The sequence below is a fragment of the Prionailurus bengalensis genome, chromosome B3, assembly GCF_016509475.1.
Source record: "Prionailurus bengalensis isolate Pbe53 chromosome B3, Fcat_Pben_1.1_paternal_pri, whole genome shotgun sequence".
NCBI classification, from domain to species: Eukaryota; Metazoa; Chordata; class Mammalia; order Carnivora; family Felidae; genus Prionailurus; species Prionailurus bengalensis.
Window position 1 is genome coordinate 64,541,426 of NC_057355.1, and position 288,358 is coordinate 64,829,783.

The 288,358-nt window shown below is 41.8% G+C and overlaps 2 protein-coding genes across 2 annotated transcripts; one reads left to right on the forward strand and one right to left on the reverse strand.

Moving 5' to 3' along the window:
- Nucleotides 1-120,590: 120,590 nt before the first annotated feature.
- Nucleotides 120,591-200,855, forward strand: RASGRP1 (RAS guanyl releasing protein 1). The gene is made up of 17 exons (XM_043555687.1): nt 120,591-120,712; nt 125,133-125,317; nt 164,439-164,544; nt 170,207-170,269; nt 171,234-171,365; nt 173,717-173,870; nt 177,731-177,904; nt 178,873-178,989; nt 181,167-181,442; nt 182,773-182,853; nt 184,118-184,222; nt 184,938-185,047; nt 185,829-185,973; nt 186,924-186,960; nt 187,717-187,869; nt 189,018-189,403; nt 198,315-200,855. Exons 1-17 carry the CDS (start codon nt 120,678-120,680, stop codon nt 198,447-198,449), a joined length of 2,394 nt encoding a protein of 797 aa, XP_043411622.1. The 5' UTR covers nt 120,591-120,677; the 3' UTR covers nt 198,450-200,855.
- Nucleotides 200,856-203,959: 3,104 nt separating this feature from the next.
- FAM98B (family with sequence similarity 98 member B) lies at nt 203,960-240,802 on the reverse strand. Its single transcript, XM_043555688.1, has 8 exons — nt 240,648-240,802; nt 231,979-232,124; nt 230,731-230,865; nt 223,431-223,609; nt 220,529-220,609; nt 219,849-219,965; nt 207,302-207,469; nt 203,960-204,781 (listed from the first exon to the last, which is right to left on the reverse strand). Exons 1-8 carry the CDS (start codon nt 240,716-240,718, stop codon nt 204,374-204,376), a joined length of 1,305 nt encoding a protein of 434 aa, XP_043411623.1. The 5' UTR covers nt 240,719-240,802; the 3' UTR covers nt 203,960-204,373.
- Between the last annotated feature and the right edge of the window lie 47,556 nt (nt 240,803-288,358).

Genomic DNA, 288,358 nt, shown 5'->3' on the forward strand with positions numbered 1-288,358 from the left:
AAATACCCTCCCAAATGGAAACAAACCAACCACACCTGACACACGGTGGCCACTCTCACCCCTGCATAACAAACCATTCCTTTTCTCCCCTAAATCAGAGCAGATTATGTAGGTAAGGGCATTCCTGAAACTGAAATGATGTGAGAGCATTAATACCTATCAGTAATCTCCAGGAAATGTTACCTGCCAATCATATCGTCCCTGAAACAGTCATTTCTAAAACTGGCTTACATAGAACCTCTTGGAGAACTTATTATAGACAGATTTCCAGGTCCTACTCCCAGATCTGCTGTAACAGCATCTCTAGGGTTGGAACTCAAGAAACTTCTGGTTCAAAATGCTTCCCAGGTGATTCTAAGTGCAATCAGTCCATGAATTCACAACTGGGGCCCACATGGGGATCACAGCTGTATCTTATTGAAAAGGGAAAACGGACCCAAAATCCTCAGTACTGCGTGGCTTACAAGAAACATGGCTTCGGCTCCAGATCATCCAAGGTAAACATGTTTTACTACAAAATTTTGCTTATAGTCAGCAAGTTTTCTTTCAGGTAGACCATTTTTTAATGAAGAAATGATGCAATTTGTATATAATCAGTGGCTGCTTTCTTCCTGTAACCTTTCCGTATGAACTATGAATCAGGATCATTGTAATGTTGATGGAGGTTTGAATCCAGGAAAAAAAATATCTTGGATGATGGGGAGCGGAGTGCACAGTTACCCAAAGGAGAGACCCCTTCTGGCCCAAGAACTGTATAGATGATTCTGGAGCATTAATTGTGGTGCTGGGCTAGAAAGCTCTTTTGCAGCAAGGCTGGGGCTGGCAGATTAACTAAATGCGCTTGTCGCAAATTTCTTGCAGCAAATTTGGAAGGAATGGATAAATGCCAGAGCTAAGGGGAAAAGTGAAAGGAGGCACGTTTCCTTCAAAATCCATGAATCCCCTTTCCAAGAAAGTCCACCTTTATCCCCTTGTTGAAATTACTCTATCCTACCCTTTGAGTTTTGCCCATTCTCCTGTGCCTACCAGAGCCCACGTGTCACAGTATTAGAGCTGATTGGGTGATGTGCATCCCAACTCCCAGTCCAACAGAGTCTATGCCTCAGAGGACAGATCCACTCTCTCCCTTTGTGTGCCCTGATGTACCCAGAATAGGACTTGGGAAAGGTTGGCAATGTTAGCTGAATTTTTCAAAGAAGTTGATGACTGATTTGCTTAGGGAGCAAGAATGTGTTGCCACTGATGGTGTTGATCAGAATAGCCCTTGGTTTTAAACAACAGGAACCGAAGTTCCTAATGATACAAATTCCAGGGGAGATAACAGATGACCTTAGCAAGGTTGTCACCGGTACACTCAAGAATCTTTTCGGCTATGAGTTGTTAGCCATGACTTAGGCCTGTGAGCCTAGGACAGTCTCCTCTGGGCACGAGACAGAGCAGGGGTTATGAGACATGCAAAAACCTGTAGATTTCCCACCATCTGTCTGAAATCTCACAACTTAACCTTCTGACAGTGAAAAAAAGGAAGAGTGTACATAAAAGATGGGGGCTCTGTGAAGGTCCCAAGAAGGGCAGTGGAATAGACATTAAAATAGAAAATAGAAATCATCGGCTTTGGAAGTTAACTTGTGGTGATAGTCACAGAAGCTCCGTAGGTTCTGTTGAATGATCTACTAAGACTGTCTATGGTTCTGCGTTTACTCGTGCTGGTGTGGATGAGGAGAGGAGCGTGAGGTCTCCTACAACTGGGAAACAGAGAAAGGATAAAACAGATGACAACTTTTTATGACCAGAAATCCTGTAGTTGTCTTCCTGTCGGTGAAAACATCTGAGTAACCTACATGTGTACCACTAGTCAATTTCACAGACTACCATTTTCATTTATCTTACTGTTCCTCTATGAAATCTCTGCTAAGCTATAAGACATTTGCTTTTGTAATGTAATGTAATCAACCCATGAGCACATACCCTGAGCACCTACCGGTTTACCATGTGCGCTGTGGGTACAGAAGCTTTACAGAGGATGAGTTAATTCTTATCCTAGAGGGCCTTCATCCTTAACTAATGAGACACAGATTTATGAACCTATCAGTGAGTAAAAAACACACAGACTTACTGTGTGATGCAGTCAAAACAGGGCAATATACATAAGATAGACATCTAAAGAGCTTGTTAAAGGTAATTTTGAGTCACTATTTCAGAACGATATCATTTATTATATATCCGTACTATAGGTTTGCCCTTCCCACGTTAAGCAAAGTTGATGTGTATACAAATTTAGATTTATACCAGATATAAAACAGGGAGAGTCAGTTCTGTTTATAAAATAAACATTCATTTTAAAAGGAGATTTCTTTTAGCTCCTTTGAAATTGTGAGCTCACGGTACAATGTGAAAGCAAGCTTTGGTGATTAAGAGCACAGTCTCCAGAACCAGACAGCTGGGTTCAGTGTGAACTCCGTTAGTTTCTTGCTGTGTGACTTTAAGCAAGGGATGCAACATCTCTGTGCTTCAGTGCCTTCATTTGTAAAAAGGAAATAATACTAGTACATACCCCTAGGGAAGTTTCAAAGATTAAATGAGTTCATGTAGTTAAAGTTCTTGGCACTGTGCCTTATCCTCATCTGCTGTGAAAAGCGGAACACAGCTTTTCAGGGCCAGGTCAGTGAGCATCATCTGGACTAAATAGAAAATTTGGTACTAGACAGATACATATTTTCTCCAGAAAGATGACAACATATATGTTTATATCTCTTTTTTAAAAGCAAATAGAAGATATTTCTTTGGGAAATGCAAGAAGAGATCACAAGTGCTGATTATTAGATACATATGTTTCCCCTTTTGTCTCAATCTTACAGCAGATGTACTTCCTCTTTGACATCAAATTGATGACAAAATCTTGCCACCCACTTCAGAGTCAATCCTAACCAGCTAGAAAGGGAAGGAAATTTCCAGAGAAACCATGGAAATTGCATTTCTAATTAGATACGGAACTTCCTCTAGTCAGGAATGACAGAGTCTTGGAATTAGAAAGATAGACAGGTGGTTGGTACATAACAAATTGCCCCTTAAGTAATTGATTCCAGATGATAAGTTTCTATCATTTCTCTACATAGAGAAACCATGCTTTCTGATCTTTCACAAGTTACCAGGAAACATTTGGTTGGAAAACAAATGACGATAATAATTAACTCTTTTCATTGACATGAGGCCAATGTAAAACTAAATGTAAAGGGGCACCTAGGTGGCTCAGTTGGTTAAGCATCTGACTCTTGGTTTGGGCTCAGGTCATGGGATCGAGCCCCAAGTCTGGATGCACGCTAACAGTGCTGAGCCTGCTTGCAATTCTCCCTCTGCGCCTCCCCCGTGCTTTTGGTGTACTCTCTCTCAAAATAAATAAAATAAACTTTAAAAAAAAACATAAAACAAAACTAAAAGTAAAGACCAATTTAACAGAAATTCACAGGAAATGAAATACTGGTTCAGAGAATATTCTTATGTTCTGATATTGTCTGGGTTTAGTGTTCAAAAATAATGGCCCAAATAAGGCTAAATGTTTTCTTGGAACAGTGGGTGGAGTTCAAAATATAATACTTTCATAGATTTTTTTGGATATTGGTTCAAATCCAGTTTATTCCATATTTTTATTTCAGTCCTTTGTACCTTGCTTGTAACTTTCAGTCTTTTGCTTGTAACTTTGTGTGTGTGTCTTATCCCAGCTAAGTTGTTCTCGAAGAACTGGTGGGGACCAAGTGTTCTGTCTTTATAAAATTTTGTATTTAGGGGCACCTGGGTGGCTCAGTCAGTTAAGCATCTGACTCTTGATTTCGGCTCAGGTCATGACCTCGGTTTGTGAGATAAAGCCCCTCATCAGGCTCTGCACTGACAGTATAGAGCCTGCTTGGGATTCTTTCTGTCCCTCTCTCTCTGCCCCTCCCATGCTTGTGGTCTCTCTCTGTCTCTCTCTATCTCTCAAATAAACATTCTTTAAAATGTTTGTATTTACTTATAATAAAAATATAGAAAAATGTGCAGATCATAAACCTACAACTCAATGAATTTTCACAAATGGAACACAACTGTGTAATCAGCACCCAAATCAAGAAACAACTTGCCTACAACTCAGAAGCACATTTCACGCCTCCTTCAAGTCATTATCCACTTCCCCAGAGTAACCTCTGTTCTGACTTTTAGCTACATACTTTTGTGTACAATTGACCATTGCTGTATATCAAACAACCACAAAACTTAAGTGGCACACAAAGTCAAGACTTCATGGTTCGCTCACCGGAAATGGTTGTAGAGGCAATTCTGCTCATCTTGGCTGGGCTCTCCCCCGTGTCTAGGGGTGGGGGACAGCTCTCCTCCAGAAGGCTAGCCTGGGCACAGCTGTTGTGATGGCAGAGGATAAAAGAACAAACAGAAACCTGCAAACTTCCTATTTAGGCAAGATAGGATCTGGCAGAGCCAGGATTAGCATGGGGCTAATAAAGTTGTGCAAGTGCAGGGTCGGCTCCCATCTTCACTGAAAACTGACCATTTGTTCACTATGATAGTTTTGCATTAATTGTGATTTTTTTTAAAAACCTTTTTTAAAAAAACATTGTTTTCCTTGACAGCTGAGGTTTTTGGCAATCCCTTAAATTTTGTGGCCAGGATAAATGCCTTGCTTGTCTCACCTAGGGTGCCAGTAATGCAGTGAATTACCACAATTCGGTTTGACCACTTTTGTATTTTATTAACGGGGATTGTACAGTATGTATTCCTTTGAGTCTGGTCTTTTTCTGTAACCTTATGTTTGTGACACGCGTCCATACTGTCACGTGTAGTTGTAAATCACCCATTCTCGTTGCTATATAGACTTCCATTGCACAAAGACACCACAATGCTGATGGGCATTCGAATAGTCCCGGTTTAGGGCTATTATGAATAGTGCTGCTTTGAACAATGTGGTATAAATTTCTGTTAAATATGCATGCATTTTGGTTGGGCACATACAAGTGGAATCGCCGGGTCAGAGGGTGTATATATGTTCGCTTTGAGGAGACAGTTTTCTGGCAATTAATCCCTTGAGCTTTGTTAAAAGCCCTGATATCTGCTAGTGTTAAGTCCTCTAAGTTTCATTCTTCTTTTTCAAGACTGTCTTGGCTATTCTTGGCCCTTTGCTTTTCTAAATAAATCTTAGAAGTATCTTGTCGGGGCTCCTGGATGGCACAGTCGGTTAAGCGTCCGACTTCAGCCAGGTCACAGTCTCACGGTCCGTGAGTTCGAGCCCCGCGTCAGGCTCTGGGCTGATGGCTCAGAGCCTGGAGCCTATTTCCGATTCTGTGTCTCCCTCTCTCTCTGCCCCTCCCCCGTTCATGCTCTGTCTCTCTCTGTCCCAAAAATAAATAAACGTTGAAAAAAAAAAAAGTATCTTGTCAATTTCTCCAAAAGAAAAAAAAAAACCCTGATAGAATTTTTACTGGGTGAGCTTGGAATCTCTAGAGTAATCTGGGATAAACTGTCATCTTTGCAATGTGCCTCCATGTCCTCTTTTTTTTTTTACATGTTTGTTTATTTATTTTGAGAGAGAGAGTGAGTGCGTACAAGTGAGTACGAGTGAGTGTGTGTGGGAGAGAGGGAGAGAGAGAATGCCAAGCCCTGGCACAGGGCTCAATTCCATGACCCTGAGATCATGACCTGAGCCAAAATCAAGAGCCAGACACCTAACCATCTGAGCCACCCAGGTGTCCCCTCCCCCCGCCATGTCTTCTTAAATGTCTCTCAATGTCTCCTTAAATGTCTCTCAATGTCTCATACCTTTGTGTGTCTACTTTGATTGAAATAGGTAGCCTAGTGCATAAAATAGGTGGTCAATATATGCATTGTTCGTACAAGGTTTTAGACCGAATTTTATTTGTCAAGACACTGTGATAGCTTGTGAACTTGTCCTTCTACTCCTCTGGGTCTTCCATGTGTGCTCTTTGTCAAGTGGGATTCCCTTGCTACCCTCTATCCCTACTGCCTGACAAAATCTAATCTTCCGTGATGACTCAATTCAAATTTCACTGCTGTACAGGGTTAGCAGATCTTCCTGTGGTGTTCACTAGATTCTCCTTCAACTTTTAAATCACCACAGTGCATTGTGATGAGCTGCTCCATTAAACTCTTAGATGCTGACCACAGCTCACCCAGTACTTGGTAGATATGTGTTGGATAATGAAAGCAGTCATCCATTTTTTGTTCATTTATTTGGTTAAAGTCGTTTTTTGGTTGATTTGCTTGTTTTGTCTATGTGGGACTTCATTTAAGTGTAGTCAAAGAAAAAACGTAGTGTCCTCGTTTGGCACCCTGGTGCATGTCAATCTCATTTTTGTTTCACTATTCATTTTGATTTGAAAATATTCATATATACTCAGTCTCTTTCCAATAAGGCTTTGAAGTGCATACATTGTTTGAGCTAATTCATGTCACAGCTTCTAAGTTAGATTTAAAGAAAACCATCAACTCTGATTTTTTTTTTCAGGTACCCTTAGCAAGGAGAGCTCATGAAAAGGCAGTCACACCTCCAATGACCACTAGGTGGTAGTTTCACTCTCTATCAGATCAGCTTAACGATGTCGTGTGCTGTTGTTTGAGTCTGGGGTAGTCAAGATGAACTGTGGGGTAAACCTTAACTAGACCTCTTAGAGGAAAAATAAAGCCAAAAATTGGCCCTGAAGGAAATAGAATTATGGAGAAAACAGAAAAATGGAAAGAAATGCTATTAGGTATTATTTCACTGAAAGGTTAAGCAAAAGGCTAAATTAACCACATCCAACAAGCAGTAAGAAAAGCTACACAGAACCAGAGACAACTCATATAATGTTGGAGGGCAACGGAGTCTGCTGTTGACCCTCCACAACCGAAGCCTGGCCCCTTGGGGCAGGGGAAGGGGACAAGGGTGAGGGGGTATCGCTGGTAGAACTGAGCCCCCGGTAACATTCTTGAATTCTCCTGGGAGGAAGGAGGATTACAGTCTTCAGACAACATTGGATGGGACTCTGCCCAAATGTTTTTGGTTGACATTGCTGTCGGCCACAGGATTATACGAGTGCCACACCAAAGTTTAGGTCTGCTTTCGAAAGGTAGGGACACAGGACATGTATTAATCACCTGTTCCATTCAAGAAACTTTATGGATCTTATTTCACTTAACCCTCACACTTTATGATTAGGTAGCCTTATCTCCATTTACAGATTAAATACCTGAGATTCAAGAGGGGTATATATCTTCTCCAAAACCACCAAGTAAGAGGTTGGGGATTGAAACCCAATACTCTGGCTTTTGCCATGACATCAGGCTGATTCCCAAGGAATCCCTCTTCCCTCTCTGGGAATAATGAGAGCACCTCCCTCCTTGGGCTGCTGTGGGGGGAAGGGGATAATGCTCACAGAGAGCCTGGCACAGCGTCCGGGGTGCCCTCGGCACTCAGTATATGGCACTTCCAGAGGCAGAGGGTCCTTCCCCATCTTTTCAGGACCCTCAGAAAAGGCCTGGGGATGGGCCTCCCTATTTTGCCCATGTTTATCTCACTTAAAAGTGACATTTCCACCACCCAAAGGAGAAACTCTCAAAGGTCCTTGTGGCAGGAACTGAGCCAGGTAGCAGTGGTGACCCTGAACAACTGACCTCAGTCATCCCTAACCCAAGACTGGGTGGGTCCCCTCTCCTAGCCAATCATAGAAGAAACCCCTGAGGGGCTCTGTTGAGTCTTTCCAGTTCTGACTAAGTTTGATAAGGGACTTCCCGGACTCACAGTGTGAATCAGGGCCAGGACTTACCTCTACAGAAAGCTGAGGTGGATCCTATAACAGCAGATCCAGACATTCCATGGGCCCATCCCCAGTAGGCCACCCATGGACCCTAAGGACACGAACTGGAAAATGAATCCTGAGGGGACTGTAGGCAGTTTTCTCTCAGGACTGGATTTTTTTTTTTTTTTTAATGCCACAAATTCCTTCTGGCCTAGATTAGAGACACTGAGGCCCAGAGGAAGCAAGCAAGGCAGTAAATGGAAATTGTGTGCCTCAGAAGGGCATTGACACCTTGGATGGACCTGACGAGACTGAAGCCCTGAGCAAAGCTGTCCTGCTGACATCTTGTTTGTTAAAACTTGACATCCACTCATAAACCTGTGATAGAGTTATAATTTTTTGCACACACAGAATCTGAGGGATCAAATTAACTACTATTTTTTTTTCTTTCTTTGCTACCAACCCCACAAAGACTGTTCAGAACAAAGACATGCAAATCTACACCAAACTGCCAGATTGAGAGAACACTGCACCAGCTTTGAGTTAATAACCACTGGGGATTACAAGTGAACAGGAACGGCTTCTTTGTCTGTTCCTCTGCTGTGGTATGAGCTGTAAAAGAAACTAAGGAGGAGAGCGGGAGAGAAGTTTAAAATAAAATAAAACTTTAAAATAAATAAGTTTAAAATAAGTTTAAAATAAGAGCTATTAAGAAGATGCAGGTAGCTTCTCCCCTGCCATCCTCATCACCACCACTGACATCAGCCCTTAGGCCTTGTCCCAAGTTAGGTGGTAGGGAGGAAGAATATAGGGAGGATTCCCCACAAAAGATCCAGGGAGAGGAGAGACTCTATGCTGTCACCTAGATAGAGCTCCCCAAGTAGCAGCCCCCATAGAACCTCTACCACTGGGTCCTGGGGAGAAAGGGAGAAGGGAGGGGCAAAGCACACTCAGGTGGGAGGGGCTGGAAACTTCCAGGCTTCTCTGGAGTCATGTGTTGTGATGGAGGAGGCCCATGAGTTTCCTCAGACCCAGTGTGGTCCAAGGCACTAGCTAGAACCTGACACAAGTGTCCCAGGAGGACACTTGGAGAAGAGAGGAGTGTGGGGGATGGGTATGGACCATATGCCTGGGGAGAGGGGCCTCTCTGAGCAGCAGAGAGGACAGGAAGCAGTAGAGAGCCCTGTGTGCTTCATGTAAAGGGCAGCCTTGAGCAACATCTATCCCAGCGGCCAAGTGGGTGGGGATGCCAGTAGCAGATACCAAGAAAGAAGCAGACCTAGATGTACAAGGAAGCACAGAACATCAGAAGGAAGAATGCCCTCCCTTCCACCAGAACATGGCTGACCATTAAAAAGGACTTCACCTCTGGTAGCCACCACCGAAATTAGGTGTGTCAGAGGCAAGAAAATTACGTTCAATTGTAAAATGATACTCCACCTGGTACCCATTTGTATTAGTATTCTAATGCTGCCCTAACTACCCTAACTTATGCAGCTTACAACACAAATATAGTATGTCGCAGTGCTGTGGGCAATGAGTTGCACTGGACTGATATCAAGGCATCAGCAGGGCTCTGTTCCTTTGTGGGGCCCTAAGGGAGAATCCATTTCTTTGCTCATTCAGGGGTTGGCAGTTCCATGAGGTTGTAGGACTGAGGTCCCCATTTCTGTGGCTGTCAACTGAGGTTGCCCTAGCTCTTAGTGGGCTCTTTCTGGTCTTTGCATGTAGCCCCTCACATCTCAGAACCAGCAGTGGGGTACAGAATGCTTCTAACACTCCATCTCTTTGACTCCTCTTCCATAGTCACATTTTTCTCTCCACACCCAGGGAAGGTTTTGTCTGCTTTTAAGGATACACGATTAGAGTGGGCCTACCCAGATAATCCAGGATAACTTCTTCATTTCAAGGTCCATAATAAGAATCATGCATGCAAAATCCCTTTTGTCATGTAAAGTAGCATATTTACAGGTTCTGGAAATTAGGACATGGTGGGCGAGGGGGGTATTATTCTGTTTACCACACCATTATATATTCAATACATACAGTAAAACCTTGGATTGCAAGTTACTTGCTCTGTGAATGTTCCGCAAGATGAGGAAACGTTTCTAATAAACTTTAACTTGTGCTCGCTTCGGCAGCACATATATTCTAATAAACTTTAACTTGATAAACGAGCAGTGTCTTATAATAAGAGGAGTACTAAATGCCGAACGTCACATGATCACAACTGAGCCAATGGTTCTTGAAACTCACTTTGATAGATGAGCACTTTGCAGAACAAATTATGCTCTCAAACCAAGGTTTTACTATATTTGTTCAGTGCCTGGTGCTGATTATCTGGAAGTTAGGCCAGCAGAGAAGCTGGGGTGGGGATGTAGCACACAGAGATATGCGTCCTAGGTCCCCTTTGCAGGACTCCAGGGGGCGCCATTTACATAAAGTGCCCTATAGATTGTACTCATCCCCACACACACACCCCCCACCAACCTCTTGACTCCCCACCCCTCATCCCTGAGTTATGCAGTCTAGATGTCGGTCTAGAAGTTGCTGGAGGTCTCTGGAGAAGATCCATCCAGTTCTGCTGGATCTAGGTTCACCCATAGCAGAAAGACAACAAAAGCAGAATAGGACCCCCAGAGAGGACTGGAGATAGATGCTTCTACTGCTCTGACCTGCTTTCATGCCCCTCTTCCCCCAAGGGGCAATAGAGAGGGAAATGCTCAGTGTCCTCTGGAGCATTTATAACCTTAAAACCTTATAACTTGACATCATAAAAGAGAGATGGTCTGAAAATTGTTGGTGTCTCACTAACTGAAGCCCCTTCCGGCTGAGGCTCCCTGGCCTATATTTTGCAGCTCCAGGGCTCATGGGAGCCACCAGTTTGCTGGGTTTTTTCTCAACCACAATCACGGTGAGTCAGCATAGCGTCAGCTTTCAGCTGGGAGGCCGCAGCCCCAGAACAGCTCCAAGAGGAACTGCCTCCTGATGGGCCTGTCCCCATGTTCCTTCCAGTCCTGGGCCTCCCGGAACTGCCCAGCACCCTGGCCGTGTACCTGAGCAGCAATCCATCTGGCTCAGTGTGGTGCTTCCAGAGCCAGGGCATGAAGGTGATGGAGACAGATAACCCAGAAAAGAAGTCATCAGCCCGGTGTGACGAGTACATGCTTGCATTTGACCAAAAGCATCTCAGGCTCTTTGCTGGAGGCCGGACTTGAGATGGAAGGAAGTTGGTAGGGCATTTTGCTTTCCTCTGCTGTGTCAGAAGCCAGGCCCGACCACTAATACCCTTCAGAGATGTCCACATCTCATCACCTCATGCTGGCCAACCAGACTTCCAGTGGCAAGAACAGCTACTAGGAAGGGGTGCTCAATGCCCCCTCACCTAAATGGCTCTTTACTACTCACACTACAAAACCCAAAATGTCAGTGGTGATTGTCACTTCTGTTTCTACCACCTAAAATTTGCTGGCAGGGGAGCCCTTGGAGGGTGGGGCGGGGTTAGGGAGTGATGCCTTCAGGAACATAGCGTCCCTTGTTTTGGAACTAAATCGCTGACTGTTGCCCTGAGTGGCACAAAACAAATTGATAGCAAGGAGGAAACTTGTTAGCAATTATAAGCTCCAGACAATAGCCATGTGGCTTGGAAGACTTACTTTAAGGAACGCCCCCCACCCCCCAAACCTCCCCAGCTCTGTGTTACTCTGTGTCTGGCTGGCAGATGTGCCCCTGGGTCTCTGCTTAAGACACTGGCCTCCAGCTAAGCCTGAGAGGGAGTTTTCCTCTCTGATCTTACACCCAAAAGCACCATTGCAATGACCAGAATAAAAATGTCTCTAATCACATGCACTCGTCTTCAGTAATGGAGCATGGCAAAGACCAGCTGTTCTTTACTAACAGGAAGGCACAAGGCTATTTGACCCTGCACAGACTCTGGTTGCTGATTACAGGTATATGTGGCTTCTGTTAGTAAAGTTATCTCCTTTCCCTCTTGTTTCTGATCTGCTTTTAGTAAAACTTTCTGCATAAATATGCACCTCCTTAAAATATCCATGGGTATCTTTACTTTTTCCTACCAACTTCCCACATTTCAGCCTCAGTGGGTTCATAGACAAATTAATAGTTCGACTGTCTGATGAGCTATTACATAAAAGGGATGATAGCTCCCCCACCCAGAATGGGAGAGCCCTTGACCACCCCCCAGCCATTTTTGCACTACCTCAAAACTGCCGACATCATCTCAGCCACCTGACTTTGGGGAAGTAGAGACAAGTCCTCTCTTCCTTTGCACTGTGGCTAGCCCAGGTCATAGACTCAATTTCTTTGCGGGGAACATAATCTAATCATCTTGAGCACACAGAATCAACAGCAAAAATAAGGTCACATGTTGCAGAGCCTCTTCAACTCAGGAAATTCTGGAGGGAGTTCATCAGCTGAGAGCATCTACAGTACATGAGAGTATCTGCGCAGGAATGTACAGAACATGGCGCCCCACCTGCTCTCATCGACTGAGAATGTAAGACAGCATAAGGAAAAAATTTTATGTCCCCTCGTGGAGATGGTGATTTATATATAAAGTGTTTCAGGGAAACAACAACAAGATTTATAAGGAGCAGAACTAGGATGACATCAAAAGGAATGAATGATACTGTCCATGGGTTGAAGGTGAGACCCTTTTCGGTGGGCAGGTAAAGGTGGGCGATGCTGTCACTGAGGGAGTCTCCTATGCTCTGGGAAGACAAAGCTTTTATCAGAGAACATCTGAAAAGCTTCTCAACTGTCACATTACCTCTTAGGAACCTTTAATGTAGGTGTCCATTCATGTCTTGGGATTGGCTTAAGTTCCACATGGGCCATTGGAAGGAGCTTAGAGCCTACTCCCTTTGTTCCAGCCTACCAGCCTTCGTGTTATTCCTCTAACTTCTCAGGTTTGTTCCCATGGAAGAGGCCTTTCCCATCATTTCCTCTATCTGGAATATTCCTTCCCCCAGCTCCCTGTGTGGCTGGGTCCCTCTTATCATTCAGGCATCCAATCAAACTTCTCTCCTCAGAGAGGCTTTCTGTGATGCCCTCTCTGAAGTAGCCCACCCGAAGGGCTCACTGTCCCACTGTCCTCTCTCATTTTCTTCTTGTCACTGTCTGGTCTGATCTGATTTGTTTATTGCTTACTGTCTCATCTCACCCTATACATGAGTGAGCTGCATAGAAGCAGGACCCTTGTCCGCCTCATTCACTGCTGTGTTCCCAGGGTTTCACATGGTGCCTGGCACATAGCTGGTAGCCAGTAAACATTTGTTGAAGGAATATTGAAAGGCATTTTCAGATGTATGGCCTAAGAATCCCCCTGGGGGTCGGACTTGAGGGAGAGAGCAAGATAACTGATTTCTGAGGAAGTCCCCCGAGTAGACAAAGACTCCGGTGGAGAGAGTGGGACCAGGCAGCGAGGAGGTCCAATGGCCTTGCTGTTCCAGGTTGAGTATAAGGCTGTGTTATGTGATTCCCAGCCCTGACCCCACCTCAGAGAAGAAGAGTGTGGAAGTGTATATTAACCAGGGCCCCCGAGCCTGTGATGGAAACCCTTTGGAAAGATCTTAACCCCAGAAAGCTTCTATGAAGACCTCTGAGAACAAAGACACTGGAGGCTAAATTTCTATGCCTCAAAACATCTTCAACTCAGGAAACATGAGAGCATCCCAAGTTTGAAAACTATTAGGGAGTGTAATTTAAGCCAGCCAGAAAAACTGTCTGGTTCCCTGCCTGCCACTCCCAAGACAGGGAAATATAAAGCTCACTGGAGAGGAGAGAACAGAGAAAGATTTAGAAGAACAGTGAGAAGTAAGCCTCCACCTTGCACCCTGCTACCACATAAACCCGAGGCCTTGTCCTGCATGAGGGAAGAGGGACCAGGGAAAGGAAGAAAGACAGAATGGTCTTGCAGTGAGGTCTGGAGATCTGATGAGCAGGTAATACTGGAATCCTTCCCTCTGCCCCATGCCAAAGTTTTCTGAACTGCAACCCCTACAGATCATGCCCTGAAAAATACATATTATAATTTTCATTCTCCAGGCAAAAGTTGAAGACCAAAATGTAATGGATTTGTGACAGATCATGTGCTCATTTGCCTGCCAAATCACCATCCTCACCGGTCTCCTCCTTGTGTTAGAACCCTGATTTGGGGGATAGGGAGGCCAGTGTTCAGGGGAGGCTGAACCCCTGTGCCAGCCCAGGTAAGGAAATCTTTATTAGACTAAGCCAGTGGCCTAATGCCTGCATTTTAGAACCATCTACTCTAGTTAGATCAGCCTCTCTGGGGGTGAGTTGTAGGCCTCTGTAGTTTCACAAAGCTCCCCAGTAGCTCTGATATGCATGCAGGGCTAGGATCCACCCACCTAAACCACGAATTCTAATTTCTATTCTCACCAGCACGGAGGGAAAAGTGTCTTGGGGCTTCTAAGAAAGCAGGATTCTCTTTGAAAAATGCATGTATTGTGTTGATAAACTGTACTGCCCATGGAGGTGTGCCTGGGAATGTGGACACCACCTTCAGCACAAAAGCCAGTATACTGAAGTTGGCAGAGAAAAGAAAAAAGGAGAAAGCCTGAATACTTGGGCTGTTGTTGAGCAAATGGACTACCCAACCCTGGAACTTTCCTCTCTCTGGACTTTCTGTTTAAGTGAGTTCTTAAAGTTGGCTTGGCCAGATTCAGTTGGATTTTTTCATTGCTTGCAGCCAAGAGCATCCTAAACGATAAGGTCATACAGGAAGTGGCAGAGCTGAGACTCAAGGCAAGTCCAAGCCTAAGGCAGCCAATAGAAGCCGAGAGCAAGGCGAGGCCATGTGACCATGGGGAGGCAATTTGGATCAGGTCGTGGATTTCTAAACCATCTTTTTCGCTTTTTCACTACCAAAAAGGTGGTTTGTTACAGTTAGGTTTTTTTTTCTTTCTTTCTTTCTTTTTTCTTTTTTTCGTATTCATCAGAATCCCTATCTGAAAATGAAGTCAAATGTTATCTAGAGAGTTAATTGCCAGCTTCTGGTTAAAAACAAACAAATTAATTTGGAGACAAAATGCAGGTTTAGGAGTTTAGAAAGTTACCGAAATTGTAGCTAAAATAAGGAATCTGGATTGTCTTGGATTTTAGTTAAATATCTAATAAATCTACCCACCTAGCCAATCAGCTCAGTGGCTAATTGGTCTAACAAGTTTCTCAGCTGAATTGAGTTTTCAGTCCAGAAGTTTTCCATTTGGGGCCACCAAATGGCACTAGAAAGGCCCCTTTTACTATTTGGTCATAAAAAAATAATCAAATCTCCAGGGCAAAGCATCACCAGAAACACAAGTGTTTCTCGGAAGGTTCTTGTACCATATCGCCAAGGCAGCTCAAGGAGAGGTGGTTGTACATTTCCACTCACATGCAAAGTCCAGATGGCCCCAAATTTCTGCAACCGTACTGAGAAACTACCCGAAGGTGGCGCTTGTGGGTGGTATAGACACAGCATCTGATCAAGCAATTTCTGCAACTGGAAAGAAAAAAGTCAAGGCTAGTCTTTCTTTTCTTCTTGATGAAGTTAACTGCCTTAACACACAGCATAAGACTTTGTGGCACAAAAAAGGCTAACAGAATTATGAAAGGTATAATTTGGAGGCTCTGTCACGAGCTGTGATGATCACACCCTAATAGATATAAACGCTCTGAAGCACTAATGCTCGGTGACAAGGGTGCCTGAAGGAAGAACAATGCCTGCATTAGTGTTCAGGCTCCGGAGAGGAAAAGCTTTGCGGTCTGCAATTACTAATCTGCTATTCTTTGCTTTAGAACACATCTACTTGATGCTTGCTATTTTTTCAGGCGTACTTTTCCCCCAGACAGATTCACATGTACGTTCACATGAGTAAAATATGCTTTTCACACTTTGATCGGTGCTGAAGTCACTGCCTGATGGAAAGACTCAAATCCTCACCTTGCAGGGGCTCTTCCTGGCACTGGATTTGTGAGGCTTCAACGTTCAAAACACAGTCATCTAGACAATACCATAAGGCCACTAAGTTTGCATTTTCTGCCCTATTTCCCAAGCCTGAATCCTCACGTGTATCCCACTCATGTTCTTCCTGCTGAAGCTCTATAAAAGTGTGTCCTTGCTTCCCTGGAGAGTAAGCTGCTTCTAGTATAGGAACTGCTAACCCTTTCTCTTGTATTACTTTGGCAGTAACAGACCTCCTGCCTCCCTTCTTGGTCCCGCATCACCACCACCCTACACCTGAGTACTTTTCCACCTTGGCTAAGGCTAGCAGGGAGTGGATCTTCCATGGCACATTCCCCTGATTTTAGAAGGTCCCAGACTCTGACCTGGGGCTGTTCTGGTTCTGGGCTTATTCCCTTGAAGACAAAGCCAAATCCTACCCAGGAGAGCTTTTGTGGAGAAGAAGTTAAGTGTATCTTCCCGCCTAGAAAATTCTTTCTGATTCCTTTTATCTTTAGGGACCCTGGACTGGGCTGAAGTATGAATGCAGAAAGGTGGCCAAGATGGAGACCGATAGAAAGGGACTGCAGTTGGTATTGCTCTAGCCTCACCCTTTCCATAACTCCTCAAGCCACAAGCTTCCTATGAAAAGGAAGATTTTCCCTTTGTCTTCTCTCCACCTCCACTGCCTGGTGGCCTGGCCTGACTATCTGCCACCCGACCCCTTGGTTTCTTTCTTTCAAGGTTAGTCATCTTCCCAGGCTTGCCTCTAGAGGGAAGTACTTCAAAATGAGGGAAATAGAAAGGCAGACTTGTGGAATGGTGGTGAGCCACCAGGGGTGTGGGAAACCATGTGGCCTCGGTTGAGGAATGCATTTTCCCCCTCAGGCCTCAGTGCCTTGCATTAATCCACAGGCATGCTTTGAGTAGAGAACTGTCAACACATCCCCCAGTATCTCTTCTTTGTGACCAATACTTGTCTCCCAGACTAACTACAGGTCTTTGAAGGGGCTCAATGAATACAACCATCCATACCTTTATTCTTACTTTGTATGCGCTTTGGAAAAGGCATCTTTCCAAAGTCTCCCATCTGTGAGCAGTTTGGGGGCAGGAGGCAAGCCTGGCCCAACCTCTCACCTGCACGACAGGATATGACATTTAACATATTTCATCATCTTCACATTTGAAATCTCCCTGTTTCTCCATAAATCTAGTCAAGCCCAGGAAGTAAGCCAATGCCCTAAATCAGCACCCCATGGATGCCCAGAAATCACTGCCTACGGTTCTCTAGATCCTCGCTAGAGGAAGTCGTAACCTATTTGTTCTTCCCAAATGTACTTGCATTGACCGAATGTTCATCAGGCCCAGCCACTCCTACCATGTTGCTGGACTCCCTCACTGCAAATGGCTGCAACAGCCCTGCATTCAGGGTGCTGAGTGCTCGGAGGCCTTTTACATGGTCTTCAGGTGGTCTTCACGACAGCACACACATCAGCACTGTTATTATCCTTCCTGTCCTACAGCTGAGGGCACTGAGGTGCAGAGAAAGCAAGCAACTTCCCAAAAGTAAGTGATGCAGCAAGCTGTGCATAACGTACCATGGGAACATCGATAGCATCCATGAAAGAACAGTTAACAACAAAATAAGTCACAGCTAATGTTTATGGAGCTCCGGGTGTCAAGTCCTGTGCCAGGTGCCGCAGAAACATTCTCTCCTTTAACCTCCCATCAGCTAGTCTGGAAATGACATCAGAAGCACGGGCAGGTTCTCCCATCAAGGAGAGCGAACACATTTTTAAAAAAGCCCTATCTTTTTGGCCATCCTCCCTGTTGTCTCTTGTTCTGACCACTAAAGTTTCAGATGCGCTTGGAACAGACCCAGCTGCCCCCCCACGGCTTCCTCTCACGCCCCCCTCTCCGGGTCGCGATAGTAGTCGTGCCTGGGATAACAGCTGTGCTCTCACACTACCCCAGAACCTCTAGCTGTGTCCCTGGGAATTGTTGTTACTCCCAATTTAGAGATGAGAAACCCACAGCTCAGACTAGCTAAATAGCTTGTACAGATTCATTCAGCTTATAAAGAAGGGATTTGGGGGCAGGGGAAGGAAGTAGATAAGCCCTCGTCCAGCTCCAGGGCAAACAAGGAAAGTGAGGGCATCACAGGTGTTGGAAACAGCTTGGACAGGAGCGTGAGGAAGTGTGTTTGGTAATGACCTTCAGGTAGATGGATGTGGTGGGCATATAGGGCAGTGGAAAGGGTGAAGGAATATGACCTTGCAGTTAGCTGGTAAAGAAACTTGTATGCCACGCTGAACGATGGCTCTATTCTGTGAGCCGAAGATTTTTTTTAAGTTTATTTATTTATTTTGAGAGAGAGAGAGACAGACAGACAGAGTGGGACAGGGTCAGAGAAAGAGAGGGAAAGAGAGAATCCCAAGCTGGCTCCACACTGTCAGCTCAGAGGCCAATGAGGGCCTCAAACCCATGCACTGCGAGATCATGACCAGATCTGAAGTTGGGCGCTCAACCGACTGAGCCACCCAGGAGCCCCTGTGAGCCAAGGATTTTTAAAGAGTTTTAATGTCATCAGATCTACTAATTAAAATCTTTGACCAGAATATTTCAAAATGATTTGCTACTCTTGATTGATTCCATGAATGAACCCGTGAGACAGAATAACAGCACTATCACCCCCATTGTACAGATAGGGAAACTAAGGCAGAGAAGTCATGCTTAGGATCATGGACTGTGACGGACAAAGCAAAACTTTATGCCCTGATCTTCCAGTTCCTGGCCCTAGAAACCCTGTCCCTGACAGTGGCCTAATGTTGGACTCCAAGAAAACTGCCAGGCCCCAGGCACACTTACCCTGTGCTAAAAAAATACAAAAACCTCTGGGCCCCACCCACCACCCCCATTGCCTCATTCAGGACCTATTTATGCTGCATTGCTCCTGTGCACGCTCTCTCCCAGCTCTGCAGACAGGTTCCTGCCACCCTCAGTCTTTTTGTCTTTGGTGGTGCAATCATTTACTCACATAGCAAGAAAGAAAATTCAGAGGCCAGCTGACCTTCATCAGCTGAATTGCCTTTTGCACTTTCCCTGTTCTGGTCAGAGCAAAAAATTATTAACCCTCAGAAAACTAAGCTTCAACAAGTTTAAAGCACCTCATTGAAGAAGATAGATACACTTGAATTTGGTGTTTGAACAATACCCTGTAACCCTGTAACACTGGGTTTATCCTTTGAAGAATTCTAAGAACTTTCTCACAGGAAAGGGTGGATCTGGGGCCTCTGGTGGTTCTCTCTGGGTTCCTTTGAGCTCGGAGTTTTGAAGTGTGAGTGAGGCCAAGAAAAGATGGTTGGGGGGAGGGGGCAGGGTGGGAAGACTGGCAATCAATGGACAGAAGAACCAGCCGTGCAAAACCTTGGTTGGTGAAATAGATCACTTCTGGGAACAGTGGGCCCCTCCTTCGTAGATGGCTGTGTCCCCAGCCACCAGCACTGCAGAATAGATTTTGATGATATTGACTGTGGCTCTATATCATTAACTAGAGAAGGAAGAATGGAGGGGTGCAGGAAAGGCGGCATTTAGAGACAAAACGAGTCACTAGGAACTCTAATGATGCCAAAATCTAAGAGCTAGGATTAGGGCATAGGAAAGGACAGCCTGGAAACCATATGAACCCGTTGTGAAGGCCAGGACTCTGGAGACAGCAGGCCTGGAGCAGAGTCCTGGTCCCACCCCACCTAGCTGCATGACTTTGGGCAAGTTATAGAACCCACTTCTCACCTCTGTAATGGGGGTCACAGCAAAATCTACTTCCCACGGTACCTGGGAGATTTGCAGTATAAACCATCTCTAAGCACTTAGTTTACTACCTGGCCCTACCAAGCGCCCACTAAATGTGAATTTTTATTAATTAAAAATTCAAGATTGTCCTCCCCATTTCTGAAACGTTTGCCGCTTCAGTGCGTTCCTCACATAGTTTTTTCTGTATTGTTTTCAGAAATGGTATTTGCAAAGTATATGCATTTGTAATTCTCTGTTCGCCAGCTTATCCACATTCAGTTAATCAGTTCCTCTTAAACAAAGCGAACTTTTCAGCCTCTGAACAAAGGGCTCAGCTGCCCTCTCTTGCTTTCCTCATTGTTTAACCAAGTTTTGTTTTGTTTCTTATTTTCTGGGAAATGGTGTTTGCCTAAGGTTCCTCCTCCCCAGGGCCAGTACCAGGGCACCACGGTTTCCATCTCACTGAGCACATAACAGGGCGTCCTGGGGAGATAATGGATTCAAGAGAGCAAGGGGCCACTTACACAGAAGAGCCCAGGGTCTCGGGCTAAAAGATGACAGCGCAGAAACCTCACTAATGCACTCCTTCCATTACTGTTCTCCAATTTTTCCTGTCTCCCACTATTACCTTCAATTAAGCTTTGCTCTTTAAAACCCTTTGTCTGCCCCCAGGGTCATTAGCTTTCATCCGGCACAGCTGTCTGCCGCCACAGCTAACCCTGGCACTTCTTCGAAATCTCAAAGTTTGGAGCCAGATAATTTTTCAGAAACCTCCTTAACACGGTGCTTTACCTTGACTGTTTTTGGCTTCGACAAAAGGGGTGGTGTACTAGAGGGAAAAGGTGGCTAGCTTTATCTGTTTTCTGTCACTGGTGCTGAGTGAGGGTGAGCAGGCCAGAGTTCAGGTAGACCAATAAGCGAGTTTATTTTGCAACTGACTTATCAGCTAGAGGTATATTTTTAAATTTTATTTGGCATAACATTTAATGTTGTTTTGTCTCCCAACAATTGAAGCTCTTACACCAAACTGGGGAAAGGGAGAGACTGGTCAGCAGGCACGGCGGGGGCGGGGGGGGGGGGGGGGGGGGGAGATGGGAAGGTGCCAGAATGATAGAGCAACTACCCTATGACATGCAGACATTGTCATTCTAGAGTATTGGTCTGCTGAAATCTTGGAACATCTCATTTTCTAACACTCTGTTCCACTTCCCCACACACCCACTGGAACCCCCCTGAAAAAGAATTGAAGTCCGAGGGCTCGGTCTCTATGTCATTTAAAAGAAACTTCCCTGTAATACATGGATATTACCACCAGATGGCATCAAAGGTCACAGTTCTGTTGGTGTGCTTCTTGCTGCATACCTTGCTAGGCTTTTTTAAATTTTTTTTTTTTAACGTTTATTTATTTTTGAGACAGAGAGAGACAGAGCATGAACGGGGGAGGGTCAGAGAGAGAGGGAGACACAGAATCCGAAGCAGTCTCCAGGCTCCGAGCTGTCAGCACAGAACCCAATGCGGGGCTTGAACTCGGACCGTGAGATCATGACCTGAGCTGAAGTCGGCCGCTTAACCGACTGAGCCACCCAGGCGCCCCGTAAGAATTAGGTGGTGAACAGAAAAGAGTCCCAACCCTTCAAAAGATCCAAGTCTAGCAAGAAGACAGACATTAACCAAAATATTATAGATAATTAGATCACAATACCAGGAGGAAGCGTCCAGACTTGGGCTGAGAGCGGGCAGAGACAGCAAAGCTCAGCACATGTTCTCTGGGCTTCTCCACCTTCCCCAGCCACCTTACAGTTGGGTGGGACCTTGTGACTGGTGCAGGGCAATGGGATGTGAATGGGGATCACACGCAATACTCAAGAGCCAAAGTAGAGAAAAGTGAGTATAATTTCTCCATGCTTCTCTCTTTCTTTACTGTATTAGCTGGTGATGTGACAGAAGGCAGGGCCTCTGTGAGCCTGTATCCCTGAGTGACTACCTAGAGCAGAGCCATCACTAATCCCCATGCTTGGTGACCCCAAACATCCACTGCTCATGTAGAGTAGGTAGCATAAATCTTTACTCAAGTAAGCCACAGAGATTTTGGTCTTAATTTGTTTCTGCAGCATAATCTAGGAGGTATGTTAGTCTGACGAAGGACTAACTTTCTAGTTGCAGAGTTAGGTCAAAGAATGAGTCTTTTAGGTCTAAATGAGTGGGCCTTTGTGCAAGAAGCACAGACTTGTGGGAATGGAGAAAATGAAAGTGAGCTACTTTGCCACCTCTAACCCTCCCGAGACCAATGAGAGGAAGGGGGAGGCTCCATAACCAAAGAGGCTAGCCAAGGCCACCGTTTCTTACCATTTCAGGCAGGCTATTGAGCACCTGATAACAGACCAGAGTGGTATAGTTGTGCCAGCAGGCCCAGGTTCAGGCCAGGGATGTGCAGAGCTCTAAGCAGCTAGTCTGGGCAGGACTGGCTCATAGACGTGTCTCAGGCTGGCCACAGAGATGGCCATCAGGTCTCTACAGTAGCCACAAATGAAACAGAACAGAGTAGTCAGGTATTCAGTGGTTGGGCTGGGCAGGGACCAGTCACCCACAAGTTGGCTTTCTTTTCAGTGATGTATTTTTTTTTGACACTTCTCATTTTGATATAATTTCACACTAACACACACACACACACACACACACACACACACACACACACGGAAGAATAGAAAGAACACCAATTCACCCTTTACCTGGATTCACTCGTGCACTTAAAAAGTGTTTCTAAAACCAATTGTCTCTTTCACCGCAAACATTGTTTTACTGCCTCGCTCAAACTTCAATGGGAAATGTAAGTTTCATAAGCTAGTTTTATATTTAAGACTGGTAAAATACAGAGTATCCTTGATAAATAAAGAGTTGTTTCAAATCCATAGAGAAAGAGTTTCCCCTCCTGGAAGAATGGGCAAAGGCCACAAGTAGCCAGTTGGTCAAAAGAAGTAGAAGCGACAAATGAAGCTATGAAAAATATTCAACACTCTCATTCTTAAATAAATATAAGTCAAAACCTTATTTTCCACCTAGCAGACTGACAGACATTTACGTGAATGATAATACTTGTGTTAGAGGCACGGTACTTGGGTTGGAGGTTTAACAACGGCAATTTTAATCCTAGGAATTTATCTGAGGGAAACAGGTAAATAAATATCCCTGATTGTCCCCCAAGCAGGAGGGTATTCATCACATTATTTATTAGAGGAAATGTCGAAATATAGGGACTTAGGCTAAGTATATAACAGTGCTCCTTACAAAGCACTGGCACCATCTGCATAGCACTTTCTGAACACCAGGCTCTTATCTTAACACTTTACATGTGTTAGTTCATCCAACCCTCCCAAAAGATAGGTCCTACAATTACCATCAGCCTTTGACTGAAGTACAGCGAGCCTCCCTCACCCATCCTCTGTCTTCCAGCCGTACCTGTGGCGCTCACAGGCACCCAGGCAGTCTGGCTCCAGACTCTGACTCTTAGACCAACCCTACCCAGCCTCTCATATGATGTGTCAGCCTTTCTCTGCAGCCATCTAAATGACAAAATAGCTTTATATTCACTGTCGTGGGAAAATGTGTCGTAAGATATGAAAGAGAAAAGTCAATTACGAAACACGATGTACAGTGTGAAACCATGTTTTAAAAAGGAATTACGTATACACTTATATAAGAGTACATAACCTCCATCAAAAGATTAGCAGTGTTAGGACTGGGGAGGGTGTTGCTTCTTTTTGCTTCTCTTTGTTTCCTAAGTTTACTACAGTGATGGTGTGTTTCTTGTAGTATAACATTTTACATGACTTCCCCCACTGCCCAATCCTGCTTTCTTCTCCCCCTTTCTCTGGATATTGGTCCCGTGGCCACTCCCTATTAAACATGCTAAAGTCCATCTCAGGCTCAGCTTCCCAGAGAACCCGGCCTTTGGGGGTTGGTGCCAGGAGTGGTCTGAGAAGGCAGAGGGAAAAATGATGTTTGGAAGCTGGGTCACTCCCCCCTCTGCTGACAGTGAGGACCCATCATGGAGGTCGCAGGAGCACAGATGCTCCCTGATCAACTGTTATGACTTCCCCTGTGCTGAATTAGGATCATGCCTAGGCGGAAGGGGGTGCAATAGCTAGTGCTCTGTATCTGGTGTCAGCAAAGTAGCAAGAAAGAGAAAGCTTGAGGACAGGGAGAGGGAGTGCCCGACACTATACTCTGTTGGAGTTCTACTAAAAGAACACAGCTGAACAAAAAGCTGAGCGCCAGGGCCAGCCCATTGAAAGTCAAGTGACAAAGCCAGAGGCTCTCCGTGAAGGCAAATGAAAAGGTTTTGCTCACCTGCAGAAGGAGGACAGGGAACGTGGAGACCCAGGCCCTCACAATAAGTGTAGCCCCAAACTCCAGTGGAAGTTAAAACCCCAATCAAGTCAGAGTTGTGAGGCCCAAGTCCACAATCTCGTCGGGGAAAATGAATGATGACATGGAATGTCTGGGCTGATTTCTTCCAAGCTCTCAAATTAATTTCCAGATTCCTCTAAACCCTCTGAGCCTGAAGAAATGAACCACCTCTCTCATTAAGAGCTAGGACCACTCCCTTGTTTAGAGACATTTTGGCCAAGATGTGGAGCATTTGATTTGGGGATCAGAGCTCAGTCTCATAATCTTTGGATGGTAGACCCAGCGTTAGTGAAAGCACATGATCATAGGCTAACCCTGCACACCTCCCTCCCCAGACCCAAAGTGTACAAAGGGTTCAGGTTGTGGGTACTTTCTTCCATGCCTTTTTTCCCCCATTTATTTAAAAAGTCTTTAATCCCATCACTAAGATATATATAACCTCTGAAAACATTTTTTCTCTTTCAGAAAACAATTTGGTATGTAACCTTCTGGACTTTTTCCCATGCTATGCAAGCCATTTAGAAACCTATATTTTTTTAGACTTAATTTTAGATTTACAGAAAACTTGAGAAAATAGCACAGAGGGTTCCCATATACTCTTACCTAGTTTTCCCTATTATTAACATCTTATAGTTGTATGGCACACTTATTATAATTAATGAACCAATATCTGTACATTATTATTAACTAAAGTTCATGTTTTATTCAGGTCTCCTTAGTTTTTCCCCTAATGCCTTTTCTCAATTCCAGAGTCCCATCAGCATACCACATTAAATTCAGGTGCCAGTCTCCTTAGACTTTGCTTGACGGTTTCTTAGACTTTCCTTGTTTTTGATGACCTTGACAGTATTGAGGAGTAGTGAGCAGGTATATCATAGGACACTTCTGTATCAAAATTTGTCTGATGTTTTTTTCATAAGACTGGGGTTATGGGGCTTCCTTGGCTCTTTTTTTTTTATCCTATTTTGGGTAACTTTGAAAATGGTCCCAATTACTGACTGAAGAGAGATTTCTCTCTGATCTCTGGAAAATCTCAGTTTCTTGCTGCTTGGGTGAGTTTAGCTAATGTTCAACTTTTAAGAGTCAGAAATAATAGAAGGAAAAGTCTCAGAATATTTGCTTTAAAAAAAAGACCTACTCTTAGGGCACCTGGGTGGCTCAGGCAGTTAAGCGTCTGACTTCAGCTCAGGTCATGATCTCATGGTTCATGAGTTCAAGCCCGCATCAGGCTCTGTGCTCAGAGCCCGGAGCCTACTTCTGATTCTCTGTCTCCCTCTCTCTCTCTTCCCCTCCCCAACTTGCTCTCGCTTGCTCTCTCTCTCTCACACAAACAAACATTTAAAAAAAATTTTTTTTAATAAAAAAAGACCTATTCTTGGCACTGAGGATCCTGTAAAGAAACTTTGCAGGGGAGCCTGGGTGGCTCAGTCAGTTGGGCGTCTGACTTCAGCTCAGGTCACGATCTCACACTTCGTGAGTTCGAGCCCCGCGTCAGGCTCTGTGCTGACAGCTCAGAGCCTGGAGCCTGCTTTGGATTCTGCATCTCCCTCTGTCTCTGCCCCTCCCCTGCTCACGCTCTGTCGCGCGCTCTCTCTCTCTCAAAAATAAATAAACATTAAAAAAATATTTTTTTAAAAAAAAAGAAACTTTGCAATGAGCATTACCTTTTTTTTTTTTTTTATTCAATCAGCATTTGTTGGAGAGGTACCACTTGCCCCATTGCAAGGGCACATATATCTTATTTCAGCTCAATCAAGATATTTTGCTAATCACTTTATAATCCTCACACTTTAATAAAGTACCAAGGAGCAATTAGTTTTTGTGAAGGTAATTGGCACTAAAATATTACTTGTGCTTGAGGTGTTTTTCTTTTTTCTTTCCATATACAAAAGCAGAATCACATGATGGAGAAGGCAAATTTGTGCATGCTTAATTGACTAACAATAGAAAAGCTGGCAGCTGCTCTTGATACACATTTGTGGCACTTTTGCTGTCTTATAAATACCTCAAGCTGAACGAGTGACAAGCAAATTTGAAGGGAAAGAATGGTGGTTCGCTATATGAAAAATAGGAGTTTTCTTTATACTGAGGTATAACTCACTGTAACATACACAGATCAGTGATCAATTTGAGCAGTTTTGACAACTGTATACCCTCTAGCCACTACCCTAAACAAAACAAGGAACCTTTCCATCACCCCAGAAAGCTCCTTTGTGCTCCTTTCCAGTGAATTCCCCCTTCCCCCTCTGGTCAGAGGAACTGCCTTCTGATTTTCATCACAGATTTGTTTTGCTTATTCTTAGACTTCACGTAAATGGAATCCCACTGTCTGTAACCATGTGTGTCCAGCTTCTTTCATTTAACATCCTGTTTTGAGGTTGACTAAGCCATAATGGCAGTTCAGTGCCCAGCTCAAGGGAGAACGCAGCCCCTAGGACTCTGGGCTAGGCAAGCCCATCAGTAATAGTTATTCCTCCAGGACAAGGGGCACTTCTCCAGGAGAAGAGTCTGGAGTCAGTGAGGAACAGCTGAGAGAATTCCTGAGAAAGAATAGAGAAGAAAATGAGGGTCAAGAAAATGGTCACACGACACTGGAGGGCTGTCCTCTGAAAGAGGAATTAGATTTTGTGCGTGTGGTTCCAGAATCAGAATCTGTGGGTGGAAATTACCGGGAGGCACTCTTGAGCTCTGTGTAAAAAGGAACATCTTTCAACAACAGGTCATTGGGGCACCTTGAATAGTCATTGAATGTCTCATCACGGCGGCTGCTCAAAAAGAAGCTAATAGCCAGTAGCCATATATCATGGATGCTATTAAAGGAAATCCCCCATGAGGTGGGGGAGGACATCTTCCTATGACTTCTGGTTTCCCATTTAGACAAAGCTGGGCTTTACCTCTACTTCATTCTAGTTGGTCCCTGTGGTTTGTTACAGTGTGTATTGCACACGGGCAACAAGGTCACGTGGTTTTCACTCCAAATATCTCAGAACTAGCTGTTACCATGAAGATGAGGCCAAAGTATTCAGGATCAAGGGTGGATTGTGCTCTTATTTTCAAAGCATTCTCCACAACAAAGTCCTTCCCTGCCTTGGTCCCCAAGGACCCTGCGGGATAGCCACAGGCAGTATGAGGTCTTTATCCTAACAAACATGAACACATCATCCACAAGGGCCAATGACACTAAAGAGTTTGCCTTGTTCTCCTTCAAGTTCCCACGTGCAACTAAAATTAAAAACCAGAGAGCTCTGCAAATCTTCCATGAGCTGCCCTCTGTGAGTTAGATAAATACAGAAGAGGAAGTAACGAGAAGAGAAGCATCGTTTATAAGAGAAGGTGGCTGTCCTTCAGGTAGCTGAAAGGTCTCCTTAACCTGTCTACAATATCTGCACACACCATCCTCCCCCATCTCCCAGCCCAAAGTTACCCAAAGTCCAGCCACCTGCCTTAGATCCTCAGATGCAGGCTCGGTCCCAAACAACTGTCCTCAGAAGAAAAAAGCAAGCAGAGGAAATAAGGGGTCATCACCCATCCTGCATACCCTGAGCTGACCTCTTATCACTGTCTACAAATCTGCTCTTACAAGCACCTTCCTTGTCCTCATAGCTTATTCTTCACATTTTCCCTCTCCCACCTACTTTTAAGCTCCATTCCCTCAGTATCTATGCATACCTGGAACTGCCTTCCTTGTTTCCAAAACCACCGTATCAGAGAAGCCATCCAGGGAATCTCACCCCTTCCCTCCCTGACCCCACCTCCTGCAGTTTGTGAACAGCCCGGGTGTGCCCTTGTGACCTCATTTAACATATTGCCTGGCAAGCACAGCAAAGTCACATCTAGAGAGCCGTAATACTGATTCAGCAAAAAAACTCATTTATTTTTCACACTGGACAGTTGACCATATGATCTTTGGGGTTACAGTGGGAAGGCCCCCCATGCTGAAGCCCCAACAGGCACTTCCAGAGCCTTGTTCCAAGGAGGATTGGTCAAAGGTGGCTCTCTCTGCCAAGAAAGATTTGATTCTTATAATGGCTCCTTCCTCCCACGATATTTGCATGAGGCTGTGCCCCAGCCACACCCCTCAGGAGAGCTAATAGGCAGGAAAGGGCTAACTAAGCATTCAGATGGGCATGCAAAATAGCTAAAGCGACCTGGGCTTTCAGGAGCGCGATTCTGCTCTCAGAGACCATTAGAGCAGTCAGGGAAAGGGGCCTCTCCAGTGCCTCCGGGTAACAAAGAGCGGAGCTAGAGCAGGAGCCCACATTTCCCCAATTTTTGCATAACTAACCTTAGGCAAGGGGTTAAAAGTGGATAAAGAAAGGGAATTGTATCGGCAGAAAGCTGGTGTAACTCACAAAGAGCTGGAATTGACCTGGTCTGGGGCTACATGTATGACCTTGACTCGCAGAAGCCATTTTCTCATCTGTGAAATGGGCTATGAGTCCCTCTTATAGACCTTGTGAAGGACAGAAGGGACACATTGCATGCAGATGCCTTGCTGCTTACTGACATCCACTATGTGATTATTTCTGTCTTCTGTTACAATTTAGCCAGCCTCTGGCATTCATTTCAGGGTTAATGCCTCCCCAAAACGTAACAAAAGTTGTCCCAAACATTGGAAATCTGAAACAGCGTGCAACACTAAAATCTCCTTAAAGTGAATGTTTACCTTATGTTATTTTGCTAGATTGTCTGAGCTAGAATCAAACAAAGTTAGAGGAGGTTTTTCAAAGCATTCTGTGGCTCTTAACTGCTGTTGGAAACATCTGGGGCTTGTTTTTCACCTTTGAAGATGGTCTTGCCTCGTAATTTTACATCTTACAAGGCATCAGATACATTGACAGGTTGGCTAGAGATAACAAGCATGAAAAAGAAAAAAATCCCGATTGAACAATACCTGGATGGAAACTTCTCCTCCCTGAGAATTTCTTACTTTAATTTTGAAATACATTTTAGAGCATAAAGGCCCTGTCAGCAATGCGAGGGGCTGGCCAAGAGAGAGGGAAACAACAACTGAACTTTGTTTGGTAGAAGGTGGGAACTAGTGAGAGTCAGAGGGGTCTATGGTCAGTCACCCTTCAGGTGGAGTGAGTTGGCCCAAAGCCTGGCCTGGGGCGTGGGCCATCCCCACTATTTCCGTGGCTGAGCCATGACCCAGCAAGGAGGCATGAAGGAGGTGAGGCCATCCGCTAATGACCTAACATGCCGTCAGTGAAGGCCGAGTAGGTGGGCCTGCTCTCCCATAACCCCTTCTCCAATAAGCACACAGTATACCCTCATGTCCCCAAGCTGTAGCCTGTCCTTCTATGGCTTTCCCTTTAAAGCTGCCTTGGTGCTCTTTATAACCTGATTGCACTTCTAAAAAACATGCTGCGGGGGATGAAACACCCGGAGGAATCTGCCCCAGCTCTCTGCCACGCCACCATCCCTCCCCACTCCAGATAGTACTAGTTGCAAAAGTTTACATTCTGGGCTCTCAGGTATGTTGATATTCTGCCTTGAAAAGCTTCTGTGCTCCACGTCCCCTCCATCCTTAGTCCTTCAGGAGTCCCCGCTCTCCCCCCAGAGGGACCCTCTGTGTGTGCGCTCTCTAGCAGAGGGCTATTTACTTTGTCTCTTGGCATCCTGCATACCTTCCCACTTTTTAATCCCAACCCTGAGAAGCATGTACTGTTTTCTTAATGTAATGTTTTCTTAATATTAGACTTATTCTACAATAATTTCTCCCTAAACTGAAGCCACAATTTAAAAAAAACTTATTTTCGGGGTGCCCAGGTGGCTCATTCAGTTAGGCATCCGACTTTGGCTCATGTCGTGATCTCGCGGTTTGTGAGTTCGAGCCCCACGTTGGGCTCTGTGCTGACAGCTCAGAGCCTAGAGCCTGCTTTAGATTCTGTGTCTCCCTCTCTCTGTGCCCCTCCCCCATTCACACTCTGTTCTTTCTCTCTCTCTCTCTCTCTCTTTCAAAAATAAATAAAACATTAAAAGTTTTTACCATTATTCTCTTTCGTAAGAAAATAAATAGAGGACATGGATTTGTTTTTAAAGCAATGCAATGGCACTCTTAGCTGCCTATTCAAAAATCTACTGACATCTTCCTTCTTCCTAATAAAACCCCAACTTCATTTTCTATTCCACATAGCTCATGTCTCTGGGGGAAGCTGCTCCCACCCTCTTGTCCACAATGGGACAGACTGGTAGGAATACTCCAGTTCCTCTTGTTAGTGACTGCTTCGGAAGTGGGCAGGTGATCCCACTCTGGCCTCTAAGACTTGAGAAGAGATGTGACAGGGATCTTCTGAAAACTTCCTTGCTCTTAAGAAAGAACCACAGGGACTCCTGGGTGGTTCAGTCAGTTAAACGTCCTACTTTGGCTCAGGTCACGATCTCACGGTTCATGGGTTTGAGCCCCACGTCGGGATCTGTGCTGACAACTCAGAGCCTGGAGCCTGCTTCAGATTCTGTGTCTCCCTCTCTCTCTCTGCCCCTCCCCAGCTCATGCTCTGTCTCTCAAAAATAAATAAACATTTAAAACAAAGAAAAGAAAGAACCACAAATAGTGACTCTCTCACCCAGTGAATGTGAATAAGGAAGCAAAGAGCCACAATGGCAGCCATGCTGCCATAAGAAGAGGAGTTAGAACAAAGCCAAGACTACAAATGTCACAGAAGAGAGATAAGAATAATGAACATCACTAAGGTATTGGATCAACCAACGCTGAAGGCATGCCCCCCACCCTTGGACTTCCTGCCTAATAAGCAAATACATTTTCATATGACATTGACAGGCTTAAGTTTTCTGTTTTTCACAGCTAAAGCATATTTTTTTTCTTCCAAGATTTCATTGAAATTCAAGTTAACATATAGTGTAGTATTGGTTTAAGAGTAGAATTCAGTGATTCATCACTTACGTATAACACCCAGTGCTCATCACAAGTACCCTCCTTAATGCCCGTCACCCATTTAGTCTACCCTCACCCACTCCCCTCCAGCAACCCTCAGTTTGTTCTCTGTAGTTAAGAGTCTCTTATGGTTTGCCTCCCTCTCTGTTTGTATCTTCTTTTATTTCTCCTTCCCTTCCCCTATGTTCCTCTGTTTTGTTTCTTAAATCCCACATATGAGTGAAATCATATATGCGTCTTTCTCTGACTTATCTCGCTTAGCATAATACAGTATAACTCTCTAGTTCCATCCACGTCATTGCAAATACAGCTGAAAGCATCTGTAACTGATACTGGTATCTGTCACATCTCCTGCCTCCATGTAACTAGGCACTCACCATTCACATCTTGAATGGTGGTCGGGAGACATCACATAATCTTCAATCAGCAAACAAAAGTCAGGTTTTGAACGTGGCAAGTTTATGGGGCGCCTGGGAGCTCAGTTGGTTAGCATCCAACTTTGGCTCAAGTCATGATCTCCTGGTTCATGAGTTCGAACCCTGTGTCAGGCTCTGTGCTGACAGCTCAGAGTCTAGAGCCTGCTTCTGTGTCTCCCTCTCTCTCTGCCCCTCCCCTGTTCACGCTCTCTCTCTCTCTCTCTCTCTCTCTCTCTCTCTCTCTCTCTCTCTTTCACAAGTAAATAAACATTAAAAAATTTTTGAATGCGGCAAGTTTCGTATGATGCATTTAGATGGCTACGCACTCTTTGTCTTTGGGAGGCTGTTGAGAGACTGAATCAGTTTCCCCTTCTCTTGAATCTCGGTTGGCCATGTGACCTATTTTGACCAACAAAATGCAATAGAGTGTCACTGGGTAACTTTCAAGCCTGGGCCTTGAGAGATTGGCAGCTGCCATCATGCCATTTGGAACACTCTCTCTCAGGGCCTTGCCATACTCTGATGCCCATGCCATCCAGAAGCCTAAGCCAACCTTAATGAGAGACAGAGAGAGAGACAGACAGACAGACCCTGTGGAGCAGCACTGAGGTGCCAGACACGTGGTAAAGCCTTTTCAAATATAGCCAAGTGAACTCCATCAGACACCATATAGATCTAAAGAAACACCCAGCTGAGCCGTACCAAATTCATGACTCACAAATAAAATAGTTGTTGTTTGAAGCCACTGAGTTTTGTGGTGGTTTGTTATACAGGAATAGATCATTGAAACAAGAGGAAAATAGAGAAACTCGTGTTTCACAAGCTTCAGTAATGGAAACAAAACACTTTCTGCTGAACCCTTGTGTAACTAGAAACTTCATTAGTGGGGACACTATTCCCCAAGTACCTCAGCCAATGCTGGTTCTCAGAATGCTTGACCTTATAATAAGATACGTACACGCAGCATGTGAATGTCTATGAGTAAGGACGGTATTGCTCTACCCCATGCCTCTTGTCAAAGTTTTCAACACACTAAAGAAAACATATAGGAGAGTGTTATACAACCAAGGGGAGCCCACTTTCTTGGCCTCACAGAGCATTCTCCATCTATGTACATACACGCATATGTCCCCTCAGCGTGAGTCCTGACAGATTCGTAGTCACCGTGTGTGGCCTCGCAGGACAGCAATTGTTCAAGCATTTGTCCCATAAAAAGTCAGTAGAATTTGAATTAGCCACCAATTTCTTTTTAAGCTGAGCTGACATTTTGAGCTAAATTTATTTTAACTAGGGATTTATGACAGGAAAGGAATAGTTCTAATTAAATAAGTATTAGCCTCAAACAGTGTGAATAATGACCCATTGGAAGTTTCCCAGTCCCCTAATAGCTAATTAACAGCTCATAACTGGGTTCCCTTTGTGTCCCAAAGCAAGTGTGAAAAGGAGGCCTTGACTGATTAATGAGATCGGCTCAAACCGGATTAAAAATGAAAATTGGCTTTAAGGACTCCAGACCTGCAAATCCACTCCATGTGAAAAGAAGGCATCCTGTGGGAAAAGAGAGCGCTCAGCCAAAGGCATTGATCTGTTAACACTCTCCCTGTGACCCCTTTCACAGCAGCCTGGACAGAGGACAGACAGCCTGCTGTGAGGAAAATGGCCTCATCTCTGTCATAAGGTCTACCTACCGGGTTTGAGCTGGAAAGCCAAATAGCCCTTGTAAAGACTCCCTCTTCCTTTGCCGTGTTTGTGTTTCAGATAAATACAAGGCAGACAGACCACAAATGAGAAGCCAATAAGTACCAATTTCCATCTCTGTGATTCCATATTATGTGTTAGAAACTCTTCTCCCTCAGTCATAGCTGAAGACAGACTCTTCCTTATCAAGGGAGATCGTGCTTGGCTTTCCTGAGGCAATAGTAAGCCTGTCCCACGTCTCCTCCCACATAACACTTTCTCTGGCACTTACCAGAAAATGTTTGTGAACAGGCGGGCGTGGACTCTGGAAAAATACTGCATGCGTTTTCAGAAGCCCTTCTCTGCTGGAGGGAAACGCATCCCTGGCTAAGTCCTAGATTGGCACCTGCTTTTATCATCACCCTTTAGAAACTTGAAAATAGTACAGAGAGCCATATGTATTTTCCCAATAAAATTCCATTCATGCATGAGAGCGGCTTTCAGTCAAGGTGGGGGAGGGGGAAAGGGCTCCTGTGTCAACAGGAAATGTAAACTCTTCTCAGAGCAGCCTGCTGACCCCACAGCCCCCCATCCTGCCCCACATTTAAACTGAGGACATGATCTGAGGGTAAGCCGGAGCAAGCCCACAGTTGTAAGTGTGCTGATTTGGGGTCACCATAGAGCAGATGTAGCTCTTCATCACATGCCTAACCTGCATGAGCAGATTACACATATAAGACAGAGGAGAAACACCTTTCAGAGTCAATAAGTAAAATGTACGATCTACCATAGTCAGGAAATGGGATGCTTTCTGTTAACCATGTAGATTGCCATTGTTCAAAAACTTGGGATTATATTGAATTGAATTGAATCTTGATTTGATAATTTTAAAAAGGCATTGGAGACTCCACAGAGCCCTCAATTCTTTATAACAAACTTTGTCAAAAGGTAAGATCTACTTAAGAGAGAGATTAAAAGCTTTTGGGGCACCTGGGTGGCTCAGTTGGTTGAGCGTCCAACTCTTGATTTCAGCTCAGGTCATGATCCCAGGGTTATGGGATCCAGCCCCATGTTGGGCTCCACATTGAGCATGCAGCCTGCTTGAGATTCATTCTCTCTCTCTCTCACTCTCACTCTGCCTCTTCCCCCACTCTCTCTCACTCTCTCTCTCTCTCCTCTCTTTCTCAAATTAAAAAAACAAACAAAACAAAACAAAACAAAAACAAGCCTTAGTATGCCTACCTTCCATCCCAGAAGATTCCTAACCTTCCAGTATTTCAGTATCCTCCTCTCCATCTTACCATGACAAGGAGAGAACCACAGCAGGATTAGAATCATTTTCCCTCTCCTCCAGGAATATCCCCTCCAATCTATGTGCCTCATTTTCTTCTACCCAGATCCAAAGATGGATCAGGAATCAAGGACCATCAGAACTTGTACTGGACAGACAGCACAAAAAACAAATCCATAGCCCAAAAACAAGGTGTGGAAAATACCTGGCTTTTATCTAGTCCTTGCAAGGCTTGATGCCAACCTATTTGGTTGACTGCCAAGAAAGGTGTTAACTCTCAAGGGATGGTGGAGATGCTAGAAATCAGTTAATTAGCACTCCCTCAAGGTGAACAGAAGTGCTCTCCTAGGCTGGAAAGAATCTCATTTTCTTCTAAAACTGTGACTTAGGACTGACACTTTGAATTGTCAACAGTAATTTGGGGGGTGGGAATGTGTCTCTTTAGTTATTTTAATCAGCAGCGTGTACTGAGCACACTTTGGTGCTCTGTCTGCGTGAGTTTCTGTGGGAAGATAAGAATGATGATCATGTCTGCCTTCAGTTAACTGATCAGGTTAGGCAGGAAGTTAGGACCCACAGAGACTACATCATAAAGGATACAGGCAAGTCCATACGTAGAAAATAATATTAGTGTGGTGCATGAATGGGATGACAACAATTGAAGAATGGCCATCTCTTACATTTTAGTTAAGGTCTTCAATGCTGAGGACATTTTACAATAGTGTTTTGGAGGAAGTAGAGGGTGAGGATCGACAGCAGAAAGGAGCAAGCCAGTAAGTTCTACCCAAGGATTGGCCAGAAAATTTGATAGCGTGAGAACATTTAAGAAGCCCGTGGCTTTATAGAACAAGAAACAAAGAGAAAATCGTAGTATTTAAAGTTCCAAAAGTGATGAAGAACAAAAATCAATAGCATTAGTATACAAAATTGGGAAAAGGCAGTGCTCGCTTCAGCAGCATGTATACAAAATTGGAAAAGGCATAGGGAGTGGGGAAAGAGGGGGAATGATCTAATCCTTACCTTCCATAGAAAGAATATTGTCCAAAGTGAATAAATCAAGAAACAAAAACATTAGGAATCAAATAAAAATTGGTGGTGGTCATTTTGAATTTTGCCATTCTGATCAATGTTTCACTGCATGTAGGTATTATTGCCTTGATGACTTAAAATGGGCAGTGGGGGCCCTGATGTTCCAAGTACTCTTAACGCTTTTACCATCTCTATGATGACCTTCTCAGCATGCTAGGTATGGCTTGGGAGGGGAAAACAGTGACTGCTTCAAAATTCAGTACATAGTAAGAAAAAGAGAATCTTCAGGTGTTCTTTTCATATTCATGCTAGACAAGTCCCGATATATGGTGCCTTATGACTGAGAGTATATTTTGAAGCCTTTGCTCTTATTTCCCTGTTAAGAGCTATTGGTTGTGGCAATAGCAAAATCGGACGCTTGCATTTAGAAGAAAATCAGCAGCGTTTCTGGGGGCACTTAGATATACTACCATTCTAGAATCCTTTGTCCTGTTCACATAGGAAATCCAAAGTGAACCAGAATTTTCCATTTTCTCAAGGTCCACAAAAAGTTGATCTGATATTTGGTGTCTGATCATTTTGCTAGTTTCCTCCAATATTATGTTCCCAGAATACAGAATAGAATTAAATAAGTAGAATTGCAGAATAAGATAGAATAAGTAGAATTCTGGTACTGAAGAGTTCATTTCAAGGGTTATCTAGTCTATTTCCCTCATTTAAAAAAGTTTTTTAAACATTTATTTACTGGGGCGCCTGGGTGGCGCAGTCGGTTAACCGTCCGACTTCAGCCAGGTCACGATCTCACGGTCCGTGAGTTCGAGCCCCGTGTCGGTCTCTGGGCTAATGGCTCGGAGCCTGGAGCCTGTTTCCGATTCTGTGTCTCCCTCTCTCTCTGCCCCTCCCCCGTTCATGCTCTGTCTCTCTCTGTCCCAAAAATAAATGTTGAAAAAAAATACTTTAAAAAAAACATTTATTTACTTTTGAGAGACAGAGCATGAGCAGGGGATGGGCAGAGAGCAAGGGAGACACAGAATCCAAAGAAGGCTCCAGGCTCTGAGCTGTCAGCACAGAGCTTGATGTGGGGCTCAAACTCACAAACTGCGAGATCATAACCAGAGCTGAAGTCTGACGCTTAACCGACTGAGCCACCCAGGTGCCCCCACTTCCCTCATTTTAAAGATGAGCAAACTGAGGCCTCTGTGACTCACTCGTGATCACGAACAAATTAGTAAACTGACCTCTTTCGGGGGCTTTTGATGCCTACAATTCTTTTCCACAGGTCCATTTCCCCCTACCCCAATGAAATCCTAGAAGAAAAAGTTTTTAAGAACAGTCAAAACTTACCTTCGCAAGAAAGAGGTGAGTCACATACCAAAATTTCTCTCCCACCCATCACTTCTTATGTGCTTCATCTTAAAGCGTCACTTTTATTCTGTGAAGGAAAAACAGCCTTTAAGGGTCGGATATTCTTAATTCAGTCAATGTGGAAGAGGGAGGTGAAAAAAGAGCTCTCTGAAGATAATCACAATGAGAACAAAAGCTTTTCCAAATTATGCAATACATTATAATTATGCCATAAATTGCTCTTCAGCTGGAGGTGTCAATGGAGAGCATTACAGTTTTTAAATAGTTCTGTTCTTGATGGGAATTCACGAATATTTGAAATGTTCATGTGTGTGCACACAAATTTTGGCAAACCATGGGGCTATAAGTATTCATCCAGAGCTCTGGTATCCTTCCCATCCCCACCCCCCAATTAAAAACAAAGGAGAAAAAGCAAAAAAAGAAAAAGAAAGAAAGAAACTATCTAGATGTACGGCAGGCATTGCCCTTATGGTGGGTTCCTTGAAGGAAAAGAATGTAACTGTCAATTCAACACATCTGAAGATCTCCAGGGCTTCCCAAGGCTATTTGGTTTGAATTTATTTGCCCTAAGCTGTCTGTCCACCTGCAGACAAAGCCAACTGAAGAACAGCAGTTGAGTATGTTCTGTAAGTGAATGGAAAAGAGTTCTAGCAGCAAAGGGATTGATGGATGAGAAAGTACAAAGTATTGATGTTCATTCGTTCGCTAAGTAGCTCTCTGAGCTCAGCCCCATGCTGGACATTTTGGTCAGTACAACAAAGTAAAGACTTCTTGCCGTGCCTATAACAAGAGAGTCATGATTTACAAAGACACTATTTTGAAGGGCTTCTCTGAGTTTCAAATTCTTACTTTAAGATCTCCCACTTTTTCTCTTCCTTGCCCTACAGCTTGACTGAATCAACTATTTTTTGTTGTTCATGTTTTTGTTCTTATATATCAATGGTACCCAACCTGGCCTCACATGAGAGTCTCCTGGGGAATTTTAACTCCCTCCCCCAACTAATACCAATTGAATCAGGATCTCTAAGTCTGGACGTCCATATTTAGAAAAGCTCCTTCCATGTGTGTAATGTGCAGCCATGAGTGAGACCCCCTCTTGTTATAAATAGTAAATAACAAGATCATTCTGTAGAAACTTTAGCTAAAATCAGTTTTGCCTATTAATTTAGTCAAAAGTTCTGGATGTGATGTGTGAACAGGACTTGTATGGGACATGAAACTAATGGTGCCTATTCCAAGACCTATAAATGTCAGTGGATGAATCTAGGGCCCATAGAGAATCCCAGAATTTAGTTACTTCAAGTCTGAGGCCATTTTATGTTATGGACAATGCAATTCGACTTGTCTGTAGCCAGTCCTACATTTCTACTTCATTATGTGGTTTTCCAATACAGTCTTTTGTCAAAGTCTTTTTCTAGACTGACTATAAGCTCTTTCCTTTCACAGTGGTACTGGAACTCTTTTTGCAAAATAGGCATGCTCTAGCCAGGTATATCTGCTAATAGATAGAATGGATCTCTTCCTAGTAGCTTGGTTTTAGAACTATATTGGCAATGTTCTGCTTCCAGAAGAGGAGTATAGCTCATGTGCTATCATTCGCTGCTGTCAGTAGTATTTCTGTCTCCACCTTGACCCTGCAGATGAGTCTGCACTGAGTGTGGAGTGTAAGACTCTGAGATCAGGTGGGGACAGAGAACAAGGAAGCCAGTGATGAGGGATCAGGGGCAGCAGCATGGAATGATGACCCATGGATAACATTTTGTGTGTGAGTGGCCATGGAAATCTGGACTTTAAATACTTAAACTAGAATCTTTCTTTGGAATATAATATTTTTACATATATATTTCTACATACACATACACACAAATATATGTGTGTGTTATATATAATTAGATTATAAATTTCTTGGAAAAATACATCACGGTTCTTGATCACACTCAACAAAAACTAATGCTAACTTAAAAAAATAACAAATTTTTGGAAAGATACTGGGCACATCAGAGAAATGACAGAAAGGATGGGAGCCAGGCTCAGAAAATACAAGCAAGGCATGCTATCTATGCTGCTTTGCTGATGCCATCACGTTTAGACCCTTGCTATCACCACTGCTGGCCCCATTGGCATGGGACACTCACCATTATGTTTTCTGCTGAGCTTTGGGTAATCCAACACGTGACTATCCCCAGTTGTGCCATCAGGAGTAGGAGCCTTTGCGGAAGTCACATCAGAATCGGGAGCATCAGGAGAAACAGACAACAGGTTGCAAGTTCTTTGAACAGAAGGGACATGCCACGTCCACCTCTCCACTACAACTCTGCCTGGCATAAGATGGTGCTCTATAAATACTGGTGAATTTCAAAAATGAAACAAAATGAAGTAGCGTGACACGTCATGACAAGATGACATTGATGACGGAGCATACCATACAGGCAACAAATGATGAGCAGACTGTTATCACAGAATAATTTCTATGGAAGAATTTGCGTCCTAACTCTACAACTTAGGAGTTTCAGACAATGGGTAATCATTTACTTCAGCTAGGCCTCCATTTCTCCACAGTAAAAGAAGCATAATAACTACCTTGCCCCTGTTGTAGGGTTGTTTCAGTACTAGATAAGTGCTTTGAAAGTACACATGCCATACTTTATGACTCTGTGGAGTATAAATAATTTCCTACTAAAAGTACAAATTAAAGATACTCAAGAAACCACCCCCCAACACACTTCATAGTCTCAACCTAGGAAGACATTGCCTGTCTTAGGTTAGTCTACATGCCGATTAAGTTCTAACTTAGTGATGCAATGGGGATTTCTTGAGGAAGGTGCTTAGTTAGGTTGAAGTGGGCACCATGAAAGGAGAAGAGTGAGTAAAAACTGGGGAAATTTACAAGAAGCTTTATTTCCCAGGGCATCTGGATAAATTTAATTCTTTCATACATGCTACAACCCAGGCCTCAACTAAGACATTCAACCTGATTGCTTGACTTCGGCAGAAATCTGACACTTAGGAGAAAATAATTTTGTGTGTGTATTATATTTGAGAGGCGATAAAGTCCTGTACTGGGACTCATTGAAGACACAGAATATTTCTTGTACATGGGTATTTTCCTATCCAGCACCTTAAATAATTTCTAGCACATAATAAGCATGTAGTAAATGCTGCTGAACTACCCAATTTAATGAGTGGGTTAATTCATTAATATGAATAAAGAATCGTGTACATATAATACATATAGCATGGTATAGTATCATTTCCTTAGCCCAAACTACCAGTGTGTTGTGTAAGTAAGCACATGGAAACTGCAAAAGAATGAACTAATACATGAAGGATAAATAAGAAAACAAAGATCAAAGGAGCTCCCATCGCACCCCTACCCCTACCCTCTTCAATCAAGTCTAAAATGCCTCTCTGAGCTACCACTTACATTCCTGTGCATTAAATCATCTCTAAGCACTGACTTAGAAAGAAACAATATCCTCCTCATCTCACCTCTTCATGAGAAGAAACTTAAGCACTGCCCATTTTGCCTAGGGTTATAAGAGCAGAAGAATGAAGAATATTTGCAAGAGATAGGAAATTCGTTATGACATCCTGCATTTGTATTATACCTTATACCTTTTTTGAATAGACTTTCTTTTTTAGAACAGTTTTAGATTCACTTCAAGATTCAGGGGAAAGTACAGAGATTTCCCTTATATCTCTCCCCCCACACATGCATAGTCTCACCATGTTCAGCATCCCCCACCTGACTGGTACGTTTGTTACAATTGATGAACCTACACTGACACATGATTATCACCCAAAGGCCATGGTTTCCATTAGGATTCACTCTCCGTGTTATACATTTTTTCGTTTGGGACAAAAGTATATTTGTACAGAAATGGATACCTTATACTTTTTCAAAGTATGTTTACTACACCATCTCTCAACGATCCTCAAAACAAGCTTATAAAGTGAGTAGGAATTTTTGTCTACATTGAAATATACAGACCAGTGAAGTGACCTATCCATCATTATGCATGGAAAGAGCCAAGACAGGACTCTGTGTCACCATGGTGAGGGGTCTTTTAATCCCCATCAGTCATTGTCTATAGTTTTGTTGTATACAAAAAGTGTCCAGGTGAGTCTGCCTTCGATCACCACACCAGATATGAAAGTGCTCAGTTAGACACCAATGCTGAGACTCAGGCCAAGAAGAGCTACGTATAAATAGACCACATAGAAAGTGCTATTTCAGGATTGCTATTCTGGGGAGAGAAGTTAAACACAATGTAATTTCCCTGGTTGTTTTGCATTTTTTTTTTTTGTAAACTTCATCAGGTAAGATATTCCATACTGCAGAAAGAGCTGGGAGTACAGGGGAGAAAGAAAGAGGGGAGATTGACAGAGTACAAGAATAGAACATTCTAATTAAAAGCTATAAAGTGAGGATCTTGCAAGGCTTTTAAGGGGGAGTACGCTTCCTTGAAAAGAGATCTAAATTGAAAAATTCAGAGGGAAACAATAGATGTTGGTGTAGGGACTTGTTTCTTGTGCTTTGCTTACATACATCATACTAGAAATGCAGCCACTCAGATAATCTTAGGACCCTAGCTTCCCCTTGACTCAAGCCTCATGAAAAAGGTGACAAAGATAAAGAAGGAAAGAGCTAATGCATGTCACCAATCCATCATCAGAGACCAACAGCATGGACATCTTGACCTCCAAGGAGTTACCAACAATTTGAGAAGTGAGAGAGGGGCATACATGAAACAGAACAATTAAAGCCAATCAGTAGTCAAGTGCCTTGAAATATAGAGAGGGCCAAAGTTCTCTGATAGGGGGTGCATACACTTGAAGGCAGGGGTGACACCGGGATCTTCACCCTGACCGTATGTCAGATAGTCATGGTCCTGAGGGAAGAACGGAATTCTCCCAGGGAGGGAGAGTTGACCGTGGCTGCCTCGCTTTCCAATAACCCTGACAAATGGACTTCTGTGTCCCTACTTGAACGGATGTATCAACTATTTAGTAGAGACTAGATAATATAGCTCCTACAAAGTGGGCAAATGCCGTGAAATTTTCTTTTTGTAAACTATCCATGGGTTGAAAATACCATTAGTAACGTTAGTACAAATTAAGTGCAGGAAGATGGCAGGGCTGCTATTTCCACCTCTCCTGGTACAAAGCTCTTCATCAGCTTCAATGTGAGATAAGCTTCACAATGATCTTTTCAGATCTGGCAACAAATTTTTGAAATTATCAACACATAAAAAGTATTTGAAATGTCAGTTTACATCCACTATTATTAACAATTAACCCTATCCCTACGTAAATATTTATCCCGGAGATATAAGCTGATGAGAACCTGAAGACATTACAATTAGCATGATATTTGTAAACATTGTTTACTTCATTTTTATCTCCTCTCTTGAAATTTCTCTCGTTTCTGGGGGTGCCTCGTTGGCTCAGTTGGTTAAGCATCTGACTCTTGATTTCGGTTCAGGTCATGGGATTGAGCCCTGCTTCAGGCTGCATGCTGACAGCACAGAGCCTGCTTAAGACTCTCTCTACCCCTCTCTCTCTGCCCCTGCCCTGCTCACACTTGCTCACTCTCACTCTCTCTCTCTCTCAAAAATAAAATAAAATGTCTCATTTCTATAAACTGTTTTAGAGCATTTACATGTATATAGTGTCAAGAATCAGTAAATGGATGTATCAGGAGCTACACTCAGAAACACTCTGTTAGTAGGGATATGCAGTCAGAAAAGCAGAGGTCTCTGGTATAATAGTGAAGCTGCAGAAACTCAGAGAAGATGAATCAATAGGAGCCAAGGTCATAGAGAGTTTCACAGAATTGGTATTTGAAGGATGGGGACGCATAAAGAAGGTAAGTCCAGATAAGGAAAAAATGTCAACAGGGACATAAGAAAAGAATGTGAGCTAGAAGATGAGACTGATTTGAGGCTGACACTGAAGAGGAACCAAAGCACAATAGTTCAGTTTGGGATATACCTGCCTCCTAGTAACAGGAAGTCAGAAAATCTAGATTTTTTTTTTAATTTTTTTACGTTTATTTATTTTTGACAGAGAGAGAGAGAGAGACAGAGCATGAGCGGGAGAGGGGCAGAGAGAGAGGGAGACACAATCTGAAACAGGCTCCAGGCTCTGAGCTGTCAGCACAGAGCCCGATGCAGGGCTGGAACTCACAGACTGCGAGATCATGAGCCGAAGTCGGACGCTCAACCGACTGAGCCACCCAGGTGCCCCGAAAATCTAGATTTTTAATTCCAGCTTCACCCCACATTCTCTCCCTCATCTCTGTCTGTCGTTCCACAACCTCAACTGCCTCCTATAAAGATCACCCCCTCAGACATGTTTTGATCTCTAGGCTGGTTTTGCCAGGTGCCTTTTGGTTATCTCCTTGAATCACTGTCACTCCCCAAATTCCAGAAGTTCAAAAACTTTCATCAGCTTGAAAGTACCTCTTCACCAACCTCAATCTTCAAAGATCCTACCTCTTTGCATTGCAGTCAAGTAAAGGGATCAGGCGAACTAATAACTATTTATTGTTCCAAAAGCTACACTTTACATCTTTTTTAAGGAACTAAAAGCAATTATTTATTCAACAAGTATTAAGTACCATGTGCCAGGCACTAATAAAGGTACTCAGGATACATCAGTGAAAAAAACACACAATGCTCTCTGACATACAGGAGCAAAACATCTGCTTTTAATAAGGTAAATAAATACACCTATAGGTAAGATAAAATTTCAAGTCCACCAATTAACTGATCTTTGAGACGTACTTATGACATTTAGCAGGAACATCTTTTACCTTACAGCGGCAATATGCTGGGTTTTCTGGCATCAAACTGATCTGGGTTCAAATCTTAGCTCTATCAACTAACAAGCTTATCCTCCAGTCTGTTTTCTCATCTGCAAAGTGGACATAAAAATACAAAATTGCATTATTGGAGGTTTCTATGAAATAAAATCTGTAAGTCCTTTACACACAGTTGGTGCTCAATAAATGCTAGTTTCTTTTTCTTTAGTAAGTATGCTCCTATTGGTTTCATGCGGAAATGGTATGTATGTGTGGATGCCATACAAACAAATCAAATTTAAAGGACAACTTGGGATGTGGGCACTGAGGGAAGAAGCCCTACCCAACCACTGCTGCCTCTTCTAACGAAACTTCTCAACTTCCCAATCAGAATTCATTTTCCTGGACCCACGGTATTGTTTCTAGACCACAGGAATTTTTACTGTGGTGATCTCTGTATCTCCCCCTCTACAATTCTTAAAGACGGTGTCTTGTGCTTCATGTCCCCTTCAGCACCCAATACGGTGCCAACCACAAACATAGGCCTGGTTGAATTCAGATAGCAACTCAACACATTAGTGAAATATTCTGTTCACTGTACCCCGGTAAGACATTGTATATGACTAGAGGAAAGAATCGTGGGATGGGTTCTGTATTAGTCAGCGTGGGTTGTCATAACAAAATACCTGAGACTTAAACATGGCTGTTCCTCTGCATGCAGAGTTCTTCCTCTTAAAAGGACACCGGTCCTACAGGATTAGGGTCTCACCCTTATGACCTCATTTGACCTTATTTACCTCCTTAAAGGCCCCATCTCCAGTTACAGCCACCTTGAGAGTCAATGCTTTAACATATGAATGGGCAGGGGGGGGGGTTGTGTGGAAAGAGACCATACAATTAGGTCCATAACAGGTCCCTAGCTTTATTTTTTGTCTACAAAGAGAAAGATTAATTAAAGAAAATAGGTGTTTTTAGTCCTTGATCTTCTGAAGCTCACATCTGTCTCCATCTCTCAAGACTTGAAGGCAGAGCTAGAAATGAAGAGAAAGGAAATAGTGGGGACCCCCTGATTCCACCAACATGTAAATTATGTCACCAAGATGGAAAAACACATTAATCAGGGAATTAGAAATTCAGCATTAAATGCCAACCAGGCCAGTGACTTACAATGCACTAATCTGATGCAATGCATCTAACCTCTTTTACCTAATTTTCTAATCTATAAAATGAGGTTAAGACTTCCTGCTGCAAAAAATGATGATTCTGTGATTCAAAAATAAACAAGACAATATTTTCCATTTTAAATAATCTCCTTTCCCCTAATTAATGTCAGCACCCTACCTTTGAAAACGTATCTGATCTTGGTTATTTTTTTATTGTTTAATGCTTGGGATGCATTTACTCCCCAAACACAGGCAATCCCTTTGTGTTTACTTTTGCCTCTTGGCCATATCTGGTATCTGGGTAGAAATTGCTGCTCTTGTCCCAGAGCAATTAAGAAGCTGCATCTCTGATTTCTTGTCAGAGGAAAAGAAAAAAAAATACAGCTCCCCTGTGTCTCCTATTTGAACCTCATCTACCTGAAAATGTGTCTTTCTGGGCCCTCCCTGCCTCAGAGCTCAATGTCAAGCTCCTTTCTGTCCCTGGATATAATTTGAGTCTACTTTGCAACAACAAGCCAACGTCAAAAAGATAGTCACGAGTCCTGTTCACCAAGCTTTCCACCTCTGTACTTGACTTTCGGGTACGTTGCAGAATTGCACTTTCTGGTCACTTTGAGATTGGGTAGGGCCATGACACTGGTTCTAGCCAATGAGGCAAAGTGACGCGTGTCACTTCTAGGTCCATCATTTAGTTGTAAGCCTGTTCACAGCACTCTTCCTCTACCTTGGTGGCCAGCAGTGTTTCAGAGAGCAACTTCTCTGTCAGACTGGATCAGGAGCCAGGGTGCAGAGCAGTCTTCCCAGACCCTCAAAATCCCCCTTCACCAACCCAGGTTGGATGTGTAGTAAGAGTGAGAAATAAACTTCTGTTGGGTAAAGCCACCAACATTTAGTCTATCCTGACCGATAAAGACAGCTACATTTCTGCCCCTTCCCAACATTCTTAGACTTTCCTGAAGGATAGTCTCTCCACCTGAGACACCACAGTCCCAAACGTGGTCGTTCAAGCATACACAACTACATTTTACCAGAGAAAATAGGCTCCGAAGTTCAAGAAAAACATAGATATTCATATAATTCAGTTTTCTGGATCCAAATTTAAAGTGGTGAAGTGTTCCACAATTTGAGGGCCCTTGTTCTAAACCTGTGTTGTCCAACATGGTAGCTACTAGTCATGTGTGCTATTGAGTGTTTGAAATGTAAGCAGTTAATGCAACTGAGGAACCAAATTTTCTATTTAATCTAATTTTAATTCATTCAACATTAAAATTAGTAAAATATCTCAAATACTACTTACATTGATTATGTGTTAAATGATAATTATTTTGTATATTTTGAGCTGACTAAAATATGTTACTAAAATTAGTTTTACCTACTTCAAACGTTTTTAAACAAGGCCACTAGACAATTTAAACTTCTATATGTAGCTCACATTGTATTTCTTTTGAATGGAGCTGGTCTGGAACCTTATCCTCAGGGTTGCAATTCTTTATTCGAATCCTGCTTGGTCTTCCAGTCCCATGCAGAACTATGCTGTCAACTTCCTTTAGTTTCTAGAGGAGCAAGTTTTCCCCTTGTGGCCCCAGAAATCCCTACTTGGCTAGGGATTAAAAGGAGTGTTTCCCCTGCTTTACCAAGTCCTGAAGAACTCCTCCCTAAGAATTCTGTGTGGTTCTCCTCTCAGAGGCCCACCCTCCAGTCCTGCTAATGAGTCCTTCCCCAGCTCTTTTTTGGAGGGCTGCACTATGGTTTCCTGTTTTCCTGTGTGTCCTTTTCTCAGAACCACCACCCAGATTATCCTGCTCAGACGTTATCTGACTCTATTGCTTTGAGACGTTGCCATAATCTTCTCCTTAAACAAGGAAGTTACAGACCCCTGTATTTATGTAGGTTTTAATACTGGGCTTCTTGTGTAATGTGGGTAGGGGAGAGTGCCTGTCAGCTCACCATCAGGTTTTAGGAAGGAGGAGCATTTATTCTCAGCTTCTTATGAAGAGATTTGGCTTAATCTACTGTTTTCCTTAGATGAGTCTCAGAAAATAGGTTTCTCTGTTGGATCACCTTGACATTCAATGACATCATTTCTGTATCTATCCACAGATTTCTCCTGAAGCTCTTGTGGTCTCCTGCTCTTCATAGTGAGAATTTAAAGGATCTTGGATGGTTTGAAGTCAGGTCATTAGAGCAAGCTTACAGAATCTGTCAGAGCCTAGGGAGAAGCTGGCATGTAGAGACCTGGACCCATTCTATTACGCTCCTTTGCATCAGATATTTATCTGCCCTTTTGTGCTTGGTTCCCTTTCAGAGATGCCCCTCTGAATGTCAAATAACTGACCCAGTCTCACATTCTTCAACACTAGGTAGAAAGTTACCCCCGCCATGGCCTATCACCTACCGAAGGCCCACTGGAGGTGGTTATCATTTTTTGGAGCCTGCAAAGATCAAACAGTTCTTCTACAGTTGCTCAGACAGCCACAGAAAAACTCCACCCCCCCTCCCCAACCTAACTTCCTGACCCCAAAACCCAGAGTCTAATCACTGAGCCAATAGGTTTAAAGTTGGGGTTTTGACAGCTACAGAAAGCCAAGTTGCAAGAAAGTGGCTCCCAGATGGGGACAGAGGAGAATGCACAAGAGGGCCTGTAGATTTACTTACTTACTTTCAATCTGCCAGTTCTTCTCATCAGCATGTTGCTTTGCATACATTTTCAGTTTGAGTACCTTCTCATTCGAACCCTTGAAGCTAATTAGTTTCAGGGATTAAAGCCAATGAGTTGTGGATTTTGTGAATTAATCAGCAAGGCAAGTCCTGAGTGCACCTTGCGTGGTCTCTGTTTCAAACTGAGGGGCCCAGAATACAGAGGCTGATGGAGGGCAGAGATTCAGATCCAAAATACATTGCACTGAGTTTAGGGCCAAATAAAATGTTGAATGTGAATAGTAAGCAAATGAAATGAATGAATGTCTTTATGTGAAGAGGTATCGCCAGGCTTCTGACCTGAGCTCAGTGATGGAACTTCATACTATGTAAACCTCAAGGCTTAAAGGCTAAAGCTACCCAGCGTGCCATGGATAGAGGGGTTTGATGGCATAGGCCCTGGTCCTTGCCATCTAAGTGAAAGTTTCGCTGTTTTATGCATGTTTTAAATGTGTTTAGGGCTGTAGACTGCTGTGTTTTTGCATGCGTGTGTGGCCATTCATAGGATTTTAGAACCCACAGCACTCTCTACCCGTACTGTCTCCTATTTGTGAATTACTGATGCCTGAAATGCCCCCACTAAGTAATTTGTCTTAAGGTTAAGAGTATCCATAGAAGGAATGATACATTAGAGCTCATTCATCATCCCTAGAATAGATGACCCTATATCTTTCTATGCCACGATGCAAATGCATTTTATCAAGCCCTTTCTAGGAGCTACTTTGAGAGAAGAAAGAACAGAGGTTTGAGGTACCTGGGGAAGTATTTTAGAGAGAGAAAATGGTGCTGCAAGTTCCCCTGCCATCTCTTCACGGAGGCAGCTCCGGGTGGAGTTGAGAACTAGAGGGGCAGGAAGACAGGGTAGAAAGGGAATTGGGCATGTGGGGAGGACCCCCAGTTCTGCTTTCTCTTTCCTGCCCTTCACTTCAGCTTGCTTACTGCTGAAGCGTTGAGGCCAGGCTAGGGAAGGTTATCTTTGTCACCTGAAGGGGAAGGAGGTGTGGTTTTATTTTAACTTCAGCTTCCTTTGTTATCTGAGTGCAGCTCTCATGAGTGTGTTCACTTGCTTTGCCCATTGGAGCTGAGTAGTTACTACCTGAGCCCATAGATTTCAGCAGAGAGAGGAAAAAACTATCCCTTTGAAGAGAACGTGGGTGAAAGAGAAAGCCACATTAAACAACCAGCAAGTGTTAAATTTGGGCTTGCTCCTATTTGTAAGAGGTTTAAAAATACCCTGGGCCATTTTCTGCTTTTGCACTTTTTTACCTAGCTACTTGCCCCATTTTCCAAGCAGCCCCATGTAAAGGCGCTTCCTTTGACTCTCTTACACCCGCCAAGAGCTTTGATATCATTCTCTGAAGGTTCAGGGGCTCTAGAAATTCCTGTTAGAAACGTGAAGACTCTTCACAGCTAGTGAAGAAGATCTGAATTCAAACATGACAAACAACATTGAGAACTATTCATCCTGCCCCACCCACCCGGCACACACACCCCAATCAAGCCAAACTAAACCCACACTCGAGGGGTGTGTCCCCCGAGGTGCTTACTCAAAAATAAGTTCATTTAATTGTTGTTGTGGGAGAGTCGTGGAGTGCACTCATTTGATGGTGTGGTGGGGGGTTACAACTCTCAGGAGAGCGTCTTGATTTGTCTCTGACAGCTGAGCAAGTTATGGAGCCATGGAGCTCTTTGGGGGAAATAAAACCCCTTCCTGTGTCCTATCAGAAGGAGTTCCTAAATACTACACTCAAAATGAAAAAAAAAAAAGTGAGAACAGACATCAGTAAAGAGCGGGTTAAATATAATACAGTATAACCATAAGTGGAAAACAGAGCAGTTGCAAACACACGCACACACACACACACACACACACACACACACACACACCAGAATGAGGAAGCTCTCTGGGCACTGATACGGAACAATTACCAAAAGATATTAAGTGATAAAAAAGAAAAGTACAGAACAATGTGGATAGTCTGCGACTATGATAAAAAAAAAAGTTTCTTCCCATTTTTATACATAGATTACCTAGGATGCACAAGGAAGATATTCTATATATTGTCTCCCAGAGCTCCAGAATGTCCAAGCCCCAGATCTCCTCAAGGACCTATCCACTGAGTGCTTACTATTTGCCAGGCACTATCACGAACAAATGAAATTCAGAAATAATCAACATGACACACAACACAAACATTCAGCTATGACAGTATTACCTCACTATCCCTGTTATTTCATCTGTAACTTCCTCCACTGCCAAATTTCCCCCTACCCCTCCAACATACATACTTAGGATTATTCTGAAAGAATAATCACAGACATCTTGTCATTTCATCCATAAAGATTTCAATATAAACTTACAAAATACCAGCACTAAGGTTTTAAACCTATACCTCCAAGGGGTGTCTGGGTGGCTCAGTCAGTTAGGCGTCCGACTTCGACTCAGGTCATGATCTTGCAGTCTGTGAGTTTGAGACTCACGTTGGGCTCTGTACTGACAGCTTGGAGCCTGAAGCCTGCCAGCTTCACATTCTGTCTCCCTCTCTTTCTGACCCTCCCCTGCTTGTGCTCTGTCTCTCTTGCTCTCAAAAATAAATAAAACATAAAAAAGAGTTAAAAAAAATAAACCTATACCTCCAAAAAGGAACAATTCTTTCAAATCACCAAATACCTAGACCATGTTGACTCTTATAAAATGACTGGGAAAATTTGAACACAAACTAGATTTGCACATAATTTTTAATTTTAGAGTTATTTTGTTTGAATTAAGATTGAAACAGGGTACAGGGACATCTGTTTGATATTGAACTGAAAGCTATTCTAATCTAGATATGGGGTTTATTTTGGAAATTTATTTGTTGAATAAACTTGTTTGTTGGACCTTGGAGTCTCACCTTCTGGATTTGCTGATTGCATTCTCACGGTTTTGTTTCAGTTTTGTCTATTCAACTTCCTATGTAAATGGATGTTCGATCTAGAAGCTGAGTGATTCAGATTTCATCTTTTTACAAGAATACTTCATAGGTGGTGTTGTATTCATCCATCAGGAGGCATATGATGCCTGGTTGTCTCTCTTAGTGATACTAGCAGCTATTGACGGTTATTACCTAGATCCATTATTTCAATCAGGAGTTGTAAAATAGTGCTCTCCCAATTCTGTTGGTCTTCCTTATTAGCTGGAATACTCCTGTAAAGAGAAAATTCTTCTTACTAACTACTTGCTTACCCTGAGATAGAGTGTCACGTGAAAGGAAAGATCAATGCTTAACTTCTTCCCTCTACTTGTGGATAATCCAGGACACTGACTTGGTCCTTCATAATCCTCCAAAGATGACCAGTTAGCTTTAGTTGGCTCTTAAGAAATGTTGACACAAGCCCACTGGTCTTTGATAATTCCCTGCCATCTAGTATGACAAGATACCCAGGCTCTTCATTTCCATTTTATGCCTTTAGACCTGGAATATCCACTTCTCAAAAAAACCCCAGTTCCTTTTACTGGAAAATATTGTTTAGATGCTCCAGGCTGGACACAAGGGGTACTTACTGGTATTGAGTTGACCTTTTTATGGACAGAACCAGGCAAGAAATATTTTTTTTAATACACTGTAAACTCATACTGTTATTTTTCATTCAACTTTAGGATTACAAGGCTTTGCTTCTGTGATTTTATATCCTTTTTCCTCTTACAAGGCAAATTTTAGTGTTCTAATCTCTTTAACACAATCATTTATTTGCTTTATACTATAACATATATAACCATTTCAGGGACACTACAGAGAGTGCCATCATTAAGTTGTTTGTTTGTTTGTTGTTATTGGGTTTTTTTTGCAACTCAATTTCTCTTCATTATACTGCACTAGGGTTGTGTCGTCCTATGACCATTTTAAATAACTAGTTTTTTATTTTAAGGAATTGCTTTTTTAATTTTGATTTGATTTTTTTTAATTATATAAGACATTTACATCGTACCACTATTATATCTACAAAACAAAGTACATTTGGAAAAGTCTAACTTTCAGCTCTATCCTCTTCACCCTCCTCCTTCTCATTCCTTTAAGTAATTATTTTATTTATGGTTCCTCAAATATCACCAAGTATACACACATGCACTTATGTCACCCTTCCTCAGATAAATGTTAGAATACTCTTACACTTTGCTATCTTAATTTTTTTAACTAAACATCTTAATAAGCTGATAACTCCATGGCAGCATACTGAGATAACCTTCCTGTTTATAACCGCATAGTATTCCACTGAATAGTATTCCATACTATTCCATAGTATTCCTCCACTAATATGGAGGGTATTCTATAGTTTAGTCAATTAGTTTTCAATCTTTTGCTGTTATAAAAAATTCTACAATGCAATGCCGTGTATAAAAGTCTTTTTGTACTTTTCCAACATATTATTGGGATAAATTCCCACAGACTGGATTACCAGATCAAAGGACAAATGCATATGTACTTTTACTAAATATGTCAAATTCCCATCCATGGGATTTGTATCATTTTGCATTCACCCTGGCAACGTATAAGATTGCCTTTTTTGCCACAGCTCCACCAACAAAATATGTTGTCAATCTTTTAGATTTTTGCTAGTCTGATAGGTAAGAAAACTGTATGTTAGTGAAGTTTTTGTGTGTATCTCTATTATTAAAATTAAGGTCTTACGCATTTTCAGATGTTTAAGGGCCATTTTGGGGGCACCTGGGTGACTCAGTCAATTGAGCGTCTGCCTTCGGCTAAGGTCATCATCTCACGTTCATGAGTTCGAGCCCCACGTCGGGCTCTCTGCTGTCAGCACAGAGCCTGCGTCAGATCCTCTGTCCGCATCTCTCTTTGACCCTGCCCCACTCACACACTCTCTCTCTACTCTCTCTTAAAAATAAATTAATTTTTAAAAAAGGTGGGGGGGGGGGCGCGTTTTCCTTTCCTTTTCTGTGAACTGTATGAGATTTGGAGCACCGTTCTGGTTCTCCTGGGACCACGCAGCCCTTCTTCCTGGAGGAGATAAGCAGTGTGAGTGTTACCAGTTAACATACACAAGCACTTTACTTTGCACGGAAGGAAAATACATGCTCCCATCTGCTAACGCATGCACCTGGTCTTTGTCCGGCACAGATCAATAAGGATCCCTTATACATTTGCAAGTGGCTTCTTGTGCAAAGTTTACCTAGGCACTTTGTAAGTTTCTTGTGGAGTTTTATTTATCTTTTACACTCTGTAAATTCTTAGAACATTATCACATACTTTGTAAACATTGGTGGCTGCTTATTTATTGATTAACCTTACCTGTTCAACTATTAGAAGTCTTATTTCAGCTGCCATGCTGCTGTTACAGGCAGTAACAATGAAAGAAGCCAAGAAAACTATTCAAAATAAGCATTTCCCGTGCTTTACCACCCATCAGTCCCTCTTCCCTCTAGTCCCCCTGATAATAAATAAGTCTTTTCCTTTCTGAAAAAGGGCAGTGAAGAGCCAAATGAATAATTATGAAACAAATTATACAGCCTGCCAGGAGGACATGAGACCTAGGACAGGATTTCGAGGCTGACTTTTTTTTAATAAGATGCTTCTTTAATTTGGGATATAAAATATTCTACTTGAGAAATGTGTTCCCTAAGCACTTTTTATCTTTGGCTATAAATGATAGTCCTTTTCTTCCTGATGACCATTTCTAACTTAGTAACTAATTTTCATTCCACTAGACACTTATTCTCACACACAATTGAAGTAACTATTTAAAAAGAAACCTAAGATATAGATGTTTTCCTTAGGTCCTGTTAATATTTAGTAAGTGCCTACTAGATGCCTGGTACTTCCACAAGCACTGTTTGATTTAATTTTCTCCTAGAGTAGTTGCGGGTTCTTTTTAGTAAACATTTATTAAGCACCTACAGGTGCCAGCACCATGCCAAATGCTGGGGATATTTATCAGTCAGGAGGGATTTGCTCATATTGTGGTATCACACAAGCCCACATCATAGTGATTTAAAACAGTGAAAGTTTATATTATACTCATGCTAAATGTGCACCATGGGTTGTCTGGAGCTCTGTTCACCATCTTCATCATCCTCACTCTGGGTCTAAGTTGACAGAGCAGTCCCTGCTAGTATATTGCCAGTCAGCTAAGAGAACCGCCAGAGTATTCTAGAAGGTCTCCCAGTGGTAATTCACTTTTCTGGCCCAGGATTTAAACAAATCACTTTCACACATAAGTCTTTGGCCAGAAATAGTCACGTGGCTTCAGAGGGATAGGTAAGTACAATCCCACCATGAAGCAGAGAGCTAGAAATAGTGAGCGGCCAGCATTAAGGACACTACCGGATAGACAATTAAAATGACATGTTTCTTGTCTTTGCTGGAGCCATCAGTCCAGTTGGGGAGACAGACATAAACAGAAATGTTCAAACACTGTGTGCTCAGTGCCAAAACTGAAGTCTGCAAAGGTGGCTACAGGGTCACAGAGGGAGGGTGGTGAAACCAAGGTGGGAGGCCTGAAGGGAACACCTGAGTGAATAGTGAAGGACAGGTGGCATCTAGCAAGCGAAGAGGGCAGGGAATGGGTCAGCCCTCTAGGCAGCTGGAGCCACGGCGGAGGGGAGAGACAGCTCAGTGTGTGTGAAACAAGAAGCAGGGCATTTGTGCAACATTGCCGAGTGTCAAGGGCTAGACCAAAAAGGACAGAAGAGAAGACTGTAGCTATAGGTGGGAGCCAGGTCTTGTCATTGTAGGGAGCTTGAACCTTAATGCAGAAAAGAGGGAACTACGTAAGTGTTTTAAGCAGGAAAGTACTATGGTCAATGTGTCATCTCTTGGGGCATACAGTCCAGCATTATCCCTTAAGTTCTTTGGAAATAAAAGAACAGAATGATACTTAGAGCAAAATTATGAAACCAACCCAAATTTGATCAAAAGCTAAGAAGTGGAAAGTTACCCTAAGGCGACAGAATGTCTCTAAACTATGTAGATTAGAACCTCTATTAATCAACTGAAAGACACTTGGGAGTGGAAGGAATGGAGAGGTATTGTTCAGCCTTGAAAACCTAAAAAATGACATTCATAACGTCAAATGTAGACCATGCTCATTCAGCTCTGTAATGGACTTGGAGAATTCCGAGTCACATTGCCAAGGTCAATCTGATCATGAGACAGCTGCCTCAGGTGTTATCAGAACCTGATGCTGTTAAACAAAATTATTGTTTCAATAATTCCACTTAGTCTAATTTGGTATGCTATGCACTACACAAACTTCCCCTTAGGACTTTTCTCCAAACACTACAAAGGCCTGAGAAGGTGTCCATCAAGCAGGAATATTTAGGTTTCTGAATGCTTTTCTCACTGTGAACTGATTTGCTAACAAATCAAAATTTGAGCCTTAAAGATCTATGTCCATGGTAACATCACCAAGATAATGTTATTCTATAAAGTCCTATAATGAAAGCCTGCTATACCTTCTTCCCTGGTCAACAAACAGACTCTGAATTACCCAGCAGACATGAAGCTAATGCATTTATAAATTTATTTTTGTTCCATTTTTAAAACATGAAATATTTCAAATATACAAAAGTACATATGACAGCTATCCACACACCTATCACAAGATTTAAACATTTTGATACTTTGCTATGTTTGTTCTATGTATTTTTTAGAAATAACAGAATCATCGTTCTGTGTTTTCAAATGACATAAATATAGTATACGCTCCTTTTGTAACTAGTTTTTTTTATCTTAACATTAGCTTCAAGAGATGTATCCATATCAATATATGAAGATACAGTACATTCATTTTTTCAAAATTTTTATTTATTCTTTAAATTCTGGTATAATTAACATATAGTAGTATCCTAGTTTCAGATGTACAATATAGTAGACAGAAACACTAATTCAAAAAGATATATTCACCCCTAGGTTTATTGCAACATTATTTATAATAGCCAAAATATGAAAGGAACTCAAGTATCCATCCATAGATGAATGGATAAAAAAGATGTGGTACAGATATACAATGCAATATTACTAAGCCATAAGAAAATAATGAAATCTTGCCATTTATAAACATATGGATGGATATAGGGGAATAATGCTAAGTGAAATCAGTCAGAGAAAGACAAATACTGTATCATTTCACTCATGTGTGGAATTTAAGAATCAAAACAAATGAACAAAGAAAAAAGAGACAAACAAAAACCCAGACTCCTAAATATAGAGAACAAACTGGTGTTTGCCAGAGTTGAGGTGGATAAGGAGATAGATGAAATAGGTTATAGGGATTAAGAGTACACTTATTATGATGAGCACTCAGTGCATTTATTTTGAATTGCTGTATTATAGTGATTCTCAACCCCAACTCACATTAGAATCTCTTGGGGAATTGTAAAAAAAAAAACTGATCCCTGGGGCACCTGGGTGGCTCAGTCAGTTCAGCGTCTGACCCTTGATTTCGGCTCAGGTCATGATCTCACAGTCGGTCGTGAGATCAAGCCCCATGTCTCCCTCCACACTGAGTGTGGAGCCTGCTTTAGATTCTCTCTCTGCCTCTCTCTTCACTCTTCCCCCATTTCAAAAATAAATAAATATTTTAAAAATAACTGATCCCTGACATCCACCCCAAATCAATTCACTCTAAGTACTAAACTTTGGTAAATGCTATAATTGCCCTTAAAATCAATGTATATTTTCTAACTGGTAGATACAGAGTTTTATAAATATCCATCAGATCTATTATGCTAATTCTATTAGTCAAAATTCCTATGTCCTGTTTTTTATCTTCTTGAGCTATCAATTTCTAAGCAATATATGTGATCAAATCTCCTATGGTGTGGTTGCTGATTTATCAATTTCTCCTTGGAGTTCTTCACTTTGGGGTTTATATACTTTCATATTGTGTTGTAATACCATCCTCAAAAATTGTTCCTTTTTATTGCTTTATATTGTAATAAACTTCATTTATAATAAGGTGGGGGGTTGTTTTAAAGTCTGCTTTATTTAAAATTAAGTTTTTTGCATGTTAGTGTTTTCACGGTGTCACTTTCACCAGAATTTTATTTTTTGTGACATTATATTTATGTATTTTGAACCCATCATATATCTAGATTACAGGATTGTGGGAGGTTTTTTTTAATACAATCTGAGCCTCTGTATTTGAGCTTGTGAATTTAGTCCATTTACATTTATCATGATTACTGATATATTTGGTTGTATCTATTTCTATAATTTTATTTTGTGCTTTCTATTAACCTTTCCTTTTCATTTCTGCTTTTTCTTTTTCTTTTTTTTTTTGAAATTTTTTGACATTTATTTATTTTTGAGAGAGAGACAGAGACAGAGACAGAGTGTGAGTGGGGGAGAGGCAGAGAGAGGAAGACACAGAATCCAAAGCAGGCTCCAGGATCTGGGCTGTCAGCACAGAGCCCAATGTGGGCTAAAACACACAAACAGTGAGATCATGACCTGACCCGAAGTCGGACGCCCAACCGACTGAACCACCCAGGTGCCCCAATTGCTGTTTTTTTCTTAAATTCTTCTGGACTTATCATATTTTATTTTTCCTCTTTGCTTTCTTCTGGTTTTGAAGTTATTTTTTTATTTCTATATTTTTAGGATTACTCTTAAAATTCTACATACATGATCAACAAAATCTAAATTTAACCGATAGTTCTAACTTTCTCACACTTAATACAGAAGTACCTTAAAACTTTTTTTATATTTAATGTTTATTCATTTTTGAAAGAGAGAGATAACAGGGAAAGGAGAGGCAGAGAGAGAGGGAGACAGAGGATCCACAGTGGGCTCTGCACTGACAGCAGAGAGCCTGATGTGGGGCTCGAACTCACAAACTGCAAGATCATGACCTGAGCCAAAGTCAGACGCTTAAAGAATGAGCCATCCTGATGCCACTAGAACTTTTAAATCAGTAAACTCTCCTACATGTCATCATTTTCTTCTACTTTAATTCCACCTTGAAATTACCTCTCCACAGTAGTCATCATTTTGTTGGTACTGTTATTATTTATATCACTGCTTGTCAATTTATCACTATGTTTTACATCATTTATTATGCATTTTGAATTCCTGGACCATGTAGGCAATATAAATTTGGATATTGAGTCCATGCAAGGCATAGGTCTCTAGTTTCATTTTCTCAGGTCAGACTTTTTTTTAACCAAGAGCCATATAGAAACAGAGAAGTTTCCTTTTTGAATCTTTGGCCACTTTGTAGATTTTTTTTCCTCTTTTGTCCTTTCACTGAGAGTTCAGCCTCAGCCTCTGAATGTCTTGGCTTTTGCAGACATCTCAGGTTCACTCCCCACATCATGCAAACTCTAGCTCCTTATTTCACATATTCTAGTCCTAAAAGCCCAAGACTCTGCTTGTAGGAACCCATAAATCCCCAGACCAAGGGCAGCCAATGTCAGTTTATAAGCTTACTGATCTGGTTTTCAGTTCCCTCTTCATTTCTGGGATCTAGGGATTTACCTTTTTTTTTTTTTCTTGTAGGCTCAGCTATAAATTTCAAAGAATTTTTAAACATTTAATTCAGCTTTTCTCAGAATTTGTAGCGGGAGAGTTTCAAGTTCTCTTAGTCTACTCTTTTTCCAGAAGCCACAGATTTTCTACATATGTATACTTACATATACATCTATGTATTTGCACATGTTTTCTATGCACTTATATATTTTCTGTCTTATATACACTTATATATACATGTATGTATGTGTATATGTAAAACACATATATAAAGTACATGTATACAACATACCTTCACAACTGTAACAATGACACATAAACTCCTACAATTGCATAAGGTCAAATTTCTGTAAGAAACTCCTTGTTATGATATAATGATATAGAACTGCTCATAGTGGTTTCTGCTTCTCTGACTGAACCTTGACTGATAGAAAATTTGGTTCCGGACCCTCTTGCACTGTTGGTGGGAATGCAAACTGGTGCAGCCACTCTGGAAAACAGTGTGGAGGTTCCTCAGAAAATTAAAAATAGACCTACCCTATGACCCAGCAGTAGCACTGATAGGAATTTACCCAAGGGATACAGGAGTACTGATGCATAGGGGCACTTGTACCCCAATGTTTATAGCAGCACTCTCAACAATAGCCAAATTATGGAAAGAGCCTAAATGTCCATCAACTGATGAATGGATAATGAAATTGTGGTTTATATACACAATGGAGTACTATGTGGCAATGAGAAAGAATGAAATATGGCCTTTGTAGCAACGTGGATGGAAATGGAGAGTGTTATGCTAAGTGAAATAAACCATACAGAGAAGACAGACACCATATGTTTTCACTCTTATGTGGATCCTGAGAAACTTAACAGGAACCCATGAGGGAGGGGAAGGAAAAAAAAAGAGAGAGAGAGAGAGAGGTTAAAGTGGGAGAGAGCCAAAGCATAAGAAACTCTTAAAAACTGAGAACAAACTGAGGGCTGATGGGGGGGGAGGGAGGGGAGGGTGAGTGATGGGTATTGAAGAGGGCATCTTTTGGGATGAGCACTGGGTGTTGTATGGAAACCAATTTGACAATAAATTTCATATATTTAAAAAAATAAGAAAATTTGGTTCTGGGAGTGGTTTGGTTGGTTGTTTCTAAGTGTACTGAAGGACTTGGGGAAAGAAAATGATGAAATCAGGGCAAGTTCCAGCTCAAGATCTGCATAAAGGGCCCAAAATATAGGAGTTCCCTAATAAAAACCCTTATCTCCTACAGCCTTATGGCCAAGATTTCCAAAAACACACCCAAAATCCTCTCTTGTAGGTGGCTGAACTACACTGCAAATTGACTTCCCTGTCCCATAGCTTCCCACATTATAATATTATTTGGCAAAGAGTGGGACCTTGAATATCGGAATAGGGATTTATGGGTAAAATCTAATGAAGCTGGGCAACTTGAATCCTTGAGCTCTACTAAGCCTCCTTTTCCAGGAGAGGCAGCCCATCTTCCCTGTCTAAGGAGGTTAGTTTGCTTTTGCCTGAAGAACCTGTAATCACCTCCCCTGAGATATTTTGCCTGGCAGGGAATTGCTGATCTTCCTTCAGACCTAATTCTACCACCTCTTACTGCTCCTAAAACTAGACTCAAGTCCCAGAAGATCCAAGAGAGCAATGTACAAAGCATGGATCATAAGGAGGTACAATAAACTCCAAAAGAATTGAATGATTTTGCCAGTTTACATCATTAGAAATGTCACAACCAATTCCCAGACTTGAGCCAGCTCACAGACCCAGAATCCCTTGAATAAAGAAGGGTCCCCCTGAATCAGAACTCTGCTCTGCAGACAACTTATATTGTAAATCTTCCTGACTTTCCCCAAAGGCACCTATGGCCATTTATCAAGGCGACTATGCACTAGAGAAGGAAAAATAATCACACTTTTCAGGGAATACTGGACATTCCCTAATTTCCTGGAGATCCAAAGCACCACTGTGTGTACTAGTCAGAGTAAAATTTTATAGGAGATTGAGTGAATACGATTCTGATGAATAGAGTTTTGGCTTAAGTCTGTCTCACAATAGTCACAGTGGGTATCCTAACCTTTGACAAAAGGCATCCTTGTATGCCACTGAAATTGTTGTGGTTTGTTGTTATACAACCTTAGTGTGGCAATAGATAACTGATGTAATTGATTTAAGAAAATGTAGGGTAGTTAAGTTCAAAGGGCCTGATTTTTAGATGTGATAAGCAGTATTAGCCCTATTTACAGATAATGAGACTGAGGGATAAGGGAAAGACAATTTACTTGTGTAAGGTCACAAAGGATAGTATTAGAAAGTGTCCCATTGTTATTCTCTGGTGCGATGGCATGTAAAAGTAAGGTGCAATCATATTGCAGAGAGGTTATAATACCCCGTTTAACTAATAGACACTTGCAAAGTAGGTAGTAGGATTTAAAAATCGTGTTCTAACTTTCTTTACTTTTTGCAATAGGCTACCGTTTGGTCATCATGTTAATGGTTACCCACCCCTATCACTACTTCTCTGCTTAGTATCCCACAGAAAGGGTTATAACTATAATAGCACTAATTTACTTGATATGAAAACATGCCCAAAACTATGAGTCGCCATTTTTCTTTAAGGCAGAGTAGTGGGGTCCAAGTTCCGCTGTGTACTTAGGCAGTTTAAGGGACCAGCTACAAGGTGCGATTTTCAGGAGCACAACAAAACCAACTTGTCCAACTGAACTACCCAATTAGATTCCCTAAGTTCTTGCTTATTACCAAGAATCACCCCTTGGGTTCTTATATTAAAAAGAGCTACCAAACTCAAATATTCCTTGAGGATTGTAGCATAAAATGCATGCATGAAAGATTTTCTACTACTTGGGTAGGTCGGGGGGAAGGGAGAGTATGTAGAGAAAAATGTCCAGGTCCGGTGAGGTCGATGGAGGAGAAGCCCAAGTAGATGGGCAACCCTTCTGCCTGGGTCAGGCAGACTTCCAAGAAGCTCCTCGGGATGGAGAAAGGATGTTGGAAGCAGGTTTATCTACTTACTCATTTGAAAGAGGCAGGTGTTTCCTTCTAGGAGTCAGAGTGGGATATGATCAATTTCAAGGAGTCAGGAACAAAAGTGGTAAAAGATTAAAATTAATCAATAGATTGGAAATTAGGAAACCTAATTGGTGCTAGGCTCCAACTTGATCCCAAACAGCTGTATGACTTTGGGCAGTCACTTCACCTCTTTGCCCTTACTCCTCATTTCCAAGGTGAGGATCCTCTGAGGACATTTCCTGCTTTCACATGCTGTGAAAGTCCCCTGGTGGAGCCCCTGGAGCTAGATAAAAAACACAGCAGAATTTTTTTTTTAAGTAGGCTCCATGCCCAATGTGGGGATTGAATTAATGACCCAAAATCAAGAGTCACACACTCCACCAAAGAAGCCAGCCAGGTGCCCCTGTTTTGTTTGTTTTTTTTTTTATTTTTTTAATGTTTATTTATTTTTGAGAGAGAGAAAGAGAGAGAGTACAAGCAGGGGAGGGGCAGAGAGAGAGAAGGGGACACAGAATCTGAAGCAGACTCCAGGCTCTGAGCTGTCAGTACAGAGACTGACGCGGGGCTCAAACCCATGAACTACGAGATCACGACCTGAGCCAAAGTTGGATGCTTTAACCGACTGAGACACCTGGGCGCCCCATCCTGTTGTGTTTCTTTTAATCCCAACAAGTCCCAATGTCTAACTACAGTTTGTGAGTAGAATTTTTGTGTTTACCTCTCAGAACAACCACATTCAGCACTAACAGACCCTGAGTCCTTATCATGAGGCTAATGTGCACGTGACCCATGGAGTCATTGCCATCACCGGTATTGGTGGCCCTTGTTGACTTAACGGCACTGTTTCCAAAAAACATTACGATGAAGCTAGCTTTGCTGTGATATTCAAGGTAACAGGTGGTTGTGGTTTCAGAATGGGTCTTTGTACTTAACCCCTTGCTTAACTCAAACTTCTCTTCAAGTCGATTCAGGCTCCTGGATGATAGAAGCCCTGAATCTTACTACCAGATGTAAAACCTGCCACTTCAGACCACCCCAAAAATACTGTTTTTCTCTTTGGTCCCAAGCTTCAGAGTTTATTTACCAAAGAGGCCTACAGCCAACCATGCTCCCCTAACTTGGAGGAAATGGCTATTACATTGCACACTAGTTGCTGTCCAGTTATCAAAGGTCATTGTAAATTCTTTGCAAATGCTGATTAATTCTCTCAACAGACCAGTAGGGAAATTTCTATAATGAAATATGATGAAACTGAGACATAGAGCACATGAATTGCCCTTTATTACATTACAAGTTGGCCTGAGACTGTATCATAAGACGCCAGAGTGGTAGGCACCATCTCTCATGACTCTAAGTCTCTTAACATCTGGAAATCCCTGATCCATTTACAGGTTTCCCAAATTGCATCTTTACTTTTAAGAATACAAACCTTGTAATTCTGCCAGACAAATGGGGACTAAACCAATCTCATTCTATGAATATTTCATGTTAACAAGTATCTATTAGGCTTTGCTTAGTGTACTCTCATGTGCAAAAAACACACCTTTGTTCCAAAATGTAGGTTTGATAGTCTGTGGCACCTCCCACTCTTTGGCAATAACATGACTCCTTCTCCCAGCTAATATGTCAATGTATAGACAATACCAGATGGATCCAAGTTTTGCTAGCCCAGCTTGTGACTTCAGAGTGAGGAGAAAAGTATTCCAAACCTGTCCTACTTGTAATACTCATTTTAATCCCTATCTAGTGGTAGAAACTGAAAAGATTCCTCGGGAAGTCTTTGCCTTATTCCAACCAGATTTTCCATAGGCAACCTCTGAACTTCATCTGAGAATTCTTTTATCAAAGAAACCCACAGTTCATCTATAATTCTCTAACTTTGGAGGAAATGGCTGGAGTAGGGTCAAAGAGAGAAAGGGAGATTGTTTACATGTATGCAAAGGGAACGTTCTCTTGAAAGCAGGGTGGAACACACACTTTAGGCTCAGATGTACCCTGTCAGGCATTTGGACGGTGGATTTGCCCAACATCCGATGGAGTAACTTGAACTTTTTTCAAAGATCCAAAAGGAGTGAATAATGACATCTGCCTGGAAATGCAATCAATTCATCCAACCCTTCCTATCAGTGGGCTTTCTGGCTTAAGGCAGGCATAAGTCTGCAGTGGGAGACTTTCTCTCCTCATACATTTCCTTGGTAAACAGAGAAGTTGTTTCAGAAGATAGTCTCAAGTTTAAATTAATCTTCTCCTTTCATTGTCACTGCCTGTCCCCTAATTCAGGCCCTTGTCACATCTCATTGTGGACTCTTGCCAAGTTGCCTGCCTGGACTTTGGCCTGTAGTCTTGCCTTCTTTAATCCATGCTCTGCACTGTCACCAAAGTGTTCTTCCTAAAATGAATTGTCCTGAGGGACACACAGAATAAAATCTGAGCTCCATAACTTGGTTCTCAGGGCCCTTCCAAATGTAGCCATTACCTGAATTTCCAATCTTGTCAGTAATTTCCAATCTTCATATCCCTCTTCTGCTCACATGTCTAAGGGGACAGCAGCAATCATTTATTGCCACATTAATTCTATGTAACAATCACCCTACACTTAGTGGCTTGAAACAACAATAATTTGTTCTCAGTCTCCCACGTTTGCAAATTGGCAGGAGTGGCTCTGTTAATGTGTTCCCTTTATGGGGCCCAGGCTCAAAGGGCATCAGCTACAGAGAGGTAGCTGGTAGCTCCTCTTCATGGAGGAGGATGGAAGCTTCCAGAAAAGTAGGTGGAAACACAGACATCCTAAGGCCTAGATAGCTAAGAATGGACATGCTGTCATATTTGCCCAAATATCCTTGGCTGGAGCAAGTTACATGACCAAGTTCAAGATGATTAGGGCAGGAAAATATATTCTGCCTCTAGTAGGAGAGACTGCAATACTATACAGCAAAGGGCTTTGATGCATAAAAAGGTAAAGAATTGGGAATGAATACCTATTGCTGCATAATAAATTATTCTTAAAACAGCAAATATTTATTATCTTGCAGCTTCTCTGGGTCAGGAATCTGGAAGCAGCTTAGGTAGGTGATTCTGGCTCATTGTCTCTCATGAGATTCCAATTAAGCTGTCAGCCAGAGCTGCAGTTATCTGAGGCTTGATGGCTGAAGGATGCACTTCCAGGTTCGAGCCATGATTGTTGGCACACCTGATCTCCTCCACGTGGACCTCTCCAGAGTCTGCCTGAGTATCCCCACAACTTGGAAGCTGGCTTCACCCAGAGGCAGTGATCCAAGAAGGAGAAAGAGAGAGCCCAAGACAGAGCCACTGAATTTTGGCACTTCATCTCAGAAGTGACACACCCTCACATCTTTCATGTTCTGTTGGTCACACAGACCAACTCTGGTATATTAGGAGAGGGGATTACATAAGGGCTTGAAAATCAGCAGGCTGGGATCATTGGGAGCCATCTTGAAGCCTCGCTATCCACCCGATTTCTGATTTAAAAGATCTTATTAAGTTGTCCCTATAAACTGCCAAGCTGATTCTACGCTTTATTTGTACAGGGTCTAAATCATTGTTGCAAAGCCTGGGTAAAAAGCAGTTGCACAAAATTCTTTGTCAAATCCCATTAGTTTTTAAACCAAAAATGGTAGCCGTAAATATCAACGGTTTTTCATCTTTTGGCTTTTTTGTTTTAACATATCTGTCTTCCTGTCTGTAAGTTTATTTCACACTGGCACATCACACCCCTTACTACTTATTCTCCCTTTCCCAGTCAACCAGCTGAGCTCCCGAATATCACTCTTTCTTTTAACCTTTCCTGGCCCCTGCACACGTGTGACATGATCCTCCTATGCCCATAGCACCCTGTACGTACCTCGATTAAGAGCCCTTAGCCCACTGTGGGGCATCTGTATTCCTCCCAGTGTCCTTCCTTAAACTCTGAGAGGTCCGAGGCCCAATATTTGGTATGATAGCAATTCAATCAGTGGTTGAAGAAAGCGTGAGAGGTGGGTCAGGAGAAATGGAGACAACACAGGGCCAAATCCTGACAGGCTCTCCATACCCTGATTTCCTACCATCTGCTGGTTAAACTCCTCTTGTGTGAAGACAGTGTTAGATGCTTTCGTAGTCACGCCTCATTATAACCTTGCAATAATCTAGCAAATAAGAGTTCTTTGGGGAGGATTTGGTTTTCAAGCTCAGTAAAGTTAAATCATTTTCCAAGGAAGTGGTAAAACCAAGTGTTTATTCTTGACTCTTGGGTTCCAAACCCAAGCTCTTCACACCAGCTCATGCAGCCTCCGTAAGGAGGAGCCCACTGCTTTTACTGTACTGAACAGTGCGTTCATTATCCACTGGAGCTAGCTCTCTCACTTAGTGACCCACCTATCACGGTCCCCCGAAGTCTTTCCTCAGGCTTTCCCTTGACTGATTGCTCTCTTTACCCTTGTGCCTTGATTGGGTCCCAAACCTGGGGAAAGCCTGGAGGTTGGCTTTTCATCTAAGTGAGTTGTATCTAGAGGAGCAGGTGCATCACAAAGGAGCCGGGAGAAACTCTGAGCCCTGCAGGCTGGAAGAGCCCAGCCGCAAAGCCCAGCTCTGGGCACCCTCTCCCGCAGAGAGGATGGGCAGTTGCTGCCACCATGACATGCAGACGTCCATCACTGGAGCCCGGGCAGAGAGCCCTGGCGGCTTTGACATTTAAAGGTCACACCTCCCTGGAAGTCACGAGGATGGAATAATGCCGTACATAAAAGCATTAAGAAGTCTTTGAGAGAAAACCGCTATATAAATTCAAGGTAGTATTAGCATGTTTTTGAAAATCATGGTTTGTGTTAATTTCTTCTTTGACCACCCAGTTACACTGGGTGCGTATGTATGCACACATATAAATAAAAATAAATATGCACATAAATATACTATTAATATCTCTAAAGTGTAAATTAAATCATGTCATAGATATGGGAGTAGGGGTGTGTTGCAGTCTTTTTTTTTCTTTTCTTCTCTTTCTGGCCTTCTCTTCCATACTTCTTCCCGGAAGAGTGTTGAACCTCATAGGTCTCCTTCTGTATCTTTTTCTCCATGCTCACATGCACACTAGTACATTTACTGAAGATGGGTCATTACTTATTTAACAACAGTGGAAATTCTATTACACAAGCTTTCCAACATCATGCATTTCTCAATCAACATAATGTCACAAAAATCCCCCCAAGTCAAATGGCGTAGTTCTAAATTCTTTTTAAAGTTGCACAATGTAGGATGGTGTGACGGGCCCATAATTTTTGTATCCATTCCCTTCTTAACTTGCCCTTACTTGTCTCCGGATAATTTTAGCACTACACACAAGGCTGCAGTAAGATCTAGAGGTGGAGCTTCCCATTTTGGTGTTTTCTTTCTGTGGAATACACACCCAGGAAAGGGATTGCTGGCTCAGAGGGAATATGTGTTTTGTCTGGTAGACATTGTTTCCAGTCTGGTGGGACTAAGGAGATCGCTTTTTGTTACTTATGGTGCATTTCCCTGAGCGAGAGTGAGCATTTCTTCAGGTATTTGTTACCATGTTTATTTTTCCCTAGTGAATTGTCTTTTTCTATTTCCCTTGCCTTAGTTTTGCTGGATAGCTTGTGTTTTATGGATCTGTGAGAGCTCTTCAAATATTTCAGACAAAATCTTGCTCTGTCTTCTACATTGGAGCTATATTTTTCCATATTTACCATTTGTTCCTCGACATGACTCGTGATCTCCTCTGACTTCGCTGTTATTTTTGCATACATAGGTATATATTTACATATTCTTTTATAGTGTCTGGTTTAAGTTAAGAAGGTTTCCTATATCCTAGATTATTCACGAGGATTCTTAGATTTTGTTGTATTTTGTTGTATTTTTTTGCATTTGCATCTTTAATCCATCTGAAATTTGATTTTTGAACATGATATTATAGAGTCTAATTTTATCTTTACCCAGATGAAGAAACATTTGTACCAAGAGCATTTATGTAAAAGTCCATCATTTTCCCCTTGAATCACCTTTAAGGTATATTCAGTCCTCGCATATACTTCAGTTGTTTTCTGGCTTCCTTATTCTGTGATGCTTGTCTATTTCTCTCTTCCTAACACAACCTCATATTTACATGATTACAAAGTTTTCTGCTATCTGGAAATGCAAATCCAACTGTAGAAAAGCCTCCCTTCTTTGTATTCTCATTTTAAAGATATTCTTGGACACTTACTTTTCTATGTGATATTTAAGATTATTTTATCTGATTCCAAGAGAAAATCTATTGAGATTCTCATTAAAGCTTGATTCAATTTTTACATTAGGCTTAGGAAATTTTATTTATAATTCTCAGCCTTCTTCTCCAAGAACAAAGTATACCTTTATAAATCTCTTATAATTGTCATTACTACTGAGAATGGAATGTTTTCTGCATATTTATTTTAGGTGCTTATGGCAATATGGGGAAGAGCTAATGATTTCTATGCACTTATACATAGCCACCTACACATCCTTTTATACATTCTGTTGTTGTTGTTTTTTTTCTAGACCTGAATTTTCTAAGTACACAACTGCAGATCCAGCAGAAGTTATTTTATTTAAAGGCACCTGGGTGGCTCAGTCGGTTGAGCATCCGACTTTGGCTCAGGTCATGATCTCACAGTTCGTGAGTTCAAGCCCCACATCAGGCTCTGTGCTAACAGCTCAGAGCCTGGAGTCTGTTTCAGATTCTGTGTCTCCCTCTCTCTCTCTGCACTTCCCCTACTTGCACTGTGTCTTTCTGTCTCGCTCAAAAATAAATAAACATTAAAAACAATTTTTTAAAGAAGCTATTTTATTTCTTCTTTTCCAAAGTTTATGCAAACTATTTATTTTTTAAATATCATTGCACTCACTAGAATCTTTAAGCCAATATTAAGTAGCAGTATGGATGACAAGCAATCTCATCTAGTTCCTGATTTTTACTGGCATGGTTTTAGCAAGGTTGTATAATTTGGGGAAATGATTGTGTCCCTGTTTAGGAGCTCACTCCCTAAATTCTCTTCACTTGCTGTGAGCCATCCAGGGTCCTCCAGGAGACTGCATGTTCCTGCTTTCCTATAGGTCCATCTAGAAAGCGAACTTGAAAGAAGAGGATGGACCAGGAGCGATGGAAATCCTTCTCCCTCCCAGGAGGGGAGGTGCCTCATGGAGTATCATGCCGGGAGCAAACGTGGGCGCAGAGGCTAGAGCACATGATGCTCCCTCTGCACTGGTCAAAAATCTTCACCTGCCACCCAGGCACCAGATGCTCTGCTGCCCCAATTCTAGGCCCACTTATTTTCTAGCAAACTCTTTGGTTTCTCCCAGAGCCAACTTTTCATTCCACAAACCTGGGCATGGAAAGCCCAGCCCCACTCCAGCTTACTGCACAGTTTCCCTTCCATCACACTACACACTCCTGGAGTCCTACCTCTTCCTCCACGTGAGACCCACGAAGAATGGGCTTCACCGTGTCTCACTGCAGACACTTTACTGCAAATGTGTGTGTAGTGTTATCTGGCTGCTGGGGCAGATCACCAACCACTGTAAAAGAATTGAACTCCTAGGACAGGGTTTCTCAACCTTGGCACAATTGGCATTTGGGGCTGGATAATTCTTTGTGACGGGGTGCTGTCCTGTGCATTGTAGGATGTTTAGGCCTCTTTAAAAAAAATGGTTTTTAACGTTTATTTATTTTTGAGACAGAGAGAGACAGAGCATGAACAGGGGAGGGGCAGAGAGAGAGGGAGACACAGAATCCGAAACAGGCTCCAGGCTCTGAGCGGTCAGCACAGAGCCCAACACGGGGCTCAAACTCACGGACCGTGAGATCATGACCTGAGCCGAAGTCGGACGCTTAACCGACCAAGCCACCCAGGCACCCCTGTTTAGGCCTCTTTAAATGCCAGTAGCATCCCATTTTCAATAGTGACAATCAAAAATCTCTCTAAACGTTGTCAGAGATTCCCTGGTAGGGCATGGGGCAAGGGGGGGTGGGTACGAAACCATCCCAGTTGAGAATCACTGCCCTAAGCTATGCGTCTTGAAGCACACTACCTAGAGTTGCCAAGTGCATGAAATAGCTCGTTTGTTAATCATTGCCTACAAACTGAAGCATCTGCCCTTGTCACTTTCAGTTTGAAACTTACTTGAAACTACTACTTCTTTCTTCTACTCAGAGAGCCTTAAAATGCATATGGCTTGCTTCTTTTGACTGGCAGTCATCCAGGCCTCTTGTTGAAGGATGATGGCTCAGAGACCCTGAAAGTTAATTTTGTGTGTGTCACAGTGGGGTCAGTTCCCATCAGTGTTATCTATTTTTGGTTGCAAGAGTAAGACCATTTTTATTTAGCTTGCTGGTGTATCACTCAGCGTGAAGATACATGTGCTTCAGTTCCTATTGATGATGGCAATAAAATATGTGCAGCTTTCAGAATTGCAATTTTCAAAAGGAAATTAGCTTTCCACTGAGCAGCCCGGCACTGTGTTTGGATGACGACATCCCAATAAACAACCTACAAACAAACTCTCGACTCTAGAAATAAGTAGGACCTATTTATACACCAAAAAATGATTTTTAAGTGGGCAGGTGAAAAGAAAAAACAAGCTGAGAAGTCAGCAAGGAAACTCCCCTTCACCCAGGATCTTGAAGTGAGGAACTGTAGAGCCATTCACCAAAATGGAAAGTCTGCGTCACTAAGAGAGGGATGATGTTTCGGCACGTTTTCAGCTTGTTGAAAATGTCAACTCATTTGATTTGACACAACCACAGACTCAACTTAAAACATAAAAACCTGAAGACTTAGCCTTAAGGCCAAGGAAACAAAGGGATTTCAACCAAGATCTTGGAAATATCAATCAGATGACGTGTATTCTAGCAACAGGAATGCTGGTAGAGGCTGTCTGACAAAGGTGAGGTTTCTCACTCTGAGGTTCTTTGAGATTGGTCTCCATGTGCACGCAAGTATAAAGTCCCCGGCATTCTGAAGCAGTGTCGTGTCACTGCTGCTCTCCTTTTTGCTAGGGAAAATCAGAAAACTTTGAACTGTTCTTGGAGCAAGTCCAATCTAAGATAGGAGACTGGGTTACAAGCAGCTCTGAAGTTAAGGAGGCAGTGTCCTGAGAGGGGCAGTCGTGTGGGCTCTGCAAAGTCAAAGGATGGTTCTTGAGGAATTGAGCTGTGTGAGAGTTGGCCAGGGATGACAGTCTCCTTCCCGATCGGCCTTTCCAAGCTGTGTATCGTGGCTTCTGCATTTTCTGACTCCTCACTTCACTGGAATTTAGGACAAAGCTCAAGGAAAAAGCAGCCTCTGGCTAATGGGAAAACTGGCCCTTGGTTCCCAGAGGATAGGGACAAACCTTGCTGTCTTTTATAATGCCACCGATCTGAGCATCTAAAACCTATATCTAGAATATATAGATATTGTTAATCTTGATGAGGCACCGGCAAACTTTTTCTGTAAAGAATAAGGAAGAAAATATTTTCGGCTTTTCCGGCCATTCGGTCTCTGTCACAAATATTCAACTGTGCCACTGTAGCACCAGCGTAGCCGTAGACAGTATGTAAAAGAATGGATATGGCTGTCTCCAGATAAAACTACTTACAAAAATAGGTGGTGGGCCAGATTTGGTCCACAGGCCATAGTTTGCAGATTCCTGATCTTGATGAAAAACATCACACCCAAGTAAGTTTCCCATCAGAAAAGACCACTCCTTCAAATCTTTCTGGCCCCTGCCCTAGTTTGGCCCCTCTTCTTCTCTTACTATAAGACAGCATTCCTGCCTGTAGGCTTAAATGGCAGTAGTAGAGAACAGAAAGGAAGAGAGGAGAGGGGAGGAGAGGAGAGGGGAGGAGAGGAGAGGAGAGGAGAGGAGAGGAGAGGAGAGGAAAGGAAAGGAAAGGAAAGGAAAGGAAAGGAAAGGAAAGGAAAGGAAAGGAAAGGAAAGGAAAGGAAAGGAGGAAGAGGGAGGGGGAGGGATGGAGAGAGAGAGAGGGAGGGAGAAAGAAAGAGAGAGAAAGGAATGAAATAAGACAGAAAAGAAGAGAGGGAGAGAGAGAAAAAAAGGAAGGAAGGAAGGAAGGAAGGAAGGAAGGAAGGAAGGAAGGAAGGGGGAGTGGGTAGGGAGGGAGAAAAAGAGAAGAAGGAAAGAAAGAAAAAGAAAGAAAGAAAGAAAGAAAGAACAGGGAACAGGGAGACCCCTCCGAGAAGATGATTATTTGGACTGATACCAAGTGTTGACGATGAATTGACAATGAGTGGTAAGCAACCACTTAAGGCGCTACACAGAGGAAACTGCACAGAGAAAGTACCTTTAAGTGTCCCTTAAATAAAGGATAAATGAAAAATTGCTATATGTAAATAAGCTGTAATACACTTATTAAAAAAATTAGGTCAGTACATCTACATGTGCATATAGGAAAAGATATCTAAGATTACTCTTAAGTAAAAATAAAAGCAACTTGCAAAAGTATTTTTAAAGTTTTAAAAAATTGAAATAAAAAACATCCTATGTATACACATGTTAACCCACCCCCAAGAAATTTCCGGAAGGATACCCAAGTGAAAGTTCAGAGTAGCAACTTCTAGGGGTGATAAAGAAAGGCTCTGATACATTGGCTTTCTATTTTCTACCTGACTGTGCAGCTGGAATTTTTATAAACATGTATCTCTAGTATAATTTTAAACACAAAAAAATCAATTTTTCAAGGAAAAAAATTTTCCTCCATGAAACATTCTTCAGTGTTTTTAGTCTATAACTTATGGGTGAATTTTTCCTAACATACTGGGGGGAGATTCTTCTCATTCTATTTACCATTAATGAAGTTTTTATCCCTCTCTCCTCACTTCCCATGGTAAGGGTCCCCATCCCTTCAATACTCTTCACACACACCACATGGCTGCTCACCCTCGCAGTTTACCAAGGGTATCTTGTTTTTTAAGTTTATGTATTTATTTTGAGAGAGAGAGAGAGAGAGTACATATGGGAAAGGTACAGAGAAAGGGAGAGAGAGAATCCCAAGCAGGCTCCACACTGTCAGCACGGAGCCCGACGCAAATGGTGAGATCATGACCAGAGCCAAAATCAAGAGTCAGGTGCTTAGCTGACTAAGCCACCCGGGCACCCCACTAAGGGCATCTTTTTTGACTGTATCATTGTGTCCAGAAGCATTGATTGAGATTCACCATTTTAAACAGGCTGGGGTTGGCAGATAAAATACAGAATACCCAGTTAAGTTTGGGTTTCAGATACACAGTGAATAATTTTTTAAGGTCTGTCCCAAATATCGCATACTAGAAAATTATACTAAACAAGTATTCTTTGTTCATCTGAAATTCAAATTTAAGTGAGCGTCCTGTTTTTGATTTGCTAAATCTGGCTACCTTAAAGCATACACATGCCCTAAATAAAAGATATTAAAATCTTGAATGAAGGACATTAGATCTTCTCCATAAGCATTCCCTCCACAGAGTTGGAAGAATAATGGCGCATTTTTCCACATCTTGACTCTGTCTGAACATAATCTCCATGGCTCCCTTTTCATTGCTTTCTTTCTGAAGAAGAAGAAGAAGAAGAAGAAGAAGAAGAAGAAGAGGAAAAAAAGGAAAATCTAGGGGCACCTAGGTGGCTCAGTCAGTTAAGCATCCAACTTCAGCTCAGGCCATGATCTCCCAGTTCGTGAGTTTGAGCCCCGCGTCGGGCTCTGTGCTGACAGCTCAGAGCCTGGAGCCTGTTTCAGATTCTGTGTCTCCCTTTCTCTGTCTGCCCTCCCTGATTCATTCTTTCTCTCTCTCTCTCTCTCAAACATTAAAAATAATTTTTTTAATCCACACATGATAGACTTTCATTTTGTGCTTCAGTATTTATTCCACTGTCCTTCCTTAAACTTTGTCTATATCCATGCTGACTTAGAGAGTCCAGCAGAGAGAGCCCTTGTCCTCATATAGATCCACGTCCTCGCGATGACACGTATAATGCCTCAGAGCCAGACTCTGCTTTCCTTTGGGCAGTGGGGCTGAGCCCTGATTGCACCCAATAAACTTTTTCAAACATTCCCATCCTAGATAAATGAATGCAGACTCCAAAGCAGGGGGGCCCAGTCTGTAATATGTTCTAAAGTTCCCCAGGTGATTCTAAGGCGCAGCCGGCCTGGTGAACCATTGTCTTAGCACTTGGCCACCCTCGAGTTTTAAGTCGCGTAAAACCGTGCCTCTCAAACTTCCTCTGCATGGAGATAAGCTTGTGGTGCTGTTAAATTGCAGATCCTGGTTCCATGACTCTGGAGTGAGGCCTGAGAGTCTGCCTTTTTAGTAAGCTCTCAGGTGATGCCGCTGCTGCTGCTCGACCTTGACACACTTGGAGGAGCAAGGCCCTTAAGTACAATGCGGGGCCAAAACACCTGGCGACCAAAGTCATGGCCACTTTATACTTTATAATCCATTGAAGAAGCAAAATAATAAAACCTGGTAATAAAAACTTTCTCTGGATCCACACAGATCTAAGACTAGCACCATATGTGAACTGCACTTCCAAGTCGCAACTTTTCTGGATCCGTTTCCTATCTGTGGGAAGCTAACGAGAAAATAATAATGGTTCCAGTTCCAGCACACAGATTTTTCTCAGACACAAATAGTCGGAAACCTCAGGCTAAAACTTCCTGTCTCAGGGTCATGAAACCCCAAAAGATGTGTCACACTTACCTGTGGAATGACTTCGCTCCCCAGTATTTTCAAATAGGAGCAACGACATCCTGGTTTCCACGTGCCACGGACAAGGGTGAGACTCAGGAGCCCCCCCCCTGCCCCGCGCCCCCCCCCCCCCCCGGGCTCTGGGGTGAATCTCAGCTCTCTCACTGACAGGCTGTGACCTGGGGCAACTTATGTCATCTCTCTCACCCCTTAGAGCCCTCAGGTATCTCCTGGAAAAAGGAAATACAGGGGCAGCCTGGGGGGCTCAGTCGGCTAAGTGTCCAACTCTTGATCTTGGCTCAGGTCATGATCTCATCATTCGTGAGTTTGAGACCCACATCAGGCTCTGGGCCAACAGCTCAGAACCTGCTTGAGATGATCCCTCCCTCTCTCTCTGCCCCTACCCCCCAGTGCGCGTGCTCTCTCTCTCTCAAAACTAGATAAATAAACACTTTTTTAAAAAAGGAATACAAACGGACATGTAGATGAAATTATAGGTAAGGAATCTGGTTAGCCCAGTGCCTGGTACATCGGTCACATTAAATCTTTGCTGCCATTGGTATGGGTCCTCCTCCATTTATAAGTTAGGTAGAAATATAAGCCTTGACGTGTTAGATAGAAAGTTAGGTTGAAATATAAGCCTTGCAGAGAGAAGTTGAATTGCTGCATTCAAGTACAGCACACACACCAAAGTCCTGTTGCCCTCCACGCTCTGGCTTTTGGTTCGAGCCCGAGTGAAGGACAGCAATTGTGCCCACAAACAAATGTAACAATAAGCACATCAAATCTGCACACATTAAGAAACCATATAAGGCTTGAAGGCAAACAAAATCCATCAGGTTCTTCTCCCACTTCATAGAAAAGGAAGTTTGTCTTGTGACCAGGGCTGCTTCCTTTTAAGGCCACGGAAGGGAGAACTAAGGACAGCTTGCATTACTCGGTGCACCCTTTATAGGAGCAGAGCCTTCCAGTGCGATGCTATTAGTGGGGTCTGCAAATGGCAGGAGAGAGGAGCCAGTGAAAAGAAAAGTGCCATAGCTTTTTAATATGGATGAGAAGCTGCCTGCTCTCTCCTAAGCTACTGGGTAGCTACAAGAGTAGCAAGGAATTCAACCATATTTACAGGTAGTCTCTGGAATGAAGGGTAGACGGCACAGGTGACGTTGTTCAGAGCCATGCGGTGGTGGAAAACCTACCAGTATCGAGTCTGGCTTCTGGGAGACAATCCCTGGTTTGATTCAGCAGAGAGACAACCAAAATGCAAAAATAGTAGATAACCCTTGAAATGCCAGTGTCAGCCCTCAAAGAACAGCTTCCAGGGATGAGGGGTGGGTGGACTTCCAGAGACACAGATTCAGATTCTAAGTTTAGCCTGGACTTTCTGAAGCTGCTTAGCAGTACCAGGGGAAAGATTTGGTGTGAAGGTGGCTAAGAATAGCAGCTCAAATCAGACTGTGGAATTAGATGAGTCTTGATCAGCCGCGTGCCTCCCACCCCCCAGTCTCTCCCTTCCTCCCCAGTCCCAGTTGGACCCGAATATCCTTAACACTGGAGAGGTGGGGCTCTGAGACTGAGCTTAGACCCAGAACAATGACAACAAGAGCTGACATGTGAGTGATTAGGACGGCAGGCCTTATGCTAAGTGTTCCACACAGATGGATTCATTTAAAACTCGCCCAATACTGGGGCGCCTGGGTAGCTCAGTTGGCTAAGCATCTAACTCTTGATTTAAGCATCTGACTCTTGATTTTGGCTCAGGTCATGAGCTCTCGATTCATGGGATTGAGCCCCACATCAGGCTCTGTGCTGACAGCATGGAGCCTAGTTGGGATTCTCTGCCCCTCCCCTGCTCGCTCGCTCTCTCTCTCAAAACAAATAAAAATAAACTTAAAAAAAGAAAAAAACCAACACCTCACCCAATACTAGGAGTGTCATTTACCTTGCAACTAGGGGTACTTATGCTTAGAGATATCCAGACAGTAATCAAAGGTCACTCAGCTGGTTGTGCTGGAAAAAGAACAATGGGGTGCTGGGAAATGGGAAGAAAAGTGAGAAGAACAGGAAGTTCTAGGACCTTGAGAAGGAGGACAGACCTTTAAGTACAGAAAGGACTGGACACTGGGGAGATGTGGTTGTCCTTCTCCATGGAAAATGACCAGGGACTTCTCACACTGCAGCAAGGAGGCAAGGAATTAGGTTAGATCCAAGGGGAAAAAAAGAAATCTGGGTTGTGAAAATGTGTGACATAGGATTCATTATTGAGGGACAATGAGAAATCTGCTAAGTTAATTAAAAACACACATGGGGAGCCTGGGTGGCTCAGTCGGTTAGATGTCTGACTTTGGCTCAGGTCATGATCTCGCGGTCCGTGAGTTCGAGCCCCGCGTCAGGCTCTGTGCTGACAGCTCAGAGCCTGGAGCCTGTTTCGGATTCTGTGTCTCCCTCTCTCTCTGACCCTCCCCAGTTCATGCTCTGTCTCTCTCTGTCTCAAAAATAAATAAACATTAAAAAATAAATTAAATAAATAAATAAAAATAAAAACACACAGATGCCAGGTGGTTTTGTGTTTCTCCAGGTATATTCCACAGGATATTGGTTCTTGAAGACATTAGTAGGTGTAACCAAATACAGACAGGAAATACTGGGCTATTCAGAGTCAAACAGCTTTCCTGACTGGAGGAGCTCTAGGAGCTCTTAATGAACTAATAGATGTTATGAATTTCTAGTAGTAGAATACAGTAGGGAGTGTTTCCCAAACTTATTTGACCAGAACCCTTTTTCAAACTAGCCTTTCCTCAAATACACATGGGTTTTCTAAGATGATCTAAGTTGGAATGTCCTGGAGGCCGGGGACTTGCTATGCTATTCAGAGCATGTTCCATATATTTTGTCATCAGAATAAGGCATCACTTAGGAGCTGGTGAGAAATACAGAATCTTGACCCCACCCTTGACCTACAGAATCAGAAACTGCTTTTTAGCAGCATGCCCTGATGATGGGGCACCAGGGTGGCTCAGTCAGTTGAGCATCCCACTTTGGCTTGGGTCATGATCTCGCGGTTTGTGACTTTGAGCCCCACATCGGGCTCTGCCACAACAGCTTGGAGCCTGGAGCCTGCTTCAGATTCTGTGTTTCCCTCTCTGTACGCCCTTCCCTCACTTGTTCTCTCTCTCTCAAAAATAAGTAAACAAACTTAAAAAATAAAAAGAAAACAAAAAAACAAACAAAAAAGTATGCCCTGATGATGTATTTGCAGATTAAAGCTTGAGAAGCTCAAAACTTTTTCAAGCCTCAGGATTTGGTTACACCAAATTTCATAGCAACAACAGCCTGACATCAGCTGTCTGTTGCAAAACAAACACCCCAACATGTACCGTGTCTTGAAATACTAATGATTTCTTTCTCATGATTCCGCAGGTTGACTTGGCTCAGTTGGTGGGTTCTTCTACTTCAGGTGGCATGGGCTGGGGGCAATCAGCAGGCTGCATTCATGGGATGGACTGTAAGATTCGAGGTTTCACTCTTATCCAGGGCCTCGGTGCTCCTCCCTGGGTTTCTCTACATGGATAGCTTGGGCTTCCTCAAAGCACAGTGTTCTTTGGGCTTTGGATTTCTTACGTGGCAGCTGGCTTGCAGAAAGTAGGACATAGGTCCCGTCAATTCTGGAGGCCTGGGCTTGGAGGACCCAGAACATTACGTCTGCTGCCTTCTATTTGTTAGTGGAAACAAATCACAAGTCCAATTAGATTCAAGGAGAGAGAAAATGGTTTACACCTCTTGATGGATGAAGTGGTGAGCATACGCAAGGAGGGAAGGAATTGGTGGTGGTCATCCTTGGAGAGTATCTATCATACTGCCCCTCTTGGGTGATATCACATGTTGTGCCTGAGCCCTCCCTAATCTCTAAGTGCTCAAAAAGTGCTCTGGTGTATGTCCTAGACTGGCTCTTTCTCTGAGGTAACCAGGCACCTCAACCCACTTTGCAAAAGGGAAGCTATGGCCCATCCATGGAGCATGTCAGTGCCGTGGGGATGGGGGAATGGGTTAGGTCTCATCGTTCATCAAATACCCAAACTATTTATTCTGGACCTACTGTGTGCCAGGAACTTATCACTGGGCATATAGCGGTATTCTCTGGAGTTAACATTCTAGTGGTAGGAAACAGTAAACTAGTAAACCATCAAATAAACACAATAGTTTTAGAAAGTGATAAGGACTATTAAAAGAGTGAAATCACATACTATAATTGTGAGTGACTTCCTCAGTGAATTTAGGAGACCCAACGAGGTCTCACGGAGGAGGTGTCAGTGAACTAAGATCCAAAAAATGAGAAGAAGGCAGCCATTCAAAGAACCGAGGTCAGAATGACTAAGTAAAATAAAAAGCCCCTGAGGCAGGGGCATGCTCTACATCCTGAAGGGACTGAAGGAAAGCCACTGTGCCTGGAGCACATTCTACAAGGGGAAGGTAGGCCGAGGTGAGGCTGGATTGCTGGGTGGGGGCCAGGGCTTCGTAGGGTTTTGTGGGGCTGAGCAGACCAAGGCAGGAATATAATGACTGGACCTGGGCAAGAATAACAGGGTAATGGAAAACGCCTGGACAATTTAATACAGAAGGCGACACAGTTTGGCTTGCATTTTTTATGATTTCTCATTTTTTATGAGATGACTGGCTGCTATGTGAGAGAGAGATTATCGAAGGAGAGGCACAGAAACAGAGAGAGCACTTAGGGGCTGATGCAACCATCCCGCACCACAGTGGAGCTCTGAGTACTAAAGGACCTGTGGAATGTCCCTTCCTCTCTATCCTGCTACTGGCGGGGGCGGGGGGGGGGGGGGGAATGCAGTCAACTGTCCTCAAAGCCCCTGTGTCCACTTGAAGAAATACACCTTAATTTAGGCCTTCACAGAGTAATATTGCCCAGCATATCTATCTTTTTTTCCTCTTATTGGGTTAAAGGGACGAAGATTAAAATAAAATGTTCCTACATGTCCTTTGGTACATAGAAATATGGTGACTTTGAGACACTCATTTCCTTCCTTAATCATCCAGTGTCTTGACCTAAACCCAATTGGTCAGAATTAGCAAAAGGCCAGTGTGATACCACAGTGAGCTTTGGTAACAGTTGGATGACACCAGCTGATTAACATCAGTTATCTTTGTTCATGTTTCAGATATTTTGGCAAGGTCATCCCCCCTTGCCTTGCGAGATTAAACACAAAGAAAATGTTATGTGATTCCTGTCTTCCAGTTTGGACCCAGAATGTGCACAGATGCCTTAGCTCGTGCCCACCCCCACCCCCTAGCTACTCCTGACTTGTGACAATGCTGAGTGACAAAGTTTGCCTTTCTTGTTTCTAAGATAGTACTTTTAAATCCTTTACATGTCAGTTTCTGGTCTTGCAAGCCCTGAGCATGACATCACGTTTAATTTTCTGAGATCACCAGTTTTTACATACTTTTTCTTTTCAATAAAGGTGACTCATGCAATACATAACTAAACAGAGTTCATATTTATACTGTTGCTGTTTCATGTAAGTTTCCAAATCAGAAACAACTACTTCTCAAGCCCTCTCTCCAAATCTTGTTTCTAACACATAATCATCATTGGGTGCCTGGGTGGCTCAGCTGGGTGTCCCACTTTGACTCAGGTCATGATCTCATGGTCCGTGAGTTCAAGCCCTGCATAGGGCTCTGTGCTGATAGCTCAGAGCCTAGAGCCTGCTTCAGATTCTGTGTCTCCCTCTCTCTCTGTCCCTCCCCTGCTCACATACTCTCTCTTTCTCTCTCTCAAAAATAAACAAACACAAATTTAAAAAAATTTTAATAGTCATCATCAATAACCTCTTCCTCTGAGAAGGTTGTAAGGAGTATCACTTTGCACATTATTGGCTCCTTCAAAATAAAGCATTCATTGCACACCCACTACTTGCCAGGCTTGTGCCATGTACCCTCAGGAAATTCACAATCTAATGCACTTTCAACCATGGTGCTCTAATCAATTAAGAACTTAGTAAATGACGTTTGGTCATGATAGTTATTTTCTTTCAACTCGGTTGGGTAGAAGTTATAACAAACAGACTAGGTAAACTACATGTAGTAAATGACAAGGAGAGAGGCCAGGAGTACAGAAGATCTAGCAACACACAACTTATTTCCACCTTCATTGATTTCCCCAAAACCTCTTTTAACGTTTGCAGCTAAGAGGAGAACAAGCAGTTTGGGACCTCAACCCTAATAACCACTTTTCCATGAACTGATAAGACAAAGGACTCAGTTTCCCCAAGAGTTCGTCAATAAAGGCAAAGAGTGGCTTTCTCTCCCTTATTCCTCTGAGAGCTTGGAAGAATCGTCTTGTTTCTTGCGCACTATGTTCCAGAAGCTGTCACTTATAAACAGAGGTAATAGGATTGGTAGTAAGCTGGGCTGCGGAGGGGAGGGAAGAGAGAAGGCAGGGAGAGAGAGAAGATGGTTAAATAAAGAAGGGGGGGGAAAGAAACGGAGATGAGAGATTATTAGAAAAGAAGTAATGATGGGGTGCCTGGATGGCTCAGTCAGGTAAGCATCCAACTTTGGCTCAGGTCATGATCTCATGGTTCGTGGGTTTTATCCCCGCGTCAGGCTCTGTGCTGACAGTGTGGAGCCTGGAGCCTGGAGCCTGCTTCAGATTCTGTCTCCTTCTCTCTCTCCACCCCTCCCCTGCTGGCACTCTGTCTCTTCCTCTTAAAAATAAGTAAAGATTAAAAAAAAAAATTTTTTTTTTAAAGAAAAGAAGTGATGAAAGGCGCCTGCGTGGCTCAGTAGGTTCAGCATCCAACTTCAGCCCAGGTCATGATCTGGGAGTTTGAGTCCCATGTTAGGCTCTGTACTGACAGCTCAGAGCCTGGAGCCTGCTTCAGATTCTGTGTCTCCCTCTCTCTCTGCCCCTCCCCTGCTCGTGCTCTCTCGGTTTCTCTCTCAAAAATAAATAACATTTAAAAAAAATTTAAAAAGAGACAGAAGAAAAGAAGTGATGAGATTAGGATCACAGTATCCCAAACCAGAAGTGCCAACTCATTTCTCCCACCGTCCCTTAAATCATCAAGAGACTGAGACAAAGTGGCAGAGGTGGGACCAGAACGAGGCTCTTCTGATTCCCAGAGCCTTTTTTCTTCCACATTTACTTTATTACATTGTGATTTTGAGGATCTTGAGAAACTCTGCCTCCGTGCGTGTCTGTGACATAGCACCTTACGTTGTGTGTAGCCAGGGTAGAGAGCCTTGTAAAGCGCTGTGGCTTGGTTTTAGTTTAGAATTCCGTTCAGTTTCAGTGCCCTCAACCCATGGGGTTTCTCCCTGCTAGCTGCTGGTGGGATGCAGGTGGTCATTGGAAGGAGAGACATCTAAAAGCAAATGAAAGAATGATTTTCAGTCGCTCGGGGTCAATGGCACAGGAACCAATCTGATAGTGGCAGTTCCTTGCTGAGGACCTGGAATCCAAAAGGTGAAGATCTCCGGAAAATGCCTGGCAGAGAGCATTCTATAAATTTTCGATAAATGAGTAAATAATCCTGCCCTCTGCTCCGTGTCTTACAACACAGTCCTGAGCACAGAGGAGAGGCTTGAACACACAAAAGGAGAAGGAAAACATTTTAAAGGTGGAAAATAAAATCATAATGCGTTGGTTCCTCTGTTGCCTAGGCGTTCAGTTCAAAGGAGATCTATTTAACAGCCAGGAATGCCCCTCCTGAAACTGTTATTTAAATACCAAGAACTGATACTTCAGCACTGAGTGGGTGAGTGAGGTGAGGCGTGGGGCACCTGTAAAGTAACGAACAGTAAACACATTAAGTCAGAGACAAACAGAAGTAGGGGCCTGTTCCACCAGCCCTGGAGGCAGGGAGAGCTGAAGACCATGGGGAGCTAATGACACCGAGAGAATTTGGTCCTGGACTTGGTGGAGAAGAGGAGGAGCCAGTAAGAGGATCCTTGATTCCAGGTGGGGATGCGGCAAAGGAAGGTCTGCCAGCCCCCACTCTGGACTGCAGTGTTGACACTGACCTGAGCACACACGAGCCCTGCTGACGTCTCTAACACCTTGACTCACGTGTGGGGAGGAGAGTGGAGGCTTAACCGAGGAGAAAAGGCAAGCAGTCCCAATTTGTTTTTATACTAAGAGGCAAATATTCAGACATGCAAGCAAATAGTAAGAAAAGAAACCAAATTTTCAGTACATAAGATATCCAAAACCTCATTTCTGACCCCTTTAAAATCAGTAGGGTTTAGGGGCACCTGGATAGTTCAGTCGGTTGAGTGTCGGACTTCGGCTCAGGTCGTGACCTCGTGGTTGGTGAGTTCGAGCACCACATCGGGCTCGTTGCTGTCAGCACAAAGTCCACTTTAGATCCTCTGTCCCCCTCTCTCTCTGCCCCTCCCTGCTTGCACTCTCCCTCTCTCTCTCAAAATAAATAATAAACTTGAAAAAAGAAACAGTGGGTTGTATCCAATGGAGACAGGGATTAGCTGTACATCCTTAGCACTTACACCTATAAGACTACCTGCTCTAAGAGTCCTCTTGTCATCTCTTGGTTCCTTGAGGGCAGGACCCAGATCTATTTCATCTCTGTATCTTTCGGCACGGAGCACAGTGGTTTGCACTGTTGAAAGGCTTATCATGGAGGAAGGCTATCCCCACAGGCTTTCCCGGAGGTCTTTCCTCTCTCCCCACACACTCCGTATTTTATTCCAAAGCCATATTAACCTTTGTAATATACAATTCTGAGTATGTCCTATTTGTACTCAAAACTGTCCATGGTTCCCTAGTGCATACAGTCTATCAAGTCCACTGTCACTGGCTGATGGGCATGGCCAATCTACCATGCCAGCCTTGTCTCACAAGGCTTTAAACCCCTTTAAACCCCGTCTGCTTTACAGCCCTCTGCCTGCAACTATTCCCTAGTTCCCAAACACTCTCCATGCTCTCCAGTTCTGTGCCTCTACTCACACCTTCCTTCCGCCTGGGAAACGGCAGCAGAAAGACCAGACGAGGAGTCTGGACACTTGTTAAGTCCCACCATTAGCTGTGTGACCTATGGCAATTTTGGGTTTTTGTTTTTCCCGCCGAGTCTCATTTCTTCATCTTTAGAATTAGAGATCATACTAGTAATCTTGCAGAGTTGTTGTGGAGAGCCATAAAATTAGATGCCCTCTGCGGAAGCGCCAGGTACTATAGCTGCTCCATCAGTGTTTGTCCCTCCTCTTTATGATCCTTCTGGCCTGAGCACACACGGGCGAGAGAAGAGCCTCTCCCTGCACTGAACCTGAGCAAGTAGGTAGGGGAGGGTCCAGCCCCAGGTTAGCCACGTGGAAGCAGACAGCCCGTGGATGACACAGCCACCTGTCCTCAGACTCAGACCTGGAGTCAGAGAGGTAGAAAATCCTGGCAGATTATCCAGCCAATCTTCTGTTTCAGAGATAAGGAAACTGAAATCCAGCGAGGAACCAAGGCTGGGCTCCCGCCTTCTGTGCATTACTTTTCCCCATGCTGGGAATAAGAGCTAATGCTCACAGGAATGCCTCAGGCTGAGGCTGGAACCGGAATCACAGACTAAAGAGCTTCCTTCAGAAGCATCCACTCCACTGCCTTGCTCCAGACAGGCCTGATGCATCTACTACTCACTCAGTGCCTATGGGGCTCCTACAAAATGTTAGCTCCACACCGACAAGAAGGATAGTAAAAAATGTCTGAGATGGACACCATCCCACCCTTAATATTCACAACCCAGCCAGGGAGGTGTCATGTGTTTAAATAGTTGCCATGCAGCATGGGAACTGCGTCCACCCCACCGCAGGAACACCGAAGGACTGGGCCAAGCTCCCTGGTAGAGCAGAATATGCTTTCCAAAGCAGACAGATGAGTTAGGCCTTGAAGGATATGCAGGCCAAGTACCCAGGTGTTGGGAAGGACATTCTCCTTTGGTCGTTGATTTTTGCTGTGCAGACAATTACAATAGCAGATGCTGGGGGTGGGGCCGCACACCGGAGTCTGCCGGTGACGATCTGCTCCATGAAAGGCAGCCAGGGACTCTCTCAGGATGCGCCAGGCCCCGGAACATTTTTGAGCCAAATATCTGCTGTCGTTCCTAATGTATTTGTTTTACACAGGTTACTTCCAAGGGTCCCTCATCACCTCCTTTATTAGCGAGACTGAAGAGGGCCTAGATGAAATAAATCAGAACCCCAGATATGGGAGTTTTCATCCAGAAAAAAAAAAAAGGCAAACACAAGTGGGAAACCTTTTAAGTGAGAAATAAGTGAGTAACCTCTCAAAAGAAAAGGTATTGGTGCGCAGCGGGCTGGTTGGCTCCCTCAGAAGAAGACAAGACCGAGTTAGAGGGACGCCTGGGCAGCTCAGTTGGTTGAGCATCGGACTTCAGCTCAGGCCATGATCTCGTGGTTCATGAGTTCAAGCCCCACATCAGGTTCACTGCTTGTCGGCGTGGAGCCCACTTCACATGTGCAGGTGGGAAGGGATTTATTTCAGGGTATGAAATGGCTTACAGAATCGTTGGAAGGGCTGAAGAAATGGACTGTAAGTTGAGCTGTCGGTGGAGCCTCGGGAAGCACCCTGTCCCCACCTCTCTCTCTCTGCCCTTTTCCCACTTGCGCTCTCACGCTGAAAAATAAATAAATCTTAAAAAAAAAAAAAAGACTGAGCTAGGAATCCAAGAGATCTGTTGGAGATGAGGCCTGTGAAGAGAAAGAAGACAGGAGGCAGGAGGGAAAGACCTCAGACCATGATAGAGGCCTGACACCTGTGAAAGGTAAAAGGCAGAAAGGAGGATTGGCAGGAAGTTCAGGTGCAAAGATTGCCTCTAGAGGTGAAACCATTGGCCCCTGGGCCTCCCTGAGCTCAGTGTTGGCGAGGGCTACCTGGGTAGTGCTAGATCAGTCCCAAAACCTAAGCAGATCCCCAGGGAACTGCTGCTGACAGGAGGCCTTGCCGTGGGTTCTCGCTTAAAGAAAGATCTCAGCCACACGTCTCCATGGCTGCTGTATAATGCATCCTCCTGGCGTACGAGAATTTGGAGGAGAATTTACTGTGCTGGTACTTAGAGACTTGTTCTAGGAATGTGGGAAGTAGATCCTGATCTTAAGATAACAGAGTAATTGTAGGCTCTGTTTGTTGGTTAATTATTGGTGTCTGGCAGGGAAAACTCAATCACTAGTGTTTAGGACTGGCCTGGGTTGGGAGTACAGCTTTGGTCCTGGAACTCCTGGCTCCCCAGGAGCCAAATTCTTTGCTTGAGCAAGCTACTCAACTGTCTGATCACTAAATGAAAAGCAGTAAAATGGAAAGAGTCAATGCTCTCAGCCAGGTAGACAAAATGGAGGAGGCCAAGAGGAATAATCTACTAGACTTTAACAACCATAAATACAGGATTCCATTGGTCTTTTCCCCCGGTGAATAGCCAGCTGTCCTAGTAGCTGGCACATGGAGGCCCTTAATATATATATGGGATGAATGAATGAATGAACGAACAGATGAATGTCACCCACCACTTCCAGATAGAACAGTTCCCTCTTGCATTGGTCCCTCCCTGTGTTTAGCTTCACAGACATACTCCTTTGATTTTGTTTTCTGTATTTGTACATACCATGCTGTATCGGCTGGGGTTAAACTTTCTAACAAGTGTAGGTGGGAAGGGATTTATTTCAGGGTATGAAATAGCTTACAGAATCGTTGGAAGGGCTGAAGAAATGGACTCTTCGGTTGAGCTGTCGGTGGGGGACTCAGGAAGCACACTGAAGAACCAGCCCATCCAGGGGGCTGCTTCCTCTTCCACCACCTTGCCGCCTCCACTGGCACCACACTGCCACGGCGGCCCTCTGGAAGCTGCCAACATCTGGAATCTTCCACCGCTGCCAGCTCTGGATCACACCACACCTGCTGCGATACCAGTGAATGCCCCATACTGCCCCTCGCCACCCAGGAAAGTGATAAATGGACTCTGGAAAGGCTAAATGTCTCCACGTGCTTTTTGGCCCTCCCAAGCAGCAAAAGGATGGCCCCTGCCCCATGTCTCTCTTCCAAATCGACAAGAGTGCCACATGTTGGTCAAGTTTGAATCGGAAGCCTAGCTTCCGAGGAGTTGAGAAAATGTTTAATTCCAGCCTCTGCAGGATAGAGGCAAGTACTCTCAAAGCGAGGGAGGAAACCAGAGAAGGTCCCGTTCTCTATTCTGTGTCAGTCACAACCTAGGCACCTTCAGGCCAATCTTTGGGTTGCATCCTCACTTGTGAAAAGGTTTAAAACAACTTGAGTGCATTTTCTATAGAGATAAAAGTGCAGGAATCATCGATCATTAGTTGTCCTCCACAAAGGGACATCGTCTATAGGCTTTGGCTGCCTGTACACTCCACCCCATTCGGAATGTCACGTGGCCGCTGAGGTCACTTTGTAATTGTGACTTTTGTGAGGTCAAACACTTAACAAGCCTAAGTACTCCGTAGTAACACCAAACCGCAACTTCTAGGTTTGACTTTTGGTGTTCTTATAACTTCTGTATCTCCATGTAGAAGGTTCTGGTATTATCATTATAACCTTGTTGCCATTACTCAGGAAAAACACCTGCTGCATGTCAAGCACTGTTTATATATGTAAGAGGCATGTTGAATAAGTATGACTCGTGATGTACTCAGAATGTACTCAGTACTGTTTTTGTCCCCCATTCTCCCTTAATGTTTTTTTCAGTGTGTTAACCTCCCTTGCCCTTGGATAAAAAAACCCTGGCAGGTGTTTTGGCTTTTTTGCTCACTTCTAGGTAATAGCACAGTATTGGAGTCACTTTAGGCACAAAGACATTCTCATTTTCATCAAAATAAGGTCTAGTCTCATGTAATGGTCAAGAGGCTGAACCCCACTTAGTATTGAATCCTCTCTCCATGGGCCAGCCACAGTCTGGAAGCCCACAGTGGGGCAAGAGGCTTGATATCAGCTTTCCTTTTCCTACCACAATCTTCCCCACTGTCATATCTAAAGGAGAAAAGGAGGAAAGGAGTGAGGAGAGGTTAGGGCACAGGACCATACTTGATGGATGGCTCTGTGCTTCCTGGGTCTGGCATATGGTTCATGCTGGTAACCTTGGGTAGGAGAACTCTTTCTCTCTTTTGTAGTGTTGCATGGGTCCCCTCCTAGACTCACCTCTCCTGCAGACCCTTTTGACCTGGAAAACACACTTCTATTCTTGGTGGCCTCTTCCAACTCCTTCCTCATCCCCTGGGCCTTAAGCAGTGTACCTCTGGCTCTTTTCTATGGGGTTTCTCCTCTCTTCTTTGAGACAGGACCACTCTTATTGGATGGGACCCGGCCTCACATCTCTCCCAAGTAGCCTTTGTCTAGCCCACAGGAAATGCATCCTTGCCCTGAAAAGACCTTGATCTGACTGAGGGGCTGAGGGACATGAAACACGTCCTCAGAGTCGCTCCTTCTGTAAATCTGCAGAGGGTATGGAAGTGGTAGGCTTTGTTTCACACTTTCATTGGTAGGTCCCTGACCCTTTATACAGTGAGTTTCTCAACAATAGAAATCCTGCTTGCATTGTTCTCCCCCGTCACTAGCCATTCCCTCCACATCCTTCAAAATCCAGCTCATTCTTTATTCCTTTGGTAAAGTATGAAGTCTTTTTAGATCTTTCTGACTGGCTAATGTTTCTCAATCTTTCACGTTTCTCAACCTTTCACAGGTCCTCCATGTTTGCCTTATCCATGAAGCCCTGATCTACCTGAATGCCCCCATCAACACAATTAGCTCCCTCCTTGGAGCTCCCTTAGGACATTTACATAAATCCATGATTACATTTTGTGTTGCTTTCTCCCCTAGCTCTTTGCCTTACATAGTAGCCTAAGAACTCTTCAAGAACAGCACCTATGTCTTAGCCAATCGATGCCTCTAAGTCAATTCATACCATACCACACTTAGTCAGCTCCTACCTCTAGCATCATACTCAGCCCATCAAAGGCAATCAATTCATTTATCCAACATGTGCTTACTTTTTTAATATAATTTATTGTCAAGTTGGCTAACATACAGTGCACACAGTGTGCTCTTGGTTTCAGGGGTAGATTCCCATGATTCATCTCTTACATACAACACCCAGTGCTCATCCCAACAAGTGCCCTCCTCAATGCCCATCACTCATTTTCTCCCCCTCTCCTGCACTCCCCTTATACCAACCCTGTTTGTTCTCTGTATTTAAGAGACTCTTTTGGTTTGCCTCCCTCCCTCTCTGTTTGTAACTATTTTTTCCTCTTCCCCTCCCCCATGGTCTTCTGTTAAGCTTCTCAAGTTCCACATATGAGTGAAAACATATGATATCTGTCTTTCTCTGACTGACTTATTTCACTTAGCATAATACCCTCCAGTTCCATCCACATTGCTGCAAATGGCAGGATTTCATTCTTTCTCATATCCAAGTAGTATTCCACTGTATATATAAACCACATCTTCTTTATCCACTCATCAGTTGATGGACATCTGGGCTTTTTCCATAATTTGGCTATTGTTGATAGTCCTGCTATAAACATTGGGTACGTGTGCCCCTATGAATCAACACTCCTGTATCCTTTGGATAAATTCCTGGTAGTGCTGTTGCTGGGTCATAGGGTAGTTCTATTTTTAATTTTTTGAGGAACCTCCACGCTGTTTCCCAGAGTGGCTGCACCAGTTTTCATTCCCACCAGCAGTGCAAGAGGCTTCCCGTTTCTCCACATCCCCACCAGTATCTGTTGTTTCCTAAGTTGTTAATTTTAGCCACTCTGACTGGTGTGAGGTGGTATCTCAATGTGGTTTTGATTTGTATTTATCCACCATGGGCTTATTGAGCAGCTACTACGAACACTGAGGTCACCATGGTGAACCATGGTGAAGGCATTTGCCTTCATGGTACTTGAAGGAAACCAAGAGCATTGGTGGCATGTCAGAGAATTTCCCTCGCTGAGGTCCTGATCTGTGCTGGGCCCCTTGCAGGTGCATCCCCATAAATAGGTTCAGTGGGATTCTCCACTACTTCACATGGAGGTCCAGCACACTTCGAAACACTTGCCACAAATATCTCTGGAGAAGTCTGATCTATTCCAGTGATGTGGATTCACCCATTCAGTGGCACAGTTTATTCAAAAGAAAGCCTGTGAGTGACCTGAAAGTCTAATATTGGGGACTGTTTTATACTTCATGAGAAAAGTTATGCTCCACAGAGGGGTGTGCCCCTCCCGGTGAGTCACTCAACTACGCACCCAACCCAGGCTTCCCCAGCAATGACTCTGGTCTGTGAATGCAGAAAGGGGGAAAAAAAAAAGGCTCACATAGCAAATGTTCTTGCCTTCACTTCTAATAAACGAGTATGGCTTCTTGAGGTTCTAGGTCATGGGACTATTTGTTTTGTTGTACTTCTTTATGTGAGGTGGAGAAGGACTGTATCAATAAGGCAGAGCATACCTGAACATTGGAAGTGAAAAATACCTGAGTCTGAATCTATAGTGATAACAAATTCTGTGCAGTAAGCACACTGGCAGCAACAGCCTTCTCATAGAGGGTGACCTAAGGGCAATAGGGCCTAGAAAGTACCTTCTATCCAAAACACATTTCTTCCCTCACTCTACAACACGAAGCAAGAAATTCTCACCATGGCACTCTGGCTAAAATAAGATGTTTCTAGACACTCCACGTTTAGATAGCCATGAAGGGCAGTGGACGTCAGAAACTCCAATGATAGTTATTGACAATAGATTCCTGGACCCTAAATATTTTCATTCAGAGAGCTTTCAGAACACAAAACACTATAGAATTTTCTATAGCTTTTTCTATACTTGTTACAGAATTTACTCTGCATAGATTCAATCCGTCAAATGTCTGTGCCTGATCTCAAAGGACACAGGATCGCGGAGACCTGACAAAGGAAAAGTTGACAGACCATGTCCAGACTTTGGGATCGACACAGAGAAGAGCAGTCCCGGGGAGGCAAAGCTGTGGGAGCCCAGGAGCTGAAGGAAGGAACCCCTCACAGAAGACAAGCTCCACATCATATCAATGCCTAGGCTGCTGGTCACTGGGAGGGAAGGGAGGCAGCAGGCTGGTGTTCAACATAGAGTTATAGATAGCAAAGGCACACGGGAAATTTTTCTTTTAAAATCTCCCTACTTTCTCAGAAGCCTTCCTCGCTGGGACTCCTCTGTCCTGCACAGGCCTTTCTTATAAAAGAGGGTGTCAGTACCACAAAACCAAATTGTGAGTCAGCTAAGCTGCCAGTTTCCTGGAGGCAATCACCGAGCACGAGACTGGCTCAGATTGGACAGAACTGGCTTTTCCAGGTGTCTTGACTCAACCAGCTGATCCAGAATGTCCTTGCAGAGATGAAGTGTCCCTTCAGCAAACACCATTGGTCTCCTCCTGGCATTTGGAGCTGGGATTTGCTTTACAACCCTGACAGTAGAGACCAGGAATAGAAATGAGACATTCTCAGAGCCACCAGGCCCAGCAGGAGCACTGCTCCACCTACAAGAGACTGCTGCAAAAGAAAAAAAAATAGGCTAAGATGATGCTGAATCTGCAAATGTATAGGCAAATTTTAAGCCTGAAACTCTGCCCTAGTGGCTCTCCCTTGTGGACCCACTACTCCTGTTTCATAGGCCTCATTATTCCACACTCCATCCTCTGCCCCCAGTAGATGCCATGGAGAGTCCACATTCCCTGCATTTGCTCCCCCTGTTCTCCTTGTCTGGAATGATTCGCCCTTTTGTCTCTCCATCTCGCAGCTTCTAGGATGCAGGTCTAATTTTCAACCTTCTAACAAGGTATTGTTGAGAACTCCAAACTCCAAAAATCCTAACTGAACTGCAATTCCAAAGTCCGGGACAAAACAAAAGTTTCTAAGGAGATTTTTCATATTTACCATTGCCCTCCTCAGACTGTCTGAATCTGAAATTTGGGGAGTGAGGCTAGAAAATCTGTCTTTGGTTTGGGTTTGGGTTTGGGTTTTATTTGTTTTTTAAATGTTCTCATACATCCTCATGTAAGGGTCATTCGAATATAAAGAAACATGTCGTGGGGTGCCTGGGTGGCTCTGTCAGTTAAGCGTCCAACTTCAGCTCAGATCATGATCTCGCAGTTCGTGAGTTCAAGCCCTGCATCGGGCTCTGTGCTGACAGGTCAGAGCCTGGAACCTGCTTCAGATTCTGTGTCTCCCTCTCTCTCTCTGCCCCTCTCCCACTTGGTCTCTCTCGCTCTTTCTCTCTCTCTCTCTCTCAAAAATAAATAAACATAAAACTTTTTTTGGAGAAATACACACACTTGATACATACTATCACATTATTTTTCAATTGTTTTGAGTTTGTTATTTTGTTTTTTTCCACCAACCCATCAGCTCCTCTGACCAGGGGCAGGGCTACACACACACACACACACACACACACACACACACACACACACACACCAGTGCAGTATTAAGTACATGGTGAAGATAAAATAAATAATTCTTGCTGGATTGCCATACCTGATGAAAAAAGAAGGAAATGGAATGTTGGGAGATTAAATTATTTATATTGTCTTCCTTTTGTTGTGACTCTATGAAGAACAAATTCCGCACATGACGTGGACCATTCTCTCAAGAACCAGTCTTAGAAGGGGAAGTTTGTGGCCAAGAGCACTGACAACACCAAATGCTGGTGGGGATGTAAATTAACAGGAATTCTCATCCATTGCTGGTGAGAATACAAAATGGTGCCACCACTTTGGAAGACAGTTTAACAATTTCTTACAAAACCCAACGTTCTCTTACCACATGATCCAACAATGCCACTTCTTGGTATTTACTCAAATGCATTGAAAATTTATGTCCACACAAAAGCCTGAATGGATATTATGTCAGCTTTATTCACAATTACCAAACTTGGAAGCAACCAATGTGTCCTTCAGTAGGTGAATGGATAAATAAACTGTGGTACATCCAGACAATAGAGTATTATTTAGTGCTAAAAATGAGCTGTTAGGATATGGAGGACGTTTAAATGCATATTACTAAGTGAAATAAGCCAGTCCAAAAAGGCTACGTACCATATGAGTACAACCCCATGACATTCTGGAAAAGGCGAAACCATGGAGACAGTAAGAAGATCAGTGTGGTTGCCAGGGGTGGTGGAAAGGGAGAGATGAATATATGGAGAAGAGGACATTTAGGGCAGTGAAACCACTCTGTATGATACGATAATGGGGATACATGCCATTATTAATTTTTCCAAGCCCAGAGAATGTAAAACACCAAGGCTTCACTCTAATGTAAACTATGGACTTTGGGTGATAGGTCGATGCAGCTGCATCAAGTTGAACAAATGTGGTAACAAATGTACCACTTTGGAGGATGTTGATAATAGAGAAGGCTCTGCAAGTGTGCAGGGAGGGAGTGTATGAGAAATCCCTGTGCCTTCTGCTCAGTTTTGCTGTGAACCTAAAACTGCTCTAAAAAATAAAGTCTATTTTTAAAAAGCGGGGGAGAGGGTAAGTTATCTCGGTACCATATGACAACCCATGCATTCCCGGCAAGTCTCACTCTAGTAAAAGGAGGGTTATGGTGAGGATACAATGCTGGAATCTTTTGGAGAGGAAATTAGGTAAAGAAATTAGGAGAACTGACAAGCCATCAGAAATATTAATAATAATGATACTGGCTATCATGCAGTGAGTGCTTCTCCTGTGCCAGGCACTGTGCTAAGCAAGTCACCTGACACCAACAGTCCTACTTTAAAGGTGAGGAAATGGAGTCCTAGAGAAGCTAGATAATCTGCCCACTCATAATTAACAGAGTCTAGATTCCAGCCCCAGCCTATCAGACCCCAGACTTGAAGTGTTTGGGTTTTGTTTTGTTTGTTTGTTTGTTTGTTTCCTATTTCTTAGCATTCTATGGGCTCTTTCTTTCATCTGCCTTACTCAGTGCAAGAGTTTTCTCTACCTCCTCATCTATTTGCATGTGATCCAAAATGGCTGCCTTACCTCCAGAGCTTTTATAGAGACTCTTATCTCCAGGACTCCTAATTCACTTCAGAAAATAGGACTAGCCAATGAATTGGCCGGCTTTGAGGCCAGTATCCATCCAGGATCCAATCAACTACGGCTAGTCCATTCAGCTATGGCTGATTGGATCTTGGATGGATACCTGTCTGGTCACCCCAGAGCTACAGGTACCATAGGCAATTTGCCTGACAAGTCCACCATATTGGGACATCACTTACTATCCTTGAAACCAGAACCCTAGAGTAGGCATTGTAAACCTGCTGCTTTCCTCACATGTAGAATCAGGCTAATAATGATAGGCCCCCACGGTGTTATGAAATTTAAAGGCGATAATCTATGTGAAGTGTAGAGAACCGTGTATAACACACAGTAGTTGCTATGAATGGTATTAATTTTTTAATGTTTATTTATCTTAGAGAGAGAAAGAGAGAGAGAGAGAGCAGGAAAGTGGCAGAGAGACAGGGAGACACAGAATCCGAAGCAGGCTCCAGGCCCTGAGCTGTCAGCACAGAGCCCAAAGCGGGGCTTGAACCCAGAAGCTGAAGTCCAAAGCTCAACCGACTGAGCCACCCAGGTGTCCCCTATGAATGGTATAATTATTCAAGCTGTCCCACAAGTACTTGTGCTGGTCTTCTAGTACGCTTATGTCCTTAACTTGCAACTTTGTTTGCCTGACCCACCCCTTCAGGAATATTTGTCTTAACAATTGCCGAACATAAGCGTCCCTGGAAACAAATCCTTTTTTCGTGCAGGTTTGCTAACACCCCTTAGACAACGGTTAAAAAAAAGATCAACTGACTAAATTTGAAGATCTAATTAGCTATATCAATCATTTGATACAGCCATCCCCTCTAGTAATTCGAAAGACCCTCTGCAAAATGGAAGGATTTTACAAGCAGAAGGAGGGTGCAGCAAGGAAGTCATTCGCAAAAGAGAAGAAAAGATGGTTTCAGGCCAGGTCATCTTTTGTGGGGAAGGGAACTGCAGGGGCCTTAAACAGATCACCTCACTCGTGCTGATCAGGAAATTTCAGATTGATTGTTTAAGGGCCCCATGTCTGGGAGAAGTCTTGGTTTGCTGTGATGGGGCAAATAACTCCATTTTGAGCTCATTGTTTCTTTTCCCACACAACAGAGGTGGATGATTCCCAGTCTGAAAGCATCAGGTTTATTATTTCTAAAATGACCCAAATCAATGCTAGCCTTCTTCTTTGGGAGGGTAGTTACAAAAGCAGGTCTTGAAGGAAGAAAGCTGAGTTCACAGACGTGATAGGCAGAAATGCCCGGCAGCAAACTCTGCCCCTGAAATCACAGGTTTCGCTCCACTGACCCATTTAACAAGGAAACGATTCATTAATGACTGTGAATAACAGGGGAAAAGGATGATCACACTGAACTTGTCCAGACAACCAAAATGACTTACCGCATTTGCACGATCTCCCTAATAATGCCACCACAGTGATCTGGGGGATTTAAATATTTCCAGATGATTGCTATGAATCTTAGCAAAGTTCTTCTAGAATCAACTCAAACAGGGCTTTATATAAAATAGGCATTCAGGCTTTCATTGACTTGATAAAGAGTAAATAAAGAACAAAGAGGCAGTGCTGCATGAAGTTTCATCCAAACAAACAAGGTAAGGGATTTCTCAGCCCACATTATCATCGCAATCTCCAAGTTCCAGTTAGGTTATTTCAAATTTCTTATGTGATATTCCCAACGATTGCCCTGCAAGCGAAGGCCACTATTACTCAGTTTTACAGGTGATAGAAATGAGGCCCAGCAACTTGCCACTACTTGCCATTGCTAGGCAGAAGATAGGACAGAGCCCCGGTCCCCTGACTCATGTTGGTTCCCTGCCCCATGATATCTCTGTGGTATGTCCTGCTGAAAATTCTGGAAGGAAACTTCCAAGTGGGGAAATCAACGAACCAGTTGAGAAATAGTCAGCGTCCCTTAAAGTGTGCTCCTTCAATCTCAAATGTGCCATGACATTTCAAGACTAAGTTTAGGAATTACTGCTCACCAGCTAATCTGCCTTGATGTGCACCACATCTGAGATCTGAGCAATCCTACCACACAGCAACATGTACAATATATTAACCCTGTGTTCCTCAAACTTATTTGAGGAAATAAAGAAAATTCCTTTCACGTGCATTATCTATTCAGATCTCACAGAGGAATATTGTTTAGGAAATATTTTAGATTATCTTAAAAACAACTATTCAGTGACATAAGTAAATTAACTAAAAAATTGTGCCTCATTCTACCTTGCCTAATCCCTAGTTTCTTAGGCCCAAACTAATTTCTAGAAGTAACCCTAATTGTAAGGAACATTTCTGGACATGCAGCCTGCTATTAGGAAGTCTATAAGGAGAGATGAAACTTTCAAAAATTGAAATAGGCTTTAGGAGGGCAGATTAATATAAAAACAGAGTTTCTATCTCCAACCTCCTGGTTCCTTTTTTTTTTTTCCTCCACCTATAGCTTTTCGTGTGTCTACAGCTATGTCAGTGTTATGAGGAGTAAGATATTTCTCCTTCTCTTCCTTATCTGTGGCTCTCTCCAAAGAGAACTTTCTCTAATTTGGAAGGAGAAAACTTTGGCTCCTTAGAGACCAGCATCTTATATGCAGTGTAGAAAGGTCACCCTGTGGTGGCCAGGAACACTGACCTGCAGTGGTAAGGAAAAAGGGACTGTAATTTACATGCCCTTCGAAAAACTTTATCAAGCATCAATTAACCAACCAACTGAAATTTACACATGAACAGAGTAAGCCCTTTCATCATCAGACTTCTTTTGACCACCTTCTCATCAGTGGCTGCACATTTTGCTTGGGGGAGGCAAATTATCTAAGAGACCGAATTTGCCTTTGCAGCCATTTATATCACACGGGTTCACTGTGGAAATTTTGTAAGCTAATAGCATACATGATAATGACTTTTTTTAAAGATTTTTTTAATGTTTATTTTTTTTTTTAATTTTTTTTTTCAACGTTTATTTTAGTTTTGGGACAGAGAGAGACAGAGCATGAACGGGGGAGGGGCAGAGAGAGAGGGAGACACAGAATCAGAAACAGGCTCCAGGCTCTGAGCCATCAGCCCAGAGCCCGACGCGGGGCTCGAACTCACGGACCGCGAGATCGTGACCTGGCTGAAGTCGGACGCTTAACCGACTGCGCCACCCAGGCGCCCCTTTAATGTTTATTTTTGAGAGAGAAAGAGTGCGAGTGAGGGAGGGGCAGAGAAAGAGGGAGACAGAGGATCTGAAGGAGGCTCTGAGCTGTCAGCACAGAGCCTGATGCAGGGCTCGAACTCATGAACCATGAGATCATGACCTGAGCCAAAGTTGGACACTTAACCGACTGAGCCACCCAGGCACCCCAGGATAATGACTTTTAATAAGTCAAAAAATAATAATAATAACACTCTAAGCCAATCACACTATTGTTCCAGGCAAGGAGAGATAAAAGGAATAAAGTCCTGGGGCACCTGGGTGGCTCAGTGGGTTAAGCACCTGACTTTGTCTCAGGTCATGATCTCATGGTGTGTGAGTTTGAGCACCCCCTGGGGCTCCTCTGCTGTCAGCAGAGCCTACTTCAGATCCTTTGTACCCTTCTCACTTTTCCTCTCCCCTGCTTGTGTGTTCACTCTCTCGCTCTCTCTCTCAAAAATAAAATAAACATCAAAATTAAAAAAAAAAAAGGAATGAAGTCTAGTCTAAGTTTTGTTGTGTCTTTACACAAGTTGGTACTTGGGGGAGATGCCATAGCCAACCCAAAGCTGAAGTCCAGCTGCCAGCGCAGAAGGAATCATCTCCTGTTGCCAGAGCACGTCTCTAAGGAACGACGGAGCCAGTGTCGATGGCAACATGATCTTTGTGGGGTCACTTCATGGCTTTTGCCGCTGTTGGTAAAAGACTCACTTTTACTCCTGCAGGAGTCAATTGCCCCAAGGTTTTCAGAGAGCTGTTTAGATCAGTGAAACACAGCCTTGCCCAGACAAACATTCTCGGATAATCCTCACACACTCAGTATTTATAGTCTAAATGTCCCCTTGCTTTTTCATGTATTTTTACTGATAAGTCCCCAGCAAGACCTTCGGCAGCTGAGCTACTGAGCTCTTATGTGAGGACAGATGAAATGGTGCTCACTTCCGCAGCACATACGCTAAAAACTGGACCAATGCAGAGACCAGCATGGCCCCAGCACAAATTCACAAAGCGTTCCATAGAACAGATGAAATGATGACATCCTGACACAACTTACTTCATTCTTACCTCAAAACAACTTTACTTCTAAAAACAACTCCATTTTTCTGGTCAGAAACAAATAAATTAAAACAACTTTGCTTAAGTCCTAACAAGAGGATATGAAATCACATCACACCAGGACACAGCCCTGCAGCTCCCCAGTTAACTACGAAAGCAACTTCCCTTGAGAGAATTTTGACTCTTCTTGACCCCCCCCCGCCCACCTTTGATATCCAGATTGAATCATTGAGCCACATTGCCAATTTATGGCACATATTTCCCACTTGGGGAAACACACGAGCTTCCTTGTTTATGGCCATTCCCTGAAGCAGCAGTGTTTACGGCTCGTCTTTGGCGTCACCCAGGGGAAACTGGCTGCTTTCTGCGACATTGAGTTTTCCTTCTTACACTATCCAAAATGGCCTCCCAGAGATCTCCCTCCTTCTCAGGTTCTCAGTTCTGAGGTTTCTTCTTCACCATCAGGACAGTTCTCTCAGGAAACAGTCTCAAGGCTTAGGACAACATGCCCCAGAGGCCAGCCCCTCCCGCAGCCCACAGGCTGTGGCATTACTTCCTCAGTGGCCCAGGCTTCTCTCCACAAACAGGGTTTCTCAAGAGTGGCAATGGGTTAGGGACTTCCTGAGCGCCAGCTGGGAGACACATGGGGGTCCACAGCCACCATGTCCACCTTCCCCACCTCCGTGCTCTCCCAGCACTCCTGAAGCAGGGGTTTCCCAGTGAGATGGTGCGCTTCCTCACAGCTCCCGTTCTCTGGGAACTGAGCCCTGGAAAGAGCTCCATCATTTGTCAAAACTCTATGGCCAACACTGAGCACTTTTGGGTCACCTTTCTGGGAAGGCCAGTGTGCTACCATCTCTTCAGTCCCTCTCCTGCTCAGAGCAAGAGCAAAATTAATTCCCTAGCCATTACAGAGTGCAGCATTCTTTCTTGAAGATTGTAACCACCCAGGGCAGAAAAAAGCTCAAAATATTGCCCTTCTTAGCTGCTTGTAATGTCCTCTGTACCTTTACATCACTCTACCCAAGTTAGAAGTGGTACGTTTCTTTCTTTCTTTTAATGTTTATATCTGAGAGAGAGACAGAGCACAAGCAGGGGAGGGCACAGAGAGACAGAGACACAGAATCCAAAACAGGCTCCAGGCCCTGAGCTGTCAGCATAGAGCCCAATGCAGGGCTCTGACTCATAAACCCGAGATCATGATCCGACCCAAAGTTGGACGCTTAACTGACTGAGCCCCCCAGGTGTCCCCGAGTGGTACTTTTCCTAAAGTAAAAGTATGGAAAGGAAAAGTGGTCCTTTTCCTAAAGTATTGAATAATATCTTCCAATAACAAATAGTTATTTAAATAATAAAATCAAACACATGTAAAATGCACATAAGTGCTTTATCAGTGTTAATGTTTACATTGTATAAATATAGTCAATATGAATAAACTCACATAAAATGCTATGATAGTGACTATTATTATTCCCATTTTACAGATTAGAAAACTGAGGAAGGGAACAATAAATTCCCTATACAGCCAGTATAGTGAGGGGGAGAGCTGGTGTTGCTTTTTCCCCTCCCACTCTACCTGGTATCCTTACTATAAGGTATTACTCACCCTGGGAAAGTTTCTCTCTCTCTCTCTCTACCTCTCTGTCTCTGTCTCTGTCTCTCTGTCTCTCTCTCTCTCTCTCTCACACACACACACACACACACACACACACACACACTGTTAAGTTACTCTGGCTTATTGAAGACCATTGCAATAGGGGTATTGCAGTAGGAGAGAGAGGGGCGCTCAAATCCAAATACAACAAGGACACGTGGGGATTTATAGCCAAGGTGCCAAGAGAGGTGTCAGTGGAGGGAACGTTGCTGAGAGGAGACATCAGGGCTAGGGGGATTCTTGCTAAACTGGCTAACAGGCCCAAGACAGGATGAGGGCCAAGGTAGAGACCTAGCTGAGAGGAGGCCTCAGAAAGGACCTCACTAAAGTTTGGTCAAGGGGAGAGTCTGTGCCAACACATGTGCATGCGCACACACGCACACACACACACACACACACACACACACACAGAGACATGCCTGTGGCCACATACTCACTACGTGAGACTTGCCCTCTGGCAGTCTCACTAGTGTTCTTCCTTTTCTTAAAACAACCTGCGGGCAAGTCAGTGATCAGAAAATTTGAATTCTAAACATGGCCTCCCCCTTGCTCTCCCCCTCTTTATCCTTGAGCCCTGGGGTAAAAAAGGATACACTGAGCAGGCATTCTCCCTTGCACAAGACTCCCCTAGAAAGTGTTGGGTGGTGGAGAAAGGCAAGAGAACCATCATCGGGGGTCCCCATCGTGTACACTAGGTGGAGGCAGGCCCGGTGGGGCAGAGTGCTCCAGGAGCGGCCGGAGGCGGCCTGGCAAAGCAGGCTTGGGGCCCTGTGCAGGTTCCAGGAGGAGAACGAAATGCTCACTTAAACTGCTTTGGGGCTGGGCTATGTAACAATGTTGCCAGAGGGGAAATTAGTGCTTGGAAGGGTTTCCTGGAGTGACTTCAGACAAAGGCTCTCTAGCACCCCAGCTGACTGGACTGAAGCACACAATAGGGTCAATGAACACTGTGAAGAAAAAAAAAAAAAAAAACAACCTTTGAAATTGGCAAGGTGATTGTGCCTTTCAGTGGAATGCAGGATATTGTCTGGAGGACCCTTCCAGGGTTGTTGGATTCATTAGACTCATTAGAGTCTGTGCCTTGCTTGGCCTTCAACTGTTTTGCAACTCTAGGTTTTGACTTGTGGAGACCTGAGAGCCATGCAAATGATGCCTGTCCATTAAAAGCAAATGAATTTGGTCCGGTGAAATCACAACTGATTTCCACCCCTGTGGTACAGGCTGTTTTTGCATCAACTAGCAAGTTAAAATCAGCATTTCTGGTTGCCCATGTAAGTCACCATCTTTGGCTTTTCCTTTGAAGTAGTTGTAATATCGTACTAGTTCTCTCAATATTAGCGAGTTAAATAAAGTATTTGACATGGGTCCATTCTGTATCTGTATGCGAGTCATGGTTTTACTTTGAAAACAATTATTCTCTAACAGTTGAGAGTCCACAATTCAATAGCTAACAATGAAATCCTTTCTCACTCCTCTGTTCTCAGCCGTGACCCTAAAATTAGACCAGATGCCAGTTCGTGCTGGCTCTCAGAAAGACGTAGCTTTATGGGTTTTTTTTTACAGCTTTTTATTACTTTTTTATTTTTTTGAGTATGAAATTTATTGTCAAATTGGTTTCCATACAACACCCAGTGCTCATCCCAACAGGTGCCCTCCTCAATGCCCATCACCCACTTTCCCCTCCCTCCCACCCCCCACCAACCCTCAGTTTGTTCTCAGTTTTTAAGAGTCTCTTGTGGGGGCGCCTGGGTGGCACAGTCGGTTAAGCGTCCGACTTCAGCCAGGTCACGATCTCGCGGTCCGTGAGTTGGAGCCCCGCGTCGGGCTCTGGGCTGATGGCTTAGAGCCTGGAGCCTGTTTCCGATTCTGTGTCTCCCTCTCTCTCTGCCCCTCCCCCGTTCGTGCTCTGTCTCTCTCTGTCCCAAAAAATAAATAAAAAAACTTTGAAAAAAAAAATTAAAAAAAAAAAAAAGAGTCTCTTGTGTTTTGGCTCCCTCCCTCTCTAACCTTTTTTTTTCTTCCCCTCCCCCATGGTCTTCTGTTAAGTTTCTCAGGATCCACATAAGAGTGAAAACATATGGTATCTCTATTTCTCTGTATGACTTATTTCACTTAGCATAACACTCTCCAGTTCCATCCACATTGCTACTAAAGGCCAGATCTCATTCTTTCTCAAAAAGGCGCAGCTTTAAAAGTAAGTGAGTGAAGTTTTAAAAGGTTCCTTGCAAGGGGACTAAGGACCTCATTGGCCATGTGTCATTCATTGGTAAAGACCACCTGGTTCATGGAGGTTGCACCTGGGCAAGCAGGAAAATATCAACCAGCAGCACCTGGCCAAAGAAAGGTCCTGGCTGGGGGGGGGGGGGGGGGGGGGGGGGGGGTTGTTCTGCAAGTATAGCTCATGTGTGCTAGCCTCACACTAGGAGAGCTGGGACAAAACCTTCCTAAAGAGAGGGGTGGAGAAAGCAAACGTGCAGAGAGCAAGAAAGAGTTCTAACTCACATCACTTAAGTTACTTGAGAATTGGGGATGTTTTAGTTGATATAGTCTCACTTGTCTATTTTTGCTTCTGTGGCTTGTGTTTTTGGCATTGTACCTAAGAAATCATTGCCAAAGCAAAGGAATATTATTCAGCCTGAGAAGGAAATCCGGCCATATGTGACAACATGGATGAACCTAGAGGACTCTAAGCAAAGCAAAATAAGCCAGTTGTGGAAGGACAAACACTGCATGATTCCACTTGAATAAGTATTTGAAATAGTCAAACTCGTAGAAACTGAGAGTGAAAAGGTGGTTGCCCAGGGCTGGGGGGTGGGGGAGTAAGGAGTTGTCATTCAATGGGTATAAAGTTTCAGTTACATAAGTTGAATAAGTTCTAGAGATGTGCTGTACAACATTGTGTCTATAAATAACAATACCATATTGTATATTTAAAACAACTTTGTGAAGAGGGTAGATCTTGTGGGGCAAGAATATTCCGTCTCCTTTACAGGGAGCAAGAACTCCTGTGCCCTTTAAAGTCTTTCTAGCTGGACAAAGAATCAGATTGACATGAGACAGATTAACAGGAGAAAATCAAATTTAATAGTATTATGCATGGAGAAGCCACATAGACATGGAAATTCCAGAGTCAGGCAGGCAAAATGAGATGTATATGTCATCCTGAGCTAAGGAGGATGGGTAGGGGTCTGGGACTTTGAAGGGAAGGAATGAAATTCACAGAGCAATGAGGAGAAGAGCAGATATTTGGTAGTTAGATGTTTTTCTGGCCAGACAGATGAGTCCCTCAGATAAGAATTATCTCTGGTAGTAAATCATTATTCTGGGAAAGACCCCCAATTTAGATTCTTCTGTTTAGTTAAGGGAGGGCCAAAATTTCTCTCGAGCCTGCAGGGTTTTGATTGTCATCAGCTCAGAATAATCATCATGCCAAAGTGACCATCTTTGGGAGGCCTGCCCTTGACCCTTACAATCTCGTTACCACAATAAAGGAAGGAGGAAGAGAGGAAGGGAAGAAGGGAGGAAGGTCAGGGGAGGGCGGGAGGTAGGGAGGGAGGAAGGAACGAAGGAACAAAGGAAGGTGAAAACAGAGTAAGAAACTTAAAAAAAAAAGAATTGGGGGCTCTTTCAGATTCCAGTTTTTCACTGCAATGTTATTAACCCAAACCCAACAACACAGACTAGAACATGGCTATCATGATGGGGGGGGCGGCGGGGGACAGGCACCAAAGTTACATGGGCAGCTACTCCATTCCATGCCCCTGAGTTTTGAGCTCCTTTGATCCTTCTTAACCTGAGAAAAAAGGGTCAGAGGCAGTGAGCAGTACGTGCCCCATCACCACACCACTGCCCAACTCCTGCCACCACCACGACAGCAAGTAGCCTGGTGTCATTAAATAACACACGGGCCCCACGGATCAGCTGGTTTCCAATCATGGTCCCAAGACCACCTGCATCATAAAGCTTGTCAGAAATGCAGGTTCCCATTCTCCACCCTACACATTCTGAATCAGTTGGTGATATGAATGTCCCTAAAAGTTGGTAAGTCATTAAATTTTAGTTCAAACATCCAAAAGAGGGAAGCATGTTGCTTATCCTCTGTGGGCCTTAAAAACCAGACAGAGCTGAGTCAGAACTGGGCTCCAGCTCTCCAGCCATGCAGGCTTCTCCCACCAGGCCCTGCTGCCTCTGAGGCACAGTTGAGGTTGAGAAATGAAACTAGCTTGATAAAAGTGTTTTGCTCTTTACCATCTGTTTACCATTTTCAAACCATCTGTTCCTTCTCATGAACTATTTTGGCTATTAAGGCAGTAGGGACTGGTGATTAGGGCTGGAATCTTGACCTAGAATACCAAGATTGATATTCTGACTTTGCCACTTTCGAGCTTTGAAACCCTGGCTAAGCTACTTAACCTCTCTGTGCCTCAGTTTTCTCATGTATAATAACAGTATTTATTATTGTTGTGAAAGGTATACTCATGTAATTAATACTCTTTAATGCAAGTTGTGATAGTTTAACACAGGCTGTGTGAATTCAAATAACAATGTATGCAGAGAGTTTAAAGAGAGCCTCATATGTAATAAATGTTCAGGAAGTAATAACTGTCACTGTTCTTATTATTGCCTTCTCCCCTCTGATTATTTCTTAAGATAGGATGAGGGTTTAACAAATAATTTGCATGTTGTGGGTTAATACTGAGAGGCAATGGCCCAGATGTCTTCTTAGTCCCCTGGCTTAAACTCCTTCATTTGGCCTTATCAGTCAAGGTCACGACCTTGAAGTCCTGCCCAGGTGCAGTTTCAGTGAGAACTGAGCTTGGCTGGCACAGACTGTATGAGATAAGAACATGAAGGGGAACCCAATTATGTTGTGACTGTGAGATATGTCACTGCTGGCTACTTTTCCCTTGGCTAGCTTTCAGTAGCATCAAAGGTCTCCTTTAATATTCCATCCCCCTGGCAAAAATCAGAAAGGCGTCAATGAAGACTGAGCACAGGCTCCTCGGGTAAGAAAAATTTGAGAAGTCTCCCTCCCACCCTGATTGGACCTTGTTCTTATATACCTCCCCCAGCTTTCCTACCAGGTCCCAGTCAGAGGACTCTCTCCGCACGGAGACTAGTGTTGTGATCAATTCTGTACACCTGGCCTCTTCTGAAGCACTTATAGCATGAATCTTGTCCTTTTAAAAGATGCCATCAAGAGGTGGCTATTACCAAACCAAGTCTGTCACTTAAATAAAGATCGAGCCCTGGAAGCGAGAATCACTTGAGGTAATAACTCTTCTTGCTGTTAGGAGAACTCATGACACTCACCATGCGCATTGGGTTGGAAAGTCATTAAAACTGCAGAAGCATGTTGTGTTACAGTGCACTCTGTCATGGAACCCCTAGACTCCTCCGCCCCCCAACGCAACATAGGCTGGTAAGCGTCACAAGTCTCGGAAGTGCTGCCGGCTTATTAAACAGCAAATATTTGTCCGATGGTGCTGTGGGCACCGGAGGCCACAGGGGATGTATGAGAACCATTCTGCATGGCCACGTGCTGTGCTCCTGATTTGGAATGAATACTGCAAGTCTCTCTGAAGTTTGATTTCCTCACCTGGGACACGGGGGGCAAATACTTAAGTATATTAGTTAGGATGCTTTCTTTGGGTGGAAGTTACTGAGTGCTTTAATAATCATGGGAAAGCCCATCTCATGGAACAGCAAATGCCCAGGTATGCCGGGAGCCAGGGCCTCCCTCTGCTTTGCTTGGCTCTGGCCTCTTCCCTCTGTGCTGGCTTCTGTTTCAGCTATAGACATTCCAGGCAAACATCTAGATACCAGAAGGTCCAGAGTAAGGAAGAAGGATGTCTCTTTCTATGTACCTGTCTTTCCTCAATGAGGAAAACTTCCCCTACCCCCAACCCTACCCAGCCAAGCTTTACTCAGGCCTCCCTGGCTTGAGCAGGGTCACATGACTACCTCTGAACCAATCACTGATGATGGATGCCATGACTGGTTTAGAGTATTCAGCACTTACTCCTGGGCTGAGGGCGGCATCACCTTTCCCTAGGACAGCGCGATAGGATAACAAACCTAAACAATAGCAGGACTTTGCAGACACGGAGGAAGCAGTAACTGGCTGGGGTATAGACAACCCACAGTGTTTGCTCAATACCCTATCAAATTCTACCATGAATATAGGAGATGGTGGATGAAAATGGCCCACCCAGTGCCTGGAAAGTGGCAATAATAATAGCGGTTGACATTTTTGAGGACTTATAATGTGCCTGTCACTTTACATAAATTCTCTGCCCTATAAAGTAGGCACCACTGGTATGCCCATTACAAATGGGGAGGCTGAAGCACAGGTGAGTTAAGTAACTTGACCAAGGCAGAGTCTGCATTGAAACTCAGGCAGTCTGACTTCCAAGTCCTACCCTCATGCATTCATTGTCTAAGACTTACTGGAATGGTAAGTCAAGTTCACCACCACATCTCTAGCCTAATCTCAAGAACTGTGTCAATGTTAAGTTCAGTGGGATTCACACACATGAAAAATTTGAACACAATACAATACAGCAGCTAATGACAATCTCGGTGGTATAATAGAGGATAGAAGTAACCCACCCACATGCTGAGCATAGGGAAGACAGTAGGGGATGATGCCATGTTAAGAACGCAACAGGGCCTGAGCCTTGGTGGAGGTGGAGGGAGGCAATGGAGAGCATGCCAGACTGGGGTAGCAGCTTATAGTTCTCAGGAATAAAAAGCTACTCTTATGTGACTTGGCCAAAGGGAAGTGGCTTTGGAATCTACTCGAAGGAGTGGAGAAGCAGAGTAGGGTTCCAGCCACATTAGACTCTGGGAGAAACCTTGAAGGCTATTTTGCTCACAAAACCTTGGACTTCTGAGCTGCATTACAGTGGACTTCCTGAGTCATACCACTTTTGTGCAAGGCAAACCAAATCCTATCAGTAAACTCTAGAGGTTTCCTAGTGTTCTCATAACTCATGCCTGTGGGCTCCAATCTGTAGTATTTTTTTAAGTTTATTTATTTATTTTGAGAGAGAGAAAGAGCACACATGAGCAGGAGAGGGGCAGAGAGAGAGGGAGAGAGAGAGAATCCCAAGCAGTTTCCACACCCTCAGCGCAGAGCCCGACTCGGGTGCTAGAACTCACGAACTGTGAGATCATGACCTGAACTGAAATCAAGAGTAGGATGCTTAACCAGCTGGGCCACCCAGGTGCCCCTCTATAGCACTGTAAACTTCTAAGAGAAGTTTGATATAGGTGGACAAGGCCTGGAATGCCCTGCTGCCCCCATCATGGCAAGATCTCCTATAGATTTGAGTTGGATGAAAACAGGTGCTCAAGTTCAAACTCAAGGTAACTGCACATATGCTCATCTCCCCAAGGATTACATCCCATGCCTGCAGTTTGGGGGCCCAAGTCTTCTGAATGACTGAAGATTTGGACCTAAGCCTCACATTCTTATGAAGAGTACCTTGGGCTTCCCACTCAGAGAGAACACGACAGTGTTAAACACTAGATGGTATTTCCCAGAGGAATCTGACTTGAGGCAGGGAATTTCTCCTTATGTGTTACACCTTTCTCTGTAGCACCAACTTTCATTCCAGGGAAGTATCTCCAAGAATATGTTCTGGGTAGCATTTCAAGTCATATTCTGTTCCTAGGTTGATGTGTTTCAATCATATTGCTAGGTCTAGATCCTATTGAGTGAGAGTTTTGTCTCTCATCAGGTCTTGTTTATGATCTTTTACTTTATGTGGTCTTAAAAGTACTTCCCAAATTCCTTTGAAATCTGATATTTAGGCAACAGGTACTTCTCTAGGTTAGCAAATTAGATCCAAGTTGGAGAAGGATGCTCTTTGTCATCAGAGCTGGAGTTTAAATTTAGAGCCTTGTCACTCACCACTGGGTGCTTCTGGGCCCAGGACTGAACTTAGGAGGCAAAGACCCCACAGGCCAGACAGCAAAATGCTCCATCCAGGCAGGGTGAGCAAAGCATAAGGAAGTCATCTAGATCATTCTTTGGCACCTAACTGGTGTTTTAAATGTTAATTTCCTCCCCTCTGTCCTTTTCCCTTTATGGGGAGCAAGGGAGGTTCAAATGCAGTAAAAGCGGAAGAGTCCTTGTGTAGTTTACAAGATGCTCGATTGTGTTGGAAGAGTCCTTGTGTAGTTTACAAGATGCTCGATTGTGCTACTAAATTGCTGTGTTCCTTGGGGCAAAACCTTTACCTTCTCTAATTCCATTTTTCTCATCTGCCAAAAGAGGAAGTTGGATTTGATATTCTCAAAGTCACCTGTATATTTAGAATTATACTTTTATTATACACTGTGTACATTCCCCAAGTTCTGAGTCACAGGAATTTCCCCAATTCATCTGTCACATCCAGGCTCCCCTGTTGTCTCCCTCAAGCAAGGAGGTGTGGCCTGGTTTCTTCTCTTTCAATTTGGCCAGGAGGACCCCTCCTGCTTCTGACCTGTTGTGAAATGGCTGCGGGCTGAGATTAACAAGTACCTACCGACCCCTTAGGGGGGATCTGGCGGGGACCCAGTGATAGTGATCTCAGAATGGTCTAGACTGCTGGCAGTTTAGTCAAAGTACCTGATAGCAAAGATGTCAGCAGAAAGGAATGTGAGGTCACCTTGCTCTGTGGTTTACGAACTGTGGTGTCTCAAAGACCTAAAGTTTCCTCAGAGCCCCTGGAGGCTAAGGGGACAGGGAGGCAGAAACAGATGGGCCCAGCTCCCCTCCACCATAGTGGGTTTACCTCTGGTTCACTTACTTCCCAGGTTTCTTCAAAAGTTTCTGCTGGAACAGTATATTGGCTGAAAACAAAAGAAAGCTGGAAAGTCACCAATTTCATCTTAACCCTTTCATTTTACAGATAAGGAAACTGTACTTCATACTTCAAAAGCCTAAGAATGATTCCTATACCCTTTCCAATCCCACTTTCAGGTAAGTTATCCTAAGAAAGGATTGATTTGTGTAAGTGTCAAGAATGTTTACCATGCTGTGGTTTAAAATGGAAAATCAATAATGCCCGCAAGAAAGGAGTAGTTGAACAAATACTGGTACATCTCTAAACATGGCATATGGGGAAGTCCCATATATCATAGAAGGAAATTATTTATATGGAGGATCATCTACAGTTGACCTGTGGCACTCACCTGTCCCTTCTCTCACCTACCAGCTCTCTCTCATGCATGACCTCTACCTCTGCCACCAAAAGAATAAGTATGTCCATACCACTGTCCTATCCAACTGTCCCCATGCTTCCATTACCAGTGCATGGGAAGTCTGCTGGGTTCTTGGCAAAACAGGTAACTCCAAGCCATATTTTTTCCTGATCCTGAATCAGCCCTGCATGTGCCCAGAAGCACACAGTCTTTTTAAATGGTTCCATCCATTTCTGGCCACCACTGCCTTCCCCACAGGTTTCAAGTCCAATACTTCAGCCAGAACTAGAATAGACCTCACAGAACCTTCCGTTCTCTCTTTCTGATTTTACTTTTCTCTCTTCCCACAAAATAAACCAAAAATCTCCTCCTTATTCCTCATATTATAACAAAAAACATTTTCCCTGGATCTTGTCAATCTACTACCTTACGTGGCAAAAGGGACTTTGCAGGTAGACATGAAAGATCTTGAGATGGGGAGGTTAGCCTTGTAGGCTCAGTGTAATCACAAAGGTCCTCATAAAATGAGCCAAGAGGGACAAAGCCAGAAAAAGGTGATGTGACAATGGAATTAGAGATCAGAGTGCTGAGCTGTGAAGATGGAGAAAGTGACAACAGGCCAAGGAGTGCCAGCAGCTTCTAGAAGGTGGAAAAGTCAAGGACACGGATTCTCCCCTTGAGCCTCCAGAACGCATGCAACTCTCAACATGTGAGTACAGCCCATAAGACCCTTTTTTGACTTGTGACCTGCTAAATGGTGAGGTTATAAATTAGTGTCATTTTCAAGTCACTAAATTTGGAGTAACTGATAGCAGTAATAGGAAACGAATACTGGAAGTTCAGGAATATGGTTGTCATGCCAGGAACAGCCAAACTATCCTATTGTATCATGGTCAGGGCAGAGTAAATATTCTTTTGCTTATGTGTGTTTCTTATCTTTACTAAAATGAACATTTTAGTAACAAAAAATGACAAGTTACTATCTTCGAAAAGAAAAGTCTGATGGACCATTGCCTTACAGTCCTAGAAGGGAGCTGGCCCGATGGCAACAGTGGGGAGGGGAAAGAGTCAATGGGAGATCCAGCATGTGGTCTGGAACATTTCTAACACCCATTATTCCCAGGGCAACAGTGTACAGGAACTCTTGAGAGATGGCTAAAACAGCCCTCCAGAGCACCTGGCTTTCCCCACACTGAATGGAGAGGATAAGCAGGCACAGAAGAACGAGAAAAAACTGAGAAAAAAATGCATTAGGCAAAAACAGAAAAAATTAAAATATTATGTGAAAGTGAATCCTCAGACATTTTATGAATCTGTATGAAGGAGGCAGAAAGAGCAAAGGTCAATCTGCTGGCTACGCTGAGAAGATGCATGGCATGGAGGGATGTTTGCAGCACCTTTTTCTAGCAGATTCTGTGGGGTTCCTTCCATCAGAACATCCCATCCACACCCTTCCAAGAAACAGTCCTTTCTGCAGGTTTTTCCTAGCCCTTTCTTTCCCACCAAAATCTGTCATATTCCAAGGACTTTCCAACTGTCAGATTTCATTAAGTCAATGTCATCAGGCAGAAAGGAAAGAGGTACGTGAATGATTATAGATCCTAGTTCTAGAGATCCTAGGATTCTAGATCCTAGTTCTAGAGAAAAGAGCTATAAAAGGCATTCTTCGGGGAATTGAGAACATTTGAACAGGATATGGACAACTGGGGGGAAAAAGGACTATAGACTAGTTATTGGATACTATTATAGAATTATTGTTGTAAGTGAAAATTATGGATATGTGGGAGAGTGTCCTTATACTTAGGGGACTTAGGCTGATTGATGTACTTAGGGATAAAGCATCATGATGTCCGTAAATTATTTTTTAAAAGAAAGCAAGCAAGGGCACCTGGGTGGCTCAGTCGGTTGAGCTCCAGACTTCGGCTCAGGTCTTGATCTCACGGTTCATGGGTTCAAGCCCTGCATTGGGCTCTGTGCTGACAGCTTGGAGCCTGGAGCCTGCTTCAGATTCTGTGTCTCCCTCTCTCTCTGCCCCTTCTCAGCTCTCTCGCTCTTTCTCTCTCTCTCTCTCAAAAATAAATAAATCTTAAAAATATTTTTTAAAAGAAAGCAAACAAACAGGGCAAACTGTTAAGAGTTATTGGGACCAGGTGGAAGGTAGGTAGGTGTTCTGTGTACTGGTCTTTCAACTTCTCTCCATGTTTGAAATTTGTAACAAAAACTTGGGGAAAACACATACACACACATCTGCCCTAGACTGCATTCCAAACAGGGACAATTTATCTATTGAAAAGTGTTAATCTGCTGAATGAATTGTGCTCACACATTTTTTAGGGGAAATATTTTCTGGAGGAAGCAGCATGGTTAGTAGTAAAAACTAAATTCAAAGAAAAAAGATCAAGATTCCCGTTCTAGGTTTATCATTTACTAGTTCTCTAACTCGAGTAGCCCTATTTTGGGAGGTTGCAATTCATAAATATAACCATACATATGGCTCTTTCTATAGGAATTCCATTGGCTCTTTTTATGGGAGCCAATGAGTGAGGAAGCTACTTTTGTGCAGAGGTACCCCGATGATACCGTTATGTGTCCACCTGGTTCATAATGCTGGCATCCTGGCAGGGGAGGGGTTCTCTGAAACCTCTGTCCCCAGCCACATGCTCCTGAGCTATGGTGACAAAGTATTTGCCCTGCCCAAGGTACCATTGCCCCACTAGCAGGAGATGGATGGGCGGCCTGGGTCACCTGATAGCTGGAAATGGCTTTGAAATTATGAAATGTCAAATAATATCTAGAAGTAGAAATATCCAAATCATGTGGGAAGGGGCCATCCCCGTGGACAAAGAACACCAGACATCCACTAAAACAGTTTGTTTTGGAATAGTGTCCATTCATCCTCAAAGCACCACAGTCCATGTAAGATAAAGAGAAAGCAGATACGTGGGAGTCCACATCTGTCATTTTAAGTCAGCCTCAGAGGAGTCAGGCAATGTCAGCATCAAAGAAGGAAAGAAAAATAAAGATTTTACTAACCAGAATTAAAGCTCCTGAAGGAGTTTTGCATGTCCGTGTTCTCCCTAGAAATTGGTTGAATTGGATTGAGTTTTTTTACTCTTTGCCAGAGTCAGGAATAGGATACAGGCCTCTTCTTCTAAGTCACAAACCTCAAAACTCATTTGTTATCCCCAAACATAAACACTTAGCAAATACAGAAATAATTATCTATCTCAGAAATTCTATTCTGGTGGGTTCCATTTTTTATTCTGCCAAAGATCTTAAGATTTCTGAGGAAGTTACACAGGCCTCTAACTCCCCCTCTTTGTTTTTTATGTTGCAAAGTCTCTCTTTTACTTAATTTTAAAATTCCGAGATGATAGCTTTCCTCTTTTCTGTACAGGTAACTTCAATTGCCCTTGCTCCCTTCCTTGGGTCTGCTCCCCTGAAATCTGTCAGCACTGAACATCTATCACCACAGCACACACACCTGCAATGGTACACACCCTCAGACACACACACACACACACACAAACACATGCACCTAAACAGACTCATACATTTGAAGACCACGCTCAAATCCCAGAGGTTGAGATTGTCCTCAAATAGCGTGGGTCAGGCAGCCCGGGTGACTCTTTAGGTTAAGTATCCGACTCTTGATTTCAGCTCAGGTCATGATCTCACAGTTTTGAGTTTGAACCCCCGTTGGGCTCTGCACTGACGGTGTGGAGACTGCTTGGGATTCTCTCTCTACCTCTCTCTCTGACCCTCCTCCCCACCACCCCCCCCACCTTGATCTCAAAATAAATAAATAAACATTTGAAAAGAAAACTCATGGTTTAACCAGTCCCTCCAAACCTTATAAAATTATAACATCTAGATAAACTTCTCAAGTTTGGACCAACTGATGTGAAGAAGGTCAATGTCATATTTGTATTTATTTTTTTTAACCTAACTTATTGTCAAGTTAGCTAACATACAGTATGTATACAGTTATGCTCTTGGTTTCAGGATTCCCATGATTCATCGCTTACATACAACACCCACTGCTCATCCCAACAAGTGCCCTCCTCAATGCCCATCATCCATTCCCCTACCCTCCCCATCAACACTCAGTTTGTTCTCTGTATTTAAGAGTCTCTTATGGTCAATGTCGTTTTTTTTAAGTCTCATCTATAGAATATCTTTCAGGATATGGATTTTTGGTTTGTTTTTTTTTAACTTCACAGGACATGTATTAATTGAAGTTTCTTTTAGAATGTTGGCTCTGTCTACTTTGCTCAACTTCTCTGTATTAGTAGCAGCAGCATTTAAAAAGCATTTGTATCTCCAAAGTAGTGTTCTTCTTAGCAGTTGAACTCCTTGCTCCTCCAATCATGTACTTAGGCTTAATAAATAATTTCTCCATATATATGTTTTTAAAACAGTAAGCTTCATCTCATACCTCTGGAATTACTAACCTCTAAAAGGATTGAGTCTGGAATAATGATGTTTTACTGTATTGCTTATGTAACTGAAGATCAGGGTGTTCAGTCAAGATTAAGTGAGATGGGAACACCTGGGTGGCTCAATCGGTTAAGCATCTGACTTTGGTTCAGGTCATGATCTCACAGTTCATGAGTTTGAGCCCAGCATCAGGCTTCGGATCTTCTGGCTCTGCCCCTCTCCCACTCTCTCTCCCTCTCTTAAAAATAAACATTTAAAAGAAAAGATTAAGTGAGATTGGAAATTATCACAGATTCTATAAGTAGAGCACTGCCAGGAAGACTAAGATTTCAGGAGTGACCTGTCTAGTGTGCAAAGCAAAGAAACAAAGAACTGAACTAACAACCCACCACTGTTTACTTAAAAGCTAAGGAAAACACTATAAACCTCAAAGTCTGATGGTCCCTGACCTGCCTTTTGAAACTAGTTTAAGGGTATCCTGGCCTTTGCAGCTCCAGAGAAGGAGAAAGGAGGGAAGTATACCTCCGGGACCATCTAGCCCCTCCAGAAGTTCATTGTATTTCTGATCAGTGCTCTTTGGGAATTTTTTTCTCAAGAAAACAAGGTATGAAATTCAAGAGATTTTTGATGTTTATGTCCATAGTAAAAACGAATGGATTCTTCCAGTTTATATACACAAGTCCCTATTAAAAGACAAAAATGACATATTCAAGGTCAATACTAAAACTGCTCTTAGGCATCGAGTTGAGTACTTGCTTACCTAAACTATAAGACCAGACATGGCACACAGCAAGGGCTGCAGTAGGGATGATTTCCAGGATACACACAGTCTTTGATATGTCATTTTATTTTATTTTTTGTTACATGGGTTTCTGCCTTTTTAAGTGAAACAAAATGATTTAGCAGAGAAGGAGTGCATAAAAATAAAATTGTATAATGCAGATCAATTACGAAGGCTAGCCAGACTTTGCAAATACCTGCTAGAAACCAGGAAACAGAAATGAGATGAACAAAGGCAAAGACAAAAGTTTTACTACCTGTGACATAATCTTTTCCAGAAAGACTCGATGCTGTTTTGGTCAAGAGGCCAAATTTGAAGACATGATGCAATTCTCAATTTGTTACTGACTCACCTTGCAGCCTAAGACAAGTCACTTATCTCTATGCCTTGGGAAGGACTCTGGTGAGTAATAAACAAATAAAAATGGAAAGTCCTCTATGAACTAAGAGGCACCTCCTATCTACAGAAGTCCCAGGAAAAATTCAGGAAGATTTGGGATTCCCCACCCCTCAGCCCTGAAAGTCTAGAACTTTCCTGTGCTAGACAGTCCCCAGTCATGAAGACTCAGTCTAGCATGTTTCCAGAGGACTCCCACAACCCTAAATCTCCCCCAGCAAACCAGTGCATATTTAAACATTTTTTTTTAATTTGAGAGAGAGAGAGCATTTGGGGGGAGGAGCAGAGGGAGAGAGAGAGAGAGAGAGAGAGAGAGAGAGAGAGAGAGAATCTCAAGCAGGCTCCATGCTTAGTGCAGAGCCCAATGCCAGGCTTGATCCCACAACCCTGGGATCATAACCTGAGCCATAATCAAGAGTCAGATCCTTAACCAACTGAGCCACCCAGGCGCCCCACAGTGACTTAGATTTTTAAGAGGACTTTCTAAACAACTGCCAACATCAATTATATATAATTGTCCAGGTCCATCCTGAGTCCAACTCAGATTCCTCACCCCCTCCCCACACAAATACAAACTTCTGACATCAAAGCAATAACACTACAGCGGGATCACACCTGCCTGGGCCAAATTAAGATCCAGCATGTGCTAACCTTCCTCAGGGAACAAAGCCTCACTTCTGGGGCACTTGAAAAATCACAAATAATGGGCACTGACTGGATTTATCACAACATATGGCAATGCTTTTAACCGATTAATTTAAAATCAATTAAGCAGAACACTCAGTTGACTATTGACAGTGAGGTCTCTATCCATACTTACGAAGCCACAATGTAGACTTCTCCATCCAGCTGCACACTTTGCTCAGAGTTCAAAGTATCCTCAGTTTGATACAAGGTACAGCAAAAAAAAAGGGGGGGGAGGGGTTGGTGGGAGGACCAATATGAAACAAAAAAGACAGCTTTCTTTTACAGTAAATTTTGGCTATCATTTGGCTGGACGCTGAGATCAGTTGCTAATTAGACATGGAGGCAGATCAGTCTTGGTCAATATTTGCAGCAAATTTAAGCTTTGAGCTTTGTTTTTTAATCAATGCATTTCTAATTGTCATGTTGGTTGCTCTCTTGGGTGTGACTTTGTTATTCGTGAAACGCAAACTCTGTACTCAGGGAACACAGTTACCCACAAGGTTGAAGATACACCCTTCTTAGTGGGGCCGACAGAGCCTCATGTCCTACTTCCAAAACCAGAGGAACACAGAAGACGGACGATTCCAGCTCACTTTATACTTTCCTAAGCCTGCTCTCTGCCCAGAAGAGTTTCACTCCTGTTCCTATGACAAAGAATCAGACTGAATACAAAGACACTTACACCCCACGTGGGGTGGGGAAGACTGGGCTTTGGCACAGAGCAGTGGGATGGGGGTGAGAACCCCACCTACTGCTTGTAAGTTGTGTGTGAAATAAGTTACTTCAGTACTTCTTAAATATGAATAACGTATGACCCATTTTAAAGGGAAAATTGTTTTATCTAGATTCTTAACTATATGTCTACAGATGGCCCCCATTTGAGAAACACTCACCCCTATTAATGTACGGTGATTTTCCCCACTGCACACATGCAAGTGCATCTATTAATATTCAGGAGTTTTCATTTCAATCCTATACTTATAACAGTGCTTTTTTGAGTGTGTATTAAACAGTTTTTGTACCCAGAAAACCACATCCTTTGACTGGTCCAGTCCATTTGAATCTTTCTATGAACTGTTTTTTTCCAGCTTTTACCCATGTATCTTTGTACAGGTTAAATTATTAAGCAGTAACGATGCTGACACGGTGCCAGGTACACAATAGGAGTTTTAAAAATAGTGGTTGCATTCCAAAACTAGCTTTAGCATTTAGATTATTGCCATTCTGTTTGCAATGCCAGCCATTTGAGAGGGAGCCCGGTGTTGGAGTTTAATTAACTCCGGTCCTTTTTCAACAGTTCCTTTCAAGCACGCAAAGGCAGACTTGAGGAGTGGTGTTAATTGAGTCACGTCTAAAGTGGAGGGGATTTAAAGAGCTCATGGGGGGACTCGTCAAGGTGTGAAGCCTCTCAGATTCTGTCCAGGCAACAAGATTAAGTCAGACTTGAGAACCTTATTTATCCATTGGCAGGGGGTGGGGAGAATCAGAGTAATTTCCTGAGTGTCCTACTTAGTTCAGCAAAGCACTTGTTCTTCCCCCTCCTTACTTCCACATCCTCCTTTTCTCTGAAAGACTCTCCCCTCCCCTCCCCTTCCCTGGCCCTTCACCTCCTCTCTCTGTTTGGCTCACTGTTCACCTTAACCTTTGCATAGTAGCCTAGACCTCACTTCCTCTAAGAAGCTGGTTCCCCATGAATCAACAGCTAGGGTACTATCCCTTTGGGTGTCATCACATAGCACTTACTAGGTTCTGGAAGCATTCACTTTGTATGCCCACAACTTGGCACCGACTCATCCCTTAGCGGTTGCTACGTGCTAGGTCTCGGCCATGTCATATCATCACCAGCAAAGTTCCATGAGGTAGGCCTTGTTTGTATCCATTTTCACAGACATGAAAATGGAGGTCTAGAAAAGTTAACTTGCTCAGGGTCACATTACCGGGAGGCATGAGGGCTGAAATGCGTGAAAAATATACTCTTTGACTTTATATATATATATTGAACAAAGCAGATTCACCAGCAACTCACCTTTGCTGGTCCCAGCCTCTGGTTTTTTAAAGCCACTCAGGCCAGAATCAGAAGGTAAGCTCTATGTCAGAATGATTCAAAATAGGATTTATTTATTGAATAGATGCTTGTGCATAATACAAAAATAAAAGCTACAAAAGAGGAAACAATGAAAATTAAGATTCTGCCCCACCCCAACTCAGAGCCAGCTAGATGCCTTTTCCAGAAGTAACTATGAAGATCTATTGTTATCACGACAGGTAGATCTAGAACTATATTTTATAAACGATGAATCCAGCCTAGTAATGGATCAATGCAGTGGGTCCAGAGCAGCATTCATTTTTTAAGGTCATTAAAAAGATATATTTGAATGAGCACTGGGTGTTGTATGGAAACCAATTTGACAATAAATTTCATATATTAAAAAAAAAGATATATTTGAAAGGATTATGTTTCACACAGCTTGTGTGTTGGTTTTACACATAGTGTAAATGTACATCGGAGCCACAGAGTGTAAAATGTAACTTTACAGTTCTCATCACAAGGTAATGTTCCAAGCAGTCTGCAAGCCACTCACCTGGTAGACCTAGAAGTTGGAAATTATGAAAGCCACTCCCACATAGAACCTCCATCCTTACCTCCCATGAGTCACTTTGGAACCCAGAAACCTGAATGACCCTAATGAAACAAGTCAGATCCATTTCTTCTCTGTTCAAAGCCCTTCAGGGGCGCCCGTCTGAGGAGGGCAACAGCTATGAGGCAGCATGTATTTCTCTTTGTTTGTTGTGTTAGCATCCTAAAAAAATATATATTCCAAATCAAAAATATGGGCTGCATAATATAAATAAATATGGCTTTGTGGGGAAGGGGCTCTGGGAAGAGACTTCACAGAGATCGGCAGCATCCTTCAAAGCGGCTGAAATTAAGAATGGATATTCACAACTAGGGTCTGTATATGAGATGAGCCATTTTAAATACAGGACATTCGTACAATTCCCCTGGAAGAATTCTGGGCGTACCTGAAGGAGAACACTGCCCAGAACAGCTGGCCCATAGACAGAGAGGCTCCCAGGGAGGCAGGACTCTGCATCCATGAGAGGATGCCGAGAACCAAGAAATGAGCAGGGGTCCCACACAAGCCCCCAGTCTATAGGCACGAAGCAAGAGGGGCTGCTTCTTGTGTAGGCAATTCCTGCAGCCTTGGTCCAAGGTGAACGGCAGCAGGAACGCAGTGTCTGGTGTGCTGCTGCACGGGACAGCAGCACCATAACAAAATAATGAGGCCAATTCTCCGTGCCTCAGAAACAGGAGCAGCACTCAGCAGGAGAGTAAAGCGTGATGCCGCATCGGCTCCTTCCCTTCCCTCTCCATCCCTCTTCGCTCTTCTCTGGAGCTGTGGCAGCTTTGTCCTCTCAGTTGCATGTGGGGCCTCCACTGGGACACCTCATGCTGTCCCCAGCAGCACAGGGGTAACCAGACTCTGAAGGGGCAGCTGCTGGAAGTCAGAGTGTAAAATCGTGGTGCATTTGTTCATTTGTTGACTTGGTTACTGTCTGTCTGTTGGATTAGTGAGCTTGCATGAACAGGGATCTCATCTGTCTCGTTCTCTACCAAATTCTCAAGGCCACGGACAGCATCTGACACAAAGTTGGCAACCAGTGAATACATCTTAAACGGATGAATGTTCAGCAACAGAGAAAGTGGGAGCTGTGGTGGCCATAGGTTCTCCAAGGACAACTAGGCAGATTGCGAATGGTTTGTACCCCTCTGTACCTGGAAGGTAGCCCTGTATATCCCCTCTAGGGTGACTTGACAGTTTGCCATGCATATGGTGTAGCTGTGCCTTTGTGTGTTTACCAGGTGAAAAGAGACGGCAGGCAGAAGGAAGTTTACAAGCAAAAGCACCAAGGCTTGTAAGAACACAGGGCACAGCATTACCAGGAGTGATGGAGGTGCCGCCTAAGAGGTCAGGTGCCTGGGAAGGCATGGCTAGAGGCTAGGCTGGACAGGTAAGGTCCGGTTGTGGAGACACACACCATTAACAAGTTTGCACTTTATTCTGTAGCCAACCCGGGATCCCTTAGTGGTTTGGAAGCAGACTAATGACGTGATCAGGTAACTCTGAAAGCAATATGAAAGAAGGATCAGAGAAAAGGAGGTTCTGTAAGTAGGGAAGCCAATTATGAGTCTATGACACATGTCCAGATTCAGAGATAATGGGGGCTGAGATCAACATGTCACCATGGAGATGGCCTCTGGGACAATGAAAAGAGGTGACCAGTTGGAAATGTGAGTGTGAATGTTAGATCAAGGTTGAATATTCAGACCGAAAGTCACATGGGTCCTGTTGAAGTCATGGAAGAAAATAAAAACGCCTAATTTGAGTAATGTATCATTTAGAAAATCTGATGAAAATTGGTGTTTTTAGTTTCAGAGGCTTTGCACATACCCACCAAAAAAGCCAAGTAAAGGTCCATGGACATCAGTTAAGAACACCTGATTGAACAGAGGAAGAATGACGGAGCCCCACCCTCTCTCAACGACTACAGTTGGTATTGGCTACAGCCCATCCGAGAGGTAGGAGAAGAAGACAGGACCAGAGAAATGGAGAACTTTGTTCTTGAGGTCAGAGGTGCCTCACACAACAAACACCAGGGAGACTAACCACATAGCAGAAGATGAATAAAGAGATAGAGCTCACTTCTAATTTTTTACATGTTTAGAAAAGATAAATTGTTTACGTAGAAATGACCAGAAAGCCTCATCAAAGAACTCAGGTGGGTTCAGACACAGTCAGGTGCAGGTGGAGTGCAGCACTCTCAGGAAGCCAGAGATAAAGACGTTTCCCAGGCAGAAGCAGGTCTCTTTCTTCAGTAAACTCAGCAAGACTTGCTTACCGACTGAATCACTAATAATTTCTACACTTCTATACGTAACAGACTCTGGTGTGCAGGTGTGTGCAACTGCCTACATGTGTGTATACACCAAATATATACACGATACACAGTATTGTGTGTATACACCAAATAGCATATTTATCTATATATGTGGATATGAACACATATTTACATATAATTTTTCATTTACATAAAGGTATGTTTATCCACTTAGCATATATACATATGCATATGCCATATAGTCTAGAAAACTGCCATAATGTAATATTTAATAAATATCCACATGCTCCTTCTATATACATGGCTTGGACTGAGGACACCTTGGCTGTGACCCAATGTTTATGATGATTCGCTGGAGAAATTTCTTTGTGGTCTTACTATTAAGAAGAGTTGATATTCTCTTGAATAATTTTTTTTGTCTTGCACGTGACAGAAATTTTACTCTAGACCAAGCTCCCTTTTGAACATGACTACTAGAAATCTGGGAGACAAATTTTGGTCCCAGTTGTAACCAAGTGCATGGGGATCTATGTGGTGCGTTAAAAAAACAAAAAAACAAAAACACGACTTTCACTTCTGGCTCCATTTTATATGCCTTATTTTTCACTTTTCGTTTCACTCACTTCTTTCTGTAGGTTATGTGCCTTTGTAAGCTTTTCTTTTGGCATATAAACATGAAGAAACATAGAAATGACATCACAGAGGGAGACTTTAAGGTCCAGAACATTATCGCTGGGAAGAAACCTATTATTGTGGCCGGAGTTAAGGCATGTAACGATGATAATGGGTGTGTTATTAGGACAGCCCAGCAGCGATTACAGGGAGTGAGACAGATCTCAGCCCAGGTCACAGTTCTCTCTGCTGTTAACCAGTCGTGTGGTGGGAGGCATCTTATTCTCCATGTCCTCTCATCTCGAAAACAGTGACTTCTTGGGATTTGGGGGGATGGCTTAAACGAGGCAACGTATAGAAAGCACTTTAGCACAACGCATTCCATCAGTTAGCTACTGTTACCATCACTATCTTTTGGACAAGCAGAGCTAGGTCGCCATTCCTGGCTCGGTCCGCTGTAAGAAAGTTCTCTCCCCCACACACACACACTCCCCGCATCTCCCACACCCACAGTTGCCAGGCGGCCAGCCGTCTCCCGCCAAATACGGATCACACTTCTGGAGCGCACCTCCGCTCCCGCCGCCTCCCGCGGGAGTGCAGGGCGCCAATCTCCGGCCAAAGTCCCGCAAATTGCTACCAAGAAGGCCTGGGAGGCGCGGGCTAAGGCAGATCCACACCTGAGCGTTAGCTCCTTACCCCGCCCCGGCTGCCCTCTGACACATACAAGGGGGCCTGCGAAGGGCCCCGGGGTCCTCCGCGAGGCCGGACTGGAATGCGGGGGCGGGGGCCCCAGCGCGCCGCCGGGCTCGCACCTCCCCCGCGGTGCCCCCGGAGCTTCCCCAGCCCTCGGCTCCCCTTCAGACTTGACCCGGGGGCCGGGAGCGGCGGGCGGCGCCGCGGGGCGCTCGCGCTGGATGGGGGCGGGCTTCGGAGAGCAGCCCGAGAGCGCCACACATTTCCTACACCGATAGCATCAGCGCGTGTCAGGTGGTTGGTGCGGGCGAGAGAGTGCGCGCGCGCGTGAGGGCGAGAGGGCGCGCTCACAGAAACTTTGTGCCTGCGGGTGCGCCTCGGGCGGGCTCGCCGGCTGCGAGAGCGGCGTGTGGGCGGCCGGGGGCGGAGGGGCCCGGCAGGCGGCGGCGGCGGTGGCGATGCGCCGCGCCCCGTCGAGCCCGTCCCGCCGCGCTAGGTGAGGCGGCCGCGGGAGCGCCGGCCGCGGCCATGGGCACCCTGGGCAAGGCGAGAGAGGCTCCGAGGTGAGTAGGGGCCCGGGGCCTCGGCGGCGCCGACTTCCTTCCTTGGGGCGGGCGACCCCGCGAGCCCTCTCAGGGGGCGGGGGGAGGAGGTAAGTGGGGCGGGCGACATGGGTGCCTCCTTCTACGGGAAGTTGCTGACCCGGGGTCCGGGCGGCGGCAGGCCAGGGTCTCGGCTCAAGCCCGGGGAAGCGGGCGGCCGGGCAAGAGGGGCGGGGAGCTGGGTCGTGCGCGCCACGAGCTCCGGAGTTGCACCGACGGCCCTCCCCACCCGGTCCCGGCTCCCCGGCGTCCGGCACCTGGGTCTCTCCCACTCGCGGACTTTCCGTACCACCCGCACCTGCGGCGGTCCCGGGGCTCCGGCAGCGCCACCTGCCGGCCTCTCCCTGCCCTGCGGATCCGGGGCAGGGCCCGGAAAGGCCAGTTTGCAGGGAGCGAGTGGCAGTCCCTGAAACATACGGCCTTCTGGGTGGAAACTATGCGCCCCTCCACCCCCACTGCGATTCTAGAGAGATGTGTTAGGAGCGTCTCGAAGATGAAGTTAGTGTGGTAGTGCAAAGTCTTTTGGCAGGGGAAAGAGGCCTGGGGGGTGGGGGGGGGGGTGGCAGGCAACTTTGAGTGTGCCCCCTTAGAGCAGGGAGGGCCTGGGCACAGCACGCCAGTGGGCTCTTCCCAACTTCCTCCACGTGGACTCTAGTGTGACCGGCCCGCACAGACATGCCCGCGAGAGGCAGGAAGCTTTGCTCTGCTGGACTTTTTGGAGCCGAAGGTTCTTGGCCCTTTCTGCACTCGGGCACCCTGACGGTGTTTGCCCCAGGGTGCAGCCCTGCACCTTCCCTAGATTGAGGGGAGGGGTGTCTGTAAGTTAAATTGAGTATACATTAGAGGGCTGAGGGAGAGGACAGGACTGGAAAGAATCCTAACCAGAAGCCAACCAAAGCCATCTTCTGCAGAGAAAGTTGTGGAAGTCTGTGTTCTCATTCCTCCGTGTCATCGCTTAACTCACTCTTCTTGGCTAGTTTTCCTAAAAAGTTCAACCTGAAAGTGTGTGCCCTCTGCTGAGGCACCTGTGCTGGAGAGGATTTCACCTGAGCCAGGTCAGAGTTTCCACCGCCTCCTTGCTTCCTGAGGCAAATTCCATGCAGCCTTGGCCACTCATAGTTCTCAGAAAACCCCTTCAAGTTAATGTGTTTCTCTCTGGCCTTATTTTTTTATTTTATGTTTTAATTTACATGGGAACATTTGGCTCCAGTCCTTTAAAAATATGCCTTTGGAGACTTAGAGTATTCTTTCTATGATTTTTAAATACTCTTTGATCTACCTATAATGAAACATTTTGTACATCCTTATCTGTAGACCTTTCACCAGAAGACCGAGTGGTTTGAAGGTTTGTCAGGAAGCAGCAGTCAAGAGACTGAGCAGCCAAAGAGCCGAGTTTCCTACTTTATGGCGCAGATAACCCTATCTTCCCAGACCTCTCGGGATGCAGTGTGGTTTTTAGTGGCATCACTTCTCCCTGGTGTCTTGGGCCCAAACTGTGCGTCTCTTTGGCCTCCATTCTCCCAGATTACATTTCTCACTTTCCCTTCCCCCTACCCTAAATACTCCCTTCACACTCTTTTTCTTTCTGTGTGGATCTACCCTTAGTTCCCTCTTAGTTCTGATAAAAGCATCTGCCTCTAAGAATCACCTTGTGAGCCAAAGTGGTTTCCCCTACGGCTGACATTAGGGAGCATTACCAGAATTAGAGCCAGCGCACTTTTCAGAATCCTCAGTGGTCGATGCCACCAATCGAGAGAGAAAATGGAATGTTTCCTGGATCCCACAGTTGAGAGACAGAGATTAACACCTCCCAGCCCCAGGGGAAAGAGCTGTATATGGAGATAGGGCCTGTGGCCTGTGGTTGAGTCCAGTGGCCGCCTGTCTTTGGAAGGCCTAAGAGAAAAAGACGTCTCTTGAGAAGGACTTCGTTTTCATCTTTCCCGCCTTTGCCTTGGTGGGGGTCTTCGTGGTGGAAAGGCAGCAACGGAGGCAGAAGTGTTTCCAACACTGGACAACGAGCACCAGGTTTAGAGAGTTGTCTGTACTTAGAGGAGGGGAAGGGAGCCTAGCCGGCGAACAAAGCGTGGGGCGCAGGAGGCCCGGCTTCTACCAGCCTCTGCTCCAGTGGCATTGCCTTTCTGAGCCTGGACCTCCACATATGTATATGAAAGTTTGGAACGTGACCATCAAGAGCCTGCCCAGCTCTGAAGACTGTTCCAGGGGCCCACAGGAGGGTATGAGGTGGAGACTTTATGTTATCAGCTATGCTTTTGGATGATTTTTGAGTCTTAAACTTTTCAGCCTCTCTGTGGCAGTCTCCTTCTAATTCTAATGTAGTGAAAGTTGTATGGTCCCAAGCACAGTAAATACCTATCAAATAAAGCCAGAGAGGCATCAGGTACAAATCTCAGATCTAGCACATATGAGCTGTACAGCCGTGGCTATGTCATTTAGCAGCTTTTAGATTCAGTTTCAACTTCATGTAATGGAGGTGATCTCTTTCTGGGGTATAGGCTTTAAAAATCATTTAAACCTCCCAGTACAGTGCATGTGATATCATAGGTGCTAAGTTCATTATGGTCATTATTACTTTCTCTTGATTTCAGATACTGATCTGATCCTGGGGTTATCACAGGGCCTGGATAAAAATCAGTCATGGTCAGAAACTTAAGTCCTGTAACACCAACTTGATCTTTCAGAAATTACTTCCTTGGGTTAGTAGATTCTGGGTAGCCAGTTGTTGATGCAATTTCACTGGGCCCACCCCAGGCCAAAAGCAGAGTCCAGTGGTCACTGCTGGACCAGCGCCACGGAGCTAGTTTGAAACAGATCAGAGGGCATGGTCTTCCCTCCACTAGTCTGGCTGCGTACCGGGTGGCCCATAGTTCAGTACACTCTCTTTTAGTAGAGAATCCATGTGTGCCCCCAGCATTTCATTTTGATCAAAGCATTTCAGCCCCTTCTGAGGGATGAGATTATATCTTACTGGAGCAGCTTCCCCCAACACTCCACCTGGAACTGGTTCTCTCTCTTCTGAGAACATCACGCTTCTTACGCTTGACACCCACAGGACACTTAAGATTTATAGAGCTGTCTTTTCATGGTGTAGGTCTGGTTCTCCAACTAGATTTTTGAATTAAGGAACGTCTAGTTTACCTTTCTACAACAGCAGCAATAACTAATGTAAGGAGTAGGTCTTACAGTTTACAGAGTACCTCACATGGACTGTCTCACTCCAGTCCCCTTCCCCTCTGGCCTATCACAGTGTCTTACTAATAGAATAAGTACTTATTAACTAATGCCCTTACATGTTTAGCAAAATACATAGTGAGTAGCTAAAGTTATGGATCTGAGGCACAAATTTTTTTGTCTCCTCTTCGGTCGTAAACTCTGAAATAACCAAAGCCACAGAATTAATGATATGTTCAAAGAAGTTAACCAGCTACGACACCCCTCACTATTAAACCTGAAAAGATTATAGATATGCATCTGTGTGTTTAAATAGGAAAGAAAGTAAAATACTTCATCATTTTGCAAACAACTTGACCTGTACTGATGAGGTCATGACCAAAGACAAAAGCTAAGTGAGAGAGAACATAGGTGACCTGTTGGATTCCTAAGCCATTTCCAGATCCAGACTCCTTTTACATTCAGTTCCGAAATAAAGCTCACATAAGCTCTGCTTTTTTTTTTTTTTAAATCAGTATTCCCCAATTAAGGACTTGATAGAATAATATTTAGTGGTAAAAACTGACATATAATGATTGCCAGTATTATCAACAATGGAAAACAGAATCTTCAAGATTTGTGAGAAAGGCAAGATTAGCTGAAAATCTGAACACCTCCACTGTAAATCCTCTCCCTTGCACATGGGTCTTTAGTCTTTGACTTCTCCCCTAAAGTTCAGAGGTGTTTTTGAGACCACCTGACCTTCTGCAGCATCTCTGGTACTGCTCAAGATGAATGAATTCAGTTGAAGATGAGACCAAATGAAAAAATGCTTCAGACCCAAGTCAGTGGACTTCCAGCTAAAATATTGGTAGGAGCTAAGGACTACCTACATGGCCTGGCCTCTGCCTCTCTGGTTCAGGAGCCAGAGCCAGCACGCCAAAGCAGTTCTAATCCCAGACTGAAGAGCCCTCGTTGCAGCCCTGAAATCTCACCTTATTATTTGCTTGGGAGATGTCTCTTTAACAGCCAACCAGTCCGTTTGGTGCATTTGCCAAGTGGGAGGGGTATGTCTTCTATCAGCCCAACTCTCAGGATTAATTGTCTTATCTCTACTCCTTTCCTGCCCAATCTGCCTTCAGAGCTTGGAGCTGCCAGTCTGTCTGTCCCCTGGCTGCTTGGCTTGCACTCACTGCCTCCCCTCTTTCCCCAGGAAACCGTCTCATGGCTGCAGAGCTGCCACTAAAGCAAAACTAGAGGCGAAGTCAGCCAGCAGCCCCTTCCCTTCTCATCCCAGCCTGGCCCAGATCACCCAGTTCCGCATGATGGTGTCTCTGGGACATTTAGCCAAAGGAGCCAGCCTGGACGATCTCATCGACAGCTGCATTCAATCTTTTGGTGAGTTCACTAACTACCCACATGCATAAAAATCTATTACTTTGTTCTTCCTTAAAAAGTTGCTTTGTGGAATAGCAACCTGGATTGTATTTTGGCTTTAAAAATATCTTTTGAGCCTTTGAAATGTTGGAGACCGTGTGCAGTGCCTATGGCACATGACTGTGTGGGTGTAATAGGTCGTGATGAGAGGCGTGATTTCAAGTGAGAAAAGTTACGGAGGAGAGTTTGCATTTCCATTTCTCTTAGGATGGAGGTTGTTCCTGTGATGAGAAATCTCATAAAATGCTACTGTGCCTCTGGTGCTTTGACATTCTTCTGCCCTTGTGTTCGTACGGCACACAAAGACAAGGTTACGTGAGCAAACACTGTTATCAAACAGAAATTTGAAAGCCTTTGGATCATGTGGATGATAGAGTGTAATAATCCCCCTTACAATTGGAGGGTAGTTGTGAGGGACTAGGAAAGGACAGGATTTAAAGCCAGAATGTCTGTGACTGGAAGATACTGGTTAGGAAGTATTTGTGATTGGGGGTCAGGGATCTGGGCGGGGGGTAAGCAGACACACACATGGACCGTGAATTCTCTAGAATGCTGCCCTCTGTCATCACCATGCTCAGCCTGAAGGGTGCACGGTTTCATGCAGCTCACGAGCGGTTATCTGCAAAGATGCCCATTTTTAAAAAAAAATCTTATAAGCACTGTCTTTTTTTGGATTGTGATTTGTGAAATAGTGATTGAAAAATACTATATATTGGTTCCCCTCAAAAAAGGAATTATTAAAATCGATGGAAAATTCATAGATTTCCAGCATCACTGTTCCCCCCTCTATGCCCCCTTTGAACCCCTGCGTCTCCCACCAGGAAGCAGATGAGCACAGGTGGCTCAGCTCAGAAGTGGCTGCCCATCTCAGACCCTCGTGGAGCCTCCTGGGGGATGTAGGGGAGGCTCGACCCGATCCCAGGCAGCACAACACGCAAATCAGTTAGAATTCAGAACTAGGGATTCTTGGCTGGACATGTTTACCGTTGGGCCAGACCTTATTTATGGAATCGGGAAAGATTTGACATCTTAGGGATACTTGTTTAGTACACTTCAAGTACAAAATTGAGTAGTTCTGATGATTTCCACATTGGTTTAAAGCAGCAGTTCTCACATGTTGGTGCAGAATCACACGGAGGTTATCTTTTTTATGAACACAGATTGCTGGGTCCTCTGGTGGACCTGGGGTGGGGCGCAAGGATTTACATTTCTAACAAGTTCCCAGGTGATGCTGATGTAGCTGACCCACGTACTCACTTTGAGAACACTACATTATTGTTGTAGGCTTTTTAACTTGGAAAAGGGGCAGCACTTTTATTATTACTAGGTGAGCCTCAAATTTTAATTAAATTTGTATGTATTTATACTCTAATTTTTCAGTTAAGAATGACACGGGGAGTGGAATGAATGATTGTCTGTTTTAAAATAATCTTAGAAAATACATGGGCAAGGAGGTGAACCTAGAAGTCAGGAGACTAGTGGGCAGGTGGCTGTGAGGAGCCATTGTTCTTCCTGGGTCTTACTTTCAACTGGCTCCCAACTGGAATGAGCTGCAAAGTTCCTCACGCAGTCTTGGTAGTCCTACATACCAGTCTTTTTGCAGGGCACTGTTGCTGTTTCAGGAATAAGGATGTTTATTCTTTTTCCATTTCACTTTTGAGAAAATGGGGACCGGGAATGTATTTATCAGTAACTTTCTTCCTCTTGTGCCAATCAGGCAACTGCTGGCTGAGGTCAAAGCTGTTTTCCTAACCTTCCAATAATCATGACATCTACCTGAGAAATAGATGACCAGTTCTGAAGTCCTTCCCCAAAAGAACCAAGCCTAATCCACTCCCCTCAACAAATCCTACAGGGGCAAAAGATGTATTGTTTTCTGGAATATGTTGAACTGAAAAAAGTACCTTAAAACCCAAAACCTTTAAAAATCCCATAGAGTCCAAGAGTCTTATCCACTCTGAGGAAGCATTGATTAAGCCCCTAATGGCAACAGACACAGGCTAGGCAGTGCACAAGGAGAATTACTGTGACCAGACCCCTGTTCCAGTATCAGAGCTTAGAATACCTGAGAAATGCACCTTTCAAGGGAAAAAAGATAGATACACAAGGCAGGGAAATAATCTAAGGCATGTAGGAAGAATACATTCTTTACACATGTGGAGTTTTGAGAAAGTTCATTTCAAGGGTAAGGATGGATTAGGGAGAACAGCCACTGTTCAAACTCCTCTTTGGCCATGGGATTGCAGGGGGAAGGTGGGTAAGTAAGATCTCAAAGTTTTGCATAGTATGCATGCACGGTTTCCTGCCACAGAATTTATATGAAAGAGGTGGAAAAGAAAAGACATGCTACGTCTGGAGGGAGTGGGAGACAGCACGTGATTTTCACTCATGGGGTATCGTGGCCATGTGTCGCCAGGGAGGGGAGGGGAGCGGAGTTCGAACAACAGAGGTGAGCATAGCTGGGGATCATGAGTAGCTCTTGACAAAGAATAATCCGTGGCAGAGTGCCTGCCGGTGCTTCTGGAGGTCTCCTCGCAGGTGATCCGAAAATAGTACAGAGTGAGCCTTCTGTTTCTCTTGAACCTCTTCTTACTAGTTATTTTCCCATGTTTGTGTCGGAAAGTTTTGCTTTAGAAGAAAGCAGTCTAGCTTAGTTTTTTGTTAATGAGTTGAGATGTCTTATCATTTTAATGCCTGTGAAAAGAGAGGGAAATGGTACAGACATGTGGGGAGACTATTATTGGTTTGGTTTTGGTAATCTTGCACTTCAGACTCTGGTTGCAGCCACTCTCCCACCAACTTGGGGGGAGAAAAAAAAAAGGAAAAAACACCTGTTTTGAGAATAAAGACTAATTAGTTAATTTCTACTACCTTTTCAGCCGCACCTTCATGCAGATGCTTTGAGGAGGTTTGAATTACCTAAAGCAGTATGGTGCAGTATGGTTGCTATTAGCCAGATCTGGCTATTTACATATACATTTCAACTAATTAAAATTAAAGTAAATGTAAAATGTAGTTCCTCAGCCTCACCCGGCATATTTCAAGTGCTCAGTATCTGCAAGTGGTAGCTGCTGCTGAACAGAGTAAACAAAATATTTCCGTCATGTATGGCAGAAAGTCTGTTGTGCAGTGCTGGATGGGGTAGATGGTTGACTTGAAGGGGGAAAGCAACAGAGAGACCTTCTGGAAATTGTGGAACTTGCATATTTCTAGCATCTCTAGGTAATAGCCTGAATACTCGCTAAGGTATCATAGACATTTGGATTTAGCATCCTTACTGATGCCTCTCTCTTTAGTGTTATTAACTATTAATTACCACCCACACTGTTCTCAGAGAGAGGACTTATGACAATGCTTTTAAGGATGGGTGACCAGCACATACATATTAAGGGTAGTCTTGAAGGTCTCACAGCAAGCCTCCTATTGTCACATACAGGGTTACAGATCTGTGATTAGAAACTCAGAGCCTTGAGTCATAGTTCATTGCTTTAACCATGAGACAACCCACTCCCACCTTCTGTTTTAATTGGAGGTCATGCTTTACATTCTCAGCAAATTATTGCCCGTTAATCCACTCTTCAGCTGAGCATAATGAGGCAAATCATCACAACCTGGTACATTTATGTCAAACGTATGTGAATAACACCATCTGTTTCAGGGGTAGAAAAGACCTATGAGATCATCTGGTTTTTAATGTTTTTACTTTTTAAGAGGGCTGCCAGCATTTGGGGCCAAACGGAAGGCTTCTCATGTCCAAATTCACAAAACTTCCCTTGTTCCCTTCTGAATGCCAGACAACTTTCAGCAGCATGAGAAAGAAAGCTGTGAACGTGTCCCAGAAAGGGACCCTCAGCAAGGAACCCTCCTGCTCCCAGGTGGGGTGTAGGCGGACATTCAGCGTCTCTGTCGTACCTGTCAGTGTGAAGGGAAACGCAGCTTAGCTGATACCTCTATATTTATAGAGCGTTGTTTATTTTTTATTGGCGCTCCATATGTATTGGTTTTCTTTTAAACTCAAAACAGCTCTGAAATTGGAGGGTCAGGTGGTATTGTCTCCCCTGGACAAATGAGAAAATAAATTGGGCCTCTGAGAATTGATGCAATTTGCCTCGTGCCCTCAGTCTAGAGAGAAAACATGCTGCTCGAGTGCTTTTTCCTCTGTCCCCAGCAGCCCCTTGCAACCTGAGCTGGGGCTCACTCATACCCCTCTCCCAGGAAGGCCCCTCTTCATGCACTGGATACCTGCATGGCACATGGGACATGCCTGAACCCTGGCCCACCTTCTGCAGGCCTAGTCTCCCCCAGATTAGAAGTTAAACTCATTCAATATGAGGACTGTTCATTGGACCCCACATATATATGTCTGCCTGAAATTCTATCTTGAGCAAAGTGTTAATTAAAATTTCCCGTAGGTATTGTGCTAATGCTATACAAAGGCCTCCCAAACTAATAGGTATATTTTCTGCAGCACGGAACACTTAGATGTTAGACGTATTTTATAGACCTCAGCTTGTTAAGGGCAAAACACTACACCCACTTTTAAAAATTGGAGCCAAAGAAGGCAAACACACACTTTTTGGGACCACACACAGTTCCCTCTGTGGCAAAGGGAAGGCTAGGGATTTCTCACCACTCTGCAGGTTACAGGCTGTGCACCACAGTGAGGTGTCCAGAGGCAACAGGAACACAAGACCAGAAGCCAAGGGCCATGATATCGAAGGGCACTCAGACCCAAGGATGGGCAACTCCAAGGAACAAAGCCAAGTGTAGTGTCAAGAAGGGACGGAAAGCCATGTCCATTGTCGAACACAGGCCCTTTGTGAAGAAGACCCAAGGTGACCCAGTAGCCTCCTCAGTGGAACCCCCAGGTGCTTGGGTGTCACATACAAAGGATAGTCCTTGGGACACCCATGTTCTAAGGCTTCTAGGCATCAGAACAGCTCCAGGGCGTGCCTGTCATTAGCCCTCTGGAGCAAATTCACATCCTGTGATCCAGATGCTATTTATTCCAAGCAGTACCTTTGCTGCATCTTCGATAGGCTGGCATCACCCAGTGCCCAGCCTGGCATGTCCGCCTCTCATGGGTGTGAGGTACAGTGACTGCCAGGCTCAAGAAAGAAGGAGATGGGAAACCCCTGTCACTCGAATCTGTCTCTCCGCCTGGTGGTGTTGACGGCAGGCTTCCCTCTGTCCAGAGACATGAGGGTTACCACTGGGAGACATAGACAGATGGTGGACTGACGTTGGTTGAACACTTACTTCTTGTGGGCTGTAGGGTACTGTGCGTTTACCTGAACTGGGCCCGTCAATCTTTACAACAATCCTAATTAATAGGGAGTGGGAGCTCGGGGTGTCACATAACCTGGAGAACTTGGCCCAGTTCATTAGTTGGAGAGCCGCTGGGATCTGAACTGTGGTCATCTTGTCTCCGACGCTCTTGTTCGTTCTACTCTGCCAGAGGTTCTCCAACTTGACCATGAACAGTAATCATCAGGGGTGGGGTGTGTGCATTTAGATTCCTGAGGGTCAACTCCAGAGATTTTCATTCAGCCAGCAGTCGCTGTGGTTTTGATGGAGGTGACCCACGAACTGATGGTGAGAAATACTGTCCTACAGCACACTTGCTATCCCTTCTCAACTGTGCCAACTTCCTTCCAAACTTCCTGCCTGTCAGCGGTTTAGCCGTGGAAATAGACAGCGTGGGTGTTCCTTACAACTACAGTTTGGTTCTTTGCACTCAAAGGCAGCATTCCTCGCCTGCATTTCTGCCTTTAAGCCATGCTCAGACCAGTTTACTGGAGTGCTTAGGGCCCTGGACCCCGTTGTATGCTTGTCCCCCATAGGACAGAGCGTGGCTATGCTGGGAAACGGGAGAGGTGCTTCATCTAAGTACTTCTCCAGAAGTGCCGCTTTGCCAACAGATGTTTTAAGGCCAGTTGTTGACATGAAGGTTGTTGAGTCTGTGATGGAAACACATCAGGAAAGGATGTGAAAGCAAAAGCACTGTAATCAGTAGTTGACCGAAACAGCAGTGATTGGGCGGAGGCCACTGGAGGTGGTCTGAAGTGTGGGTCCTGCCCCAGGCCCTCCTCCTGGTGGTGGGACCCACCCTCTTCTGCTGGCGAGGTTACAGCTGCTGGATTTGGTGGCTTGTTCTGCAGGTAGTTTGGGCTACCACCTAGCTGGGGTTGTCCTAGAGAGGGAGACAACAGGGGAAGACGAAGAACCTAAGCAAGGCCGGCTTCACCAGCACCATACTCGGTCTAGTGCTGTTACAGTGTTGAAGCTCTTAATCTGCAAAAGCAGTATTAGATTCCCAGGAGTTTTCAAGCCAGTTGTTAGACACAACCACCATTAAAAACCTGAAATTATATTAAAAATGAAGGTAAGAGGGGCACCTGGGTGGCCTCAGTTGAGCGTCTGACTCTCAGTTTCAGCTCAGGTCATGATCTCATGGTTTGTGAGCTCGAGCCCCGAGTCAGGCTCTGTGCTATTAGCACAGAGCCTGCTTGGGATTCTCTGTCTCCCTCCGTCTCTGCCTCTCCCCTGCTCGCTCGCTCTCTCTCTCTCTCTCTCTCTCTCTCTCTCTCTCCCCCCCCCTCCCTCCCCCTCTCTTTCTTTCTCTCTCAAAAATAAACATTTTAAAAAATGAAGGGCCTCCTGGGTGGCCTCAGTTGAGCATCTGCCTCTCAGTTTCAGCTCAGGTCATGATCTCACAGTTTGTGAGCTTGAGCCCCAAGTCAGGCTCTGTGCTAACAGCACAGAGCCTGATGGGATTCTCTGTCTCCCTGTCTCCCTGCCTCTCCCCTGCACGTTCTCTCTCTCTCTCTCAAAAATAAAGAAACATTTTAAAAAATGAAGGGGCTCCTGAGTGGCTCAGTTGGTTAAGCCTCTGGCTTCTGCTCAGGTCGTGATCTCACGGTTTGTGAGTTCAAGCCCCATGTCAGGCTCTGTGCTGACAGCTCAGAGCCCGGAGCCTGCTTCAGTTTGTGTGTGTGTGTGGGGGGGGTCTGTCTGTCTGTGTCTCTGTCTGCCCCTTCCCTGCTCATTCTCCGTCTCTCTCTCGTTCTCTCTCTCAAAAATAAATATTTTTTTTTAATGAAGGTAAGAACCCTCAAAACTCATCATTTCCTAATGCATGACCACATTTTACTATTATTCTCTAGTCTCCCGAGGTTATGCCTGTGGTCCCCACACGGTATGAATGCTACACGGTGGTATGCTATAGTATATGCATCTCCTCCCCACCCCCTGATCCGTGAAGTCATGCTGGTTGCTTGAAATTGGCCTGGGTTTGGGGTATTTATACCATGGAATAAATGTTTGTCTACTAATCAGGGCTTCACACACACTAGTTACTAATCAGGGCTTCTGGTTGAACCCTGTCCCTGGAAAGGCCACTGTTACAGGTTTCTGAGCATAGCACTTACTCCCAGCTGCAGGGTTTACTTACATAGCAAGGTGTCTGTGGTAAAACAAGAAATGTTATTTTGTATCCCCTAATTAGGAGAAATAATATTTTGTCATCCTTTGGCTTCCTTCATGTAACAATCATATACAACAACTCCATGTGCTCTTCAAAGAAAAGGAACAGTTCACCTCAGCTTAGAGATAAGAAAATCAAATGTGGCTGAAGTTGAAAACTTTTCTTAAAGTGACAGTGGAACTTAAAACTAAAACTCAGTCTCACTCAGAAGTTGAAACTATTTGTTTTCATTTTTGCTTTTTTGGTTTACCTCCTCTAAACATTCCCCATGATTCAGCTGTCTCTCATTTCTGACCAGCCAGACCTCAGTTTTGTGACCTCCGTTCTCCACGTGTTATATGCTCTGTTTCTCAGTCCATCTATGTACTCATTTGCCTCCATTTCCCGCTACGTGGTAACAGGTGCTATTGGTAGTTGGATAGATAGGTAGATCCGTATTTATTTTATATATATATAGGGGCGCCTGGGTGGCGCAGTCGGTTAAGCATCCGACTTCAGCCAGGTCACGATCTCGCGGTCCGTGAGTTCGAGCCCCGCGTCGGGCTCTGGGCTGATGGCTCAGAGCCTGGAGCCTGTTTCCGATTCTGTGTCTCCCTCTCTCTCTGCCCCTCCCCCATTCATGCTCTGTCTCTCTCTGTCCCAAAAATAAATAAACGTTGAAAAAAAAATTTATTTTATATATATATATATAAAATATGTATATGTATAATATATATAAATATAAAATATATATATGTATAATATATGTATAAATAATTCCAAGCTTTTGTTGAATATGTTTTCATAAGTTTCTTTGCCAACTATATTTCCAGTTTTGTGAACTGTTCATACCCTTTATCACTCGCTGTTTAATGTTCTTATTATTAGAGGTTTGCAAAAGCTTTTTATTTATTTTTTAAACATTTTTTTAAACGTTTATTTATTTTTGAGACAGAGAGAGACAGAGCTTGAACAGGGGAGGGTCAGAGAGAGAGGGAGACACAGAATCCGAAACAGGCTCCAGGCTCTGAGCTGTCAGCACAGAGCCCGACGCGGGGCTCAAACTCACGGACCGCAAGATCATGACCTGAGCCGAAGTCGGACGTCCAACCGACTGAGCCACCCAGGCACCCCTGCAAAAGCTTTTTAAATGAAAAGCTCTTTGAATACCATTTGCTATAGGCATCCCTCCCACCCCAATCCTATTTTCATATTTTATGTTGGTTTGGGGATATTAATGTCTAAAAATTTTACATTTTTATGTAGTTAGATTGTACCACATGTTTAAAATCTTTTGCTTTATTAACTCAAATTTTTTTAAAAATATCCTTTTTACACAGATACAGTGAATGCTCCATTGTCATTTTAATCAAAGTTTGAATAAATCTATTGTATGATACAGTTCTATATCCCACTCTTGTGAATGATCAGTGAAAGCTTGTCAGGTTTTTGCTGAAGAAAAAGAAGCCTCCAGTTTTGTTTCTGAGACTCATTGGCTTAAAACCAGAGAGTCTGGACAGTCGCTTTGTCACTCAGGGCCTCAGTTTCCCCTCGCTATGATGGCGTTGAAGTGACTTCTGAAAGTGACAGTGTCTGGGAGAAGGTGTCATAAGGTCTTCTTGATCATGATGTTGAATGTGAATTTGAAGAAAGTTCTTTACAAGTAATTTCTATGTTTAAAGAAAATACTTTGTTCTATTTGAAGCCAGTACGCTTAGGGTGGAGACTTAGATAACCAACCAAATTTAAATCCATTTTTTCCTAAATTATTAATATAGAGTGAGTCTGTATTGTTCTTACACGTTTTTACTGTCATAAAATGTACAAAGCATAAAATTTACCACTTATATAGACTTTTAAACTATTTTAGTAGTAGTTAACTTGAGTATTTACTGTGAACAATATGGTGTTCATATTAATATGTTATAGATACATAGTATCACTTAATCCCCACCCTTTTATAAGTTCTTGTATTTACAAAGATCTGACACTTAGCTCTCATATTTACTTTTCACATTTCAATAACTTTAAAAATTATGTTCACTACAGAAAATTTAGAAAATACAGATGAGCAAAAAGAACAAAATTGCAGTCCTCCTTTCTACCACCAAGAGCAAGATAAGCACTATGAACGTTGTTTGGTATATCTCCCTCGATTCTCTTCCGTGCATGTTTACATGTACTGTAGTCTTGTTGACTTTTCTATGGTAGACTTACTGTTATTAACTCTTTGTTTTCCATAATTCACATTTTAAACAATTGTTATCTTAAAACCAATATTAGTATTGGTAAAGAGGTATGCTGGCATACAAAGTTGCTACTCAATCATCAAATTGATTTTTTTTTAAAGTTTTGCCATAATCCCTTCAAATGTGGGACATAAAGTTGAAGGTTGTTTGGCAAGTAAAATGAACCTAACAAGGATCAAGAAAAGTAGCTACTCATTTCTTTCTAATGCTAAGTGCTATAAGCATGACTGATTAGAGTTACGATAAATCAAGGAAACAAAAAAATGCTTCCATTAGCTTAAAATTCTAGATGTGAAGGTTTGTTTTGTTTTTAATGCACAGAGAAACTCAGATGGCTTTTGTTGAAGAGAAGCTTTGCTTTCAGAAACAATGAAAAAAATCTCCTGTCTTTATTAACTTTCTGAGAGAATCTTAAGAAGTAGCCACTGGGAAAGATACATAGCAGAAACACAAAGATGCCACAGTTTGGTACATCTGTGATTCTTCTGCAGACTAAGAGAGGTGGTGGGCAGTGGTGTGGCATAGGCCACGTTGAGTACTTTGGTTTTTTCCAGAGAGTGGTCAAGGGCCTTGCTGAGGTTCTTACCAAAATCTTGAAGCAGAAGATACTGCCAGGCTGGAGTTTGGATTGGAGGGATACCAATGATTAATTGAAGTGGACAAAAAAAGTGAGGACTTGAGGCACTATCCTTTTTTTTTTTTTTAATGACAGTTATTGTCAAATTGGTTTCCATACAACACCCAGTGCTCATCCCAACAGATCCCCTCCTCAATGTCCATCACCCACCCTCCCTTCCCTCCCTCCCAACCCCATCAACCCTCAGTTTATTCTCAGTTTTTAAGAGTCTCTTATGGTTTGGCTCTCCCTGTCTAACTTTTTTTTTTTCCTTCCCCTCCCCCATAGTCTTTTGTTAAGTTTCTCAGGATCCACATAAGAGTGAAAACATATGGTATCTGTCTTTCTCTGTATGACTTATTTCACTTAGCATAACACTCTCCAGTTCCATCCACGTTGCTACAAAAGGCTATATTTCATTCTTTCTCATTGCCAAGTAGTATTCCACTGTGTATATAAACCACAATCACTGAATTTACCCAAGGGATACAGAAGTTCTGACGCATAGGGGCACTTGTACCCCAATGTTTATAGCATCACTTTCAACAATAACCAAATTATGGAAAGAGCCTAAATGTCCATCAACTGATGATTGAGGCACTATTCTTGATGGGGGGAGGAAGAAGCAGAGATTGCCAGTTTCATAGTGAAGGAGACAATGGGCTAACCAGAGTAGTCAAGCGCTCAGAGATGAAGTCATCTGGGAATTTCCGGGGCGGAGGAGAAAAGGTAGCCATGTCTGGCTTCCCTTCACTGATCACTCTGAACCACCATCCAGGACTCATTTTTCTAAGTTTTTTTTTTTTTTTTTCAACGTTTATTTATTTTTGGGACAGAGAGAGACCGAGCATGAACAGGGGAGGGGCAGAGAGAGAGGGAGACACAGAATCGGAAACAGGCTCCAGGCTCTGAGCCATCAGCCCAGAGCCTGACGCGGGGCTCGAACTCACGGACCGCGAGATCGTGACCTGGCTGAAGTCAGATGCTTAACCGACTGTGCCACCCAGGCGCCCCTCATTTTTCTAAGTTTTAAGAGGGCACCCACAGCATTTAGGAGGCCAAGAAATATTCCAGTATTAGCATTTATGAGTCTGTTGTGTTAGACTTTAGTACAGTCTACAGAAAGTTCTTAAATCTGATGAGCAGTTAATCATTTTGGTCAGTTTTACCTCCAGTTATTTAATGCCAGGTATATAGGGGGGTTTTCGTGCTCCCTTGCCCTCTTACTCCCCAGTTCATTAGCATCATGGGTTCCAGATTTACTCCATCCAAACCTGCCTTGGTGGGTTTACCATTTACCTCTACTCCCAGGTAGTTCAGGTCACACAGTGAGTCCCTCCAGCTTCTATGTGCTGTCTCCCAGAACTTAGTTGTGGTAGTCATGCTGCTGGCTGCCGGGCCCTTCAGTTAATGCCAAGGGTAAGCTGAGTACTTGGTCTCAGCGCGTGACTCTGGGCTTCACCTGTTTGGTCCTGCTTCAAGCCCCAAAGGAAAACTCCCCACACTTACTATACCCATGGTTCCCCAACCCTCTCTGTCCCCAGTGGCTTTGAGTCCCCTTACCTGGTCTGAAACCACCAATATCTACCTGAGATGGACTTAGCTTTAGTTAACTGAGAAACTGTGCCCTCAAAATTGCGAGAAAGCTAGAGAAGAACTCTGGATTGAGAGAGACTTAAGGGACATTTCACCCAGTCATAGTGTGTGAATATTTTTTCTAAAAATTGTGTGCATGTGTGTATGTGCATATACATACACACATACACTGGTAATTATGTTAGTATATGATTATTTGTATTTAGAAATTTGTATGCTGACTGGATAATTCTCATGTTAGGGAATTACTATTCATTTTGTTTTAGGCATGTTAATGCATTTTTTCTTAAGAGTCCTTATTCTTAAAAGTGTATACTGAAATAGTTACTGTTGAAATATCGCATTTGGGATTTGTTTTAAACTAATATGAGACAGAGAAGTGAGTGGGGTACACATGGACCAAAATTGGCCATGTGTTGATAGTTGTTGAAGCTGGCCAAACCCGTAGAGGTTTGCCACAATTGTTTTGCCTATTGTGGTAAATGCTTATAATTTTCCATAAGATCTTGGGGTGCCAGCCGGTAGATCATGCAACTCTTGAGGTTGTGAGTTCGAGCTCAGCATTGGGTGTAGAGATTACTTAAAAAAAAATAAAATCTTAGAAATAAATATAATTTTCCATAAGATCTTGAAAAGTGTTCTCAAACCTAAGAAAAGTAGATGATTAAGAACTAAAGAAAATTCAAAGGAATGTATTGTTCTAACTTTCTTGGATGATGAGCTAGAGTACCAGGTTTGTGTTAAGGAGGGAAGCAGAGAGTAAAGAATAAAAATGGGGTACTTTGGTTCCATATCACTGAAATTATTTATTCATGTCCCGTACTCGATTTTCCCCATCACATGCAGCCCGTTCTCTATTCAGCATAGAGATGTTGAATTTCTTGTATCCAGAAAGACAAAAAATAAAACCAAACACTTTGATCTTCAACCCCATCATCAGAGGTGGGAGTTGGAGTGAAGTGAGAGAATGTCGTAGACTCTCCCCACCGCACCTCACCCCTCACACAGCCAGTTTTGATCTGGAAAATGCCATGGCTTTGGCACAGCCTGATTTCAGCAAGGCAGTGAGCAGACTGCAGAGGGACCCATGGGAGACCACATAGCACCATGGTCTTTGGGATCTGTCCTGACTCTGCCACTCACCAGAGGCTGGCCTGTGGCAGGCTGTTTTACTGTCATTTTCTCATCTGCAACTGCCAAAGGATCCAAAACCACATTTTGGAGATCTAAGATGGAGATATGTGGCTGGAATGGCTTTGTCAAAGAAATAACCAGGATGTTACCATGATAGACAGGCAGTATGAGCCTAGGAAATAGTGCTATACATATTTTAAAATTTTACATGAACTTGAGCTACATTAATAGTTGTTCAGCAAATAAGTTGTTCAGTAAATAAAGCAATTCTCTAATTTTTCAATCTATTAGAACAATGACAGAAATCTAACATGAACTATCCTATGGAATTTATTAAAAGGAATATAAGTATTTCATATAACTAAGGCACGAGAAGAGTATAGGATGCCTGTGGAGGCCTTGGAAACATCTGAAATTAGGGACTAGAACATTATCAGGAGACACTAACATGTCTCTGTCTCTTTCTCTGCCCTTACTGTTCCCCTTCTTCTATCTGTTCTCTTTCTCTTCTCTCGCTGGCTTTGCTTCTGTTTGGCAGTTAATCATTCTCTTTCAGTGAAGATTTGTTTCCTTCATGGACAGGAAGTATGGCACTAACATCTGCAAATCTTATATCTCTTACCATTGGAGATTTAATTTTTCCCCCCTCAAGTTCAACGAAAAAATTGCCAGGGAAGAACTTGATTGGTTTCAATTGAGGCTACTGCTTGAACCAGTGATCTGTGGTCACAAGGGTGAAGCCATTTAAGAATGGAGCCTTTCTCTCTAGAAACACATGAGTGAAGTTGGGGAAGTAATGTTTCCCAAAGGAAGGCTGATGTTCTGGGCATACAAAACAATATCTGTCTATTGCACCAAGACCTGACCAAACACTAGAGTACAAAGTGTTATTAAATTCAGGTTTAGTCTCTGGGTCTTAAGATAGGAATGGAATGTTAGAGACAGGATAGAGGAGATAAACAGTTAAGAAATGATATAGAAATAGAAATTATGAGGATATAAGATGGCAGCACCTGAAAAGAAGACAAATAAGTGGCTTTTTCTTTCTTCTTTGACTTAACAGTGTTGGGCATATGTATGCCCTGATACTGTTAAGCAAAGAAGAGTTGGTATGAATTATTTACCTCCAAGAGGACGAAGAGTAAATGGATTTAAATTTCAGCAAACAACTGAAGCTTCCCGTTCGTAAAGGTATTAAACATCAAAATAAGAACTTCCAGGTTTGGCTGTAATTAAATATTGGGTACTGGAATTATTTTCCTTCTGTAAACAACTATGTAACTGGACAAAATATGTGAAGCAGGTATTTTCAGGTATTGAATGACAGGACAGACTTGTAATTGTGGATGAAATCAAAAGACACAAGGTAAACCCAAAATTCATCTTGGCCCTCTGCTTGGGGGCACTTTACAAATTGTGGTACAGGGAACTAGGGCCCAGATAGCAGTGTCTTACCTGACAGAGGAAACAGAGTTTATATTCAGGGCTTCTGGGATGGCTGGCATTGGTGGAGTTGGGTACTAGGGAGGAGGGATCTCCTTTAGTCTTAGACCAAATACTAAACATGGTGGGAATCCATGACACCAAATAGTTAAGGAGGTCTGTGAGACAGAAGAAGTTTCATCTCCTGAGAAATACTGCAGTTACAACTGGCCAGAATGGAAAGAACACTTTGGGCATTCAGTTGAAACATAAAAAAGATTGCCACATAGGTGTTGAGGTACTCTAGCCCTAGAATAAGAGCTAGTCTTGACCCATCCTAATGAAGCCTAAATCTAAGCCTTGACAAGATCAGTTTGAGGTTCCCATAAATTAACTGCCTCTGCAAAGAAATGTGATCCAAATTCTCAGAATTGTGTCCACTGTGTCCAGCATGTAACATCAAACTGCAGGAAAATATGACCCATGACCAGAAGAAAGAAGGTTAATAGAAATGAACTGAGTTGATGCAGATGTTGGAATTAGTATATAAGGAATTTAAGAAAACTATTATAAAGATGTTGAAGGATTTAAAATAAGATGAATGGGGAGTGGGGTGCCTGGCTGGCTCAGTTGGTGGAGTGTATACTCTTGATCTTAAGGTTGTGGGTTTGAGCCCCACTTTGGGTAGAGATTACTTAAAAATAAAATCTTTAAAAATAAATAAGGTGAACAGATGGGCAACCTCAATAGAGAAATGGAAACAATAAAAGGAATCAAGTGGAAATTCTAGAAGTGAAAAATACACCAAAAGGAAAAATTCACCAGATGGGCTTAATATACTCCATTGGATACTGAGAAATGGAAGATCTGTGAATTTGAAGGCAAGTCAGTATCTCAGAAAAGACTGGGAAAGAAAAAATGGAACAAAAACTAGAGTTTCAGGTGACACAACTAGAGCTGATATGGAGATGAAAGGACCTGGGACGGCCAAAACAACCTGAAAAAGAAAAGTAAAGTTGGAAATTTTACAGTGCCTGATTTCAAGATTAACTGTAAAGCAACAACAATCAAGACCATGAAGAAAAATATATCAGTGGAACAGAATAATGAATCCAGAAATAAATCCACATATATGGGCAATGTACCAAAGCAAGTCAATGGAAAAAGGAGTGTCAACAAATGGTGACAGAACAAGTGATATCCATGAAAACAAACAAACCATTACCTATATTTCATACCATATACTAAAAATAATTTGAGATGAGTCTGGGACTTGAATATAAAGTTAAAACAATAAAGTTTCTAGAACGAAATATAGAGGAATATTTTTGCAAACTTGGGGCAGGTATTTTTAGACAGAATGCAAAGGACTTGCCATTAATGATATATTTTGTAAGTTGAACTTCATAAAAATAAAAAAAAAATTCTGCTCATCAAAGGATACTATTAAATAAGTAAATGGCCAAGCCACAGAATGGGGGAAAATGCTTGGCAATACATACCTTTCAAGAACCTTTATTCAAAATCTGTATATAAAGAACTGCAGCAACCAAATAGTAAAGACCAATGTAATTGCATGGAAAAATAGTTGAACTCCAGCTTCACAAAGGAAGATACATAAATACAAATAAACACATGAAAAATCCTCAACATTACTGGAAAATGTGAATTATAATCTGAGATACCACCAGGCGCCCACTAGAAAGGCTAACACTGAAGACTGACAACAGCAATAGGTGAGGAGGCGGAGCATCTGGAACTCTTAAACATTACAGATGGTGTTGTGAAATGATCTGATCACTTTAGAAACTGTTCAGTTTTTTATAAAGTTAAGTATACATCTACCCGATGGCCCATCACTTCCACTCCTAGGTGTTTACGCAAGAGGAATGAGAACATGTATCCACAATATGACTTGTGTAAGAGGGCCCATAGCAGCTGTAGACCCAAAAATCCCACACTGAAAGCAACCCAAATGCCACTGAACATCAAAAATAATAAGAAGAATGTTATTTATAGAATAACATACTCACCCAGCAATAAAAAAGAATGGACCACTGATACAGTTAACATGGGTTAACCTCTAAAACATTTTGCTTTGTTACACACAAAAATACATACTGTATGATTCCAATCATGTGAAGTTCTAAAATAGGCAAAACTAAATCTGTGATATGAAAAAATTACAATAGTGGCTTCATGGTGGGTCGAGTTGGAGGAGCTGACTAGGAAGATTAGGGAATTTGCTGGGTCATAGAAATATGCTAAGTCTTGAGAGGAGTCTGGGTTACATGGATGTATGTATTTGTCAGAAGATGTCAAACTGTACATTAAGATATGTGCCTTTCACTGTACCTCAATTAAGATAGAAAAAGTTATTTAAAAAAAAAAAAGACAACAACAGCACCCAAACAGGTGATGAGAAAACTGTAGAAGTTCATTCTGTAGGAACTTTAAGAGAGGGGAGGTCTCCTTTTAACAATCCGTGGCCCTGTGGCAGGGTTTGCTAGAAGGCAGAGCAAGACTTTTGAAGGCAGCAGATGACTAACTTCTGGTTCACCTCTGGTCTAATCCTTTGGGTTCCTCTGTGGTTGTGTGTGCTCTAAAATGTGAGGAACAAGATCTGAGGGACAAAATGTCTAGTAACTCAGAAGCTAGGGCTCCCCTGTGATGACTCGTAGGGCAGGGGTAGGGAGATAAATAAGACCACCCACATATTTTGTTTTTTAATCATTCTTTTGAGTTTGTTCCGATTGTTTTACCAGAGTTGCTGAAATGCTATAAAATAACTAGCGTTCAATCAATCCCCCTGTGAGTTCTCTCCCTGGCAGAAGTGTTGTTAGTGGTAAAAAGCCAAGAATTGGGTGGTGAGAAAGGGAATGAGAAGTGTTTTAATATCATGGATAAAATGCCCCAGTTTAAACAAAGTAGACCAGGGTCATCCGTGGGATTGAACTTTTGGTGTCCCTTCATCACGCCTGGGAAGTGATAGACCCCAGTGAACACTTCCTACCATACCAAGGGCAGAGGGGAAGAAGACTGCCTGCACATCACCATAGACAAACACCATTAATGAGGAGAGCCTGTGAAGACCCCAGGAGAGCTGACATCCTTATTTTGGAGAGTTTGAAGGGCCCTCATCTCTGCTTCAGGGGTAAAATACCACCTCAGCATACGGCTGTGCAAGCCCGATCAAGAAGAAAGCTTTGCTAGTTAACAGTAGGAAGCTCCCTGTGGCCCAGATCAATTACCTTTGATCATGGTCCTCTGGCGCACCCCACATTGATTTCTGATGTGCTTCTGATTGTGCTTCATAAGTTAGAACTAACCAAGGCCCATTGGGCATCGGTAATGTTGATACCAGGTCGCCTGTTTACTTCCCTTGCGTCTAGCCCTGAAAACAGCCAGAAGACCTCACCACTGATCTCTGGAATTGGATGTGTCCTCACGGGGTCATATCATAGCTTGCAGACCTACCCCAGGGTGTGGAATGAACTAAACAGTCTCAATCAGCCTAATCAAACTTGACCAATCATCAGATCCCTAAAGAGATTTTAAAAAAAATTCTGTGCCCCATCCCTGGCTATCTTGATGCTAGCAGGTATGAGATGGGGGCTTGGAACCTGTTTTGGGGGAGGTTGTCTGGTTTATTCTTGCTTGTTTTTAAGCTACCCAGTAGGTCTTGAAAAATCAGGTTTGATACGTTCATATGCTTCTGGATAAGCCTGAACATATTCTTTCTAATATAGAAAACCACTGATTTCCAACCCCCCTCCCTCCCTGAAACTCTTCATTAAGGCCTCCTCACGGTGGGGGGATCCACTTCACCTACCAAAGCCCAAAATTTTACACTATTGGGAACATTTTCTATTATGTTATCTCTTGTCAGAATGACTGTTATTATGTAAATAGTGGTTGACGATTATTGAAGTCTCCAACACCTTAATAGGGACACCTTTCCTATGGTTTCTGTAAGTAGCCACATGTGCGGAGAGGCAGAAGGGAAAGGGAAAAAACACACCAGGTAGGGAAAGCATTGAAGTGCTCACCTGCTTCATACTCAGCTCTAGACCTCTCTGGACTGGCCGAAAATTATAATTTTACTTAAGTCACTAGTATGGATTGGGCAGATATGCCAGGTGGTGCTTCTAAGGGACCAAAGATGAAATGAGGATATTTACCCCCACTGTGATAAAACTCAGCCCAGCAGGTGAAGCGAAAGCCTTGCCAACTTTCAGCCTCCCTCCCTGCTGACTTCTTATACATTTGGGGGGTCTGAATTTGTTTGAAAGTGAGTGGTCCAGCATCTCTGTGACAGATCCGGGGAGCCCTAAAGTCTTTGCTCCCTTGTAATCATGGATGGCTTCCGTATGGTTCCTCAGCTTCTAAAGCAGATGGGGAAGGGTGTGAATGGGGAAGGAAGTTCAGAATTAAGATGCTAAGGCTGGCAAAGTGAGGTGGGAGTGATAATAATTGCAAATAACTGTCTTCTTTAATTGAAAATTAGTTGAGTTTAATGAAGAACAGCATTTCATACTCTGATATGACCTCACTGTGACAGCAAGTGCACATACATATACATACACACTTTCTAGCCTTCCCTTGGTGGCTGTGTCTCTTTGGGTCTTTGCGGTTAGGGGGAAATATGCACATAGAAACTAAAATAAGTTCAAGGTTCTTTAGAGATGATCCACCTTGAAAAGAGAAGGGCCAAGGTTGTAAGGTGCAAAATGTGGTAATTGGAACAGAATGCTGGGTGAGAGGACACTGCTTTGCTCCTTCTGTAGACCATCTGCTCTGGCAGAAGGTGAAGGTCAGAGTAAGGGCAGCTCCCAAGTTTAGTGTGTGAAGTCCCCACAGTGCAACCCTAATCTCCATTTCCACATTTCTCTCCCTGCCTGGCCAGTGCTTTCTGATTCAGCCAAACCGGGCTTTACATCTTTTCCCAGATATAGTTGTAACTGTCTCGTTTCCCACAAAGCCATTTCTCCCCCAGCCCAGAATATGCTCACTTCCATCTTCATCTGTCAAAATTTGAGCCCGCCTCCACACTGCCTTAGTGTTCTGTTGGTACCTCTCTCCAGGCCCTTGCTGTATTTGTACCGTATTTTTTTAGACCTGGTAGCTCCTGAATACTTAGTGGGACAGGATCCTGGTTATCTCTGCACACCCCCCACCCCATACCTGTCACAGCACTCTTCAAACAAAATCCCTCGACTGATGATAAGAACATCCAAACCTGAAACTCCCAACTCTGCTCTTTGGTGATGGTGTTATCCATGAGCCAGTTGTTTATCCAGGAGTGATATGCAAAATACTTAATAACCCGTATGGCACAGGCCCTCATCAACCTGAACAGATGCCAGTTGGGCAGATGGAACATCTTCCCTGTTGTGCCTTTCTCATCTGTAAAAGAGATAGAGTCCCTAGCCACCTCCCAAGTTTATTGTGATAGTCCAATGAGATATGCAGGTGAAAGTATTTTGTAAAGTGAAAAGTGTTATGCAAACCAAGTCAGGGTTGTTGAGTGGGACTTCTGGGGTATGTGTGTGAGGTTGGTTGTCCTGCCCATTTGCATTGCCCTGTCCTGTGCTCTGAGCAGGATCCCAGGAGCTGACTGAGGAGGTGTTGGTCAGTTGAACAGGCTACAAAATTAGAGAAATCTTGCCATCAACCTATTAGATCCCACAGAAACTCAGGATCTCAACTTGTTCAAGCATCTCCCCTTACTTTTCAGTTCTGAAAATGTAAATTTTTCAGTAAATAAGTTTTGGAAGAGCTGATCAAAATGAAAAGACTAGAAAATGCTTTTTGAACATTAGTCTAAAAATTTTCTCACTGAGGGCTTTGTCTTATTTTTTATTGGAGTATAGTTGACATACAATATTATATTAGTTTTAGGTGTACTATATAGTGATTTGCTATTTATCTATATTACAAAATGATCACAGTAAGTCCAGTTACCATCTGTCACCATAAAAGTGATTACAGTATTACTGACTATATTTTCTATGCTGTAGTTTATATCCCTGTGATTTGTTTATTTTATAACTGGAAGATTGTACCTCTTAACCCCTTTTGCCTATTTCACCCATCCCCCTAGTCCTCTCTCCTCTGGCAACCCCCAGGTTATTCTCTATATTTATGAGTCTTTTTCTGTTTTGTTTATTCCTTTCTTTTGTTTCTCAGATTCCACATATAAGTAATCATGAGGTATTTGTTTATCTCTGGCTTATTTCACCTAACACCTTCTAGGCCCATCCATGCTGTTGCAAATGGCAAGATTTCATTCTTTTTTGTGGTTGAGAAATAGTCTATTGTATACGCATACCACATTTTCTTTATCTATTCCTCTATCACTGGACAAATAGGTTGCTTCCTAGTTTGGCTATCATAAATAATGCTGTAATGAACATAGGGTTGCATATATCTTTTTGAGTTACTGTTTTTGTTTTCTTCAGATATATACCAAGAGGTAGAATTGCTAGATATGATATTTCTATTTTTAATTTTTTGAGGAAACTCCATACTGTTTTCTATAGTGGCTGGACAAGTTTACCTTTCCACTGACAGCACAGGAGGGTTTCCTTTACATTCTCACCAACACTGGTTCTTTCTTTCTTTCTTTTTTTAACATTTTTATTTTATTTTTGAGAGAGAGAGAGAGAGAAAGAAAGAGAGAGCGAGCGAGCATGAGCTGGGGAGGGGCAGAGAGGGAGATCCAGAATCTGAAGCAGGCTCTAGGCTCTGAGCTGTCAACACAGGGCCCAATGAGGTGCTTGAATCCACAAACCTTAAGATCATGACTTGAGCCAAAATCATATGCTTAACCAACTGAGCCATCCAGGCACCCCAACACTGGTTATTTATCTTTTGGATAATAGCCATTCTGACAGGGATGAGGTGATAATTTATTATGGTTTTGATTGGCATTTCCCTGATGATGAGTGATGATGAGCATCTTCTTATTTATCTGTAGGCCAGATAAATGCCTTCTTGGATGTCTTCTTTGGAAGAATGTCTATTTGTGCCCTCTGCCTATTCTTTACTCACATTTTTGGGGAGGTGTTAAGCTGTATCAGTATTTTACATATTTTGGATATTAACACCTTGTCAGGTATATCATTTGCAAATATTTTCTCCTATGCAATAGGTTGCCTTTTTGTTTTGTTAATGGTTTCCTTTGCTGTGCAGAATTTTTTAGTCTGATCTAGTCCTAATTATTTATTTTTGCTTTTGTTACCACTGCCTGAGGGGACAGAGCCAAAAAAAAAATATTGCTAAAACCAAGATGTCCAAGAATTTACTGCCTATGTTTTCTTTTAGGAGTTGTAAGGTTTCAGGCTTTCTATTTAGGTCTTCAGTCCACTTTGAGTTTATTTTTTGTATGGTGTCAGAAAGTGGTCCAGTTTCATTCTTGTGCATGTAGCTGTCGAGTTTTCCCTGCACCATTTATTGAAGAGGCTGTCTTTTCCCTATTGTGTCGTCTTGTCTCCTTTGTCATAGATTAATTTACTGTATATACATGGGTTTATTTCTGGGCTCTCTGTTCCATTTTTCTAGGTGTCTGTTTTTGTGTCACTCTCGTACTGTTTTAGTTGCTGTAGCTTTATAGTATATCTTGAAATCTGGGATTGTGATACCTCCAGCTTTGTTCCTCTTTCTCAAGATTACTTTTGGCTCTTGGGATGTTTTGTGGTTCCATACAAATTTTAGGATGATTCATTCTAGTTCTGGGAAACTACTGGTTTAATTTCATTACCGGTAATAATTCTATACCGATTTCCAATTTCTTCTTGATTCAATCTTGGAAGATTATGTGCTTCTGGGAATTTATACCTTCTAGGTTGTCCAATTATTGATATATATGTACTTATTGTTATTTTGTAAATTGTCTTGTACGGTTGTTTTCATAGTTCATCTCTGTTTCTTTCTGTCTCTTCCCATATAATTTGATGACTTTCTTTAATGTTATTTTTGGGTTCCTTTTTTTTGTGTGTATCTATTTTAGGTTTTGGGTTTGTGGTTACCATGAGTTTCATATATAACACCCTATGTGCACAACACACAGTTCAAACACATTCTAAAAGCACTAAGTTTTTACCTCCTGTCCCCTAAATGTTTTATGTATTTGACATCATATTTTACATTTTTATTTTGTGTATCACTTAACTAATTATTGTAGATCCTGTTGTTTTTACTACTCTTTTCTTTTAGCCTTCATACTGGCTTTTATAGATGGCTGATCCATTACCCTTAGTATATGTTTGCTTTTACCAGTGGTATTTTTTCTTTCCTAATTTTCTTCTATTTATAGCATTTCCTTTTCTTCTTAGAGAAGTCTCTTTGACATTTCTTACAAGGCCAGTTTAGTGGTGATGAACTACTTTAGCTTTTGTTTGTCTGGGAAACTCTATCTCCTTCAATTCTTAATAGGTAACCTTGCCAGGTAGAATATTCTTGGTTGTAGATTCCTCCCCCGTGTTACACTTTGAATATATCATGACACTCTCTTCTGCACTGCAAAGTTTCTGCTGAAAAATCAGCTGATAGTCTTGTAGATATTCCCTTGCATGTAACTAGTTGCTTTTCTTTTGCTGCTTTTAATATTCTCTCTTTAACTTTTGACATTTTATTTTATTCTTGTTTTTTATTTATTTTGAAAGGCAGAGCACAAGCCAGGGAGGAGCAGAGATAGAGGGAGAAAGGATCCCAAGCAAGCTCCATACTGTCAGTGCCGAGCCCAGTGGGGGTGGGGGTGGGGGGCGGGTGGCCCTTGAACTCACGAATTGTGATATCATGACCTGAACTGAAACCAAGAGTTGGCCGTTTAACCAGCTGAGCCACCAGGTGCCTGTAACTTTTAGACATTTCAATTATCATGTGTGTTGGTGTGGACCTCTTTGGGTTCATCTTGTTTGGAGCTTCCTGCAATTCCTGGATCTAAACGTCTGTTTCCTTCCCCAGGTTAGAGAAGATTTCGATTATTTTTTCAAATAAGTTTTCTGCCTCTTTCTGTCTTCTCGTTCTGGGATTCCTGTAATGCAAATGTTAGTACACTTGATGTCCCAAGGGTCCCATAACCTATCCTCAGTTTTAAATTCTTTTTTCTTTCTGCTATTCACTATGGATGATTTCCACTATGCTATCTTCCAGATTACTGATCTGTTCTTCTGCATCTTGTAATCTGTTGTTGATTTCCTCTAGTATAGTACTGGTATTATATTTTCTCTTTGTTGAAATTGTGACTATATTCATCCATTCTTCTCCCAAGTGCAGTGAGCATCTTTATGACCATTACTTTGAACTCTTGATCAGAGGTATTGCTTATTTCCATTCTTGTAGTTCTTTTTCTGAGGTTTTTGTCTTGTTCTCTCTTTTTAACCGTATCTCTGTCTCCTCGTTTTATTGAACTCTCTGTGGTTTTTTTCTATGTATTCAGTAGATTAACTCCATCTCTGGGTCCTGAAGGACTGGCCTTGTGTAGAAGGTGTCTGTGGGGCCCAGAAGCACAATACCTTTCGTCACCAGAATAAGGTGCTCCACAGGCATCTCCTGTGTGGGATATATGCACCCTCCTGTTGTGGATAGGCTGCAACTGCTCTGTGTGTGGTGGAGGGAAGGGCTGACTGTAAAGCCTAGCCATGACTATTATGGGTACACTGGTGGGCCAGGATGCTACCCCACCCCCCAACGGTAGGAGGTGTTTTGGAGGGGCATTGGTCCCACCTGACGCCACCTGCTGGGTGTGGCATAGTGGGAGCCACTCGGGCCTGGTGCCAGTCCTGGCTGAGGCCAACTTCTGGGTGTGATGTGACAGGAGCCACTTGGAGAGGGCATTGTCTCAGCCAAGGATGCCTGCCAGGTGTGGCAGGGCAAAAGCCCCCTTGGAGGGGTGCCTGCCAACACAGGCGAGTTGGGTGGGACAGGTCTGCAGGGGAACAGTGGTGTTGGGTGACGATTGCTAGCAAGGTAGATAGAGAGTGTCAGAACTGGCACCCACCAGTGTTACCAGCTAGACAGAAGCAGAGGGGAAAAAAAAAAGTCGTGCCTACAAGCACTTCATTCCCAGAGAAAGTTCCTACAAATCCCTACCCCTCTAGCACGTGCTTGAAAATCAGTAAATCTCCTTTACATGTGGCCCAGATGTTTTTTCATCTGCCATCTCTGTGCTGGGTCTTGGAGCGAGTGAGATTATGTGTGGACCCTTTAAGAGTGGAGTCTTGATTTCCTTTAGCCCTCTAGTTCTGTCTGCATTAAGCCCTGCTGATTTTGAAAGCCAGACTTTATGGGGGCTCATCTGTGGGGGTGCAGGTCCCCAATGGTGGGGTGTGCCCGAGGTGGAACTCAAGCCCCTCACTCCTCGGAGAGGACCTCAGTACTGGTGATATCCCTCTCACTTGTGCACTGCCATGCTGGGGGTGTAGGTCCTGCCCAGACTGCATCTCTGCCACACCTACCCCTCTCGATATGACTTTTTCTTTATATCTTTAGCTGTGAACGAGCTGTTCTGCTCCAGGTCACTCTCAGACAGAGTTACTGTGTATGTAGTTGCAGGCTTCTTGTGTCTGTGGCAGGCGCTGAGTTCAGGACCCTCCTACTCTGCCATCTTGATCCGGCTCCTCACTTGAGGACATACTGTTCTATGGCACAGTGACCTTAAGACGAAGGATTCTTAAAAGTATCTGAGAAGCTCTTATTGTTACTGTGTCAAGGGACTGTTCTGTCTAGATCTGTGAATGGAAGGAATTAAATGCCAGTGACATTAACACAGATTGAAAGAACAGTCTAAATCTTAGTTCCTGCTTTGTCCTTATAGTTTCTCAACTCTTGTTTTCACCCTTTCTTTTTAAAAACTGTGTTAAAATTTCCTCGTCATCACCACCCCCCCCCCCCCCCCCCCCCACCCCCGCCGCATCCTCTCACATTCTCCAGGTCCTGGGAATATAAATCCTTAGCTGTTTTTTCCTTCTAAAGGCATTTAACTCTTCACAGTAAGTGTGTACTTACTGTTGTGTGTTAACAGTGGTTGCTAGCCAATGGCTATTCTTATATGCTATGATTTAAGTGAAGGTAATGAACCCAGTGTTAATGGGTACAGCAGGGGACTAGAGACTGTAGGAAACTGATGGTTTCCATCATAGACTAAAAACCCTGGAGTCAGAATTATAACCAGGACAGGGGTGCCTGGGTGGCTCAGTCGTTTGAGCATCTGACTTTTGATTTTGGCTCAGATCATGATCTCACAGCTCATGAGTTGGAGTCCCACTCAGGCTTGCTTGATAGCATGGATCCCGCTTGGGATTCTCTCTCCCTCTCTCTCTGCCCCTGCCCCACTTGCATGCTCGCCCACCCGCCCTCCCTCCCTTTCTCTCTCTCAAAATAAATAAATATTTTTAAAAAAGAAACAACGATAACCAGGACGGCAGTTCCCTTTCCTCCCAGCCTCTTGTCTTTGGGACCAGTACTGAGTTATTTTACTTCTCTTGAGTGTTTCTTCATGTGTGAAATGGAGAATCATCTAGCGTACATAGGTGGTAATAATTAGAATACCCGGCACATGGGATGCTCGATCCATGGTGGCAGTTGTCGATGTTAGTATTCTCATTTACAGTCTAAGCTGGATCCAGCAACCCTCAGGTGCTGAGGTGAAGGATATGCCTTTAATCGTCACGCCTCTCAGAATGAGAAGCAGTGGCATTCGGTGGAAAGGGCAGGGCTTGTGTCAAAAGACCAGAATTTAAGCCCCAGCAGTCACTCATCAGATGTGTCACTTGAGGCAGATCACACCGCTTTACTCTCCCATTTCCACCCCCCACCTCCCAAAAAATAATAAAAATAATACCTGTCCCACCGATTTGCCATGAGGCTCAAAAGAGCTAGCATCTGAGGAGACTGTGGTCGGCAAGAAAGCACCAATAAATGCACTTCAGCAACAGAGTGAGGGTTTCATGTGCCTACGTGACAACTGTCAGGCAGCCTAGATATTCAGGACCCACAAGTCAACCAGATGTTACATGGTTTGGACTCAGTTCAGGACCTTGTTCTCCCCAGAAGATATCACAGCTCCTTCCTTATCTCTACTGATCTCCTGATTATCTCTCTACTGGGCGGCATGGGGGCAGGACATTGCCAAGTTCTCACTATGCAAATGAGCAGGCTGTGGCTCAGAAATGATCAGAGCTATCTGAGGCCTGGGAAGCCTGGGTTCAAATCCCTGGTCTGCCACTTCATAACTGAACTCGGGGAAGTTAGCTTAGCCCCTTTCTGCTTCAGTGTCTTTCTTAATCTGTCAGATAATAATATCACCTATGTCATAGAGTTAATACACGTAAAGACTCTCTTACACGCAAGAAGCATTTCATGTGTGTTAACAAAAAGACACAGAGAAGGAGACATGGTCAGGCTAACCTTTGAACGTGGTTCATTTCTTCTAGTCCGATGTCGCATTTACTCCAGCAATGCCAAATATCCTCCTGGCTCTTCCATCTTCTAGTTGGTATCAGCATTGTGTTTCACTGCTGCATTTGGGCTATTTCTGTAAGATGGTGACAGCACCAGTTTCTGTAAGATGGTGACAGCACCCAACACCAGTTGGGGTGTTTTGGAACATTCTTATTTGGCTCTTGGCTCCTGAGTAGAGGGAAGTTTCTTTTTTCCCTCAGACTATAAGAGATTCTTTGCCCATCCCTGCAGTTCTCTCTGGATAGTAAGGCTGTCTTACTATCTGTTCTCTCTGGATAGTAAGGTGTGTAGGTCTGTTAGGACCAGACTTGTTTCTCAGGTCCTCATGCAGATTTCTCTGGCACCTCACTAAACTCTGAGCTGTCCTCCTGTCTTGAGAGTCTGAGGGGTAGGTGCACTTCAAACCCAGGATTGCAAGGAAGTTAGGAAGGCCCCCAACTAACTCTGCCATGGAGCGGGACCGTGCCTGAGAGGAAACCAAGTCCAGTCTCATTGGCACAGGCAGCATTTCATACCACAGTGGATAGCCACTCTTTGAGTTATGGTTATAGTGTTTCATGAAAAGTCAAGAGTTCCATCCGGAGTAGCTGGAGACTAATAGGAGCAACGAGAAAAAACGGTATTCCAAACCCAGCAAGAGAAATAAGAACAATTCACCAACTGCCGGAGTGCCTCACAGTTTACTGAGCACCTTTCTGTATTTAGTCAAACGTAATCTAATCCTATACAACCAAAGAAGGCGGGATGAGACTTTCACAGTAACTTCTGTCTGATTGCAAAAGACTTTGCTGAGTGGCTTTCGCCTACATGGTGATCTGATGATGGTCTCGTACAAGACTGCTCACTGCAGGGGATTATACACCGAGAGCCGAGTCTTTGGTGAAAGCACAGTTTGTGATGAGACTATACTCAGCGTAGTGCTGTCTGATGTCAGTACATAGCAATTGCCTCAGTCCTGTCATGCCCTGGAATGAGGTCTGTTAGGATAAAGTCACACACACTGAGAAAAACTTGTTGAAGAAGGTGGACTGTGAGGCTAACCAATCCATCTCAGCCAGGCCTTGTACTAATTCTTTCCCAGGAGAGCATTTGGGAAGTTCCCCAGGCTGCTTCTTAGTACCTATTCGGCCTGACAACAAATATGCAAAAAAGGCTCAAAATGTAACAGTCAAGAATGAAGCCATAGGAATGTGCTCCAGCGAGCAAGGGAAGAGTGCTGTCCCAGATTTTCCTCCCTGTTTTGTTTGCGTTTGTCTCTTTTTCTTTGTGTCCACTCCCCCTTTGCTGGCCTCTCTCCCGGCCACCTGCTGGCAGCTGTCTGTGTCCTCTGGGGAGCCAAGACAGGTATCTGCCTGACACATCCCTGTGCTGCTGTGGTGGGGGAAGATGACTGCGTGAGCCAAGTAGGCTCTACTGACGGTAGCTCACCAAAGACTCAAACAGCAGCATAGCTACCCAGGCAGATAATTTGCTCCCAGGGATTTGGACCCAGAGAAGCAGCTGCATGCTGGGTTTAGTTGGTGCTGTCTTCTGACAGTGGCTGACAGAGTTTGAGGTCATGGTGTTGTCCTAGGGTCAGATCACAGGGGCCCACCCAGCACCTGTCACACCTCTCCCTCCCTGTTCTCTAGGTGCCAGCCCAGTTCCCCAGCTCCCATCTCAAGAACTGTGTGCAATCTGCAGAACTGACGAGGACAGCTTCCCTCAGCCCCCTTATTCTTCAGACGTGACAGGTCCAGATTGAGGCAGCAGTCCCCAGGGAAGGCCAGCTGTCTTGCTCAGCAGAGGCGACACAGCTAAGAGCTCTTTTTCACATTAGGCGATTCATGCACTTGGTTAGACATTTATAGATTGCAGTCGCTCATCCGAAAAATCTGGGTCATCTTTTACATAGAGCTTCACGCTTTGGAAGAAAAGCCATGCCCAGGGAGGAACATTCCTGCTGATGGCTTGGCCAAGGGAGTGGAGAGAGCACCTGCTGCACCAGAGAGGGGGAGGCAGGCCGACACAGGAGGGCTGGGAGCTCCCAGGGGCCTTGGCATTTCCACCCACATGGCCACTGGCTCACCAGGCATTCTGGGTTCTGGTTGTCCTAGCTAAATTGTGCCAGCAATAGCTGGCTTGTGTTGATGCCATGAAAAGTGGTAGGTTTGTTAGGCTCTCCAGGGTGATTGTTAGGGAATGTGTCATGATTGTAGTGAGAAAGTTGGTCTGTATGGGTGCAGGGCTTCTTGGACAGAGAACCAGAAGTGGGGCTGCTGGTAAAGGAGTTAGCCTGGTAGCATGGATGGCCAAAAGGTAGAGCTCTTCCCAGTATAACCAGTCTTCACCCCATTCACCTAATCCCTGAAGGGACACTGGTGCCAAGGTAAGAGCCCTGGGCTGGGGGCCAGAGGATCATTTCTGTCCAGGAGCCTCCACTCACCAGCCCTGTGACCATGGCCAAGGCATGATTACCTTATTTCTTCATCTTTAAACTTGAGCCAACGGTCCCTGAGACAGCACAGAGTTGTGAAACTCCCACGTTCCACACAGGTGATTCTGTATGTGGAAACTAAGTGCTATAAAAACAAAGTATTGCTATTAGGTGTTGTCATCTGGGGAGACCAGCGCGGTTCTCCACTGGCTTCAGGGACAGCGTGTGTGTGTGTGTGTGTGTGTGTGTGTGTGTGTGTGTGTGTGTGTGTGTGTGTGTGTGTAAGTAGATGCTGTTCCACTTGAAATGCCTGCCTCACCCTCCCACTCCACAGCTCTGCCCCAACAGGATGGAAAGTAGGTAGAATGAAGGGATGGTGCACAGGTTCTTTTCCTTCACCAGGCATCTCCCTGGTTGGCCTCTCTGGGTCAGGAGTCGAGAGAGGCCTGATTAGACCAGATCCCCTTTATTGTAGAGGCTGCTGAGCCAGGTTTTACCCTTCTCTGAGTCCCTCGCCTTGGCTGTCATCACCCCCCAGGGGTTGGGTGGGAGCAGAGAAAAGAGGTGAGCCTGACCAGCCTCTTCTTGGGTAATACTCTGCTTTTTAAAGGCCTGTTGCAGAAGTTTGAAATTGCAGGTCATGGTTCAGTTGAGGCTTGCGTAGTGTCTATGTCATGGGATTCCCTGGCCATTGCAAATAAATAATTAAAAGCCAAATTCAACCAAGATACTCAGAGCTCCTGGACACTGTACTGGGCCACGGAATAGGAAATATTCTAACTAGTCCTACATCCTCGCACTCACAAGGCAGCCTCCATGCCTTTGGCCTGGGTGTGATATGCCAGGTTATCCCAGAGGGAGTAAGAGCAGGGCTGGTTTTACAAGGCACTGGGAGCCTCCCTTCTGCCACATCCTCACCTTACATTTAAATGTTTGTCCTGGGTTAGAGCACTAACCACTTCAAGAAATCGCTGCTGTGATGTAGATCTCTCTGAGAGGGTTCACCCTTCTCCACCCGAGGAGCTTCTTGATCTGGATTAACTGCTCATTCTGTCACTAGGCGAGGCCCAGAAGGCATGAGGTGAGGAGTCAGGAGCACCTGATAGGAAGAAGTACAGCAGGACGCTGGGCAAGACCGATGGTGTCGACCTTGGGTCTGCTGCTAGAGTTTGCATCTGGCCAGAGCTGCCTGCGAGCATCTCACCCCGGCTCCGCGCTCAGTGGCTTTGTGCTAGTTGCTTGGAATTGGCCGTAATGGGAGTATTTAGGTCATGGAAGTCTGCAAACACTACAAATCAGGGTCCCCCTCACCCCCAGGAGAGCTGTTCTCTAAACTCCCACTCGCGTACCGCTGGCAGTGGCCGTACTGATTGTCTCCCTTGCCCTGTGAAGTATGACTCCATCCTGGTAGATCACTCGCTTCCTCCTGCTTGTTCTCCTGCCCCCAGGCTTGCGGGGCTGGGGCACCAAAGCAAGAGCAAGGTGGTATCCGACACGTGTTGGAAGCTGTGCAGGTGGTAGAAGTTGTGAGAGTTGAAGGCATGCATCACCCTGCTCCTCCTTCACGCGCACTTGCTGCCCCAGTGGCAGCTGTTGGCACCAGAAAGCAAAACAAAACCAAGGACAATGACAAACTGTTAAGTTGTTTTTTCAGCTTGCTGATTTTTTTACCTTCTCCAAACAGGATTTAATGAATGTAATAGTCTTGCTGTCAAGTAGATTTTATTTCTTTAAAACATTTATGAAGTGTTACACTTCATAATTCTGTGTGTGTCTGTCAGCTTCTCCCTGGATCCAGTCTTCTCATTTCTGGAGACACTGACCTCCATTAGCAGCTTCTGCCCTGCTCTGGGTTCTGGATTCACCTCTGCTGTCATGGTTTTCTGTCCATAGTGTTCCCATTACCATTTTCTGGTCACTGGTTTTGACATACCTGTTACTTTGTGTTATGCCCCCAATGGTGACAGATGGCCTACCTGTGATAAGCCAGTTTCTGAGCTTTTGTCTTTGGTCATGAGACTTCTGTGTTAAGAGATTTCTGTGGAAACCAAAACAAAGAGGAAGCAAAGACTCTGTTCTGCAGTTTCTCTGGGGTGGGCCATATTTTATGTCCATTTTGGAGCAAGTGATTTGTGCCTCATTCCCAGGTGAGCCTGTGCTGTAGGCAGGTCACCCCACTTGTCAGCAAGAAGCAGGGCCTGGAATGCAGCTGAGTACAGATTTACCCTCACGGGATTCTAATCATTAGGGAGTAGTTCGTTGCTATGAGAGGCAAATATTTAAGATTAAACCAAGGAAAGGAAGAAAAGAGTGTACAGAGTGATTGAGGGGCAAAGGGCTGAACCATATGATCTCTTGAATAATCTCAAAGTTCTGGGTCACTTCACCACGGGTATCAAGATGCTTCCTGAACCATCATGAATGGATGGGTCTCTGCTTCCTCTGAACTTTGCATCCTTCAGTGTGCTCTCTGTAAGAGCTTCACCCTTAATATTTACTGCCTGATATTATCATGTGTCTTGGGTATGTCTTATTCCCCAACCAGATTGTTGACTCCTTAATGACAAGGGGCTTCCTTAGAGCTCCTCAGCTTTCCTTTGGGATCTAAGATAGCACCTTGCACAGAGTAGATTACGGACCAGTATTGGTTAATTGCATCAAAAATGTTTCCGGTTGAAGTAGAATGAAAAGTCACTATATGGAATAATTAGGGAACCATATGCTTTCATTAGAAATGTGCAAGTAGATACTAGGTAACAAGTTACCTGTGGTACTTTTAGGAAGAAACAATGCATGAGATAGAAGGTTAAGGTAGAAGATGTCAGAGGTCTTCTCCACACTGAGATTCTGTGATTCCCTATAGTGGAGTCATGGCCGCCACTGAGTCTAATGATGGAAAATGGGTTTTTTGGTTCATAGACACATGACTTTCTGGAAGCCACATGGCTTTTCTTTTTCCACAGGTTGGGTGGGTCTTTAATATACCTCCCTAACAGCGTACGTTACTCCCCAAGTCTAGTGATAGATTATATAAGATTGACATTTTGTACCCACTGAGGTTTCAGCCCTTTAAAGAAGTCTCCCCTAAAGTGTTAGGAGGAGCAGATGGTACTGAGAAAATATGCACATTTTATTATGCATTGCACATTTTACTTATTAGAATTTTTAGTATGACACCCTGCATTTTTAAAAGCCTAAAGATGCAAACAAAATGAAATTATTCATTGAAATATTTAAATCAGCTTACAGCAATTATATCAAAATATCAAAATTAAATCTTGCAGTCTGGAAGGTAAATCCCCCTTGACCACCCACTTAGAAATCTGACTTTGAAAGGGAGGCGCTTCCTCTCAAAAAGGAAGAGGTGCTTGTTCTGTGAGATGAAGTCAGGAAGGGAATACATCCTTAATGAGGTCACACGGAGGCCGAAGATAGCGTTGGAGAGATGTGGTGGTAACGAGGGCAAGTGAACATGCAGAAATTCTCCTGGTGAAACAGAACCAAGAAGGGGGTTCTGGATGTAGATGTAGAGTTCTTCCTCCCTCACCCCATTCCTGCCTCCCTTTGCCGAGTGAGTCATCCCCTCCTGGCCTTACCATTTGCCAGCCTTCACTCCCACAGAGCCACAGTGGGGGAACGTCATGGAACCCTGGAAGAGGGGTTACAAGGCAAAAGTGGAGAGTGAATATGGTTTTGAATCTTGGGTACAGCCCTCTTCTTACTGAAGGACAACTTTAATGATCAATATCAATCAGCCAAGGCATGCAAGAGTTTTTCAGAAATCACCAGGAGTACAAAAGCTATTCTTCCAAATGTGCACTAATTCCAACCCTGTATCCCAGAAGCATCTCTTAGATTCAGCCCTGAGCACTGGAAGAGATCTTAAAGCTCATCTCCTTCAGCCCCCTCATTTAACCCTTGAATTCCCTGTCCTGACAAATGGCCGGGCAGCAGGCAGCTGAGTGTAGTGGAAAGAGCTGGAGTTCTAGAATCAAACAGACCTGGAGCCAGATCCTAACTCTTTTTCTCTTTGACCCAGAACAGATTACCGCATCTTTCTATACTACGATTTCCTCGGCTATAAGTTTTGAGCAATATTGCCAAATTATTTTCAGAATTAGAAATAACATCATGAAGGTGCTTAGCACAGCTCCTGGTATTGGTATGACTTCAATAGATAATAGCTGCTATGCCAGTCAAAATGATATAATCAAGTGTCCCTCTCCAGCCTCCTCGTGAGTATCTCTGTGATGGGAGTGCTTCCATTGTCGCAGTCCTGTTGGTTCGAACCTTCTGCTCCATGTGGTGCACAACCCTCTTTCTTTCTCATCCTCTTCTGGTTCATTCTCTCTGGTTCTGCCATTTGTGGCCACACAGAACAAATCTAAACCTTCTCCCACAAATAGTACCCCAGATATGTGAAGACAATCCTGGTATCCCTCCTTGATTTTCTCGGTGGCAAACCTGGTTAGCTCCTCGAATCCTTCCATAGGTCACTTGGTTTTGATCTCACCCAGGACACTTCTAGCCCCTTGCCCCAATACGTGAGCATGCATGGAAAGATGCCGGCCAGCCACAAAGAACAGTGGAGATAGCAAGCATGTCTATACTGAAAAAGCCTGTGACTGTGTCTGTAGCTCCTGTGATATTCCAGTGCATACCCTACAAATATGTTTCAGTTCCCCTGCTTTTTACCCTAGTATTTGGAACATGACGCTACTACCCTGGTGAGGAACGGAGCGTTATAAAAACTATATTGTCAGATGCTGAACTGAAAAGTTATCCCCTCATAACTGTGGTAAGATGTGATTGCATTAGCCCCCTACCCCCATTTTCCACTTTCTCAGTGTCAGTGATATTTTTCACAAAACTTTAAGGTCCCTGCTCCTTCACTGGAGACCCCGCAGTGTGACTTGCTGTGGCCAGCAGAATAAGGCAGAAGCGACAGCATGCCAGTTCCAAACCTAAGCTGAAGAGGCCTTCGGTATTTCCAGTTGCCCTTTGGTGCCCTGCCGTCACCATGAAAGAACATACCGCAACTAGCCCACTGGTCCAGGGCACCTGGGAGGTCTGCAGAACAGAGGCCCCCAGCAAAGCCCAGCCTCTATGTGCCGATCCCCTGTCCCTAGCCAATTCATAGCACTTGAGAAAAAATAATTGATTACTTTCTGAAGTCACTGAGTGCTGGGTGGTTTGTTATCTGGAATTTTTGTGGCAAGAGATAACCATTACAGAAGTTAAGCCAGAAAACAGAGAGAGGAAAACTAACCAGTTCCGTGTAGTTGCTGTATAAACACGTTTGCCGTGAGCATTTTTACCACAAGCATTTTCACTGCATAACTAATCAGCTGAAACACAATTTTCCAAAAAAGATAAAATCACAAAAAAAAACCAGAAGAGGGACATTCATTAAAAACATGAAAAATGAATAACAAAATTAAAAACACTATTGCAAAATACAAAATGTTTGAGTACATTTACAATGTGTGTTGGCCATACTGTGCAAATAACTGAGTTTATTTTGTGTATTATATCTAAGCATAGTCTTCAAAGTCTTTCATTCATGGTATTATCCTTTTTTTTTCTTTCTTTTGTTTGATTTGTCTTGTGGCTAAAATTTCTTCCTTCATTAAGAGAGGTATCCATTTCGAAATACTAGGATGCATACTTGTAGCTGAGATTTGTATTGCGTTTTGAAAGCCTTCTCCACTGTCGCTTGTCCTTGGCATATTGTCACATGTCCACTAGCAGACATTCCAAGTTTGGTAGGAAATGTAGGTTCAAAACTCTGCGACTGTATAGACCATTATGAGGGCTGAGCTTTATAGCCTGTAAAATGGAAGTGCTGCATGAAGGAGAGATGAGGCCAAACTGTCCACCAGTTATTTTTTTTAATTTTTATTTATTTTTTGAGAGAGTGTGAGCAGGGGAGGGACAGAGAGAGAGGGAGACACAGAATCTGAAGGAGGCTCCAGGCTCTGAGCTGTCAGCACAGAGCCCAACGCAGGGTTCAAACTCGAAAACTGCGAGATCATGACCTGAGCCGAAGTCAGATGCTTAACCTACTGAGCCACCCAGGCACCCCCTGGTTAGTTTTTTAAATCTTGTACGGCAAAATGGCCTTACAGACTATTAGTTTTGTGGCAAAAACACTTGTGGGCCAAGATGCTCGTGGTGAAAATGCCCAACATGATATTAACCCTTCCTCACTAAGTTGAGAAGAATTGATGAAAGAGTGACAGAACTATAACCAGCCTAACTGAATACTTCATAAAGATGATTTGCCAAGTTTTGTTTTTTTCTTTTTAAAGTTCATTTATTTTGGAGAGAGGGGGAGAGAGTATGAGCAGGGCAAGGGCAGAGAGAGGGAGAGAGAGAATCCCAAACAGGCTCCGTGCCATCGTCAGTCCAATGCAGGGCTCGATCCTGCAAACCATGAGATCATGACCTGAGCTGAAATCAAGATTTGGATGCTCTGACTGAGCCACCCAGGTGCCCCAGTTTCTCAAGTTGTAACCTTGAGAAAACAAGTGTGTAGATTATGTATCTCATCAGCAAAACAGCTTATGACAAAGCAAACTGAATATCCAAAAACATGAAAAGTTAAGGGTTCTCCTGTTTGGTACAGTTCACTCATTGACTCAACAACTATTTAATGAATACCTGCCATGTATCCTCCTTGTTCTAGGCCCTGGAAATATGGTCATGGGAAAAACAGACAGGGCTCAGGTCTCATGAAGCTTATATTCTAGTGGAGACTCAGAAAATAACAAACAAAAAGATAACTTCTAATAATGGATGATAAGTGCTGTGCAGAATCTCAGGCAGGGGAATGGCCACCTCAGGTGGTTCAAGGAAGACCTCTCCAAGGATGTGATGTTGAAACTGAGACCCGAATGACATGAATAGGCCAAGAGAAAAAAAGACCACATTGCAGGAAATATCAAATGCAAAGGCCATAAGGTGCATGAATAACCTTGGAAGGTCTGAGGTGTAAATAGAGGGATGGAGAGGAGTGATGTGGTGTGAAATGAAGTGGAGGATAGTAGAAGGGGGCAGAACATATGGAACTTCACTGGCTACAGCAAGGATTTTGTGTTTTGTTACAAGTGTAATGGAATCCATGAAAGTGTATGAAGGACATGACCTGGTTTATGGGTTTCAGGGGCTCACTCCTGGCGTGTGTGTGGAGGATGGATTGTAGGGGGACAATAGGGGAAGCAGGGGTCTTTTAGGTCACTCTTGGGTGGTACTGGTGACATTTTGCAAGTAGAATTCAAGACTGGCTGATGGATTGTGTGTGAGGGAAAGTGACAAATTAAGGATGACTCCTAGGTTTTCTGTTGGGGTAACTGAGTGTAGTTGGTGCTGTCATTTCCTGAGAGGAGGAGGAGGAATGGGCGGGGGGTGGGGGGGGGAGAGAGAGGTCAAGAGTTTTGTTGGGATGAGTTAGTTAAGTTTGAAATTGGACGTCTGAGTAACTTTGCCAAGGAGGATGTTGGACATGTTAGTTTGGTACTCAGGCTACAGATGAGAGTTGGGCAGTCATCAGCAAACAGATGTGGGATTTTAGCCATAGGAATAGATGAGTTCACCTAGAAAAAAGTTAAAAAGTTAAGCAAGTTAAAAAGTTAAAATTTTCAATTTAAAATTTAACAAGTTTCAAAATTTTTAAATTATTTTGAAAAGAAGTGGGAGGATTAAGCCACAGAGTGTGGTGACATTTAAATGCTCAGCAGAGGAAGAGGAGATAGAAGACGAGCGTGAGAGAGAAACTGAGACAGTGTGATGTCGTGGAAGCCAAGAGAAGCAAGTGTTCCGGGAAAGATGGTTGTCAACTTAGGTTGGGTTGGGCTGAATGCAACTTGACTCATAAAGTTAACATGAAGCCAGAGAAAGAAACTATTGGATTTGGTGACCCTGAGAATAAAATATTTAGTGGGAGGACAGAGATAAAAGTCAAAATGGGACGGTTGAAAATGAATGGCAGGTGAGAAATTGATGACAGGTTCTGCTACAAAGGGGAACAGAGAAACGGAGAAGTCTTAGACGTGGTGAGAGCTTAAGGTTTTGTTTCATTTTGTTTTAAATAGGAGATTGGGGCAAGGCGGGGGTAATGTTTAAATGCCATAGGTAGGTAAGGCAGGAGAGAGAGAAGAGTTGAGAATGCAGGAGAGAAAGTGGACGAAGGCAGGATCATCACCCTAGAGAACAGAGGAGACCCCAGGCATGGTGGAAGCCATGGCCTCTGCAAGGCCTCTCATGGAAACGGGAGGGCAGGCAGTGAGAGTAAGAGCATGCACACGAATTGGCGGGGTTGGTGAGGGGAAGGTAAGTGATCATGTCCATTCACTCATATTTTCTCAGTGAACTGTGACTTCAGGTCATCATTTGAGGACGAGCCAGGACTTTCTGAATCCTGAGCCCCGTGTCCTTCATTTGTCATTTGGTGCCCTCGGAGAGATGAAATGGCAGGGCAATTCGTGTCTGTTCTTCCATCTGATACTGTGCCCAGAATCATTCAAGTTCCCGTCAGAGAAGCGAATTCATGTGGTTTGTTTAAATGAAAGCACTCAAACGAAGGAACTCCTCACGGAGATGAGGATGCTGTTAAGGGATGCTGCACCCAGGCTGTCAACAACCACAAGTTACCCCCCACCCCCATCACCACCATCTAGGGCCACAGGGTCAAGGAAGATTAAAAGTGTTAGATCCAATGAGAGCTGGAGTCATGGGGGAGTGGCCAGCCAGTGTGGTCATTCATTGAAGAGGCCTATAGATGCTATCAGGGAAATAGCGCCAAAGCAGAGAGAGGATATGAGAGAAATATCTTGAGTCCTCACCCCTCCCATCTGTTGCTGATGCTTCCCCATGGCTGAACCCAACTGGAAGCTGGCTGGCAAGGGTTATGCAGTCCATGGTGAAGGACAGAGAATAGATCTGGCAGCAAATAACCAACACTTCAGGCCACAGGTGTTGAAAAGATTTTGAAAACCACTCCAAGGGGAGTATTTACACCCAATGCCATATATAGAATGCATCTCATTATTTGGTTCCTGCTGAGCCTTGGAAAACCTAGCTAGCCATGATCTTTGAAGTGAACCATCCTGGATACTTGTAACCCACCCATAAATCTCCAAATGTAATGTTTGTCCATAGTCTTCCTCCTTTATTTTCATCCAGAGGCATATTGCTCTAAAACTAGGAAAGCTTGTTCAGGGCCCCTCACTGGCGTGAATACCTTCCAAGGCCATCGGAGAGCCACAGTCGTGTATTCTTGCCATCGTGTGTTCTTGTCAATTTTACAAAAGTAGTATGTTTAACTGTAATCTGTTAAGACTGTGTTTTTTCACTCTGACCCTAGAATAGGCCCCCCCATTATATGCACTTTAGGCCCCACAAAACTTGTATCTGCTTCTGTTTCCAACAGAGACTCAAGGATACAGTGCAAATTTTATCCCTTTCCCCAAATTCTCCCATCTTTCAGGTGGGGTGGTTAAAGAACATCAAAATGAACAATTTGGGAAGGGGGGAATGCAGCAGGAGGGTAAGAAGCAGAGGAGGGAGGGGTGTGCAGTGCTCAAGACGGGGAGAAGAGCACTGTGTGGAGTACCCCTCTCTGGCCATCCACCTTCAAGTGACGGAGGGTTGTCACGTGTCCCGCGGGGGACTCATTTCTCACGGGGGCCTTGCTCAGATGCTGCTCTTTATGCTTTCAGATGCAGATGGAAACCTGTGTCGAAGTAACCAACTGTTGCAAGTCATGCTGGCCATGCACCGAATTATCATTTCCTCTGCTGAACTGCTCCAGAAAGTTGTCACCCTATATCCTTTAGCACACTGGCTGATGGTCCCCAAGCGGGATTCATTCAAAAGTATTTCAAATCTTGAGATTTGAAATTTGCTTTCATGTTGATTGGTTTGGAATAACCCCGAGTGGTAAATGGGTCCAAATGTCCTTTGAGAGGTATGGGGTTTGTCTGTGTGTCTTGGGTGTCCGCGTGCACATGCACACGTACGTGTCACTTCTGTTGGGTGGGGCAGTTTTAGCAATGCTGATTGCTCTGGCAAGTAGTCACAGCAACGGGCAAACACAGTGGTCTTCAGCGTGTCTGGCTAGTAAAAATACGTGTCCTGTAGGTTAGTAAGAATCCCTGTTCATCCTGTGCAAACTGACGGGGGGGGGGGGGGTGCAGTCATAACTCAGATGAGAAACTGGCTTTCCTGTCCAATTCCTCAATTTTCCCCAGGTTCTGGAAAGAGCTGCACGACACCCCAGTAGCTGGAGTCTGCTGGTGCTTCTGCTTCAGGCAGAGATGGCTCTCAGCCCAGCAAACCTGGCTGGATTTTAACTGTCTTACAGGGTGCAAAGCGAGTAGGGTGGAGAAGGAGCCTGCCCTCTCCTGCTCGAGGAGCACAGTGTAAGCTGTGGCTGTAGTTGGGGTGAGACTGTTGAGCACCTGAAGCCCGGGTCCCTGGCACTGAGTCACGAGTGGTGGCTCTTCTGATCCTTCACCCCTCCCCTGACCCCCCTCCCATTTCATCTCATGGCACACCAGAAGGTAAAAGCCACCAGAAGAGACTGAATCTCTTCTATAACCCTACTTATAAATCTTTACGTTTCAGATCAAAGGAGATGTTTCCAGCAGCATTCCAAGGGAAGAGCATTGGGAGGGGTCTCTGTAATAAGAGGTGCAGGTCGTAAGTGGGTGTCTGGTCTGCAGAGAATTTTTAAACCGTCATAAAGCTGACTCACAGTCTTCCGACTTTTTGTTAACTCCACGTACCAACAGTTCTAAACAGGATCAGTGATTAAAAACTCCTCAGTGAAACACTTGTTGGTCTAGGGACTCAATTGTGCCCCTGGCTGTCCCCATGGTGGGCAGACCCTCTCCCCTCCCCCTGCTCTCTCCCACCCCCCCAGAGGTTTGACCCCTCACCCCTGTCCCTTTCCTCCACCTTCACCTCTGCCTCCTCAATGGCACCTGCCCCTCAGCCTAAAACGCATTCAAGTCTCCCCAACCTAAAAATAAACTTCTCAGCCCTGCCTTCCCTCTGTTCCATTGTTAGGGTTAGAAAATTGATGCACAAATGTCTTAAAATAGTCTGCACTCACTATCTCCAATCTCTCAACTCCCACTCACTTCTTAACTGAGCCTGGGCCCCCACCCGTGCTCAGACTTTCCTCTGATGTCACCAGTGGCCTCCTGGTGGCACCAGTGGCCTCCTGGTGGCTAAGGCCAGGGGCTCTTTTATGTCCTTGCTTACTCTGGGCTTTGTGGACATTCCCCTGCTTCTCCAAACCCTCTCCTGCAGGGCTCCCAGGCGGTGCCCCTGGCTCTCCTCCTTCCTGAGCCACCCCTCCTCTGACTTCCCATCTGGCGCCTTCTCTGAGCACATCTTAAATAAGGGGACAGTGTCCTGGTTTACTTCTCACTCTACCTCCTTCCTGGGTGATTCCCCACCAGGCTCTCCACCTCCATCCTTTGGTGCCATGGACTTTCAAATCTATATGTCTTTAACCCAAGCCATTTTGTAAAAAATATCTGGACTAATTTGTCCTGCCAACACTTGGATCTTAATATGCTCAAGCCTTAATTCGTTTTCTCACCAGCTTCATTTCCAACTACTGCCCATTAATTCTGCTCTGACACCTGCATTTTCAGTTTCAGTTTCAGTGCATGGTGTCATCGCCCATCCGATCGCCCCAACCAGAAACCTCAGAAGCACACTGGACTCCTCCCTGCCTTTCACCTCCTACAGAGTCCACTACTCAGTCCCAGGGCTTCTCCTTCAGAAATGACTCTTAGCTGTTTTCTTCTCTCCCCCTCCCCCCCCCCCCCCCCCCCCCGCCACTCCGGGCTTCATGTGGGCCTCCATCTTCTCTCCTAGGCCCCTCTCTGGGACTGCTGTTCTCCCCCACGTGCCAGTTCACAAGCCACCTTGGACGTTACTTTCTGCACAAGCACGTCACATAAGCCCGTTGCTCCAGAGCCCCTGTAGGCCGCACGGGTAACGCCCCACTCCTCAGCTGCCAGGACAAGGCCTCCACAGTCTGAGTCGGGGTGTCCGTTCAGCTCCACCCTGCAGCTCTCCCAGAAGCCCTTTCTTCCCGACCTGGAACTGCTCAGTACACCTGTGCCTGGCATGCCTTTGCCTCCCTCATTGCCTAGCAGGCAGACTCTTTCAGGATCCTTCTGTGAAGTCTTTCCTGACCTTTTCAGGCCTCCACACACCCCTCCCTTTTAAAGATACATCTAGTATTTTTAAATAATGCTTTGAAAATCTAATTCCTGTCACTTTAGTTTTGTATTGCTAAAGTCAATGTGTCTCTCCTCTCTGGTCCGGATGTAACCTGCCTTGAAAAGCTTTCCATCCGTGACTGCAGAAAGTGTGAGGTATTTCTATTCTGTTAGCTAAATAAATTGACCTACCAAGACTTCTGTCTGAGTTTTGCCAGTGTGATACATATGTGCTCTGATCTTTATAGATGACTGTTTCAAGTCGATTGCCGAAACTTTGCGTCTAGCTGCTGTTTGATTTGTGTTAGTAATATAGGAAGTTGCAAAGGTACTAAAAATTAATTTGATTACAAGTCAACTTAAGAAAAATATATAAATTTTTAACATATATTAAAAATATATACACTGTAACTTATCCACTTACAGGTCTCCTCTACTAATCCGTATGTCCATCGACATCAGGAACCAAAGCTTATTTATCTTTGTTTCTCTAGAACTTAGCTCAGGGACCATCTCATGATTGGACACAACAAATGTTGCCTTACCATTCATGAAAAACATTGGATACTCTTTCTATATTGGGACTTTTAGGTGAAAAACTCAAGCTTTGCTCAGGTCTGGGGTGGTAGAAGAGATTCTAAGAAGGGAATATGAAATAAGACTGCCTACCATTGAAACCCAGGTTAAACACTGGAGGCAGAATGATTTTCTCTTCATGTGTCTGTCTCTGTTTTCTGACCTGGGAGTAATAGAATTATTAGTTAAATAAGCTAAGGGTTTCCTGTTGTTTCCTGATTTTTCACTGGTAAAAAAAAAAAAAAAGACTGGGATTTTGAAACATGCTTTGAATGGCTCAAATGCCTGAAAAGTAGTCAGAACTGTACTGTACTTCATAGTCCTGGTACCAGATGTGAAGAGAAGGAAAATGCGTGGAGCCTGAAGCTTCCAGCAAACAATGGCCTTAAGCCTTGCAAGGCAGACAGACCCCTGAGCCTCTTTTACTGGCCTGCATATACTGGGTGTTCCCCTTCTCTCCCAAAGGGAGAAAGCGGGTGCTCTGCCTTACTTCAGGGCTGCCTTCGCTATGGTTTAGGGGCTCTGATGAGCGGGGAGGTTCTGCCCTTAGGATGGGTGCCCTGCCTGCCTGCCCCCTGCATGCAGAGCACCCGCATGCACACTGACTGGTTCACACAGGTTCTGCCCCGCCCTCGGCCCTCGGCCCACAGGGATGGATGGTCAAAGGGAGGGAAGGACAGGGAGTGACTGGGAGGAAGAAAAGTCCATAGTAAAGGGCACCATGTTGATTTATAGATCTACTTGGTTGTTTTAAAGGAGAAGTATGTTTTCTCTGCCTTCCCCATTAGAAAGGAAGACAAAAATTTCGAGAAGTCCATCAAGTAATAGAAGTATAGAAGCTGAGACCTATTGATCTGGAATGTGCCTTGTGCTTGAATCTCTTAGCACTGAAGGCAGACATTTCCTCAGCAGTGCAGCATAAGAAATGTAAAGTCATTCTGGTTCACTCTTAACTTCTATGCCCAAAGAAAGGCAGTCATCAAAGCCTTTTATTGCATGCAGTTTGCTGGTTTCCTGGGGTTTTTATTTTTATTGTCCATGTTGTTATGCATGTGGGTTTTTGTGTTTTGTTTTTGTTTTGGTGCTTCTGAAGACAGATTTTATAGGCAGTGAATCTATTAAAATTTAGTTTTTAAATTCAAGTCATTTTATTAAAAGTACAAATTATACAACCATAGCTCTTCTTTAGGGATTCAGGTTTAGCTTGCAAATATTATTCTTTCTATAAGCCTAACATGTTTCACCAAGCATTTTTAAGGGACCCTGAAAAATGTTTGGTTAATTTGAATAATGGTAATTAAGTACTTCCAATGGTTTTAAACTACAATTATGAATTTTAAATTTTGGATTATTTTTAAATACTTAAGATGCCTTCCTGAATTCTAAATGGTTTTTATAATAGTACATTGAAGTTATAAACAGTTACCATTATTTTAGAAGTTCCAAAACTATGATTAAACTTAGTAAGATTTCAGTTTAAAAGCACAAGTCTAAAGCACTTAATTATATATTCCAAATCAAAGTTTCAAGACTATCGTTCTAATATGCTCTAAAATATTACAGGGAGACAAAATCCCCAAATGCTCAGATTCCTTCCTAATCAGAAAACACTAATCCTAAGATGTGGACTTTCCCTTTTCTGTATTTACCTGTGAATTTTTCAGAGGTTTAGGATACACATTCCCACTGAAGGAAGACCACTCCGTCCCATTGAGATCTTTGCCATCTTACTCACTGGCCTCCTCACTGGACTACTCCTACTGAATTCCCAGTAGGGCCTGGGAATCACTGAACCCTGTATTGCAGTTATGATGGCACAGTTTTTAAAAGGGAAAGAAGGCATCGCCTTGCGGGGGCACACAGTGCACATACCAGCCTGATTCCTCAGTGTGTCGATCAAAAGTGGTAGATCCACCTAGGTTCACCATTGGATTGGATTTTGCATTTCTTTGGCTCATAAAAGAAATATTCTTCCCGTGTATTTCTAAAGATCTGCAAACTTAATGGGATCTTACTATTCTTTGATATTCTTAGGATGGCACCCTTCTCATGGAATATTCCGAATGCCATGGATCCTTAAACGTGATCAATGATTGTATTTTGGATTGTTCACATGGCTTTGTCTGACTTGCCATCACAACTTACAAGGTCCATCTACTGAGCCCCTTAGGCGCATGTTACCATTTTTCACATTACTGCTTTTAATTTTCATGACAATACATCTGAATATTCATTCCCCTTCTAACTTACAGCACAAATTGTTTATCCATTACTGGAATCACTTTAAAAGAGAGGGGCTCCTCTTTTTAAGTTGTTTCAGTGGGAGTCCTCATCTCTTGGGCATGGGCAGGAGGCCTTTTGCCCCTTCACTTCATAGAGGCCACCTGTGCTGGGACCTTTCCACGCTGTTGGCTTCCCACTTCTCCTCCTGCAAAGGACTTCTCCTTCTTTCCACAAGCCACTTCATTGTGGGCTACATGGAAGGTCACCACTGTCACCCTTCCAAGGTGATAATATGCAGATAGCTGCACACATCAAGTTGGTTTTTATCCTATGGCCAGAAAGAGAAGAAAACTGGGAGGGGGGTAGTTTTAGCAAATACTTCCATAGATAAGAAGTTGTTTGGTTTCTGTAACAGAGGCTTTTATTTCCCTTAACCACAGCCCTACCTATAAGGATGCCTTGGCAAAGAATTCGCCAGGGCTTTGCCTGAAGATCTGCTATTTTGTAAGGTAATGTTTGTGGGTGCAGTTGGGACTTGTGGAGCGGGCGGAAATGAAAGACTGAAGCAAGGGGTGTTCGTTTTTTCCTCGTGCTCCCCACCTATCCTGTCCTTTCCATACATCACCTCTGGGAGACTGGAAAGGGCAGTGCTGCGTGCTAGAGATCCCTTATTGCAGCAGTGTTTTTCTAGCATGGCTGAGCTTTACTATTTCATACCAGCCTTTTCTTCAGTCTGATAGCATTTTAATATCAAATGGCAGTAGGGAGAGATACAGAGATAAGGAAGGATCTCTTCTCTTTTTCATTTTTATTCCTAATTATAAAAGTAAAACAGGTCATATTAGAGCATTTTGAAAATACAGAACAGAGGGTAACTTTAGTAATAGTTATTCATATCCCACCCCACATTTTGGGATATTTCCTCTGTCCTTTTTCTAAGCAGATTTTTTTTAACATAGCTGAGATCAAAATACATACAGAATTTTGTGTCCTATATTTTTCATTTCATATCATAGGAATCTTCTTCGTCATTAAAAACTTTGTAGACAGTATTTTTAATGGCCATATAATATTCTGAGATCTGATACAGTGTTACTTACATGTGCACTACCCTGTCTTTGGACATTTGGTCTGTCTGTAGCTGTGCCCCTTCTAATTATCTGTGACACACATGCTGGTGCCTAAATCTTTGTCATGGCTTTTTCTGTTATGATTCGCCCCTCCTATCACAGCATGCCGGTGTGCAGGGGCAGAGGACTGCCGGCAGGTGGTTTTCTTCCCATCCCCCACCCCCTCATATTCTGTATATAGAATATGTATTCTGTGTTCCCAGGCATGTAGAAGGACAGGCCAGCCTCTGTGTCTTCCTCATTCCTCTTCATGGGGAAGAACCCACCAAAGCACGAGTCCTCGGCTGCAGTTTTGGATTGTTTTTTTTTTTTTTTTTTTTTTTTTTTAACTCCCACCTTTTAGGTACTGGATAACAGAATTCTGGATCATGTTTAAAATGGATGCCAGCTTAACACACACCATGGAGGAGTTCCAGGAACTGGTGAAGGCCAACGGGGAGGAGCTGCACCGCCGTCTGATTGACACGACCCAGATGTGAGTTTCTGGGTTCGGGCTCGCCTTTCCAAACCACCCCCCCTTCTGTGCCACCTCTGACAGCTGCTCTTGGCCCACTCGGAGAAGCCCCTCACACAGGCTCAGATTGCATCTGATTGGCTGAAAAGTGAAGAGACTGACATTTAATAGGAAAGCAGATAAAGCTATAAGTGACTACTATCCAAGAGCAGAAGAAAAAAAAAGTCCCAGTGGAAAAGAAATCAGGTAGCAAGGTACTGACTAAAATGCACCCAGGTCGTGAGAAACTGAAAGCACCTGCCTAAGCTTCCTCAGCAGCACGTGCCTCAGGTGTGGGCCCTTGTCAGTGAGGAAGGGGCGGTGCAAAAATGCATTGAGGGTTTCTAACCTGTATGGGTGTCCACGACAGATGCTTAGACTTGCAGAGATGGGAAGGCTCACAGGAATATTTCAGATCTTACCTTGGATTTCTTATCTATGAGATTGGCCCACTCTGGAAGCAGGAGAGCCTTTCCTAAGTCAGGGAGAGGACCGTGCACACACTGTGTGCTAAGGTTTTCTCAGTGTGGCCACTTTGTTTTGGAATAATACACATCCCTGGAATATAGACTTCTAGGATTGAAGCATATTCTGGAGATCATTTCATCCAACACCCCAGGAAATGGAGGCTTGGCAAGGTCATCTGGGGTCACACAGTGGCAGAGCCGAAGCAGGACTGTGACAGCCCTGGCAATGTGCTGTCCCATAGCCACACAGAAATGACTTCAGAATCACATTTCACGGCCCCAAATATTTTTCTGTATGACAGTTTGGATTCACTGTACTTCTCTGCTTAGAATTTACAACTTGAAAGATAAAATTTCAAAGAGTGGTGCCTTGGTGGCTCAGTCGGTTAAGTGTCAGACTTCGGCTCAGGTCATGATCTCACAGTTCCTGGGTTCGAGCCCCACGTCGGGCTCTGTGCTGTCAGTGCAGAGACTGCTTCAGACCCTCTGTCTCCCTCTCTGCCCCTGCCCCACTCACACACTCACTCTCTCAAAAATAAATAAATTTCTGGGGCGCCTGGGTGGCGCAGTCGGTTAAGCGTCCGACTTCAGCCAGGTCACGATCTCGCGGTCCGTGAGTTCGAGCCCCGCGTCGGGCTCTGGGCTGATGGCTCGGAGCCTGGAGCCTGTTTCCGATTCTGTGTCTCCCTCTCTCTCTGCCCCTCCCCCGTTCATGCTCTGTCTCTCTCTGTCCCAAAAATAAAAACAAAAACGTTGAAAAAAAAAATTAAAAAATAAATAAATAAATAAAATAAATTTTTTAAAAACTTAAAAACAAATTTTTTTAATATAAAATTTCAAAGTAACAATGCTCTCTTTTTAAAGTTATAGAACCTGGGGCATAGGGCAGTTCTCACACCCCAGTGTCTTCGTCCCAGTATGTACCTAGCTGGCTTTTTTCTACCAGGATTTCCCACAGTAAGTTCTTTGGGAAGTAGTCAGTAGGATAGTGCCTGACCAGATCTGCTTGAGAGGTAGTGAGTGAAGCTTCCCTTTTGCAGCACATCTCACCCTGTAACGTGTTCATTAACCAACGGGGCTACAGAATCTGTAGCATTTCCCAGACTCATTTGAGCACAGAACCCTTTGTCAAGAGACAAGGTGCTCCTGAATACCAGTTTGGGAAACACAGATCTTTACCCTGCTGCCTCTCAAAATATGGCTGCTTCCTTCTGCTAACTTAGTGAGGGAAATTGAAACACACCGATCGATTATAAGAAATTATAAGAATTATAAGAAAATGTGGGGATTGGGGGGGGGGCACTCTAGGGTTAGCTAGGTTTCCTTGGTCATTTCAGTGGCTGGGAATATCTGAGGGAAATGCCACAAGTCTGCTCAGAGTGACCACACATTCGTGCACAATTCCCTGAAGCACAGCTTCTCATCTCTGTGGTTCTCTGTGCTCTCCTGGCACCAAAGCTGAGATCTCGAACCCAAAGAGAGAGTCCCCATCACCCTCAGGAGAATGAAGGGACACACGGAGGGCATGGAGACAGCAGACATGCCAGGGGACAAAGGAAAGCAAGGATGAAAGGCCAGGAAACTGTGACCAATGCCCGAGACTGTCTTTCCCACGGCCTTAACGTAGACACATTCTACCCAGTTCCCCTTGACATGCTCAGAAGGTTTGTTGAAAACAAGCAAGGCTTTCCTTGTTGGTGCCCTAGAAAAAAAAGTTGATTTGAGGAAAGTGTTAATGCTTTGTTTTGGTCGAAGACAGTTAGCTAATGGTGCTTTGTATATTCTTGTAGATTTACTCGAATTAAAAAATAATTCTGACCTATTCCTTTTTCCCCATCTTCTCCCTTTCATGTTTGCCCACAAAAGCAATGCCCGTGACTGGTCCAGGAAACTGACTCAAAGGATAAAATCAAACACCAGCAAGAAGCGTAAAGTCTCCCTGCTCTTTGACCACCTGGAACCAGAAGAGTTATCTGAGCACCTCACGTACCTTGAGTTCAAGTCCTTCCGGAGGATATCTGTATGTACCCAAGGGGCGGGAGGAAAACTTCCCTGTGCTATTTCAGAAAATAAGCAGAGCAATTCAACAGCTCATCTGCCATCTAACCCTGGAGTCCCTCCACCCCTCCAAAGCTCAGGCTTTCCCATCAGACTTTGTAGAGTCTGGAAAACGAGTACACTAGAAATTTCTTTGTTTCTCCGCTGTGTTCCTCACCTCCTGTCCTCCATGCCATCCCACCACTCATTCAGGTGACAGTTCTGTGGGCACAGGTGACACCCTGCACGCATACATAGACAAGTATACACACACGCGCGCGCACGCACACACACCTTACCCTTGATAACCATTAGGCTTCCAGATTTTTATTTTTAAATTTTCCTTCAAAAAAAAAATGAGGATATGTCCTTACAGAGTTTGATTCTAGGATAGTCTTTGAATAGCTCTGGGAAATCCTGAAATAAAGTATATACTAATTTTCTAGCCCAGAATATAGCCGAGTTCTTGACAGAGTGCTGACAGGGCCCAGCAGTCACCCATGATTCTAGAGATAAACCATGCTGACCCAAACCTTGCTCCTTAAAACTCCCTATGTGATACCAAAGAACGCTGGTTCTGTACAAGAGAACTTGTCGGCATGTCAGATGCCAACAGACCCTCGCTGGCCAATATGCTTTCCTGAGAAATGACACCTGTCGTCCACTCTCTGTCTACCCCTGCCAAAAGACTGTCTTCAACTTTGCTCTAAAAATACAGACTACCTAGTTGCCGGATGCATTTCTTAGAATGACCTGTGTTCCCCAGATGAGGGGATGGGCTGCTCAGAAAGTGGCCTAAACAAGGTCACTCGGCCTGTTAGACCAGGGCTGGGGCCACATGACTCTTTGTCACTCAGCGCCAACTTATTGAGCCTGCTTGTGTCTGGAAGGAGAACTACAAACCAGGTTAGAGTTACTTCATCTTTTCTCCCATGCTGCTGACATCGTCCCGTTTACACACAGCCAAGCGGCCATTCAGCCAGCCCCCCAACTCCCATGTGGAGACAAGCCTCCTAGCACTAATTCACTGGCAAACCAACCCCCGCCCCCAACCCTGACAGAACCACAGGCCCTGACTGGGAAGCTCCTCCCGGGGAGTTTCCATTTGGCAGTGCCTCCTGTGTCACAGGGAGGGACACTGAAAAGAGCCATTTATCACACGGGGAATCTGAGCTGTGCCAGGCCCCAGCTGGCGAGGTGGCTCCAGCAGGCCTCCGGGATGTCTGCACGACGCCAGTGCTCAGACCGGCAGAGGCGGAAGAAACTGCTGTTGAACTAGGACTCTGAGCTAGTGCTCTGCCCGAGTTGAGACCACGTTCTATTTGCAAATGAAAACATCAGTTTAAATTTTTATTTCTTCGGGGTGGCATGATGCCTTCACAGAAGAGGACTTGGGGGATTTTGTTGCACCTACACAGTTCTAAGCAGTTTTCCCAAACAGTAGTGTCCCTCTCATTTGCTATTTCCTGCTTATTATAGTACTTCTGACAGTACTAATTATATTAAAAAACAAGTGGATTCACTGTTACAGAGAGAAGGGTATATGAATGTATTCACTGGAATGAGTCATGGGAACTTTCTCTCAGAACCAGTAAGATTGCTTATGTGTCCCTCTTTTTTTTTTCATGATTGATTGATCGATTGATTTAGAAAGGGGGAAGGGGAGCCCATAGGGGGAAGGGCAGAGAGACAGAGAGAATCCTACGCAGGCCCCACAGCTCTCAGCGCAGAGCACTGTGCGGGACTCAAACTCACAAACCCTGATATCATGACCTGAGCCAAAACCGAGAGTCAGACGCTTAACTGACTGAGCCACCTGGGTGCCCCAACTTATGTGTCCATCTTGAGTACTTTTGGTCTGCTCTTCTTTTTCCACCCATCAGCAATCACAGCACAGCAAAATGGGGCTCAGCTAATTTGCATGTATTTGGTTTAGGTTATGAGTTTTTCTCATCAGTGTATTGCTTACAAGTCAGGCAGGACTACGGTTCGTCTACTGAAGTAACAACCCCCCACCCCCACCCCGCCCAATCTCAGTGGTCTAACAAGGCAAGTTTATTTTTTTACTGACAGTAGAAGGCTAACGTGGGTCAGCAGGGCCTCTGCGGATCCCAGTCACTCAGGGACCCAGAAGTAGGAGGCTTCATCTTGACACGAACTTCTGCCATCTCTGTGCCATTGGAAAGGCAATGCAGCACATCATTCACTGGCTCTTATATCTTTCCCTCAAAAGCCCCATCACTTGCACCCAATGTTCTCCTGGCTAAACTGTGTCACATCTGATTTCAAAGGGGAATTCAGAAGCAGAGAGCTCAACATCCCTGGGAAACCGCACCAAAAGCTTCCACAGGCCTGCTAGAGCAGAGCAGACGACTTGTCCCTCGTGGTCATACTGTCTGAACAGAGGATGGTTTGTGATAGGGACAAGATAGCTGCAATCATTGGTTAGACAGCGATCTCCTGACACATTTCCAGTTTCACATAAGCTGTTCACCGTCAGCCATAGTCAGTACCTTTGTCCACTTGGAAAACTGTGGTCACTATGTTGTAATAGCTAAGCAGGTTTCATGTACCCCACTCACGTGGCCTCTGCCCGAGCTGGTGAGTTGAAGGAAATCCAAACAGGTTTGTTTCAGCATGAGGTTAATAATTACCCTGTCAGTAGCACCTCACGTGTGCAGCGCTCTGAAAAGGTAAAGTGCTTTCACACATTGTTGTGTTACATTAACAATTCCGTGACCTGGATAGGCCAGATTTTATTCTCCCATCTTTTTAAGACGGTTGTTTATTTTTGAGAGGGAATGAGAGCGTGAGCAGGGGAGGGGCAGAGAGAGAGGGAGAGGATCCGAAGCAGGCTCTGTGCTGACAGCAGAGAGCGTAATGCAGGGCTCAAACTCACAAACTGTGAGATCATGACCCGAGCCAAAGTCAGATGCCCAACCGAGCCACCAGGCACCCCTGTTATCCCATTTTTAAGTTAAGAAACAGTTGGGCGTGCAGGGGAGAGAGAGAGAGAAAAAGATTTTTGTGAGAGGATTATCTGCTCGTCCCCTTAATTTCAGCAACAGAGCTGGAACCAGTACAGATCTTACTCAAGTTGAAAATATCGTTACCTCGAAATGCACGTAATACATCTAAGCTGTCAGCATCATAGCTCGGCCTAGCCTACCTTAAATGTACTTGGAGCACCTTACATTAGCCTACACTTGGGCAAAATCTGATGCAAAGCCTATTTGTAATAAAATGTTGGATATCTGCTATAGTTTATTGAATACTGAAAGTAGAAAACACTGGTTATGAGTACAGATGGTTGTAAGCAGATCAGTTGTTTACCCTCCTGATCACACGGCTGCCTGGGAGCTGCAGCTCGCTGCCCAGCATCACAAGTTTTGTACTGCATATGGCTAGTCTGGGAAAAGGTCCAGATTCAAAATTCAAAGTATGGTTTCTTGCGAATGCATATGGCTTTTGCAACATTGTACAATAAAAAAAAAAAAATCCTAAATCAAACCATTCTAGGCAGGGACTGTCTATACTGAGATTTCTGTTCTATATTCTTTAGAATTTAGAAGGGACACAATCAGTAGCTACTCAAATACAGTATTTGGGTTAACTAGTGTGTGTACACATCCACTTATGCCTGATGACTTTTGATGGAGAGAGGCCATGCTGTGGGTAGAGTAAGAAAGATTTCCTTCCCACCATTCTCATCAGCCAAGTGGAAGACATGCGAGGAGAAGACAAGAGTTCCCCTGTCCCGTAGAATCAACTGAGCAGAGGTGATGTGCCCCTCGGATCTCCCAGAATACCAGAGGCAGTCCTGATGGATTTCTTTTTCCCCAGTTCTCCGATTATCAGAATTACCTTGTGAACAGCTGCGTGAAGGAGAACCCCACCATGGAGCGGTCCATTGCCCTGTGTAACGGCATCTCCCAGTGGGTACAGCTGATGGTTCTCAGCCGCCCCACCCCGCAGCTCCGGGCAGAAGTCTTCATCAAGTTCATCCAGGTGGCTCAGGTGAGTGACTAGAGTTAAGAATTTTGGCCTGGGCAATGAGCTAAAGTATCCCCTCTCCTCCAACCTAGTCTATCAATTAGGGCTGCTTTCCTCTCCTAAAGCATGGTGGAGTTTATGTGCCTTGAACTATTCCCAGATTTAGATATGATGATTTGTCTCTTTCCCATATAAGGGCAGTATGGTGAGGACCATACATACTATCTCAGCGGTCAGGATACAGTTTTAGATCTGTTTAGATCTTTTAACATTTTCAGAAGATGCTTACCAGCCTACATCGTTGCCCCCAGTCTGGCCCACACAGCAAAGGGAAATTTTCCAGGATTTCCTGGAGCTGGACCACCTCAGTTCTTAGGTCTTTGAGCCCATATTGTGTCGAATGGCTGCATTTAATGTCTGAGGGCAGAGTTTAAGCACTTGATAAGCGGAAAACAAGGTAGTACGAACACATAATTGAAATTCCCGAGATTCTACCTCCTTTCCCAGTTACTGTCTTGCATAGACACTGACATTGCACAGAAAAGACAGTCCTTGTCCTTAAAAATACAAGTCTGGTTATTTAGGATCAAGGATATAAAATATTAGCTCTAGGTGGTCAAGACCAGTGTTTCTCAAAGTCAGTACATGGCCCACCTACTCTGGTATTACCTAAATGTTTATCCCTAAGGTCAGCTGTAGATCCCAGGAATCCAAATAGCCGTGCTTGGATCCAGAAATCTTTGGGTTAAACAAGTACTTTGGGCGGTTCTTAGAAACCACTGATGTAGAGGATGGTCCGCAGATCCAGTGCAACAAAGGAGGATGTGACACCGTGCTAAATTTGGGACCTTTGGTCTGAAATTAAGCCTAAGGGGGAAAGTGGTCCAACAACTGCAACACCTCATTGCTAGGCTTTGGTATTAGGAAGACTCAAATTGAGAGGCGTGTAACTGACATGTATATTGACTACTCTCATCTCTTTTGTGTCACAGAAGCTCCACCAGCTACAGAACTTCAATACATTGATGGCTGTGATAGGTGGGCTGTGTCACAGCTCAATCTCCAGGCTCAAGGAGACAAGTTCGCACGTCCCACATGAAATCAATAAGGTCAGTGCTACTGGCTTCTCCGGGGCCCCTTAGTACCATTCCCAGGACGAGCATCAACATTTCCCCCTTAAGAGGCAACCCAGAGAGCCTTTCCGGGGCACATCACCCTTTGTCAATTAGGCAAACTGCCAAGGAGGCAAACCCCAAGAAAACCCATAGGATGGGAACGACCCAGGTCTGAGAGTCACTGTGATTCAGTCTGGGCTCAGCGTTACTACACGTTCCAACTGATCAGTTGAAAGAATGTGTCTCTCTCTCCTGCACTCCTATGAATATTCGGAGTCACCGTCTTTAATACTGACTCTCTTCCTCCAGCAACTTGTTCCAAAATGTTTTCCTAAATAGTGCTTCAGTTGACTGTAGTTCAGTTTGCATGTGAGACATGTACAGCGAGCAACACATTAGAAACCTACCTATTCAAATCCTATGGAGAATGACATTCTGGATAGTTGAAAATGACCTTTTCAGGTGCCACTTTGTAATAGTGTTTTGTTGAGGAGTATTTTTCTTAAATGTCCTATGCACTTTTCTACATTCTTTAGCTGTTACAGAATAGACTTTAGTTCTTTATAGCATAGGGCTGTTGTGATGAATATAAACCACGAAGACGCACTGGAGATAAGAATGCAGCTCTGGTGTGGACCAGATTAACTGCTCTTTTGAGCATTTCCATCTTGTGGGAGAGGACCCCCTTACTAACCTCAACCCCAGGCCTCCCAAACTGCATGGACAGACTCTTCTTAGGGAGACATGCCTGTGTCTCATTGCCCCGTTTTTCCCGGGTGTTCAGCCTCCTTCTGGGGAGTCTCAGATTCATCATCCCTGCTCTCACCCCACCCCCACCTCCCAATTCCCTACTAGTTCTGCCAGAACTCGGTGGAACCACTGAAAAGGTTCTTCATGTCTCAGAAGTCACAGAGGGAGACAGTCATGGAGATTAATATGCTCTTGTGCTGTTTCACTTACAAGATACACCTTGCTCCTCTTGGCCTTGGGTCCCTCCACAGCAGTGCTTTCTTGTCTGTAGCTGCTTGACCCTCAGGGTGGTCTGCAGCCAGACTTAAATCAAGTATCCCCTCATCCCCTAGTAGTTTATTTCACCTTCTAAGGAGAATAAAACTATCTCATTTTTGCTGCTAGTCTCTCATCACGTGAGCACTGTTGGCTCAGAGGTGAGGAAGAGGCTGTCTTGCCAGCTCATTGTGAATGGGGGAGGCTAACTTCAAACCTCAAATTCTTCACTGAGGAGAAATGGTACTTCTTAGGCCACAATTTTATTAAAGGAATTTCCAGCAGTGTTTAAAATATTTTGTGCTGTAACATAATTAGTGGTCTTTACTTCCCATCTTTGCCTGTGAGGAAGCCGGCCATCATGCATGGGGATTGGGGTTCTGCAGACTGCCACCTTGAACCAGGCATATTTGACAAGAATACCAGAGGTGGCTGCTCCCTTTTTATGCTGTACAGACCTGCCCTTTCCTGGGCCGGAAGCCCTAATGAAGAGCTCCCCGGGGCCTCGGCCTCACCTTGTCACATGCCTTCTGCTGGAAATTGGTCTATTGGTTCAGTCTCTGGTTCAGGATTTCAGTCTGTGAGTGGAACATCACCTGCTTCCTTGACGTAGGCCTGTTCTGAGAACCGCTGAGAGAAGGCCCACAGAGGGCAGCGTAAGTCAGACAAATGCTCAATAGACCACTGAAGCTCCCAGCTGTTCCCCATGCCTGCGACGGTCAGCACTTCCGACATCACATTCCACACGCGTCTCTGGAAGCATTCAGAGGATACTAGGGAGGGGAACTGCATGGCGTGGGGACAGAGGTCAGGGGGACACTTACTCTCTGCTGTATATTCTTGGACCGTTTTCATTTTTATCTCAGGTTTTTATTTTTATGTTTAAATTTCAGTATAAAAATAAGACCTCACTTAAAATTTCCCAGTAGATAGTACAATCAAGTAAAGCATACTTTGTGTGTGTAAATACACTCTGACATTTGAAATCAGCTAGACTTTTTTAAATCTGGGAGTCACAGTCTGTAGCTTTTAGCGCATCACCTCCTGCCTGACAAATTAGGGATGGGGTGAAATAGTGGGACAGGCTGAGAGGAAACAAGGTGGCCTCTGCGGACAGTACACCCTGCCTGGTGGGCACCTGTGAATGGGTCTCTTCTGTTTTGTAGGTTCTGGGGGAGATGACCGAGCTCCTGTCCTCCTGTAGAAACTATGACAACTACCGGCGAGCCTATGGGGAGTGCACCCAATTCAAGATTCCCATCCTGGGGGTGCACCTCAAGGACCTCATCTCCCTGTACGAGGCTATGCCCGATTACCTGGAGGATGGGAAGGTGAACGTCCACAAGCTGCTGGCTCTTTATAATCATATCAACGAACTGGTCCAGCTGCAAGAGGTGGCCCCACCCCTGGAAGCCAACAAGGACTTGGTGCACCTGCTGACGGTGAGGCTCACACGGGAGGCAATTACTGAGGGCTGTCCGTATGCCACACACCACTCTCTGCGCCTTACCAAGTATTAGCTCAGTTCATTTTCATGAAACACAATGGAGTAGGTACTACCATCATCTCCATTGTTTGGACATGGATACTGAGGCATAAGGATATGACGTGTCAGAGGACCACACGTGAGTAAGCAGCAGAACCTGGGTTCACACCCAGGTGGTAGGGACTCCAGAGGTTATGCTCCTGAGCAGTATGCCCTCCAGAATCCTAGAATTGTTTCTTGCCCCCAGCTACAAAAGCAATCCTCAACTTTCTGGGAGGAAGGAAGCTGATAACAAATTAGGATACAAAACTTCGTAAGAGTTAGGGATAGTGTATTCTCAGTTACAAAAGGGTAAGGCAGTGAGTAAAAAAAGCAAACAAAATGGAGGCATTCGAGTCAAGAATAGGTGAACACATGTGGTGGTGCAGGAGCCTACCTGCATGGTCAGATAAACTCCCTTCCAGAAGCATGATTCTGTAGCTCACCACTGTGTGACTGTGGGCATGTAACTCTAAATCTGTTTCCTCCTCTGTAAATCAGAGATTACTCTCTGGGATAACTTATAACTTCTCAGTTCTAAAATTATACAACTTTTATCTGTATTTTTGTAGAATGGAGTAACTGTTACAGCCTCTTCCTCCCTCACATCATGATTCTAATAGAGCCGCAGGATTCACAGCCAGCTGGGGTCTAATGTTAGCCCTTTTGCTAACTGGCCAGATGACTGTGGCAGGCCTTGGCCTTAGACATTGTCTGTTAAAAAGATGTACCAAATCTTAACTTTCTTGGATCACAGATCATGTGATGAAAACCATGAACCTCCCAGAAAAATAGACACGAGTTCTGGACCTCTTGAAGCCATCCGTAGACTCTAGGTTACAAACAAGATTAGTTATATGAAATTGATTAACTCTTAGTATCATTTTATAATACCTGTTGTCATTTAAACTGGGTTGTTGTAGGGAACAAGTGAGGTGTGGACCATCTGACCACATAGGGCCTTCTGCCTAAGCTCCAGATACAGGCTTAGATATTAAATCAGATCTTAAAAGAGGACATCTTGAAACTTCTCCAAAATTTAAAACATTTTAATAAGAAGGAGCTAATGTTTGCCTTATTGCAGTACCAAGTGTTATGCACTATAAGCTCTGTGAATCTTAAAAACAAAGAGCCTAGAAGAGTAAATAAACAACAGGAGAGGAGGAGGTACCAAGAAAGAAACCCATCAACCCTGGGAAAGGCAAACAACATCCTAGCAGTTAACCCTGTTCTGTTTTGATCTGCAGTTGTCCTTAGATCTCTACTACACTGAAGATGAAATCTATGAGCTGTCCTATGCCCGGGAACCAAGGAACCACAAAGCCCCAGTGAGTTGTTCATATTTTTATGCTAAGATTGCTGCATGTAACAGGTGCTCTACAAGTTGCTCACCGAGCTCATCATCTTAAGGAACAAATCTTTATGTGATAAGTACTGTGTTTCCACTCTGCCCAACCTTGTGCTAGGCACAGAGAAAACTTCACCATATGTACAAGTAATTCTTGGCCAGAAAGAGCCTGCAGTCTACTTGAAGGGATGAGACTAATACAGGAACTGTAAATATATGCCCTAAGCACATCCAAATGACAGGTGCAGTCAGTCAGTGGTTTACTGAGGAGGGAGATGGTGTTGCGGGCCATAGTGATATCTCCTTCCTATTATAAAGTATCCTCACATCATTCGTTTCTCTTCTCTGATTTTTTTGATGATAAGTGTATACTACTTAGTAAAGCCATAGAGATCACCCTGTATTCATCTGGGTCAGAAAGGACAGTCTCCTGGGTCTTTTGACCTCTTGTGCTGACAAGTCCTCACAACAGTGCAGTCCTGGTGCTGCAAGGAAGGATCTACACAGGTTGTCTCGCCCCACCTCCCGTACAGGCAGGTGAAAATTTCAGTTTTCCTTGTGAAGGACCAGAATTCCCCTGCAGTCTCCAGGGAAGCTGCCCAGTCCCCAGATAGTACTCAGGGGAGAGAGTTATCCACACATAAGAAATTCAATTTGTCTGTTCAGGTGGCTACATGATACTGTCTCTACAACCGAAAGATCAAGTTCTAGCTCCTACTCTAATGAAAGCTGTTCACTGAAAATACTTAGCAGGTTCCACTTTCAGGGTGTTAGAGGCATTTCCATGGAAAGGGTACCTTCCTCCATTTGGGCCAAGTCTCAAATATTTAGGAATGGATTCCATCTCCCCTTGTCCAGGCCTCAGGCTTTCTTCCTTGTTATCCTGCCTTTTAGCAGTTTTTCTCCTCATCCACATCTTTATTAACCAGTAAGTAGAGACAGAGAGGAAATTTAAATGATCCAGTCTTTTGCTGACAGTTTGACAGAAAGTCTAATGGGTAAGTTTAAATTATCTGTAGATGGAGATAATATACGTGAGAAGCATTTTGTCAGCTATGAAGCACAACAGTTGTTATTAGCCAGGATTAGAGCTCAAGATTTCAGTTCCACCGGCTCTCAGTTCCTGGCCCTGGCACATAGTTGAGGGCTGTCCATAGATGTAGCCATCAGGTAGCGGGAAAGGAAGTTGCTGCTGGTTGTAGTGCTTTATAGTCACAGGGATTTCTCTGAATATTTCATTTCAGCCACTAACACCTTCAAAGCCCCCAGTAGTAGTGGACTGGGCTTCTGGAGTATCTCCCAAACCTGACCCAAAGACCATAAGCAAACACGTCCAGAGGATGGTGGATGTAAGTACAGCTGTGCTCCGGCAGACGGAAGCAAGGCACATACAAACCGGCATAGTTCTGTATGCGGCCTGGGGGACACGGTGGCAGACGCGCAAAGGTGGGAAACCTGACACTTGTTCCTAGCGCACACCTCATATTGTGCCTGCAGGACAGTTCATAGGTTACGTTTTGCCAACACACTTTGACCTCCTTTTGCCGGGGGGTGTGTCTCCTCTTAGAGACCAAGCAGGAGAGCAAAGCCGTGGATTTGGGGGCAGAGAGGTGGTAGAAGGGTTTTAGTAGAAATAAGGATAATAAGGAGAATCTAATACTGCAAATTTGGCCCTCCTGATTGTCTTCATGGTTAACTGCTGAGGAGAGTGTGTGTCTATATTCATCCTTATGGACCAATCCAGCATAACAGAAAAGTGAGAGCCAGTATGTGTCAGAATAATTAGTAGAGGACTACAGGGCAGGGAGCACTTGCAGCTGGGCTGTTCACAGAAGCAGTGGAAGGGGGGCAGAGCAGAGGGGACACCCCTGTGCAGTGAGCTAGGAGCACGCAGGCACCGGGCAGACGGCACGATTGGTACACTAAGGGACCTGAGGGAACCGTGTCCTCTCATTCAGGCTGAGGAGAGGCTTTTATCAGATGCTCAACCCTTTGTCATTTGGCTAAAGGGAGAAACGATCGGTTTCCCTTTGGTAATCACCAGAGAAACTCCTTTTTTCACAGTCGGTCTTCAAGAACTATGATCATGACCAGGATGGATACATTTCTCAGGAAGAGTTTGAGAAGATTGCTGCCAGTTTCCCCTTTTCCTTCTGTGTGATGGACAAAGACAGGTGAGGGTCTGTGTATGGAATATGAGGCTCTTGGTGCTAAGGGAGCAATCATCACATGAATGCCTGTCTGGTTTTGGTTCAGATCACAACAGACAATAAAAAACACATCTGTGTTAAATGTCTCAGAACTGAAAATTTCATAAACCTGCCAGTTTAGTCAACAAGAAATAAGAAAAACTTTAGTCTTCCTTCTGGCTACAGATTATGAGAAACAACTATTTATTAATACCTTGCCTATTTTTCTGAAGTTGATAGAAGCTCTCTTGGTTTTCTGTGTGAAATCAAAGGTATGGCACGTGGGTTCCAGTTATATGTCATGTACTGTCTAAAGGCAAACCGCAGCATAAGGTATTTCTTTCCCTATACGCAGTTTCCATTTCTTTTTTCAAGTCTTAAAATTTGCTAGGAAAACCTGCTTTGGCCAGATAACACCTCTGTAGAAGTGGATACTACCACGTCACCTCTTTATTACATGCTGTCCATGTATCGCTATTTAAGAGGGCTCATGGAAGTAATCCTCAGTCCTATGTGCTGTACTGCCATGCAAGGATAGAAACAAAAGTGAGGGGTGCCTGGCTGGCTCAGTCGGTGGAGCATGTGCAGCTCCTGACCTTGAGGTAGTGAGTTCGCGCTCCACGTGTGGTATAGAGATTGTTCAAATAAATCAACTTAAAAAAAAATTAAAAACAAAAAGCAAAACAAAAAAGGTGAGTTTCTAAGGCTAGAAGCCAGTCTCGCTACCTCAGACCCTACTCACACCTGGTCTGTCGCTCGCTGGCAGGGAAGGCCTCATCAGCAGAGAGGAGATAACGGCCTACTTCATGAGAGCCAGCTCCATCTACTCCAAGCTGGGCCTGGGCTTTCCTCACAACTTCCAAGAGACCACCTACCTGAAACCTACTTTCTGTGACAACTGTGCTGGATTTGTAAGTTGTTCCTAGAGTGCTTCAGGTCGAACTTGAAGAGGGGTATGAGATGGTATGAATGAGCTTTAGGCCAGGCACAGACCTCATAACCCTTATCCACTATGCCAGCTTAGAGCCTAAGCTCTAATAACCTTGTTATCAAATGGTTTGATGCATGGTTAACTTAAATTTAATGTTACCATTTCTTCCGGATATTGTTTTTACCTCTGGTGCATGAGGCTTGGGACAAATGGTAAGGAAATGTTATATTTGGGACATACTTTTTAAGTAATTACATTCAGATGCTGTTTCCAATGTTAGAAAAAAAAAATAGGAGACATCCCTGCTCTTCCCCCTTCAAAAGGAACTGCTGTTAAGAAGCCATGTAGCTCTGCCCCTCCCCTGTCCAACCTAATCCCTGACCACAGAATTCTGTATACTTGTTCTTTAGTTTGGAGTTCTGAGAAACCTGTTTATTCTTTGATTCATCTACTTCAAGCCTCAAGAAGGCCTAGACCATAGAGGTGCCTGGGTAGCTCAGGCTGTTAAGCGTTCGACTTAGGCTCAGGTCATGATCTTACAGTTTTTGAGTTTGAGCCCCTCATAGGGCTCGGTGCTGACAGCTCAGAGCCTGCTTCGGATTCTGTGTTTCCCTCTCTCTGCTCTTCCCCCACTCATGCTCAGTCTCTCTTTCCTTCCGAAATAAACATTAAAAAAAATTTAAAAAATGAAGGCCTAGGCCATAAGTCCACACTACTGAGCTTCTTCAGAGCATGAGACTGTGATCACAAAATCTTCGTGTTTGCAGTTTAAGGTCAGGAGGGTTAAGACAGGAGATAAACAAGGCTTTCCTTCCTTGAGGAAGAGAGCACAATGAGGGAAAATAAAGAACGGGTATCAATGTCTCACCTAATACCAGATTGATGAAAGATGTATAGTGTGCTCTAACTGTCTCCTATCTTGTCTCATAGCTCTGGGGAGTGATCAAACAAGGATACCGATGTAAAGGTAAGGCTCAGTTTTGTGGATTGTCGTGCTTTTTCTGGTCTTTGACGCTCTCCTAATAAAGCATTTTTTACCGATAGTAGTTGTCCATTGAGTCCACAACTTCTCAGTGCAGCTTACAGCCTCATCCCCAAACTGGCTTCCCTAGAGCACCCACTGAGAGTGACTGCCACCACAGAGAAGAGGAATGCCTGGGTGACCGGTTATAAAGCTTTCCCTTGCAAGGTCCTCTCTCTGTGTGGGTTGTTCTGGAAACAGAGATCACTGGTAGGAGAGGCTTTCATATGGCCATGAAAAGGTGGGTCCCTAAGGAAAGGCACTTTGGGAATGGAAGTGATTACCAAAGGGCCTTGCCAGTTTTCCTCTTATCAGTAGGAACCTCAGGGCCTAATTGTCCTTCCTTATGACTAGAAAAATTCAGGAGTGGACAGGAGACTTTTACTGCAAGGAAGAAAGAGTAAGACCTAAGAGCTGGGAGCCTTTAGGGGGTCTCCTTAAGGTAGGCAGTATATGCAGGATGACTAGGACATGACTTGTCTCCAAGACAGTGGATGCTGCTTGAGACTCATGATAAGGGCTACAGCAAGATGGTAAGATCCAGAGTTGACCAAATACGACTACTAGGTTCATTAGGAATAGCAGGTGTCCTAGCTCCAGACTAGGACAGGCATGTGTGACAAGACAGCCCTGCATGAGTGTGGTTTTGAGACTCTGGAAAAGAAAGCCAAAGCCTTCCTGACTAGGCTGTCTTGTCCACAGACTGCGGGATGAACTGCCACAAACAATGCAAAGATCTGGTTGTGTTTGAGTGCAAGAAGCGAGCCAAGAACCCAGCAGCAATAACCGAGAACAGTACCCCTGGAGGGCCAACATCCAGCCTTTGCTCACTGGGAGCCAAAGACCTGCTCCATGGTAAGGAGACACTGAGAACATTCCTCTTGGAAAGTGAAGTGGGAAGGGTAAAGTTTTCGGGGAGGAAAGATGACCTTTGTCCTTCCCATTCTTAATAGAAACCACCACAGACACCATTGTGGAAGACACATTTTCAGAGTTAAACATCATCTTTAGGGACCACAATTCTGTCACATAAAATACAAATTTTGATGGGAGAAAGGTGGCAGAGAGCAGCATGAAGGTCTGGGGCCTATTAAAGAAAAGTTAAAAGATGGAGATACAAAATATCATCATCCAAAACACTCCTCCAAAAAATACAGGGTTGTTACTTTAGGATAAATACAGTAATTTAAATATTCTGATACTTCTGTTAATTACAGTTTTGAGCTTTATTTGGGTAAAAATTTAGTGTTAAATTATGTCCTCTGGGGGAAAGTTAAACTAGGAACCTTATAAGGTTTCTACTATTAGAAATTTTTTTGTTGTCCAGAAGCCACGCTGGATTTGTACACTATCCAGGCTGGGTCCTGGGCAAGGGTGTTGGGTGGAAGAAGAAAACCAGAATGATTCCTCTCTCCTTTCCAACCAGTATCAAAGCTAGAACTTCCCTATGCTATTCCCACTATACAAATGGGTCCCAAAGAAAACTCCTACCTGCTCCTATAATAGGACCAAACCTTGAATGCTGAGAGCTCCCAAATCCCAGGGTCCACAGAAAATATTTATGGACTGGGACCCCTGGGTGGCTGTCAGTTAAGCATAGGATTCTTTATTTCAGCTCAGGTCACGAACTCACGGTTGGTGAGTTCGAGCCCCACATCACCTGGGCTATAAGAGTGGATCCTCCTCAGGATTGTCTCTCCTCTCTGCCCCTTCCCCCTCATTCACATATGCTCTGAAATAAAAAAAAATTTTTTTTTGAAATGTTTACTTTATTCATAGACCGTTTCTCTTGCACTGAGGCAGGGACTTGAGCTTACCTGCAGAAACAAATCTTCTGGGCAGCCTTTGTGCAAATAGAAAAAAAAATGCCTGTGGCTCTGGTAGCCTTTATCCCCTAAAGAGGGTGCCTGCAAATGAGTCCACTTTGGGCCTAGAATAACAAAGTTGTCAGTTGAGTCTGTTTTTCTGACTAGAGTACCAACATGCCACGTATCTTCCTACAGCACCTGAGGAGGGACCTTTCACATTCCCTAATGGGGAGGCTGTGGAACACAGTGAGGAAAGTAAAGATCGGACCATCATGCTCATGGGAGTGTCCTCACAGAAGATTTCTGTTCGGCTGAAGAGGACTGTCGCCCACAAGGCCACCCAGACGGAATCCCCGCCTTGGCTTGGCAGTGAGCGTCCCTGTGGTCCCTTTGTGCTCTCTTCCCCAAGGAAGACAGCCCAGGATACTCTGTATGTGCTTCCTAGTCCCACATCTCCTTGCCCCAGCCCAGTCTTGGTCAGAAAGCGGGCTTTTGTCAAGTGGGAGAATAAAGAATCCCTCATAAAATCAAAGGAGGATCTCCGTCATCTCAGACTGCCAACCTACCAAGAGCTGGAACAGGTACCTTCCTTTTCTTTTCTTTCAGACGCCGAGAGAAGTGGGGCTAACCCAGGGAAGAGCGCTGAAGACGCTGACCAGGTTGATTTCTCGTAGGATAGAGCCACAAAACAACAGAAAGGATTTCTTTCAAACCAGAAAGGTTTCTTTCAAACCAGTGGAGGCCCTGGCTCACATTACAGGAGTAGAACAAGACCGACAGGGCTCCCTGTATGCCAGAAAGGTACCATTTTAAAGTGGTGGTGCCAGGCCCAAAGTGTGTTCACAACAGCCTCCTTGAGAAAAACCAGTTTCTACTGGTCAGGTCTACTGTGCTGACACCACACTCTTTTTCTAGATGAAATTAAATCCTCCTCCCCTAGAGGTCTTTGTTAACCTACTCATCAGGATGTTTTGGGACTTTTACGGTTGCCTAAGCATCTCCCCCAAAAAAGCATGTAAGCCTTCCTCTTAATATAAATGAGCAAGGAAATACATCTTGTAATACCTTGATCTTGTAATACATTAGACAGTATCTGGCAGATACACAGCTGTATATAATATAATGTATAAACTGGTAACTGTTATAGTACCAGGAGCTTCCTTTTTTTGGTTAGGTTTAGGAGGTCCTAATTATAAGATGCACCACAGAGAAAAGGGCATAGTGCAAGAAGAGGATAAGGAAAAGGACAACAGGCAGTTGTTCAAACAAAAAGAAGATGTTAGTAATTGGCTGACAGGATTGAGTATTTGGAGTCCAGAGGTCATGTTGAGGGCTGGCTCAGGTTTCTACCAGTGATGGGTAACTAGGGATGCTTAGATCTAACATTATCACTCACTTTATTAAAGGTTTTCTTTTTTCCAAAACATCCAGGTTGGCCATGTGTTTTTGGAGGCCTATCAGTAAAAACCCCAAATCAACATCCAGTAGCTAGAATTCCTTAAATAATTCTATGTAGTGAAATTGCCCAAAAGGGCCTCAGAATTCCCTACCTTGTCCTCAGTGTTGTTCCTTCCCTGTCAAAGACTCCTAGAAAATGAAATACAGAAACATTTGAAGAAACAAGTTAGATAACATATGTGAAACTCTTGGTGCTTTGAACAAAGAACGTAATGTTAAGAGGAACAGATGAAAAAATACCAGGTTTTCTAGATGAAAGGTATTCTCTTGCTCAGAATGTTTTAAGACATGCTTTAACTTACACAAACCCCTTTCTCTTTAGGGGTAGAAACTGCCAAAAGCAGCTTACAAGAACTCTGGTCTTGGGGACAAAGACTTGTGATTCTAAGTCCCAGACATTTCTTAAACTAGCTGTTAAACTGCACCTTACTTGCTCTTGTGTAAAATACAAGGCCAAGAATCCATGCTCTCTACGAATTGCTGCAGATTGTGAATAATTAATGTTCTCGTCTGACACATTACCTAGCACATCGCTAGCTAATTTTTGTTGAGACACAACTCATTGTATGCAAATCACCCAGAAATTGCCCACACTTGTGGGGAGGGAGTCATCAATCTGATATAACAACACTGGATTCCAAGTCCGAAGACAAGAGACGTCATCATGGCAGCGGGAGTTGTACCTTTTCACTCGCCCCTTTATTTACAACAAACTGGTTATTCATAACCAAACAAAAAGTGACTGCGTTACGTACCCAGGAGACTTTTTTAAAAGGTGGACAGGACCTCAGAGGGGGCTTTGGATCCAAGGGAACTGGTGACCCTGCGTGCCCATCTTGCCATGATCAGGTGAGAGCACTACTGGAGAGTGCAAACCAGGGTGGACATGCAAGGAAGATAGAGAAGTGGAGGTCCTGCCAGCCAGGGGGGCGTTTGGAGGCGTCCTCCCTCACAGAGGACAGGGAAAGCACGAGTGGTGACTGACCAACCACCTGGCTGCACAGGCTACATTTGGAGGGACCCCTTTCTCTCCAACAGTGCTCAGATTTCTAAACAGGGACCTCCAGGACTAGGGGGAAAGAGAGGAAAGAGGCAGACGAGAATAACAACGGGCACTGAAGGAACGCATTCCCCGCTGCCTCCCTTGGGGTTTCAGCAGGTTTGCCCACGGACCTCCAGGAGCACCCCCACTGGAGGATCCCCTCTCATGCCACAGGCACCCCTCCAGCACTGTGTACACCAACTTTTTTAGCACACACTCCCAACTACACCACCAAAGTCAGCTCAGGTAAAAAGAAACCCAAAACTTGAGCTACAGCATGTGGCCACCTTAGGAAAAACAGAAAGGATTTAACTGCCTGTCTGTTGAACTGTAACAAAATCAACAAGAAAAGTGTGTGCTACTTCACATGTGATGGCAGAGGCACGTTTCATCGAATACTCTGAGAAATCACAGTATATTCCAGCAACCAAACTCAAAGGCGTGGAATATTGGGATCTTAACTGATCAAGAATTCAGAATAGTTGTTATGAAGAGATTCAACTCAGAAAACTAATTCAATAAACCAAAGAATAAAACTAATGAACAGAAGGAGTTAATTAGCACAAAGACTGAAATTTAAAAAACACCAGAGATTCCAGAGCTAAAGAATTCAATGAGATACAGAATGCAGTAGACTAGAAAGCTTAGGAAATCAGATCAAGAGCTAACAACTTAGAGGATAGGAATTTAGAAATGATTCAGAAGAGGCAAGAGAACTAAAAAGTGAAGAAACCCTGCAAAAGCTATCAGATATAATGAGAAAACTGTAACAGGGCTACCAGAAGGAAAAGGGAGAGAGAGCATATTTAGAGAAATAATAGCTGAGAATTTCTTCAACATGGAGAAGAAATTGGAGAACACAAGTCCAAGAAGCTAATGGACCACTCAATTAATGTACAAAGACCTTATTCAAGACATTATAAGCAACTGTCAGAAGTCAGTGATAAAGAATCTTAGAGACTGGAGAAAAAGGAGAAACCTACAAAGGAACCCCCATTAGCTGTCAGGTTTCTCAGCAGACACTTGAAGGCCATGAGAGAGTGGAATGACAAAGTAGTAAAAGATAAAAATTGCCCATCAAGAATACCTTTCAGTCAACTCACCTTTCAGATACAAAGGTAAAATGCTTTCTCAGACAAAATGTGAAGGAACTCACCACCATGAGACCTGCCTTGCAAGAAATGCTGAAAGTAGTTCTCCAAACTGAAATGAAAAGATGCTAATTAGTGACATAAAAGCAAATGAAAGTACATAAAATTCCACCAGTGATGAGAAATAAACAGAAAACTGTGACTATATTAGAATGGTGTATTCAACCTCTTAGAGTATAAAGGCCTCAGGAAAGGAGCATTAAAGGTAACTATAGCTACTATAATTTCTCAGTGAATTCACAGTAAAAAAAGATAAGTTGTGACATAAATATAAAAAGGAAGAAATAAAAAAGTAGAACCTTTATAGGTAAACAAAGGCAATAAAAAGGACCAAGGGGCACCTGGGTCAGTTGGTTAAGTGTCTGACTTCGGCTCAGGTCACAATCTCGTGGTTTGTGAGTTCAAGTCCTGAGTCAGGCTCTGTGCTAACAGCTCAGAGCCTGAAGCCTGCTTTCAATTCTATGTCTCCCTCTCTGCTTGCATGCTCTCTCTCTCTCAAAAATAAACACATATTGGGGTGCCTGGGTGGCTCAGTCGGTTAAGTGTCCGACCTCACCTCAGGTCACGATCTCACGCCTTTTGGGTTCAAGCCCCGCGTTGGGCTCTGTGCTCACAGCTCAGAGCCTGCTTCCAGTTCTGTGTCTCCCTCTCTTTGCCCCTCCCGCACTCACACTCTGTCTCTCAAAGTTAAAAAAAATTTTTAAGATAGAAAGGACCATTTTATTTATCATTTATACATAAGTCACATGGTAACCACAGAGCAAAAAAAGACCACCACAAAACATTAAAAAAAAAAAAGACTGCAAATCACCACGGAAAAATCACTTTACAAAGGTAGAGAGGAAGAGAAAATGGAGATATAAAACAACCAGAAGGCAAATATAATGGCAGTGGTAAGTCTTTACCTAAGAATAATCACTCTAAAATATAAATAGATTGGTTTCACCAATCAGAAGTCACAGAGTGGCTCAATGGTTAAAAAATAAGACCCAATTCTATGCTGCCTAAGGAAACTCATTTCAGCTCCAAACAGCTGAAAGTAAAGGAATGGAAGAGGATATTCCATGCAAACAGAAACCAAAACAAAGCGGGAATAGCCACACTTTTATCAAAGAAAATAGACTTCAAGTCAAAAATCATAACAAAGGTCGTCATATAATGATAAAAGGATACATCAACAAGATAACACAACAGTAATATGTACACACCCAATATTGGAACGCTAAAATACTAACAGATCTAAAGGGAGAAGTAGACAAAAATAGTGATAACATGGAGTTTCAATACCCCAATGTCAATGATAATTTTCTGTCTGGGTGACCTGTTTAACAAGGAAACGTTGGAATTGAACCAAATTCTTAAACAAATGGACTTAACATACAGAACATCTAACAGCAGAATACAGGTTCTTCTCAAGTGCACAAAGAACATTTTCTAGGACAGAATATTATGATAGGCACAAAACAAATCTCAGCAAATTTAAGGAGACTGAAATCAGACCATTTTTTTTCTGACCACATGGTCTGAAACTAGAAATCAACCAGAGGAAAGCTGGAAAATCTATAAATATTTAGAAACCAGACAACACATTTCTGAACAAATGAGTCAAGAAACCAAAAGGAAGTTTAAAAATTATGGAATGCAGCAAAAGCAACTCTGAGAGAGCTTTTACAGTTAAATGCATATATGAAGAAATTATTTCTCAAATACACAACCTAAAAGAATTAGAAAAAGAAAAAAAAGGACTAAATAAGCCCAAAATTAGCAGGAAGAAGAGTCCAGAAAAATAGAAAGGATCAACTAAACTAAAACCTGGTTCTTGAAAAAGATAAAATTGACAAATCCTTAGCCAAACTAAGGAGAAAAAAGAAGTCTCAAAATTAGAAATGCAAAAAGAGGAGCACCTGGGTGGCTCAGTCGGTTAAGCGTCCGACTCTTGATATCAGCTCAGGTTTTGAGATCAAGCCCAGTGTTGGGGCTCTCTTAAGATTCTCTCTCTCTCTCCCTCCCTGTGTGCTCTCTCTCTCAAAACAAACATACATACATACATTTTTAAAAATGTGAAAGGAGACACTGCAACTGTTACTACACAAATCGGACCATAAGAGACCATTATGAAAATTATAAGCCAACAAATTAGATAACCTAGAAATAAATTTCTAGAAACACACAACCTACCAAGACTGAATGAGGAAGAAATAAAAATCTAAACAGACCAATAAAGGGCAAAGAAATTATATCAGTAATCGAAACCTAGCCAACAGAGAAAGCCCCAAGATCAGACAGCTTCACCGGCAAATTCTACCAAATGTTCATCTCACAATCTTCCCAAAAAATGAGGAAGAAATGCTTCCAAACATATTCTAAGAGAACAGCATTACCCGATACCAGAGCCAGATTAGGACACAAGAAAACTACAGACCAGTATTGCTGATAAATACAGATGTAAACATTCTCAACAAAATATTATCAAACTAAATCCAAGAACATACAAAAAGGATTATACACCATGACCAAACTAGGATTTATCCACTGAATGCAAGTAGATAACATAGGCAAATCAATAAATGTAATGTATCACATTAGCAAAATGAAAGATAAAAATCACACGATCATCTCAGTAGAGGCAGAAAAGGCATTTGACAAAATACAGCAAACATCCTTTCATCATAAAACAAAACAAAACACCAAACTGGGTATAGAAGGAACATACCTCAACATAAGGGCCCAAAACGATAAACCCACAGCTAACATTACACTGAATGGGGAAAAAAGTTAAAGCTTTTCCACTAAGATCAGAAACAAGACACAAGGATGCCTACTCTCACCACTCTTATTCAACATATCACTGGAAATCTTAGAGCAGCTAGGCAAGACAAAAAAAATAGCATCCAAATCAGGGAAGAAGTAAAACTGTCAATATTTGCACATGAGTCTGTATATATAAAATCGCCAAAATAACCAAAATACTGTTTGAACTAATCAACAATTTTGGTATAGCTGCAGGCTACAAAGTCAACATATAGAAAACACATGCATTTCTACACACTAAGGATGAAACATCTGAAAAAGAAAACTGTCCTATTCACAGTAACACCAGAAGCAATGAAATATTTAGGAATAAATTTAACCGAGGAAGTGAAAATTCTGTACAATGAAAACAAGACTCTGCTGAAAGAAACTGAAGACACAAACAAATGGAAAGATATCCCATGTTCATGATCCGAAGAATTGTTAAAATGTCTACACTACACAAAGCCATCTACAGATTCAATGAAATCCCTATTAAAATACTAATGGCATTCTTCACAGAAATGGAAAAAAAAATCCTAAAATTTGTATGGAACCGCAAAAGAATAAAGGCAGAGGTATCATACTTCCTGATTTCAAACTATACTCAATGCTACAGCAATAAAATCAGTATGGTACTGACACAAAAACAGACACATAGACCAGTGGAACAGAGAGCCCAGAATTAAACCTTGCTTATACAGTGAGCTAATATTTGATAAGGGCGCCAAGAGCACCCAAGGGGGAAAAGGATAATCTCTTTAACAAATAGCGTTGGGAAAACTGGACAAGTACATGCAAGAGCAATGAAATCAGACCCCTATCTTAACACCACTCACAAAAATTAACTCAAAATGTATAAAAGACTTAAACATAAGACGTGATAACTATAAAACTCCTAAAAGAAAACATATGGAAGAAGCTCCTCAACACTGGTCTTGGCAATGACTTTTTTTTTTTTTTTGATGTAACACCAAAAGCAAATCAACAAATGAGACTACATCAAACTTAAAAGGTTTTGCAAAGCCAATGAATTAACCAAATAAAAAGGCAACATACAGAATAGGAGAAAATTTTTGCAAACCATAAACTGGTTAAAGGGCTGCTATCCAAATTATATAAAGGATGCCTACAACTCAGTAACAACAACACAGTCTGATTAAAAAATGAGAAGAACTAGGGGCACCTGGGTGGTTCAGTTGGTTAAGCATCTGACTTCAGCTCAGGTCATGATCTCACGGTTTGTGGGCGCAAGCCCCGCGTCAGGCTCTGTGCTGACAGCTAGAGCCTGGAGCCTGCTTTGGATTCTGTCTCTCTCTCTGCTCCTCTCTTGTTCACTCTCTCTCTCTCTCAAAAATAAACATTAAAAAAATTTTTTTTAATGAGAAGAACTAAAGACACACTTTTCTACAGAATACATACAAATGGCCAACAGGTGCATAAAAAGATGCTCACTATCACTCATCATCAAGGAAATGCAAAATCAAAACACATTGAGATACCAACTAACACCTGTTAGAATGTCTAGCATCAGGAAAACTAGAGAGCAAGTGCTTGCAAGGATGTGCTGAAAAGGGAGGAACCCTCATGCACTGCTGGTGAGAATGTAAATTACTACAGTCGCTATGGAACACAGTGTGAAGGTTCCTCAAATATTAAAAACAGAACCATCATATGATCCAGCAACTCTGCTTCTGGGTATTTATCTGAAGAACACAGAAACACTAACTCAAAAGATATCTGCACCCCACGTCCACTGCAGCATTATTTAACAATAACCAAGATATGGAAACAACCTAAGTGTCCATACCTCATCAATGAAGGGACAACACACACACACACACAGAGTATTAGCCACAAGAAAGGAATGTGCAACAACATGGACATTGAGCACATTATACTAAGTGAGGTAAGTCAGAGCCAGACAAGTTCTGTATGACATCACTTGTATATAGAATTCTAAAAAGCCGAACTTGGGGCGCCTGGGTGGCGCAGTCGGTTAAGCGTCTGACTTCAGCCAGGTCACGATCTCGCGGTCCATGAGTTTGAGCCCCGCGTCGGGCTCTGGGCTGATGGCTCAGAGCCTGGAGCCTGTTTCCGATTCTGTGTCTCCCTCTCTCTCTGCCCCTCCCCCATTCATGCTCTGTCTCTCTCTGTCCCAAAAATAAATAAACGTTGAAAAAAAAATTAAAAATAAAAATAAAATAAATAAAAATAAAAAGCCGAACTTATAAAAACAGAAAAAAATGGTGGTTATCAGGGGAAAAAGGGTGGAGAGTACAGATGTTGTTTAAGGGTACAAACTTACGAGTGGTAAATAAGCCCAAAAGATGTAATGCGTAGTATAATGAATGTAGACAATACTGTACTATAATGAAGCCTGCTGACACCAGATCTTAAATTATTCCAATTATTAAAAAAGGAAAACTAACATGAAAGGTGCTGATTATTGCTACAATGGCAGTGTTAAAATTTAACTATCAACTTACATGTTGTACATCTTAAATTTATACAATGTCATATGTCAAATATATTTCAATTAAAAAAAAAATGGAAATTAACCACCACAGAGAATTACATACCTAATTCCCATTTAGGGGGTAGGATAAATTCTTTATCAAAAGAGTCCATTAGTTTTCTATGATTTGGGAGGGAAATTAGAAAACCATCATATGACATAGTTCATTTCATTTAAATCACTGTTTTCATACCTCAGACTTGACCACAGACTCCCCGTTTCTGCCAAGTTTAGGTTTCCCACTATATAACATCCAAAGGTTTTATTATCCACCTATCGTCTGGGAATGATGTATTCTGCTTGCTACCCATTCGTATCTTTGATATGATAACAAAAACTAATTGCTGTTTGCACATGCTCATTTGGTATTTAACTTGTTATGTTCTATTCAGAGCAAAATAACTGCCTCGAAAATAGTTTTTAATTCTCAGCCACAGTGAATAGGAAATGCCAATCAAGTGTAGTACTCCCAATATTGGAACTGATTTGCTATTCATTGCTGCTTTATTAACATACATCTCCTTTTCCTTTAGGAAATAAATACCCTGAAAGCAGATAATGACGCTCTAAAGATCCAACTGAAATATGCACAGAAGAAAATAGAAACTCTCCAACTTGCAAGAAGCAATCATGTCTTAGCTCAGATGGAGCAGGGTGACTGTTCTTAGCCAAGAATCTCAAGGAGCACAATGTGTAGATGAGTATATCAGAGATCTCACTTAACTAAAATAAATAACAAACACCTGGTGTACCTTAGATCAACCAGCTCTTTTAAAAGGTCACTTTAAAAGAGAAAAGCAAGTTACTTTTTTTTTTTTTTTTCCTTTAACCTAGTAAGTGGAACTGTCTTCTCTTCCAGTCACTTGAATCAAAGGGGAGGAAAGCTGAAGAATGCAAAATTTTTGCCATTCACACCACAAACATCTGCCACCCCCCACCCCGGGACTAATACCTACAGCTTGATAAAAACATGGCTGTAGTTTTCTGACAAGGTAGCTTCTCCTATGTGGCCTGCCTAGCTACTTCCTCCTTAGAACTAAAATCCCTGGAAAATGAATCTGCTTCCTTCTGTGGGTTTTCTGGGAGCTGAGGGATTTACCCTGTTCCATCCAAAGCTTGCTTACAGTGGAAAAATACATTCCACAAACAGCTTTACTTCCTCTATATTCCAGCATTCTTTTCGAATCTGGTTCCCACTTCACTACCTCAGGTCTGATCAACTAGCCTTCTCCCACTCCTTCCTCACTAGGCTCATACTCACATGAGAATATCTACCTACAAATAAACATCTAGAGATGGAGCCACAGATCAGGGGGGAACATTATCCAATTACAGGTCAACTCATAGTTTTAGTCACACAGTCATAAGTAGCCAAACTAAACACCTAGAAACATGGCAAATACCACTTCAGACATGACTGGCCAGGTAGCTAAAATAAACATACTATAAACATGATGTCTGTCCTCACAGATGTACATTGGATAGAATTAGGAACTTCAGGCTTTTTGAAAAAGAGTCTGTTAAACTTTTCATGTGCCATCTTTTTTTTTTTTTTTTTTTTTGGAAGTTAACTATTTTGAACTGAATTTGTGCTTATACGGTCTTAATACTATTTAGAAATAAGCTAATTGGATCAGAGGCTTCAATAACAGCCCAGAGTGTATATTTGTATATTATGTATATACAATATCAAGCATGCATGTGGCTTGGAATTTTGTCTCCTCCTTCATAAAATGTGGAATTAAACAACTTTTAGTCATTTACACAAATCCACAAATTTAAAGTTGTTTGTTACAAGATAAATAGCTCACCACATAAATTGTATTGTTGAGCAAAATCACAAGAATCCGATGAGCTTTCTAGTAATGAAGGTTAATGATAAATGGGCTTGTTTAGTTGGGCAACTGTTTATAAACTCCTTTATCAGATTCTTGATTTCTCTAAAAAGTTCAAATTATCATTCTTTTTGAGGGGAACTTACCTTCCATGTTGGAAAGCTTGGTACCAAGCAGACTTGAAATTCATACAAGTTGACCAACAGCCAAGAACTTAATCTCAACAATTTAAAGTTCCAAACCTAAAGCCAACAACACCAAATCTTAATCAGAATATGAAGAACATATACAGTATAGCTTCCTTGGAGGATTCAGACTATTTAAGAAGTTTCCTTGATGAAAGACCAGTTCCCATTTGCATACCTCCTTTCTCTGAGCATTAGTGACAAAGCTAGTGAGTAGCTTTCAGTTAGTGTTTCAAAGAATTACTTTACACACAAATTTACCCTTTCCTAAATCCAAACTCAGAAATCCCCCCAGAAGGCTGCTTAAGTCCATCACCTGGTATCTAACTTAAGAAGCACTTTGCTACTTACCTTATATGGAACAAATTTATGATAATCTTTAAAATTCATACTCTTCACTGTTCTTTTCCTCTGATAAAGACCAAAGGTGATACAGCTCAATTTCTTTATATAGTTATCTAACACAAATTTTTTTTCATTCTCCTTACCCTCCAAAATACAGACCCTAGGTTAGTTTCTGTGTAATCTGTAATCCTAGAACTCCAAAGGTCAGAACTCTGTTAATCAGTCAAATGTATATGGCCAGAGGTCTCAAACATTCCAGAATTTATCACTGAAATGGGTAAGAAGCAGTTTTATCACAAGTTTTTGCAGTCCAGCAAGGGCCAAAGAAGAACAGCATGTAAATTAGTATTATTTGCACTGAGTTACATGGGATTAGTGGACTATAGAAATAATCTGGAAAAAATTTTGGTCAAGCCTAGGATACAAATTTTTGTCTTGTACGGACTTGAAATAAGTTTGAGCATATATTTATCTGTCAAAATAAGGACAAATCTTGTTCTGTCAACAACAACATTACTTTTCATTTTCTTTGGTAATTGACTTGCCTTTTTACTGACCACTTGTGAATTTCTGTCTAAGGATGTACAATGTAAAAGAACTGCAAGGAAAAAACAAATGTACAGATTGTAAAGGTTTTTTTTTTAATATCTAATGTAAGTTTTCTTTATGTAATATTTATATGATAAAAGATATTAGGATCTCTACCACATAGCTGTCTTGTGTTTCTTCTAGTTCATGAATATATAGACGCTTCTCTTGAATTTTTACTATAATCCACAGCTGACACCACTTGCTTATTAACCAAACTGAGTTTTCCTGGAAGGAAAAGCAAAGCAACTAATTATTCAGTAGAAGTCTTATCTAAATCGTTTCAGAACATGCAGAAATAACAGTTCAAAAATATTCGACCTTTTCCCATCTTACTGCATCAGGACTCACAGTGGTCCCAAAATATTGCCTATGAATATTTCACAATGAAGGAGACAAATTTGAGCTTGCCATTTCTCTGTGGCTTTTGTCTTTAATCCCACAGTTCTAAGAAAACTAGCAAGTAAAGGAGAACTTTGAAGTTGTGCGTGAAACTGGTAGAGAGGGTGGTTCAGTCCAGGGTAGACCACCCACAGCGATTCGTTTGTGTTCATGATTACTTAGAGTGATTAAGAGATAGCCGTAGCTTTCCCTTAATCCTCAGCCAACTTTTGTTTAACCAGACCAATAAAGAGTGGGAGTAAATTCCAATCACTCAAATTCTGAGGAATGCATTCTGGTACATTTGGATGTGGGTGTATCTATCATTTTGGCAATTCGTAACACTTCAAGTCACATTGACAACCTGACTCTGAAGAAGAGATTAAACTGCCTCCTCTCTTTCCTCTCTTCCATCCCCAGTTCCCATCCCAAATTTCTCCACCCTGTGCTCCTTATAAGGAGTTCTCATTGCTCAGAACATTCTCTGGTCACAAATTTTTTTTGGGTTACCTACCTTCTTTTGACACAAAGGTAATTAAGTGTACTTGGTTTAAAATGTGTTTTTCTGCTTAGAGAGGCAAGGTTTCCCTGATCTACAGAACATAAGGGAATAGGTTCAAAAAAAATACCCGATCCCTTCTTTCGCTGAGAGCTCACGTCTACAATGGATGGGAACACGAATTCTTTATATAGTCCAGATAAGAGATTATTTTTTTTTAATGTTTATTTTTTAGAGAGAGAAAGAGACAGAGTGTGAGCAGGGGAGGGGCAGAGAGGGAGGGAGACACAGAATCCGAATCAGGCTCCAGCCTTTGAGCGGTCAGCACAGAGCCCGACACAGGGCTCAAACCCACAACATGAGATCATCATCTGAGCAGAAGTTGGATGCTTAACTGACTGAGCTACCCAGGTGTTTCCCCACCCCCCCCCCCCACCTTTTCTTTAATGTTTAAGAGATTAGTTACTTCTTTAATGCAGAGTCTCTCAGTAAGGTCTTATCTACATGGGCTATTTGATACCAAAGGCTAGACTAAGGTAGGGGGTGGGAGGGGAGGATAAATGAGATAATAGGAAAAATGAAATTAGAAGAGTAGGCACATCAAAAGGCATTAGATTGCAGAAAGCAGTCATGTACCATTCATCCTACTCTATGCATTGCCCTCAATTTAGAAAACATTTTTACATTATGGCTCTTCACATCAAAGCCCCAAATTGCCTATTGCTGGCCTAGATATTGCACAGGACACTCTTCTACAAATGAAATTTTTACTGAAAAAAGGTATCATGAAAATCCTACCTTCCAGGGGAGAGTAAGATATTAGGGTCTAGATCACCCTGGTTTTCACTCAAGTGACATTTATAGGAATGTATAAACACCAGTGGTCCCAGCTCCAATACAATTCCAGGAAGTGATAAACTTGCATAACACTTACAGTGAGTACAGTGGATAACCCAACAGCACCCCTATGAAAGTACACAGAGGTGTTACAGAAATGGATAAATTAATGTTTCTGCAATTATTTGCCATAAACCTCTAGCGATAAAAGAAGTTAAAGTAGTTGAAAACCCGTTCTTTATCAGCAACTATAGTCCAGTAGTCTTTTGATTATATATTTTTAAAAATTATTTATTTTTCAGAGTTCATAGCTATTGAAAAAAGTTTTTTCTTAATTATGGAAAGCCTTTTTTTCCAACTATCACAAATGAAATTAAGTATATTCATTAAATATAAACACATTTTAAAAATCTATTTTACAAATAACCTAAAGTTTATGTTTTCCTATCCTGAACAAATTTCTTTGAAGAGTTAGCTTGAAAAATACATGGCAAAGACTGCAGTATATTTACCCTTAAAGTTTTAACATTATTTTAGATTTCACTACAGGGTTTACTGGAAGCAAAACAACAACGAAACTGCCAAATGCCAAATACCATGTGTCCACTGGTACTCCACTTTCTATCTGTTGAGTTTGTTAGATCAGAGGAAGTTGTTATGCACAGGTGTTAACCAGGCGCCCACACCAGGACATTTTATAGTGGGCATGAAAAAACGTGTGTGACTATCTTATCTAGCTCTCTTTACTAAAAGAATAATGCAGTACTGAGCCCACTTCTTAAACCATTTACAACAGCCCTCAACAAATCACACTATACTTAGGTCTTTATGAAACAGTTTGAGAAGAGATCAAGTGTCACAATCCCCATCTGACAGATGAGGACAAATCAGTCCTTGAGAGCTGTGGTCGGTTCACCTCACAGCGCCCCTGGGCTAGTGCCATGATTCAAATTCACAACTCCTCATCTCCAAACCTTTACCTGTTCCAACCACCAGACCACATGTAACCATTCACTAAGCCGGTTTCCCAAATCTAGCTGTGAATCAGAATTTCTAAGGGATGCCTTGAATCCTGCCTCTGATGGACTGAAATAGGAAATAACTGCCCTAATCCTGAGCAGTGCAGCTCAGCCTGCCTTTTAATATTCAAACGCCTAAAGCGATGGCATAAGTGATGAAGAGACCAATTTATACGAGTGTTTTCTACATCGTAATGTAAAATTACTTGTCTTAATCCCTTCAGAATAAATTCTGACTTCAGTCTTTAACTTTGCTTTGTCAAAGAAAATCACAGGTTTCAAATCCTCTTGGAAAATAAATCAAATATGCATTGCAAAAAGTAGATGTGAGCTTCAATTAATGGAACTTTAACAGAAGCCTGGCGAGAAATTGTTTCCTAAACAAGAGCAAACAGGTCATGACAACTACCTATTGAACACAACAATCAGATAAGTCCCTTTCCCTATTTCATAAAGAATAATTAACAAATACAAACACAGCCACAGGAATACAGATGAGGCAATAGTCTATATTCCTTTCCATTACAAGTGGGGTAATTTATGTGTTTCAAACCTGAATAAAATACGGGTAACAATCTAAATTCAATCATGACAATAAAATACTTTCCATTTTCCAAGTTTGATGGTAATAAATATTTACATTTTTAAAAATAATTTTTGTTCATTTTTTTTTTAAAAAGACATGCTCAGGGGTACACAGAATATGGAAAAATCATCACTTTGTCTAAGAGATCAAATGGTAGTATAAAAACAATGCTCTTACATATTAACCCAATTTAAGAATGATAACAAGGAAGCTAACATGGTGTTTACTTGAAAGCTGACATTCAAGTATGTTACTTAGAACACTACACCTAATGTCCCTACCAAGAAGTAAGCACTGCTATCTAATTTTGGTGGTTTTTAATACCTTCTATATCCACCACCACCTCCCCCATACGGATCTCCATAACCTCGTCCCCCATAGCCCCCTCCTCTTCCACCATAGCCTCCTCCTCTTCCACCATAATCTCCCCTCCCGCCATAATCTCCCCTGCCTTGGAAACCTCCTCCTCTACCGCCCCCTCCCCCACTTCCACCCCACCCTCCTCCGCCACCTCCTCCTCCTCCCCCACCACCTCCCCAACCTCCTCCACCTCCCCAGCCACCTCTTCCACCCCCACCACCTCCTCGACCACCCCCACCACCCCCACCACCCCAACCACCCCTTCCGCCGCCTTCTTGTCTCTTTTGCCAAGGGGGCATTTCCGGGGGCGGCGGTTCAATTTCATTTGGCCTTCCTCCTCTGTCAGGCACCCTTCCCATCAGCACCTGTGTGAAGAAACATGGTCTTTCAGTTTCTAATATTTTAGAAGTTACAATTTAGATAAAGGATTTAAGTGGTACTGAACTTACTCTTCTCATAAAGAAACAGAAGCCAAACATTTAAGGACGTGGAAGTATCAGACATGCAGTACAGATTAATACTGAAAATATAAATGTGATATGTGAAAAATTCCTCACAACATGGTATTATTTTTAAATAATCTGGGGAATATTTCAGAAACTTAAGAGCTTTGTTAATTTCTCCTTATTTAAATTTGCTTACCAAAAAAAAAAAAATTTTTTTTTTTTTTTTTGAGAGTGAGCCCATGCATGTGCATGCATGAGCAGGGGAGGGGCAAAGGGAGAGGGAGAGAGAATCTTAAGCAGACTCCCTGCCCAGTGTGGAGCCTGATGTGGGGCTCAATCTCACAAGCATTAGATCATAACCTGAGCTGAAATCAGGAGTCACTTAACTGACTGAGCTACCCAGGCACCCTGTTTACCAATTTCTGTAACAAATGTAGTACCCACCACACTAAAATATTTTAAGCAGAACACTTTCAATATACGTAAACTATTCACCCTATTAATTAACTTCCTATCTATACAACAACTCTGGACTTTCCACTGCCATTCATTTGGTCATGGGTTATCCAATAAAAGACTATATTCTAAGCACATTTTATTTTAACAAAGTATGAAGTATATATGGTGACATGTGGGTTTAATGAGACGTCAGAGAGGAATATAATGACTATTATCCAAGGTATTATTCCAGAGATAAAAGGATTCTCAATGAGCTATTCCCTTCTTTGAAACTTAACCTCACAAACTTTCAATGATGATACTAGTTACTATATTATTATACAGAAAATAAAGACTTAACTAGGCTTTCTTAACCATGCTCGATAATACTTTGAAGGATAAGTCAGGGAAGAGTTTGGTTTAAGTCCCCAGCCTTCTGTATAAAGGAGCTACTTGATATGCCCATAAAGAAAAACAGACAGTGGTGAGGAAGGAAGCTAGGAAACTAGCTTCATGCTAGTTTCTTTCAGGAAAGAAGGTAAAACAGTAAATGCCTCAACCAAAATGACCTATAAATCAACTGGGTTCTACTTCCATTGATCCTCTAATCAAAACCATGTTTTAGTAATTTATGTCATAAACAAAAAACAAAAAGTACAACATCCTTACTATGGGCCAAAGTTTGAAGAATGCAAACACTCTTTTAAAGTCACCAATAATGTCCCAATCATCAATGAAAAAGAGCTTTTCTTGGTTGTTATTCTCATTGGTCTCACCATCAAACATGCTACGTGGATGGCTATATGGGGACAGTGTTGCAAGAACTGGTAAGACTGCCTTCAAATAATTAGACTACAAACTTGGAAAAGAGATGGACAATGTCACTTAAGAAGTAGAACTCTTAATCTGGCAAGACTAGATCATTGCCTGATAGAAGATACTAAGTAACATTTTTTTTTTTAATTTTTTTTCAACGTTTTTTATTTATTTTTGGGACAGAGAGAGACAGAGCATGAACAGGGGAGGGGCAGAGAGAGAGGGAGACACAGAATCGGAAACAGGCTCCAGGCTCCGAGCCATCAGCCCAGAGCCCGACACGGGGCTCGAACTCACGGACCGCGAGATCGTGACCTGGCTGAAGTCGGATGCTTAACCGACTGCGCCACCCAGGTGCCCCAAGTAACATATTTAAAGACAATACTTTCAGAAGCTAGAGGAGACTGATCTAAAATGGAAGAGAGAGGAACAAACACTGGTGACTAACTTAGCAATAACTAACTTTACATACAAACCATACCTCTAGCAAGACATCCTGTATAGAGAATAGTTTTTTCACTATACCGAGTGAGGAGCAATGTTTTAAAATTGCCCAAATCCCTTCTGGTTTTTTGCTCTTTTGTAATAAACTCTGCCATACATGCCACTCAAACTGACAAATCTAGATTAGTTTATCACTATTGCTGCTATTGTAAAGTAAAAGATTTGGTCTCTTTGAGCTTGTTTAAAAGCAGTGTTGGAGAAATGGATCTATACTCTGAATCAGAAAATGGAACCTCCAAAACACTCAGTAACTTGCCCAAGGTGATTTCTCTCTGCAAATGATACAGCTAGGATGTGAATCCTGATCTGTATGACTCTCAAGCAAGTACTCTTCCTTCCTTCCCAAGTATATAAGGAATCTGTTAGTACTTAAATACTACACATTTTTACTGACAAAAAAAAAAATGACATTCTTAGAAGGCAAATTAATTCTTGCTAAAGCTATTGACAAAAACAATTCTTCGTTCTTCCAATTCAAATAAAACTGTGGCTTAATTTATGAATCCAGAAATTCAAATGAACATGCACACACAAAACATAACTAAGCCTAGATGAACTGAAATGCTTTCACCACTCTCTTTTCTAGGAGTTTACCACAACAAAAATGGATTAAAATCTGTAAAAACATCAAATGAGGATATTATAAATTCATTCTCCATTGCACTGAAAAGAAAACCCAACCTTATTAATGGCACATGCCGTCTTCTCTCGGCTGGAGCCGCTACTTGTTCTTATGATCTTGGATAGATCTTCACGAGCAGCAAGTAGATGTGCCAATGTAATCGTTGTCTTCGGTGATAGAGCATAACGCTTCGGCTGGTAAATTCTTGCTATGTCATCTGTTTTTACCTAAATAACCAAAGTTAGGGGGGAAAAGGAACCAAAGACCATTTCAGTGAAAGAACAACAAATCATAGTCTTCAGAAAGAAAAAAAAAGAGATCATGCACAAGCAAAGAAATGGAAAAGAGCAAAATATTAAATAGCTCATCATTTGTATGCAGAATGAAAAAAACAGACCAACAGATCCCTAAAGAACACATAACTACCAATAACAAGTCATTAAAAAAGTAACACACAAAAAAAGATTCCATCCATAGCTAATAACAAAATAGCTAAAAATAACTTTAACCAAAAATCACTTATAGGACCTTTAAGAAGGAGACATTAAGTAAAGCTTATAAAAACAAAAGGAAAACTTGAATGAATAGAGAGAAATGCCAAGTTTATGGATAGGGACAGTGAGTAATGTCATTTTCCCACCACATTAGCTTATAAATGTATCGTAATCCTACTGGAATGGTTTGTGATAGGATGGGGAGAAAAAACGAATGTAAAGTTAATCCAGAGGCTATATATGTAAATACAACTAAAAGAATTTTGAAAGAGGGCTAAATATTAATATGTGATATATCATCATCAGTCTTAACAGCTAACATTCCTTGAGTAGTTATTAAATATGCCAGGATACTGTCCACTTAATAATCATTTCTAATTCTTAAAATACCTTTTAAAAAATGGTTGCTTTTATTATCCCCTTTTGCAGATGGAAAAAGAAATGAGACCGGGAAAGCTTAAACAGTTCCCCCAAAATACACAGAGTCCCAGCTGTGCCTGGGTCCAGCTGACCCTGCCTTACCCCAGGCACAGGTAGAGATAACAATACACCATCCTACCTCAGCCTAAATGGGACTTGGGGTAAAAACAGACGGATGAAACAAAATAGGCAAATGAGATTCAGAACCTCATAAATATATGAATGCAAGAAATGACAGAGGAGGCATCAAAGATCAGTGAGAAATGGGGGAAGGGGGTAAAAAAAAATCAGTGAGAAAGGAATGGATTAATTTTTAAATGGTGTTGGAATGAACTGTTGAACAACGGAACAGTAATAAGGCATAACATATAACACAGAATTCCAAATACACTAAAGAGTTCAGTGTTTCAAGTTTTAATTTAAATTGAAAAACTTACCTATATTATAAAGATTAAAATTTCTATACATCAAAAACATAAAACAAGTGGTGTAAATATATTCCACAAATAAATCAACTAGCTAACTTCCTTAATATATAAAAAGCTCAATCAAAAGGAAAACAGGAAGACCCAAAGGGGAAAAAGGACAAGACAAAAAGAGATTTCGAAACCAGAGGAAATTCAAATGACTAATAAGCTTACGGAAAAAAGTTGAACTTCACTAATAATGAAAATATACAACTTAAAACAATTTAGTCTTTTTTACCCATCAAGTTAGTAATCAAACTGTTAATATTCTAAATATTAAAGAAACTAAAGTGAGGACAAAATTTCATTTACTCTCTTGGCCGGAGTTTAAATTCATAAAAACCTTCCAGAAAACAATTTGGCCATGTGAATCAAGAGCATCAAGAGTCATAAGCTTTGGGACACCTGGGTAGCACACTCGGTTAAGCATCCAACTCTTGATCTCAGCTCAGGTCATGACCTCACAGTTTGTGGGTTCGATCCCTGTGTCAGGCTCTGCACTCTCGCTCTCTCAAAAAAATAAACTTAAAAAAAAATTTTTTTTTTTTTAAAAAGAGTCATAACCTTTGACACAGTAAACTTCCACTAAGGAATCCACCATAGGAATATACTTCGAAATTTACAAATAAAAATTACATATATTAATATTCCTAGCAATTAACACAGGAAAAAAATGTATAAAATAAAAAAGTAAACTATGGCATCAATATATGATAAAATATAATGCAGCCATAAAAAGGATACTGAAAGGAAGTACTGTTATATTCAAAAACAACGGATGAATCTTGAAAGCATTATGCTAAGGAGCCAGACATAAAATGCCACATAGTATATGATTCCACTTATAAGAACTGTCAGAATAGGTAAATCCAAAGAGACAGAAAGCAGATCATAGTGGCAGCTGCCAGAGAAAGGGTACATGTTTCTTTTTAGGGTGATGGAAATGTTGTGGAACTAGACAGTAGTAATGGTTACAAAAATATAGTAAATAAACTAAAAGCCACTGAACCGTATGTACACTTTACGATGGTGAATCATATCTCAAAAAAAAGAAATAAATTAAAAATTAACTTAAAAAGAGTATTAAAACTTTTAGAGATACAGGAAAATGATCACAATATGTTCAGTGAAAAAAGCAAACTATAAAATTATACTCACAGTCCTATCTCAATACTAACAAAATAACAGAGAAAAGAAATCAGATTATCCATACTAATATATATAATCCTTCTAAAGGGCAACCCTGCAGTATGCATCAAAAATATTAAAATCTACTTATACATATTATTTCATCAAAAAATCCCATTTTAGAAATGTATCATGGACATGAACAAATATTCAGCTCCAAGGATTTCATTAAGGGTCAAGCAGATAAAATTAAAGAAAACCTCAATACCAACAGAGTATACCTAGATGATAAAATATCCTGCAGAGTTTAAATGCTGTAGAACAATATTTTATGAGTCATTCGACAATCTCAGACACATGAAATAGGGGGGAAATAATAATGTGTTAAATTTAACAAGAAAACCTGGGGTCCAATGCATGTATTCATATAATCAATTGAAAAGGATCAAATGAAAAGACAAGCTGACCCTAAGAAAAAGAATTTTTAAAAATCATCCAAACTAAGGAATAAAGAACAAAAACACAACCTCCTTTACCTAAAACATGATGAAAAAAAAACCAAGATGAGAAGATAAATATCAAGTTACTTCCTACAGGCATATTTTCTCAAAGTCCCCAAGATGAAGGCTAGTAAACAGTCAACGTGTCCATGAGTCCATGTCACTCCAAATGTTCAAAGAAAACAACCTGTCAAAAGTTGTTTTTGAGCCTGCCAGCTCAGGTCATAATCTGTGCTAACAGCTCAGAGCCAGGAGCCTGCTTCAAATTCTGTGTCTCAGTCTCCCTCTGCCCCTCCCCTGCTCATGCTCTCTCTCTCTCTCTCAAAAATAAACATTAAAAAAATTAAAAAAAAAAAAAAACAACTTGTTTTGGATTTCTGTGTAAACTTAAGGTCCATACTGAAAGTATCCTAAATTAGTATATTAAGATCCTTTTAGTGCACTACATTTCATAGTTTTCCTTATATTCTTAAATTCCTTTTCATCATTAAAATTCTATCAGGTTAAGCTGAAGACCCAATATATAAACAAACTATTAAATTTATAAAACTGGTACCTCCCATACAGTGATTGACACATATGAGGTGCTGAATAAATGTTTTTTGAAAGAAAATACATGAATGACAGCTCTACAACTCTGCCTTATAGCTATTCTATGATTCCTATGCTCAAATGTTTCTCAGAGGACAGTTCAGATGGTGGCACGGGAGGATCCTGAACTCACTACCACCACTGGTCAAAACAAATATGAAACTACATATAGAATAATTCCCTCAAAAAAAAGTCCTGAAAACTGAATGAACAGAGCCTCCACAAGGAGGGACTAAGAGGAATCAAAGTGGCAGAGACCTCCTCCCCCCCCCCCCCCCCAGAGAGGGGGAAAACCCCACACCACAACACAGCAATCCACAGACAGGAAAGAATTTCAAAAACATGGAACTTCTTCCTCAGGAGTGAAGGGTTGGAGGTCCACACAGGTACTCCAACCTTTAGATCCTGCACAAGAGAGAAGAGAGCCCCAAAGCCAGACTTTCAAAACAGAGATTACATCCAGGAAAACCACAGAGCTACAGGGAACAGAGAACCTGCTCTTAGAGGGCTCATGCTGCTCAGACAGGCAGGCAATTGCTAAGACACACTCTAGAGACGGAAAACACCGTCAGGGGCCCTTTTGAAGATCACATTCTACTTTGCTAGTGCTGATGCTAGCAGGTGCCATCTTGGAACTCTCAATCTAACATGCTAATGCTGCTGGCACCCCACTGAAAGCCTCACCCACTGGCCGAGTCCTAGAATAGGGAGGTATACGTAGCTCACACAGAAAATGCCTCTTGAGCATGTGGCTCTGGTGATGAGGAGGGAGTGCACTTCTGGGCCCCACCGGACATCTCCTATATAAAACCACTCCTTTAAGACCAGGAGAGGTAGCCAATTTGCTCAACACATAGAAACAGAGTCAGACAAAATGAGGAAACACAGAAATATATTCCAAATAAAAGAACAAAACAGAGGCGCCTGGGTGGCTCAGTCGGTTGAGTGCCCAACTTCAGCTCAGGCCATGATCTCACAGTTCATGGGTTCAAGTCCCATGTCAGGCTCTGTGCTGACAGCTTGCTCAGAGCCTGGAGGCTGCTTCAGATACAGTGTCTCCTCTCTCTGCCCCTCCCCGACTCGTGCGCTGTCTCACTCTGTCTCTCAAAAATAAATAAATGAAAAAAAAAACAAAAAAAAAAAACAAAACTTAAAAAAAAAAGAACAAAACAAAACCTCAACAAAAGCTCTTAATGAAACAGAAGTTATCTGAAACAGAGTTCAAAGTCAATGGGCATAAAGACGCTCATCAAACTCAGAAGAATGGATGAAGTGTAAGACAGTACTACTGTTCAAAAGTGTAAGACAGTATTAATCAGAGCTGAAACATGCAACAGATGAAACAAAAAAGACAGAGGGAATCAAAAAGCATATTAGATGATAAAGAAGAACAGAAAGTGACCTGGAAGATAAGGTACTGTAAATCACCACCATCAGAACAACAAAAAGAAAAAAGAACTTTTAAAAATGAGGATAGTTTAAGGGACCTCCAAGACATCAAATGTACTAATATTCACATTCTAGGGGTTCCAGAATGAGAAAAGTGAAAAAAACAGGCAAGAAAACTTATTTGAAAGAATAATGACTGAATATTTCCCTAACCTGGGGAAGGAAACAGACATTCAGGTCCAGGAAGCAAAGAAAAACCCAAATAAAGAGATCCATACCATTGCACATTGATAATTAAAATATCAAAAGTTAAAGATAAAGAGAGAAACTTACAGGCAAGAAGTGAAAAACAACTAGTTATATACAAGGAAACTCTCATAACGCTATCAGCTGATTTTTCAGCAAAATGCTTGCAGACCAGAAGGGAGTGACATGATATATTCAATGTGCTGAAAGGAAAACTTACAACCAAGAATATGCTATCCAGCACAGTTATCATTCAGGATTGACAGGGAGGTAAGAGTTTCCCAGACAAGATAAAGTTAACAGAGTTCATCAACACTTGCCAGATCCCAAAAGAAACATTAAAAGGATTCTTTAAGTAGAAATAAAAGGCCATGACTAGAAATAAGGAAATATATGAAAGAAAAAAATCTCACTGGTAAAAGCAATTACATAATAAAGGTAGGGAGTGGATCAACCACTTATAATGCTAGTATGAAAGCTAGTATGAAAGCTAAAAGACAACAGTAGTAAAAACAACTATAACTACAATAATTAGTTAAGGGATATATAAAATAAAATGACACAACATATGATGCCAGAAGCATAAAACACTGGTGGCAAGGCAGAGTATGCATTCATTAACATATTCTAAGTGACCATCAACTTAAAATAGACCACTATATATACAGGTTATATGTGAAACTCATAGTAACTCATAGTAACCAAAAACCTTATTAATAGATACACAAAAAATAAACTCATAGTAACTCATAGTAACCAAAAACCTTATTAATAGATACACAAAAAATAAAGCAAAGAGAAGCTAAACCTAACACTAAAGAAAGGCATCAAACTACAGGGAAAGAGAGCAAGGGAAGAAGACAGGGAAGAACTATAAAAATAACCAGAAAACAATTAACAAAATGGCAATTAAGTACATACCTATCAATAGTTACTTTAAATGTTAATGGAACAAATTCTCCAATCAAAAGGTACCTGTACGTTTTGAACAGATAAAAGAACAAGGACCATTTATATGCTGCCTACATGACACTCACTGTAGATCTAAAGATAAAAAAGGATGAAAGTGATGGAATAAAAAAAGGTATTCCATTCAAATGGAAATGAAAACTGGATACCAATACTTTTATCAGACAAAACAGACTTTAAAACAAACACCATAACAGAAGATAAACAGGGGTATTGCACAATGAAAAGGAGGTCAATCCAACAGAAGGATATAACATTTGTAAATATTTATGTACCCCAACAAGAAAGTACCTAGATATATAAAGCAAATATTAACAGACATAAAAGGAAAAGTTGAGAGCAACACAATAATAGTGGGGGACTTTAACTCCCCACTTACACCTATGGATAGATCATCCAGATAGAAAAATCAACAAGGAAACAATGGCCTTAAACAACACATTAGACCAAATGGACTTAATAAATATATACAAAACATTACATAAAAAAGCAGAACATACATTCTTTTCAAATGCACACAAAAAATTCCCCAGGACAGATGGCATGTTAGGCCACAGAAATCTCAATAAATTTAAGAAGACTGAAGTCCTGAAAGGCACCTTTTCCAACCACAACAGCACGAAACTAGAAATCAATTACAAGAAGAAAATCGGAGGTGTGCCTGGGTGGCTAAGTTGGTTAAGATCCAACTTGGGTACAGGTCATGATCTCATGGTCTGTGGGTTCAAGCCCTGCATTGGGCTCTGTGCTGACAGCTCAGAGCCTGGAGCCTGCTTCTGATCTTGTGTCTCCCTCTCTCTCTGCCCCTCCCCTGCTCATTCTCTCTCTCAAAAATAAATAAGCATTAAAAAAAAAAAAAAGAAAACCTGAAAAAATAAACGTGTGGAATTAAACGTGTTAAAAAAAAAAAACAAAAAACAATGAGTCAACAAAGAAATCAAAGAAAAAAATAAAAAAATACTGGGACAATGAAAATGGAAACACAATATTCCAAAATCCTTGGGATAAAACAAAAGCAGTTCTAAGACAGAAGTTCACAGCAATAAAGGCTTACCTCAAAAAACAAGAGAAACCTCAAATATTCTACACCTAACGGAACTAGAAAAAGGAGAACAAAGCCCAAAGTTAACAGAGGAAGGAAATAATAAAGATCAAAACAGAAATAAATGCACTAGAGATTAAAAAAAAAAAAAACAAAAAACAGAAAACATCAATGGAACAAAGAGCTGGTTATTTGAAAAGATAAACAAAATTGATAAACCTTTTGCCAGACTCATCCAAAAAAAAAAAAACCTTTTGCCAGACTCATCCAGAAAATATCCCAAACAGAACTAAGAAATGAAAGAGAAATTACAATTGGTAGCACTGAAATACAAAGGACCCTAAGAGATGATTATTGAACAATTATATGCCAACAAATTGGACAACTCAGAAGAAATTAATAAATTCCTAGAAACATACAATCTTCCAAGACTGAGTCATGAAGAAAGAGAAAATCTGAATAGACTGATTATTAGCAATGAAGTTGAATCAGGAATCAAACAACTCCCAACAAAAAAAGTTCAGGATCAGACAGCTTCAAAGCTAAATTCTACCAAACATTCAAAGAGTTAATCATCATTCCCTTCTCAAATTATTCCATAAAACTGAAGAGGATGGAATGTTTCCATACTCATTTTACAAGGCCACCATAACCCTGAAACCAGACAAAGGCACTAACAAAAAAATTACAGGCCAATATCCCTGATAAACACAGATACAAAACTCCTCAACAAATGATTAGCAAAACGAATTCAACACTACATTAAAATGAATATACACCATAATCAAGTGGGATTTATTCTACAGACACAAGATGGTTTAACATCTGTAAATCAAACAAGACACATCACACATCACATTAACAAAATGAAGGATGAAAATCTTATGATTGGGCAGGAAGCCTGGGTGGCTCAGTTTGTTAAACATCTGACTTTTGATTTCAGCTCCGGTTATAACCTCACAGTTCTGAGATTGAGCCCGCATCAGGGTCCATGCCCAGCCTGGAACCTGCTTAAGATGCTCTCTCCCTCTCCCTCTGTCCTTCCTTCTCACACATACACTCTCTCACACTCTTTCTAAAAAAAAAAAAAAAAGAAAGAAAACATCGTATGATCGATCATCTCAATAGATGCAGAAAAAAACATCTGACAAAATTCATCATCCATTAATGATAAAAACTCTCAACACAGTGGGTAACATACCTCAACAAAATAAAAGCCATATAAGACCAAACCTTTGCAAACATCACACTCAACAGTGAAAAGCTGAAAGACTGCCCTCTAAGATGGAGGAAGTCCTAGCCAGGGCAATTAGGCAAGGAGGGGAAAAAAATGTGGCATTCAAACTGGAAACCAGCAGCAAAACTGTCATGAAGTGTAGATGACCTGATATTGTATCCAGAAAATCCTAAAGACTCCACCAAAAAACTATTAAAACCAATCAATGAACTCAGTAAAGTTGTATGATAATATAAAGAAATCTGTTGTTTGTATATATTAGTAACAACTATCTGAAAAAGTTATTAAGAAAACAAATCTATTTACAACTGCATAAAAAAACAAATCAAAACCCTAGGAATAAAGGCTTAGGAATAAAATTTACCAATGAGGGGAAAAACTTGTACAGTGAAAATTACAAGACACTGATGAAAGCAACTGAATACAAATAAATGGAAAGATGTACCATGCTCATGAATCAGAAGAATTAGTATTATTAAAATGTCCATACTACCCAAAGCAATCTACAGATTCAATGCAATCTCTATCAAAACCCCAACAGTATTTTTCACAGAACCAGAATACCACTACTATAAAACAGTACTAAAATTCCTACGTAACCAGAAAAGGCCCCAATTCACAAAAGCAACTGTGAAAAAGAACAAAACTGTACATATCATGTTCCCTGATTTTAAACTGTACACAAACTATAATAATCAAAACAGTTTGGTAGTACAAAAACCAGACACATAGATCATCTTAACACAATAGGGAGTCCAGAAATAAATGCATGCTTTACGGTCAATTAATCTACAACAAAGAAGGCAAGAATATACAATGTGGAAAGGACAGTCTCTTCAATAAATGGAAAACTGGACAGCTACATGTACAAAAACGAACCTGGACTATCTTCTTACACCATACACAAAAATAAACTCAAAATGGATTAAATGCTTAAATTAAGACCTGAACCCATAAAATTCCTGAAAGAAAACAATTAGTAAACTATTTGGTATCAGTCTCGGCAGTATTTTTTCGATCTGTCTTCCCAGGCAAGGACTGCAAAAGCAAAAATAAACAAATGAGATGACACCAAAGAGGACACCTTCTTCATAGCAAAGAAATCAACAGAACTAAACAGCAACCTACTGAAGGTATGGTTCAAAGGATATTATCAATAAGGGTTTAACATCCAAAATATATAAAGGACTCATTCAACTCAGTATCCAAAAAAATCGTATTAAAAAGGCAGAGGACCTACATAGACATTTCTTCAAAGAAGACCTACAGATGGTCAACAGGCACATGAAAAGATGTTCATTATCACTCATCATCAGTGAAATACAAATCAAAACCACAATGAGATAACATCTCACACCTGTCAGAATGGCTATTATCAAAAAGACAAGAAATAAAAAATGTTGGCAACAATGTGGAGAAAAGGGAACCCTCGTGCACTGTTGGTGGAAACATAAATTGGTGCAGAAACTGTGGAAAACATTATGAAGGGTCCTCAAAAAATTAAAAATAGGAACTACCATATGATCCAGTAATACCACTTCTGGCTATTTACCCAAAGGAAAAAACCCACTAATTTGAAAAAATAGACGCACCCCTATGTTCACTGCAGCATTATTATAATAACCAAGATAAGGAAGCAACCTATCAGGGGACACTGATAGATGAATGGATAAAAAAAGATGTGGAGAGATTGTGCGTATACACATATATATAAACAAATAATGGAATATTATTCAGACATAATAAAGAATGAAGTCTGGCCATTTGCAACAACATGAGTGGATCTAGAGGGTTTAATGCTAAGTGAAATAAGCCAGACAGAGAAAGGTAAATACCCTACGATTTTACTTATATGTGAAATCTAAAAAGCAAAGCACACAGCTTTTCAATGTCTTGCTCTTAATATGATCAACCAAGAACCATCCTGCATTTGAGGAAAACCACCATAAGCAAGAGACTAAGAAAAACCAATAAAAAATTACGCTGGAGGAAACAGAGATAATTTAAGACCCTTTTTTTTTAATTTTTCATTTTTATTTAAGATGATAATACATCCATAAAACAAGAAAAAAAGGAAAACTATAGAATCAAAAAGATTCCCTGGAAATTAAAAAATGATGGCAGAAACAAAAATTCGATACCAAATACAAAATAAAATTGAGGGCATTTCTAAGAAAACGTATCAAAAAAGGAAAACAGATAGAAAATGGGAGAAAAAATAAAGCAACTTAAGTGGATGTATACAGGATGTCCAAAATCTGACTAATAAGAATTTCAGAAAGAGAAAATAAAACAAAATGAAAGAGATTAATGAAGAAAAATATAAAAGATAAGAGTCTATACATTCAAAGATCCATTTACTGTTTTAGCACAATGAATGGAAAAGACCCATACGAACCCTTACTATGAAATTTCAGAACTCCAAAGCTAAAGAAAAAGCCCAAAAGTTTCCCAAGAAAAAATTTTAAAAGTTATCCAAAAGGACACAGAACTACATCAGGTTTCTCACCAGTAGCACGAAACACTAGAAAACAATGAATCAATGCCTTCAGTATTTTTAGGGAAAAATAGGTTCAACCTAGATTTTTATATTTACCCACACTATCAATCAAATGTGACAAGAGAATAAATACATTTTCACAATGCAAGGATTCAGAAAAATCACCTCCTATAGTGGTAAGGAAGATGAGGTGTGTGGTAAATTAAAAAACAGCTCCCCTAAAGATGTCCACATCCTAATTCCTGGAATATGTTACCTGACAGCTGTAGATGTGATTAATTCAAAGATTTTCAGATACAAATATTATCCTGTACTATGTGAGTGGGCCCAGTATAATCACAAGAATACTTGTAAGAGAGACACAAAAGGTTATGTGACAATGGAAACAGAAAGACTGGAAGATCTTACACTACTAGTTTTGAAGATAAAAGGATGACATCACGAGTCGAGTCAAGGTAGCATTAAGTTGAGTATGCAGGTAGCATTAAGAAGCTAGAAAATAAAAGGAAAGAGATTCTCCCCTATGGTATCTGGAGGAATGCAACCTTGCTAATACCTTCATTTTAGGACTTCTGATCTCTAGAACTATAAGAATAAATGTTCATTATTTAAGCCACTAAGTGTATGCTAATTTGTTACAGCAGCCATAGTAAACCAATACAAAACACCACGTAGAAACAGAGACCACTTAAGAACCAAGACAGGCAAAGCACACCAACAATCAGCAGAACCCACACTATGAGACAACCATCTTGAATATTCCAGCCCAGTCCCAGCATCAGCTGAATGAAGCTGCACAAGTGCCCCAGCTGATACAACAGGGGGTAGAACTGCCTAGTCAATACAAAAAAACATAATGATGACGATGACGACAATGATGATGGTATGATATGTGAGAGTAAGAGGCACCAGATTTACCATCCCACCTGAAACAAAAGTGGACAACCCATGTGAACTAGTGATTTCCACACACTGGACATGAAGGAGCACAGAACAGTAATCCCTGAAACAGGGGACACAAATGATGCAAGCCCTATTAACTGTCCCAGCTTACTGTCTGGAGAATTTCTAGACTATGACGCAGAGTGGGGCAGGGTACCCAGACGAAGCTTAAATACAGTTTAAAGGCATAAAATGGGAGTGATGGGAGACAGCTCTCTAGAAAGCTATGTGATAAATCCATTATTTGGGAATGCCCCCACCATCCAACCTCCTCTTAAACCAGAACACAGTCCAGAGCCTTACAACACCTTTCAGAAGACTTGTTCTGGCATCAGCACTACCTACACCTATTCCAATGGTCTCCTTTCTTGACCGGTTGTTTACTGTATCTATCTCACTGCCCCATATGACACCCCTTCTTTTATGCCTATCATTGCATAAATCACAACATGTAGTAGTTTAAAATCAATGTGAAAACATTTGGAAAGAAATCAAGATATCTGCAAACAGGGATTTACAAAAGACTAGGATCATTATGTAAGAGCAGTAGTTGGCCCGGGCATGTGCTTCAGAGTAAGTGGTAAGTGCAAATGTGGCACAATTACATAATGACAAACAGTGCAGCCTGAAGAGCTGTCACAGAGTACCACCTACAGGACACAAATGAGAAAACAGCCCTACCTTTGCTCTATCAGACCAACCAAAGGACTGCACTGTCACATCTAATCGTTTCATCAACATCCGCCGGCGGCATTCATATTCACAGGAAAGAGCTTCATTGATTCTTTCTAGTTGTTCCTACAGAATTCAGAAACAAAAATCATAAACTTTACACTCTGTATACACAGAAATTTGAAAACTGTGGTCAATACCTCCTGATTCAAAAGATATTGTACGTGGTAACCATTTTCTGATCCCATGAGACTTTTTGGTAAATTTTTTGAATAATAAAGAGTATCTGAGAGAACATTTATGATATTCAGAAATACTAAACATATGAATTAAACTCTACAACTGGGAGACTTTACCTCATCTTCAATCAAGCGTTTTAAGTAAAGCATCTACTTGCTAAGTGGTCTGGACCAATAAGGAAAGAAAATGCCAAAAATTTCCACCTTGTTGGCTTTTGAGCTACTATCTTTTTCTAATCACAACTATGCTAACATACTGGGTGCTATCTATACTCTTGGACAATTAATAATCTGAAATGTCAGGACCTATTACTCTAGGATGTCAATCCATTTTAATTCTCTAAAGTAATAAAGGTATGCTACCCACCGTAAAATCTAGGTGTCCACTAATAAAATTAGGTCATATTCACTAATTGAATTACATAAAGCGAATAAAGCAAGGTATTTTACCGCCTGTTCCAGATTTAAATCAATTTTCAGCAGTGGTTTTCCCACATGATTTTTCTGGACTTTTGAGAGAATATCCTTCACCTAAAAGTAAATATAAAAGATTGTGAAAAAGTATATCCCTAATTTAAAACAACATTATCCTTAAAATGCTGTTTTGAATGCTGAAGAATAAGTGAAATGTTCAAGTAAAATAAATGAAATATACCTTCACATACTAGGAAAGAATATCAGCACAGTGCAGAGTATCTTCTTTTCCAGAATAAGAAATAATGTATATAGACGACTAAAGAAGTAGCTACTGAAAGGTTTTACTATGAGAATCTGTGTGGCCTTATGTGAAATAATTTGGGGAGCTTCTCCTTGAAATGGCACACTCTTATGCATGCTTCTGTATACAAGCCAAGTGCAAGCATTCTGGTTTCATTGTTCAGCAAAACGCAAGAGAGCAAGTCCTCTAAATTATAGTCACCACATACACATTTCATGACTTTTGCAAAGCCACTAATTTGAACTACTTGCAACACTTTTGTTTTAGTAGTTATTAGACATTTGTTTTTGCTCTAGCAATATCAGCCATTCCAATAACAGTAATTTATCCCGAACAAAATGACTGAGAAATGACAGCCTAAGTTGGGCTCACCCTAACTGAAGAAATTTTCATTATCTAAAAACAATTTCAAAACAGAATGATATATCTACAGTTTCTTAGTTATAAGGTACAATCAAGACAGTTCAGATTTTGAGGAATATCAAGCTTATTTAATGTTAAGGGCATTCTTTAAGAAAAAGTTAAAAAAAGGGAACACAAAATTAACTTGGAAACTGCTGGTAATGATGGGGAGTGACTGTAAATGTACAGAAGGTTTCTTTGGAGGCTGATGGAAATGTTCTAAAATTAGATTTTGATGATGGTTGTACTCTCTAAATAAAATTCATTTATCTATTTTAAGCGAGTGAAGTTTATGACATGTAAACTCTACCTTGAGAAAGCTATTTTTTTTAAAAATTAGCTTAGAAAGGCTTGTACAAATGAGAGGCCCCAAAGCTTAAGCTCTATTAGCTTCGTGGCAAATCTACTCTACAACAATACATTTCTTACTTATTATAAAGAATTAACTTATTTTCTTAAGATACTCAACTTCTGTAGATTTCCCAACTATTGCAAACACCTCCAATTTTGATTATTTCATATGTTACTAAAAGTCTGAGTTGTAACTCCTCACTCGAGAGGGATTCTGAATGTTTACTTATAACTTCTTACATGTAATCATGCTCAGTTCCATTCCCAGGATTTCAACATTGGACAACAGTTTCAGTAAGTTTGAGAGTTCAACTCAAATAGAGAGGAAGTTAAGAGCACAGACTCTGGAGGTTGCCTGTATTTAAACTTCAGGTCTGCCTCTACTACTTAGAAACTTGCTTGTCCAATTTATTCCATCTTTCAGCACCTCACTTTCCTCATATGGCTGTTGTAGATAATAGCAACTACCTCATTATATGTGACGTGAGAATTAAATGAATTATTATATGTAAACATTTACAACAGTAAATGTATATGTTTGCCATTAATATTACTATAATTACTTTAGAGTCACACTTGAACAGCTTCAAGTTAGAAAACACTAATTTTCTTTCCCAATGGTGACAAAGCATATTCAATAAGGAATGGAGAACAAAGTCCTTTTAGGAAAATATTTGGCCACAATGGCCACAGTAGCAACTACCTTCAGATTAGCCTGCCAGCACTTGAACGTAGGCATTATGCATAGCCTACTTCAAGTAGAGAAACAACAGGTTCAGGGATATTTTTAATTGTAACTGAGACCCATAAAAAAGAAAAGCCTTTTGGGGATCAATATGTAGAAGCACAGGAAGATTAGAAAAAGCCTAGATATCTATCTCAAGGTGAAATTATCCCAGACATTCTAGCCAATCCTAGATCATTCTTAATCCAGAGGAAAAGAGAAAAGCATTGAAGAGTAACTTGTTAACTCCATAACGCTTTTGAGTGACTCAAAAACAGTTATTCTTTGGTCTGCAGGTTCCACAAAAAGAAAAAATGTTTTTAAAATTATGTTTTCATCTTAATGACACCAAAATTCTGTTATGTTCAATTAAGACAAATCTTTTTATCTTTTCAGTTCCTAAATTATCAATGCAGGAATATTTTATCCAAGAATTTAGTATAACACAGCATGTATAAAAATGGAGCTTTAACCTGTTCTTGAGAGTAAGAACGTTCTTTTCCTTTAAAATGAATCCTGTGTTATTCTCCTTGAGGAATCCTAGGAAATAGGCTGGAATTTGGACTGCAAGGGTAGCATTCTCTCTAATATGTGGCTCAACAGGGAAGAAGAGGAGTTTAATAATTGAAGAGAAAATTTCACAAAGTTTGAGGTACACAGCTTGTGGCTGTTTTTAACTACATCAGGACACTTGTTCATTCATTTATTTTCTATACAACAAACATTTCCTAAACACCTATCCACCAGAAATTGTGATTGCTCACTGCCAAAGACAACTACATTACAATTCTATTAACAATATCCATTTTTTTAAAAATGTAGTTTGCCTTCAACTTTGGATTACTCTACTTCTTTCATTATACTACATTCTAACTTTACTTGGGAAAGGGATCCTTTAACTTGCAAAGTGATTTCTACCACAGAATACTCTTGCAAAGCCTAAAGGCCCTCACACTCATTAAGATCTGATTCCTGAATATTAGCTATTGGCAAATTAAGTCACATACGCATATGAACTCAGAATCCAAAATTTACTTTACAGGAAGATAAACTTCTCTTGAAATGGAATGCATCTTAAAGGAAATATTTTCATTTTCAGTACATTTACATGTTAGCATTTAGTTCCATTTTTGGGAAATGAAAAATAAATACAATACCTTTGATTCCACTTGGTTTAGCATAAGCGGAATGTCAGAAGTTGCTGACTTGGGTACACCAAGAGTATCACAGATAGCTTCAACTTCTTGATAAATTTCACTGTTTTTATCTAATTGAGAATTTTTACGTTTCTTATTCTGTAGTATCTGTAAAGCTTGAAGCTCTGTACTTAAAAACACTATAATAAAAAAAGGAAAAATGAATAATGTTAAAACATGCAAGAACTTCTTAAAAATCCCACTTTTAGGTATATATCCAAAGGAACTGAAATCAGGATCTCAAAGAGATTTGCACTGCCCTGTTGCTCTGCAGTACTGTTCACAATAGCCAAGATATGGTAACAATTTAAGTGCCCTTCAACAGATGAATAAAGAAAATGTGGTATATACATACAATGGAATATTACTCAGCCTTAAAAAAAAAAAAAAAAAAAAAAAGGAAATCCAGCCATTTGTGACCACACAGATGAAACTGAAGGACACTAGGCAAAGGGAAATAAGCCAAACACAGAAGGACAAATGCTATGCAATATCACTTTTCTGAGCAATCTAACACAGTCAAATTCATAAAGCAGAGAGTAGAATGGTGGTGGCCAGGGGCTGGGGGAGGGGAAAAACTGGAAGTTATCAAATACAAATTTCTGAAAAACAGGTGATCTGTTTTAATGAAGCTTTCAAATCAGAAGGACTTGGCAGAGTCCTCACAAGCAAAGTCTGATAAATTTTGGTCAATTATACAAGATGATTTAGTCCCAGAGACCAACTTTATAGGAAAGGGACTAGTTAACAATAATACTGTATCATATACTTAAAAATTTGCTAAGGGGATGCCTGGGTGGCTTAGTCGGTTAAGCTTCTGACTTCAGCTCAAGTCATGATCTCACAGTTCTGGAGTTCGAGCCCTGCATCGGATCCTGCACTGACAGCTCAGAGCCTGAAGCCTGCTTCAGATTCTGTGTGTCTCTCTCTCTGCCCCTCCCCTGCTCATGCTGTCTCTCAAAAATAAACATTAAAAAAAAAAATTTTTTTTTTTAATTTGCTAAGAGGGTAGACCATTATGTTAAGTATTCTTATCACAAAGACAAATTAAAGAGGGCAGGAGGAAACTTTTAAAAAATGGGATAGTACCTACTGCAAAATTTAAAGTCTAGTAGGAGAGACCTACCGGTAGTAAATCAACAATTTAAGAACGTATAAGTGTAAAAGTGAAAATATTTTCTCATATGAACAGAGTGCTCAACCCAGGGGAGAATGTTAGCTCTAACCAACCTATAAGCTGACAGAGTGGTTTGAATAACCATTGGCCTTTAGAATAGACCACCCCCGGCTGTTCACAAGTCCCTTCACTGCCATGTCATTTAATCCTTTCAATAGCCATATTTAAGCAAATTACTTAAAACTCTTACATGATTATAGTTTTGTTTTAAATTCTATAGTGTTTAAAATACTGAATTTTGTTTTTGTTTAAAGTCACGCGCACACAGGGGTACCTAGGTGGCTCAGTCAGTGAAGCATCTGACTTCAGCTCAGGTCATGATCTCGCGGTCTGTGGGTTTGAGCCCCGCATCAGGCAATGAGCTGTCAGCACAGCTGACATCCAAGCCTGCTTAGGATTCTGTCTCCCTCTTTCTCTGGCCCTCCCCCACTCACGTTCTGGCTCTGTCTCTGTCTCTGTCTCTCAAAAATAAATGCTAAAAATTTTTTTAAATAAATAAAGTTATGCACACATACTACCTACACACCCCACAATACAGTAGTTTCAACTTCACCTGAGAAATATCTGAGAAACTGTTTAAAAGTAGTTTTACTGCACCTTCACAAACGATTGCGTTTTTACAAATTGAGGGTTTGTGGCAACCCTGTGCTGAACAAGTCTATCAGTGCCATTGCCATTTTTCCAACATTGGTCACTTTGTATCTCTGCGTCACATTTTGGTACTTTTTTTTTTTTTTTAAGCTTATTATTTATTTGGGGGGGGGTGAAGGGAAAGACAGAGGGAGGGAGGGAGAAGGAGGAGGCATGGGCACAGGAGGGGCCAGAGAGGGAAGGAGAAAAAGAATCCCAAGCGGGCTTGGCACTGACAGCGCGGAGCTTACTCTCATGAACTGAACTGTGAGATCATGACCTGTGCCAAAATTAAGAGTTGGATGCTTAACTGAGCTACCAAGGCGTCCGTCCCCCTCATTTTGGTAATTTTTGAAGGAGATTAAAAAAGTGCTACTCCAGTGAACACACGAATAAGAAGGTGCAACAGCCTGACTGCTGATATGGAGAAAATTTTAGTGGTGTGAATAGAAGATCAAACCCAGCTACAACATTCCTTAAGCCAATCTAATCCAGAGCAAGGCCCTAATGCCCTTCAATTCTATGAAGGCTAACAAAGGTGAAGAATCTGCAGAAAAGAAGTTTAAATTTGAAGCTAGCAGAGGTTGATTCATGAAGTTTAAGGAAAAAAGGTGTCTCCACAGCATGAAGTCCAAGGTGAAGCAACAAGTGTGATATAGAAGTTGCAGGAAGCTACCCTGGATATCTATCTAGAAGACGTAGCTAAGACAATTAATGAAGGTGGCTACACTAAACAACAGATTTTCAGTGCAGATGAAACAGCCTTCTATTGAAAGATGCTATGTAGGATTTTTCGTAGTTAGAGAGAAATCAATACCTGGCTTCAAAGGACAGGCTGATCCTCTTGTTAGGGGCTAATGCAGTTGGGGACTTGAAGCCAATGCTCATTTACCACTGTAAAAATCGTAGGACCCTTAAGAACTATGCTACACCTACTGTGCCCGTGCTGTATGAATAGAACAACAAAACCTGGGTGAAAGCACATCCATTTACAGCATGGTTTATTGACTATTTTAAGCCCACTGTTGAGACCTACTATTCAAAAGAAAAGATTTCCTTCAAAATACGACTGCTCATGGACAATGCACCCAAGGGCTCTCGTAGAAATGTACAATGAGATTAATGCTGTTTTCACGTCTGCTGACACAATATCCATTCTGCAGCCCACAGATCAAGGAGTAATTGTGACTTTTAAGTCTTACTATTTATGAAATATAATCCTTAAGGCTACAGCTGCCATAGTGATTCCTCTGATGATCCAGGCAAAGTAAATTGAAAACCTTCTGGAAAGGATTCGTTACTCTAGATGTCATTAAGAACATTTATGATTCAAGAGATCAAAATACCAACATTAACGGGAGTCTGGAAAAAGGTGACTCTGAACCTCATGGATGGCTTTGAAGGCTGAAGACTGCAGATGTCGTGGGAACAGCAAAGGAACTAGAAGCAGAACTGAAGATGTGACTGAACTGCTACAATCTCATGACAAACCGCAACAGATGACGAGATGGATAAGAAAATGATAACTTGAGATGGAATCTTCCCATGGTGAAATACTGTGAAGATTGTTGAAATGACAACAAGAGATTTAGAATATTCCATAAATTTAGTTGATAAAGCAGCAGGGTTTGAGAAGATGGACTCCAATTTTGAAAGAAGTTCTACTGTAGGCAAAATGCTATCAAACAGCATCGCATTTTATAGAGAAAATGTTTGTAAAAGAGTCCACTCATGCAGCACACTTCGCTGTTGCCTTGTTTTAAGCAATTGCCACAGCCACCCCAACACTGAGCAACCAGCAACATGATCGATCAGAGACCATTGGCATATAGAGTCAAGACCCTCTAGCAGCAAAAGATTACAACTTACTGAAAGTTGAATGATAGCTGGCATTTTTTTGGAATAAAGTATTTTTTAATTAACGTACATTGGGTTTTTTTCAGACATAATGCTACTGCACACTTAAAAAAACTGCAGTATACTGTAAATGTAACTTTTATATTTACTGGGGTAACCCAATATATATTACTGGGAAACCAAAAAATTAATTTGATTCGCTTTACTGTGATATTCACTTTACTGCAGTGGTCTGGAAATGAACACACAACATTTCCCACCCTCCAAGATTCTGAACCAGCAGATTCTGAACCAGTAGGAGTTAAGTATGCGTATGATGTTAGACCCAAGGTGATTCTCATGGGCAGGCAGGATTGAGAGCCACTGATTTAAAGACTTTTCCCTGCAATCTACACATGATAGTCTAAGGAGCTCACAAAAAGTTAAGACAGTATGTATCAAACTGTACTTATGAAGACTATGCCAAGGTCCCTCTGATTTCAAAACTTCATTCAAACAGATCACCAGTTCTTCAAAAATGTATACTCTCGACAGAATCTAAGCTGGTCTGCCTTTGTTCTGTGGGAACGTGCTCTACGTAATACTACAAACAAGAGTTCAGTCTAGTATTTAAAAGGCTAATCCAGGGGCGCCTGGGTGGCGCAGTCGGTTGAGCGTCCGACTTCAGCCAGGTCACGATCTCGCGGTCCGGGAGTTCGAGCCCCGCGTCAGGGCTGATGGCTCGGAGCCTGGAGCCTGTTTCCAATTCTGTGTCTCCCTCTCTCTCTGCCCCTCCCCCGTTCATGCTCTGTCTCTCTCTGTCCCAAAAATAAACGTTGAAAAAAAAAATTTTTTTTAAATAAAAAAAAAATAAATAAAAGGCTAATCCATGCAGATGGTAAACAATACAGTGAAAAGTCTTCTTCCCACCACAGATCTTCAGATTCCCCTTCTCCAAAGGCAATCAACATTAATGTCTGGGATATCATTTTAGGCATATGTGTATGTATATTGAGAATGCATATCTACCATCTACATGCTTTTGTTTCTTTTATATAAATGAGTGTATTGCACATATCCGTATATATTTTTAAAACTTACCAATACATCTCAGAAATCATTCCATACCATCACATTTGATCTATTTTCAATCTAATGGCTATATAGTGGCATCACTGCAAAGATATACCATTTCTATTTAACTACTATGAATAATGCCATAATGAACACCCTTTTCATATATCTGTGTACACTTAGGGAAATAAATATGTATTCCTAGTTACGGGATTTCCGAGTTAAAAGGTAGGTGAATTTTAATTGTGATATTGAGAATTTGCCCTCAAATAATTAAGTGAAATAAAATATATAAAATAAATAAAATAAAAAACTATTATAACAGTTATTCTCTCACATTTTAATGCCTAACAGTATACGAGGATGCATATTCCCCCAAACTTGTATCATCACATTTTTTTTAATTTTTGTTATTTACTTGTCTGTTAAGTGAAAAATGGTATCCTGTCATTTTATTTTTGTAACTCTTTGAGTGATACATCTTTTCATAATTAGAAGCAATTTTTTAAAAACTTTTTTCTGTGGAGTGCCAGTTCATTTCTTTCATACTTTACGCACTTTTCCACTGAGTTTTTATCTTTTTCTTCTGGATTTATGAAAGCTCTTCACATACTAAGGACTCTGGCCCTTTTTGTTTTATACATGTTGCAAACACTGCAAGAAAAGTATGAAGAGACTTACTGCATCATTATGTTTTAAACAGAGTCAAGACAAAGACAGAAGAGATGGCGGTAAGACTGAACTGGTGTAACAACTCTGGAACAAAATATGGTAATACATACCTAGAGTTTATTTTTAAATGTTTATAATCTTTAAGTAACAGTAGCCAAAAACATGAACAATGAATTAAAAATAGAAAAGAATCTAAACACCCATTGTACAAAAATGTTATGTCCACAGCATAGAATGCTCTGTAGCCATTTAAATTATTCTTTCCAAAAAAATATTAAGTGATGGGGAAATGCTCACAATACATTAAATGAGAAGGAGGAAGACAAGGAGCTGCATCTACGATAGGCTCTTAATCTTACTTACATGTGTGTGTACAAAGGAAAAAGAGAAGGAAAAGAAAATAACACCAAAAACAACTGATGATTCTGAGGAGTGAGATTATCAATGATTTTCTTCTTAACAATTCTCTATACTTCGTAAGAATTCTATGATGAACATATAATTTTAAACACATAACATAAAATTTACCATGCCATTTATAAACATACAACAGCATTAAGTATATTTGCACTGGTAGGCAACCATCACCCAACTCAAAAACATTTTTATCTTCCCTAACTGATACTGTACCTGTTTAACACGAATTCTGTTTTGCCCCATCTTCCAGGCATACGTTTTCATCATCAGAAAAAATTATACCAATTTCTCTTTTATCTCCTTATTTTTACTTGTACCAGAAACCTGTATTGCTATTATTGTTCAGATTTTCAGCAGATAAGGCAAAAAGGGAAACACAATGGAGCACACAGTTCTCACTGACAGAGCGCCCATGTTCCTCTGGGCCAAGGCTTCTCAGCTTCCTTTCTGTCCCCAAGGGTTACTGTGCTCTCCCATCACTAACAATGGTTCCTTAAATCAGTGACTCCTACTGAATGGGAGGAAGATGGGGAAACAGTATAAGAAAAGGGTGTTGGGAGGCGGGGGGGGAGGGGGGGGGACATAATTTTTATCCCCTGCAACCCACACAAGGCAATTCAAATGTCAACACTTCTTTCACCACCACTTAACACTTATGATTTCTGCGCCAATTAAACAAACACTACAGCCTATGAGGAATATATCACATAGAGTTTTTTTATAAATGGTAGAACCTGAAATAACAGAAATCTTCAATAACAGATGCTAGAAAAATTCTTTCAAATGACCATTGTCTGCAGAACTTTGAAAACAGCATGAAATTAACTGAATTTTAAAAATGTTTAAAGGACCCGAATACAAATAAATGGATTAGTTGTGGTAACTGTTTGGATATAGGGTAATCTATATTCCAAACTCACCCCTGACAAAAACAGGTAACACTCACTAGAATTCAAACGGCCAGAGGGCACAATCGTTTTAAAAACTGATATAACCCTAGTGCCTAGAGCAGTTTCCAGTTTAATAATAGATCAGTAAATATTTTTGAACCAACTCTCATTCAATGCCTGGCACTAAAAACAAGATCTAATAATGCACTTCACTGCCTAGTTTCAGAGTTTTAAGAATAAACAGGGCTCTAAATGACCAACCTATTCATTTAGGTATAAATGCTGAGTGATGAATTACATGAAGAAAAAACTAAAACAGTATGTAAATCACAAACACAGCATTCTACAATGGCCAAATAAATCTTAAGTGTTAGAAATCTCAGCACATTAGAATTTATACATTTATGTAAGTATTGCTAAGTCAGCTTCATATTTTAAGTCAAATATTAAAATCTTTTTAACATACAAAATGTCCAAAACTTCATTTATCAAATTTCTAAATCTTGAACGTAACAAAAACCACATCAAACACATGAGTTTAAATGTTCAAAGAAAGATAACTTACATAGAAGCTTCAAACAGTCATCCTTCTTTTTTAAACGGTCCTTAATATCTCCTGATATGAGTACAGAATACGGACATGCCATTTCTTTTAAAAACCCACTTATCTCAAGCTGGAAGCTTTCTAGATCATCTCTCCCTTTAAAAAAGAAAAACCATAAAACACTTACCGAACATTTTACCATATAATCTGAAACTATAAAATCTACCGCTAGTTGATTTCAATTTTATACTTAATTAAAATTTTTCAATTTGACGTAAAATCCTTACATGTGTGACACCCCCATGCTTAGGTATAGATAATCAATTTCTACATAAAAAAAGGAACACTTAAATTTAAGAACTTAAGTATCTAATCATGACATAAGTATTTTTATATTTCAATCCCTGTTTTCCAATGGACTTTCCACAAAAGCAGATAAACTGGAACTATTTTACATCAGTAAATGAAATACCGAAAGTGTTACTGTGACTATAATAACTGGCTTCACAGCAAATGATGTATTTCTATTGTATTTCTATGGATTCAGATAAAAAATGCAATCATTTGAGCTTCATTGCTTATCTTTCTTTCATAATCTAATGATGTATGAATTTGTGCCACATGTTTTCAATTCAGCTAATTTTACTTTGCTTCAAGGGAATTCTACTGGATTTGTCAAGAAAGGAAAACAATTTAAAAGGACAGCTCCAGAAGAGAAGGTTACTTTGTACCCTATCAAGTGCTCAATAATTTTTTATTTTTCATTTTAATTTGCTATCTGAAATTCCACCAAAGAGCCACAAGGACTCCAGTTACCAAGACAGTAACAAATTAAACAAACATTTCTGATCTAGCACAGGAGTTTTTTAGAGAAGTATTTCTACGTGAATCCATGTCCTGAATTACAGGCATGGTAATTCAATTTAAATTAGGAATTACATGTACCTTAACAACAAAAACAAAACCTAAATTCAAAGTAAGCAATATTCAAAATTTTAACCTTTTAAATAATCAAATTCAGACTCTACTTTCTCTGAAGAATGATACTAAGGTTAAGATCGTAAACAGTTGTTGTTCATAATCTTACATAAATTTAAGAACCAATTTTGAATTACTATAAAATTTAACCCAAAGGTATTCAGTTTCACATGCTGCAGTTCTTCATAATGTTACTGATTTTTCTTTGCAGGCACATTGCAGGTAAAACTATAAATCATAAGCCATCATTTCATTTTACTACTACAGAAAAACAAAATACAATGGCAATACCAGCTGAAGTGATACTTTCTTCCAAGTTGCACAATGATTTTATCTGAGAGCCTAACCAAACACAGAGCTCTGAAAATTCAGGCGAAGACAGTCCACCCTCTGCTGCCTTGGTAAGGGCTTGCTCTTCTAACAGTGGTCCCTTGTACCTAGAAAGAAAGACGTAAAAGGTGTTAAAAAAAAAAAAAAAAAAAAAAAAAAAAAACCCAAACTGGTAGTACTCTATATATCAAGGCCTGGGGCCTATTTTTATAAATAAAGTTTTACTGGAACACAGCCAATAAATGTATCCATTTACAAACTATCTCTGGCTGCTTTCATGTTGCAACTGCAGAGTTGACAGTATGGTCAGCAAAGCCTAAAATTACTATTAGGTCTGTTATAGACATGGTTTGCCAATTTCTGCCCTATTTAATTGGCATTTGGCTTTTTGTCAACATTTTATCATGTTTTAGTAACATTATTAACCAATTTTAAGATAAATATTATAACTAACACAAAGTCAAATAGAGCAGTCTAATAACCATATACTAGTTACAAAATAAGCAAAAAAAAAATTTAGCAAAAAAAGAACAGACACAAATTTTATTTTATTTTTTGAGAGAGCCCAAGTGAGCGAGGGGCAGAAACACAGAATCCCACAAAGCGCAGAGAGATGGAGACAGGGAGAGGGAGAGGGAGGGGGGAGGGGGAGGGGGAGGGGGAGAAGCGGGGCTCATCCAAGGCAGGACTCGAACTCACTAACCTTGACACCATGACCTGAGCAGAAGTCAGAAATTTAACTGACTGAGTCACCCAGACACCCAGATGCAAATTTTAAATTAAAAAATTAAAACTGAAAAGGACCTACGTATGAGATCATTTTAACCTAAACCATTTATTTTATAATTTTGTACTTTTAAACACTGCTACAAAATGTATTTGAATAAACCTAAAATTTTCTAATTTTATATATTAACTTCATTGAATTATATACCAGTTTTCTACTTTTATTGTTCTTCCTGCAACTTTTTTCCATTATAAACTTTTAGATTTTAACATATTTAAATTTAATCCACTGCCACTTATGTATGTATGTATGTATGTATGTATGCATGTATGGATACTTAAATTGTCCTACCTCTGCTTAGTGGGAGCCCATTCATATTGGCCACGGAATCCTTTTATTCCCTGTATTCTCTGAATTCTTTCCTTGCTTTCTATGACAAGATGTTCCTGCCCTATACCTGTAATTGGCCATTTCTCCAAAAAGCCCTGATTCTTTTTAATCATACTTAAGAGTACACAATCTGATACTAAAGGTAAGTCATTGTATATGCATCTTTTTAAGAGAAATTACATCAGGAGTTCACATTGCTATTTCTAATTCAAATTTAGAATTGTAGGATATTTACTTATTCTGTTTTACATTTCTATTATCTCTCAGAATGAAATTCTGGTTTGTAATGACATTTACAGAATCCTACTACACATAAAAATAGATTTACAGATAGCTTCAGAATGGGAAAATCAAATAACTAACAATAAAATTACTGAAAACAATTTTTATCTTTAGAATATATTCTATTAAGGGGCACCTGAGTGGCTCAGTCAGTTAAGCGTCCAACTCTTGGTTCTGGCTCAGGTCGTGACCTCAGTGAGTTCAAGCCCCACATCAGGCTCAGTGCTGCTGGTACAGAGTCTGCTTGGGATTCTCTCTCTCCCCCTTTCACACTCGCGCATGCTCTCTCTCTGTCCACCTCAAAATAAATAAATAGGGGCGCCTGGGTGGCGCAGTCGGTTAAGCGTCCGACTTCAGCCAGGTCACGATCTCGCGGTCCGGGAGTTCGAGCCCCGCGTCAGGCTCTGAGCCATCACGCGTCAGGCTCTGGGCTGATGGCTCAGAGCCTGGAGCCTGTTTCCGATTCTGTGTCTCCCTCTCTCTCTGCCCCTCCCCCGTTCATGCTCTGTCTCTCTCTGTCCCAAAAATAAATAAATGTTGAAAAAAAAATTTAAAAAATAAATAAATAAATAAATAAACAAACAAACAAACTAAGGGCACTTGGGTGGCTCAGTCAGTTAAGCGGCTGGCTTTGGCTCAGGTCATGATCTCATGGTTCATGAGTTGCAGCCCCCATCAGGCTCTCTGCTGTCAGCACAGAGCCAGCTTCGGATTCTCTCTCTCTCTGCTCCTTCCCTGCTCACTCTCTCAAAAATAATAAATAAAAAAAATTAAAAATAAATAAATAAGCTTAAAAAAAAAAAAGAATATATTCCAGTAAGGATGTAGGAAAAAACAATCCCTTTCCATGGGATGAAACCATCTACTCCATATACTGGTAAACATTTGTTTCATTTTGCTTTCAATTTTCAGCAATTTTCCTTGCTTTGATTTCATTTTATTTACTTTTGCTTTATAATTATGTAAAACGTGTACATTATTTCAAAGTCTAATTTAGAAAACCAGGAATATTCAACAAACTTAGCTTGCAATCTTAATCTTGTTCCCTCTACTCTGTTCCTTCCTTCCTGTGCATGTTTATTAGGGGTGGTCATTCCATAATGTTTTAAAATATAAACGTATATATACTTTTTTAGGTAAAGGCAGTCTACTACACACTGTCCTATTCCTTGCTTTAAACACATACACACTCATACACATACATTTACATATATAGCAGACCCAAAAACAAGGATTTAGGGGTGCCAATCCTAACCCTGCATATAACTTTGGACTCCTGAAAAACATAACTACTAATAGCCTACTGCTAACTGGAAGCTTTACTAATAATATAAAAAGCCAACTAACACGTACTTGGTATGTTATTATGTATCACATATTCTTACAATAAAGCAAGCTAAAAAAAAATCATAGGAGTTTTACAGTATTATACATATATTTTTTTGAAAAAAGTCCATGTACACGTGGACCCATACAGTTCAAATCCATGTTGTTAAAGGGTCAACTGTACTGGAGATCAGCAGAGACACTGCCCAATTATTTTACAGTTATATAGTACTCCACTGTAAGGAGTACTAGGCCCCCAGTTAAGGACATTTGGGTTATTTGTAGTATTGTGCTATCAGAAAAAATTTGGGGTGCATCTGGGTGGCTCAGTCGGTTGAGCATCTGACTTCAGCTCAGGTCATGATTTCACAGTTCATGAGTTCAAGCCTCACATAGGGCTCGCTGCTGTTAATGCACAGAGCCCACTTGGAATCCTGTGTCCTGCTCTGTCTGCTTCTCCCCCACTTGCACTGGCTCTCTAGCTCTCTCTCTCTCGCTCGCTCTCTCTCTCTCTCTCTCTCTCTCTCAAAAATAAACATTAAAAAAAAAGAGAGAGAGAAGAAAAATTTAGCAAATTTTTGTCAGTTTTTACCTGCGATAGATTTCTAGAGGTCAGACTGTTGGGTCAAAGGGTAAATGGATATCTAACTTTGCTAGATATTATTAAATATTCCTCTACGGGGGCTGTACCATCAAGGTGTAAGAGTACCCATTCCCACACAACTCACCAAAGTTGTCAAACATTCAGATTTTTGACCATCTGGTATCTCAATATAGTTTTAATTTACATTTCTCTTAAAAGCAAGGCTGTACATCTTTTCATATGTTTAAAGGCCATTTGCGCATCTTTTTCTCTGAATTCTCTGGTCAGAGCTCATGAAGGTATTTTCAAATCCCCATTTTGCAAGTAAGAAATTAAGGCTTTGGACACCTGGGTAGCTCAGTCCGTTGGGCATCTCACTCTTGATTTCGGCTCAGGTCAAGATCTCAGGGTCATGGGATCAAGCCCTGCATCAGGTTCCACAATGTGCACAGAGTCTGCTCAAGACTCTCTCTCTCTCTCTTCTCTCTGCCCCTCCCCACCCCAAATAAAAATTAAAAAATTAAGGCCTAATGAGGTTAAGGTACCTGCCTTAAGTAGCAGGCTAGGCACAGTAATGGGCAAACATAGATAGATATATGGTACAGATATTGATAATTATATTTATTCATAAATAATTTAGCCTTTACAGTAATGCTTTGGAGTCAGCATTATCTCAATTCTATAGGATCAGAACTAGGTGATGACTCTAGGATTTAAATCCAGATTTGAACCCACACACTCCACATGAAGTCACACTTCTGTCTATACTAATAAGGAAACTAAGCAAATAACCTGGCCAGGTGATGCAGCCAAGTAAAGGCAGAGCTAGGACTAGACCACTGCCCCTGTTCCTATAGGCAAGACTGGTTCCTCCATATGTTACCTTTCCTCCAGATCTTACAGTGCCTCTTAGTGAGACTGAATAGTAAACATCTTCTTTCCCCCTACTTGCTTTCACTTCTGCAGTAAAGAAATAATCATAAACTCTTAAATAAATTTAATTAATTCATATCATTGGTGATAAATTATTTTTAACTGATATGCCACTTATAAAATTCAATTAAAACTTTTTAAATCATCAAAAATAATTTAGAAGAGAAAAAAAACCATAAATCTCAATGCCTCAGCTCATCACATGAGGTAAAAAATAAAAACAAGAAAAAGTGCATTTAACCAAACTGACTAATCACAGTTTTAGTAGTAATACCACAAACTGCTCTTATGGTAGGCCAGTGCTGTGTGCTTTATGTATTTAATTTAATTACCTCATTTAATTGCCACAATATCCTATACGATAGGGATTATTATATGCTCTTAGTTTGTTCTATGTATTTTTATGTAATTAAGAAAGTGCTATTATTCCAAACACTGGGGACACCTCCCCTAAGCCTAGACTTCCCCACAGTTGCTGGTCTGGCCCTGCTTCAATCTGGGTGATCCAAATCTTCAAGTCCATTAAGGCCATTGGCAAACCTCCACAAATACACAGCCACTGCCTAATTTACTTTCTCTTTTCCATCAGCCAACATATACAGTATGAGACCTTTCCTTCCCCCTATCATTTACACACCCTACTGGCTTGCCTCTAATCCAGCTCTCCACTTCCTGCATCCCAGACTTTTACACTAGGTTTCATCCATGAACAACAACTCTCCTAGATTGTCCCTCTCTTCTCAGAAAGATTATCCCTGCCACCTCTAGCTTTGGTGATTTTACTCTCTGAAGTTCTTCAGGAGCAGATGGTAAGGTTTCTGTCCTTTTTGCTTCCCCAAACAGCATCCGTATCACTGCTTCCCCATCATCTTATAAATATTCCTGGTCTCTCTAGGTTCAGGCCAGTCAGATTTGCCACCCTCTTTCTCTTGTGGTTTTCACCTATTAATTGTTTGGACACTCTCCAAAATTCCCTGCTCTCAGTTTTCCTCTCCATCCCTATTTCTGCCATTGATCTGTATGTATACCCTATACAATAACCTCAGCTCTAATTCCTGAACTTTGTCTTTTCTGACCTTTGCCACTTCATGTCAGTGAGCCACCCCTTAGACCTTACCATCACTGGGAACCACTCCACCTGCAAAATCATTAATTCAACCACAACCTACTACCTATCCTTGGGCTTGCCCTTTTGACCACTCACTGACAACTATTCTTGGATCTCATCTCTACCTCCATTCCATTGGTCCCTCCATAATCTCTGTATTGACTAGCTCTCTGCTGTCTTCATTTTCTTCCCTGTCCAATTTAGATTCCAAGGTGCATCCTTTCATTTTGGTTCAATAAATACTTACTGAAGAAATGAGTCATTGATACCATCATGTTCTTCAGCTCCAATATCCAAGCAACCACTAAGTTCTGCAGTGCACTTCTTTCCATATCCACTTCCACAAAGCACCCATCGCTTCTTGTCTTGACTATTGACTAAATTCTCCCATCCATTCTCCACCTTACTGAGGTAACTCTTGAAACTGGACATCTGTTCTCTCCCCTTTTTATTTAAAATCCTTCAATCATGCCCCACTGCTGTTACGACAAAGAACAAAATCCAGAACACAGCCTAAAAAGTGTTGCATGCCTTGGTCCTCACCTAACTCTTCAATCCAATTTTCCACTATCTTGGCCCTTGCTCTCTGCCCTCCAAACAATACAGCAAGCTTCTTTCCACTTCAGGGTCTTCCATTATTTTGTTCTCGCTTTAAGGACACCCTTGTTCTCCTTTCCCATCCAACTTCACCTAGCTTACTCCTGTCCTGCTCCTGTCCTGCCCTTACATAGGTCCTCCTGTCATGTTATGCCACCCTTTTTGTCCTTTAAAGCATTTAACACAGTTTATCACGTTTGTGTGATCACATCTGTTTCTCCACTAGACTGCCCACCCGGACAGGGCTCAATTCTATTTTGCTCACCACCGACTTCTCAGAACAAGGTGCAACACAGAGTTGTGACCAGTAAATATTTGAAATAAACCCCCTTCCATAATGGTGATTCTCAAATAAGCTGTGAAGCTTTTTCAAAATATGCATGCCTGTATGCACCCTGGAAGATCATGATCCAGTCAGTCTGGTACATAACAGCCTGGAACGTTTTATTTCACAAGCTCCATACATGATTCTGATGTACAACCAGGGCTGAGAATCTACTCTACAAAATCAGACTGTCAAAACTAAAAAAGAACTCTGAAATCATGAGCTTGAACTCATGAGGAAACAGTTATTCCTACCCAGTTTTCAGTATATCACCAAACTGTTCTTTCACATAGATTTTCCCTTTTAATTCCTCCCTTTAATTTCTAATTTTACTTTATAAAGTACTTTCACTGATACCCTCAGTGTTTTAATCACAACAGAAAATGTGTTATTCACAAACTACACGGATATTTTAAATTTTTTTTTTCAACGTTTATTTATTTTGGGGACAGAGAGAGACAGAGCATGAACGGGGGAGGGGCAGAGAGAGAGGGAGACACAGAATTGGAAACAGGCTCCAGGCTCCGAGCCATCAGCCCAGAGCCTGATGCGGGGCTCGAACTCACAGACCGCGAGATCATGACCTGGCTGAAGTCGGACGCTTAACCGACTGCGCCACCCAGGCGCCCCTACACGGATATTTTAAAACCTAGTGCTCAATTACAACACATATTTTAAGTAAAAACTGTTTTCTGTATTTCATTATCATTGTAAGAAAACTCAAACTTCAAAATCATGTCCTCACATATTCCAGGAAAAATCAGTTCTAACATACATAAACTGTTTTATTTTCCATATTGAATAATCTGAAACTAGTTTTCCTTCATAAAAGTCAAGGTTATAGCAAACTTAATTTTTCAAAACACCTATAATAGGCACAATTAAAGGAATGAAGGAAGAGAAAAAAAGCACTGACTTTCTCTTTTTCATAAACTATTTACATAATCATACTATTTTTATCTGGAGTACTCAGGATCTCAAACTATTTGGGGCCTACACACTCCTAGTAAGTATTTTAACTTCTTGTTTTGGCTACTTCTGTAACCAAATTAAGTGAAAATTTCCAAGAGATTTCACAGAGTAAAAATACCCCTTAAATAATCTGACTCAGTTTTTTCATTTGACAAACATTTGTTCCGATCTGTAACATTGTCTAGTAGGTATTATTGGGGTCCAAATGAAGCAACTGACAGAAGAGCAAGTGCAGTTTTAGAAAAAAAAAAAATAATAAAGTGGGTGGGGGTTTCAAGCTTCACAATAGAACTGCAAAGACACAGCCTATCCCATTCAAGAAACTCCAGCACGTGGCAGGGCAAACAACTGCGCAGATGGTCCCAATCTCTAAATTTAAGTAAGGAGTATTTTTTGACTCCCAACTATCTGGCCCTATCTCTATCTCTGTGCATTCTCTTCCTTGAACTTTTTTTCATTTACCCATTCATCGAACCATAATTTATTGTACAGGCCGCCACTGTAGGACGTTGCTGGGAACAAGACAGGTAAGACGCCTGACTTCCTGGAGCGGGAGGAGGTGGGGGCACTGCGAGAGAGGATAAATACACGGGACAAGATAGTTTGGGATACGGACAACAGCTGGGAGTAAAAACAGGATGAGGCTGAGGGAGACTTTGCACCTCATGATCCCCGTGCTTCAAAGCATTAACATCATTCTAGGAGTTCTCATGGCACTTAGCATCCTGAATTGTAAATTCCAGTAGACTCTTTGTAGCCCCAACTATGTGAGCTACTAGTAATCTGAAAACGGTCTTTTTCCTCTGCCGTAGCACATAAACATGCGTTAATTAATATGTATTAACACCACGGCCGTATGTTAAACGAACGGATGAAACGGTAGAATGAATGGACCCACACCAACTTAAAGACACTTTCTCCGGTCAAGGAAGCAGGAGATTCGCTCCCGAACCCTAATTAAGCCACAGGTTGTACATCACAGGGACAACAGTCCCCAGCCGCAGTTGGGGTTCCAGCACCCATCGCCCCGGGGCGCGACCACTACGTCAACAAAAATACCAGCCGCGGCGCAGGGACACGCTCCTCGTCGAGGCTGGCGCTAACCTGGCTGCTCCGCGCCAACGCCGCGAGGCCCGGCTGCGGAGTTTCGGGGCCAAGAGTTTGGAAGAGGGGGCCACGCGCCCCAGCTCGCCGGCCCCGCTCCACCCCTCAAACGGATTTCTCTCCCGCCTCCCTCTTAACTCCGTCGGCGCCGGCGGGAGCGCGGCTGGGAAGGCCTCCACCCAGCTGCCCGCGCCCAGCAGAGGCCCACGGGGAGGAGACCCCAGCGGCCAAACGGAGGGAGAGCTTTACGTTTCCAGGGGAGGGCGTCCCTGGGAATACTCACCCCAGCGCCTCCAGGGTGTCCAACACGTCCCCTTCCATCGTAGGTTCGGGACCCGACTCCGGCCCTCTCATGGTCCTTGGGCCCAACGCTGTTCGGCGCTCTAAGAAGCCCGCCGGAAACCTGCGTCACGACGCCAAAGTTCCGGGTGGAGTCTCCGCCAGGACTGCTTAGGAGCGCCGCTGAGTGGGGGCGTAACCGTTCCGGCCGGAGGCAATCGGAGCTCTGGGTCTGAAACCGCTTTACGTAACAGTGCGAAGTTTTTTTAATTACGATAAATTATAGTAATAAAAAGATTTCTTTGTGCTGGCTCTTTTCTGTGTTGACATCAATCTTAGGAAACATCGTGATTCTACCCAAGTTGTTCTCAACCTATCAGACTCCGGACCTTTTAGTAACAAAAGTCCTGAAATGAAATCATTATCTGGAGTAAAACTGGTATATAATATTACGTATCAACACCTATATTTAAATCAGTATGCACGGCAATGCTCCAACTTTAAATAAGAAATAAAGGGAAAGTAATGTATGACAATATTGGTACACTGTGAAAGGTAGGTCAACAAAGTAATCGGGTGCTTGTTTCTATCTGTAGAAACCTCTTAAACACACATACGGAGCATGTGTTGTGTAAGAAACAAAAATACCAAAGGCAAAGTAGGGTAGATGATGTGATCTTCTAAAATTGGGACTAACTCTCCATAAAGTCCCAAAAAAACAAAACACTATTCCCTCTATGTACTATTCATGGAGAATTCAGTCTCTATGTAAACCACGCAAAAAACATTTTAGGGTTCATATGTAAAATAGAGTCGGGTATAGGGTAAAATCATTATTAACCTGTAAAATAGAGTCGGGTATAGGGTAAAATCATTATTAACCTACACGAATATCCAGCGGGACTATGGAAAGTTGTGTGAGACACATTAACTATTAGCCCTTGTGAGGTAATGTCCGCTGCCTTGCATAGCGTCGCTTGCCCCAGTCCACTAAGAGTAATGCTCTTACCTCTCTGTTATTGCTACAGATAAAAAGCTTACCAATAAAATTGTAAAACTCTCTGACGGTCACTTAACCATAAATTTGAATCAATTTCAATAATGACTGATCTACCATATATCCCAGGCTTAAATATAAAATTACTTGCAGTTGAATGTATTGGAATTCATCTCTAAATCAGAGAGAGAGAATGTATATTCTGAGGAGTTATTGCCTCCCTCAAAAAGTTGCAGTCATATAAAGTACTGTTTTTAGTAATCTTGGCCAAAAAAAGTGGCTATTAATGTCATATAGAAATGAGGTAACTGTTCTTTATTAATGTTGATCTTGAATGTTCTGCTATTTTTTCTTTAAAGTGAGGCACTGAAAAAAGATTAAAAATACAATAAAAAAGATGTGACAGATATATGGAAAAAGTAAAAGGGAAGATGCAAGAAGAGAGTCTAGACTCATTCTTAGATCACATTACCTGTAAATATTATTAATGAAAAAAGATTAAAAATTAATTATCTAAGTGTGAATCTCAAGAAGCTGAAAAACAAAGGAAATTAAATCTTCAAAAACAAAAAGAAATAATAGAGATAAGAGACATCAATGACAGACATCATCAAAATGGGAGAAAATAGGGAAAATTAAGCCAAATTTGCATCTTTTTTGCAAAAACCAATAATACTGACAAATCTTTAGCCAAGTTGATCAAGAAAATAAAAGATGATGACACAAATAACCAATATCCAAAATGAAAAAGGGGACATCCTTACTATTCATCAGACAATAGACAGTTAATAAGATTTCAGGAACAACTTTATGCAGACAAATTTGAAATTTTAGATGAAACTGATACATTCTTTGAGAAACAATTTAAAAGAAATAATATAAGGAAGAACTTAAATATGAATAGTTCCATGTCTATTAAAGAAATCAAGCTACTAATTAAAATCACTGAGGAAGAACACTTCAGACAAATTCCTACACTGGCTTCTGATCAGTTTCTCTGTTGAACAGTGTCCTCCTTTCTAGAGAGTGTTCAGTAACTATTTGTGGAATGAATGGAATGGATCATAATAGAACAGACCACAGTATTCAGAGACACATTGTTATTTGATGCTGTGAATATTCTATAATTTCTGGCCCAAATATCACCTATCAGAAACTATTAACTTCTGGAAATTCCTAAATTTCATTCAGTTTAGTTTTATGCTAATGACATCAGTAGTAGTTGAGGGACATGATTAGACAACTACTGATTGGTTTGATTAGAGAGAGGAAATGCTAGTCCTTGAACTCAGGACTGATTATATAATGTTGTGCACCCAGATAGCAGGGTACCTGGTGGCTCAGTCGGTGGCTCAGTCGGCTCAGGTCATGGTCACAGTTTCTAAGTTCGACCCCACATCAGGCTCTGTGTTGACAGCTCGGAGCCTGGAGCCTGCTTCAGAGGTTGTGTCTCCCTCCCTCTCTGCTCCTCCTCTGCTCTCTCTCTCTCTCTCTCTCTCTCTCTCTCTCTCTGTCTCTGCCTCTGTCTCTCTCTCAAAAATAAATATTAAAATTTTTTTAAAAATTAAAAAAAAAAAAAGAATCTCAAGATAGCAAAAGCAGAGCATTAAACCCAGAGTAGAACTCTGGTAAGGGCAGGTTTGGTGCAACTGCACAGGTCACATGCCCATTAAGTTGGCCCTTCTTGTACCATCCAAAGGCAAAGAGGAGTTTATGAATTCCAACACTGAACCACTGGAGGCTCTACAGCAAAAACTACTTTTTTGCATCAACCCAGGAACCTATCTCACTGATCTCAATACAGACTGATATATTCAGAAAAAAATATTCTGTATTCAAACTTATCTTCTGGACCAAGGAAACTACCTCTACCTTACTAGTTGCCAAGAATGCGTGGGCCCTCCTAGACTGTATGTGTAGAAAGTCAGAGCTTCTATTGAGCATCATACAAACTAGAGAAAACAACAGTAGCCATACACTCTTCTTGGTACCAGCTCTGTGGATTCCTCAACAACAGAAACAGGACTCTAAGGAGGTAGAAATGTGAGGCTGTACCCTTGACCAATATATAGTCACCATGCAAAGGATTTGAAGCGGTATACACAAAGAAATATATAGCAAGGGCTCCCCATTCACCTTTCCTAACAACTTCAAGTTAGACATGCATGCCTTCTCCATGCTTTAAAGTAACTGGTCTCACTGTCAGTCCAGGAGCAGGGTCATTTGGTCTAATATTATCCCATCTTCCTTGTGAGAATGAGCGTGACATAATCTTTATCAGTATGAAATAAGGGGGAAGTGTCAAGCCAATAGAAGGATATTATATTTGTAAACATATATGAACCCATCATAGGATCACCTAAATGTATTAAAAAATATTAACAGAACTAAAGGGAGAAATACGCAGCAATATGATAATAGAAGGAAACTTTAATACCCTACTTTTGTCAATGGATAGTTCATCCACACAAAAATCAATAAGGAAACATTGGCCTGAACCGGCACATTAGACCAGATGAACTTACAGATACGCACAGAATATTTCATCCCAAAACAACAGAATACACATACTTTTCAAGCACACATGGAACATTCTTTAGGAAAGATTATATGTTAGACCACAAAGCAAATCTTAATAAAATTAAGAAGACTAAAATCATATCAAGCATCTTTTCCAACCACAATGGTATGAAACTAGAAACGAATCAGATGAAGAAAACTGGAAAACTCACAAATATGTGGGCATTGAACAGTATGCTACTGAACAACCAAGGGGTTAAAGAAGAAATCAAAATAGAAATTGAAAACTACCTTGAGATAAATAAAAATGGAAATGAAACATACCAAAACTTATGGGATGCTGCAAAAGTAGTCCAAAGAGGGAATTTCATTGCAATAAATGCCTATATTAAGAAACAAGAAAGTTCTCGGGGCTCCTGGGTGGCTCAGTGGGCTAGGCATCCAACTTCCGCTCAGGTCATGATCTCCTGTCATGAGTTCGAGCCCCACGTCAGACTCTGTGCTGACAGCTTGGAGCCTGGAGCCTGTTTCAGATTCTGTGTCTCCCTCTCTCTCTCTGCCCCTCCCCCACTAGTGCTCTGTCTCTGTCTCTCAAAAATGAATAAACGTTAAAAAAAAATTAAAAAAAAACAAGAAAATTCTCAAATAACCTAACTTTACACTTCAAGGAACTAAAATAGGAAAAACAAAGCCTGAAGTTAGTAGAAAGAAGGAATTAACAAAGATTAGGTCAAAAATAAATGAAACAGTAGGAATGCAGGCTGGTGCAGCTACTCTGGAAAACAGTAAGGAGGTTCCTCAAAAAACTAAAAATAGAACTACCCTACGACCCAGCAATTGTACTACTAGGCATTTATCCACAGGATATATGTGTGCTGTTTCGAAAGGACACATGCACCCCCGTGTTTATAGCAGCACTATCAACAATAGCCAAAGTCTGGAAAGAGCCCAAATGTCCATCAATGGATGAATGGATAAAGAAGATGTGGTATATATATACAATGGAGTATTACCTGGCAATCAAAAAGAATGAAATCTTGCCATTTGCAACTACGTGAATGGAACTGGAGGGTATTATGCTAAGTGAAATTAGTCAGAGAAAGACAAAAATCATATGACTTCATGCACATGAGGACTTTAAGAGACAAAAAAGATGAACCTAACAGAAGAGAAACAAAAATAATATAAAAACAGGGAGGGGGACAAAACAGAAGAGACTCATAAATATGGAGAACAAAATGAGGATTACTGGAGGGGTTGTGGGAGGGGGGATGGGCTAACTGGGTAAGGGGCACTAAGGAATCTACTCCTGAAATCACTGTTGCACTATATGTTAACAAATTTGAATGTAAATTTTAAAAAAATAAAAAATAAAATAAAATGACTAAGCAAAAAATAAAAATAAAAAAATAAATGAAACGGACTAAATGACAAAAAAAAAAACAAATAAAATAAAAACAATGAAACTAAGAGCTGGTTTTTGAAACAAAAAACAAAACTGACCAACCTTTAGCTAGACTCACCAAGAAAAAAAAGACAGGACTCAAATAAATAATAAGATGGGGAAAATAAAGATGGTATAAATGATTCCACAATAATACAAAGGATAATAAGAAACTATGAACAAATACACACCAACAAATTGGACAATGTAGAAGAAATGGATACAGTCCCAGAAACATACAATCTACCAAAAATGAATCATGAAGAAATAAAAAATATGAACAGAATGATTACTACTAAGGAGATTGGAGGTTTTTAATTACTGATTCAAAAAAACAAAAGTCAAGAATCAGATGGCTTCACTGGTGAATTCTACCAAACATTTAAAGTTTACATTTACAATTACACCAAAAAGCATAAGATACTAGGAATAAACCTAACCAAAGAGGTAAAAGATCTGTGTGCTGAAAACTATAGAAAGCTTATGAAAGAAATTGAAGAAGATACAAAGAAGTGGAAAACCATTCTATGCTCATGGACTAGAATAACAAATATTGTTAAAATGTCTATACTACCCAAAGCGATTTGCACATCCAATACAATCTCTATCAAAATAACATCAGCATTCTTCACAGAGCAGAACAAATAATTCTAAAATGTGTATGGAACCAGAAAAGACACCAAATTACCAAAGTAATGTTGAAAAAGAAAACCAAAGCTGGAGGCATCACAATTCTGGACTTCAAGCTGTATTACAAAACTGTTATCATCAAGACAGTATGGTACTAGCACAAAAACAGACACATATAAATCAGTGGAACAGAATAGAGAACCCAGAAATAGACGAACAAATGTATGGCCAACTAATCTTTGACAAAGCAAGAAAGAATATCCAGTGGAAAAAAGACAGTGTCTTCAGCAAATTATGCAGGGAAAATTGGACAGCAACATGCAGAAGAATGAAACTAGAGCACTTTCTTACACTGTACACAAAAATAAATTCAAAATGTATGAAAGACCGAAATGTAAAACAGGAAACCATCAAAATCCTACAGGAGGAAACAGGCAGCAACTTCTTTGACCTTGGTGCAACAACTTCATACTAGACATGTTTCCAGAGGCAAGGGAGACAAAAGAAAAAATGAACTATTGGGACCTCATCAAGATGAAAAGCTTCTACACAGTGAGGAAAACAATCAATAAAACTAAAAGACAACTGATGGAATGGGACAAGAGATTTGCAAATGACATATAGGATAAAGGGTTAGTAGACAAAATCTGTAAAGAACTTAACCGAACTCAACACCCAAAAAAAAAAAAAAAAAAATCCAGTGAAGAAGTGGGCAGATGACATAAATAGATACTTTTCCAAAGAAGACATCCAGATGGAAAACAGACACATGTAAAGATGCTCATCACTAATCTTCAAGGAAATACAAATAAAAACCACAATGAGATACCACCTCACACCTATCAAAATGGCTAAAATTAACAACTCAGGAAACAACAGATGTTGGTGAGCACGTGGAGAAATGGGAACACTTTTGCACTGTTGATGGGAATGCAAATTGGTGCTGCCACTATGGAAAGCAGTATGGAGGTTCCTCAAAAAATTAAAAGTAAAACTACCATAAAATTCAGCACTACTAGGAATTTATCCAAAGGATACAAAAATGCTGATTTGAAAAGGCACATGCACCCCAATGTTTATTGTAGTGCTATAAACAATAGCCAAACTATGGAAAGAGGCTAAATGTCCATCAACTGATGAATGGCTAAAGATGTGGTGTGTGTGTGTGTGTGTGTGTGTGTGTGTGTGTGTGTGTATATACACATATATATACACAATGGAATATTATTACTCAGCAATAAAAAAAATGAAATCTTGCCATTTGCAACAACATGGATGACTCTAGAGTTTATTATGCAAAGCGAGATAAGTCAGTCAGAGAAAGAAAAATACCATATGATTTCACTCATATATGGAATTTAAGAAATACAACAGATTAACATAGGGGAAGGGAAAGAAAAACAAAATAAGATAGAAACAGAGAAGAAAGCAAACCATAAAAGACTCGTAAATACAGAGAACAAACTGAGGGTTGCTGGAGGGGTGGGCTAAATGGGTGATGCACATTAAGGAGGGCGCTTATTGGGATGAGCAACGGGTGTTATAAGTAAGTGATGAATCACTAAATTCTACTCCTGAAACCAATACTGCACCATATGTTAACTAGCTTGAATTTAAATAAAAACAACAATGAAGGAAGGAAAGAAGGAGGGAGGGAAGGAAGGAAGGAAGGAAGGAAGGAAGGAAGGAAGGAAGGAAAGTTAATACCGATGCTTCTCAAAATATTCCAAAAAATAGAAGAGGAGAGAACATTTCCAAACTCCTTTTATGAGACCAACATTGGCCTGATGCTGAAACTGGACAAATACACCACAAGAAAACAAAATTGTAGGCCAATATTACTGATGAACATAGATGCAAAAATACTCATTAAAATATTAGCAAACCAAATAAAATATTCTCCAGGATAGATCATGTTAGGCCACAAAATATGTCTCAGTAAATTTAAGAAGATAGAAATCATATCAAGCATTTTATCTGATTACAACAGTATGAAACTAGAAATCAATCACAAAAAAAAACTGGAAAAAAACACAATCACATGGAGGATAAACATCATGCTAATAAACAACCAATGAGTTGAATGTAGAAATCAGAGAACATCAAAAAATACCTTGAGACAAATGAAAATGGAAATACAATGTTCCAAAATTTATGGCATGCAGCAAAATCAGTTCTAAGAGGGAAGTTTATAGCAATACAGGCCTATCTCAAGAAATAAGGAAAGTCTCAAGTAAACTATCTAATCTTACATGAAAGGCAATAGAAAAAGAAGAACAAAACAAAACAAAAAATTAGTAGAAGGAAGGACTAAATAAAGATCAGAGCAGAAATAAATGAAATACAGAGGGAAGAAAAAGTACAAAAGTTAATGAAACTAAGAGTTGGTTCTTTGAAAAGTTAAACAAAATCGACAAATCTTTAGCCAGACTCATCAAAAAAAGCAAGAGGTCCCAAGTAAATAAAATCAGAACTGAAAGAGAAGTAGAACCAGCACCACAGAAATGAAAAGGATTATAAGAGACTATTAACAATTATACACCAACAAATTGAACAATGAACATTGGACAATGGATAAATTCCTAGAAACATGCAGTCTACCAAAATTGAATCAGGAAGCAGTAGAAAATCTGAACAGACCAATTAGTAGTAATGAAATTGAGTCTGTAATCAAAATACTCACAACCAACAAAAGTCCAAGACCAGACAGCTTCACAGGTGAATTCCACCAAACATTTAAAGAATTAATACCTATCCCTCTTAAACAGTTCCAAAAGACTGAAGGGGAAGAAATGCTTCCAAACTCATTCCACAAGGCCAGCATTACCTTGAAACCAAAACCAGACAAAGGCACTACAAAAAGAGAGTATTACAGGCTAATATTCCTGAAGAACATAGATGGAAAAATCCCCAACAAAATATTAGCAAAACGAATTCAACAATACATTAAAAGAATCATACACCATGATCAAGTGGGATTTATTCCAAGGATGAAAGAATGGTTCAGTAACCAATCAACCACTATCAGTCAACCTGATACTCCATGTTAAGAAAATGAAGGCTCATCATATGATCACCTCAACAGATGCAGAAAAAGTATCTGACAAAATTCCACATCTATTCATGATAAAAATTCTTACATAGTGGATATAATGGGAACAACCCCACATAATAAAGGCCATAGATAACAAACCCACAATTAACATCATATTCAATAATAAAAAGCTGAAAGCTTTTCTTCCAAAATCAGATATAAGACAAGGATGCCACTCTTGCCACCTTTATTCAACAGACTATTCAAAATCCTAGCTATAGGGATCAGACAAGAAAAAGAAATAAAAACCATCCAAATTGGCAAGGAAGAAATAAAACTGTCACTATGTGCAGATGACATGATGCCATATATAAAGCCCCAAGGACTCTACCAAAAAGCTATTAGAATGAATACATGAATTCAGTAAAGTTGCAGAATACAAATTAATATATAGAAATTGGTAGTGTTTCTGTACACTAAAAAATGAACTATCAGAAAGAGATATTAACAAAACAATTCTATTTATAATTTCTCAAAAAGAATAAGATACCTAGAAATAAATTTACCCAAGGAAGTGAAAAATAAAAATACAACTATTCCCTGAAAAATATAAGGCAATGATGAAAGATATTGAAGAAGACACAAATAAATTGAAAGATACACCATGCTCGTGAACTGGAAGAATTAATGTTAAATGTCCACACTACTCAAAGCAATCTACAGATTCAATGCAATCCCTACCAAAATTCCAATGACCTTTTTCGCAGAAATAGAGCAATAATCCTAACATTTGTAAGGAACCAAGAAAGATCCCAAATAGCAAAAGAAATCTTGACAAAGAAGAATAAAGCTGGACATATCATGCTCCATGATTTTAAACTGTACACAATGCTATAGTGATCAAAATAGTATGGCACTGGCACAAAAACAGGCACACAGATCGATAGAACATAATAGCCCAAAAATAAACCCACACATACACGGTCAATTATCCTATGACTAAGAAGACAAGAATATAAAATGGAGAGAAGCAGTCTCTTTAATAAATGGTTCTGGAAAAACTGGACACCTACATGCACAAGAATGAATTTGGACCACTTTCTTACACTGTATACAAAAATAAACCCAAAATGGATTGAAGACCTAAATGTAAGACCTGAAATTATAAAACTCCTAAAAGAAACATAGGCAGTAAAGTCTTTGACATTGGTCTTAGCTATATTTTTTCTGGATCTGTCTCCCCAGAAAAGGGCAACAAAAACAAAAATAAACAAGTGGGCCTACATCAAACTAAAAAGCTTTGCACAGTGAAGGAAATCATCAACAAAATGAAAGGCAATGTACTGAACAGGAGAAGATATCAGCAAATGATATTTGTGATAAGGGGTTCATACCCAAAATATATAAAGAACTCATTCAACTCAATGCCAATTAACAATCTAAAAATGAAAAAAAAAAAACAATTTAAAAATGGACGCAGACTGAATAGACTTTTTTTTTCCAAAGAAGACATACAGATGGCAAACAGGCACATTAAAAGATATTCAACTTTACTCATCATCAGGGAAGTTCAAATGCAAAACACAATGAGATAACACCTCAGACCTATTAGAACAGCTTTATTAAAAGACAAGAGGGGCACACAGGTGGCTCAATTGATTAAGTGTCTGACTCTTGGTTTTGGCTTAGGTCATGATCTCATGGCTTTGTGGGTTCGAGCCCTACCTCGGGCTCTGCACTGGCAGTGTGGAGCCTGCTTGGGATTCTCTCTCTTTCCCTCTCTCTTCCCATTCCCTACTTGTGCTGTTTCTCTCTCAAAATAAACAAACAAACAAACTTAAGAAAAAAAGGACAAGAGATAACAAATGTTGACAAAGGTGTGGAGAAAAGAGAATTCTTGTGCACTGCTAATGGGAATGTAAATTGATGCAGCCTCTATAGAAAATAGTATGGATGTTCCTTAAAAAATTAAAAATAGAACTACTATATGACCCAGCAAGTCCAATTCTAAGAATTTATCCAAAGGAAGCAAAAATACTAACTCAAAAGATAGCTACACTCCCCTTTTTGTTGAGCATTACTTAGCAATAGTAAAAACATGAAAACAGCTTAAGTGTCCATTGTTGGATGAGTGAATAAAGAATATGGGGGAGGAGCCAAGATGGTGGGACAGCATGGAAGTTTTTTGTTGTGTCTCGCGTCCATGAAATACAGCCAGACCAACACTAAACCATCCTACACACCTAGAAAGCTGATTGGAGGATTAGCACAACAATCCGCACAACCTGAACCACAGAATTCAGCGTGGAGAGGTGAACTTGGGGAAAGAGAAGCTGACGGTGGGGAGGGAGCAAACTTTGCAGGCAGAGAGAGGACAGAGATGGGGGCGGGGGAGATTATGGGAAAAGCACCCCTCCCCAAAAGAAGCTAGAGAGAAAGTGGAAAACTGGAAACAGCCGCAGGGACTAACTAAAAAGGGAGAAAAGAGAAAGGAGAGGGTTTAAATTCCATTAATACTGTAAACAAGGGGAGCGCAAAGTCTGCAACTCTGCAGCTCGATACCTGGTGACGCTCTGGTGGGAAGGGCGAATCCCCAGGGACAGAGTGGGGTCCGGGAGGTTCTCCCGGGCCACATGGGGAAAAGCAGTTCCACTGCTGGAAGGACATTTGGTAGAAACTGTTGAGGCCACCTGGTCCCAACAGACCCCAGAGAATAGCCACATTCGCTGGTGCTGGAACAAGTACATTAAGGGTGAAGCCTGGTGCCAGATGTGTGTTGTGGTTTTCCACAATCCCTGAAATGCTTTTTCTGGGGCAGGCTGGCACCTGGCCACCGTCTCGGGGCACCAGCAGCAGCACGGTCTCATGAACTTTCCTGGGTGCAGCTGGAATTCAGCCATTGCTCCATTGCTCAGTGAGACCCTCTGTAGAGGAGCGGAACAGGTCAAAGCCACAGTCCCTCAGAAGTTAGGGACCAGGGAAAACAGCCGCATCTGAGACAAAACACGGGAGAGAGGTACTGCCTGGGGCTTAGTCACGGCCAGTGAAAAAGCGGGAAGTAGACAAAGCTGAAGACAGAGGATGGGTGCTTGATTGCTGATCAGAGACAACAAAGTTCCCATACTAGAGACTGGGTAGCTGGGTGACACCATTTTCACCGCTCCCCGCATGCGCATACCCACCTATGAGCTCCGCAACAATCCACCCCGGTAGGCTAGCAGCACCATCTAGTGGAGAACAGAGCCATTACACTGAGCCCTGCCCAAATGGCCCAACCTCGCTCTTCAAGATGACAAGTCTCACCACCTAGTTTATGAGCTATGAAGCGCTATATAGTCTGACTTCTAAGGAAAATGAAGTAATTTCAGTCCTATTTCAATCTGTTAGCAGGTCCATCTATTCAATTTTCTTTCTTTTTTTTTCTCTTTTACACTATTCTTTTTCTTGACTACAGAAAGAGAAAAAATTCATTTTTATTTTTAATTTTTATTAAAAATATTTTTCATTAATTTTTTTGCTACTATGTTCCTTACTTTTGTGTAAATTTTTTCAGATTCTATTTTACTCCCATCATCTCATTTTAGTCTACTTCAGTGTATTCATTTTTCCAAATTCTCAAACAATTTCCTCGCCCCTCCCTTTTTTCTCTAATCTGTCAAACCACTTTCAACACCCAGACAAAAAAATACCTAGGATCTAGCATCATTTATTAGATTTTGTGTGTGTGTGTGCGTGTGTGTGTTTAAGTTTTTAATTTTAATATTTTTTTAATTTTAATTTTTCTACCTCATTAATTCCCTTTCTCCCTTCAAAATGACAAAATGAAGGAATTCACCCCAAAAGAAAGAGCATGAAGAAATGAAAGCCAGGGATTTAACCAACACAGACACAAGCAAGATGTCTGAACCAGAATTTAGAATCATGATAAGAAGAATATTAGCTGGAGTTGAAAATAAATTAGAATCCCTTTATGCAGAGATAAAAGAAGTAAAAAATAGAATGAAATTAAAAATGCTATAACTGAGCTGCAATCTCTAATGGATGCCACAGCAGCAAGGATGGATGAGGCAGAATAGAGAATTAGCAATATAGAGGACAAACTTATAGAGAATAATGAAGCAGAAAAAAAGAGGGAGATTAAGGCAAAAGAGCACGATTTAAGAATTACAGAAATCAGTGACTCATTAAAAAGGAACAAGATCAGAACCTTAGGGGTCCCAGAAGAGGAAGAGAGAGAAATAGGGATAGAAAGGTTATGTGAGCGAATCATAGTGGAAAATGTTCCTAACGTGGGAAGAGATGCAGATATCAAAATCCAGGAAGCACAGGGGACCTCCATTAGATTCAACAAAAACTGACCATCAACAAGGAATATCATAGTAAAATTCACTAAATACCCAGGCAAGGAGAGAATCATGAAAGCAGCAAGGGAAAAAAAAGTCCTGAACCTACAAGGGAAGACAGATCAGATTTGCAGCAGACCTATCCACAGAAACTTGGCAGGCCAGAAAGGAATGGCAGGATATATTCAGTGTGCTGAATCAGAAAAATATGCAGCTAAGAATTCTTTATCCAGCAAGGCTGTCATTCAAAATATAAGGAGAGATAAAAAGTTTCCCAGACAAACAAAAATTAAAGAATTTTGTGACCACTAAACCAGCCCTGCAAGAAATTTTAAGAGGGACTCTCTGAGGGGAGAAAAGATAAACAACACACACACATATATACATATATAAATACCAAAAGCAACAAAGATTAGAAAGGACCAGAGAACACCACCAGAAACTCCAACTCTACAAGCATAATAATGGCAATAAATTAATATCTTTCAGTACTCACTCTAAATGCCAATGGACGCAATGCTCCAATCAAAAGATATAGGGTAACAGAATGGATAAGAAAACAAGATCCATCTATTTGCTGTTTACAAGAGACCCACTTTAGACCTAAAGACACCTTCATATTGAAAATAAGGGGATGGAGAACCATCTCTCATGCTAATGGTCAACAAAAGAAAGAGTAGTCATACTTATATCAGACAATCTAGACTTTATTTTTTTTTATTTTTTAATGTTTATTTAGTTTTGAGACAGAGAGAGACAGAGCATGAACGGGGGAGGGTCAGAGAGAGAGGGAGACAGAGAATTCGAAGCAGGCTCCAGCTTCTGAGCTGTGAGCACAGAGCCCAACGTGGGGCTTGAACTCACGGACTTTGAGATCATAACCGGAGCTGAAGTCAGACGCTTAACTGACTGAGCCACCCAGGCACCCCTAACCTTTAAAATAAAGACTATATCAAGAGATGCAGAAGGGCATTATATCATAATCAAGGGGTCTATCCACCAAAAAGACCTAACAATTGTAAACATTCATGCGCCAAATGTGAAAGCGCCCAAATATATAAATCAATTCATCACAAACATAAAGAAACTCATCGATAGTAATACCATAATAGTAGGAGACTTAAACACCCCACTCACAGCAATGGATAGATCATCTAATCAAAAAATCAATAAGGAAACAATGGCTTTGAATGACACACTGGACCTGATGGACTTAACAGATATATTCAGAACATTTCATCCTAAAGCAGCAGAATATACATTCTTCTCCAGTGCACATGGAACGTTCTCCAAAATAGATCATATACTGGGACACAAATCAGCCCTAAGTAAGTACAAAAAGATCAAGATCATACCGTGCATATTTTCAGACCACAACACTATGAAACTCGAAATCAACCACAAGAAAAAATTTGGAAAGGTAACAAATACTTGGATACTGAAGAACATCCTACTAAAGAATGAATGGGCTAACCAAGAAGTTAAAGAGCAAATTAAACAGCATATAGAGGTCAATGAAAATGATAACACCACAACCCAAAACCTCTGGGACACAGCAAAGGCAGTCATAAGAGGAAAGTATATAGCAATCCAGGCCTTCCTAAAGAAGGAAGAAAGATCTCAGATACACAACCTAACCTTACGCCTTAAGGAGCTGGAAAAAGAAGAGCAAATAAAACTCATAACCAGCAGAAGACAAGAAATAATAAAGATTAGAGCCAAAATTAATGCTATTGAAACCAAAAAAAAAAAAAAAAAACACAGAACAGATCAATGAAACCAGAAGCTGGTTCTTTTAAAGAATTAACAACATTGATAAACCATTAGTCAGTTGGATCAAAAAGAAAAAGGAAAGGACCCAAATAAATAAAATCAAGAATGAAAGGGGAGAGATCACAACCAACACAGCTGAAATAAAAACAATAATAAGAGAATATTATGAGCAATTATATGCCAATAAAATGGGCAATCTGGAATAAAAGGACAAATTCCTAGAAACATATACACTACCAAAACTGAAATAGGAAGAAATAGAAAATTTGAACAGACCCATAACCAGTAAGAAATCAAATTAGTAATCAAAAATCTTCCAAAAAACAAGAGTCCAAGGCCAGATGGCTTTCCAGAGGATTCTACCAAACATTTAAGGAAGAGTTAACACCTATTCTCTTGAAGCTCTTCCAAAAAATAGAAATGGAAGGAAAACTTCCAAACTCTTTCTATGAAGCCAGCATTACCTTGATTCCAAAACCAGGCAGAGACCCCACTAAAAATGAGAACTATAGACCAATTTCCCTGATGAACATGGAGGCAAAAATCCTCAACAAGATATTAGCCAACCGGATCGAACAATACATTAAAAAAATTATTCATCACAACCAAGCGGGATTTATACCTGGGATGCAGGGCTGGTTCAATATCCACAAAACAATTAATGTGATTCATTACATCAGTAAAAGAAAGGACAAGAACCATATGATCCTCTCAATAGATTCAGAGAAAGCATTTGACAAAATACAGCATCCTTTCTTGATAAAAATCCTCAAGAAAGTAGGGATAGAAGGAGCATACCTCGAGATCATAAAAGCCATATAGAAATGACCCAACGCTAATATCATCCTCAATGGGGAAAAACTGAGAGCTTTCCCCATAAGTTAGGGAACAAGACAGGCATGTCCACTCTCGCCACTGCTATTCAATGTAGTATTGGAAGTCTTAGCCTCTGCAATCAGACAACACACAAAAAAATAAAAGGCATCCAAATCAGCCAGGAGGAGGTCAAACTTTCACTCTTCACAGATGACATGATACTCTATATGGAAAACCCAAAAGATTCCACCAAAAAACTGCTAGAATCATGAATTCAACAAAGTTGCAGGATATAAAATCAATGCACAGAAATCACTTGCATTCCTATACACCAACCATGAAGTGATAGAAAGACAAATCAAGGAATCGATCCCATTTACAGTTGCACAAAAACCATAAAATACCTAGGAATAAATCTAACCAAAGAAGTAAAAAATCTATACACTGAAAACTATAAAATCTTATGAAAGAAATTGAGGAAGACACAAAAAAATGGAAAGATGTTCTATGTTCCTGGATATGAAGAACAAATATTGTTCAAGTGTCAATACTACCCAAGCAATCTACATATTCAATGCAATCCCTACAAAATAACAGCAGCATTCTTTACAGAGCTAGAACAAACTATCCTAAAATTTGTATGGAACCAGAAAAGACCCCAAATAACCAAAGTAATCTTGAAAAAGAAAACCAAAGCTGCAAGTATCCCAATCCCAGACTTCAAGCTGTATTACAAAGCTGTAATCAGCAAGACAGTATGGAACCGGCAGAAGAACAGACACTCAGATCAATGGAACAGAATCCAGACATGGCCCCGCAAACATATGGCCAACTCATCTTTGACAAAGTAGGAAAGAATATCCAATGGAATAGAGACAGTCTCTTCAGCAAGTGGTGATGGGAACACTGGACAGCAACATGCAGAAGGATGAACCTGGACCATTTTCTTACACCAAACACTAAAATAAACTCAAAATGGATGAAAGACTTCAATGTAAGACAGGAAGCCATCAAAATCCTCAAGGAGAAAGCAGGCAAAAACCTCTTTGATCTTGCCTGCAGGCAGCAACTTCTTACTCAACACATCTCTGGAGACAAGGGCAAAAATGAACTACTGGGACCTCATCAAAATAAAAAGCTGTTGTACAGCAAAGGAAACAATCAGCAAAACTAAAAGGCAACTGACAGAATGGGAGATATTTGCAAAGGACATATGAGATAAAGGGTTAGTATCCAAAATCTATCAAGAACTTATCAAACTCCACACCCAAAAAACAATCCAGTGAAGAAATGGACAAAAGACATGAATAGACACATTTCCAAAGAAGATATCCAGATGGCCAACCGACACATGAAAAAATGCTTAACATCACTCATCATCAGGGAAATACAACTCAAAACCACAAGGAGATACCACTTGACACCTGTCAGAATGGCTAACATTAACAACTCAGGCAACAGCAGATGTTGGCGAGGATGTGGAGAAAGAGGATCTCTTTTGCATTGTTGGTGGGAAGGCAAGCTGGTGGAGCCACTCTGGAAAACAGTATGAGGTTCCTCAAAAAGCTAAAAATAAAAATACCCTACGTCCCAGCAATTACACTACTAGGCATTTATCCACGGGATACAGGGGTGCTGTTTCGAAGGGATGCATGCACCCCCATGTGTGTAGCAGCAGTATCAACAATAGCCAAAGTGCCCAAATGTCCATCGATGGATGAATGGATAAAGAAGATGTGATACACACACACACACACACACACACACACACACACACACACAATGGAGTATTACTCGGCAATCAAAAAGAATGAAATCTTGCCATTTGCAACTACGTAGATGGAACTGGAGGGTATTATGCTAAGTGAAATTAGTCAGTTAAAGAAAGACAAAAATCATATGACTTCACTCATAAGAGGACTTTAAGAGACAAAACAGATGAACATAAGGGAAGGGAAACAAAAATAATATAAAAACAGGGAGGAGGACAAAACAGAAGAGACTCAAAAATATGGAGAACAAACTGAGGGTTACGGGAGAGGTTTGGGAGGGGGGATGGGCTAAATGGGTAAGGGGCACTAAGGAATCTACTCCTGAAATCATTGTTTGACTATATTCTAACTAATTTGGATGTAAATTTAAAAAAATAAAAAATAAAACAAGTTTAAAAAACTGCTGTAAAAAATAAAGTCTATTTAAAAAAAAGAATATGGGATATATATACAATGAAATACTACTCAGCCATAAAAAAGAAGGAAATCCTGACATTTGCAACAATAAGGATAGACTTGTAGGGCATTATGCTAAGTGAAATAACTCAGAGAAAGACAAATAACTGTATGAGATCACCTGTGTGTGAAATTAAAAGGAATTCAGTTTTTTTTTTTAACAAACTCATATATACAGAGAACAGATTGATGGTTGCCATAGGTGGGGGCTGGGAGGGTGGACAAAATGGGTGAAGGTGGCCAAAAGGTACAAACTTTTGATTATAAAATAAATAAGCCTAGAGATATAATGTATGGCGTAATGATTATAGCTAATAATATTATGTATTTGAAAGTTGCTAAGAGAGTACATCTTAAAAGTTCTCATCATAAGAAAAAAAATGTAGCTATGTTTGGTGATAGAAGTTAACCAGACTTATTGTTGTAACTACTTCATGATATACATGTATTGAATCATTATGTTGTATATCTGAAACTAATATAATGTTATATGCCAATAAAAATGATTTTAGAATCAGTTGTATTTCTATAACAAGGAACAAACAGCAATTGAAACTTAAAACCACCAATTCTATAGCATCAAAATATATGAAGTATATTTAGACATAAATACAACAGAAGGTATGTAGATCTGTATATTAAAACTACAAAATATTTCCAACAGAAAATAAAGAAGACCTAAATAAGTAGAAACAAATACAGTAAAACCTTGGTTTGTGAGCATAATTTGTTCCATAAATAGGCTTGTAATCCAACATACTTGTATATCAAAGTGAATTTCCCCATAAGAAATAATGGAAACTCAGATGATTCATTTGACAACCCAAAAATATTCATATAAAAATCATTATAGTACTGTAATATAATACCAAATAATACAGAAAATACAAAATATAAAGAAAAATAAATTAACCTGCACTTACTTTTGAAAACCTTTGTGACTGGTGTGAGGGAGATGAGCAAGAAGAGGGTCATTGTGTAGGACGACTTTCACTCTCACTAACAGAATCACTGCTACCTATTGGATCAATGGAATCATTTTCTTTTCGTGCAACTTTAACAAGGAACCTATCCAATGCCACTTGCTTTTACCTCCTTTTGAGGATTTCATGGAAATGTGACATTACATTGTTGTTAAACAGAATCATCGCTCTCACTGCTACAACCTTATTCAGCTGGGGCTTTTCTACAAAATTCTTCACTGTTTCCCACGTTTTACACATCTTCCTACTCTCATATGAAGTGAGAGATTACTCTACCTTTTTCTCCTCCCCTTCTGCAGATGAGATCTCCTCCATAACCTCTTGCTGTTGCTGGTGATGCAGATCCATCAGTTCATCGGTAGACAGCTCCTGGCCATGTTCCTCCACCAGCTCCTGAATGTCCTCCTTATTCACCTCTAGTCCCCTGGTCTTCCCCAAGGACACAATTTCATTGGCAACTGGTGGCTCCTATTCGTGGGCAAGCCCCTCTAAGTCATGTCCAAGAACACAATCAGGGCACAGTTTTCTCCAAGCAGATTTGGGGGTTCTCTTGGTGACCCCCTCCCAGGCTTTACCAATGATCTTGAGGCAGTTCATGATTCAGAAATGAATTTTCCAAAACTCTTGGAGGGTAAGGTTTGTTACTTCGGTCATCTCAAGGTTCACTGAAATAGTGCTTTGGTATAAAGTTTTTTAAAGTTTGAAATCATGGGCTGGAGGATTGGAGTGGTGTTGGGAGAAACAAACTTGACCTTAATGAACTCGAATTCCTTCAGTAAGTTGTCTTCAAAGCCTGGAGGATGAGCAGTGGCATTATCCATAACCAGCAAGGCTTTGAGTGGCAGATTCTTTCCTAAAAGGTATTTCTTCACTGAAGGACCAAAGACCTTGTTGATCCACTCAGCGAACAAGATATGAGTGACTCCAGCCTTGCTGTTGGACCTCCACATAACATTGGCTCCTCTGCACCCTGCCTTTCTTGAAGGCTCGTGGATTCTCGGAATGATACTCATGAGCAGGAGCTTGACTTTGAAGACCCCGCTTGCATTAGCACAAACCAAGAAGGTGAGACGGTCTTTCATGGGCTTGTGACGAGGCATTAGATTTTCTTCTTCTGTAAGGTAAGTCCTCTTTGGCATCTTTTTCCAAAAAAGCCCCATCTCATTGCAGTTAAAAAAAAAATTGGTCCAGCTGGTAACATTTGGAAAACATGAGCTTCTGGAACTCAGTAGCAAATGCCTCAGCTGCCTTAGTGGTTGAACTCACGGTGTCTCCATGCCTCACAACACTATGAATGCCACTTCTCCTCTTAAAGTTATCAAACTTTACTGGCCTTGAAGTTCTCCTCTTAAAGTTATCAAACTGCTGGCCTTGAAGCCTTCTTATTTTCTGTTGACGTACCTGGCAGTTCACTTACATGGTTGGTGTACAAGGCCTTTGCCTTCTCACAGATAAAGTTCTCAGTCACAGTATCACCTTCTGGTTGTTTCTCATTTACCCAAACTGGAAGCAACTTTTCTACATCTTCCAGAACATGTAGCCATTACTTTGATATTCTTTTGACTCCTTTTGCTGCATCTAGCCCCTTATTTCTTCTTTTTTTTTCTTTAATATTGTGCAAATGGTCAATGTAGACTTCTTATAAAATATTGTTATTTTGGCCACTCGGATAACCTCATTTGTGCTTCTTGATGATTTTTCTTAATTTCCACCATAACCATCTCCTTCTTCTTACTGCCTCTCAACTTTTTTCTGCATGGGGACCATTGTATACATTTGCATGGATGTTGATTACAGTACAGTATTAATAAACTCTTGTCATATACTGTATTTAATGTAACTGCCAATAAGGCAGCAGAGGAAAGGGTCTATATCTGCAGGCAGCCTGACCTAGAATGAAGCAAAGCATTCCTAAGCTTACTCTTGTATGGAAAGACAAAGGACTGTCCATAGGTGCTTTGAAGTGACAAAACATACACTAGTGACAGTTGTGGGCACCTTCCAAAGTTCTGAAAAAACACTGATTTCTGCCAAACACCATGGCCTGAGACTGAGCATCTGAGCATGGGAGACAATCACCCACAATCTGGCAGTGAGAGAGAGAGAGAGAGAGAAGAACCAATGGCTCAGTGGTGATCATGTGACATTCGGCCTCACATACTACTCGTATTGCAAGACACTGCTCATTTATCAAGTTAAAATTTATTAGAAATGTTTTCTCATCTTGCAGAACACTCACAGAACAAGTTACCCACAATCCAAGGTTTTACTGTACTCTGTTAAAGAGTTATAATACTCAGCCCTTGGCTGGCTCAGTTGGTAGAGGATGAAACTCTCAATCTCAAGGTTGTGAGTTGGGCATAGAGCTCACTTTAAAAAAAGAAAGAAAGAAAAGAGTTAAAATACTCGATATTGTTCAGATGTCAATTGTCTCCAAACTGGTCTGTACATTTAATACAATTTGCAGCAAAATTCCAGAAGGTGTTTTTGTTTAAACTGACAAGATGATTCTAAAATCCCTATGGAAGTACAAGGATCTAGAAGAGCCAAAACAACTTCAAAAAAGAATACATCTATATGAGCAACCAGACAAGTGTGTCCAGTCTCACCACTGTTATTCATTTACCTGAGCTCCAGGCTGAGTCTGATGTAGGGCTCAATCTCATGACTGTGAAATCAGGACCTGAGCTGAAATCTAGAGTCAGACACTTAACCGAGTGAGCCACCCAGGTGCCCCAAGTTCTTTGCACATTTTAATGGATTTTTTTTCCTATTGAGTTGTATGACTTTTTTTTTTTTTTGCATTTTTTAAATAATTTATTTTATTTACCTCCAAGTTTGTTAGCATGTAGTGCAACAATGATTTCAGGAGTAGATTCCTTGATGCCCCTTACCCATTTAGCCCATTCTCCCTCCCACAACTCCTCCAGCAGCCCTCTGTTTGTTCTCTGTATTTAAGAGTCTCTATGTTTTTCCCCCTCCATGTTTTTATGTGATTTGTGCTTCCTGCCCCGTATGTTCATCTGTTTTTTATCTTAAATTCTTCATATGAGTGAAGTCATATATTTGTCTTTCTCTGACTAATTTCACTTAGTATAATACCCTCCAGTTCCATCCACATAGTTGCAAATGGCAAGATTTCATTCTTTTTGATTGCTGAGTAGTAATATTCCATTGTATATAGATACCGCTTCCTCTTTATCCATTCATCTGTCAACAGACATTTGGGCTTTTTCTATACTTTGGCTATTGTTGGTAGCACTGCTCTAAACATTGGGGTACATGTGCCCCTTCAAAACAGCATACCTGTATCCCTTGGATAAATAGCTAGTAGTGCAATTGCTGGGTCATAGGGTATTTCTATTTTTAATTTTTTCCAGGAACCTCCATACTGTTTTCCAGAGGGGCTCTTTCTCCACATCCTTGCCAACATCTGTTGTTGCCTGAGTTGTTAATGTTAGCCATTCTGACAGGTGTCAGGTGGTATCTCCTTGTGGTTTTGGTTCCCTGATGATGAGTGATGCTGAGTATCTTTTCATGTGTCAGTTGGCCATCTGGATGTCTTCTTTGGAGAAGTGTCTATTCATGTCTTTGCCCATTTCTTCACTGGATTATTTGTTTTTTGGGTGCTGAGTTTGATAAGTTTTTGATAGATTTTGGATACTAACCCTTATCCTATATGTCATTTGCAAATATATTCTCCCATTCTGTCGTTGCCTTTTAGTTTTGTTGATTGTTCCTTCGCTGTGCAGAAGCTTTTTATTTTGATGAGGTCCCAGTAGTTCATTTTTGCTTTTGTTTCCCTTGCCTCCAGAGACATGTTGCCGCAGCTGAGAATAAAGATATTTTTGTTTGCTTTCTCCTCTAGAATTTTGATGGCTTCCTGTCTTACAATTAGGTCTTTCATCCAATTTCAGTTTATTTTTGTGTGTGGTGTAAGAAAGTGGTCCAGGTTCATTCTTCTGCATGTTGCTGTCCAGTGTTCCCATCACCACTTGCTGAAGAGACTGTCTCTATTCCATTGGATATTCTTTCCTGCTTTGTCAAAGATTAGTTGGCCATATGTTTCTGAGTCAATATCTGGGTTCTCTATTCTGTTTCATTGATCTGAGTGTCTGTTCTTGTGCCAGTTCCATACTGTCTTGCTGATTACAGCTTTGTAATACAGCTTGAAGTCTGGGATTGGGATGCTTGCAGCTTTGGTTTTCTTTTTCAAAATTACTTTGGTTATTTGGAGTCTTTTCTGGTTCCATACAAATTTTAGGATGGCTTGTTTTAGCTCTGTAAAGAATGCTGCTGTTATTTTGATAGGGATTGCATTGAATATGTAGATTCCTTGGGTAGTATTGACATTTTAACAATATTTGTTCTTCATATCCTGGAGCATAGAACACCTTTCCATTTTTTTGTGTCTTCTTCAATTTCTTTCATAAGCTTTTATAGTTTTCAGTATCTAGATTTTTCATCTCTTTGGTTAGATTATTCATAGGTATTTTACAGTTTGGGGTTCTTTATATATTTTGGATATTAACCCCTTATCATATATATCATTCACAAATAATTTTTCCTATTCCATACATTGTCTTTTCACTTTGTAGATGGTTTCTTTTGCTGTGTAGAAGCTTTCCAGTTTAATGTAGTCCCATTTGTTTACTTTTTATTTTGTTGCTTGTGTTTTTGACATGATTTCCAAAAAATCATTGTATATCAGAGTCTTTTTTGGTTCCATATATTTTAGGAGTGTTTTTTTCTATTATTGTAAAAAAAAAAACTATTGGAATCTTGATAGAGTTGGAATTGAATCTATAGATGGCTTTTGATAGTAATTAACATTTTTTTTCATTTTCATAAAGTATTCTTTTATTTTTTATTTTTTTACTTTTTTTATTTTTTAAAATTTACATCCAAATTAGTTAGCATATAGTGCAATAATGATTTCAGGAGCAGATTCCTTAGTGCCCCTCACCCATTTAGCCCATCCTCCCTCCCATAACCCCTCCTGTAACCCTCAGTTTGTTCTCCATATTTATGAGTCTCTTCTGTTTTGTCCTCCTCCCTGTTTTTATATTATTTTTGTTTCTCTTCCCTTATGTTCATCTGTTTTGTCTCTCAAAGTCCTCATATGAGTGAAGTCAGATGATTTTTGTCTTTCTCTGACTGACTAATTTCACTTAGCATAACACCCTCCTGTTCCATCTACATAGTTGCAAATGGCAAGATTTCATTTTTTTTGATTGCCGAGTAATACTCCATTGTATGTATATATACCACATCTTCTTTATCCATTCATCCATCGATGGACATTTGGGCACTTTGGCTATTGTTGATAGTGCTGCTATACACATGGGGGTGCATGCATCCCTTCGAAACAGCACCCCTGTATCCCGTGGATAAATGCCTAGCAGTGCAACTGCTGGGTTGTAGGGTATTTCTATTTTTAGTTTTTTGAGGAACCTCCATACTGTTTTCCAGAGTGGCTCCACCAGCTTGCCTTCCCACCAACAACACAAAAGAGATCCTCTTTCTCCACATCCTTGCCAACATCTGTTGTTGCCCGAGTTGTTAATGTTAGCCATTCTGACAGGTGTCAGGTGGTATCTCATTGTGGTTTTGAGTTGTATTTCCCTGATGATGAGTGATGTGGAGCATTTTTTTCATATGTTGGTTGGCCATCTGGATGTATTCTTTGGAGAAGTGTCTATTCATGTCTTTTGCCCATTTCTTCACTGGATTATTTGGTTTTTGGGTGTGGAGTTTGATAAGTTCTTGATAGATTTTGGATACTAACCCTTTATCTGATATGTCCTTTGCAAATATCATCTCCCATTCTGTTGGTTGCCTTTCAGTTTTGCTGATTATTTCCTTCGCTGTGAAGAAGCTTTTTATTTTGATGAGGTCCCAGTAGTTCATTTTTGCTTTTGTTTCCCTTACCTCCGGAGACGTGTTGAGTAAGAAGTTGCTGCAGGCAAGATCAAAGAGGTTTTTGCCTTCCTTCTCCTCGAGGATTTTGATGGCTTCCTGTCTTACATTGAGGTCTTTCATCCATTTTGAGTTTATTTTGTGTGTGGTGTAAGAAAGTGGTCCAGGTTCATTCTTCTGCATGTCGCTGTCCAGTGTTCCCAGCACCACTTGCTGAAGAGACTGTCTCTATTCCATTGGATATTCTTTCCTGCTTTGTCAAAGATGAGTTGGCCATGCATTTGTGGGTCCATTTCTGGGTTCTCTATTCTGTTTCATTGATCTGAGTGTCTGTTCTTGTGCCAAGAACATTTTAACAATATTAATTCTTCCAATCTATGAATACAGAATACCTTTTTATTTATTTAGGTCTTCCTTGACTTCTTTCATCAGTGTTTTGTAGTTTTCAGAGTAGAAGCTTCTTTGGTTAAATTTGTCCCTTGTTATTTTATTCTTTTTGAAGCAATTGTAAATAATACTGTTTTCTTAATTTTCTGATATATTATTAGTGTATAGAAATGCAACAGATTTTGTATATATAGATTTTGTATCTTGAAACTTTATTGAATTTGTTGATTAGTATTAACAGTATCTCGGTTGAGTCTTTAGGATTTTCTACCTATAAAATCATGACATCTGCAAATAGAAACAACTTTCCCTCCCTCTTTCCAATTCTGATGGTTTTTATTTCTTTTTCTTTCCTAATTGCTCTACTAAGACCTCTACATCAGGATCAGCCTAGAGCATGAAGCCTGCTTGGGATTCTCCCTCTCTCTCTCTCCCTCTCTCTCCCCCGCTCAAATTCACTTTCTCTCTCTCTCTCTCTCTCTCTCTCTCTCTCTCTCTCTCTCAAAATAAATAAACTTTAAAAAGGAGGGGGGGGAAGAACTTGAATAGACATTTTTCCAAAGTAGATGTATGAATGACCAACAGTTACATGAAAAGATACTCAGCATCACTAGTCATTAGGAAAATGCAAATTTAAAGACAATGAGATATTGTCTCATGCCTGTTAGAATGGCCATCATCAAAAGCATAAGAGATAACAAATGCTGTCATGGATCTGGAGAAAAGTGAACCCTTGCGTACTATTTGTGGGATTACAAACTTGTACAGCCACTATGGAAAAAATATGAAGGTCCCTCAAAACTTCAAATAGAACTACTATATGACCCAGCAATTCCACTTCTAGGAATATATCCAAAGAAAGTGAAAATACTAACTCAAGAAAGTATCTATACCCCCATGCTCATTGCACATTTTTTTCAATAGCCAAGATGTGGAAACAACCTAAGTGTCCATCAGTGGATGAATGGATAAAGAAGTTGGTGTGTGTGTGTGTGTGTGTGTGTGTGTCTGTGTGTGTCTGTGTGTGTATGTGGGTGGGTGTGTAATACAATGGAATATTATTCAGCCACAAAAAAAATAGGAAATACTACCCTTTGGAACAACATGGATAGACCCTGAAGGCACTATGCTAAGAAAAATAAGTCAGATAGAGGAAGACAAATACTCTATGATTTCACTTATATGTGGAATCAAGAAGAAACAAATAAGAAAGAAAGAAAGAAAGAAAGAAAGAAAGAAAGAAAGAGAAAGAACCACAAAACTCATAGAAAAAAGATCAAATTTATGGTTGCTGGAGAAGAGGGCTGGGGAGGGGATATTAAAGGAAGGTGGTCAAAAGGTATAAACTTCCAGTTGTAAGATAAATAAGTACCGGAGATATATAATCTACAATATGATGAACATCATTTTCACTGTTACAGGATATATAGGAAAGTTGTTTAGAGTAGATCCTAAGAGTTCTCATCATAAGGAGAATCTATTTTTCTTTTCTTTTATTGTATCTATACAAGATGATGCATGTGCACTAGACCTAGTCCAATGATTTAACAATATATGTAAATAAAACCATGATGCTGTAGATCTTAAGCTTACATGGTGATGTATGTCAATTATTTTTCAATATAACTGGGGGGAAAACACAGCTGAAGATTTAACAGTACCTTATTTCAAGATTTTTCATAAATATGCAATAATTAAGATAGTGTAGGATTGTAAAAATAGACATATATATTAATAGAACAGAGCAGATGGGGGTGCCTGGGTGGCTCAGTTGGTTGTGCGACCGACTTTGGCTCAGATCATGATCTCACAGTTTGTGGGTTCGAGCCCTGCATCGGGCTCTGTGCTGACAGCTAGGAGCCCGGACCCTGCTTCGGATTCCGTGTCTCCCTCTCTCTCGGCCCTTTCCCTACTCATGCTCTGTCTCTCTCTGTCTCAGAAATAAATAAACATTAAAAAAAATTAAAAAAAGAAAAGAAAAGAAAGAACAGAGCAGATGGTACATAAATAAATCTACACATGTATAGATCTTTGTCTTTTGACCTAGGTGCAAAGCCAATTCAGTGAAGAAAGGAGAAATTGTTTTTACAAATGGTGCTGAGAAAATTTAAATATTCATAGGCAAAAGAAAAAATAACTTTGATCTATACATTTTACTGTATAGAAAATTTAACTTAAAATGGATCAGAGACCTAAATGTAAATTCTAATGACAGAAAACTTCTAGAAGAAAGCATGAGAAAAATTTCATGACCTTGATTTAGGCAAAGATTTCTGAGATATGACACCAAATGGACAATCCAGAAAATTAAAAAAATGATAAATTGCACTTCATGAAAATGAAAAACTTTTGCTCTCCAAAAGACACCATTAAGAGAATGAAAAGCAAGCCACAGATCTGGAGAAAATATTTGCAAATCACACATCTAATACAGGTCTTCTATCCAGGACATATAAATAATTAACTCAAAAAAGAAGAAATGGGCAAAAGATGGGGTACCTGGGTGACTCAGTCGGTTAAGCGTCCAACTTCAGCTCAGGTCATGATCTCATGGATTGTGAGGTCAAGCCCCACATCAGGCTCTGTGCTGACAGCTCAAAGTCTAGAGCCTGCCTCAGATTCCATGTCTCCCTCTCTCTCGGCCCCTCCCCCGCTTGTTTTCTCTCTCTCTCTCTCTCTCTCTCTCTCTCTCTCTCTCTGTCTCAAAAATAAATAAACATTTTTAAAATTTTTTAATTGTTTTAATGGGCAAAAGTTAAAAAGGCAGTAACTCTTTGACATCGGTCACAGCAACTTTTTTTCTAGATATGTCCCCTAAACAAGAGAAACAAAAGCAAAAATGAACTATTGGGACTACATCAAAATAAAAAGCTTCTGTATATGAAAGGAAACAATCAACAAAACTAAAAAGTCAATAGATAAAGATAAATAGCATATGATTTCACTCATATGTGAAATTTAAGAAACAAAGCAAATGAGCAAAGGAAAAAAAGAGAGAGACAAACCAAGAAACAGATTCTTACCTATAGAGAATAAACTAATGGTTACCAGAGGGGAGGGGATTAAGGAGGGCACTTGTGATGAGCACTGGGTGATGTAGGGAAGTGCTGAATCACTGTATTATACACCTGAAACTAATATAACACCGTCTATTAACTAACTGGAATTAAAATAAAAACTTTATAAAAATGGGCAAAAGTTTTGCATGGATACCTCACCAAAGAAGATTTATGGAATGCAACTAAGTACATAAAATTATGTTCAGTATCATTTGTCATAAATACAAATCAAAATAACAGTAAGATACTACTCTATACCTATGAGGATAGCTAATATTAAAATGACTGATCATACCAAATGTGGGCAAGATGTGAAGCAACTAGAACTCTCATATACCAACAGTAGGAATGTAAAATTGTACAGTCACTTTGGACTATAGTATGGTGGCTTCTTAAAATGTTAAACATCCACCTACCATCTGAGCCTTCATTCCACAGCTAGACATTTACCTGCTAGAAAGGCAAACATATGTACATCACACATTTGTATGGTAATGTTTATAGCATTGTTTATAATAGCTCCAAAATGGAAATAACTCAGATGTCAATCCACAGTTGCACAGATAAATGAATTTTGGTGTTTCCATAAACTAGAATACTACTTAGCATAAATAAATGAGCAACTGATACACACAATATGGATGAAACTCAAAATAATTATGATGAAAGAAGCCAAAGAAGGAACAGTGTGCGATTCCATTTATGTAAAATCCTAGAAGTGCAAAGTAATCTATAGTGACAGAAAGCATAACAGCCATTGTCTGGAGATTAGTAGGGGTGTCAGGGTGGGGTAAGAGGAAGGGTTACAGAGGAATACAAAGAGACGTTTGAAGGTTATAGAGATATTCGCTATCTCGATCGTAGTGATGGTTTCATATAAGTATAAATACATCAACATTGATTAAATTGTATAATTTAAGTATGCGCCATTTACTATATGTCAATGGCACTTTAATAAAACCGTATTTAAAAAAAATTAATCCATGTGACACAGGTATAGCATGACAGCTAGCACCACCCTCTTTGTGCACCTATGACTTTTGTAGGAGTGGACCATTACCCAGTGTGCTAAGCCTAGGGTGGATTTCATCATTCTTTTTTTTTTTTTAAGTTTATTTATTTTGAGAGAGAAAGAGAGGGAAGAAGCAGGGGAGGGGCAGAGAGAGAGAGAGAGAGAGAGAGAGCGAGAGCGAGAGCGAGAGCGAGAGAGAGAGAGAGAGAGAGAGAGAATGCCAAGCAGGCTTCACACTATCAGTGCAGAGCCCAATGCAGGGCTCAATATCACAAACTGTGAGATCATGACCTGAACTTAAATTGAGTCTGATGATTAACCAACTGCACCACCCAAGTGCCCCGGACTTCATTATCCTTAACACAGCTCCATTTCTGAGCTCTGTCAGTCTGTGAGAGCAAACAAAGGCAGGGGATGGGAGGAATAAAAGCTACCTATGTAACACGATATTGAAATATTATGAATTCTATCTTATGAACTTTGTGTGTAAATAAGATGATCAATTCAGGTAAATATTTTGCTCTTCCTTTTACTGAACATTTTAGCCTATGACACACTTAGAACCTTGTGCTGCAGAAAACAGGAATCTCAATCCAAACTGGCTTAAGCTACAATAGGAATGTGTTGGCTCAAGTAACTTTATAGTCCAAGGTTTTGGGAATGGATTGAACCAGAGACTTCATACTGTTATCAAGGTCTTGGCTCTATTTCTTGGCTTTGCCCTCTGTGATGCAGGCTTTGTCCTCAGCTTGGTTTTTTGCCTCTTTGCATTGCAAAGGAGGGTTTCTTCTGGGGATGCCCTCAGAAAGGGAAAGTGCCTGTGAAAGAGAACTTCTCAGCCATATATCCTTGCTTCTCATTAGCCCAAACTGGGTTCTGTGCCCATTCTTGTACTAATCGCTGAGGCCAGACAGAAAGACTGTGCTATTTGATTTAAGCTGACTAAGTTCAATCCCCGAAGCCAACACTAGAGTTAGCTTGTTCTGAGCACATGGGCTGTGTGGAGGTAGAAAGGGGATACCCAAACAACTAGGGAACTGTTACTGAGAGGAAGGAGAAGAAATGTTGGGCAACCCACACAGCAAAGATTCACCTTGATGGTATCATATTTGTTCTTTTATGTCAAATTATAGTGCAAATATAGGATATATGGTCATACACAAAGGTAAGCATTACATGAGTAAATATCATGTAGATAATTATAGGTTTTTCCCAGCGTTATTGAGATATAACTGAGTTTTAACAATATACATGTTTGGGGCACCCGGATGGCTCAGTCAGTTAAGCATCTGACTACAGCTCAGGTCATGATCTCGCAGTTCATGAGTCCCAGCCCGGTATCAGGCTCAGTGCTGACAGCTCGGAGCCTGGAGCCAACTTTAGATTCTGTGTCTCCCTCTCTTTCTCTGCCTCTCACCCACTTGCACTCTGTCTCTGTCTCTCAGAAATGAGTAAACATTAAAAAAAATGCGCAAGTTTAAGGCGTGCAATGTGTTGATTTAATACACTTAAATATTGCAAAGTAATTATGACCATAGTGTTAGCAAACACCTGAATCATATCATCTAAATACTATTTCTTCTTTGTGATAAGAATGTTTAGGGGCACCTGGGTGGCTCAGTTGGTTAAGTGTCTGACTTTGGCTCAGGTCACGATCTCATGGTTCGTGAGTTTGAGTCCCCCATCAGGCTCTGTGCTGATAGCTCAGAGCTTGGAGCCTGCTTCAGATTCTTGTGTATCCCTCTCTCTCTGACCCTCCCCTGATCACGCTCTCTCTCTCCTTCAAAAATAAATAAACATTAAAAAAAAAAAGAATAGTATTTATTCTCATAGCAACTTTCAAGTACATAACAGTATACTTAACTATAATGACTCTCAACCCCCAGCTTCTTTTTTTTTATTAAATTTTTTTTTCAACGTTTATTTATTTTTGGGACAGAGAGAGACAGAGCATGAATGGGGGAGGGGCAGAGAGAGAGGGAGACACAGAATCAGAAACAGGCTCCAGGCTCTGAGCCATCAGCCCAGAGCCCGACGCAGGGCTCGAACTCACGGACCGCGAGATCGTCACCTGGCTGAAGTCGGACGCTTAACCGACTGTGCCACCCAGGCGCCCCTCAACCCCCAGCTTCTAATGACCACCATTCTAGTCTGTGTTTCTATGTGTTAGGCTTTTTTAGATTCCACATGATATAGGTGATATCATACACTATTTGTCTTTCTCTGACTTCACTTAGCATAATGCTTTCAAGGTCTATTTATTTTGTGGCAAATGATGGGATGTCCTTCTTTCTCATGGCTGAATCATATATATATATATATATATATATATATATATAATATACACACACACACACACACACACACACACGCCTTTCACACCTTCTTCATCCTTTCAGCTGTTGATGTACATTTAGGTCATTTCCATATTTTGGCTATTATGAATAATGCTGCAATGAACATGGGAGCGTAGACACCTCTTCAAGATCATGTGTTCATTTTTTTTTTTGCATAAGTACCCAGAAGTGGGATTGCTAGATCACAGAAATAGCACTATTTTTTAATTTTTTAAAAAATTGTACTGTACGTCCTATTAGTTTTAGGTGGACAGCATAATCATTCATGTCTATATTATAAAATGATTATGAAAATAAGCTTAATTACCACCCTTCACCATCCAGTTACAAACTTTTTTTGTGATGAGAACTTTTAGAGAGATCTACTCTAGCAGCGGGGCACCTGGGTGGCTCAGTCAGTTGAGCATCTGACTTTGGCTCAGGTCATGATCTCGCGGTCTGAGTTCGAGCCCCATGTTGGGCTCTGTCCTGACAGCTCAGAGCCTGGAGCCTGCTTCAGATTCTGTGTCTCCCTCTCTCTCTGCCCCTCCCCTGCTCATGCTCTGCCTGTCTCTCTCTCTCTCTCTCTCTCTCTCTCTCTCTCTCTCTCTCTGTCAAAAATAAATATTTTTAAAAATTAAAAAAAAATCTACTCTAGCAGCAAATTTCAAATATACAATACAGTATTGTTAACTGCAGTCACCATGCTGTAGATTAGATTCCCAAGACTTACTTACCTCATAACTAGAAGCTGTACATTTTGACCACTTTTGTCCATTTCACCAACCCCCCCCCCCCCAACTCCCTGTATTTTTAATCTTTTGAGGACCCTCCATGCTGTTTTTCATAGTGGCTGCACCAATTTACATTACTGGTTCCTTTTTCTCAACATCCTTGCCATGACTTGTTATCTCTTGCTTTTTTAATGGTAGTTATTCTAACACATGTGAGATGATATATCATTGTGTCCCTGATAATCAGTGATGTTGGGCATCTTTTCATGTACCTGTTGGTCATCTGTATGTCTTCTGTGGAAATACGTCTCCTCATTTCCTCTGCCCATTTTTTAGTCAGAGAGTTTGTTTATTTTGCTGTTGAGTCATAGGATTTTTTTATATGTTAGATTATCAACCCCTTATCAGATATAGGATATGCAAATATTTTCTCCCTTTGGGTAGTTTGGCTTTTCATTTTGTGGATGGTTTCCTTGACTGTGCAGAAACTTTTTACTTTGATGTCATCCCACTTGCTAACTTTTGCTTTTGCTGCCTTTGCTTTTGGTGTCAAATTCAAAAAATCATTGCCAAAACTGATACCATGAAGCTCATTCCTATACTTTCTTCTAAGAGTTTTAAGGTTTCAGATCTTAAGTTCAAGTTTTTAATCCATTATGTATATGATGTAAAATAAAAGCCCAGTATTATTATTTTTTTTTGGCAGGTGGCTATCCAGTTTTTCCAACAGTACTTATTGAGGAAACTATTCTTTCCTCATTTTAGATTTTTATTTCCTTTGTCATAAATTAATTGGCCAGATATGCATGGATTTATTTCTGGGCTCCCTATTCTGTTCCATTGGTCTATGTGTTTTTATGCCAGTACCATACTGTTTTGATTACTACAGTTTTTAAATAATAGTTTGAAATCAGGAAATGTGACGCTTCTAGCCTTATTCTTCTTTCTTATTATTGCTTTGGCTAATGGGGTCTTTTGTGGCTCCATACAAATTATAGAATTTGTGGAAAATGCCGTTGGAATTTTGATAGGGATTATGTTGGATCTTCAGATCACTTTGGGTAGTATGGACATTTTAGCAATATTAATTCTTTTGATCCATGAGCACAAAATATATTTCCATTTATATGTGTCTTCATTGTCTTTCATCAGTGTCTTAGAGTTCTTAGTGTACAGGTAGACAATTGATTTTTTGTAATTTTTTTTAACGTTTATTCATTTTTTGAGAGACAGAGCACAAGTGGGGGAGGGGCAGAGAGAGAGGGAGACACAGAATCTGAAGCAGGCTTCAGGCTCTGAGCTGTCAGCACACAGTCTGACATGGGGCTCGAACTCACGGACCATGAGATCATGACCTGAGCTGAAGTTGGATACTTAACCGGCTGAGCCACCCAGGCACCCCACAGGTAGACAATTGTTAGTGACATTATCTTGTATCTCTTTGAAATATAAAAAAAGGTGTTACAAAAAAATCATATATCTGTTTTCATAAACAGATTTCCCTGTTTTATCTTGCATAGGAATAAGTTATTGACTAGCAGTCATTTTTATTAAGTTCAAACTACAAATATTACCTTTTCTTGACCTATACATCATGCTAGGAATATGGGCTTATTTTAAACGGTATTCCACAGTTACAAAATGCTAAATAAGATATCTAATTTATTAACATTGGCTTGGTTCTTAGTTTCAATCACTTATGATGGAGAGGAAGAAGATCATGTTCAATGTCATGAAATTGATAAAATATTTGCAGAAGACTTGGTATCCTGACCCACATAATTTGTTCTGGCTCCAAATCTTGACAGTGCCTTTTATAGGCGATGATATTCTTCCCTGTGTTGGTTCAACTTCAGAAAATCTTCATAAACAATGTTGTGTAACTGCCATACCACTAGGACCTTTGGTGAATTGTGACCCCTAACTTGTGAGCAACACTAACAAGTAATTTAAAAAGGAGAACAAGTTCAGAAATACTATATCAGATAAAGTCTGTTTTCCCAGAAGGAAATAATTTTGTTACCTTTGTGAAAACAAAAGTCTGTCGTTTTTTTTCCCCTCCACCAAACTGCTTAGCCTTAAGCTTAGAATTAAAAAGTCTTGCTTGCTTCCAAAAGTTTTGGATGAAAACCAATAAAAATTCCTTTAACACTAAAGTGGATTCTCCCAGTAAAACACTCACCTAGAAAGCTCACCAAATATTCTTTTCTTTTTAATTTTTACTGATACTATAAATATACTTAGACTACTAGAATCAATCTGGTTTGTCAGTGCTGGAACCTAGTTACTATTCTTTTATTTCTTACCTGATCAGAGCCCAAACCCACTCATTCACTGGCTCCTTTTTTGAAGAATCTTTTCCCACTGCCCAGACATTCAAATTGTCAGGGTTACTAATAGAAAAGTACAACTAAAGAGAAAACCACTTACCTAGCAACAAAGGTGACTTTCCTTTTCCCTAAACTCTACCCCAGTGTTCAACTAAAAAGACATTGCAGCAGCTCACAATGGAAACCAATGTCATAACTCAAATTACTCTATGGGATACAACTCTGTTTTCCAGTCCTCACTTAAAATTAGTATGAATTCAACTCAACTTTTTGAAACAATACTTTTCTCAGTAAATCCCATTTTAGTTGAATCTAGATGTAAAAATAGCCAAACAAGCTCTGTTTAAGAGAGTCAGGGGTGCCAGAAAGAATCCTTGGATTCACACCACTATACCATTATAATTTATGTGTTGTATTTAATGATGTATTTAACATGGTAGAAATCACCAGGATACATATAAAGACAGAGGATGGGGGTGCAGGGTGAAGGAATGGGAGATAATTATCTTAGTCTTTAATTGTGGCAAATTGAAAACATGCCTACAAATTCTTTGACATCTGGACTACCAAGGGGTAGAAGTTCTATCTCCCCCTTGAATGTGGGAGGACATGTGGCTGACAGACCAACAGACTGCACTGGAAGTGATGCTATACTCTTGGCTAGACCATCAAAGACACCAGTTCCTGACTTGTCATCTTGAGACACTGACCTTTAGTCCTCTGATCTGCCATGTAAAGAGTCTGAGGCCCTCATGGTAAGAGGAAGCACAGTCCACCTGAAGAGGCATTCTGGCCTAGAACCTCAGCACATGTCCCAGCAAACAGCCAACATCAACTGCCAGACATGTGAACGATAAAACCTCCAGCTGATATTTGCTCCCCAGCTTTACAGTCATCTCAGCTGAGGCCCCAAATATTGCGAACAGAGATAAACCATCCCCACTGTAGTCTTTCTGCATTCTTGACCCATAGAATCCACAAAGATGATGAAATAGTTACTTTAAGCTCCTAAGTCAATTTGATAAACAGAATAGATAACTTGAAATTAGTAGTAAAGGAAAAACTCCTAGAAGAAAGATAATGAGATGGAGAAGATCTATATTGCGCTGCCAGCAGTCACTCTGTCTTGGTCTGCCATATTCACTTTTCATTTTGCCTTTAATACCTTATTTCCATGAATTCCTGTATACATTTGGTTTTTGCGTTGAGAATTCATCACACAGAACTGGGACTTGTAGGACAATGTAACCTTGGTTTTTGTGTGATGCTAGATATCAAGGGGAGATGTCCTTGGTGACACAATGTTAAAAGCATTCAGATCCTTGTGGAGTGTTTCCAGTGAAAATGGACAGGTGCTGCATAACACAAGAAGTCAAAACCCCATAAGAAAATATCATCAGAAAATACCCTCTAAGGGCTAATTTAGGGTAAAGGTCATACATATAGGCTCATTCCTCCCATGTCTCCGTTAAAATTTAATTAGCTAGAGACCACAAAGCACAAACTTCTAGTCCGATGAAACCAGATGTATTGATTTGCAGTGAAGGAGTGCACTGCAGAGGAACTGCGTTGGTCAAGATTCTCCAGAAAAACAGAATCAATAGGATTTCTACGTAGATATATGGAAGAGGAGATTTATTATAGGAATTGGCTTACACGGTTATAGAGGCTGAGAAGTTCTGCAGTCTGCTGTGTGTAAACTGGAGAACCAAGAAAGCTAGTGCTTTAATTCAGTTTCAGTCTGAACATCCAAGAACCTGGACCTCTGATGTCCGATGGCAGGAGAAGATGATGTCCCAGCTCAATAAATGAGAGAGGAGATCTGGCCCGTCTTCTGCCTTTTTGTTGTATTCAGACTTCCAATGGATTGGATGAGGCCTGCCCACATTGATGAAGGTGGATCTTCTATACTCAGTCTACTGAATCAAATGCTAATCTCTTCTGGGAATACCATCACAGACACACCCACAGATAATGATTTATCAGCTATCCAGACATCCCTTAGCCCAGCCAAGTTGACTAACAAAATTATCCATCACAGGAACATGCCATTCAACAAGAAGAAAATATCTTATGTAAGGTTTGGGTTTCATTAAAGGATTTTGAGGCTCATCTAGGAAGTGGCCATCAGTTCTGGACTGTTGCTGTTTCTGAGATGGGATTATAAGAGATGGGGATTGACCAGGGTTTAGTTGCGGTCATGAGGTGTCCCTGCAATACATGAATACAGTAAAGCAGCTCCAGGGGCATCAGTGGTAAGAAAGCAGTGGTCAAAGAACAGGTCACTGTGCTGTGGAAAAGAAGCTGTTCTCTTAGATTGCTCATGAAGACTGCTTCAGCGTGGAATTGCCAAGGGCTATTTTACCATCCTGTGGAAAGAACTTGTCTGCAGAGGAAATCAAGATGGACTAAATCACAGCTGGGACACATTGGAATCCTTAAATTCAGCTGTGCCTGGAAATCTATCTCTTGTATTCCCCATCACAGAGGCCAACATATACTTGTTTTTGTTTAAGCTACTCCTGAAGAGCTACTCCTAATACAACCCTGGTAACATTTCCTAAGATTCTTCAAATCAGACTTCAAAAGCACTAGAAACTCTTTCATCTGACCCCAGAGAGAAGCTTGCAGTGTGTGTGTGTGTGTGTGTGTGTGTGCATATGCGTGTGTGCAGGAGCGTGTGTGCCTGCATACGTGCATAGGGTGAGGGGGGTGCATTTCACAGTACCTGCAATGCTTTGCTTTGGTGTAGGAAAATTATCATTACAATCCACATACTCTTGACATTTATAGGAGGCTGTATTTCTAAGTAACTAATAAGCATCTGATTTTTGGTAGATTCTGCTAACCGAGTACACATTTTGTACAAGGTACTGAACTATATATACCCTGAGGAGGAATAAATAATCATCCGATATCATCCAGGTATTCAAAGATATGGTTACCTAGTAAGTCAAAATCAAAGCCAAAAGTAATGTGAACAGGGAGCCTTAAGAGTACTTCAGTGGGAGGAAAGACCATTAAGGAATGGCAGAGGTGGAAGGAACTCCCGCATCAAGCACAGGATGGTAGCAGGGCTTTATTGAAGGTACAATTTAAACATGGGTGAGAAAGAAGACATTTTGGAAGAAATTCCAATGAGGAGGTATAAGACAATTATGCATAGAATGACCAGAACAGTTTGAGACAGGAGAAGAGCTCTTAATGGGAGAGGCATGGAACATAAGTTTGGAAATGTAAGTTCAGATCAGTCTGCTGAGACTCTGAAATACCAGACAAAGGATTAATATCTCATTTGGTAGGAACTGGAAAGCCACTGTAGTTTTCTGATTAGGGTAATATCAAAACAAAAAGAGGTGTTTAGAAAAATGTATTTGGGGGGCGCCTGGGTGGCGCAGTCGGTTAAGCGTCCGACTTCAGCCATGTCACGATCTCGCGGTCCGTGAGTTCGAGCCCCGCGTCAGGCTCTGGGCTGATGGCTCGGAGCCTGGAGCCTGTTTCCGATTCTGTGTCTCCCTCTCTCTCTGCCCCTCCCCCGTTCATGCTCTGTCTCTCTCTCTGTCCCAAAAATAAATAAATAAACGTTGAAAAAAAAGAAAAAAAAAAAAGAAAAGAAAAATGTATTTGGTAGGGTGCCTGGGTAGCTCAGTCAGTTAAGCATCTGACTTCTGCTCAGGTCATGATGGTTTGTGGGTTTGAGCCCCACGTTGGGCTCTCTGCTGTCCGTGCGGAGCCCACTTTGGATCCCCTGCTCCCCATTCTCTCTGCCCCTCCCCTGCTCACATGTGCACTCTCTCGCGCAAAAATAAACATTTAAAAAAATGTATTTGGAAACTTGATGTTTTGACTAGAGAAGAAAATGGAGAACACTGGGTCCTGTTGTTATTATCTGGATGTAAGGTGATGAAGTTGTGAATGAGCCTTGGGGCACAAGGATTGACAGGGCAGGGACAGCTGGTATACTTACTTAAATGGGGGAAGAGATGACCTTACTGCTGATAAAATACAAGGGAAAGGAAGGAGGAAGAATCATAGATGAAGTAGGACTATTTTTTTTAGACTATAGAGCATTTAGGGGCTCCTGGGTTGCTCAGTTGGTTGAGCATCTGACTTCAGCCTAGGTCATGAACTAATGGTTCGTGGGTTTGAGGCCCACATCAGGCTCTATGCTGTCAGCACGGAGCGTGGAGCCTGCTTCGGATCCTCTGTCCCCACCCCATCTCGGCCCTCCCCTGCTCACACCCTCTCTCAAAAACAAATAATAAAACATTAAAAGAGAAAGAGAAAGCCCTTGGGTATTATCTAACCGAGACCCATTTTGCAGGTGAGTCGCCAGATCCAGAGGATCTGAGTGACTCTTCCAAAGTCACACATGTGACACTGGTCACTAGCAGAGCTGAAGAGCTGCCATAAAGCCGGAGCCCATCCTCCTTGCCTCCACCTCCTTTGGATGAAGATGCCATAATAAGGACATCAGAGGACACAGTGATGGAGGCTGCTGAAAAGACCCCAGGGCAGAGCAGTGTGGACAATAATTACTGATAAACTAAAAGTGGATAAGAGCCCAGGGAGAAGAGGCTGCAGGAGATCATAAAGATCTAAACCTCCCCCCACCCCTTTCTAACAGGAGCCATCCAGATAGTAGGGAGTGGAGCCTCTAACAGGAGAAGTAAAGGGATTATAAATATCTGAGAGCTGGTAGAATTGGGTCTTCTGACAGATTCAAGTGAAGAGAAGGCCTGTGGAAGCTCACGTGGAGGAGGGGGGAGCCTGGGGAGAGGCATTTCAGCGATGCTGCCGAGCTTAAACTATTACCTGTCCTTCTAGCTTGCCTAGCATGGTTCACCAGGAAAGATCAACAGTTACAAATCCATGCTGGTGCCTATGGTCTGAGAATAAGGACCACGTCTAGAGCATCATGGGCTTTATGTCCCAAGAAAGAACAAAAGGAAAAGGTGGTGACAGTAGGAGCCCCCTAATAAACAGACTCCTGACTTCTGGGTTCTGATTCCTAAGAGCAAGAAGAACGGAGATGTTAACAGAAACTAGGGAATCCTCGGGAGGAAAGGAGGAGGGAGAGAATAAAATGAAACACAGATGTGCAAATGCCTGCCTCAGACCCCCCGGGGGTTCCTTCCTGGTCTTCTTTTAGCCAAGGGGAGAATGAGGTCAACGTCTAGTACTTCTCCCTCCCACACTGTCCCCGAACTAAGTAATTCCAGTTCTCTTCTTGCTGTTCTCCATTTTACAAACCAAGCTAATATTTCTTGGAAGACTTCTAACACTTTTGAGGACCACCACGGTGAGGCACTGTTCCAGCTGCAGTTTGGATCCTAGCTGCTGAGCGTTATTTGATGAGAATTATGAAAACATGGGGACTTGACTTACCTCACCTGTGCTGGCCCAGAAGCAAGGATGTCTGCTACTCAGAATCCCCTGGAGAGCTTTCTACACAAACACATGTCCAGGTTCCATCCTCAGAGATCCGGACCCAGTAAAAGGGATGGGGGCCTATGAATCTGTATATTTTAAAGTTCTTCAGATGATTCTAATGAAGACTAAGGTTTGGGAACCACTCTTGCACTACATATTTGCATATATTTTGAATTTACATGATAGCGTACATCAGCTAGCTTCCCCTTTGAGTTGTACATTTTAGGATATTAATAAATACATTTTAAAAATATGTTCCAAACGTGTGGAGGGAGCAGGGAAAGGTGAAGAGACTCAGTGAGGTACCTTGCATCATGCTCCAGTCTTTCCGGTTCTGGAAATACACGCACATACATCCTTCTCTCAAGTGGTTGGTCATCACACGCAACTTTTCTGGCTTCTAATCTCCACTGTTCCAGTAAGCCACTATTTAGAGTGCAGGTATTCATTCCACTTTTAATACTCCACCTCCTCTGGTTTTTTCCAGTCTGAGCCGCTGCTGTAGCAGCCGAGCTGTGGAGTCTCGTCAGGAAGCTAGTGACTCGGTTGCCCAGCCAGACTCTCAGAGGTTACTCAGGTGATTCAGATAATCAGCCGGCTCAAGAGCTGTTTTCGGTACCTACCTTAGCCCCTCTGAGCTGTGTTGCGTCCTTTCCAGGTGAAAGATACTAAAGGAGATAAATCCTATTCCTTTGGAAGATTTTGAAACAAATCAACAAAACATTGGTTTCACAATCTGAAACACATTTCTTCAATACAGATGTGCAAACATCTAAGCCCTGAGTAAGTGCATCAATTAAAACCTATGTCCCCATGCATAAAAGGAGGATTAAGACCTTCTTCTGGGTGGGTTTGGAAGGAAAGAGGGATTTCAGTTATAAGGTTCCCTACACTTGAGTCAGGAATAATGTGGACAAAGAGAGTAAAAGCACTTTGTTTAAATTTCACTGGATAGTTCTAATCTGATTGGATTTTATAACTGGAAATTCTATAAAGGCAGCAGTTTCTGAATTCAATGTATTGCTTAAAAACAAAACAAGTAAATGCTATTGTGTATCAACTTAAATTCTGCCCAGCCAGCAGTAACTTCTGAAAATATGGTTTGGGGACAGTTTTCTAAAGCAAAATGAAACTTCTGATCAGAAAGACTTCATTTAGGAGATTTCTTTGTATGTGTTCTTGGAGGCTTAACATATCTAAATAACATTTGTCTCTCAGCTTTTAGGATGTGGAAGAAAAGATGGATACACAATTTGAATCCCTCAACTGAAATAGCCATCGAATTAAAGAAGAGAAGAAAAGTGCAAGAAATTTTTTTTTAATTTCATGCTAGGTGAAAACTATTTTAAGCCTGTGCTAGTTCTGGGAAAGGTCTGATAGAATTTGATGTAAGTTATAAAGATGTATACTAATCAAACTTGGGGTGCCTGGGTGGCTTTGTCAGTTAAGTGTCCAACTTCGGCTCAGGCCATGATCTCGAGGTTCATGAGTTCGAGCCCCACGCCAAGCTCTGTGCTGACAGCACGGAGCCCAGAGCCTGCTTCACATTCTGTGTCTCCCTTTCTCTCTGCCCCTTCCCTGCTCATGCTCTGTCTCTCTTTCTGTCTCAAAAATAAACATTAAAAAAATTAAAAAATATATATATATATATACACCGATCTAATTCTAGAATTAAGGTAAGGGTCAGATTAAAGAATAACTGATAGTAGATCAGTTATTAAGATCAGTATTAAGAAAAAATACTGCACTACCATTTCTTTATAATGTAGTACTACACAAAGAGGCCTTACAGACCTAACAGCAGTTTTTATCCAAGTATGGGATGTATATGTAGTTTGTAAGATTCTCAGTAATGGCAAGATATCCACAAAAGTAAACATAATAGAAAGCAAAAAATGAGGTAATTTGTTTATAATGATGGATCCTTTTTTCCTCCATAAATAATGAGTCCTTAAAAATCAACATGTTAACAAAAGACAAAATTGAAAAATTGGACTTCATGAAAATGAAAAACTTTGTGCTTCAAAGGACACTGACTGTCTAGAAAAGTGAAAATACAACCCATAGACTGGCAGAAAATATTTGCAAGTCATAAATCTGATAACAGACTTGTACCTAGAACATGTAAAGAACTATCACAACTCAACAATAAAAAGACAAATAACTCAGTTAAAAAATGAACGAAAGAATCTGAGTACACATTTCTCCAAAGAAGATGTACAAACGGCCAATAAGCATAGGAAAAGATGCTAGACATCATCAGTCATCAGGGAAATGCAAATCAAGGCCACACCCACTAGTATGGCTACAAGCAAAAAGTCAAATAATAACAAGTGTTATCATGGATATGGGAAATTAAACCCTCGCACACATTGCTGCTGAGAATGTAAAACGGTGCAGCCACTATGGGCAACAGTCTAGCTGTTCCTCAAAAAGTTAAACGTAGACCTGGCAATTCCACTCCTAGGTCTATACCCAAGAGATATGAAGAGATATATCTACACAAATACTTGTATTGTCAATGTTCATAGCAGCATTGTTCATATAGCCAAAAAGAGGAAACAAATCTACCAGTTGATGAATGGATCCAGAAAGTGCAGTACCTTGGGGCGCCTGGGGTGCTCAGTCAGTTAAACATCCGACTTCGGGTCAGGTCGTGACCTCACAATTTGTGAGTGTGAGCCCCGCATCAGGCTCTGTGCTGACAGCTCAGAGCCTGGAGCCTGCTTCAGATTCTGCATCTCCCTCTCTCTGTCCTTCCACTGCTCGCTCGCTCTCTCTCTCTCTCTCTCTCTCTCTCACAAATAAATAAAACATTAAAAAAATTTTTAAAAGAAAAGAAAATGCAGTACCTTCATATAGTGGAATATTATTTGGTCGTAAAGAAGAATTCTGAAATACTGACACATGCAACATGGATGAACCCTGAAAATATGCTAACTGAAAAAAAATTCAATCATAAAAAACAGTTTATGATATGATTCTACTTATATGAAATGCCCAGAATAGGTCAATCTATAAAGACAAAAATATATTAGTGGATATTAGTGGTTGCTTAACTAAAGCTGGCAAAAGTAGAGGAGGGATTTGGGGAGTGACAGCTAAGGGGCCCAGGGTTTCTTTCTGAGGTGATGAAAATAGTATGAAACTGACTGTGGTGATGTTTGCACAACTCTGTGAACACACTGAAATACACTGAATTATACACTTAAGTAGGTGTGTTGCATAGTGTGTGTGTTGTGTGTCTCAATACTGTTGTGAACTCCCCCTCCCCAAATTAAAAATACATGTTGAATTTGGATTGGCCAAAGCAAAAACCAGAGCTGAAAATTTAGTACGCTCTATCCCCTAAGCGCTCCTTCTGCTGATTTTTTATCCTAATTAAAGACACGACAATTCAATCAGCTGTGTTGGAAACCCTGTCTCCTTCCGTTAGCTACCTTTAGTATTCAACCTAATGCAACAGTTTCTGTGCATACTGTAGTCAAAGGAACTCAATCCAGCAACCAACGCAGCTTCAAAGTAACAGAAGTTCTTTACTGAACTCTTCAAACATCATGGAGGGGATGCATGATTCTCAGGAAAATTCTTAGAAACCCTCCATACCCTCCTGCCATTTGCTTCCTTCATGTCTCATAGCTTCTCCAGCAACCACTTTCCCCAAATCTCCCCCAATTTTCTCTTCATGCTCTTGGCTTTGTACAACTTTGTTCTCTATGTCTAAGTCTGCTTTTTAAAAACTTTGAGGAACCCATCTAATGATGACAGAACATTTTCCAAAGGGCAGATGTGGGAGAGAAACGGAGTAGTCAGAGCCAGCATTCTCGTAAAAAGGTGGAGGTGAGGAAAAGCTTCTCAGAATGAAGATCTTATGTTAGCTTAGTTTTTTAAGGAAGACCTATTTCACAGGGCTGCATCTTACAGTCGTCCAGGGTGTGCACTACACAACCCACACGATTCAATAGACAATGCTCTGATTCTCTGGCTTCGTGCTTCCATTTGGAGGAACTTCCACTGGTTTCTGGACTCTCTCCACTCCTTTACAGACTTCTCTGCAGAAATGAGTTATTTAATCAAAGAGATTGTGGAAGGAAACCTGGTGTGCCCAAGCCTGCCACTTTCTTTTCGTCTTTTCAGCTTTGCTTGATTCCAAGTGTCACGGAACCAGGCTGGAATGCTGGCGGAAAAACCAAGTGGCACTCAGAGACCTTGGGGGATTGGAGATTGATTTAACATCAGCGGGCTCAGAGGAGACCATTTCTCCAAAGATCTGAGCACTGAACGCAAGTGGGAAGGGTAATTTATAGTTGTCAGCCTCCATATTTGGGGGGGGGGGTGGGGTTCGCATGCACGGCAAACAGGGCAAGAAGAAGCCAGAAGAGGGGTCTCTAAGCTAGAGACCAGAGCTTGTTTTAGTCCCGTCAACCATCTTATGGTGTAAAAATTTATTCATTTTCCCAACATTCCCTCCTTGATGCCTTTTTAAAAATCTTTTATTAGGCATCACTTTTTAGTTCTAAGGGTTGTACCCTTGGAAGGCTAAGATACGTGCTCCAGTTTGGCAAGCAACAGTGTCTTCAATAAAACGTACCAGGGTATTTAGTATACAGGGGCCTCTGGTCACAAGTAAAATTATGGAAAGCAGGGAGCCAGGATGCCCAGTCTGTGAGATCCCATCCTTTCCACTGATTGATACTTTCCTGTTGTCTATGTTGAATTCTTTCCTTGAGTTCCTTAACCTTAGTCCTGGCTATTCCTGATTGGCTTACAAAATAGCAACATCCCTCCCCCAGAGAGATACAAGTCCCTCCTTCTTCTGAAGTGAGGAGGTCAAGGGCTCGCCTATTTTGCAGGGACACTGCTGCCAGGGAGTTTATTTGGTTTGTAAGGTTACCAGGGATTCTGCCATCTGTCCCACGTCCAGCTTGTTGGTGCAGTCTCTATTGGCCCAACAGCAAGAAGCAAGATCAGGGCTATGACACCAGTAAGGGGCAAGGGCTGGCAGAGTTGCATCCGAACCGTTGGGCTCGGTGCACACGTTCATTCCTCAAGCTTCTGCCGTGCACAGGCCAGCCAGCTTCTGGGGTGTGGTTGGGGCAGGGCTGGAGATCTCAGGGGCCAGTGTCTTTTTGAGGGTCAGTTTAAGCAGGTTGACTGGATCTGGATCACTTCGCCAGGTTGAGGGTTCCACTGAGTTGGCCTTCTTAGCTCTGGAGTGATGGACCCATGGGGTGATACCTGAAACTGAATCCTCTATTTGGTTGTATGTTTGTAAAATCCACCTCCAAGTCTTCGAAAGGTGTGGGTTTCTGCTGTCAGACCAGGTTTAGGGAACATATGGGTTGCATATTTAGAGATCCATCCTGTTTTCCAGTTGTTTAAATAACCATATGCTCACGGGGTCTTTTTATTATCCCCACAGTATAACAAGCACAGAAGATTGTCTATACATGAAACACTGTGACAATTTTTCGAGTTTACCTCAAGTTGTCTAGTTTAGGTAAACAACAAACATTTAAAGACAATCATAACTAGACTTTAACATCCATAACAGTGCATTGTTGAAACATAGTTTTTTCTCTCTAAAAAACCCCCCTTTCCAGAGATAGCCAAATTGAGACCAATGCATTTGTAGAACAAGTCCAGTCTTTTTTTTAAATTTTTTTTTCAACGTTTATTTATTTTTGGGACAGAGAGAGACAGAGCATGAACGGGGGAGGGGCAGAGAGAGAGGGAGACACAGAATCAGAAACAGGCTCCAGGCTCCGAGCCATCAGCCCAGAGCCCGACGCGGGGCTCGAACTCACGGACCGCGAGATCGTGACCTGGCTGAAGTCGGACGCTTAACCGACTGCGCCACCCAGGCGCCCCAGAACAAGTCCAGTCTTAACAAACCTGGCCTAATTATTTACATAAGCCCAGAAAGAATAGCGATTGATCATGAGGATCTTTTAAAGTTTGCTTTGCTAGAACCTTTTATAAAGAATCTCTGGGTTGAACTTTTAGTAGCCTCTCCAGGCCAAAAGCCAAGCCAAATACTTGCCATCGGACAGGCCTGCAATACCTGTAGAATTGGGCAAATTCCTCTTCATGAGGTCCCCAAGATATCCTGAGGTTCCTGCACCTGCCAGGAAGTGACCTTCTTTACTCACCTGGTGAGGCTGCTGGGAACTCTGTAAGCAAGGCACCAGGCCAACATTTCCAAGGGGCTTTAAGGCTCCATGTTTCATAAAGCCAACCTTAGTTCCTTAAAGCTGTCTGGTCATATCTGAGTCTATGGATGTCACTCTCACATATGACATTCCAGTCAAAGCCTTGGAAAAATAACCAGTATTTCCAATGGTGACCTGTTACAAGATGAACAGGTTCTTATTGAACTTATGCAAACAAGTGTAATTGCCATGAAAGAAAGAATACTCACTGAGAGTTTTTGAATTTCAGGGGAGTTATGTAGAGAGAAAAGATAAATGCTTCAGTTTACAAATGAATACTTTATGACACTTCTGTATATCATAGATATCTTAAGAGAAAGTATCCTTAATCTGGAAGAGCAAACATTAGAGAACCAGCAATATTTTCAACAAAAATCACAAAACTATAATCTTCCTCAGTTCATTTAATCCCATGTTCCTAATTCTTGTTCAATTTGAATGCAGGTTTTTAGTTCTGGAAATTCTTACCCATTTTAGTATTAATCTTAAAGATGTCAAATACCTGTATGTGTCCCCAAAGTCCTTTTTTTAAATCTCCTTGAAGAAGAAACACATTTTGTGAGAGAATAAGAATAATTATAAATGACAAAATCTCAGAAATAGACATTGTTAAAGATCTGATGAGAGTTCATTATGATGCAATTGACAAAGAAATTTGGTTATTTCTGTGACACCTAACACTTTAAGTAATCAGATTATTAAGTGATTACCTTATACCAAAACATTAAAACTTTAGGAATTGCATATATATTTGGGCAGTTACAACATTTACCTGCACAATACAACCTAAGGTTTACATTGTATGACAGTGCTTTTCCAAGTAACTCAGCATCCCGAATAAAAGGGCTTAATTGGTCAAAAAGACTTCATTTACCATTTAAATCCTGGGAAGTTTGTTAAAACCTTAGGAAGTTATAGGTACATCCTCAACAGGATTACAGATCATTGCAAATCTTAAAACTTTATTTATTCAACCAAGATGGCAATAAAAGATCCTAAAGGTAAATGTATAGCATTATATAGTTGTTACCAAAACCTTGCTCCTTTAAATTTTTTTTTTAACGTTTATTTATTTTTGAGACAGAGAGAGACAGAGCATGAACAGGGGAGGGGCAGAGAGAGAGGGAGACACAGAATCCGAAACAGGCTCCAGGTTCCGAGCTGCCAGCACAGAGCCCGACGCGGGGCTCGAACTCATGGACCGTGAGATCATGACCTGAGCCTAAGTCGGACACTTAACCAACCAAGCCACCCAGGCGCCCCAAACTTGCTCCTTTAATACTGAGAAGTTTTAACTAAGTAATCAAAGACCTGATAAAGATGAAACCTAAAACTTTGGTTTTCCCGGAAGACAAACCATTGTTTGCATTGTCTTATCAAGAGCAGATCAACAGTCCAAGAAAACTTTGTCATTTGAGCAGAGAGAAAAGCAGAATTTCAACCTTATACCAGCGTACTTTTAAAATTCCATTCATCTCAACCTTAGTTCATCCTGAGCACACATAACATTCCTTTCCAAAGATTT

Coding starts and splice junctions, on each gene's coding strand:
- RASGRP1 (XM_043555687.1), top strand. CDS start 120,678: ATGGGCACCCTGGGCAAGGCGAGAGAGGCTCCGAG. Junction 164,545..170,206: donor CTCCAGAAAGTTGTCACCCT/ATATCCTTTAGC, acceptor CCACAGCCCTAC/CTATAAGGATGCCTTGGCAA. Junction 187,870..189,017: donor AGCCAAAGACCTGCTCCATG/GTAAGGAGACAC, acceptor ATCTTCCTACAG/CACCTGAGGAGGGACCTTTC.
- FAM98B (XM_043555688.1), bottom strand. CDS start 240,718: ATGAGAGGGCCGGAGTCGGGTCCCGAACCTACGATGGAAGGGGACGTG. Junction 223,610..230,730: donor TGACTGTTTGAAGCTTCTAT/GTAAGTTATCTT, acceptor TTTTTATTATAG/TGTTTTTAAGTACAGAGCTT. Junction 204,782..207,301: donor CGGCATGTGCCATTAATAAG/GTTGGGTTTTCT, acceptor TTCTTCACACAG/GTGCTGATGGGAAGGGTGCC.